Source organism: Puntigrus tetrazona, chromosome 17 (genome assembly GCF_018831695.1).
Source record: "Puntigrus tetrazona isolate hp1 chromosome 17, ASM1883169v1, whole genome shotgun sequence".
NCBI classification, from domain to species: Eukaryota; Metazoa; Chordata; class Actinopteri; order Cypriniformes; family Cyprinidae; genus Puntigrus; species Puntigrus tetrazona.
This window is the reverse complement of record NC_056715.1, coordinates 8137397-8393204: the sequence shown is the minus strand read 5'-3', so window position 1 is coordinate 8393204 and position 255808 is coordinate 8137397. Positions and strand designations below refer to the sequence as shown.

General features: G+C 37.4%; 20 protein-coding genes and 1 long non-coding RNA gene across 31 annotated transcripts; 9 read left to right on the top strand and 12 right to left on the bottom strand.

The window, feature by feature from the left end:
* Positions 1-4092: 4092 nt before the first annotated feature.
* sanbr (SANT and BTB domain regulator of CSR) lies at positions 4093-13489 on the bottom strand. Of its 3 annotated transcripts, none has more exons than XM_043262510.1 (21): positions 12958-13489; positions 12461-12612; positions 11939-12128; positions 11776-11869; positions 11431-11678; positions 11123-11181; positions 10601-10761; positions 10036-10122; positions 9796-9906; positions 9515-9638; positions 8417-8569; positions 8195-8328; positions 7966-8071; positions 7117-7149; positions 6927-7026; positions 6689-6777; positions 6494-6522; positions 6004-6077; positions 5509-5597; positions 5258-5349; positions 4093-4816 (listed from the first exon to the last, which is right to left on the bottom strand). In XM_043262510.1, the coding sequence occupies exons 2-21, from the start codon at positions 12608-12610 to the stop codon at positions 4780-4782; spliced, it is 2160 nt and encodes a 719-aa protein (XP_043118445.1). In that variant the 5' UTR covers positions 12611-12612; positions 12958-13489; the 3' UTR covers positions 4093-4779. The 3 variants fall into 3 exon arrangements, with proteins under 3 accessions (XP_043118445.1, XP_043118443.1, XP_043118444.1); XM_043262508.1 differs by having other exon boundaries at positions 12971-13489; XM_043262509.1 differs by having other exon boundaries at positions 11776-11830; positions 12971-13489.
* A 915-nt stretch (positions 13490-14404) lies between these two features.
* On the bottom strand, positions 14405-17712 carry pex13 (peroxisomal biogenesis factor 13). The gene is made up of 4 exons (XM_043263698.1): positions 17555-17712; positions 16405-17126; positions 15514-15636; positions 14405-15378 (listed from the first exon to the last, which is right to left on the bottom strand). Exons 1-4 carry the CDS (start codon positions 17623-17625, stop codon positions 15017-15019), a joined length of 1278 nt encoding a protein of 425 aa, XP_043119633.1. The 5' UTR covers positions 17626-17712; the 3' UTR covers positions 14405-15016.
* Positions 17713-21253: 3541 nt separating this feature from the next.
* Positions 21254-52363, top strand: pdzd8 (PDZ domain containing 8). Its single transcript, XM_043262726.1, has 5 exons — positions 21254-22453; positions 32321-32446; positions 34279-34381; positions 47333-47495; positions 47635-52363. The coding sequence occupies exons 1-5, from the start codon at positions 21567-21569 to the stop codon at positions 49893-49895; spliced, it is 3540 nt and encodes a 1179-aa protein (XP_043118661.1). The 5' UTR covers positions 21254-21566; the 3' UTR covers positions 49896-52363.
* Positions 52364-52896: 533 nt separating this feature from the next.
* Positions 52897-68048, bottom strand: slc18a2 (solute carrier family 18 member 2). Its single transcript, XM_043262727.1, has 16 exons — positions 67888-68048; positions 67438-67611; positions 66096-66432; positions 65533-65591; positions 65269-65352; positions 64653-64745; positions 63815-63904; positions 63556-63599; positions 60716-60776; positions 60199-60294; positions 58991-59069; positions 57890-57941; positions 57364-57427; positions 57027-57146; positions 56794-56927; positions 52897-55215 (listed from the first exon to the last, which is right to left on the bottom strand). The coding sequence occupies exons 2-16, from the start codon at positions 67568-67570 to the stop codon at positions 55111-55113; spliced, it is 1551 nt and encodes a 516-aa protein (XP_043118662.1). The 5' UTR covers positions 67571-67611; positions 67888-68048; the 3' UTR covers positions 52897-55110.
* Positions 68049-68936: 888 nt separating this feature from the next.
* Positions 68937-75323, bottom strand: kcnk18 (potassium channel, subfamily K, member 18). The gene is made up of 3 exons (XM_043262185.1): positions 75004-75323; positions 74680-74811; positions 68937-70336 (listed from the first exon to the last, which is right to left on the bottom strand). The coding sequence occupies exons 1-3, from the start codon at positions 75218-75220 to the stop codon at positions 69513-69515; spliced, it is 1173 nt and encodes a 390-aa protein (XP_043118120.1). The 5' UTR covers positions 75221-75323; the 3' UTR covers positions 68937-69512.
* Positions 75324-77000: 1677 nt separating this feature from the next.
* sgms1a (sphingomyelin synthase 1a) lies at positions 77001-94363 on the bottom strand. Its single transcript, XM_043262184.1, has 6 exons — positions 94131-94363; positions 83574-84372; positions 81351-81468; positions 80549-80702; positions 79968-80134; positions 77001-79384 (listed from the first exon to the last, which is right to left on the bottom strand). The coding sequence occupies exons 2-6, from the start codon at positions 84197-84199 to the stop codon at positions 79205-79207; spliced, it is 1245 nt and encodes a 414-aa protein (XP_043118119.1). The 5' UTR covers positions 84200-84372; positions 94131-94363; the 3' UTR covers positions 77001-79204.
* An 857-nt stretch (positions 94364-95220) lies between these two features.
* Positions 95221-103852, top strand: minpp1a (multiple inositol-polyphosphate phosphatase 1a). The gene is made up of 5 exons (XM_043262182.1): positions 95221-96039; positions 96407-96598; positions 97754-97851; positions 99805-99935; positions 102694-103852. Exons 1-5 carry the CDS (start codon positions 95445-95447, stop codon positions 103052-103054), a joined length of 1377 nt encoding a protein of 458 aa, XP_043118117.1. The 5' UTR covers positions 95221-95444; the 3' UTR covers positions 103055-103852.
* A 173-nt stretch (positions 103853-104025) lies between these two features.
* Positions 104026-114093, top strand: papss2a (3'-phosphoadenosine 5'-phosphosulfate synthase 2a). Its single transcript, XM_043263170.1, has 12 exons — positions 104026-104300; positions 107234-107348; positions 107812-108047; positions 108308-108446; positions 108559-108677; positions 109100-109213; positions 109532-109643; positions 110219-110424; positions 110518-110653; positions 111751-112019; positions 112566-112795; positions 113032-114093. The coding sequence occupies exons 1-12, from the start codon at positions 104274-104276 to the stop codon at positions 113171-113173; spliced, it is 1845 nt and encodes a 614-aa protein (XP_043119105.1). The 5' UTR covers positions 104026-104273; the 3' UTR covers positions 113174-114093.
* Positions 114094-116859: 2766 nt separating this feature from the next.
* Positions 116860-128099, top strand: ptena (phosphatase and tensin homolog A). Of its 2 annotated transcripts, XM_043262820.1 has the most exons (10): positions 116860-117671; positions 120997-121081; positions 121221-121265; positions 121349-121392; positions 122283-122521; positions 122637-122778; positions 123498-123566; positions 124654-124820; positions 125184-125507; positions 127024-128099. In XM_043262820.1, the coding sequence occupies exons 1-10, from the start codon at positions 117587-117589 to the stop codon at positions 127207-127209; spliced, it is 1386 nt and encodes a 461-aa protein (XP_043118755.1). In that variant the 5' UTR covers positions 116860-117586; the 3' UTR covers positions 127210-128099. The 2 variants fall into 2 exon arrangements, with proteins under 2 accessions (XP_043118755.1, XP_043118756.1); XM_043262821.1 differs by lacking the exon at positions 123498-123566.
* A 5141-nt stretch (positions 128100-133240) lies between these two features.
* Positions 133241-137839, top strand: fas (Fas cell surface death receptor). The gene is given in 9 exon segments (XM_043263718.1): positions 133241-133580; positions 133953-134061; positions 135324-135452; positions 135694-135758; positions 135760-135809; positions 136141-136223; positions 136379-136503; positions 136586-136604; positions 136917-137839. Coding segments are annotated over 9 exon segments (912 nt in total). The 5' UTR covers positions 133241-133541; the 3' UTR covers positions 137210-137839.
* A 5384-nt stretch (positions 137840-143223) lies between these two features.
* Positions 143224-145125, top strand: LOC122362060 (interferon-induced protein with tetratricopeptide repeats 1B-like). The gene is made up of 2 exons (XM_043263316.1): positions 143224-143367; positions 143455-145125. The coding sequence occupies exons 1-2, from the start codon at positions 143363-143365 to the stop codon at positions 144740-144742; spliced, it is 1293 nt and encodes a 430-aa protein (XP_043119251.1). The 5' UTR covers positions 143224-143362; the 3' UTR covers positions 144743-145125.
* A 1411-nt stretch (positions 145126-146536) lies between these two features.
* On the bottom strand, positions 146537-152544 carry slc16a12a (solute carrier family 16 member 12a). The gene is given in 9 exon segments (XM_043263315.1): positions 146537-147286; positions 147386-147645; positions 148283-149243; positions 149415-149492; positions 149495-149557; positions 150116-150219; positions 150582-150884; positions 151391-151488; positions 152087-152544. Coding segments are annotated over 7 exon segments (1749 nt in total). The 5' UTR covers positions 150728-150884; positions 151391-151488; positions 152087-152544; the 3' UTR covers positions 146537-147149.
* Positions 152545-153096: 552 nt separating this feature from the next.
* pank1a (pantothenate kinase 1a) lies at positions 153097-164809 on the bottom strand. 2 transcript variants are annotated; one of them, XM_043262728.1, is made up of 7 exons: positions 164297-164809; positions 160550-160902; positions 159998-160251; positions 158117-158293; positions 157579-157702; positions 156956-157081; positions 153097-155894 (listed from the first exon to the last, which is right to left on the bottom strand). In XM_043262728.1, exons 1-7 carry the CDS (start codon positions 164517-164519, stop codon positions 155835-155837), a joined length of 1317 nt encoding a protein of 438 aa, XP_043118663.1. In that variant the 5' UTR covers positions 164520-164809; the 3' UTR covers positions 153097-155834. The 2 variants fall into 2 exon arrangements, with proteins under 2 accessions (XP_043118663.1, XP_043118664.1); XM_043262729.1 differs by lacking the exon at positions 164297-164809 and adding an exon at positions 162967-163191.
* A 1512-nt stretch (positions 164810-166321) lies between these two features.
* Positions 166322-167943, bottom strand: zgc:65997 (uncharacterized protein LOC794398 homolog). The gene is made up of 3 exons (XM_043262730.1): positions 167585-167943; positions 167222-167399; positions 166322-166763 (listed from the first exon to the last, which is right to left on the bottom strand). The coding sequence occupies exons 1-3, from the start codon at positions 167906-167908 to the stop codon at positions 166477-166479; spliced, it is 789 nt and encodes a 262-aa protein (XP_043118665.1). The 5' UTR covers positions 167909-167943; the 3' UTR covers positions 166322-166476.
* A 1764-nt stretch (positions 167944-169707) lies between these two features.
* On the top strand, positions 169708-172994 carry htr7a (5-hydroxytryptamine (serotonin) receptor 7a). The gene is made up of 2 exons (XM_043262415.1): positions 169708-170380; positions 171142-172994. The coding sequence occupies exons 1-2, from the start codon at positions 169773-169775 to the stop codon at positions 171965-171967; spliced, it is 1434 nt and encodes a 477-aa protein (XP_043118350.1). The 5' UTR covers positions 169708-169772; the 3' UTR covers positions 171968-172994.
* Positions 172995-184122: 11128 nt separating this feature from the next.
* On the bottom strand, positions 184123-204854 carry kif20ba (kinesin family member 20Ba). 3 transcript variants are annotated; one of them, XM_043263739.1, is made up of 35 exons: positions 204748-204854; positions 204329-204442; positions 204128-204217; positions 203842-203961; positions 203517-203655; positions 202759-202943; positions 202624-202675; positions 202314-202526; positions 201899-202010; positions 201729-201800; positions 201499-201645; positions 201243-201399; positions 200209-200463; positions 199838-199977; positions 199603-199729; positions 199278-199485; positions 198874-198923; positions 198597-198716; positions 198266-198413; positions 196581-197529; positions 195203-195341; positions 194980-195102; positions 194820-194880; positions 194564-194689; positions 193561-193679; positions 193306-193461; positions 193035-193211; positions 191986-192120; positions 191473-191562; positions 190067-190279; positions 189053-189112; positions 185769-185843; positions 185407-185509; positions 185180-185316; positions 184123-185012 (listed from the first exon to the last, which is right to left on the bottom strand). In XM_043263739.1, the coding sequence occupies exons 2-35, from the start codon at positions 204434-204436 to the stop codon at positions 184935-184937; spliced, it is 5184 nt and encodes a 1727-aa protein (XP_043119674.1). In that variant the 5' UTR covers positions 204437-204442; positions 204748-204854; the 3' UTR covers positions 184123-184934. The 3 variants fall into 3 exon arrangements, with proteins under 3 accessions (XP_043119674.1, XP_043119675.1, XP_043119677.1); XM_043263740.1 differs by having other exon boundaries at positions 189053-189109; XM_043263742.1 differs by lacking the exon at positions 189053-189112 and having other exon boundaries at positions 184124-185012.
* Positions 204855-205282: 428 nt separating this feature from the next.
* ankrd1a (ankyrin repeat domain 1a (cardiac muscle)) lies at positions 205283-210096 on the bottom strand. Its single transcript, XM_043262344.1, has 9 exons — positions 209920-210096; positions 208780-208959; positions 208583-208708; positions 208380-208487; positions 207762-207860; positions 207554-207652; positions 207290-207388; positions 206479-206577; positions 205283-205997 (listed from the first exon to the last, which is right to left on the bottom strand). The coding sequence occupies exons 1-9, from the start codon at positions 209944-209946 to the stop codon at positions 205860-205862; spliced, it is 975 nt and encodes a 324-aa protein (XP_043118279.1). The 5' UTR covers positions 209947-210096; the 3' UTR covers positions 205283-205859.
* A 334-nt stretch (positions 210097-210430) lies between these two features.
* LOC122361551 lies at positions 210431-217253 on the top strand. 3 transcript variants are annotated; one of them, XR_006252982.1, is made up of 4 exons: positions 210431-210530; positions 216272-216433; positions 216921-216960; positions 217204-217253. It is a non-coding gene; the product is annotated as an uncharacterized LOC122361551 (long non-coding RNA). The 3 variants fall into 3 exon arrangements; XR_006252980.1 differs by having other exon boundaries at positions 216272-216960; positions 217204-217247; XR_006252981.1 differs by having other exon boundaries at positions 210464-210530; positions 216311-216960; positions 217204-217247.
* A 1721-nt stretch (positions 217254-218974) lies between these two features.
* On the top strand, positions 218975-227017 carry pcgf5a (polycomb group ring finger 5a). 3 transcript variants are annotated; one of them, XR_006253043.1, is made up of 9 exons: positions 218975-219168; positions 220642-220905; positions 221735-221831; positions 221930-221985; positions 222147-222206; positions 222336-222481; positions 222567-222665; positions 222941-224234; positions 224346-227017. XR_006253043.1 is itself a non-coding variant. In XM_043263111.1 (9 exons), the coding sequence occupies exons 2-9, from the start codon at positions 220794-220796 to the stop codon at positions 224391-224393; spliced, it is 708 nt and encodes a 235-aa protein (XP_043119046.1). In that variant the 5' UTR covers positions 218977-219168; positions 220642-220793; the 3' UTR covers positions 224394-227017. The 3 variants fall into 3 exon arrangements, 1 of the variants encoding a protein (XP_043119046.1); XM_043263111.1 differs by having other exon boundaries at positions 218977-219168; positions 222941-223030; XR_006253044.1 differs by lacking the exon at positions 218975-219168 and adding an exon at positions 219311-219707.
* Positions 227018-243619: 16602 nt separating this feature from the next.
* ppp1r3ca (protein phosphatase 1, regulatory subunit 3Ca) lies at positions 243620-246383 on the bottom strand. The gene is made up of 2 exons (XM_043263562.1): positions 246202-246383; positions 243620-245676 (listed from the first exon to the last, which is right to left on the bottom strand). The coding sequence occupies exons 1-2, from the start codon at positions 246213-246215 to the stop codon at positions 244713-244715; spliced, it is 978 nt and encodes a 325-aa protein (XP_043119497.1). The 5' UTR covers positions 246216-246383; the 3' UTR covers positions 243620-244712.
* Positions 246384-252575: 6192 nt separating this feature from the next.
* fgfbp3 (fibroblast growth factor binding protein 3) lies at positions 252576-254817 on the bottom strand. Its single transcript, XM_043262414.1, has 2 exons — positions 254668-254817; positions 252576-253723 (listed from the first exon to the last, which is right to left on the bottom strand). The coding sequence occupies exon 2, from the start codon at positions 253636-253638 to the stop codon at positions 252946-252948; it is 693 nt and encodes a 230-aa protein (XP_043118349.1). The 5' UTR covers positions 253639-253723; positions 254668-254817; the 3' UTR covers positions 252576-252945.
* Positions 254818-255808: the final 991 nt, after the last annotated feature.

Here is a 255808-nt window from a genome sequence, read left to right as displayed (position 1 = left end):
CACGCGACCGCTCCGCCCGTTTAGAGAAAAAGAAGGCGAGCAAACTGCGTGCAGAGTGGACTTGTAATTTGCGATAATATTACGCTCGTTTGTTATTTGGTTGTTCGTGGCTTTCGCAAGGAAAATTAAGTTACGTTGCGAATTTTGCGAGGCTTTTCCGACAAACAGCCGCGTTTATATATTCCGCGAGCTTTAAATGAGCGGTTTATTGGTGTTCGACAACGGCGATCGCTTGGTAATTGTGTGCGGGATCGGAAAAATGAAGATCACGTTGGACTAAAGGAGATCGAGGGCATCGAGTCCGTGAGGCGGATGTTGGAGCTTGTACTTGTGCTGATTGTAAGCTGGTAATTTTCCACGAGCCACGAAGGGGAGTGGTTGTTCAGAGTCAGGGTATGATACGCATGGCATGGGTCAGAGCCTGATACAATTGGCCTGCGATGGTCTCCATAAACTTAACTACCGCGAAGTTAACTCCAGTATGGCAGTGATGTATTACAAACGCATCGAATCACTCGAAAACATAATAATAAACTGTTCTTGTGGCGCTTCATAGAGACGTCAAACGCTTGCGCGCTCCCCTCCTCCTCTCTTGCAAGTCACGTGACGCAACGCCACTTAAACGTCAGTTGATGGAAAAATACTGGATTTTGTGTGTGCAAACTACTGTAGTGTCTGTACCGAACAAAGAATGAGAAAAAGAATACATTGTCCTGCAGTCAAGAAGTCATTCATGCTCATGCATTTAATTTTTATAAAACATACATTTCACAAGGTCATGGTGTGCATTTTTGGTTGAATGTATTTCCCTTTAGTTCAGCATGTGGCCCATTCCAAACACCTTTTAAAATGGTTAACTAAATAAGCAGCGTTAGAGCAGTTTAGGACTGGTAATTTGGTAAATTATATGCTCAGTCTTGACCAACAAACTGATCTCACTTCCACTGAAGGTGAACCTTTAATGCAAATGCAGCGGGTTTATTCTCGAACAGACACTAGCTTTGCACTTTTCTGCATTTAATGGTCGTAATTTCATAATCAGCTGTTCTATGAATCGCGCCCATATTTGCTCCTTTTTACCTTTTATTATGTGTAGGTCCTACGCTGCTGTAAACTTTGGAGCTAAGATAAGTGAGATGTGTAAATGAATTGTAGGTGTCACAACACGGGTCAAACTGCTTTCCAGGAACCACAGGTGAAATTCTCTGAATATTTATTTTTTGGAAAAAACGTTTTTACTACAGGTTTTATAATAAAGCAATTATTAATTAATGGACAGATACTGGGTGCATCTTCATATCTTTTAGATAACCCTTGATAAATTGTTACCTGACTAGCATGAGCTGAATAATATTGTCTATTTGTATGTCATGTTTTTGCACAGATCATAATTTGAGAGATATTTAATTGAGTTTAAATCTCAAAATTGCACATTGCAACTGCTTTAAAACAGCAATCGGCAAATGTGCACTTATCGAAGAACTAATGTTCCTCAGACCGTGACTTCATTTTGCGTAACAGAAAACTCGCCATGCTTCCTTTCTTTGTTGTCTCAGCTGTTTTGAATTATTTTGAGAAATACAATAAACCATTGAAATTTCTCTCGACGTCTGTTTTTGTTCATTGCAGGTCCCAGAACAGGCATCCGTATGAAAGAACGCGTATTAGTTCACGCTGATGTAAAGAGCTTACATGTTTCCTCTATTAAAGTATGTAATTAATCGGCACATACAGAGGGTCTGAAAGTTAACAGGGTCACGGGCACGACCGAAAGAGGTCATCTCGCTGAAGTGAGTGGTAGGAGGGGTCGAGGAGAGAAACCAGCACGTGCATTGTGCCACACACATGTGAAATGAGGTGGGCTGCTCTGTTCAGGACTGGGCTGGCTTAAGCCCGTTCTGTCTGGTCCTGCCTTTCCATTTACATACATTATAATGATATCACCTGCTCCTCCCCGTCACTCAAAACAAGTTTGACAGTTGCCTTTTCTAAGGGTGTGTTATATACTTTCATGTAACCCGTGACTCCTGACTTCTTTAGCTTTTTGTTTGTTTTTAATTATGAATAATTTGGTAAGCAAAATGCTCACTTAAAGTCCAGAATATTTAAGTTCCTTTATTATTATTAATATAATTAATACATTTTTTTTAATACATTAAATTATTGTCAGTATTATATATTAATTGTGAAATCAACAAGCATGAAGCAGCACAAATGTAATTTGATGCATACTCATTAAAATATAAAACTCGATGACTTGAGTATTACATTTAAATGCGTGTTTGCTTATTTAAACTGCATTGTATAATAAAGAATTACTAGCTATTTGGTGTAGCTTGGGCTATTTGCAGGAGTGTCTTCCTAATGGTGCTCACTATAAATAGCTCTGTCCTTCTTGAGAGAGGTGAACTTCATGACAACAACACAGACAATGAGGGAGGCCTTGCTGCACAGAAAGTTTGGCTTCGAGAGGATCGTGTTTAGATACAAAGAGCTCCCTCTAGCGACCATAGTACAAACCAAAACATAAGCAATAGATTATATTGCCTTGATCTAGAAATGACATTGTGGCTTTTCCCTGTTGGCATGACTGATGGCTCACCGGTGTAGCAATGTTTATAATCTCAGCAAACGGTTTATAGTGACAATGTGATGCATTTCCCTGTAAAGAAATTCACAAATGTAGGTTCTGTGGTATATTTTAGCAACAGGAAGATGTGGATTATATGAAAACCATCCAAAATGGTTAGCATAGTAGCTACTTTCATTGTCTAAAGAAAACAAATTCATGCCATTCTAAACAACTGCACAACACCACTGCTAACAAAGCATTTGTTACAAATAACAATAGACAAAAGAGCATTGAATGATGAGGATATGACCTTTGACCAAGTACTGAGGGAATGAGAGCAGCTACTGTCCATCCACCTTTACTCTCGCTCCGCTGAACGCTGCTCGTTCTGTTCCTTGTAACTAATCTGATTAACTTAGATTCTTGTCATCTGCATAACCTTTATTACAGCTTGACATTTTCCGTCTTGACGCTTAAAAGTTAATTAAGAATCTGCATGACACATCGAAAATCTGCTATTCTTCTGGGCTTTCTATTCATCAAAGAAACGTAAAAAAAGGTTTCACTAAAATATTAGGCTGTTTAACACTGATTTAAAAGCCCATTTTTAATGTCTTGAGCATCAAATCAGAATATTAATTTCTGAAGTATTATGAATCCTTGACGAGACATTGAAACACTGATGCTAAAAAACTGCTGAAAATCCGGCTTTGCCAGCAATAAATGACATTTTAAATATATTCAAATAGAAATAAAATTGTAACATAATTAAACATAATTTTTTAAATTGTTAATATTTCATAGCATTCCCATTTTACAGCATTCATGACAAAATAAATGCAGGTTTGTTAAGCATAAAAGACTCATTAACATAAAAAATATAAATAAATCACTGACCCCAAACTTTTGAGGGGTAGTGAAAATATAACTGCATCATTTTAAAAGAGTTCAAAACACAGGTGTAAATGAACTGGTAGTTTAATAAAAAAAAAGGCAAGTAAAGGAAATCCAATAATAATTGTTTCGAGTCAGATTGCTATTTAGAAGCACATGGCCTGCTGCCTCAGAACTGTCAACTTTTCAGAGTAAGAGAGAGACAACTCTTGGAAAGAGAGAGAGATATCCGTCACATTGAATGGTGGGGGTTGTGATGGATCTGGTTCCCACCAGCAAAGAGGGAATTAACACATGATCATTTGTGTTCTTGGCTGGCAGGTGGCCCAGCACTGTAACACAACCTGCCTGAGCTCAATCAAACACCGACTGTCACCAAAAAAGGCAGCTCATCGACCCCCCCCTCCCCACATGCATTGCAGAACCTTTTACTTCCCTTTCCTGTTGTCATGGTGACAGTTGTGCTGGAAATCCTCTTCAGTGACATGACTGACCGATCATGAGATGAACCACTAATACCTTCCTTTTTTTCGAACACACGAAGGAAGCACTTTGTATTTACATACAGACTTTTTTCAATTCATTGGCCAGGCTTAAAGAAAATAGCAGTAAAAAAAGACACCGGAGTATTTTAAATGATTTTAATTCTACTGCTTCTGTATTCTTCCTCACGTCACATCGGTCCGAATGGCACAGTCGTGATAGTTTCAGTGCAACATAATCGCGGACCTCACAGGTATTAGTTGTCAGCGTCGCTCTTTACCCAGTGGCTTCTTTGCGTATTATACAGGTTTGAGTCATTGCATTAAGACGGCTTAAAGTGCAGGGTCAGTACCACAGAGATGAGCTTTGTATGGTCACCTGAGTCGGCTAGAATGAAGCAGGGGACATTACAACACACTGCGGCTAGGATGAATCCTGAGCTAGACATGAGATGAGAGAAAGCAAAAGGTGCAAAATTAACAGCACTAGTTTAACACAGATTAGTGGGTGCGACCGATTCATTAGCAGCCAAAAGCTTGTTTTGTTTACAGTGCGACTGATGGTTTTATTAGGTCCATTGTTTATGTTCTATAGCTACAGTTATGACATCAGTGACCACACCAGCAATCCATTCTTCTCCCGGGACTGAAACGGAAAAGAGTCTAATGCTATTCCTGCTGTGTCTGGATGGAGTTTGGGAGAAGGAGGGGGGTGAGGAGTGGAGCAAAGGATGGACGAAGAGAGCGATGGGTTATTCTGCCTCGTCAAACAGCAGCAAGCTCTTTTACTCCTCCTTTTCAAAAACCCATCCACTTATCTCCACATTTTCTCTAAGTCGGTCTTGACGGCCCCGAGCGCGTCTTCGCTCTAAAAAAAGACCAAAGTGCTGGTTAAAAATGGAACTGAGAGAATGGGAGAAAGGGAGTAAGTAAAAAGGTAAAATTAAAGCTGCAAGCGAGTCAATTACAAAGTAAAGCAACATTATATAAGCAGCAGGCTTTGGGTCTTCCATTAAAATTGTTTTTTTCACATTTTACTGTTTGTGTCTGTACAATAAAAGTCAGTGGGGTCCAAAACAGCACTACACACCAGTGACTTTCACTAAATGGACATCTTAATGTACAAAGAACAAAATATAGGTGAACTATCCCTTTAAATTTGCCTGACAAGAGCAGACGAGCCAGTTTAGCAAATGCGCTAAAACAAACATGTTCCTAATCCTTCCAAATCTCATGATTAAAATCATGAATCATAATTCGAAACATTTCCACTCGTTTTCTTCCTCAGTGCTGGAGGTCACCGTGGTACCTTAGAGTTTTCTCTGAGCTGCTGTGTCTTCCGCTGGACTGAGAGGAAGCCTTAAATTGGGTCTCCAGCCTCGTGTAGAGCCCCCCTGCAGGCTGGAAGCACACAAACACACATGGGTGCAAAATACTAGAGTACAATGCTGGAATACTGTATAAAAGATGGTAATTAAATGGCAACAAATCAGAACACGCATGTGAAAACCTTAATGGTGCTTTAGTGTGTTTATCTAAAAGAGTAAAGAAATTTTGTACCTCTTTTGTGTCTTTAAACTTCATCTGCTCTTGATCACCAAAGCGCATTTTAGTGAGATTTGCTATAATCTCCTCCATTCTCCTCTGATCTAGAGTGAGTTTGAACATACAGACATCAATCAAGATCACTACAAATCTACACATAATCTACTTGAAAGCTTCCGTGTCAGAAACACAGCCAAAAATGCCTCTGAAGTATTTAATGCCATTGATTAATTACCATTACAAATCATTCAATAGCGGCAAGGCTACAGTTTTAATCCTATTTTAAAATACAAAAGCGTTTATAAAACAAAAACTGGAACTAGTCTTCTGAAGAGTTGGCAGATGTAAATTGCTGATGGGTGGATTTAACTTTCTCTGATGAGATTTTCTATGGTTTTGAGTGGTTTTAAATCACGACTCTTTTTATTATAAGACTCGCTCCACCACTGTGCTTTTGTAAGACTCTTTTTTTTTTTTTTTACAGCCAGAAAATCTGAAAAAGGTACCTACCCTCCTCCCTCTGTGCGTCCTGATTGTACCTCATGGAGCGATTGCTATCCCACTTATTCTTCTGGATGCTGACGCTAAGAGTGAAAGAAGGACAAAGAAAGAGAAAAATGTGCCAAATGTCTCATTCAGAAGCATAGAAGTCACTTTTTCAATCACATGGTATGAGATAGCATCTAAAAAATACTGAAATCATTCATACAGAAATCAGTATGTATTTCGGATTAAATAAAGGTGCAAAAAAATACATGAAAAAAAGCAATACTACAGTATATAAGCAGAGAACTTTTTTATATTTTCGATTGTTTTATCAGTACAGTTAAAGTAAATGGGATCCAAAAAACAACATTGGACCCCAATGACTTTTACTATATGGACCAAAAAAACTACTTCTGATTGCCAAAGAAGAAAGAATAATATGAGAGTTTATTTTTTGGTATTTTAATGCTTTGTAATTTGCCATTTCTACAGAAAAGTCTTTGAAATCACTTACATGAATGGGGTGGAGTCTCGAGATGGTGCCTTTAAAACAAATAAACTGAATGAATTATAAGGGAAAAGTAACAGACAACAACAACAACAACTACTAAACCAGACCAGAGTTTTCCAAATAAAATATGTATTCCCACATAAACGCCTTTTGCTTGGACAAAAAAAAATCAAGAACCAGTGAATTTTTGGCACTCACCTTTTCTCCGGATTTCTCCTTACGTTGGAAACTGGGGGAAGACATTTGTCTTTTCAAAGGTTTTCCAGATTTTCTTGCCTTCTTTGCAGCTTATGCACACAAAGTCACAAACCAAGCTTTAAGGTCAGTCTCATTGAATCTGTACACGACTGCCACCTTTTGACCATAATGAGATACTGCCTATTAAAGATTATCTAGATTTTTATTTTTTTTACTAATGTGGAACATGTTTGTCTACCTTGTTTTTTTGATGTGTCTTCTTCATCCCCGACCTCATCCTCTGTGACCTCTGACCCTGTAGTGTACTCCTCATCTTCAGACAGCAGAGACTGCTGCCGCTGCAAAAGGTCAAAGCAACATGCCAGATGTGTCAGTGTAGGTATACAGGAAAGGTGTTGCATTTAATATTTGTAGAACTTGCTTCTTACCAGCTGAAGGCTCCAGTTTTTTAACAATGAAAACTGCAACAAAAAGGAAAAAAGATGCTTATAATTTGAGTATATACAATTTTTTTGTTGTTGATAAAATTAAACTGATGCATCAATCAAAAAATAAATCCTCATTCCACCAATGAAGACTTTAATAAAAAAAATTGATTTCTTTATGTCTCAGAATGATGACTTAATATCTTAGAATAATATTATAATAATGCTAATTTATGTCACAATAGCAAATTTATTTTTTGTATCTCATAATGTGAATGTCATAATGCATTCCCTGCAGTTGCATATTTATCTTATAATTGTAACTATATTTTAACTTTATTTCCCAGTGTGAGATTATTTTTAAAATGTGATTTCACAATTATCACTTTATCAATATTTTTCAGTCTAAGATAAAAAAAAAAGTCTTCCATACAATAAAGCAGGAAAGATCTTGTAAAGGAAATTTTACACATGATTCATGTTTTTTTTTGTGTACACATAAATGTTTTCTTCATTGTTTTTTATTTCGTATTGTATTGTATTATTAGGATTTTTAAATATGTTTGAAAGTCTTTAAAGCTTACAAAGGCTGCATTTATTTGATAAAAAATAAAAGCAACAAATACAAAATAAAATATAAAATCACAATCATCATCAAATCAGCCTACTAGAAAGATTTCAGAAGGATCACGTGACACCGAAGACTGGAGTCATTTTAAAAAGTTAAAATCAAACACTGTTAATCGTTTAAATCGCAAACCGGTAATGTCTGTTGTTGATGGTTGCATAAAAAGGAACGTGTTCAGATATATAAATCACACACAAAAACAATACAATTAAAATATATCTCACAGCTGTGGTTTCCTTGGGTCTGTGAGCTGTAAGCACCCCTGGCTCCAGCATTACATCACATCCTGGCACACGTTCACTGCCTGCAGAAGGGTCCTCAGAGCTACAGCTAAGCAAAATAAATTAGAACATAAAACATTGAAAACCCAGACACATCACAAGCCAAAGCATCAAACATGGCATGCAACAAAGAACCAATCATTATTTCTAAAGGAAGTTACTATAGTCTGACCTCTCTGGCACACACACAGCCTCTCTGTGTAGCAGCAGGTCATTGAGTATTCTGGTCTGGGTTGAGTTTACATTGTGATCGCCGCAGTCACCACCATCTGCTGCGCTCACAATGTGGTCTCTTATTTTACAGCCCTACACAGACATACACAGGCATTCATGGTGAAAAGTTAGCCAGGTTCAAAGGTCATCTGAGTTTAAAAGAACAAGCAACGACACAAACCCTGGGCATGGAGGAGGGATCAAATCGTAGGACTTTCTGGTTGCAGCAGGGGTAAAGACCAATGCCGTGCCATCTATGATCTGCCCCAATGCCGGGATACACAACCGCCTCTGGGTGGTACTTACACTGCCCCAAATCTGTACATAGAAATGCCTGCCAAGAGGATATAACATGCACTTATTTCCCGTTGTTGTTTATAATTACTCAGGGTGGCAGCCAACCAGTCGATATCTATACATACTCATACTGTGTGTACATAATTCTATGTACGTAATTAAAGAAATAGTTCACCCAAAAATAAAAAGTGTACTAACCTCATGCCATTTAACATACATGAGTTTGTTTCTTCATAAGAACAGATTTGGAGAAATCACATCACTTTCTCATTAATGGATCCTCTGCAGTGAATGGGTGCCATCAGAAAGAGAAAACATCTTAATAATCCACATGACTTCAGTCCATCAATGAACATATATGAAGTAAAAAGGCTGTGTGTTTGTAACAAATTAATTAATCATTAAGGTTTTTTATCCCACTGTTGCTTCCAGCTATTATGGATAGTCCTCTATCCATAATATTGCCTTCTCCAGTGAAAATGTTGTCTCATCTGAATCAGGAGAGAAATATGCATAGATCAAGCACCATTTAAAACTGAAAACAGTCTAAAACAGTTCCAAACAAATATGTTGGCGGACAATGGGGAATAGACAGTGGGTTTTCAGTGGTGGACACAATAAGGAATATGGACTGGAATTTTGGTTTTTAATTTAAAATGCATTTATGATGCATTTCTTTTCTATGAACATGCAGCTTTTCACTTTATAAGACACTGATTGATAGCAGATATCATGTAGATGACTTTGAATTATTTGGATGTTTTTATCCTGTTTGAACTCATCCTGATGGCACCCATTCACTTTAGATGATCCAGTGGTAAGCAAGTGATGTAATGCTAAAATTCTCCAAATCTGTTGTAATGAACTCCTCTGCATCTCGGATAGTCTGAGGGGTTTTTATTTTTATGTGAATTATTCATTTAAATCTTCCTGCCTGTACTTAAATCTTAAATTATAGTTTATGAAGTACGCATTTGTTTACCTGTTTGCAGCGTGAACAGGTAAGGAAGTTAATTGTGCCCCAGATCCTCCAGTAGACCAGTACCCAGGACTTCAACTCTTCATAAAGCCCATTCACAAACTCATGTACTTCCCAGGTCTTATGTCTACAGACACACCACAATTACCAACATGTCATCGTTTATGTGTATGTGTGCGAGTGTGTGTAAGGCTGGAATATACAGTAAGCATTTGAAACCTAAACATTCAACGATAGAGTGTTTTAAACACTTTATTTAATTAAAAAACAGTGTCTCATATAACCTGATGTGAGTGAATACAATGTTTCCTCTGACATCTATGTTGATTTTGTTTGGAACACAAGGGATTTTTCTCTCAGTTTCTTTGGTTAAAAGCTTAAGGCAAAGTCCACATCTGGAGAAAGAACCACAACTTTATTGCATCGAAAGAATATAATACTTCTAGTGAATGTCTGTGCAATAATGCATTATGCTGTTATCATGCTAATACAGTATTATACAATACAAAGCAAAAGTCTCTCACCTGTACAGAGTAGATGCGTTACAAGGGGAATCGTGATTCTGATAACCATGATCAAATAATCTCTCAATCTTCTTCTGAAACAGTTTACTGGTGAGAAAGTATATATCATCACAAATAAAATAGTGCAATAGTTATATGTATCTTATATAAACATTGGTCCCCACTTTATATTAGGTGGCTTTAACTACTGTGTAATTACATTTCAATTAATCATTACAATCTATTGTATACATACAGTACATGTTTTTACATTGCGTGTGACCTGAACATTATCATATTAAAAATTATATTATCTGTACACTACCGTTCAAACATTTGGGATCAGTAATTTTTTTTGTTTGTTTTTTAAGAAATGGATGCTTTTACTAAGACATGCATCGTTTTATTTTTTGAAAATGCAGCTTTGCAAGTAATTTTAAACTGTAGTAATATTTTCACAATATTGCAGCTTCAACTGTGTTTGTTCAGATAAATATAAATAAATCCAACCTTGTCTGTTATAGCCAATAAATATCCACCGCTTTTAGATAATTATATTTCCGTTCCATGAGTGTGCTGTTCTCACCTTTTGAATTTGTCTTTTTTGTCCTTGAGGTCATCTGCCTCACTGTGACTGAACAGATCAGCGATACGTCCAGCCAGATTGTTGTTGATGCAGTTCATATTGCACGGCGTTGCTATGATGGCACTCATGTGTTTGTGACAATACTGGATACACTCCTCAACCTTCAGACCCACAAAACACAACAATAATCAAAGCTCCGGAGCCCATTTAACAATTGGATGAATAACTTCCGATGAGATAAACCAACATGCTTTCTGCACACTGCTCAGACAATTTCTTGGATAACAATAACAATCCAATTTCTCCAAGCACATAAAGGCATCAAAAGTCGCCAGGTCTTTCCTCAAAATTACAACTGTGTGTCTCATTAGTACTTGTCTGGGCAGTGCTCAGACTTGTCCAGAAGAACAACACAAATGATGAAACAGCCATCATGCATCATGCACTATTACCTAAAGGTCACCCAGCTCAGAGCACACTTAGTGCATTACCCAAAACATTGTCACCCCTCACAACACTTACTAAAGTTTCCATCTTCAAGAACTCGGAGGAGATCAGGATTGAGATGACATTGCTGTGCTCTGCAACCAAACACCACATAACATAACCGACAACATCACAAACAGCGAAACATCAAACTCACAGCCAATGCATAACCGTTTACAACCACATGAAACACCATCCACCACTTACAAACGCCATTCAGCCAGGTCAGAGAACACACATTACACAACACCTCTGATGGTATCTTTGGTTATAGAAATTTAAAAAAAAAAACACAACAGTAAACAAACACAGAACATCTGAAACAGTTACCGAAAGACAATTACCCAGTTTGGGTTTGTCCATGTGTTTTCCATGCAAATGTTCAATGTTGTGACTCTTGACGTAGTTCATGAGCCAGTCAAAGATCTGGACGTCACAGTGGACGGAAATGTCCACCTCATCCCATCGCTGTGGGTCCACAGAAAGATATTCTTCAAAGTAACGCATCTCTTTTATCAGGAGGTTCCTTGGACACACAAAGTCCTGCTTCAAGTTCTTTGCCTCATCACAAACGTGGATTACCATGTTGGGGCTATGTGAAAGGAAATAAAACAAACAAAAAGAAGTTGCTGGTCTTTATTAGCAGAAGATGATTCCTTGATGGCTTAATTGGTGAGAATGTTACTCACCTTTTATTCCCTTCGGTTTTCTCAATCTTCTTGGTAGGATCTGCAATCTCACTTTCTGCAGAGGCTCCTCGACCGGTAGAGATCACAGTGAGGCCTGAATGTATAATTCAGTATAATTCAGACTGATTGGACATTTTTATCGAGACCCCACCTACTGACTCACCTGACGCTGAGAGATTGGCCTGATTGGATGGTGGTTCCCCTGTATCTCCAGTAATGTCCAATAAATTGGATTTGATGTAGGTGGAAAAGGGTTCTGATGGAGAGCTCACTGCTCCGGTCAGTGGGTTACACTGGTCGTCAACATGAGGGAAACTGCCTGTAGTCTTTAACTCTTCAAACCTTTGCGCACACTATAAAAACATATACGAAAAAAGCTAAACACGCAAACTTATGGATGTTTGATTTGAATATTATTGATATAATATTCAATATTTTAATAAAGGTAAATTTACTATATTTTTATATATCTTGGAATACTATAATGACTTAATCACTATAGGCTAATATCTGTAATTTTCTGTAAAAATATTTTCACACAACAACAATGGAAAAAGTTCTTTCTTATCCTGTCCTTCATCATGTTTCATCATATATTTTTTGACTAAAAAAACAGCTTTTGTAGTTTACAGCACAAAACAAATAGTTAAGTTTATATAGTTAAAGGTCCACATATGTCTTTTACCTCTTTAGGCGTGAACCCTGGGACCAACTTGGCAACATTCTCCCAGTTGATTGGCTGAGATGAAGCCCATAGTGAGCTCAGCACCATGTCCAGGACCAGGAGGTTGTTATCATATGGAAAGTTATTATTAACAGAGCACAGACGATTCATTTCTGTGAAGAAGGAAGAAAACCATTAACTACAGAAGAAAAAAAAACGTTTACATTTTAAGATTAACCTTGACAATTAGCATCGACTAGCTTTCTACAGTCCCTTCGTATTCAATTTCAGAGAAACGAGGCACAAACTGAGAGAATGACAGCTCGATCTTTTAAAGTGATGTTTAGAGCTCGGGTATAACAAAAACTAACAGTGATAGGACAACATACCGGTTGCAGCAAATAATATTCATCGTGTGCGGCTGTAAAAATGCTTAGCTAGCATAATAAATAACACATCGTGGCACTCCCCGCGTTTTGTGTCGAATCACCCTGTGAAATGCTAAGCTAAATACATACACAATCAATTTACCCTGTTCCAGATTTATGCGCTGTTTCCTCTGGTAACGATGCTCTTCTTTCATTCCAGCTGAGCGATGCTGATAACGGGCTGGATTTGAGTAACATTAACAGCGATGCTGTGCCTTAACGTTACTTTGATTTTATCCGGGGGAACAAGTGAAGTTCACATCCACACAGCATATACAAATAATAATAAAAACAAATACTAAGCGTGAAATTGGCAGATTTGGTGGGCATGACTACCCACATCCGTTCCTCTCCTCTTGTTAAAATGCCAGAGATCTCACGCAAGGAGCTCGGAGCCCGTGTGCCATCGTGATGCGGCGTCCCTTCTCTTTCCGTTGCCCGCTTGTCCGTCTGCCTGCCGCGATATGACGGGACGCTAAAGCTTGTCGACTCGAGCCTGTAAAGGGAAACTGACAAAAACGATTGAAGGCGACCCGTGGTAGAGGATTATCTCCACATCCTCTGCTCAGCCGCTGTGAATCTGCTCGCTATTTCCGGTGCCGCAGTGCAGCAGGTGCGCGCCGGCGTTCCCGTTGCTAGGCGACATCCCAAACATTACATTTGATTGATGGAATTCTGCTTTTAATATGGGGCCCAGACAAACCCAAATGCATTTAGTCTCTATAATCAAGTCAATGATATTGCTTAAAGACAAATAGCGGCACTTTAGCTATGCTGACAGACTAAACGCTTATTTTTAGACTGAGTTTGCAGCCGTGAATTAAACTTGTACATAACATTTAAAAGTTAGAGGTTAACAGAATTTTTTTTTTTAGAAACGTATGCTTTTCAGCAAGACGCAAAATTGCTAAAAAGTGACAGTGAAGACATTTTTAATGTTAAAAACATTACATTTTAAATAAATTCTGTTCATTTGAACTTATCATTGAAAAAAAAATGTAACATGCTTTCCACCGCGGACTGACTGAAATTTCAACTTTGCCATCACGGAAATACATTACATTATAAACTGTTTTAAAATAGAAATCTATAACTTTAAATTGTGTTCATTTAAAATTTATTTACTGTAGTTTTGAAACGCAGCAAACACAAAAGCGCAAACATCAGTGGCAAACTGTCAGACAAAAATAACCTAAAAAAGAAAAGAAGAGATAACACTGGCACACCACAGCTCTAAAAATACAGAAGACTCTCAAAAAAGGGACGTTGTGAGTTCTCTTCATCAGATATGACTGCTGACTTTATCCTTTTGTTCAACATTTTAAATAAATAAATGCAGCCTCAGTGAACACGCCACATTTTTTCATTTTTTTTAAAAATCTTACGAACCTCAAACTTTTGGCAGTAGAGTAACTGTTAGTAGAGCTGCAGTGTAACACTTTTATTTAAAAATGCACCCCAATTTTTTACCCAGCTGAATGTCAACCAACCTCTTCTGTAATCTTGGAAATGCTAACACATAATAAATGACAGGAGATAAATTTTTAAGCATTTAATGGCAAAATATTTGCTCGTATTTACATAATTGCACATTGTGTTAGTTAGAAAAAACAAACAAGCCTGAAAACACAGAAAAATGCACAAACTAATCCTTGATACAACACAACTTAAAATATTAAATATTCACATTGCAGAAAAATGAACAGAATTTAAAACTCGTGAAATTCGTGATAAACACCGCATTATAAATTCTGACTGATATAACAACTCCAAATTTAAACTAATCAGATTCAACGTTTTATGCTTGATGCGAGCATATCAACAAACTGGATACATTTTTCCTAATAATTACTCAAAATAAATTAATGGCTCTTATCAACACGATTGCACAAACTATAATGTTGAAATACCCAATATCTTTGTTGAAAAAAGAAAATGTGAACACAAATTTGGTAATGGCTTTGAGACTAGCAATCTACTGAAATTTGTAAAATAATTACGTTATAAAGGAAAATGACCTCCCCTCAACAACGGTTTCTCTCCTTTCTGAAGTGTTGCACTAAGTTATAAAGAGGGGTTATACATTCTAATAAAGGATGCATTTTTATTTTCCCACCAAGACACACACCTTCCCGCACATACAAATTATTCATAAGTCCATCTTTTCTGAGGTTATCACTACAGTATCACTGTTGTTGTTGTTTGCGGAAGCTTGCACCTCCGGGGCAGCGTGAAGGCCTTGTGTTTCACCGTACACAGACTCCAGCAGCTCATCTGGAACAGATGCAGTGGGGACCACCAGCCTGGCGTCGGGAACCGAAGCTGTAGCCAGAGCAGTTTGAGGTGCAGGAAGATTCTGTGCAGCCTGCTGGGCCTGTGCCATCCTCTCTAACTCTGCATGCTTTCTGCCTCTCCTTCGGCCCAACACTTTGACGTAGTTGGCAGGTACAAGGCCAGTGGTCTGCCCATCCACACTGGCTAAAAGCCAGCCACGCACCCTGGGCTGTTGTTCTGACAAAAAAAAAAAAAGTAAAAAAAATAAAAAAACGCTGAGTACAATTTATAACACCTAAGACAAATTGCGAATGGTGTCAATATACTTGGAAATATTACATTGGTTAATGTGGGAGTATTTGCTTCTTTTACCTTTAGGGGCAAGATTAAGCATGTCTCCAGCCTGTAGAGAGATCTCTTCTTCAGACGCAGATGTGAAGTCATACTCGGCTCGTGCTACTACATGGTCATCCTCCCCACTTGCCCAGTTAGTGGCTATAAAATAGAACACAGACACGTGCTTCAGAACTTCCACAAGCACTTACAGACACAGCTACATATTCAGAGAAATACAAAAAAACCTGCATACAAACACATACAATATTTTCTACAGGCTTCTGCTAAAAATGTGCATTTCTAAATGATAAATGTAAAAAGAAAAATTGGGATTTGTCATTGGTTTTTGCAATTATTTCAAATATTATTACCATTTTATTAATACTACACATATTATACTGCTTTCTATTTTAATATTTACAAATTATTCCTGTGATGACAACTCCAGTCTATTACATCAGTAATGTTACATGATCCTACAGAAATCATTCTAATATGCTGATTTGCGGCTCAAGAAAAATTTCATCATATTATCAATGTTGTAAGCAGTTGTGCCGCTTAATATTATTATGGAAAATGCAATACATTTTCAAGGATTTTTATAGGAAGCTATTTTAATTTAACTACTAATTATTTATAAGAAATCGTTTTAAATTCAGATAAATGCCTTAACCGTCAATAAATGCATCCTCGCAGAATACATTTGAATTTATTAAAAACATTATACTGACCCTAATCTTTTGAATGGTAGTGTAAATCATTTTTAAAACTGATCCTATAACTGTTCCTATAACCTATACAAATAATCAATAAATGGTGAACAATTACAGCAAAGGCGTGCTTGGTTTTCTTTATGAAATCACATGTCAGACCAAAAAGAGTTTAAGATGAGAACAGACAAAACAGAAAGGGAGAAAAATGTCTCACCGTTTTCTTCAGGACCCTCAGCAGACCGCAAAAGCTTCCAGATCAAATACGGCCCTCCGAGAACTACAGCAAGAAACAAGAAAATGGGCCATGATTTGACAGAATTCACTTTGGGGTCATCTATCCCAGCTCCTCTGGTTCCTGAAGCCGACACCATGGAGGAAGCGGCGCTGTCCGCCCACAAATCTTCCACCTCCGAATCCTGACGCATCCCCAGCAGCCTCTGCAGCCTGCGATAAAGGTATCTAAGTGTCCTAACCAGGGCGAAAGCAGAAAGCACCTTTGTGAAATGTACGCGCAAACGAGAGAAGTGATTGGCCACATCCAGAACAGCGCGGAAGCTGTTATAGACGGCAGAGAAAGTAGCATCCATCATCATGCTGACCGACGAGAAGGCATGGACGATGCTTTCAATGGACTGAAATGCTCCGCGGCTGCTCTCCTCTGCCTGCTGAACAAAGCGGCTGGGTGGGACCTCGTCCATCAGGTTATAACGGTTATAACCCAGGCCGCCTCCAACTCCATAACCACTGTAACTGTACGGGCTGTAGCCACCGTAAATGGAGCTCCCATAAGGGCTGTATGAGGAGGGAAATGAGCTGTATGTAGGGCGGTATGCCTGCTGAACGGGTCTTGGAGGGATGGGTGGTGCCACACGTGTTAGAACTGGAGGACCAGACACTGATAAACCACTTTGTGAAACTGATCCGAAGTCAGCTGAGCTAGATGAAAAAAGAAAACGTGGAAATAAATTAATGAAACACCATACATACATAAGATCAATAATAATAATAACATGTTTGAAAGTTATAACATTATGTTTAACAGTAATAGAGCATAGCATGGGTAAGCCGGAGTGAACTTTGACACTCGTATACAAACACTTGACGTCGAGCACGAGCCAAGCATTAAGTTTGCGTAACTCATTAGCAAGTGAAAGTGTCAACGTAACTAAAAAGTGTGTTATTACTTTGTGTAACGTTTCGCGTTAACACCATACTTGCTTGCTTGGTGATTTTATAGCCACATACCGATTTGTCAAGTAAATGTATTTTGCATATGTAAGTACTCGATAGCTAACAGGCTTGCTAGCGTTCCTACACTTCGTCTTTTGGACATTAGGACCGAAATAAAACGAGTTTTTACGAACCGATAGTTTAGTGGTGCAGTCATGGTTCCGGGGATTCGCCTTTCCCATGGCTTTGGTGGAGGCTGAGCCATTATTTTATATTTTAGACCAAAGTCGAGCTGCACCGAGCAACAAACGTCAGAACACAAACTGGCCCATTCGCCAGGACAAAGCAATCGCTTCTTCACGTCGCTCTGACAGTCTCGCGATGCGAGACTGAAGCAATCAATCACTGATCGATTGCAATGTGTTTTTCTTTCTGTGTTTGCCAGGTTGTCGTAATCTTAAACGTATAATAAATTACTACACTAATGTGTACAATTTGAATAAATTCAGGTGATCTGTGGCTAAAGTGTTTCAAACTGGACTCCTACTCGTCTGACGCCGCACAGCAAGCAAAGCACTGATTAATCTGATTCACCTTTTCCCATGAAAATCTTGACAGCGAGATGTTGACTGCCTTTGAGCTGCTTCGGGTTTAACATTGCATTAGCACACGCCGTTCTGTACGGCGTGCTCTGCGTGAATAAACCTCGTTTTTATTTCGAGTTGTTTAGTTCTGTCACCGTAAAAGACGATGCACTGCTAATGTATTTCACAATTCATTTGGGATCGTGTTTTATTTAAATGCTTTGTATGAGGTTTGAAATATTTAATACAATTTGAAATCATTTGCAAACATAATATATTCAAAATTGTCTCAATAAACAGATTTTAGCAAACGTCTATATTAGTTTTGTCAAGTAATTTACTTTTTAAAATACAATTATAATGTAAGAACACATACAATTTAAGTCATATTTTCAAATTAAGAGTATTTTTTCGAGTCTGTAAAAGCTTCTTGTTAGAAACGGGATTTGATCCTCCTCTATTCGGAGCCTGAAACCTCATTCCTCGAGAAGATCAAAGACCTTAAAGTCCCTTTCACATCAAGAACATAAACACTGTTAAAAAATTAAAAAAAAACTTCTTGTCAGAAGTGGGATTTGAACCCACGCCTCCATTCGGAGACCAGAAGCCTCATCACCTGAGAAGGTCGAAACCTTGAGTCTGGCGCCTTAGACCGCTCGGCCATCCTGACAGCACGACGAGATCGCGTGAATACCGCCTCAACAACAGGCGGGATCGTTTTTTGACAGAACTATAGCCCTTACTTCTCAACCCTGGTGCCGGGCGCCCCCCCAACACAGCACACTTTGTATGTCTCTCTAAACAAACGCGCCTGGTTTAACTCATGAGCTCTTTAGAAGAAATTCCGGGAGTTTAAATGGGTGTGTGAGATCAGGAGACATGCGCAATGTGCGGTGTTTGGGGGGCGCCCGGACCAGGGTTGAGAAACACGATATTTTAAAACATTTAAGGCATTTTAATGTCGAGTCTCTAAAAAAGCATCTTATCAGAAGTGAGATTTGAGCCCAAGCATTCATTCGGAGACCAAAATCCCCATTCCCTGAGAAGGCTCAAACTTTGACCTGTCGGCCAGATTATTACCCCCAGCATTGGTAGGTTAATGTTAGGTGTGGGGAGGGGTTAAGATTAGTGGTGATTTCACGGAGGGAAGTAATAATTCGGCAGGGAGTCGAAAATCGGCACAACCCCCGGTAACCATGCAGTATTGTAACAAATGTATGAAAATTACTTAAATGTCCTGTTCGCTCTAAGGCCTAATCCTGGATTAGGCTAAACCCTATCTATGAAACCGGGCCTGTTTGCTGACGCCGTACTTACAAATAGGCAAACGATGTCTTTTGTGAATTTCTGAAAAGTTGTTGTCAGAAGTGGGATTTGAACCCACGCCTCCATTCGGAGACCAGAAACCTCATCACCTGAGAAGGTCGAACCTTGAGTCTGGCGCCTTAGACCGCTCGGCCATCCTGACAGCACGACGTTAGTCACTGTAGATTATGCGTAGTTTTGTAGTTTCGACTCTGTCATATTTATTATCCGAAAACACATTCTGTATTTTTACACATTTTATATTTCAAATCTTTTGGCACAAGTGAGATTTTAACGTTTTCATCACGTTTGTACATTGAGAAGAGATTGCTTAAAGCAACTGTATGTAGTGTTGACTTTGGAGCCCCCTGTTGTCGGAGAAGGGTATATCGTGCGACAACCTTCTACAGACTACGTTTTCAACGATCTTCTAAGATTCTGACAAATTACGCTGTGCAACATAGATCTAATAATTATGTTCGTTTGATTTTTTTTTATTATAATGTATCCATTGACTATTGCTTTACCCTCCAGACCAACAGCTTCGTTATCAAATACATTCTAAAAATATATTTAATGATTCAGTGCTATAGGACGTGTTGTCAAACGATTAACCGTGATGTGTGTGGTAACACTTTTCAATAAGGTTCATTAGTTAGCATGAAATAAGAATGAACAATACTTCTACAGCATTTGTTAATCTTAGTTAATGTTAATGTCAGCAGTTACTAATGCATTATTAAAATCACGAGTTGTATTTGATAACATTAATTAATTAACTGTGAACTAACAATAAACAATTATTGTATTTTCATTAGGTATGGGATCATTTACATCCAGCAGGTTGTTACCGCAGATTAAAATAGTTTAACAAATGCATTGTTCATTGTTTGTTTATGTTATTTAATACATTAATGTTAACAAATGGCACCTTACTGTAACCATTAATATAACCATACACACTATTTTGAAAATAATTACGTTTATAAATTTAAATATTCCTAATCTTTTTATATATATATATATATATATATATATATATATATATATATATATATATATATATATATATATATATATATATATATATATATATATATATATGTAAGTATATTTAATATATAAACAACATCTATTTTAAATATACATGTGTTTTATTTTCAATAAGATTAATTGCGATTGTATAAAGACACACACACACACACACACACACACACACACACACACAGTAACGTTAACTAATATTTAAATGTCCGTTTTGTTTAGCACTATCTTTGAGAGTCCACGAGATGGAGCAGGAGCAATGTTCGCCACAGTTTGAATTTAGTTTACCGCTATTGTAATCTATTATAAATGTGTGTCTCTGACTGAAATAGATCAGATCTCCAGCAGCAGTGAAACATGAGTTGATAAAGTTCAAACAGGATTTGTGAGAGAGTATTTGCTGCCAGCCAACATGGGGATTAATTGTTTCAATCAAGTTAATGGCTGCACCCAGTGGTTAAACATATGCATTGCTATTGGCTGAGAATTATACAGTCCTCAGAAGCAGTTCTCTGACTTAGTATTACAAAACGGGGTTTTGAACAGATTAGGCTTGATAAAGTTTGAGGAAGCTGTTTAGGGCACGTATGGTCCATTTCTCTTTAAAATGTAACCTGCAAATGTAGGCCTAAGTATAGCATCTGCATTGCACAAAATATGAACTGGGTAAGATAAAATTTCTCAGCAGACAGGTTTTTATTTTTTCAAAAACAATATTAATGAATATATTTTTGCAGTAATAAAATAATTATATAATTGCATCACAATTTAAATCTAAATGTATTAGCAGCAGTCAGCCCATTAATTTCAAAGCGCGGTTTGCTTGCTATTTAATATATATATATATATATATATATATATATATATATATATATATATATATATATATATATATATATATATATATATATATATATATATATATATATATATTAACATAAGCAACACAAAGAAAAACGTTCCCTAATAATATTCAACTTTTTCACATTACCACGAATAATCAACATTCGGCGTACAACGCTCCAGTACGTTTCTCGTGACAATTTTTGTGCAGTTACTTGTCGAGATCGCCGCCGCCGTCATGACGCAGGACTTTCAGCGCGTTGACGCGATGTTACGTTCCACCAATCAGCGGCAGTTTCCGAAGCCCAGGAAAGAAGCAGATGATATGGCAGCTTTGTGAGCGGCCAGGTGGAACTCGATTTTGTTTAATCGCGTTGACAGCGGAACATGAGTACGCTTTAACCCGCACGCCGCAGCGGGGGATCCGAAAATGATATACCTGATAGTAATTTCTGCCTTCTCCGGGGCCATCGTCACGCTCCTTCTGCAGCTCTTACTGTTGTACCGGAGGAGCCCCGAGCCTATCGCTAGGACAGTTCAGTATGTCAAAGCAGTTCCTGATCCCGCACTGAAGGATTACTTTAGCAACCAACAAAACGAATCAACGCAGCAGCAGTCGGATATCACAGCGTCTGCCTCCAAACAACCAGAGGCCGCTTCTTTCAAGCAGCAAGAGACCACCGTCCCCGGCAGCAGCCCCAAACAGCAGCCGTCCTCGCCACCGCCTTCATTGAGCGACCCTCAGCACACCTCAAAGGCAGAGACGTGCGATTTCCTCAATGCTATAATTCTCTTTTTGTTCCGCGAGCTCCGAGACACCCCAGTCGTCCGGCACTGGATCACCAAGAAGATCAAGGTGGAGTTTGAGGAGCTCCTCCAGACCAAGACCGCCGGGCGTCTGCTGGAAGGGCTCAGTCTGCGGGATTTCTCTCTGGGAAACTCGGTGCCCGTCTTCAAAACAGCCAGACTCATGAAGCCGGTGGCTCTCAATGAAGACAACATGCCAGAGGAGCTCAATTTCGAGGTTGACATAGAGTATAACGGCGGCTTTCATCTGGCCATCGATGTTGATTTGGTATTTGGAAAATCGGCTTATCTGTTTGTGAAGATGACCCGAGTTGCAGGCCGCCTGAAGCTGCAGTTCACCCGCATGCCTTTCACGCACTGGTCCTTCTCCTTCCTGGAGGACCCGCTCATAGACTTCGAGGTGAAGTCTCAGTTTGAGGGCCGTCCTCTGCCTCAGCTCACCTCCATCATAGTCAATCAGCTCAAGAGAGTTATCAAGAAGAAGCACACTTTACCAAACTACAAAATAAGGTAATGCCTCAGTGTCTTACTACAGTACTTCTCGCCTGTCCCTTGCCTGAAGTTCATCTCAGGTCTCAGGTCTAAAGTGAATGTCCTCAGCTTTGGCAGAACGGTCAAAGTTGTGGGTCTTGAGGATAAATGACTACATATAAGTTTATTTCTTACATTATTTTTCAGATGTGATGTTGGACAGTGTTCATCTAGATGCGTTTTTATGCTGATACCAATTCTTTTTTGTTAAATGCTATGTCCGACCAATTTTAAGTTATTTCAAAGTATTGTTCATTAAGTTTTTCTCCTGATATTTGACACATTAAAACTAGTCAATATAACAGATAAAAAAAACAGTAACAATACAGCACATATAATACTAACGCTACTATTATTTATATTTAATAATTTTATATGTAAAATATGTGTCAGTTATTATACTATTTTTATTTTATTATTCTAATAATAACACTTTCATTGTAATACTGATTATTATTCTATAATTTATGCAGAAATGTTTGTAAATTATTTCCATCAACAAATTTTGCCAGAATGAAAGGCCTTTCAAACGACACATTAAAGAATTTACCTTTGTGGGATAATTTTATTTAGAGACCTCCCAAATTGTGGCAGGTATCATTAGACCCTTTATTAAATTGTAAAAGTTATGTCTCAATTGCTTTGACTGCTCATGAAGAGTCTCAAGAGGTTGTGAAACCGGTAGCGTGTGTTCATGATTGAATGGCGTTGTACAAAGTGAACACACAGAAGTATTGTGGGATAACTGAGCCGATTGGTAGCGTTATATGTCGAGAACGGCGAGTTTGCTTCATTTTCCCCTGGGTGAAAATGGAAATGGAGGCCATCTTCCCCGTTTAATCTTTATTTCCTTTACTGTGCTCATATTCTTGACCGTTTAAAGTGAAAACAACTCACTTCCTGTTTTTAGCTGAGAAGAAATACAAGGTCTGTGACTAAGGCGTTCAACCAGGCTGTGGATTGATTGCTCGCAGGACTCATCCACCTACACCTCACGGCTCTCTATTACTCAGCATTACTTGGCACACCTATAACGTTTGTTTGCCAGTAAACATTAAGACGTCTCAGTGAGTGTGCGTGCTTTTGACTGAGTTTTTCAGGTGTTGTGGATTCTTTAGCTTTAGTATTGTCTTTGTAGGCCAGCAGGTGTGCAGAGCGGGCTGATGGACAGTCGTTTTTTGCTCATCAGTCAAATCGCTCATCTTTTTGTTGACATACTGTGTCTTCGTACAATCAATACGAACGTAACGTGCGGATCGCAAAAAGTCAAACGCAGCACTCGGCACCGCGCTGTGAATTTTACCCATTAAGGTAATTGTAGTGTTCGCAGAAAGCAAATACCGTGAGATGAATTTAATCTGCGTCGGTTCAAATGGTGCGTTTGAACTTTGACCCCACACAGCCAGGATTGTGAGTGGTGAATTAGATCACTGCGCTCTCTGTTAAACCTCACGTGCGCTTAACTATTGATTAGTGTCTCAATAGTATGAAGAGTTTAGGCTACATCAGACACTTCTTTTCATGATGTTTCGCTCTTTCCTTTGGATTCAGCGTCCTGGCATTGATGCTGTGCCCTCTGGTGTACACCATAAGGACGCATGCCGCAGAACTAAAGAGTTCTAGTCATCACGGCGCACAAGCACAGCCGGCAGCAAACTCACTGAAGCTTAACGCTTTACATTACCCAAAGGGAAGGAACTTCTCAACGATGTGAGACATTAAATGACACACTCATTTTCTCAGTATTGGCATCTTCCCAAAAGTCGGAATCACTTCATTGGCGTTTGAGAGATTTTTTTCTGCTCTTTATGTGTGTGGCTGGATACAGCACTCACGCACTAGTCATGTTTTACCGCCTCAGAGTTTAATGGTGTTTGTTTTAGGGCTGAGATGAAAAGTGCTTACTGTTTAATTTGTCACGTGGGAGGTGACGTTAAGGAGCTGACAATATTCTCTTTTAAACAAGTGTGTGAGTGGGAACTTTGTTTAAAAAGCAGACAGCATTGCCCAGGGACAAAACAAGCGGGCAGGCCACAATCCGTTTCAGTCGTCTCTGTGTGGGATGAAAGTGTCACAGATGGAGGAGGTGTTCAGAACAGGACGAGTGTGTGTGTGTGTGTGTGTGTGTGGACAGAGACTTGAATTACGTAGTGTGGTTTTAATATACTTTGACAATAAATACGGGTTGGCAAAACAGTAGATTTAGTTTGTAAAACCCAACACAATATGTTGTCATCTCTTTTGCATCCTGGATTGGCTCCGTGTCACAGATAGGCAAAACCTGAAATTGAGAAATGTGCATTTGTTTATGCGAGTTTACTTCAGGCATTACTGTTTCTTAGGATGCTGTAATTGGGGTACCAATTGAGAAGGTTTCTCCCTTCCCGTATGATGTTCTCAGATGTCGTAGATGTTTGATATATGCTGTGGTATGCGTGCATAAGAATGCGTTTTTGTGATCTGCGAGGATTAACCCGCAGAGTTCTCCGGTTACACCAGTTGATGTCATGTCTGGTGTATTTGCGTGTCTAGCTGTTATTGATAGGTGTTTAATGACACCTTCTGTTCTCAGAGATGAAGCGACTGTGTATGATTGGTCAGTACGATCCCGGTAGGATCTGTACAAAAGAGTTACTGAGAAGCCCCTATCAGCTGCATGCCCTTGAGCGAAGATTGGGACAAATTTTCCTGACTGTGCTAATTTAATGGTCCAGTTCCTCAGAGGCATTAGAGAAACACATTCTCAGTAGAAAAAGACACAGCGTTCAATCCGTCCATCCATCCGTGTGACAGTGATGGAGTTTGGCTTTTTAAATGCCCCTTGCTGGAGAAACTGTCAGCTGCGCTTGTTTGAAACTGTCAACTTAAAGCTTCTTCCTGTGTAGCACATTCAGAGCAAACAGGAATTGATGTGTCATGGTTAACTAGTAACCGGGAGTTAAAGTGAGATGCCATTTTTGCTTGCGCGCGTGTATGACGAGCGCTGACTGAAATCAGCAGCTTCAGATCTGGATTAAAGACACACGGTGTTTTCAACTCATTTGCATTTACTGAAGGACAAAGAACCGCAAAAATGTCAATATTGTAAGCACTCTCTTGGCAGTAAAAAACACGTTTTTGGTCCGCCACATTTCACGAGAAAGAAATGCTTGTCTGGACGAGCTTTTGAAGGACCTTTTTGTAAGACGGACACGTTTTTTCCCCTCACGAATAAATATGTTGTTATATAATAGAAATATGACAGAAATTATAAAATGTTATATAGATTTAGTTTGAGGCTGGGGCTGCACAATTCATTGAATTGAGTTTTTAATATTACAGATGCTACAATTACATAATTGTTCAAAGCGGCAATTAATCGCTCAATATCTGCTTATGTTATTCTGTGCTTAAGATTTGTTGTTTTAGTTTTAGTATATTATGCATATTTAAATTTTTTTTTGAAGAAGAAACCAATCCAATGCATATTTGAGGCAAAATACTATAGATAAACTATACGTTTTTCAGTATAGTTCAGTTTTTTTATCTAAAAATATGGCTTGCGGTTGCTTCAAGCAATGGCATAAACATAATTTTATGTATTTTGTGTTTATCATAATTGGTAATTGCATTTCAGGAAATAATTGACAATTCTGATTTTTGTCCTAATCGCGCAGCCCTATTTGAGACACCTAGCACATTAATTGGATATTCATGAGAAAGTTATATTGTTTTGTTTGTGAAACAACTATTTCAGATATGGAGGCACAATATTGATAACATATTGGTAACTGGCAAATATTAGCGATTATGTTTTAATGTATTGCAGAATGCGTATTTATTTGTGCTTGCTCTTGAGTATTTTTTAGTGATAGTATTAATAGTGAATGACAAAGTGACAAATAGTGTAGAATTAAAATATTTCGACTATTTATTGATTTTCAGGAATATCACGAAAAGGACAAACAGTAGATACAGGTTTTGCATAGTTAACTGTTCCTTTTCTCCCAAGTCGTCATCCTTGAGTGATCTTTCGGTGACTCAGTACTACATTCGTCATCTGTGCAGTGCGCATTGCGGCCTTCTCAGATCATCAGCAGTGATTGACTTGACCATGATGGAAACTTATACCTCGTTCTCTCTTCTTTCCCTCTCTCCGTGTCTCTAAAGTCCACTTATGTAAGTGCTCTTCCGAAAACATCTGCTGTGCTTCCGTTTGTACGCGCTTACAAATACTTATTTTACATCCCCCTCACACAATACGCAAATTCTGGCTCTTTCTTTCTCTAACCTCAGCAGTGCATTTAAAAAACAGTAACCTGTCCCGAGCCAGTTGGCACCGTGACATCAGAATGCACCTCTTCGATCATTTCAACCACTTTATCTGACCACTGAGGTGATTAAACCTCATATCTCAAAGTGTAAACTTGCAGGGAAGGAGCCTCTGCGTACATTAGCAAATACAGTCAGGCCAAAGTTCAGCTGGGATGAAATCCCTTTATTCTCACCTTCTCGTGCTCTCTTTATAAATAGAGCATCAGAGGATAAAGAAACAGATCGGTTTTGCAATCAGTTTCATTTGATTACATCACACAAACTCCTGGGAAAATGCAAACATTCCTAAGCACCATTTCTGGAGATGCATTTAGCTGCTATTGTTTACTAAGGCCTGAAAATAACTCCTTTTATATGTAGATTGGTGTCAAATAGTTAAATTAAAGCATTCAGATATGTCATGTTGTGGCTAATAATCGATAAATAGTCTGTACTGTTTCACCTTAATAAATAAAAATAAGTAACTAGAAATGAATTGTTTTGAATATTGCAATGGGTGAAAATAAACATTCATTTTGAGATGTACTGTACTTTTTAAAAAATGATTATTGAAATAAAAATGTATGATTTTTTTTTTCTCTCTCAAGATTAAGGGGGTGCTAGAAGGTAAAAACAAATGGTAAAATAAATAAATAATGAAAAAAACAATTCTATACAGCTGAACAACAGTATGGCTTATATTGTTCATCCCCAATGTGAATTGCATTTCATGCTAAAGTTTGTAGTGGTTCCTAAGTAATTTCCGCCCGGATATATTCATTGTGCTGTTACTCTGCTGTGCTTACACGTGCAGTGTAAACCAGGCACATTTATTCGCAGTCAGTTCGCAGAACACACATGATAAGCTCCTAACGCTTTCACCCTATTGGCCCAGTCATACGTTTTTTTCTGCTGCACATAAAAGCAAAGCTGATTTGGTTTGTCCTCAGTGACCTGGCTGTGGTGAATATGAGATATTTCGAGAGGTGCTGGTGATATGAGTGGGTTTTAATCCGCACGTCCCCAGTCAAAGACACGGCAGGTGTGTGTGAGGCTTATATAAACTTTTATTACACTATATAAACTATTATATACTGTTTTATTGCACTAATGACTGTTAGATGCTGATTAAAAAGCATGTATGTGGACTATAAAATCTAATTTTTTACGGTCTGCTGCAAAATATATTAGTTGCATTATGAAAATGAATTATGCATTGAATGAATACAGTCGTACGCTTATATAATGTAACTGAGCTGTGGGTTTGACTATTTGCCTGTGAATTTTGAATGCGTGTGTCTGTATGTTTGTAGTTAACCAAGGAATTTCCTGTGGTTTCTGAAAGATTTTGCAGAAGTCTGTAATCTAATGCAATTATTGCACCATTTGATTAATGGCTTGAAACGGGAAATGTTTTTTAACTGCTTACACTTAACACTTAAAGAGTATGGAGTAAGATAGATGGTGATAGGCGGGATAAAGCCTTCACAGTCGATAGTCGTTTGCTGGCCTTTTTCCCTTAGAACTGCTTACCTCAAGTATTCTCACACTTCTGCTGGAAGCCCTTGAAAGTACTTTAAACAGCAAAGTGTTTTGCCATCAGGTTAAGTGTTCTTTATTTGAGCTCAGTGAAGTTCATCCATTTGAAGAAGATCTTTTGTATAACGTATTGACACGGTACACAGGATGCTATTGTAAAGACAATGATAAAAGTCAAGAGAGCCATAAAGCGTCCTCAGAATGACTGTTGTTTTAAAGGAATAACCAAAAATGTAGGTCATGTCATCATTTACTCATCCTTGTTTCATTCAGGTATTACATGTTTTTTTGTTTGTTTTTTTCCATCTGCGAAACACAAAATGATACATTTAAAAAAAATGTTCAGGCGGCTCTCTTCCATACATTTGACCTATATAGCGATATGAATACCATACGTAAAAGAATCATAAATGTGGTGCACTATACAACTATGTTCAAAGTCGACAGACTAGATTTTTTTTCTGTTAAAAATATTTTTTAAATAATATTAAAATATTAATATTTGAAATGTTTAAGCTGAAGTACTAAAATGACTAAAGAACTGAAATAAAAATAAATTAAAGCTAAAACCTAAACTTAAATTAAAATATAATTTGTAATAATTCATAAGATCAATAAATACTATAATAGGTTTAAAATAATATTGCATATGCTTTATCAAGGCATCCCGCTCAAAGTTTTGCATCAATTGTGCCAAAACATTACTGGTTATTTAATTTTGTTAAATTTGTTAGTGAGATTTGGTAATAAATGATAATACATTTTTCTTTAGGGTTTTATTATTGTACTAAAATTGTTGGTTTATTTTCTCATGATGCAATTCCCTCAGCTAACAATACCAGGAAGCACACAGAGATTGCTTTTATTATAGACTAGAACAGTTCATTGAGACAGCTAATCTGGTAGTATGTTAGGGTAATTAAAGTTGTGAAAACAGTCATGCTTGATCACTGAACTCTTCGGCCTTATAGTACTGTACATGTAACGATACGTTTAGTAGCTGTATATTGCCTGTAAGATAATTCCTGTTGTTAATATTCACTGGAGTATGTGTGTCCTTGTAACTGCTTACTCTTGGCTTAGGCTGCAAGGTCCAGACTCCAGGAATTGCAAGCTTGTTTCTGTGAGATGAGCGAGTGTTGTATTTTTAATGCTGCAGGTTGGCTATGTTCCTGTAGCGGTGTTGGTGGTAAGTGATAGGGCTGCGCTCCATGCCCTGTGTGTGCTCTGGAACAAACTGAAGTCATGTCCTGCAATTAAGCAGCTGGGAAATGGAGAGGGAGGAAGGGGCACAATGAGAGTGTTGCCATACCAGATCTGGTTCCTAGAGCTTTGCATCATGTGCTGTCTAGACAGGAAGGAAGTAGAACCACTGAACCGCCCATTTGAGTCACATTTTGTACCCTGTTTTTCTTATTTATATGAAAATGCGGTACTTATAAAAATCTATCTATCTATCTATCTATCTATCTATCTATCTATCTATCTATCTATCTATCTATCTATCTATCTATCTATATCTATATCTATCTATCTATATATATATATATTCAGTTTTAATTTGAAGATTTCTTTGTTTTATTTATTTTTTTTATTTCAACCAAAACCAGCAAAAAAAAAAAGCAGTCCATTTGTAAATGAATCATTCAAGTTCGATGTAAACTGGTTCTTTAGGTTAACAAAGCTAGGGTGAAAGATCAAATTTGACATGATCTCTCCATGGTCACTAAAACATCTCAGACTTTAATTTAGACCAAGACTAGGAGACATTTTCAAAATGTAGTCTTTCGATTCCCTTCCTGCTGAAATGGGTCGAGCTGCACTCAGGACTCCCTTTATTTAATGTTTCCTATATTTGCTATTGTCTAAATTGGACATATGAGAAGTAGTAATAGAGAGACAAAATGTTACAAAATTAAACAACACAGACTCAAAATACCTTATTTTTCATGCTGCTTCTTTGGTATAAATTATATTGTACTATTATACAAGCACTGTCGATAATTTCTTTTGGACACATTGTTTTTGATTGTGTTTTTTTTTTTTTCTAAAAGCATTATGCCCATGTGACTCTACTTAATCTCAGGATTTTGCTTTTGAAAGTCTTATTAGTGTTTACATTAGAGGAGTTAATGAAATTGCTATTTGTCTGTGTGGTTTAGAGGAGTGTTTCATTTCCCTTTGACCTCATTTGCGATTTAAATTTTTCCTTTTTTTCAGGGAAATGGCCGCTTCACCCAACATGTTTAAAGTTTTTCAGAGATTTAAAATGTTAAGATGCATAGCAGAGATTTGCGTTCTCCGTGTTAGTGTGACGATTTTTAATGGGTCATGCATAAAACCTAATGATTTGTTTTTGAAAAGTGGCCTTTCCTTAGCTTGTTTCCATGGTAATTAGTATGATGATAAGGCAGAAAAACAATCTGTCCTGAGTTTCAGAAAAAGGCCAGTGAAGCAGTTTTTGAGACTGGTGGGTTTTGTAATATTTCGTACCTCACAAGGGCAAATCGGAGGGCTTTGTGCACCTCCTGTTTTAGAAACGCTAATCTCTCAGGTTATTATTAGCAGTAACGAGTCCTAAAAATAGCACAGAAGCGCTCTCCTCAGAGGAATGCTGTTGAACTCTATCAGTGCTGCATTCTGAATGAGGAATCACCCCGTTTATTAAGTTCCTCATGTTCAGTCCGGTTTCATTGCCATGTGACATAGACACATTTTATCACATGGACAAGTATTTCATTTTGAAACTAATGCTCACTAAATGTTGTTTTAAATGATTGCAGCAACACAGTTATGCACAAATAGGGGATGATTAGTCACACTCCAGAATCCAGAATTAAGGGAACTCTTTAATAAACCATTTAGTTAATATTTCTATTAAATAAATATATGGGAAACTTTTTAAAAGCATCTTTTTAGTGAGGAGGTAAATGGAGAGGTGGAAGCTCCAGATGCGTTTCGGATCCGTTTCTCCTAATTTCATAACCTTTTTTGGGCGTTGGATAAAAATTTCACAGATGATACAAGATGAACAGAGTTTTTGTGTTTCACAGTTAAATGAAGTCATGAATTTTGACAATGATGACGGAAGGGCTTCCTTGAGTAGGACACAAAATAGGGCCTAAAGTTTAGTTAACTTTGTGAAAATGTCAGCTTTAGGATGTTTGAATTTATTTCTTAATTTTAAGTAATATATTTGTCAATATGTTTAAAAAACGACTAATTTTCACAAAGCAACAACAACAGGATCTTAGCTTCTACCGCTTTAAATACCATGAGATGCCAAGGTGCGCTTAAAATTCATAGAAATTGCTGGGTAATGAGTAGAAGCAGTGAAAGAGAGACCTCGAGCAAAGGCAAAAGATTTCATTTTACCTTGCTTGATGGAGTTTGACATTTATCATCATAGTTTTCAGTTTAGTTTTGCTTGAAAGCCTACCTGTCTGATGATTTGCATAATTCGAAAGGGCCTAAAAATCCTAGCAGCAGTATTTAACTAAACCCGCCGCTCTAGTCTTTGTGTGGAAGGACAAAACACACACACACACACACACACACACACACACACAGAGCTGAAATGCTTGTTTTTCCGGTAAGGGTGAATGGCTTACACACACCCAAAATGACCGTTGACTTTGCAAACGTATCCTGTTGACCTCATGATTCAAGTCGTGACTTATTGTTTTGCAATAATGAACTCGGTGCCAGCTTGTGCATCCACAAACACTCAATGAAATGGTTTTTGCAGATGATTATTGCATATGCATTTGTATATTGTAGGCTTGTGGGTGTCAGTGTACTAATATCTGCACCATTATTTATTGCCCCCCTTCGAAAAAAAAGAAGAAGCTGTTTTCCACTTGACTTGGCTGAGATAGTTGGTCATTTGTGGTGCTCTTTATAGATGGCATTGGTCAGAATGCTCTGTTTACTAAATCTGGCCTTTAATGTGTATAACGCAAGGGTTATTACTTTCAGATTATATCTGATGATTTATCTGTTTTTGATCAACAGGTACAAGCCCTTTTTTCCTTTCCAAGTGCAGCCACCGCTGGCGTCATCATGTGACCTGGACATCTCCATCCGAGACACACTATTGGTGGAGGGACGTCTACGTGTCACACTTGTTGAATGTAGCAGGTAGGGCTGATATATGTTGATGTGTGTGACAAAATTAACATTTGCCTCTCTATCTTTTGTTATTATTTTTTTGGGGGGCAAATTAAACATGGGAGGTTAGTAAGTACACTTGATTAGTTAACAATAGGCCGTAATAATAATAATAATTATTATTATAATAATGCACTGTCATTAAAATGCTGGCCAGCAGATGGTTATTTTGTTATGGCCAATAGTAAACTTCTGTGTTGTTTTCTCTAAATATTACTAAAAATAAAACCAGTTATTTTATGCTACAAGTGAATTTAGGCACCACCTATAAAAAATCCACATTCCATATATTTAAGATTTAGTATTTAATAATTGAAGTGCTCTCAAGTATTTAATGAAGGCAATATTTTGCACATTTAAATATTTAATCACAGCTTGTCTCGCATCTTTTGTGCAGTGTCATCCCAGATAAGGCATCTTAAAGTAACTTTTTTTTTATTGCTAGCCTCGAATTTGTAGGCAAATGCATTTACACCTGCCTTTATTTTCTTTAACTCTCTTTACTCAAGAGTATGCAATCATTATAGCTGTCTATTCAGGGTAGTACACGCTGCTGTTTCAGTTTTCTTGTTCTTTTGGGATATAAAACAACCATAACATTCTAAGCCAATGAAATTTTAAATGGCCTGGTTGCAAGCTGTTGTGTTTGATAACACACACACACAATGCAACAAAAGCTGTATTCTGCTCACCATTGTGTGTCTGTTTTTGTCAGATTATTAACAGACATCAATAGTGTTTATAATGGGATTTCTATTAATAATGCAGAGCCTTTAACAATTGCAAACCCAGCCTAACCCTGTTGTACACACACACACACACACACACACCATAATTTGTAGTCTGCACACTGGATCTTGAGGGTATTCTAAACTTGCTGTGTAATAGCCATCCTGTGTGTGTTTGTTTGCCCCGGTCACTTTATGTCTCAACTTTGTGTTGGGCTTTTCCGCCACCAGAGGGCAACAATGAACTACAACTCCATCAGCATTTACAGCAGGGGGATCAGTCTTGCTTCTGGAGGGCCAGTTGGGCTTTGCTTGTTGAGGATTTAGTTATTTTTGGAGTGGAGGTCCTCTAGGATCAGGATTGACATCTCTGCTTTAGTTACAAATCTGACAAAATTTATATTTATTTATGATCAATACACATGAAGTGTCACAGTTTTAATCAAAGCACAGAAAGCATATACAGTCTGGTCAGGCGTTTTCTTATTACCTTATGTATATCACAAGGCTTTAATAATCTTTGCGCGTGTGTGTTACTACCATTAAAATGTTTGTGGTTGATATGGTTTTTTTTTATACCCACCAAAGCTGCAATTGTTTGATCTACAATTCAGTAAAATAATAATTTTCTATACCATTAATTTCATGTGATATTAATATAATAAACAGTTTTGTGGAATAAAAAAAAATTGCATTTTCTTGAAATAGAAATATTTTTTAACAAAGGCTTTTTCAAAGTATTAATTTAAAAAATCTTACTGATCACAAACGTTTGAATGCTAGTGTGTATGTTTATTTTTATAGCCATAATGCTCCTTTTTAGGGCTTGCAATGAAAATGTTTGTTAGCTCTAATATACACAGCCAGCAGATGGCAGCGATAGCTTATAAACGGTCTTTCAAACTCAATGATTGTTGATCATGTTTCAGAGCAACATTTGCCTTATTCATTTCTTTTGATCACAGCATTATTTGTTTGTGCGAACGCATTCACTTGTTGTATATAATGTTCTGAAATATACCAGTACTTTTAAAAATAATCAAAAACATGTCTCTCTGTGTGTTCTCTTTAAAGGTTGTTTATCCTGGGTTCATATGAAAGGGAGACATATGTTCACTGCACCTTAGAGCTCAGTTCTGACGAATGGCGGGAAAAAACTCGCAGCTCCATCAAAGAGGTACACGTTACATGTCCTGCTGCATGTGTTTCTCTCTGCCCGAGGGCCCTGCTCTGCGCCCTTGCATAAACACGCATGTTTGATATGCATTATTAAACATTCATGCACAACCAGACATGCATGCATGCACACACGTCTGTGGAGCAGGTCAAAAGTCAAAGATAAACCAGCAATTATCCAGCTTTTCATTAGACTATAATTATTTGCCATTTCATTTTAGTGTTTGTGCTTGTGTTTGTTAGATAATGTGCGCCGTACAGGTTAAAATAACTTTGGAAAATATATTTTCACTTCTGGGGCTTTTTTTGGAGCAACGTGTTTGCTCATTTGTTCTTCTTCATGAGAAGATATTTAAACTCGGACAACAAATTTAATATTGGGCTTGCTTTAGTTTTTAATTTAGATTGATTGTTAAGCAACAATAAAACAAGCATTCACCAACATGGACAGCTTTGTGAAGTGGCGTGTGTCCATAATAAATCTATTTTCCGCTATCATAAATGTCTGTTTGCTTTCCTTTTGGAGGAAGGACAAACGGCGTCTAATTGCTGTTGATTTAAACAAATTCATATTTGCAAAAACCTTTGCTCCTTCTCCCTGCTAACTGCGACTTCACCAAGCAGTCAATGACTATTTAAGAAAATGTCAACTCAAATTGCTCTATTCCAGTGATTTTTATTTGGTTTCTCATCTCCTGTTAAATACGACAGCGTTCTCACATCCGGTGTAGAAAGAGTAGGTTGTTTACATTTCCAAGCAACGTCACAACTTAATGTAGAATTGAACTGATGTGCAGCATGCTCGCTTGGGTTCGTATATAGGCTGCTTTACAGAGGTTCATCCAGTGTGATTTGCAATCTATTAACGATTAATCTTTTAATCTTTTGTTTCTAATGTGGGTGTTGCATAATGTGGATCTGTTTGTGCACCAGTGCCAGTCTCATCATTCATTTGTTATGAATAATATTATCTTTTGGTTTGTGTCTGAAAAAGCTTCTAATTAAGTGTTTTTCTAATTAACTATTAAGTATTTCTTTTACTCAAAAATTAATATCCAAAAGCTGTTAATGCATGGCAATATAAATGTTTGAATCAATTATTATTTTCATATAATAAAATTACTTAAACCATGATTTTTGTACCATATTGTGGTAATACTGACCAGCCCTAGTTATTGTTGATATAATTGATATTGTTGATATTATTTCTTCAGTTAAAAACAAAAAAAGAAAAAACTGTATTATTGTGAAATATCCTTACAACTATATTAACTGATTTCAAAATTTCTGAATGGTCAACAGACATGATAGTCTTCAGTGTCACATGATCATTCAGAAATCATTCTAATATGCTGATTTTGTACATTTCTTCTTATTATCAGTGATGAAATTGGTCGTGTTGCTTAATAGTTTTTGGAAACCTTGATTAATATTTCAGGATTCTTTGACAAATAGAAATAACAGCATTTAAAAACATACATTTTAGAGCACTTTTTAAAAAAAAAAAACAATTTAACAAATTTAATGTGTATGTGCTGAATAAAAGTATTCGTTTCTATGTAAAAATAAGAATAGTGTACAGTATATATTAGAACAATTCGTCTTTATTTAATTTACTTTTTATTTATTCATTCGCGTATTTGTTTTATTTGATCTCATCTGATTTTTAGAAGTACTATACATCTGAAATAAAAAGCTGTACCTACAATACATATCTTTGTGTGTGGTTGTAGACTCTACTTAATTAAGAAACACAATAAGCCAGCCTGTGTGTGTGTGTCTGTGTGTCTGTGTAAGAGAGATCAGATCACTATAAGACATGCACCAGCACTCACACGGCATGTTTAAATGTTTATATGCTTGATTGACGTACAGGTTCACATACGTAACACTGACCAATCCCACCAGCAAGGATGTGCAGTGTTTAAGCGACTGCTTGCATGCGTTGACGCTCACATGAATGTGCACACATGCAGGCATGTTTATTTGAAACACAGAATTGTGCACGGAGACTCAGATGCACACTGTCCGCTGTGCGTTTCACCTCAAGTTTATCAGCTTCCCCCAGACCCCCAGATTCAGAGACCTCAGCAGGGACTCAAACACAGGATTAGTACAGATATCATCTGGAAAAGGTCATTGTTTTTCTTTCCCGCTCTCTCCTATGTTCTCCCACCCTTCTCTTTCTCTCTCACTCCACTGGATATCTCTTTCCTTGTTTATCATCTTTCTATATTACGATCCTCATATCATAAATGATTTTTACCTGTAAAACAGCGTTGTGATTTCTGCTCACCAAGTGCAGTGGTTCATTTACACGGTATTTACATGGGTATAACCTCGGTATGTGCACAAAAAGAATATGTGCATGGTAGCACTTGTGACACCCATTTTGTCTGTGTGCATGCTGGGGGATTGTTTTTAACGTCATCTAAACGCTGAAGTGTTAAAGCATGTTTTTTTAGCTTACGGCTCTGGTGCAGAGACGCTAACGCCGCTATCAGTAATAAGTAAGTGATACTGAGCCTCTGGGGTCTTTTCATTTGTTCTTATCTCCTGCCGTTCCAGCCGCTCTCACCATCGACCTGCACCGCCCTGCAGTCGCTCGCCCGCCGATGCCCATTTCCAGCAAACCTCAGTGTACGTGGTCAGCTAAGTTAGAGACTGTAAGAAATGTCCATGCAAAGAAAAACCTTCTTTTAGCAAACATATGCTATGTAAGGTTCCTGGGGCATTGGTATGCCTTGAAATGTCAAAAAGTGGCTGGAAAAGTCCCAGAAGTTTATTGGCCAACAGACGTAGCTTTTTTCTAATATAGCAGCAGTCAAGTGAGTTGACATATATTTTTTGCACATCTGCTCTGATGCCTGCCTGATCATTTCTGACTTCATCCAGTCAGCCAGACTATAGTGACCGGTGGATAGAAGGAAAAAAAAAGCTTTATTTCTGCGTGGCTGTTTCTTTGCAGTCATCAGGCTTTTGCTTATATATATGTTCTGTTGTCGTTATTCCAGCTGCATGAAGCATTACAAACGTGTTACACATTTCTGTGAGCAACGCTATGTCCTTGTTGTTTAAAGTATGTTCTGTGGGAGTTCCTTACTATCCAAATGACCCCACTGAGCGCTGCAGGGTGTGTGTGTGTGTGTTATGGGAAGCTAGTTTTGTCACTGGGATTTTTCCATGATCTTTTAGAGAGTCATGAAGTTGTTTAAAACATGTTGTCAGATCAGTGGCATTCATTTCCTTTCCTTCATTAGTTTTTTGAGGGTTTTTTTTGTTGTTTGACATACATTTTGCTCATTTCAGTGTTTGTTTTATAGTTTATCCAGTTACATCCGTTATGTCCTTGACGTCTTTGTGATGCTCTCATTTCAGATGTTTGCTGTTAAATGTCCCTTAGACAAGCGCGCGCACAAACGCAGACTCAATTTTGCCTTCAATTTGTTGCATGTGTGTTATCCAGCTGCCATGTTTGCGTGTTTCCATTTGCCCACCTAGATTTAAATCTTATTTAAACCAAAGACGGATAACCCTCCGTATACCAGCTTTGTCAGGATATCAGTTCAGGTCCTATTCATCTTAGCTTATTCAGATACAGACATCTCTCATAATAGCTCTAAGATGGCTCTTTCATCCACATCACCTTGTCTTATCACAGTCTTCCCCCCCGAGGGCCACTATGATGCATCTAAAATTCTTAAAATTTTGTAATTTAATGTATAATTATAAATACATAATTTTTTTATTAATATTTATACATAGATAGAAATGTCATAAATATCTAATCACATTCATATTTAATTTATACTTAATTTAAATTATGAAAAATAATTTATAATAACATTTCTCATAGGATACGTAAACGTACTTTTTAAAAAATTATATATAAATATAAGTAATTGTGTGTGTGTGTGTATTTTCTTAAGAAAATCATTATTTATTTTCTAATTTACAGTTCCAATTGATTTTGCTCTGTGCCAATGACGATCATCCAACTAATGTGACAGCCATCCTTGTGCATGACGGAGCTTCTGATGGGTGTATTACTGACGCCACAGAGCTAACACTCATTGCTGGTTATTCCAGCCCCTTCAATAAATGAATCCCAGCCCCGCCCTCCACAACAGAAAAAGCTGAACGTGATTGGTTGGCTGAATCTTGAAAAACAAAACGCGAACAATGAAGTTTTTATGTATTCAAAAGATGACGCAAGTTGCAGCAGATAACGGAAATGTTACAACACTCCAGATCATTTCTAATAAGTCGGTCTTATGGAGATCGATATAATGGATTTCTATCTTGAGCCACAGACAGGTGCACTTCTCACAGCCGCTAAGATTTGTTTCTTAACGACAGCATTATTTTGCAAAGTGGTATAAATAGTCATAATCCATTAGAGCGGCATTTTGTGAGGCAATGTATGGAGAAAGCTCCTTGTATTTTTATTTATATATATATTTTTTTACCTTTATTTTTTTTTTTAGCTAGTTGACACCGCCAAATATATGGGGTCAGGGCGCAGGGCTTTTAACTTTGTTCTGAAGTATGTATTGGCCACGGTCAGCTGCTGCTGTATTTTTAGTTAATTGTTGTTTGTACTGGGGTGTCTGACAGGCCAGCTGCTCTTTGTCTGTGCTGTTACGATTTGATGCCGTCTGAAGTATATTGCCGCTAAATCTCATTTTTATGCAGTTTATTGCTGCTCTCTGCTTGGCCGGGCACCTCTCCTGGAAATAAAAGGATTGGAGAGAGAAAGAGAGAGCTGCAAAGACGACTGGGAGGCTCTAGCGTTGTATATCTACGTCTACAGCTACCTTTTTTCTTTGCTTTGCTCATTTCCTTTCTTGCTTTTTCCATTTCCTTTTAAGATTATCTTTCTCTTCTTTCCTTATTTTCATCTTTTATATCCTCTCCTTTTCGTTTCTTTTACTTTTCCTCCTGTGTTTTCTTCCGCTCTTTTTTTCCCATTCGTTCATTTCCTTTCCTTACTCACCTTATTTTGCATCTCGTCCTTTCTTTATTTCCTTCCCTCCCTCCTTTCCTTTCTCCTTTACGTTATTGCCTTCCTCTTTCGTCTTGCTTTCCTTTCCTAAAGTCTACAGTTTCCTTTTTCCCATTTGCGGCCTTCCTTTTTTCCTTAGTTTATTTCCTTGCTATATTTTTCCTACTTCAATTTCTTCATTTGAAACCCTTTTTAAAGGATGAACAGCGTTTGACACACATTTGAAGGTTTCTGATTGGCCTCATCAGCTGGACAGTTCTCACTGGTGCATTAATTGCTCGCGGTCAGATTAGAGCCAGGCGCTAGTCTATCCTTCAGAGTCCATCGCTCTTTGAAACAAAATGTCACCTGTTGAATATAGAGCTGCTGGTGAGAGCGTTATAAAGCCTTGAATCTTCTGACAGCATCAGACAGCTGCCGATTGCACGGGAAGGGACATTTGAAACTCCACTTTTAAGTTACTGCCTCCGTTTAAGCTGAGAGAATGAAAATGACAAACAAAATGCCAGAGTGATAAGGACGCACTCTTGTTCCTCCCGCATGTTGGTTGGCCTTTGAGCGTTGATAGGAGAGACTCTTCATTTTCCCTTCCATCTTTCATTTGGTCATTCCCGTTCTACCTTTCGTCCCGAGCGCGCGGGGGTTAAACCGGGGGTGGGTCCACGTAGATGAGGGGACAGATCCTGAGCGGCTGAATAACAATGAAGGTGCTAAAAACGGAACCGACTCGATAGACGTTAAAGAACGCTCTGGCCGCTGTGAACAATTGCAAATGAGAGGGATGAGAAGGGTCTTGTTTTTTAAATGCCCCCCGTCTCCATAACAACCCTCCTTTTTGTGTGGCACTCTCTGAAAAGCCTCCTCCTATCACAAAAACGTAGCGGCAACATGAAAATTCAGCCGGTCCGTGATGAGACGCGACTGCATTCATCCCGGCTTTGAACAAATGCGTGCAAAGCGGAGTGTTTCCTGGAACAGGTTCGTCAGAAAATGAGAAGCAATTAGTGTAACTTGCTTAACCCCATGGTTGAGGGTTTCTTCCAAGTAATAATAAAACAAACGCTTATTTGTTTTGCACTCAAGTTTGATCTCGAATCAGCTCATTTGCGGTAGATTTTTGGTATGGTTTTTATGCTGGCATGTATATATGATACATAACATTCAGTGCAAATTGTCTTCCTCTAATTTAAAACTTTGAGTCTAGACTGGATATGATAGATTTAGCTAATTATAACCTAACGTCATTGTCATGTAACTATGTGCAATGCAGCGTTTTGTTAATTTGCATGGATTGGAGGGTGGGTGAAATGAAGAAGAGCGAGTGATTGAGTTAACCGAGTGTTGGAAAAGGGCAGTGTTTACGATATTCCACCACCGCCATGAGTTATTATGCTTCGTGTGACTCAAACCAGGCAAATTAATCTAAAACACATTAATCCACAGCAACACTTCCCGCTTAATTATCCTCACTTCCTGCCAGGTTTGGCTGTCAGACATTTTGAAATTGAGTTTTCATCATGCTTTGAAATTTCTCAACGTAATGTTTCCATTGCTTAATTTTTAATCTTGTCACTAATGGGATAATTGACAATATATTCTTTCACTGTATCTGAGGTTATGCGAATCCTTGCACAGTAACACTGAGGGGGTGGAAATCATTAAAGGAACACTCCACTTTTTGTGGAAATAGGCTCATTCTCCAACTCCCCCAGAGTTAATAAGTTGAGTTTTACCATTTTTTGGATTCTATTCAGCCAATCTCCGGGTCTGGCGATAGCACTTTTAGCATAGCTTAGCGCATAGATCCTTGAATCCAGTTAGACCAGTGGCATCACATTCAAAACTGACCAAAGAGTTTCGATATTTTTCCTATTTAAAACTTGACTCTTCTGTAGTTATGTAACAAGACCGAGTTTAAAAAAAGTGCAATGCTCCTTTAAAAACCTTTAGAAATTAATGTGTGTGTTAGTTTTGTACTTTGTAGACATTTGTTTTAAAGAAAATGTAGGTGATCATGTTGATCAACCTCTAATAATGTTCCTAATTTAGTATTTTTATTTCATAGTAAAACAAAATATCTAACAAAAAAAAGTGTGGTTGTTTTTGGTTTTTTTAAGGACAAAAGATAATAACCCTACTTTTCAGATAATTAATATGTATGTGTTTGTGTTTTGTACTTCACAGAAAAAAACGTAATTCATTATAGATGGATAGATAGACAGAGGGATAGATGGATTTATTACACAAATAAATATCTAATATAAATTTAAGGATACATTTTTACAATTTTAAAATAAAATTCATAATACAATCAAATTTGTTATTTGAGAAAACATGTTCTTTTAAAATCTGACTTCTGTTTTCATCCGATCCTTTTAAAATCCTGTCTGTCCACTTCAGAGAAACCTCTTTTCTTTCATGTCTCTTACTTTTTTCTTTTTCCTTTAGAATAAACTATTAATCTCTAGAACTCTTTTATGCTGTGTGTGTGTGTGTGTGTGTGTGTGTGTGTGTGTGTGTGTGTGTGTGTGTGTGTGTGCATGCCTTGCGGGGACTGCTACCCTATACCCTAACACTAATCTCTCCGACATGTGCCAGATGATTCGATTACTGACCATTGCTCTGACGGCTCTCACTACTGCATCTGACCACTGAACTCAGCCACTGTGTGCGAGGAAGACACAGAATGTTTGAGTGGAGGCCAGTATACTGTAGATTTGCCCTAAAACGGTTCAAAAGAATGTTTTTTTTAATCAGAGGAAGCACAGTTTTAGTTTATTGTGGCCAATTACATTCAAAATCTTCAACATAAAAGGTCAATACAAAACGATCTGTTTTCTCTAAATAAGCCATATTCCATGGAGAAAGTGAAATGTTGCCGTTCTTAGTCATTTAAATTCATCTGTTATCCTAAAAAGGATATACTTGAAATATTTACAGAAATATACCAAAGACTCTTTGGTTTGTGTTTTCCAGCTGGTGGGACTGAGTCTGAATGTGTTTGTCGAACTTAATTTCATTAGCTCACCTCCGTAGCTCAGCTTGTGGATAAAACCAACAGATTATAAAACCCAAACCTTTAAGAGAAGGCTTTGAGGAGACAGAGTATACAAAAGCGTCTGTGATTCTTTGTGCATTTGAAGTTGCTGCTTCGATCCTTCGTGTCACTCAATGAAACACCAGTCAAACCACATTTAATATCTAGTTATTGCATAGTTGTTTGACGACGGATCTTTTTACTGAACACCTCATTCACTCAACAAAGGACCAAATAAACCTGCTGCTTCATTGTTGATTCTGTTGTTTATCACATGATCACCCTATGGCACGGTCTCGGTCATCCCTCTGAACTTTTGTGCATTTGATCTGTAAGCTATGGGTGTTATCGAAATAATCATAATCAGATTGGGGTTTGTTGACCAACCTTCAGTACCTTTATTTTTGCAAGGAGACATTCAGTTTATCAAAAGTGACAGTAAATACTAAAGCAGCAAAACTTTTTTCAGCATTGATAATAATAAGAAATGTCCAGCATATTTGAGTTTCTATAGAACTGGAGCAACTTTAAAATTAAAATCAGTGATTTTCTTTTCTGTTTGATTTGCTTTTCTATTCTTGATGTCTTGTTTTGTATCGTCTAATTATTTGTTGTAAAAATGTTTTATAAAAAAAAAAAAAAAAAAAAAAAAAAAAAAAAAATCAGTGATCAATCCAACATCACATCAATCACACACACACACACACACACACACACACACACACACACATATTATGTACACAAACTTACTTAAATGTGCTTAATTGTTGCTATTTAAAATATATTAAAATACGTTTTTTTTAGGTATAATAATGATTACAATTTAGCTAAAATAAATGTAGCCTTGGTGTTCATAAGTCTTCTGAAGAGCTAGCAATCACAAACTACAAAGAAATTGCATTTTCCACGTATTTTTCCTGTATGCGCCTTAAGGTTAAAGCAAAGATGATTGGGCATCATCATCATCATCATCATCATCATCATCATCACCCCCCCGTGCTGCTTAAGTAAAGGATGAGTCTGTTCTGAAAAGGATAGATTTATATAAGCCAGTCGAAGAGAAAGGTGGGGGATGAAAGGAGTGGGAGGATGAATGAAATGGATAGCAGAAAAAAATGGAGGTAGCGAGAGAGTGAGAGAAATGGAGAGTGGGAGGTTTGGCTGAACACACACAGTCGCTCCTCCAGCAACAGGTGTACACACAAGGCAACTGTCCGTTCTGCACAATAGCTTCAATGAGCATCTGTCAACAATCACACGTCTACCACCTACAAACACACATGCACTCGCTGACACCTGAAAACTTTCATTTTGTTGTACGGAGTGTACAATATCTGGTGTGTGTGGAGTGTGTAAGGCTGATTATGTGTGACATGTTTTCTTTCTCTGAGCAGTTATTCATCTGTCTGTCTGTCTCTTTGAGTGCACAGTACTATTTGATGTCTGTGCGCATTTAGAGGCTGTATTAGGGTGGCCAAGCATATTGCTGTGTTTTTTGTTGTGCGTGTGTGTGTGTGTGTGTGTGTGTGTGTGAGAGAGAGAGACAGTTCTTTTTAGAGGCATAAAGGAAAAACTAGAAAAGTAAATGAATGCAAAAGTTGATCATACATGATAAATGATACAGTTTTGTTTGTCTCTCTCTCCTCAGAGCTTTTGTAATGTAACATTATTATTCCTCAAAAGATATTTTTGTCGATTCAGCTTTTGACATCATTTCAAATTAATATTTACACACCCTCATGTTGTGCCAACTTAATTTCACAATCTGTCTTTCATAGAAACAAAAAAAAACGTATAATATTTATTATATTTATCGTAACTAATATGTTTCATTTACACATACATTTAATGTCTAATTTTTAGCTGTGTTTTATGATAGAACGTGAATGTATTTAAAATGCATCTTGTATGCTCAGGCATTCATTTGGTACAAACAGTAATATTGCAATTTAAAAAAAATTGTTTTTATATATTTTAATGTTATTTATTCCTGTTATTACAAAGCTGAGTTGTCAGCAGCCATTACTCCAGTCATTATGGTCACATGATTCTTTAGAAATGATTCTGGTTAGGTTTGTGGCTTAATCAATATTGAAAACAGTTGTGCTTGCTTAACATTTTTTTCCTTTTTTTGTGTAATTCCAGGATTTTTAAGAGTCTATTGTTTACTTTATGAACTACATAAAATTTTTGACACAATGTAAAAGTCTTCACTGTCTCTTAATGCAATGGCCGATTGCTAAATAAAAGTATTCATTTATCTGAAAAAAAAAAAAGTTCCTAATTTGTTAAAAATATTGCTAGGCGGCATCAACAAATAAAACCTACATGTGTGGCTACAGAAAACATAACTTTGAGCATGATTTGCGTGCTGTTGTAGTTACATGCTGCTTTTATACTTGTTTTTTCCCCCACTTTGTGTTAAACAGTACATTATTCACAATATATATTTCACAGAAGTAAGTCATATGTGATTGGCGTGACACGTGGCTGAGTACACGGTTTTATTTTTATTGTGGTTGTACTGAATGTGTGTACTGGTATGTAAGTGTTGTGTTTTAATTCTGACATTTATGCTGTAATCAATAGAACTGATCTGAAAATGTCCCACAGGGCCCCTCTGTTTGTTTGTTGTTGAAAAGCTGTTTTATATTTCCCTGATACTTGATGTGAGGGTGTATCCGTGAACCTTGTGGTGATGAGGTGAGACGGACGACAAATTGACACATGAACAGCGTCCTCACGTAGCAGTCGGAGCGGCAGCAGTCCGTTTACCTGCACTCAACACATGCAGACACACAGTAACGCACACAATGAGTGTGTGAGTGTTCCTCCCGCTGTGCCTTTCCATGGTTGTGTAATTACCCCTTAGCCACCGCTCAGCTACAGAAATCGCCTGTAATTGCCTCTCAATGTCGCCGTTTGGTTCCTGTGTCAGACAAATCTTTTTCTCTTTCATTTCTTCTCTCTCTGTCTTTGAACCTTGTGATTTTTGTCATTCTAAAAGTGGAAAAACAAAGGTGAACATTAATCGCAGGTGTCTCTTTCACCCTCTGCTAGTTAGTTTTATTTTTGGTTGAAGGCAAATCCTGTTGTTTTCTACTGTAATTCCACTTTATTGCAATTAATCTAATGGTAGCGCTTCTATGGTTGTATTGTTTTATGTAGATATCTTGATGTTTTGATGTTGAGATTTAACATGTTCCTGTACCAGAAGACTTTGATCTGAATGTTTGGATGTCATTTTTAGTGTAAAGGTTAATATTAGATGAAAGCCTTCTCTAGATCACAGCCCTTGAGAACAATAGTATCTTGTTTTTTTTCTGGATTCCTCACATACACTTTGTTTTGTACGCTTTCATTTTCATCTTGAACAGGTTGCAATAAATTATCCCAAACATGCTGGTAAAAGACCATCAGTGTCCTCAAAAAAGCCTGGAGCTTTTGTTTTTCTCCCACGAACCCTTTCTGACATGTGTAAAGGGTGGGATCAGGTTGTGTCCTGAGGGAGGAAATGTTCAGAATTAATCATCTCTGTGGAGAGTTTAACAGCAGCCCTTCAGTCATTAAGATTTATGTTCCTGTGTATTTATTTTGTCTGTTATAAACAAACTTATTTTCAGCATCTCAGCTAAGCCGACACATATGCAAATAGTATCGGAACAGGTATTCTCTCCTTGTATAATTTTATACTCATTCCTATGGCTACCAAAAATACCTTCTTTAGTTGCAATTAATTATGTGAAAATATGCTTAACTAATGTTTGCATGACAATTTTATAAAGTAAATAGTCAATCAGTGGCACAATGGAAACAGACACATAATATATCAATGTTAAATTGTTAGATTTATTATTAAGACAGACAGACAGACAGACAGATGAAGTTGAAACTATCCATTTTGTCTTTTTGTAAGTTGCCTTACAAGAACTTTCAGTGGTTTGAATGTTTGAAAAGAGAGTTAGTCATTGGTCAAAACTGGGCAAGTCAGTCTTCCGCTTGCCAGCTTGAGTAGATTGTCTGTTTTTTCATCCCATGTTTAACTCAATCAGTGCCCTTCTCAAGGGTTATAACAAATGACAGCAGCAAAATTACAGTCATCCATCTCGGCAGCGTAGATCTGCATCCTGTCTTTTCTTGCCCACCCCCAGCACCAACAATGGAGAGAGAGAACACGGGAGACACAGAGGACATATCATGGAAAGATCAATGAAAAACAATCATACTGGTGTTTGTGCAACTATTATACAGTCCCGCTCATTATTCTTTCTTCTTGGTGGTTCTAGTGGAATCTTTTCACACTTTGGCACACTAACTTGCTCCTTATGTACCTGCTGTCATATGGTGTCACTCTGAAGTGCAGGTGGACCTCCAGGTGGATTTTTTTGATGCTAGCTTTGTGATGCAGCCAGCCTGAAACAGCAGCTGCTACTTCGTGGCACATTTGCAGTGAAATTAGCAGTAATTGCAGACCTCCTTTCCTTCATTTTAGAGAGCATTGTTTTATCACCATGAAAATTGTTAGATGTGATGGGAAGAGAGAGCTTTCTATAGAAAGTGAAGGCTGTCTTGTTCACATCATAATGTAGGCTGTCCGCCCTAATTATAAACTGCTGTTGCTGTCAAAAAATAATCTTTAAAAAACACTGTCTTTTGGCTTAACCGCTAGCATTCTCCTCAACTAGTAACAAAAGCTTTTCCTAACTTCTCCTTTCCTTTCCAGTACCACTTGTTGATCTTATGGCTTAAAGTAATGTATGCCAGAACAACACCTGTAATAAAAATGTTACAGTTTACAAAGCTACTTGGAATCTATTTATAATTGTGAAACCCAAGGTTCTTTTATAGTACACAACCTTTTCATTAATATTATTTGCAATTCTGATATTGTTTCTCTTTGTCTGTTGCAGACTGAGGTGATCAAAGGTCCATCTGGGAGCGTGGGAATGACGTTTAGGCATGTCCCAGCCAGTGATGGTGACACAGTGCATGTGAGCATAGAGACTGTCACCCCAAACTCCCCAGCTGCCCTGGCAGACTTACAGAGAGGAGATCGCCTCATTGCTATTGGAGGTTAGAGATTACATACAATTACTTTTACTATTTAAACAGAATTTTTAACATGGTGGATAGCTCAATTGATGCCTACATTTTTAAGAATTTGTAATAGATTTGCAAAACTTCAAGCATTCTTCACTGTCTGTTTGCACAGGAGTCAAAGTGACGTCCTCTGTCCAAGTGCCGAAGCTGCTAAAACAAGCTGGAGAGAGAGTAATAGTCTTATATGAGAGGCCGGTCCGGCACCAGGTGCCTACTGTGGGCTTAGGGACACTCCAAGAAGTCCTAGGCCCAATGGAGGAGCCAAGCTATCTTCATCAGCCTGGGGGCTACGAGGAGGACCCAGCTCCAATAACCACCATGGACATATCTGAAAACAGAGATAATGACTCTGAGTTTGAGGAGCTAATCGTTGAGTCTAAATCAACTGCAGCTCCAGTCATTGTTGACACCAAGGAGGATTTCCTGCTCTCTGTAAACCAAAGTCCCAAAAAAACTGTGGCCAACTTGGCCAAACCTCTTGGTTCCATCTCGCCAATTCTCAACCGCAGACTGAATCTTCAGTCCCCTCTCAAACCCCAGCCCAAAGAATCACCAAAGGCGCCAACTCTCAAGACTGCTGAACCTTCTGAACCACCACCGAGACCAACGGTGCCCCCTCCTCTACCACCCGCACGCCCTCCTGTCCCTCCAAGGCCTCATATAAAAGTCACATCTGCCTCCTCAGAAACCCAAAACCTGGTTGAAGGCAACGAACTTGCAGTGGAAAAAAGTCCAGAGAAAATGCAACCAACTCCTGCCAATGGTGACAAACCAGTAGAGAAAATCACTGTCAAGTCACCAGAGCCGAAGCCTGTGAGCAAGCACCCGGAGCCTGCAGAGGAAATCCCAAATATTCCAGCCACAAACAAGCAAGATTCAGCCAAAGACAAGATATCAGAGAGCTCCTCAAACACTAGGGACAGTGTTGATGAGCAGGGTCTCTGGGAATCTTCTGAAACCATGTACCGCAGCAGAGCTGCCCGCTGGAACAAAGCCTCTGTGATCCTTGAGGTGGAAAATCACCACAAATTCCTTAATGTAGCACTTTGGTGCAAAGACCCCTTCAAGCTCGGTAGTCTCTTGTGCTTAGGGCACATCAGCTTGCGCTTGGAACACATAGCACTGGAATGCTTATCTACGTCCTCTGCTGAATATCAGAGCACCTTCCGTCTATGTGCTCCTGAACCAAGGGCCAGTGTCAGCCGTACCGCTTTGCGCAGCTTGAGCACACACAAAGGTTTTAATGAGAAACTCTGCTATGGTGATATCACACTTAACTTCACTTATCTTGCAGACGGGGAGTCAGACCTCTCCAGTGGACTGGTAGAGCGTGAGCGAGAAGGCAGTCTACAGGAAGAAGACTTAAAAGACCGGGAAAAGGAACGTGAACAGGTGCTCATGGTAACCCGGGATGAGCCGAGTTACAGCGGCATGCAGATTGGAGAGATGCGGCACAATTTTCAAGACACTCAATTCCAGAATCCCACTTGGTGCGAATATTGCAAGAAGAAGGTGTGGACCAAGGCTGCCTCACAGTGCATGACCTGTTCTTACGTCTGTCACAAGAAGTGTCAGGAGAAGTGTCTAACAGAGCACCCTTACTGCGTAGCTGCCTCAGAACGGCGTGGGGCAGATCCTGAGGCCAAGTCTACCATTAATCGGGCAACTACTGGCCTTACACGTCACATTATCAACACTAGCTCTCGACTTCTCAATTTGAGGCAGGTGCCCAAAGCCAGACTTGCAGAACAGGTTGCAGAAATGGGACCAGGGGTGGTGGAACCTTCTCCAAAACACACACCTAACACATCTGACAATGAGAGCAGTGACACTGAGACCTATGCCGGGGCCAGTCCTTCCAAGCAGCCACCTGGAAGCGGTGGCTCCAAACTGGTCCGCAAGGAAGGTGGGCTGGACGACAGTGTCTTCATTGCCGTCAAAGAGATTGGTCGAGATCTTTACCGTGGCCTTCCGACAGATGAGCGTTCACAGAAACTGGAGTTTATGTTGGACAAGTTGCAGCAGGAGATTGACCAGGAGCTGGAGCATAACAATTCTTTGAGTGCAGAAGAGCGAGAGACGATTGACTCTCGACGCAAGGCCCTCATCTCGGCAGCTCTGGCCAAGTCCGGTGAACGACTCCAAGCTTTGACTCTGCTCACAATTCACTACCGAGCTGGCATCGAAGACCTAGAGTCTGTAGAAAGTACCTCACCATCTGAACAGCATGGCTTTCCGAAGACCAAAACTGAGGGTCTGGAGGAGGCGCTGATGGGCACAGAAGTGTATGACAGTGACATTTGCAGTCCTGTTGATCTTCAGATGCTGGATGAGATTACAGAGGAGCAGATCTGTGTGGAGGCATTACCGTAAAGATGACAGATGGCATCAGGGGCTTGGGATTTAAGAACAAATGACTTTTTCTCACGTTTGACTTGGTTGACCTGCGGGTGTTCCACAGGTGATTGTGAGGTTTGCAAAAGTATTCCTAAAGGTCACTGCAATGTACTGTCGATTGAGGAATTTTGCGAGAGTGTCAGTAGTTTACCAGTTTTTTTTTTGTTTTTTTTTTTTGACATTTTAATTTTTTTTAATAAATATTTTCCTATCTTTAATCTTTATTTACTGTTTTAGAGGACAGAACCATCTGTAGACTTCAGCAGTATTACATGAAATACCCAGAATATGAGTTCCCACGATCAAACCAAGTTTTACCTGCCTTACCGGAAAGGTGCAGTCCATTTTTAAGCATAAACAAGCTTCAAAAGGGAGAGTTAGTGTGAACCAAGATGAGCTTGAATATGTGTTTTTATTTTAACTTGTATTGGTAGAGACTGAATTATGTACATGTGTGCTGTTAGTGGTGTTCATGGTTGGAAATTCACCCTGTTCATTGTGTATTGAGCTTCAAGCCCCTCTGCCTTACACTATATCCACTACAAAATATAGGATTGTATCCTGAACAGCAGTCCATAGTAAATGATGCCATTCCTAACCAATATTTTCCTCTCCGATAAGCACCTTTTCTTGTGTTACTTTACAGTTGTTACTAATTTTAAGGCTTAATTTCTTTATTCTTTTATGTTAATTTTCTTATTTTTAGAATATTTAATGCTGAATTGAGAGGGAATCCTCATAGGATAGATAATCTTGATGTTATTACAATACTGGGGACCATTCTTTGTCTAATTTGTTTGTCACAAAGCCATTGTGACTTTTTTTTTTTCTTTTGAGGGAGGGATATTTATATTGCATATGTATGTTTCGTAATATATGTTTCCAATTAATTGTCACTTATCTCATTACATAATCTCACAATTAATTTGCTTTGAGCCTTTATGAGTTCTAAAATAGTGGTCGATTTTTCTCTAACCAATTTGGATACTTTTTATCCACCATCAGTTGGTCCTGGTGAATGGTTGTTTGTGTGAATGTGTCAGCCTGTTACTTTTTGGTTTGGATTGTGTAATTTTATTATAAAGCAAGCAAATTTTCATTATGTCTCACATTTGTGTGCTTGGGCATGATTTGTTGCCATTGAAAGTTAATTTTATATGTACTAATGAATGTATCTCCCAAATGACTCACTTTACATTTATTAGTTCGTTCACTTCTCAACACATCATCTCTCAAAGTGTAAGAAACATCATTAAAACTATCTTTTGTCAATGCATACAGTATTCCTTAATTTCCAAAGCTACTGTGTAAATTCATGACCAGTCTGTAACCTGTCTACTGGACTACTGGAGTATGATTCTTTTTACTTCATGTGGTTTTCACAATAACTACTGGATTGAAACATTTTTAGTAAAAACAAACAAGGCCTTTAGGTGGCAAGGAAAAAAACTCCCAGCCACAGAACCACGGTTCTACAGAGATTTCCTCCAACTTTGATAAAAACTGACCTAGCTGTAGCTTCTAGTAACTCTTTGACCTTGATTAGCTTGTTCAGGTGAGTTTGATTAAGGTTGGAGCGAAACTCTTCAGTAGCTCTCCAGGATTGAGGTCCTAGTCCTGTCTTCGTTTAACCAACCTGTGTTAACTGTCAGGTTGTCCTTGTTAACATTTCTGCTGCTATATCATCTGTTCAGTGGTTTTTAAGGTTGGGTCCCCTCACCTCGGACCAATGAGTATGAATAACCATAGAGAACTTTAGTGGACCCCCCTCATTTGAGGGATGACATTATCTATTCAGCCGGTGTAAAATCAAGTCTGTTTTGGCTTGTGCAATATTTGCATAAGAAGTTAATTACCGCTGAAACCAGAAAATATTTTTTTTGTTTTGATTCACTTGAAGGAATAACATTAAATGGTAAGCTTTCTAAGTTTTTTTTTTCCTGGCTTCTCTGGTAGCTTTTGCTGTAATCCTGTGCTTCTCAAATACAATGCCACCATCATACGCTCTCAAAATATTTCTCCAATTTTCTCTATCACAGTAAGAAAAAAAAAACAGTAAAATAACAAGTACGAAACATCACATTCTCATTGGCAAACTGTGGTTAAGCTTTTCGGGGAACGCTGTTGTTCTTATTGGAAGCTGTGTCATGTTTAAAGCGCTATTGTAAATAGCCTAGTAATGTAGGTGATTTTCAACCCTGTTCTTTCTCCCTGAACTTATATAGTGCTCAACATGCGGGCTCATCCTTTCTTTTTATGTTGTTGTTGTTGTTGTTGTTTTTGCTTCATGTAAATATGATTTAGTTCTTTTGTGGGTTTTATTTATGGTGGAGGGCATCTTCCGACAAAGTGCACAGCTTTTAAACTTGCTGCAAGACCTTTACGCACTGACATATCATATTTGCTTATGCACTTGAGATAAATAAATTATTAGAAATGAAAAATGGTTCCTTTGTAATTTTTGCATCTTCTCTTTCACGCTGCTCTGCTGTAGGCTAGGTTTTTCCTTTATTTAACAAGACAAATGCTTCAGCAAAATAATTTAAGTCACCAGTTGTCATTTTCACTAGATTTGATAACTGCGAAGCCCGTTTTGTTCTCAATCTCAGTGTTTAATGGCGAGGTTCTGGAAACCTGAGCTGATACCAGGATTATCAAAAACGAAATGTTCATAACATTAGCCATTAATAAGACATTGGGAGCAGGTGGCATTTTGTTAGCTGTGAACCCGTTAACAAGATTGCCACGCTGCCGAATCAATAACAGGAAATAACGCTCTTAAACCTTGGTCCAATTGAGTAAAGCAAAGCATTTTTAAATCAATAGAACATATTAAAGTTCGATTTCATTGGATAATGCAGTCTTGAGTTGTCGTTCTAGCAGGTTCTCTTTTCGTATCAGTGCTAATATTATTTATCAATCATGTAAAGTATGTTGTTTTTGCAAGACGAAGAAGATCATTGGTGAGAAACGAGCATTATGTCTTTTTAAACATTTATTTTCTATTGCGGTCACACACACACACACACACACATTACCTTCAGAGCTCTAAAGCTGATGTAAAACCTAACCACCAGACCAATCACTGGATATAAAACCATTAACTCGACCTCGTAGTTGATATAGTTTAAACACAAACAAGACATACCAGTCTGAAGGCACACACTGACATTGGCACATACACTAATTTCTGATAAAACAATTTGAAAATAAATTACATAATACTCTTGACCCTTACTGAGTAAACGGGTAAAAAAAACAACAACATCGAGGTTAAAGGACACTGCTGCAACCCAAACACTGGCAGCACATTTACCAATCCTATTACATTTTGCATTAAAAAAATTTGAGCTTGTTTTAGTGTTACTATTAGATGAGTTATGCAGTTCAACTGCAGTTGTTATGATAGGACATTGGGAGCAGGACACCGTTCCTCACATCCAACACAAACATCCTTCAGTTGTGCAGATATTTAACGCTGAGCTAACAAGATTTTTCTCAGAGGCTGGTTCTGTTTTGTTAAACTGATTGTAGCTCCAGAAATATCTATGACTTTATTTTCCTGGATGCATCCCTCAGTACAATGCCAAGAAAATAAAGAAGAATTAAGCTATACTGAAGACTTATTTCTAAACCGCTTTATGTGTACTAGTTAGATAATTAACTTTAAAACCGATCATTTCAGCTCATATGAAAATGCCTGATACAATCTACTTGTTGACAAAGGACAGGAATTATACGTTTTTAAAACTAGATTAAGCTTCATTTAGCACATGAAGAATACGGTCCATGGTACAATAAGACTGAACTCTGTTTCTCGAAAACACATTTAAAGCTACACTTGCCATCAAATGGTGTTTGCAGCAGGTTGTCTGATTTTAAGGCATAGAATGCATCTTTATTTAATAATAATAGAAATAAATAAAAAGACCTGCACAGACCTCCAACTTGATAATTAAGCTCATTGCCAAAATAGACATTTATAGTGTTGATAAAACCCCAGTAATTTCATATATGGCTTTAAGATTTAATGAGCTCAATTTAAGGCCATGCTTCACTTCACAGCCGGTTCAGTTCTTAAAAAGATCAATAACACATTTGCTAGAAGCAAAAAAAGCAGAAAAATGGTAAAGAGCAGTATTGAGGCGTTCTTTACAAATGAACGTATTAGCATTCCAGCACATTCAAAGGACTTACTAAAATATATAAATATATATATATATATATATATACTATATACACTTTAAAAGCAAAATATAATATAAAGTACCTAAAGTATCTGGATGCTTTACAGCAATAATTTACTTGAACTGAACTGAAACAGTTTGTCACCGTATGTAATCAAAATTTATCTGTGGCTCATCTTTGATAGTACAGTACATCATTTTTAGCTGACATCACGCAAGTCACACAAACAGACCGTGACAGGAGGAATTGTTGACATTCTGCTTGATTATCTGATGCTGCCAGACCTTTTGCTTTTTCGAAAACCTCCTCTCAAAGATACGAAATGAAAGCAACAGCAATGGAGTCATATAATGTACCAGATTTAAAGAAATCCATCCCAAACGTAAAACGTAAAATTCAAGTTTTAATTGACCTAAAATGTTCTTCAGCTGTTCTCTATAATAGTTTGAACTGATTATGATACGTATAGCAACATTTTAAGGCCCATTTCAAGGTAAGTTCTGACTCAAATACAATGACATTTACGTCTATGAAAAGACTAACAGGACCGATAGATACATATATGAGACCACACTTTCCTACCACCACAGACAAACGATAAATATATCCAGTACATATCTGTCCATTAAGTCATACTGAATGAATCTGATCCTGACCCTCTCTGACTTTCAAATGAGAAAAAATAAATATTGTTTCGCTGAATAAAATCAATGTTTATAGTTAACGTTTTCCTTTTATCCTCACTCAAATCACACAAATGTTATCCATATCGATAAGGCTGTTGGTTAGATATTTCACCTCTCCCACATTGAGAACAAACAGCAACGAGAACAACTTTGGTTTGCTTCAGAAGAACATGACCATCACGACCACAGGACAGTGTGGGACAGATATGGGACATTCTCACCAATTAGCGTTGTGGTTTTCTTTCTGTTGTTTTCCTCTTTCATACAACAAAATAGATACTCTGGGTGACATACATGGCTGAGGGCTTTGATGAGGCTTATTCTGGGCTCTCTGGATCAAAATCGTCACCCATTTGGTAGCTGGAGCCCTGGGTGGAATAGGAACGGGTCTTCATTGAGCAGTTAGAGTCCATCAGAATGGCCTGAGAAAGACACAGAAATAGGAAACCATTATTGTTGTACAGGACACAACAATTATATTTATCTAGAGTGATCTTATGCCACATGCAAACCACAAGCAAATATACTTTGTGTTTATATGGCATTTAAACAATAACCATGTAGTGTACGCAGGAAACAATGTAGCACACAATCTGATGTTGATTATCAATTTGTTTTGCACAAAAGATTGTGGAAAAGATTGACATGAAAGAGCAGCAGTGTACAGACGGAAAAATGTTTTAACATCATTCTGGAATCACAAATTCTTATTTTGTAAACGTTTAATATACAAGGCTAATAAACCTCTGTAAACGTGCAGTTATGAAAGACCAGCAGCGACAACAACATCACAAAGCAGTCAGTGATTCATTTATTAAATTAAACAAAATTCAAATGTAAAAGAACACCTTTCAAATGGATAAACTGTTAAAAATGTATTTATAAACAAATATTCAAATACAAATGTAATTTATTCATAAGATAAATTAAATTATTATATTTATAAATGATATGTTATTTTATATAAAACAACAACAAAAATCCCTTTTAAAATTTACTAATGAATAAATTCTGAATAAAACTGATAAATTATACTATTTAAATTCATGTTTGGAATGTTAGCTATCTCTGTGGTAATTTATTTTGGAATCTGTTCTAGTTTTCGAGTGTTTTTATGGTTTATTTATTTTTATTAAATAGTTTAAAGATTATTATTAGATCAGCTACTGCTACTGCTACTGCTACTGCCAGAAACTTTTTTTTCAGAAAACGACAAATAAAAAGTATTTAATAGATCTAAACCGTCTATATTAACAATTAGATTTCACACCCAATGGAAGCATTTGTGATATCAACGGTTATGGGCGGAGCTAATCTCACTAGCAGATCAGAAATGTTGGGTTTAGTGCTCTGTGATTGTATGAGGTTTGATAAAGACGTACAGATCTGGCTTGTGTGTGTGCGTGTGTGTGTGCACGTTAGTGCTCTTCAGGAACAGTGTAGTGCTCCTCTTGAGAAAGAAAGACTGTGATGCTTGGCTTTGATCATGCAGCATTTGAGGGCAAACGCACGAGTCTGTTCAGATCAACATCACTCTTTGATCTTAGCTTAAGGGCATCCTGCGCAGTTTTTATTTGTAGCTATTATGTAACATAATGCCCTATTGCTGTCATATTCTATCATGTCAGTGACTTGAAGTTAGAGATGAAATCAAAATGAAAGCATGAGAGAATGGCAGGTGGAGAGTGAACCTATGGTTATTATTGGAATAATAAACAAGATAATAATGAAAGGAATATGGAGTCAGGATACATGCTTCTTTCATTTTGCACCAAATTGCATATGTATAAAATGTATAAAATCAAGTCCCTACAAATCTGTTTATTCAATATCCTGTCGCACTTTAGGAGCGAAACAGATTTCAAATGAACATTACTTGGGATTATAAATATATACATGTGATCTGTAACATTGCATTAATATTTGTGTTTGAGAGTGAGTAGACTGGTGTGAATGTAATGTATGCTGAATTGAAGGATGGCTATGTTGTGGGGTCTGACCATCTTTTCCTCGTTGGCGGGAGGATTTCGCAGGAAGAAACAGAGAGGAGCAAACAGGATGTCTACCACACCAATGATGGTCATGAGCCAGGGGAAGCCGATGCTCCTCGCGATCGCCCCGCCTGCTGACGGACCTAAACAACACACACATCAGTGTTAAATGCTAGTGTTGAATGTTAAACTTCCGGGTAGAAATTCAAATGAATTCATGAAAATTTCTAACGGTAACTTACCAAATGCAAAGCCCATGCAGAAGGCGACATCAGCAATGGCGTACACACTACCGTACACAGACACGTGCCTCAGATCTACCAGGTAACCCATGATGGGCATCATGGAGGAGTCCACCATACCTGCGGACCACAAAATATGCTTTGTTTCAGAAAGTGAAAATACTTTGTTTACTTCTCATCACACTTTTTAATAAGTATATTGCTCTAAATTGAACCTGTTTTATAAGTAATGAGCTTTACACTGTTATTGAACTGAACTAAATCAGCTCAATTTGACGTTAGTACAATAACATTTTAAGTTAACCAACTCTTACACAAATAAAGAAGCAAAGCTCACCTATTGCAAATCCAACTCCAAAGTTGGGAACAATGAGTCCATATATGTCTTTTGCGAGAGGCACCTGTTGGACAAATTAAAGGCTAATAACAGGAAGCTTTTCGCATATATATCTTATTAATTATTATGTGAAAACACCAAACATTATATAGAACGGAACACTGTTTGTGTTCCTTTTCATAACCTTTTTAACCCTGATGTTCTTTCCATAAGAAAATATCCAAATGTGTACTTGACTCTCATCTGAACTTGTTTTCCAGTCTAATCTGATAAGCATCTATAAGAGAACAGACCGTCTTCCTGCTTAAGCAGGATACATCCAGGGCAAAGAGAGTCAGAGCTATAATTTCAAAACAAACTTTCTTTCCGGTCCTCAACTACGCTAGCGGGCAACGAAACATCTTAGCCCTCTATGAGCCACAACAGTATTGAAATGACAAGAAAATGTGTTTCAAATATTTATAGGTATGGTGTGCTCTCTGAGAGAAGTTAATCTTTAACAGGGATTCAGTCTAAAAGAACTTACACAGAGAATGCTGATTCCAACCAGAAGCATCCCTATAAGTGAGCATAGCCATCTACAGAGAGAGAAGGAGGGACAGAAAAAAATTGAAGATGAGGCCAATAAATGTGTGCTGTTCTGAAACAGAGGTTGCTGGGTACTAAGACATTCAGTAATAAACCTGGGTCACAAAGCTCAAACTACAGCTCCAGTTCTAATAGAGATGCATAAAGTTTGTAAAATGTCACAGTGTAATTCTAAAGGCCCTGCTGAGTTTTTCCACTGAAAATTCAAATGCTTTTCTTAGAAACATCTCCAGGCATTAGAATGTCACATGTGACACGGAGATGCAGAAAAACGTACATCCATGGTCCAAAATTAACACCAAGTTTGGCCTGTGACTTTATTAGAAAATGTACCATAAAACCTTGTCGATATGTTAAATTGTATAAAATTATAGTTGGACCCTATATGGCTCATGGAAGTGAACCTTTTGGGGATTTTGAGTACAGTTAAATGCTTTTATTAGTTTTGTCTTTCATTCTGCAAAGTTGGATCAAATGAATCTAAATTAAAAAGTATCAATGTGATAGTAAAGACGTTTTATAATATGACAGAAGATTTCTCTTTTACATAAATTCTGTTCTACTGAACTTTCTATTCAAAGAATCCTGGGAAAAAATATCAGGTCTGCACCAAAGTATTAAGCAGCAAACAGTTTTTTTTCCAACATTAATAAAAGTCTTACTTAAACAGCAAATCGGCATATTAGAATGATTTCTATCTAATAAATATATTTAATTTCAATAAAAAAAAGTACTGTAAGAAATATTAATAGCAAATTATATTCACATTGGCATTTTGGACCCTGCAGACGTAACATATTCTAAAAATGGGAAACATATGCCGCTTATAAGAGCTTATAGTTCATTAAAAACAGTGTGTATAGTTTAAACAAACAAACAAATAGCATGCTGCTGAGACAGATTTTTAAAAACACAATTACAAAACCTGGCGACAGAAACTCATTTAGAGCTGTTTCAAAACAGAGGAAGCTGATAGTGAAGCGGAGGAAGATAAGGCAAGAGAAGTAGGGAAAAAAACACATTAATTTCCCTCTCCTACCTCCCCATTTTGTGAGCCAAAACGGCAAAGATGTTGGTCCCTATTAGATATGAGATGCTGGCTGGCACGAACGCAACCCCTAAAAGGAGAGAAGAGAGAGAGAGAGAGAGGGGAGAGCTTAGATAAGACGACACAATATCAGTTTGATCTCAAAGCTGCTGTTCGTCTCACAGACGCTGTTATGAAGCTGCTTCTCTCATTCTCCCGCTCCTTCTCTTTCATTAGCTCTCTTGCTTTCCTTTGCCTGCCAATGACACCTCAATATCCTGCCAGACCAAAGACACTCCCTTTCCCGCCCTCACACTCTCCCTGTTTCTCTGCTTTCCTTTCTCTCTTTTTCTCTTTATTATCTGTCAAAGCTTTGTAAACAACAGGAAAACCGCAGAGAAACCCAGAAGAAATTAACTGTTCAAATTGTATTTTACAGTCTGGAGTGTTCTGTGTGGAAATTAATACTACTGTAAATGTGCTCTTTTTTTTTATATAAAGAAAAAAAATAGTAAGAAAGAAAAAAGATTTCTTCCTAAAATGCTCATACAATTTAATTCTCATCATAATAAAAGAAATTCATTCTCATTACTACAATGCAAAAAAAAAAAAAAACTGTCATTCTAATTGATACAATAAAAGTCATCTAGTTCATTTTATAGTATTTAAAATCAACATGAATTACATTCAGTAAAAGAAATACTAATATGATGTTTACTTTTAAATTGTGCTTTACAAATATATTTTACAATTTAAATCATACACCGTTTTTACATTACAGCAGTTTCAGAAATGAGCTCCATAAGGGAACTTCAGGTGGTTGTGAGCTAATAATTAATTAATTGAATAACAAAAAGGTAAAAATGTAAATAAATAAATAATACTATTAAAAAAACTGTATATTTATTTTAAAATATATATTTGTTCTTTGTGCAAAATATTTGCTATAAATACAACCTGGTTATTTTAATGATATTTACTTTAGCTTTTTATTAATATTCAAATTCTTTAGCTTGTGTCCCTAATGTAGCACGAATATACTAACAAATAAAACACACATTTGCTGTTTCTTTCACTTTGTCCATAATTGATCATTGTAATTGTCCATAACAAATTCATTGTAATTTTTTATATCTTGCCCACAGTAACCATTTATCTGGAAAGATGGGAATTGAACAAATGTGTAAGTGTGCACATTAACAAGGAGCGTTTTCTCCAACCTAGCTGCCATTTTCTGGGACACATAGTCTCCATCATCCAGATGGGCAGAGCTGGCTCCAGCATAGCAATGGCCATGTTAGCAAAACAAATGGAACCTGAAAAAGAAAATGAGGAGGTTAAGTGGATTCATCCTCTGAAGAATTCTGTCTTTCTGTCCATCTCTCCCCCTCCCTCAACGCCCCTTCTTTTCCTTTCTCAGATATAATAAGCAGCATCATCTTGCCCCTGCACCCAGACCAGTGTAATTGGAGAGGAGGGGAGGCAGAGACAAACACAGATGTGTTTCTTGACCACTTCAATCTCTTTCTCACATATACACACACACTTTCCTTATCCCTCTCTCACAGACAGATGACCTTCTTAAACGTGTCACGCCCTCTGAAGCACATCTAATGCCACAAATAATTTTATTTAATTTTATTCAGAAACACACATTTCTGAATCCCTTTAAAAAAGTCAGCACATTTATTTTTGATAAAGCAGAAGGAACAAACAGTTAATTTGCGTCGGTCTGACCTGCTGCTATGAGGATGTATGGATCCTTCATGAGGGTAATTAGTGAAGTTCCTTTTTGGCTCTGGGAAAAAAAAAATCAAACACAAGTGCATTAATATCAGTGTTTTTGTATTTGTAAACAATTTAACCTTCACATAAATGCTACAGTGAGATGCCCATGCCAATAAAAATGTATTATATACTTGGGACATTGTTTTGTGTCACTTAGTAATCCGTGTATTTCTGTAGGAAAAAATAATTTTGAATTTTTTTTTATGCAGCGTGTAACAAAGCTCTAAGTAAACGGAAACATTCTGCAAACATTAAATCTGGAAGTTCACTGTGAATAAAGCTATTTTCTCTTAAAAGGAGACGACTCCCAAGCTGTTTAATGTCGATGTCAAAATTAAAGATTAGCATATTGCATATAATAAAAAATAAATATTATTAAAAAATGTGTTTTTTGACCTTGCTTGCATGTCAACCTGTTGCTTGGGACTCCCAAAATATGAACTTTTCATAACCCCTAATAGGAGAACTTTAAAAGAATTTTTCAATACTATTTTTGCTTTACCTGAAATTAAGACCACAACTTTCTGTTTTTTCTTAAATCCAAATTTTACATCAGGATATAATAAGGCATTTATTTATTTATTTGATTCAGGATTTTATCTCATTCCATTAACAATCCTGGCCTCAATCAGGTCAGGGATGTACGTCAGGGTATATAATTCCATTTGAGAAATCTTGCCCTAGTCACCACAGCGGTTCCCATGGAGATGGGCTCCTTGAGATTCAGACAAGACAATATATATAATGCCCCGTACTCAGTCCGTTCCCTTTATGACACCTCTAAGCGTTCAGTAAAAAGAAGATCACAAACAACTTTGTGAGTGACAAAATATACCAGTCTTAACTCTCCATATTGTTGTGGGAATTGTGGCATCTCTAGTGCAAATACCCAGGCTACCTTTCTTGAAGGGACTGAAAGATTTCAGAAATATTCTTTATTTTTAACTTTCGGTATGATTGTTTTGCTATGAATAAAGCATATTAGTTAACGAAGTATTAATTAATGATATCTATACAGTTTATGATGTTAAAATAGTACTTCGATAACAGCATAATACTTGAGTAAGCCATTTGTTGGCTGATTGGAAACCTTGCTCTGGGTTTTATCTAAGCATCCTAGCAACAACACTGATGTATTTTCTTCATCCAACCAATAGCAGACAATAAGACTGTATAGGTAACCCATTTGAAAACAATCATTCTTTAACATTTTTTAAACAAGTCATAACAGCGTTTTGCAAGAAATGCCTGGATTGATACACACTTTTTTTTTGGAGCAGTCACCAGGCAACGACTGACAATTACCCCCTTATTAAATCAGCACTTCTTTATACCCCTTTACTGCACGTGTTGCTCCTCTGCGGACATGTCATCCCACTCAAAACACCCTGTCACATTCAATGATACTGTCCTAAACAGGTTAATTAATTCTGCGAATGGTCTCATCGACCCCCAAACAATTAGTCGTCACTCACTGCCATTGTTTCTTATAATCCTTTTGGATATTGACACTCAAAGGAGAAGGATCTGTCTGAATATAACTATGACCTAAAGTGTCCGAGCATTAATGATTTGATTGATTACTGATTTGAGATGACAGTTCTGGTCTTAACTGTGGTATAATGTCAATTTAACCAATGTCTCTGATGCTTAAAATATGATCTTCATGTCATAGAACTGAACAAGTTTGAGCTTTTAGTCTTTGTATATTAAATCTTAGCTGGCAGAAATTACAGCCTTAAAGTAAAAGTACACCTTTGTTTTCAAAATATTTATAGCTACATTAACATGTTATTAAATCACGACGATTTACAAAAAAAAAGAAATCTCAGTATGAAGAACTTATACTAACCCACCTTTTTTATTTTGTAGAATAAAAAGGTTCTTCATTGAACCATAAATTCCAATAAAGAACATTTATTTTTAAGAGCACAGCAACATTTCCCCTTTATTTTTTTTAAGATTATTTATTGCTGGACAATACTGGGTTAAATGCTTCATTCCTCATAAAAGATGACAAAATCTCACAGATAACCCACGAGGAGCTACATAAATACATACTGTCTGTAGGGGCACTCGGGGTCTCTGTAGTAACTGATACCCATCAACCCCATTGATCAAAGTCTGACATGCTTTGATTGGATCAGCCACTCCACTGTACATTTCCTATTACTGTGACACAAACAAAAGCATGTTTCCAAATACACTGTCCCTCTACACATCTCTACAAACATGCTCTACAATCTATGCAAACATACACTGTAATCCATATAAACATATTTTCAATCCCAAATACATATTGAGGTTTAAAAGTACCCAATGCAAGACTCAAACTCCCCTGTCAAATCATTCTAGTCCTGTTACTGATAAGAGTAGACCAATCACAGTACGAAACACAAATCATCCCTAAAGCTTCTCTCAGTTTTTGCCCACAAGAGGAATACCAAGTTTCTTGAAGTTACAATTACAAAATTACAAAAATGAGCAAAGCAATTACAAAAATGAGTCCAAATCATGATTAATAGATGGTGCAAATCTTTTGCTAGGTCATAGTAAGCCTGTCGCTCAGGATATTAGACCAAATAATTCACATTTTAAATCCCAAATATCAGTGGAGCTATAAAACCCAAGTATTGACACCTAAATGCACCTTCTTTGTCAAAATGCTCACACAAGCTTCAAAAGCATAGCTTGCCCTTTAGGTGAGCGTTTGCCTAACATATACATCATAATTAAACCAAACCCCCGAAATATTCAGATCCGATCACAAAAGAAGGTACTGTACTAACCTCTGGTTCGACCTTTGAAGGCTGAAGCACAAATAGCTGCAAAGCTGCTCATGAAAATAAGAAAAGAAACACATCAGATAGACAACCAGTCTTGTTCAGCATTAGAAATTCAGTTATAATGAGTTTCTATCACTAGAATTCAATTCCATATTTGTATCACAATAACATGCAGCTTTGCTACTGAATATGTGATTTTCATTGTTTTGATTGGAAAAAATGTTTGCAAGCTTAAAAAACAGAGATTGATGAACTCACTCACCTCCATCAAGCACCGCCAGCACCGCCAGGATAAGGAAAGGAGCTGTCTTACCGACAAACTCATACATGACACTTCCAAATGGAGGACCAACTGCACAAAACAAACAGTATATACAGTATATACTACATACTGCTTAATGCAAGCACTGCACCTCAAAGTATCTTCACTTTGAAAACTATTGACGATGAAAATATGCTTTGAATAAACCCAGGCCACAGATCCAATACTAATTGCCCTGCAGAGCGTTCATATAACCAATGTTACCAAACCACACAATAAACTGCCCTGCAACAACAAACCATTTCAAGTCTCAGGCTATGCAGATGAATACAGTCTCATAGGTTTTAACTGAAATTATTGTGTGCAATTTTTATGCTGCTCTTTGCTTGATTAACAAGTACAGTATTTGTGCACTTTAATGACGACAATGTAATCACTTAGACTTACACACAAGATAGCTCTTATCCGGTAGATCAATTTTATTTTAATACTTTACTTGCCATTATGAATAAAATAATGGACTATCAAGGATTAAACATCCTGCACCAGTGGTTAAAGCATGACATCATTAACGGGAAGCAGTAGGTTCAGGCCCCACTCTGGGCATTTCTTCTGACCGCTACTCTTGGGCTTTAAACATGCCACTTAAAAGTTATGTCCCAATGTTAAACTCCAAGGCACTTAATTCATAACCACCCAACTTAACGTTTCTCTCTTGGCTTGGTATGTGTTTCAAGGGGTACGGGTAAAATTATGATTCAAGTTCTCCAATGTACCTGTGCAAACCAAAGTTTGCAGATCAGAATATTAAAAGATATCCTAAACATACAGTACACACCCAAAACTCCCATGGCTAGTCCTCCCAGGGCAATTCCTATAGCATTTCCTCTTTCCTCATCATCCGTGTAAACACTCGCCAGCATCCCCATACCTGCGTAACGACAGATGGAAGTTACAGAGGTTAATGATTTTTTTTCTTGTCTGTATTATTACATTAGTATGTCTGCTTATATTAGAAATTTGTGCAATCTAATAGATGTCTTTAGCATTTTTAGCATACATCATTGTGACATCACCAAAACAGCTTTTAGAGGTATAAATTGAATTCAGTGTGTTCAAGTTCTTTCGACATTTATTTCTCACAATATTAGCAATAAACCAAAAAATAAACTCAATATTTTTTTTTTTTTACAATATAATAAATAAACAGTTTCAAGAGCTAGTTGTGTAATCTAGATCCAAGGAAGTATACATCTACGAAGGGGGACAGGGTGCATTTTACACAAGCACACCACATTAACAGTGGCTTTATGCATGCAGAATTCTGAGGACATCAAAGTCAAATGTGTTTTAGCGCACTCAGGTTTACAAATTGCGCACTAAATAAACATTAAACTGCAGCCTTTGACAGCATCCTTTTGTATTCTAATGTAACGTTGCACAAGATCTGTTACCTGCCACAGAAGAACAGGAAGAGCCAACACCTTGTAGAGATCTGGCCAAAAACAGCAATGTATAGCTCGATGAAAACGCAAACACTTCACACAGAGCAAAACGCAGACAGGAGAAAAAGAAAAAGTAGACATATTTATCACAGAAATACACCCAGCAGATCATTTGTAGGTAAATCTTACAGTGTTTAACTATAGGTCATTTTCATAAGGACACGTATAAATGAAAGTAATGTTTTAGAACATTTTGACTCTTTATTTACTCACTTAGGGTTGACACGAACATGATGCAGAAACCAGCAAACATTGGGATCTGGTATCCTATTCTGAAATTATAAATATGGAACTTCTTGAACCTCCTGCACCAACATTTTCCATTTGACCACAAACATTTAACTTGCAGTGCTGCCATCGCTCAGAAATAATAATCATAAGATCATATAAACAATGCGTTTGTTGTTTAGTTTCTACTTTTTCCTGTGAGTTATGCTTAGTGCATTACTAAAAGTGATGTGCATTGCTACAAAAATATTTGAACAGACTGATCTTAAGATTTTGCCATGCATAGTGTGATTTGTTCAATGCAGCGGTGCTGAATTAAACCGGACTGGCCGACACTCTGCATGTAGAGGGATAAAGACGCATGCACGAGTGATCACACTGCGGCTGATCACTCAACAGACAGAGGCAGAAAGAGAATTGCACTGCAATATTCGAATTACTTACACTCCATTTACACTCGCTGCATGCACAAACATATCATGCTCCTTTTGAGAGAAATGCTAGTCGCTGTACTTTCAAAGGTAAATGTGTCATTTGCCTTAACCCACCTGTTAGTTAGAGGCCCTATGAAGGGGTTGGTAATTAATTGTACTGTTGCTTTAGAGGCAAACAACAGACCCACTTTCACATTCTCATTCAGAAGCTGGTCATCTGCTTTGGGGCAGTCTGATTTATTTTGAGGGGGCATCACAGTAGTGGGGGCCGGGGTCATTGGGCTAGCCGTGCTCATCTGTGGGCTGAAGCCGGTCAGACGTGTTGTGTTATCGTACAGAGACACGATGCTCTGAAAGGTGCCAGATGGGGCCAGCGGGGACATTGAGTGATTTCGGACCGACTGAGCGGCCTCATCATCCACTGAGTACAGGTAGCTTGGAATAATAGGCACTGCGGAGTGGAAAGAGAATAGATAATAATAGCATCGAGACAGGGAGATCGATATTGTTCATTTGTACATACGTGATTATACACACTTATACTTTCACACTGAGCAAGCTTTTTCCTACACTCAAAACGTAACATTCAGAAAATTAGTTTTAGAATCAGTGTTTACCAATAATTTTTCCAGAAATACAAACCCGACGTTCAAAGATTTATCTAACTGTTTAACACCACATTTGACCTTTCAAGTGAACAATTGACATTATCATGCGTAAATAACCCGCGGGGACGCCGCGCGCGATAACGCTAAAAGCCTCTTCATTCAACACCCGAGCCGAAGAACCACGCTTGGTTCCATCTGTATGTAAACACGGGCCATATTCATCGCGTGTAATATTTTTCCAGCTTAATTGTCGTGGCCGTTTCTTGGCTCGCGGACGTGAGAACAAACACAGACGGTTTAGCGCGAGACTAGAGCGCGCGCGCGCGCGCGTCGACGGAGCTCGGGCAGCCTTCGAGGACGCGATACTTTAATTCAGATCAACAGATAACCTACTGGAGTTTAAACAGGGAATCAGTCCTTAAAGAGAGTTAAAGGTTTCTTACTACCTTAGACATATTAGTCATTTTACTTTTAATGCTTGTGAAGTTTTGGAAATAATTAAAATCGAACATTCAATTTAATTAATTAACCGCTTTAAATCGATTATTGATTAAATAAGTCATTATAACGTATGTGCAAAAACATTACTTCCAATGCTTGTTTCGTTTATTTTAATCATAACTTTTGTATACACTTAGCAAACGTTTGTGTTTGGTATGAATTCACGTTGTTTCAATGCATACATAATGTAAATATGAAAATATATGAAATCGTACGTTTTGGGAATATTATATGCGTTTATAAGGCGCGTTTGCGTGAAGAGTTTATCATTGGTAGCTGAGAGATATGTGCTCTCTGCATCATATGTTGCCGCACATGTAACAGGTGTGAGGAACAGTAGCTCTTACCGACCACCGTCAACAGCATGTTGTCCAACAGCAAAGCGATGAAAACGATCAACAGAATCAGCCTCCGGGACTGTCTTTCTTCTCTTAGCCATGTTAATAAACTAAAATCTCTAAGAGCATCAAATAGTCCCATTTTATTACAATCCAATTGCCAAAGAGCGAGTGAAAAAGATCCTGCAATAGAACAAAAAAACAAAACAAAAAAACGGACTGTGAAAGAATATCTAAACAGAATAAAATGTTATTATTAACACCACGCATAAAGAAATTTAAAAAGCATGATTACGAATAGAGAGGAATATGTGAAATATTACAGTAAATGTGCACTTTTATGTTTACAAATATATGCACCGAAGCTCTCTGAAAATAATAAACTATCAGCAATAGTGATTTTTAGTAAAAAAAAAAAAATGCAATAAATAATGCAGCCGGTGTGTTTTTGATTCTTACCTTATGAGCAGGTTTGCATCGCGCGTTGCTGTCGGATCCCGGGTGAAAGGCACGCCGCACGCGGAGCGCTTTAGTTGCTTGACTGCTGTTTGACGTCACGCTGTTTCACAGAGGACTCGAGTGGGGTGTGCTGTGACACGGGCGAGTGAACCGTCACACTAAAACGAGCGAGGCAGGAGCACCTTGTTCGCTGCCTTTGTTCTTATTCACAAACGCGTGCAGCCACCACATCATTTAACATAAATAACAGGTTATCATTTCCGCAGCAGTGCAAGTCGTACGTGTGCTTTTAAGGTCGCGATGCTGTTGTTTTAGTCAACTTGAGTAGTGTTAGGAAGTTATCTGCCGAGGGAAAGCTGCGATCACTTGTTGCGTTTAACGGCAGCGCCAGCAACGGCTTGACATCGGTGTGATATCCAAGCGTTTTAGCGCGTTTTACTCGATCGGTGAAATCAGCAGCCTCCTCTCCTTCAATATAGAGCTTTATAACAGCGCCATCTTGTGGCCAGAGAGGGAGTGAGGCGTCACTAATCAACTCGCTTTCAAGTGACTTAAAGAATATTCGAGCTATATTTTCTCCATCTGCTCAGCTGATATTTTCTAAAAACGTTTTGCCAATGTTCCCATTAAGTGGAAACTTTTCTCTGAACGTTTACCACGTTTTTAATGGTTATGCTAAAATTAAGGAAACATTTTTTGTGTGTGTAATTTTGCCAACATTATTGAAATATTACTTTTTAGAGTGATCCGACAAACAGGTTGTGCATTTAAAAATGTTAGGCAGATGGCGAACATTAAAAAAAAAAATTCATGAAGGTTGTCTTGTGAGTTTGTGCTAATGTGTTGAGAATATTGTTAAATAACAGATACCTTTGAACGAATGTCCATTTACATTGCTGAAGAAATGTTTATCATAACTTGAGAGAACCCTGGAAAAAAGTATGTGAATGTTCCCTGTTAGTTGTGTGTGCTCCTTAGGATTTAAACACACCAGATGAGAAAGGAAAAACGTGCATAGAGAGATTTTGTTAAAGTACAAACTCCTCAAATGGCACATAAAGATTTTTATTCAATTGGTTTCAAAGTGTGTGATAAGGTCATTTCACAGGCAAGATATTACAGGTGCTCAACCATATATTTCCACACTAGCTTTTGTATTAGTAAATAAATACATTTCACACACACACTAACTGCATCGATAATGAAATTGAATCACATTGCACACTTGGCATTGAATGAAAAAAAACAATACTGGTTATCAGATATATTATGAATACAAACTTGTTGCATGAACATGAATAAATAGAAGAAATGAATGGATTTGATTTCTATCAAGCTACATATCTTAAACAAAAATAAACAATGTCTCATGCAGTTTTTCTTGCATTTCATTTTTTTTGTTGAACTAGTTAACAGGAGTGTATACTTTATTCTGAGCTTCTTTCTTCTATATTTGTTTAATGCAGAAGGCCTATGGTTCATTTTCCTTCAACCCACTGTATGTCAAACTAGCAGTGATACAGATATTAAAACACGTTTCCATCTTGAGCAGAGAATGCTTCTGCTTTCCTGTAGTTTCATGTACCATTAGCAAAGCCACAAAAACCAACTGCTTTTTTCTGCCTTCAGTTACCGTCTAAGTCTTTGTGTTTTCCTACGTTGCCCATGCTAACGGACTTTATGCACCGCCTGTAAAAGCTAACGATCTGCGATTGGCCGAGTTTGAAGGCCATACTCATGATGGCCATGCCTGTGATTATAAACAAAAACGTAACCATGAAGTAATTCGGATGTTCAGGCACAATGTCACCAAAGCCAACGGTGGTCAAGGTGATGAAGGTGAAATAAAAGGCATTAAAAGACTCCATCTTTTCCCAGAATCTCAAAATTTGACTGCAGATCACCATATACGCAAACACCACCAGCAAGATGACCGGCAGAGGGACTTTAAAGTGCTCCATCTCCTGTCCGATGCCGATGAATAACTTGGAGCTGGCTTTTGTGGGTGGCATACGTTTGAGGTTTGGGCACGAGCTTGATTTTGTCAGAGAGGTTTTGAGCTTGAAGTTCTCCTTAATAATCATGCGGTTAAAGATCTCTTCGTTCTTACGTAAGGAAGTGTGTCTGAGGGATGACTGGGCTTTTATCACCTTTTGAATGTTCCTTGCTTCATGCGTCACGACATCCCGGCTGAACATATAGGTGCCGTCGGTTTCAGCACATTGAACTTGTTTTGGAGATGATGCCCTTGCATGCCTCTGAATGCACGCGCGATGTAACTTGCATTTTTTGAAGAACAGGTTGAGGCGAGTGTACGCTTTAGAAAGAAGAACAGCTAAGATATCTCCCACATCTGAGATGACTAGCAGCATGAGAGGAATGCCCACCATCGCGTACAGGATACAAGCCACCTTGCCTTCGAATGTCACCGGATACATTTGTCCATAACCTGTTATACAAGAAAAAACAGAGCAGTTTTCACAGAGTTTTCACTTTTTTCACCTATTACAGCAGTGGATGTTAGCACTGCCATCTGCTGGATGTCATTATCAGTGCATTAGTGATGCAATGTATAATAATAACCCATAATAATAATTTATTGCTTCCATAAAATGTGGCCATACATTTATTTTAGATTTTAATAGGTTACTAAGCGTGCTATATTGTATTTTATCAAGTACCTTCTCCCCAAAAGTGTGCAGGTCTTGCTGTCCCGTTTTGTCTAAGCCTCAAAGCAATCAAACATTAGGTTGTTCAACATCTTTAATTTCGCTGTCAGACGACAAATAGTTCTCATTGTTGCAACTGTTCGGGTAGGAGATAATATTTTTTTGTTTGTTTTTTCTTTAGAGCAAGTGTCAGAAAGGTTGATGTAAAAAGAATACAATACAGAAGGAAAGTAAGAGAATTTATCAGCCTCAGTTGCCTCAAAAACCAATACTCATTAAAGCTTGCAGCTGAGATAATCACAGATACGCCCTTCCTAGATAACATAATGGACACCCACAGCAATAGACTGCTGCATTTGGCGCTTTTGCATAATGCTTTTCTCCAAGAAGCCCTGAAAGATGAAAGTTTACATTCAATTAATATCTGAGCTGCGGTTACCTGCCACTTACAATTAGACTGAAGGGGATATATGTTCCACACTGTCCACAGCTCTGAATGTAAAATAATAAAGATACAACACTGAATACAGACCAAATATGTGTTGCTTCCTTGTGCTTCTGTATAGTAAATCATAATCTGATTACGAAGCCTCTCTTAAAAGAAGTCCATTAATGGTTTACTGGAAATGATTTTGCTGATTTGGGCCCTCTCTATTTCGGCACACTTCATCTTGTCTGTATCTTGCTGGCAGGACGTGTATTTAGTATGTGTCTAAAACTTGTATTTTCTATCCATGGTCTCAGTATTTTTTCAGCTAAAGTGCATGAGACGAAACTTGTTTCGAAGATTGTTTTATTGCAGAAACAAATGCACGTTTAAACTATACACTAAGTATTACAGCCAGTTCCACTCACTTAAAGGGTTAGTCCACCCCAAAATGAAATGTTTTCACTAATCACGACCCCCAAACTTCTTTGCATTCAGAGCACAGTTTAATATATTTTGGATGAAAACCGGGAGGCTTGTGACCGTCCCATTGACTTCCAAGTAGATAACACTTTCCATCTACCATCAGTGGTTCAACCGTAATGTTATAATGCTATGAGAATACTTTATGTCTATAAAGAAAACCAAAAAATTTAAAACATCCATGTATCCGTCTGGCGCAATTTGCACAGAACAGCATGTGCATTTTGCATTCTTGAATAAAGTTGTTTTTGTTCTTTCCATGTAAAAAGTATTCTCGTAGCTTCATAGCATTATGGTGGATCCACTGATGGCAGATGGACTTTTCATGGATGTCTTTCATACTTTTATGGGCTTTGACAGTGTTCATTATTTGGCAGTCAATGGGACAGTCACAAGCCTGTCCGTTTTCGTCCAAAATATCTAAATTACGGGTTTGGAAAGACATGTGGGTAATAAGTAACTAATAAGAAAATTTTCATTTTGGGGCGGAGTAACTCTTTAACTGTACTGGGCACCAAAGTCACAAAAATACACAAAATTACATACAGCTGTCAAATTACTTTGATACTAACAATTTAAAACTTATATTAATATTTTTGTTTTCTTACAGCTGCGTCAGTCAAAACAAAACAAAACAAAAATATTGAAATTGCTTAATAATATATATTTCAGTCAGTTTTGTCTTGTCCTCGTTATCGATCAAATCCTAATTCTAAGATAAAAGCTTAGTTTGCAATGATCAGTGACTTGTATGCTAACAATCACTAAGCAAAGAAGAATTAAAGGTCCCGTGGCATGAAAATTTCCCCCAGTGACTAGAAGTGGTGATACGGGTAAACTGAGCCCTGAGTGTCCTGCTTCACCTCGGAGAAAATGAAAGCTCAAATGGCCCAATCTGGAACCTTCCCTTTACGCCATCATACTGGGAAAGGTTACCTTCCCTTTCTCTGCTGCCCACCCAGAGAATTTAACAGAGGAAACCACTCTACACTGACAAGGATGAACGATCTGACAGGATTGTTACTGAGGTGAATCAGATCTCACGGTACAGCAAGGACGCATGTATACAAATGTATACATTTAAGTTTCAGCAGCCAACAGATAAGTTATTATTCCAGCTAACGTTACAACTAGTCACTAGTCCAGCTAAAATACAATACTTTGTTTAAACTTTTCTGATAAGTGTGCAAACTCAAGCATTTTCGACAGTCGTTTCTTTGTCAGCCAATAACATCGGGTATACCATCATATTTCTAATTTGATGCTGTATTATGTCAATTGTGGCACCTAACATCACAAGAAGATAATTGACTCCTAAAGTTTTTGACCTGCAGTTACAAGTTAGTTTTGCTATTTCAATCCTAAAACTTTGAATACTGATATTTGAAATGATTTAAAAATATAAACTTTAAATGTGAAATTAAAACCGCCAATAGTCTGCGCGCAAGTCACTGTTATTAAGTGAGTCATTGCGACTGAACCAAATCATTTAGATGGTCGGATTCATTCAGGAACATCACACTGTCATGTGGCTCAGGGATGCAAAACATGTTTTGGATGTTTTTGGCGAAATAGAGCAAAAAATAGGCAACATGGTATGAAAGTCTATTAATATTAACTTCTTGTTTATTTAACTGTTGTATAAAATCAATATCACATGATTTTTCAAGACAAATTGCACTCTTCATGTGATATTAATATATAAGAAATTGTATAAATATTTTCTGCCCCTATCTTACATTTTTGGATCATTCAGAATTTTATTAGACTCAAGAACACACTCTAAATGCTAGTGTTTAAACACTCAGAACTCCTCCTGTAATGTGTACGCTAAATGAATTTTACTTTTACAATACGTACATCTGCACCTTTGTTGCTTATGATAAGGGAATTTGCAAGTTTCCGTCTGAGCAAAATTCAGCTATGACTAATAGGACCGCCTCTGATTGGTCATTGCATTCATGAGCTCAATGAAATTGTCTGTGATTGGCTGAAGAGCCACTCTGTACAGACGTGTAAAAATGACATAACATGAGCAGGCCTAGATGAATACAGCCACAGAATCTTTTCATTTCATTTTCACTAGTCTCATGTTTCAAGTATTCTAGGTGTATTGACAAACCCTTAATGCTTATAGGAGGTCCAGGACCACCCCTCCTCAATTTGAGCATTGAATATATGCTTGTTTGGCAAGTGCATAATGGTTGAGGACTATATCATCTGCATCATTTATCTCTCAGTTTAAACCTAGTTTTTGTCCATTATATGAACATGCAAGAAACACAATCTTTTCTATGTCTTTTACACCTTCCACAGAAGTTTCATCCAGTTTATACTCAAAACTCATCTGAATTTATCAGCCTCAGTTGCCTCAAAAACCAATACTCATTGCAGCTGAGATAATCACAGATACGCCCTTCCTAGATAACATAATGGACACCCACAGCAATAGACTGCTGCGTTTGGCACTTTTGCATAATGCTTTTCTCCAAGAAGCCCTGAAAGATGAAAGTTTACATTCAATTAATATCCGAGCTGTGGTTACCTGCGACTTACAATTAGACTGAAGGGAATACATGTTCCACACTGTCCACAGCTCTGAATGTAAAATAATAAAGATGCAACACTGAATACAGACCAAATATGTTTTGCTTTTGTGTGCTTCTGTATAGTAAATCATAATCTGACTACGAAGCCTCTCTTAAAAGAAGCCCATTAATGGTTTACTGGAAATGATTTTGCTGACTTGGGCCTTCTTTATATCGGCACACTTCATCTTGTCTGTATCTTGCTGGTGTATTTAGTATGTGTCTATAATTATATGAACATGCAAGAAACATCTTTTCAATGTCTTTTACGCCTTCCACAGAAGTTTCATCCAGTTTATACTCACCTGATTTAATGAAAAAAGTCAAAATTAATCCTTAACATGCTGATGGTGACACCTGTTTCTGTCTTATCATCTTTGGGCTGGTAACTGTAGGCAACCGTGCAATCTGTGTGTGTGCAGTGTGTGCACTTCAGAAAGACTACAGCCAAAGGTCAGAGCTTCTCAAGCAAATGACAAACTCAAGGGCGCACTGAATGCGACAGCACCTCGAAACAAACAGACTTAAACATCTTGCTTCAAGTTAAACCACAAGAAAACATAGAGACATAGAAACAAAACAAAAACATAGAAATATTCAAGCTTTGTAAAATAAGGCCACTCACCTACGGTTGTGAACAATGTGCAGCAGAAGAAAAGTGATTCGTAGAAGCTCCACTTCTTATACTCCTTATTATCGCGGAAATCGGTCAAAATATTTTTTATTTTACTGGACAACGGTTCCTCCGTTGAGTCGTCTAATTGATAAAACGAATAGGGGAAAAATGCTACTTAAAACGTAAGCCTAACATGAATGTAAATACATAAGTATATTAGCTAGCCCACTATAGCATGCAGTATCAAAAACAACAACGATAAAGTCATTTAAAAGCTTTGAAATAACACAAAACCTAGATGATAATAAATGATATATAAGCTCAAGGTAAGACCTGTGTGATTCTGCACTGTCTCCACCAGTTTTTGCGCCACCACACTGATGAGCTCCGGCTTACTGAACGCTTTCTTCTCAATGCGTTGAAAGATCAGCGCGCCGAAAACCGCATATAAAATGAGTGAGAAAATGAGGAAAACATGAGGAAACAAACGCCAAAAGAGTCTCGCGCATTTTCTTTTGGAGAACGACTCTCGTCCCTCTTCTAGCTCCATCCCTCAGTCTTTGAGAGAAGCGATACTGCTTCGAGGAGGTGAGACCGTCTTCTCATGGCAGTGCGGTCAGGAGGCGGATGAACACCACCCTTGCTGCAGAAGCGAACCACACATCTAAACTGCCTGTTCAATTGAACGTTTAATAACTTGCAAAAGCGCACGCACACAAAATACCTCGTTAAATCCAACTGTTTAAGAGTTGGCTTTACCAAACGGGCAGTCCACCGCGCGCGCGCTTTGGGAGCGACATGGGCAGATGTGTGGAAATATTAGCCTGAATGCCGGAGCTGTCCTTGACCTGACTGGACATTTGTCGTTCCAAAAACAAAAAGACTGTCTTTTTTTGTCCACATCGACATGCGCTAACTTAGGTGTTTTTTGTTTGTTTGTTTGTTTTTTTGGTAACATTTGTTAAGTGATGTGTAGCTAAGCCTGAAGTTTAATGGCAAATGTGACAATTAGGCCAATTTCTGTGGTTACCTTATAATATTAGTTTCCGTGCATTCAATATAAACAGCTGTACAAACTTTTACTCTTATCTTTTGCGGTTAAAAATTCACACGTGGAGGACAAACAACAAGTGTGCATAGGCTATACAGTGCACTGCTCTCAGTGATTTCGTTAGCTGTACTGATATCACTGCCTTTGCATTTTAGGTGTGGCTTTTTACTAGTATCTTAAAATGTTTGAATTATTTATGGCCACATTGCCATCCACTTATCTAATACATCTGACTCTTGTGCATTTTCAGTGTTGCACCCAGCATAGTTGCACCGGATGTTAAAGATGCGCTTTATGGGTTACAGATAGAGCATATTAACGTGCAAGGACTTAGCGTTGCACTTAAAAGGAAATGAAATGCAGCCTGACTGGAAACATTCAGCTTGCTAGACACATTTACACATTTCGTGAAAATCTGCTCTCGCTTTCACTTCAGCATCAAACCGATTCTTAAAACAGAAGCGGTGTGACTACGCTACACAACCCCTTCTTTGTATATTCCTGGCTTGCAGTGCTGTCAGAAGCTTTGACAGCTACATTATCTGGTTAATATTCCAAATGAGTAAATATTTATGCGGAAAGTCAAAGTGTTTGCCACCCACAGATTCCAGATCAGCTGCTGGGCAGATTCTTCATGGCCACTGTGGAAAATTAAGAAGTCATTTTGTTGGTCTGTAAGCAATCCCATATAAACAATGGCATTCCTCGGGTCTGAGACTTGTGTTTGAGTGTTGCCCATCACAGGTGAACACAGAGCAGTTCTAAACATCCCCTAGACCTTGCATGGTTAATATCTTTGCTAACTTCATTATCAGTGTTTGTAAGTAACTGCAACATGTGACGTTGCTTTCAGTTGAATAAAGTCTGAGTATGTTAAGATAATCTGTTGCTTCCGTCATTTGGACATCGCAGCATTCACAAACATTTATTGTTGGGTAGAAATATATGCTATTTTCACCAGCTGTCTTAACAGGCTAAATTTTATTTTTACACATTATACAAAAGGATATGAATAATATGAAACATCATCTGCTGCCAGTGTAATACTGCACACAAGTAAACACGAAAGTATGGAAGCCCATTAAAGAAATGTCATTTGATAAAATTCAGATATAACAATGACATTAAAAATTTGAATATGTAATGAATGCTATGACTAGATCTAACCCATCTAGGTTTAGAGTCAATGTCAGGCAGTAAGAGTTAATGAAGGACAGCGGTCATTTGATCGATTCTAGGAATACAGTAATGGAAAAATAATGGAAATTAGACAACAATACAGAATATTAAATTTTTTATTCAATATCTGCCCCACTCCTTTGTCTCATATTAAGAGATTGTTTAGCACACAGGTTTACATTAGACAATGTAAAGTAATTTGACAATGCTGGATTTATGATTGACAAAGAAAAGGAAACAAAACAACACAAAACAATAACATGCATTTACAGTCATAAGCCAACACTGTTCACTTCTCAAGTCAATCAGTTGGCAGTGTAACACAAAGCTAAATTAACAGCTTAACAATCTGGATTCCCAATTAAATAAACAAACACTTTATTATTTAGAACTTAAAATATTTTATAACCCAACACTGGTTTTCATGACTTTTCCATGGTCTCAAAAAACCCCAAAACGATAAAACTATGTGGCATACTGCAGCCATTCATATCCACAACAAATGTTACATACATTTTGGCTGCATATTTGTACATGTCGGACATTCACAGGTCTGATTCCACTCTTAGTTTCATTTAAAAGACAACGCATTGAACCATCATCATCATCAGTCAGGCTGTTGCTTGGGGGAATAATAAAACCGTGTCTTTGCCCTCCAGGTTTATTAGCATGCAGGTCACTGAAGTGAAGTGTGTGGCCGGGCGACTTTTTAAAGTGCGTCTGATTATCCTTCCGGTTCTAGACTCTGTACAGTAACTGATTGTACATTCACACTTCAGTCAGTCAGACTCATTCAGTCTGCCTGTCACAAACACCACCGGGTTTCTATTTGGTTCTTGCTCCAGGACGTTTACAACACTTCGGGCTGTTTAGCAAGAAACTCGATGATTCCCTTTGGCTAGCAGAAGCACATTTTGAGCAGAGACACTTCACATTAAAAAAAAAAAAGGAGCCCTCAAATACCTTCTTTTACCAAATCTTTTATAGTTTAAAACTACACATATAAGGGTCATTTACTTTGACAGATGAGCACACTTTCATCATTAGTGTAATATTGTAAACATTCGGTTTGTAAAAAATAAATCTTTTCTGACTTTCCTTAGGATGGTTTCCAAAGTCTAGCTTTGATTCTTTATGAAAACTATTTTGCGGTAAAACTTGTGATTAAAACTTTGGTGCATCAAATGAGTTAACGAAACGCAGACTGAGGCCATTCACACGATATGCGTTCTGGCACACATCTGCGCCACTTTTAGTTGTTTTGCTATGTAAACATACCCTACAGAGATTTCTGTGACCACAATCACTGCATTTTGCATGTTAAAAAACGCGTTCTTCAATCAAGTTTGAGCAGTGTTTTGTCAACCGAACACTATATCCAACTGTCAAAACTAGTCCCTCCTTTATTCCATCTGTATCCAATTGACGATACTTAAAAGAAAAAGTAAAGCTTAAATAATGAATAACTGAACACAATCATTAATTTTAAACACTGGGAGGTGCGTGTGTGTTTAGGGTTTGATTTAAAGGACTGTCGTAACGTGAAAGGCAGAACAGCCCTCCCACATTCAAAGCTTCTTTAAAAACATGCTGCCTCTCTTAATGATCACAGGCCAAACTAAACATTTAGACGTTCAGATAGACAACATTGCGGGTTAACACATTATAAAAATGTTAAAGCATCTACAAGGTGAGTGTACTGATGTATGTGTGTATATATTATAGTGTATGTTCTGCATGTTGAAATATATATCTGTGTATGGAAGAAAGGCACTAGAAAACACTGAAGCTGTACAGGTCCCAGCTTTCAGGAAAGTACAAATCTACAAAAGATATTCTATTTGGACGACACTTTTTTGTTTTGTAAAATAAACCTGTGAAATATTTAGAAAAAGTCTTACTCCAGAATTAATAAAATTATTACAAAAAGATGTTTTTTTTTTAAAAAGAAAATCTGTTACTGTAAGGGTTCCAGTTTATTCAGTACAGTTTTGGCAGGTAAATTAACTTTAGTGACATATTCTACCAGACCAGGTCCATCGAGAAGACAACAAAAAGCTTATATGCCTATCAGACGGAGGCATGGCCATTTTTAACTGTTGTAAAGAGCAGCAAATTAAATCCAGTTGTTAGACGTTCTGCTCTACACACACATACCTGCTAGGGACATTGAAATGCTTCAAATACTACAAAATGATCTGCGTATATGCGTCACAGTGCTCAACCAGTTTTGCAGGGCTTGACGGGAAGAGTAGTTTCTGTTTTAGAGTCTCACAGAGCTCCAACCGATTCAGGAGCCGTGGGTCATGATTCACGGGAGTCCAGCTTACTGTACTTAACGCGGGCGCTCGTCATTGTTCGCAACAAGAATGGCAGCTGGTAGTTTCGAGGCACGATGCCACGGACGTTACTCTCAAAGTATTGGAATGGGCCGAACCACCACACGCGAGAGAACAGGTTGCCAGTGGAAATTTCCTTTAGAGCCTGAAGAGCAGCAGAAGAGATTACGTTAAGAGATGCAACAGACCCAAAAATTCAAGTCACAGTTTAAATGCAGAAGTTACTTGCAGAAGACAGTTACCCATCAACTGCAGCAATGTAGAGGCAATATTCTTGCATGACTATATGTACTATCATTATTGTACTTAAAATGTTGTTTTATATAAACATAATGACAAATTTCAAATTGAAAAACTGAATGGGATCGTTTAAAGAAACATTTGTGCAAGTGTAGTGTAATTCATATCTCTCTCTCTCACACATATAAATAATAAATGTATCATTTCACAATAAAAATATCTCTTAAGTGCAGTTCTATAGAATTCCATTGATTTTTCCTGTAAAGCTGCAAGCTGCCTAAATAAGAATGCATATTAATATTAATTACCGCTATAAATACATCTTTAAAACTTTTTCCTTTATAACTGATTTAATTTAGCACATTAATAAAAATCTAATTTAGGCCACAATTAATATACCTCTGATAACGGATCATATTTGAGACACAAAGCATTAAAGCATTTTTAAATAAATGTAAAGATTTCCAAGTTTTAAACTAGAAATGTACCTGCTGATTGGCCATTGTGTGGTACCACCAGAAGAGGCGTGTGGTTATGAAGTAGGCCACTACCACGTCAATGGTGTAGTGATCATGAGCCAACAAGATGCAGAAGATACCGATGGCACTCAGACACCAGCAGATCCAGTGATACCACCAGAACCTTCGTGGGGAATCTAAAAAAAGCACATTACCAAAAAAGAATCTGTATAATAGTCTCAAAGTGCAAGCAGACATACCCAACTCACAAATGTTATCAATGGTTTTAAGTATTTTTGTTTTTCTTATAACATGTATTTTAATATATGTGCTATTGCCCAAAGTGTCCACTAGATGGCGATATCAACCAATCACAACAACATTTAGAGCATTGCTCTCAAACCCAATTCCTGGAGGAACACAGCTCTGCACAGTTTAGGTCCAACCCTAATCAAACACATTTGATCCAGCTAATCAAAGTCTTCGGGATTACTAGAAGCTTCCAAAAATGGGTTGAAGTTGGAGCTGGTTGGCCCTCCAAGGCCTGAATTTGAGGCCACTGATTTTTTAAGCATATTTCAACATGATTGTTCATAAATATGTTTACTCACACTCTTTAATAAAGAGGTATGTTAGTGTCAGCATCACTGTGTGTCCACTGTACAAGTAATCTCCACACAAAGAGTGAGAGCCAGTGATTGACAGGCCACCGCCGGCCATCATTTTCATTACCCGCCGTGACTGAGCCTCCCAGTCACCGAAGAGCTGGAACACACACGCGTATAAGCATTTACGAGCACAAAAACATACAAAATAGACCAACAACCGACATGTTATTTCATTACTTTTTTTGCAACATTGCATTATTTTTTATTACTTTACACTCTTATAAACTTTGATTCAAAAGGAGAAAAATAGTGTAAGGTGTATTATACTGCAAGATGTACAGTATTTACAACACTCTGTTAATGAATGCTACACCGTACTTCAGTATTAACTATAGTTAAGCGATAAACTATATAAACAATGAGCAATGTTGCTTGGGCACTTTTCAATTGAGAATGTCTATCTGGATAATTTAGATCAGTCTTGGCCCTGTGTCTTACCTAACGTTGCCCAGTGTATCAACCTAAGACTAAAAGACTAAGTCTAAGAAGTACAGGATCATTTCTGATGCAGTTCTTACACATCAGTTGTGCATGTGCATATTCATATTTACAAGCAAGAGTGGGATCTGAAACGATACGTGCAAGGTTTTGGATGTTTTCATTTACTACCAAATGTGGTTTGAACACTTTACCTTGTTTGCACCTCAAATAGTATGCTTATTCTAGACCGACATTCATCTGCACGAAGGTATAGTTTCAGTGACAAGCTACACGTACGTATTCTTGAAAGTCCTTAAACAGTTACCTTTGGGGAGCACTTGAAGTGCATGCCTGGCACAGGTAATGTTGTAGCATACATGGTCACGCATCTGTACAAATACAGAGTTCCCACAATAAAAAAGAACCGGCGACCGATTATGGACCTATAAACGGAGAGAAATCAGAGAGAAATCAAACAAAAATGGCAGATCATAGAATATGCCATGTTTATGGTTAGCAAAATCTGGATGTTTATGAAGCATTCTGGACTGTTTATGATTCATGACAGATGATTTAAGTTGTGGTTCAGCTGTTTAAAGTTTACGTCATGAACTAAATTTAACAAATGTGCTGTAGTTAGACCTACTAGAGGGCCTTAGTGAACTGCCAAGATGACTTAAAATGACATACATACATACATATATATACACATATATATATACACATATATATATACACACACACACACAGTGCCTTGCGAAAGTATTCATACCCCTTTCATTGTTTTTTTTTTTTTTTTTTTTTGTTGCTGTCTTATGTTAAACTGCTTTATATTACTTTTTTTTCCCTCACATCAATCTACACTAACCATACTGTACAGCCAAATTTAGGTTTGCAGCATCTTTGTAAATTTATTAAAAATAAAAAAACTCAAAATAACTACACTGCATAAGTATTCATACCCTATATTAAATATTTAGCTGAAGCATCTTTACAGTCTGAAGTGATGCGACAAGCTTTGCTCATCAGCAATTTGTCAAGTATCTGCCATTCTTCTCCTCTCCTCTTCACCTCTCAAGTTCTGTCAGGTTGGATGGGGGCGCAGATGCACATGTCCAGGTTTCTCCAGAAATATTTGATTGGATTCAATCCCAGGCTGTGGCTGGGCCAATCAAGGACATTTACAGAGTTGTCTATAAGCCACCCTTGCTTTGTGATTAGGGTCATTGTCCTGTTGGAAGGTGAACCTTCTACCCAGTCTGAGTTTCCTTCAAAGCTATCTCTATATTGCTGCACTGAGCGTTCCTTCTACTCTGATGAGTCCCCCAGTCCCTGCCACTGAAAAACATCCCCACAGCATGAGGCTGACACCAGCACACTTTACATTTGGGATGGTACTCTGCAGGTGATAAGCAGAACTGGTTTCCTTCAAACATGATGCTTAGAATCGAGGGTTAATCAGACCAGAGAATCTTGTGTCTCAGAGCCTGAGGGTCCTTTAGGTGCTTTTTTGCAAATTGCAAGCATGTTTTCATGTGTCTTAACTGAGGAGATGATTGAGTCTTGCCATACTGCCATAAAGCCCAGATCAATAAAGTGTTGCAGTGAAGTTTGTTCTTTTGTATATTTTTTTCTATTTCCACATATGATCATGAAGCTCTACCAGAGTGACCATCAGGTTCTTGGTCATCATGGTAACCAATCAGTTGCTCCATTTGGCCAGCAGGCTAAATCAAGGAAGAGTTCTGGTTGTTTCAAACTTCTTCCATTAAGGTTTGCAAAGACTACATGCTTCTTTGACCCTTTCAAGCTGAATTTGTTTTTCAACTCTTCCACAGATGTTAGACCTTTTATTACGATGTGTGTGCCTTTCCAAATCATACCTACTCAACTGAATTTGCCACAGGTTCACTTCACTCTAAGTGTAGTAACATCTACAAGCATTATGACTGGCCCTGAGGTAAATTGTAACTGTTCCACATAAGGGTATGAATACTTATGCAATGGAATCATTTGGTGTTTTTTTTCTTTTATCCATTTGCAAAGATGTTAAAAGCCATTTGATTGATGTGGGAAAAAGTTTTTACATAAGCTTAACATAAGGTAGCAACATAAAAAAAAAAAAAAAAATCTGAAGGGGTATGAATACTTTCACTAGGCTTTGTGTAATATATACATACATATACATATACATACATATACATATACATACATATATATATATATACATATATATATATATATATATATATATATATATATATATATATATATATATATATATATATATATATATATATATATATATATATATATATATATAAAAAAGATATTTTTTGAAGAATTTTGAAGAACCAAACTGTTGTTGGTCATAGTATAATATGGACGTCAATAGGAACTGTTCGATTACCAGCAATCTTCAAAATGTCTTCTTTTATGCTTAACACAAGAAAGAAACTCATCCAAGTTTGGAAGGACACAAGGGTGTGTAAATGAAAAATGAGAGTTCACAGATCAAAACCACTTGAAAAATGATTAAAGAACCGACCTGTGTTTAAGCAGAAGCCACTGCGTAAACCACAGTCCCACAAGCAGCATGCCATTGATCTCACAGATGGAAAACGCCCACTCCACACGATCAAACAGATCAAAGAATTTATCCGGCAGGGGCGGAGACTCTTCCTTTGGCGGGACACGCTCGTGCACCACTGAGATCACAACTGTTGTCGTGAGGAAGCAGAACAGAGCGTAGAGGAAGGCCACACCTGTTTTGAACCACTCCGTGGGGTACGGCGTGCGCTCCTGCTCAGCCAGCGTTGGAATCAAGATGCGAATCGGCTCCGAATGCAAGCCGTTCTTTGGAATGCCGTTGTGGATCTTGCCATTGCTCACGCTGCCGTTGGAGAGAGCGATGCCAGCGTGACCGTTGGTGTGGTGGCTGTTTTCGCGCGCCTTCATGTGGCTGGTGAAGCGCAGAGTCTCTATGTGTTCCAAAAGCTGTCGACCACTGTCCCCTGTGACCAGAGACAAAGGCGAGGCCTTAAAGTCTTCCTCAGAAAGTCTCAAGAGGGCAGGGCCATCCACATTTCGCAACGCGTCCGTGTACTCCTGCAAGCCTTCGTCTGTGAGCCAATCAGAGACGTCACTGGCTGTCCACAGCCTCACCTCCTTCATATCTGGGTAAGAGCAAGTCGGAGGGCCGTTTCAGGGGTTTTCACTCAGCAGTTTGGTGCCCCGATAACAGTCATAGCGTCTCTGGGACATTGGAGGAGAATAGCTGGGAGGTCCAATATTTCACCCCTCACCCCTTTGAATCCCTTAGCGTCAGTGTGCACCAGTGTATGGCCCTTTAAAAGAAAAACACATATAAGTTAGCTAACAGATCAACAGATAAAGATTTGTTACTACAGAAAAAGTTAGCAATTATTTGCTCTAGCAACACATTTTTGCTGACAGTAACACAGACGTGTGTGTCACAAGAACACATCCTGTTCGACAGTGTGGAACTGTGAGCACAACATGCACTTTGTGTGAGTGTGTCAGTTTTGTCTGTTTGTGTTTTCCCAACCATAGCAACTGTAGTTTGGCAGTCTGGGTGAAAAAGGAAAAAAAAAAAATCTTAAATCTTAACCACACCTGTCTGAATCACCATCTTAATCTAGTTATTATTCCGTACTTCTTCGGTAGAAGAAGAGCACATTTGCTGCTCCAGAAGTCAGCACTACTGCAAGTCAGCATGAATATAACTTCATTAAAACAAATAAAACATTAATTTAAAATGAAATGGAAAGAAAATGATGCAATCTTATTCTATTACACTATCAAGACACTTGTATCAAAAGTTAGGCTTCAGTTGTTTGATACACTAAGAAATGTAACAGTTTATTTGTTCATAATTTAACATAATGTTTATATTTTCATGTTATTTAAAATCTACAAAATTTTCAGCAGTCTCTACTTTAGTCTTCAGTGTCACGTGATTCTTTAGAAATCATACTAATATGCTGATTTGGTGCTGATGAAACATTTATTAACGGCAAAGCTGAAAACATTTGTGTTGCTTAACATTAACCTGTTCCGATCTGTAATGTTTTTCCTGTCACAGTTTACAGTTTTATTTGCTAAATTAAAGTGTGAACTTTTTTTTAATCTGTATAAATAAATAGTTCATAATGATTCAAGGGGTGAATCATAAAATGTAGGATTACATAAACGTACAGTAAGGAACATGAATGGGGAAACACTGTAGAGCTGTACAAACTGTATTTAAAAGTCAATACTTCCAGCTTTGACCATTTATGTCGAATCAGCACATACGTAGACATATAGACAATATCACTTGTTACGTAATAGTTATACCACACACACACACACACACAAATGTTATGAAATGTGGATTATGACTTCTACCTGCCAAGCTGTAACTTGTATGAGTGTGTAATTGAGCATAGAGCAGAATACAAAGAGCAAACTTAGCCTGAGAGAGAGAGAGAGACACAGAGAGAGATTAAAAGACTCTGACTCAACACTATGTTTAGAAGACCTTTGGTTATTAAATCAGCTTAAGGGGGAAAATTCACTCAGAGACATGCACACAAAGCAAACCAGCAAGCACAAGAAACAACAACAAGAAGTGGATAGCAACTTGGAAGTGATGCCAAATAACCATAGGCCATACGTCAGATGACCAGCCAACCATTAGCTTTCAGACTTTTAGCAGAAATGTCCTGTGGGTAAGAAGCAGTTTAGTTTCCCACAATATTTATTCTTAATTTTTTTATCTTTTTTTTTTGTTTAGGCCTTCCTATAACGTCACTAAACGGGTTTTATCTGTGCAACGTTCATCAGTTTGTGCTGTTACCTTATCTTTTATTAGAGGTTATCCTGTTACATTGTGTTGTTGTTGTTGTTTTTTTTGCTTTGTTTTTTTTACAAATACAAGTATGCATGTTAGAAATGAACAGCAGTGAAACGCTTCCTTCCTCGGCATCTCTTTTTTTGCATTTTAAAAGTGTAAAAGTTGAATTTTAACTTTGGTTAAAATTCTGCTGGTTAAACTTCAACATGATTCTGTTAAACAACAAAAGGTCGAGCTGCAGTCCGTGGCTTCTGAATCTTGGTAGACATTTTTTAAACATTCAGAAGTTAGAAAACAAGGGTCACATGAGCAAGTTCAATTCTGTTATATAAACATTCTTAAAATTCAGGACACACAGCTCATTCTGTTTTGTTAACTCACTCTGCAGTATATATTAGCCAACATTAATCTTGTAAATATCTTTAGAGCCTCTCTACTTGACATTTTCAATTGAATGTTGCTAAAACAATGCATTTAATACAACTAATCATGAACAACGAGTGTTCGAATGTTAATTACTGTGCATCATTACAATCTGTACCAGTTATCTGCATATATCATGTGTAAATGAATGAAGCACACTAGATTTAAAAAAGCCTCACATAAACAATGAACAAATTGATAACATGAATAAATGAATCTCATCTTAACCTAATCAATACAATTTTATATACTAATGCTGTTATATACAATATAACATTATGTTATATACGATTTTTAATACTATTGCTGATACTTTTTGCACACAAAACAAATACACAGCCTTTATTCCTGAAAGTGTGACGTATAAACAGCCATGAACGAAAAAGCAATATAATTTGATACAGAAATAAATTCAATCTGATGTTGCGCAAGAACACCAAGACCTTAGCATACACAGCTGACGCTATAATAAAAACCAGCGTGACTGATGTACACAGCAACACGATAATAAATTAACATCCAAAAAAATTCCCTTTACACATTCAAGGAATCTTATGACATATTTTGTACCATGCTACAAACTTATTAAGAACTTTTAATTCTTTATTAATTTCTAAAATAAGGTTATTAACGGAATACTTAAAATTTAAATAATAAAAAGCAGTTTGCTTTATTTGTATCTTTCATATTCTAATGTATTATTTGTCCTCTGCTTTTTTATTACTGACAGTTTAATTGTTTTTAATCATTTTGAGGACTTTCTTTATTAATATCCGTTACATATTGTGACATATACACAGTATATATATATATATATATATATATATATATATATATATATATATATATATATATATATATATATATATATATATATATATATAATGAATATCTTTATTGATTTAAGGTTTTGGTCACATGGCCAACTTATAATAATGCTAAATAATCGTGATTACAGTATCAACCAAAATAATTCTGGTTATGATTTTTGTCACAATTAAGCATTTTATACGCAAACGCTATATTGTTGTAGCTGCTCTCTGTGAGTTTTGATTACCTCTCATTTTACATCATCTTAAAACAAACATAGCCTCTTAACACACCTGGCACAGTTCCTATTCACAAAAGGTGGCAAATATTTACAGAACACGAGTATACAAGGACACAATTCCTAAACACATCTGCATGCAAGCGAAAGATAAAGAGATCACTGCAAGCTAACAATGTGAATAGAAAAGTCATCTGACCACTGAAGTCCACTCTTTAGCAAACAGTCCAACTAATGGATAGGTGGAAACAGTCATGCGTGTCATTGGTGAAACCTTTGTTTAACAGACGACACACGTGAACTCAAATTTCACTAAATATTGTTAATCATGCAACAGCACACACACACACACACACACTTGTGCAGATCAATACACATATAGGACAGCTAGGCACTTTCTCTCCGTTTCTAATTATCGCACTGTGTGTGCTGGCAATAAAACTGCGGTTCTCTTTAAAGTCACGGCAGAAATAAATAGCTTATTTGCCTTTACTCGGATAAAGCACACTAGTTGGATTTGGTTAGAACAATCTGGTTAATATTTCAATTTTACAGGCAATTAAATGCATCACGCATATTAGAGCAAAAGCCATTTTGCATCCCATCACTTCTAAATCAATGTCATTTCAGAATAATAGAAAAAGTTAAAAGTGTATAATTCATATCAATAATGACTCAAAGATTACTTAAACTGATTTCTAGGTCTTTTTTGCCTATATGAAATGCGGTCTTTTTACTTACTTTAATAAATGTATGCAGAATTTTTGATACCAAATAATTTAAATAAAATTCCAGAGAAGTTTTTTTTTATTTGAATAAAATGAAAACAATAATATATTTTATTCACAATAGAGCATAGATGACACAGAATTTGACAATTTTATGCACAAAATGAGCTAATTTCCAACTTGATGCCTGCTACAGGTCGCAAAACAGTTGGAAGGGGAGCATGTTTACCAGGGTGTAGCATCTTCTCTTTTTTTCAAAACAGTTTAAAGACATCCAGACATCGATGTTATGAGTTTCTGGAGTTTTGGAATTTGGTCCCAATCTTTCCTGATATAGGTTTCCAGCTGCAGAAGAGTTTGTGGTCTTTTAGTTTAATGATGCATCAAACTTTTTTAAGACCTGTAGCCATTTAAAATTTTTAAAAAACGTACAGTTTCACACTTTGTGTTACTCTTTGTGTTCTTTTGTTAATAAAATATTGGCTAATGCAGTTTGAAAGTCTTTTAGTTTTCATTTTATTTCAATTTATAAAAATGAAATGAAATTTGTGTTGTGTGAATGATAAGTTAATATAATGAGACACTACAGGCCTGTTACCAAATTAAATCATAATTAACAAAACAGATCTATCCACTGTAGAATTAAGTGAAGTGGCATTTAGAGGCATTTTTACACAGGCAAACATTACGAAGCTCAAATGTAGCATGCCATTAATGTCAAGGCCTGGTTATAACCAAAATTACTTCAAGGAGTCATACAAAATAAGTGTTATCAATTGTGTTTTTACATTCTTACCTGTTATACGAAAGCTAAAATCAAAATGACAACTTTTTAAAAAAATTAGAATTTAACAGATGACTTTGCAAGAGAGAGCGGTAAAGCTCAACGGATCCACCGTAATCACTAAAAGAGATTGTCCTTGAGCGCTTCAGTGTCAGTTTCCCAAGCACTAGCAGCAGTTTTTTTAGCAGGTTGTGTAAAAGCAAATGTTTCATCTACTAGAACCTCCTACTGTGCTCTGCAAGTGTTTGTGTGGATTTATCCGTTAGGAGATGTTTTCAGTGTCTGTCTCTGTGATTCAGAGAGATTAAATAAATCACTTTTGCTCTACTAGCCCTGCATGAGGAAACCGCGGACTTCAGAAGCAAGTTACGGCACAGATTAATTCATTATAAGAGATCAACACTGTTTTGGTGCTCTCCCTGCTATCCTGCCCTACATCTACAGCCTGCATCCTGCTCACAGATGTGTACCTTTACATAGCACCGTGAGACTGAAACCACTACAGATCAAGCTATTTTTGTTGTGTTTATTTTCATTTATGCATTAGGCAGACGTTTTTATCCAATGCGACTTAAAGTATAGGTTTACGTCATGCGTGTTCCCTTGAAATCAAACTCACAGCCTCAGCGTTGCTCTACCAGATCAGGAACGCAGCTTAAACAGCTGATGCCAGTGGGATTTTTGTTTTCTATTTATATAAACGGAGAGAGAAAGTGATTTATTTAAAGTTCAGTTCAGTTAAAGGGATAGTTCGCCCAGAATACTTTGGAAGAACTAACTGTCTTTGTCAATGAAAATCAAAGGGGCCCAAAACAACGCTGAACTTCACATACTTTTATTGTGTGAACAAATAAATCAAAAATACAAGAATAAATGAAACACTGAAACATTTCCATAGACAAAAGAATAACCCGCAGCAGGGTTCCCAAACTGATGTTTTAGAACCAATGGGGTTTCTTCAGAGAACTGCAGGGGGTTGATGAAAAGCTAATAATTAAGTCACAAAAATATAAAATCATGTTTATTAAAAAAAAAAAATACATATCACTTCGCCAAATGGTATCTATTATTTCAAAGGTCTTACAACTGTACATACATATTACATATATATATACATATTACACACACACACACACACACACACATACATACATATATATATATATATATGTGTGTGTGTGTGTGTGTGTGTGTGTGTGTGTGTGTGTGTGTGTGTATAAATATATATATATGCAAAACAACCAAAACACAAAGTCACTGGCCAAACAAATAAATACAGTAATCAATATGATAAAAACAACAGCTCATTTCTCTCTCTCTCTCACTCACTCACTCACACACACACACACACACACACACACAAATACACACACTCATCCCTTAGCTATTAGCTGCATTAGTTTGCTATCAATAGTTAAAGCCTGTTACTAGGTCTTTGGGTAATTAGGTTTTGGAATTTTAAGTAAAAAACAAACAAATACCTTAAAATATATCATCTGATTGATGTCTTGAGGTGTCGCAACCGACCACACACACACACACACACACACACACACACACACACACACACACACACACGCGCACACACACACTCTTTTTAAGAATGAATTAGTCTACTCCTGACCAGCAATATATGTGGACTATGCATACATCTCCTTACAGAAATATTTTATTTTATGAAAGTTGTTCACCGTTAAAGAAGTCTGTTGAAGGTCTTGTGTATGTGGATAATAAAAAGTAGCAGCTGATACTCTTATCACCAAAATACAGTATTTTGTTTTCTCCAACCTTGAAATGAAATACAATATAACTGTTGTTATGCAAAACATGTACTCCTCCTTCAGTGTGACCTTGACAAGGTCCTCTTTCAACACAGCCCCACTAAACACCTGCGACTCTAGGAACAAACTCCCACAACCTCACATCTGCCTGTTTTACCTCTGCACTTTAAAGCTTTTTTTATTAATTAACCTTATTAGTATGCAAGTTCTCATAACCATGCCCTAAGCAGGAACTATCTGACCTTTACATAACTTAAGACACTTTGTCCCAGAAAGCCAACTCCTCCCCGTGGGTCACACATTCACAATTGAATAACTCGAACAAAAAGCACTACCTTGAATTTAAATTCATTGCCGCACATTTCTGGATTTCTCTTCCTTATTCTCTTTTTCCATTCCACCTTCTCCTGTTTCTCTTAATTAGACTTGCAATGCACAGTTAATTTGAATAAACAAACAACCAATAAGGGTAAAATAGAGCGAACCCTTGACAGTATTTTGTAAACATTTGCTTTGGCTTACACTATTTTTGCCCAAAGCATACAGAACCACTGAACACACACACACACACACACACACACAAAAAAACACAAATCCATAAACACTGGCTCTCCGAAAGCAAGCTGTCATCAGTGCGTAAATAGTGAAACGTCTTTGTAACTCAAACATAATCTTTTGTAATTCAAAATACAAGAACACACAGTCTTCTGTGCCACAAACAGAGGGGGTATTGAGGACGTTTGGGTAATTTATTCATTTAAGGGCAGATATTAAAAGGACCTCTGAGGGCTGATCAGGTCTCCCAAAACATATACTTCAAAGTTGTTATTACCTCATTACACGCATTCGCCCTGTGCTGTACTTTAGTCTGCACATATAGATTAAATTCTGATATTTAACCCTCCTTAATATGCATTGAAATCAGTAATCATGTATTTTTTATGCATGTGATGAAGCGAAGTGTGTAATCAGTGCATTACCTTGTTGAAAACACTGCTGGAATACTCCAGAGTCATGCACTTAAAACCACATCAAAACACCACCTGCCATCTAAACGCACTAATAGAAGCTTGACTAACATTAACACATATGCAATTGCAAGGTATAGTTGCTGTGAAATCTATAACAGACGGAAAAGTGAAACAAAGATGACTAAAAGAACCAAGCCAAAAAAACTGAAACTTTCCACAAACATACACTTTCGCTTGTGGTCTTCCACAACATTGGGGAACCTACTAATGTCTTCTGTGATATAGTGCCTGCTCAAATAAATAAATAAATAAATAAGCCCAGGATCCAGCCCTGCTTGTGTTGTTATTAACCTCCCTGGGATATCGAGGATAAAGATACAGACCTCTTCCTATAATTAGACCATATGACATTTCACTTTAAGTAGGACAAATTGTATGATAGGAAAAAAAACAGGGACAAGAGGATGTGTGTCTGAGTAAAAAAAGAAAAACAGAGAGATAGAAAGAAAGAGAAACCACTAGAGACATTGACAGAGAAGGGTGGAGCGTGAAAGAAACTGAACAGACATGTCACAGAGACTCCACATCCTCATACATTCATTGCAAAGCCACACGAATCACCGGTTTTAATCTTTACATCATATCTAACTTTAAGAAAAAAAATCACCTGAATATTTAGGATTGCATAGATACGTTAGCTCTAGACACGTCTCAACAGAGAGGTCAAGGATTTAAATCTTTCTTCATGCTTAAGTCTATAGGTGAAATGTGAGTACGTTGCCATCTCCCTTTTTCCTGCTCTTCTTTCCAGTAACTATAAACACATTTTTCTTACTATGGCTTCCGTGATGTGGCCCAGTTTCAAGTCATTCCGGAAAAAAAAGTGGTTTAGACACTCTTTTGCTTCTTTAGACAGAAACAAACTACAGAGTCGAGGCCAACACAACACAGAAAACGTCCGGATTTTGTTCTCTACGTGTCATCAAAAAGATCAATCAGGCTTAAAACGAACTGTTAACTCTCCTGTCAAATCTATGCGGTTTTACAGCGTTTTGACAGTTCAATATTCTCTTCCTGATATCCTTCATGTAAATCAGAGATTACAAGGTCAAAGTACTCACTGCTGGCAGCAAGTTAAGTATGAACTGTGAAGATACCGCAATAGTTTCGTAGCTTTAGTGGACAAATTTTAATCATTTAGTAATAAATATCTAGACGGTCATGGGAGAGTGATAAGGATAAGAACTGAATTCAGACTCAGAGGGCAAAAAGATTAAAAAAACACTTTTTTTATGACCTAAAAGTTTAAAGGAATAGTTCACTTCAAAATGAATGCTTTGTATTTTCTGTTGTTACAAACTTTAAAAAAAAAGGCGCTGGTCAGAACAACTGACTTATTCGCTGTTCGTTTTATGGAAGAAGGACGAAAAATAAGTGAATGCGTTTCTAACATCTGCTTTTTTATTTCACTAAAAACAACAACAACAACAACAACAACAACAACAACAACAACAAAAAGAGAGTCATAAAGGTTTGGCGCAAACATAGGTCAACGAATGTGTGTTAGGGGGAGAGCTAACAAACTAAATATTGTAATATTTTCCTTTTTCTGTTACTAATTTACCAACAACTTAAAAAAAATGCTAACAGTCCGAGTACGCTACATAGGTACGCTCGCGAACAGAAATCGCTTTTACGTTAGATGGTAACCATGGCAACAGCTGCTAGATAGCGTATCATCGGCAATTAGTAAGTGCTGTCTTTATTTATTGCACACTCAGACTTCATTAAACATCATGAAAATTGTTAGTGTTTAGTATGAAACATATTTCAAATGTATAGCGATAAACTACAGACGCCAAACTATCACTTGACTTGAGTGCCTCGAGAATCGGTTTACAGTACTCGGAAAATCACAAACAGAAATATTTGACGGCTTAAAATGATCGAATTTTTCTTTTTACAGTTTGAGGTGAACGATCCCTTTAATCGCTCGGTTGCATATTTGGCAACAATTTAAAATAGGACATGCTACGTAAACAACCCCAGAAAGCAACATGTGGGCCACTCAGCCTCTGAAAACACGTATCACCCACTTTTTCGCGACAGACTCGTCTGACTGTCACTGAGCGCTATGGGTGAGATAAATTGTTACGGCTTTCGTCAACTGACGCGTCTGGCGCGAGAAAAGCGTTACACTTTATTACGGTGATCGTGATCACGCGCTATTACGCCAAACGCTTTCCATTAATACGTGGCAAAAGCTGCCATTCTCTCCCGGTGTGTCGTGTCGTAACGGCTCTTCACCTTTAGAAACGACAGAGCTGATGATTAGGCAAGCGATTAAAGAGAGATTACACGGCAAAGGATCACTCGATCCCAGAGGAAAATAAATTCCCCTAGTCCACAGCGGGCGGCTAGAAGAGGACTGGTGGACGTCAAAATACAAGAAACGTGTTCTTGGAGAGGCCCTGGGAAGTGAAGATCAACAGCTCCGTTGAGTAAAACTCACCGTGTTGTTATTTTCTACAGAGGAGACTTGTAGCTCGTCCGATCCGACGCGATCCCGATCCAGGCCAAAATAACGCGCCTCTCCCGACAAGCCCGCTGTCGCGTGAAATATCCCCGTCAGAAGAGTGTAACTGTATTGTGATGGGGCTGGTTGGTTTTGGTCGCGTATCTCGAGCTGGAGACGTGCGCGTCAGTGGGCGGTTTTTAAACAGCTCCCGTGTGAAGAAGAAGAAAGGGGTGGGAGGGGGATCCCGTCTTATCCCCCCTCCCGTGACGTAGTACTTAACGCCCCGCCCCCTCATCGAGGTCCAACCAAAATGTAACACTGGATTTATCATGCTATGTCTACAAACTAAATATAGGGTTTGGTTGCTCCACACATCACCTATTTTCATTTTCAAATTGAACAGCTAACGTAATATGTGTAATTTACGTAAAAGTGGATATCCACAGTAACTTGTATAGTGTTGCTATTTCATACCGTGACATTTAAGGTGCATAGGTGTGCTGTTGCGTGTTAAACCTATAATTGATGCGTTAAACTTGTTTTCTTACTGAATAAAGCGAATTAACTGGTTATTATTTTGTTATGACGCAGTATTTATTCATACTTAACATACATTACGTATTTAAGCACGCTACACCCGAAACCCTACAGAGTACAGACACATTTGTTTTTGCATTTAATAAATAGTTTATGGAATTTCTACCTCATTTTATGTTTTTCAGGCTTTTATCTTGACTTTCTTCTTCTGTGGTAGAAAGGTTGAAGTGGTCTGCTTGACCCTGATGACACTGGCATTAAGGAAACCGATCATTGCTAGTGTACTTAATTTTAGGTTTTTTTTTTTTTGTTTGTTTGTTTTTTATCTTTACTTGCTTTGTCTGTGGTTGGAAGTGGTCTCTTCAGTACCAATTTTACATGACTGAAAGATTCAATTTTAGTGGGTTTAATTTTCTAATCTATTCAGATCATAGAATAAATATGGGATTCAATTATCTGTCTACACCTGGAAATTATTACAACACTTAAAATTCTGTCTAATTCTTCGCCAACGTGTGTTTAAATAATTTGACGCATTTTCTATAAATTATGAGTATTTTTACTGTTTGTCAGGACAAGCGTAATAGCTTCAAATGCAGAGACGGAGACAGCGGGTCGACTGGGAAAGCTACCGTTTGGCCAACATTTCCAGTGTCCTCGATGTAAACATCCGCAAACATCAGCCTGCGAGTAAAGTCTCATCGAAATGAGTCACTTTTCAGTTGCGCAAAAAGAGAAGAGACGCCGAGCAACCCATCCCAAAACACAAACATGGTCAAACAAGTGGTAACAACAATATGTTTTTTCCTTTTTCATTGCATTATAAGTTACTGGGCGTTTATGTCCTCCTGTAGCATCCATTCATCAACAAAAATCACCATACCGGCAATCGCCAGGTATTTTGGCACTAAAGGCCGTTACGAAGAGGTCAACGCGTACTTAATCGACGATATTTTAGCTATAAACAACTCCCTCGTGACGCTGCCTTCCTCGAAATGCGGCGAAATTCATTTGACGGCAATAATCCGGCACGGGACGAGGTACCCGACCATTAAAAACGTTCAGAAGATGCGCGAGTTTCATGATCTCGTCGTGCGAGACGCGACCGATAACTTGGCCTGTTTGTCGGAGATAAAGTCTCGGTGGAAGATGTGGTACACGGATGATATGGACGGGCGACTGGTGGACAAGGGCCGTGAGGATCACAGGCATCTGGCTCAGAGACTCATCAAATGGTTCCCTTCTTTGCTGACCGAGGAAAATGTGCGTCACGGACGCGTGAAACTGATCACCAGCTCCAAGCACAGGTGTGTGAACAGTACCATCGCTTTCAGAGAGGGATTAATGAAAGGACTCGGCATAGAAGGTAATGCACGAGGACCCAGCCCTACAGTTACCGCAAGCACTGAATCATCTGCATGCAGCATTGTTGAATCATTGTTTTCCATGTGCTTCATTTAGCTTTAGTCTATAATCTCCGGTCTGCATACAAGATTTACAATATGGTTAACATTTGAGGGAAAAGGGAGACTTGGACTTTTCAGTTCAATCAAATGCCTGTTTTATTATTACAGTTAAAGCGCCCCTATTAAGGGTTATGAAAGGGTCATATTTTTATTTAAATCTTTGCGGCGTATAATATAATTTTATGAAATCCATAATTGACGCACTTTATAAGTATGTCAGAATATTGCTGTCCTGTTTTAAATGCATGTGTTTCTTTCATTCACTAGCTGAGTTGGAAGTCGCTGTAAACGACGCTTTGATGCGTTACTTTGACCAGTGCGAACGGTTCGTGAAAGAAGTGGAGAGCAACAAGAGCGCCTTGGAGGAAGTGAAACTCTTTAACGAAGGCCCTGAGATGAAAAGAGTAATGGAGAAAATGGCTGACAGGCTGGAGGTCCCTTACTCCAGCATCACCGATGGTCAGTGATGGCGTTATACAATCACGTCCCTGTCACATAAACATAATTCACAGAGACGAAATAAAAGGTGCAAAACATTGCTGCACAGTTAAGAAGTGTGATAATGAGTATCATATGTTTGCTGAAAGGTCTGTTGTGTTATTCAGAATAGGGTATATCTGTCAAATTCAGTTCCCTGTAAATGTTATGCTTTTAACCACAACCACAAAACATTGCACATCACTTCCTTTCTGATTACATGTCAGACTGAAATGTGAGATAAAAATGTTTAGAAAGCTAAAAAAACCTAAAGACAGAAGCACAATTCAACAAACACTGTTTGTCTTTGCAAATATTTCTCTGCAGTGAAATTATTTTGAAATTATGTTAAAAGAACATTCCAAGTCCATAACTGAAATTGGTCGGCAGGGCTGGGTTTCCAAAGTTGAACATTTTACAAATTATTAGCAACCAGCACCGATATAAGTTAGATAAGTCCGAAAAAAATCTGCATGCAAGAATTTTACGTTCCACTATATTTTCTTTTAGAGCTATTGAAATTTTATATACGTTTGTGAGGTTAGAATACAGGTTATAGATTTTGCACTTAATATTTATTAATATATTTATTTTTACTATTTTTAATTAAAAAATAGTGGGGCAGTATCCATACCATTTCGGTTTATTTCACTGGAGTAGATTGAAGCACTCGATTTTCCGGATGAGATAGTGTATGCTGTATCTTTTTCCTCTGGAGACCAGAATTAAGATGGGAACAGTTGGGACTAAGAACCACAAAAGCAAGAACACCGTTCCACGGCTGATGAAGCAGGATTTACTTGCTCAGAGAGTTTAGAGGTCAGGGCTGCTCACTTGATCTGCTGCTGTCAGCAGTTGTAAATCAATGCACAAACAGAGAGAGCCAGATAGTGAGAGATGGAAAGAATTTAGTGGATTGTAGCTGTAGCTTAGTTTGACCGTTAGATGGCAGCGTTGTTGTTTTTTGTCCCCTGTAGCAGAAAGAAAGTGGTAAAATATCAGATTGCCCTGTACACCAACGCATGCTGTTATCAAATATCCAGATTTTACAAAGAAGTGACATACAGAAATGTACAGTATAGTTTGGTCTACTGTTAGCAAATGACACATTGTCTTAATATTTATTTTGCGTCACAGATTCAGTGGAAGCAGGTTTCTTCCTGTGTGCGTATGAGTTTGCTATCCAGAAGCTGAACTCACCCTGGTGCCAGTTGTTTGACGAGGTGGACGCACAGGTACTGGAACAGAGCAGCTGTTTGCCTACATTTTCTCTTTTAGTTTTTTTTTTAGATCAGAAATGAAATTCATAAAACAATTCGTTCAACCCCCACACCGTCTAGTCACTTGCGCACATCATTAAAGCGGTTTCCTCATTCTTTTGAATAAGTTGCAAATGCTATTTTATATTACTGAAATTGATTATGTACGTTTGTCCTACTTAATTAGTCACTAATATCGTGTTGCTTAAATTGCATTATATGGTCCTCTGTGCAATAGTCTTAGCCCAAAGAACATCGAGTCACTGGTTGCAAAATAAGAAGTCATTAACAAGTAACAAAATATTGCGTGCAAAATAGTTGATCTATTTGCTATGAACTGTCAAGCATTATTTTCTAGTCTTTTTCTTAGTCTTTTTGTGAATTTCCCATGAGTTGCACAGGTAAATGTTGACTTTCATGAAGCGGATGCAGCTTAACCAATGATAAACCCGTTCTCTGAAATTCCCCCTACAGCTCCGCATGCAAAAGCAGTGTTTTCTTATTTTGCTTTTCTAATTTTGTATTTTCGCCTTTCATCCATATTTCTTTTTCTTTTCTCTATCACAGTGAAGCTTGTTTGTTTGTTTTTTGTGAATCCTATCCAGTGTAATGTGTAAATTTTGTTCTTTTGAAATGGAAATATGGCATACAAACCGTAAGAAGTGCAGCCAGCCTTCTACATTTCAACTGTCATCCAAACTGTTGCCATAGCTTACATCAGGTAATGCTAACAGAGCGCACCGTCAAACTGACAACATGAACGGTGACACAAGGACTTTTCATAATGATGGCACTGATATGTTTATTGACATAAATACTTATCTTTGAGAGATGATTTTGAGTAAGGTACAGGCGTTTGCAGTTAATCCATTGTGCGATGCTGTTTCTACAAATAGTTTTCAGAAAGGCACATACGTCTTTGCAAATATTAAAGATGATTTGAGAAATGCACTAAAGCTACTGAGAGAAACTGAAAAACAGAGAATTTTTATATATGTGACTCTGAAACCAGTCTTAAGTCTCTGGTCTATTTTTGTAGCAATAGCCAAAAATACATTGTATGGGTCAAAATTACCTATTTCTTTATGCCATAAATAATTAGGGTTAAGTAAGGACCATGTTCCATGTAGATATTTTGTACATTTCCTACCTTAAATATAATAAAACTTAATTTTTAAACTAGTGATATGCATTACTAGTAATATCATTATCACTGACACTCTATTTCTCTATGCGGCAGAATGGTTTTCAATATTGATAAATAATTAAAAAATATATTTTTCTTGTGCAATAAATCATCATTTGTGACCCTGGACCACAAAACCAGTCCATACCATTAGATTTTGTTTGCAAATCAGGATTCATACATAATCTAAAATAAGTTTTCCATTGATATGGTTTGTTAGGATAGGACAATATTTGTCTGAGACAGAAATATTGGAACGTGTGGAATCTAAGGGGGAAAAAATCTAAATGTTGAGAAAATCATCTTTAAAGTTCTTAGCAATGCATATTACTAATTAAAATTTTAAGCTGTCATTTATTTCTGGTAGAATATTTACAAAATATTTTTATGGAACATGATATTTATATATTATCTTAATAATTCTAAAGACTGGAATAATGGCTGCTATCATCACAGGATTAAAATACATTTTCACAACATGTTGCAATTCAAAACGGCTCATTTAAATCGCAGTAATATTTGTAATAATAGTTTGACTGTTTTTACTTTAAAGGTGTTTGAAAAAACTGTACATTTAAAAATATAAAAAAAGAAATGTACCAATCCCTTTAAACATAGTGTTTTAAGATAGAACTTTTATTTTCAGGCCAGTGGAGATTAATTAACAGTGTTAGTCTAAGGACAAACTGTTGGCATGTGATATGTACCTGTAAGTGTTTGAAGGCACTGTGTTGTCTCTTAAGGTAATGGAGTATGCTGGCGATCTGAAGCAGTACTGGAAGCGCAGCTACGGGCATGATATCAACAGCAAGTCAAGCTGCATCCTCTTCCACGATCTTTTTTATCGTCTTGACCAAGTTATAGCCCAGATCAAGTAAGATCACTGTCTGGTGTTTCTTGTCTTTATTGAATGCATATAAAAAAAAAAAAGGTTATAAAATTTCCATTTTATTGCAAATTCATCTACATTTATTTGCCATTGTGCCATTGTTTCTTAAGCGAAAACCTTTTACTTTTTATCACTGTGGGCATGAGGTAAAAAAATACTAGTAAGTGAATGAGATCAGCAGGTACATACAGACTACCTTTTTTTTACTTGGTACAGTCTTAGTTTAGTTGTGAGGGTGTCGAGGGAAAATCCGTTGTACCACGTGTCTTTGTTTAGTCTGTCAACTATGAAAACCAATTCACAGGAGCAAAAGCCAGATAAACTAGAATAAGGGAATTTAATAAAAAGAAAAAAAAGATAAATTGTTAGAGATGTTTTTCAATATTAAAAATAAAAAGTTAAAAAGAATAGAATTAGTTTGGAATGGTAATCATACTAACCCCAGCTTTTTTGTATAACGTCAGACACATGCTTTGGTTATTTGTAATTGTCAGTCAGTCTAATAATTTTATGTCTGTCAAACTCTTTTAGATTTTGAATAATTGCAGACAATGTGGACATTGTGTGATCTAATAATTGTTTGAGATGAGCAGAAAGCGTATGCAAATACAAGTAATAGAACCAGAGAAAGCTGAGACGATAATATTTGCTGTCATTATCTGTCACTGATTTCAGGCATTACTCAAGGCCACTGAAGGGCATTGGCTTTGACTTTGGTTACCTGCCCATTGTTTGATTCGCTCCTGTCTGCTGCTGAACGTTAAACCTTACAGCAAACATTGTTGAAATCCCAAATGCTATGTGCGAACGTAGCCGAGAAGATAGAGTGTTTGTCTAACCCGTAATATCTCTATTTGAGAGCAGTGGAGCATGGATAAAAACGATGTTTCTTGTTAAGTTTATAGCTTAACTAGCGTCGTTTCACAAATACTGCCTCATACCCACTGCCCACTTCACACACAGAGCCGAAGCATGCCACATTACACAGAATACACAGCATCTGAACCGGAACCAGAGCGATATAATTCTCTTGTGTAATAACCACGAATCCGTCTATTCATCATTTCCTTGAGTCTGTTAAACATCCTTTTCTGTGTTTAAATGTCAGACTAGAACTTAAGCAAACTTGGGCGTGGGGGACAAAGTGTGTCATAAAACTAGATGTTTAAGGGTATCCACAAATAAGTATACGTGTCCTTATATTTACATGTATATATGTGGCCAATCATTGGAAGTCAAATGCGTCGTTAGCGCCATTCCCCGCTGTTTAAGAAGAATCGTTTACTTTATAAATGTAATTTTATTCGCATAACTCTGAACGTATTGAATCTATTTGGTTTCCCAGTATGGAAAAGTGCAGCTTGAACATTGCTCTAAATTTCTCCTTTTGTGTTTGACAGTGATGAGATCCCCTCTGGTTTAGAACAGCATAGCGATAAGTAAATAATGGAACGTTTAAATGAAGTAATTCAGATAAAGTGCATTCCTGTAGCCATTTCCAGAAATCCAACCATACTGGTTTTGCATTCATGTTTTTTTTCTTTCCTTTTTCCTTATAATTACACAAACCTTAAGGTAGATAATGGCATCAGGCAAGAAGCAAATAACACAATTGTAATCCATTAGTTAAAACTAAGGAACTAATTTGATATGGACATCCATGTATAACAATTCTTGGCTATTAAATTCGGACAGGGGCTGTCTAGTCATTTTTAGTTGATTTGATAATGGGCGCAGTTATTTTAAGTTATATTTTGACGGATACATTAAAAATGATCTTCAGTTGTTAACAAATTTTTGAACGCTCAGAATGATCTAAATACATCAATTGTGTTTATGCTGTGTTTTTAGGCGGTGAAACGCAAAAAGAGTGTTCTCCAAAACTTAAACTACTTCTGTTTGTGTTTGTGTTGTGTTTTTATAAATGCTTTGTCATGCGCGGTTGCAAGATGCGAGCACAACGGTCAAACACATCTAGCGTATATTTAAATGTTGTCTGTTAAAACGTCCCGAAAATCTTTATATATCTATATATATCTTATATATACTACTCTGTATTGGCATCACCACTTACAAATCTACCTTCTTCTGCCTAATGTTGCCTAACTGGTCAACATATTTGCAGTGAAACTTTTGATTATTTAGCATTCATCAACTTTTAATTGGCTCTGCCAAATGTTTATGAGGTGATAACTTTGCCTGGCCCATACAGAAAATGCTGCAAGGCTCATTTATTATCAGTGTGTTTTATGGATGATTGCACAGCAGGTAGTGTTTATTGCTGGTTCTCTCCTTCATATTATGTTCATTTTATATGACGTGTTAGTGGCGAACTCCCTGTTCACATTCCCTATGTGTTTGTTTAATTGTTCTCAGTATAAAGGTACTGATGTACATGTATGTGTGTTTTTTTTCTTTTCAAAGATCACCTTTGTTCATGTTCAAAGGTTATGGAGCAGTGCACTACAATCAGTGCTTGCAAACAGTAGGAAGGGAGAAGCCCACAATGACATGGATGTACTTAGGCACACTAAATAAATCCAAATAGTGATTTGTAATTCAAGTCTCCTGGGCTTTATAATGAAAACCAAGTGCAATGCGAGATAATTCTGGATTAGGACATGCGATCTTTGAATGATTTTCTTGAATTCTATTGAATAGTTACAGTTAATTTATCTCTATTTTTAAATTGAATATAGTTATCTCGTTCTGTATTATAGTTTGTCTTCTCTCTTTCTCTCAGCTCGGATGGTATTGTATCGGAGGCTGTGACAGTGCAGATCGGCCATGCTGAGACGCTCTTACCCCTTCTCACCCTGCTCGATCTGTTCAAGGATGACGTCCCTCTCAGATCAACTAACTTCGCAACCCAGCACAACAGAATATTTCGAAGTGGGACGATTGTGCCGTACGCTGCCAACCTGTTGGTAGTGCTGTACCAATGCCCAGAGGGCATTAGGATGGGTGTGCGACTCAATGAGAGATCTTTAACCTTGCCTGGACTCACCGACCCTGTCCCAATGTATGAGGATGTGAAGAAACGCTACCGTGATCTACTACATGGTTGTGACCAAGACACTGTTTGTAAAATTAACAGTTCATGAATATAAAAAGCACAAGACATTTTTTTTACGTTATACAACATTGTTGAACGGTAAATGAAAGAAAAAAGTTTTTATATATTGATATATAAATATGTTCAAATGAAACCCCTCAGTATTCATCTCTGACCAACCATCCAATCAGATAACCCCATTTGACGTTGCACATTCAACATATTTAAAGTGTTCTTTCAAAAAGGTCTTTAGTTTTATTTCACAAAAAAAATGTTGCTGTATTTCTCAGCAGTGAATCATGTTGTTTACTTGACTGAATTGTATGTTGCTGGTCTTGGTAGAGAGGCCTCTGTTGCTTGCTTTTACAGTATTTCTGTTGATTATAATGTTTATTATATATATTCAGACCAAAAATTATTTTAGATACCCCATATACATGTACACATATGTGTGTGTGCGTGTATAATATAAAAAATGTATAAAATTGTATTTGTAGACCACACAGACATACATATATAAATATTTTCAGAAGATTAACTGAGCACATTGAATGTCTGTGAAATTCTATTCATTCAAAAAGAGTGTACAAAAATATAGGCTGCCTTATACATCTTACTTTAAACATCATTTGTCTTAGCATTATTTGGAGATTAATAAAATCAAGTCATGCTTTATGTTCAACTATCAAATATTTAGATTAGTATTACTCAATTACTTCAATATTTTATCCGTTAATCAGGAAGGACTGGAAGGTGTGAGAACCTTGAAATGATTTCATATGTTGTATGTATGATCTGTCAGTTTGTTACTTTACCTAAGTACAATAAACTGGATCTTGGGAGCAAACTCGTGTCCTACTTGAAAGTTTCTTATGATGATAGATGGGCTACCGTTGATAAAGTCATTAAATGGTTTGCACGCTGCCCAAAAATCATTTTAATTTTACACATGGACGCAGAACAAGGGGTTCTTTTTCTCGTACACCCTTCTCCCCGCCCCCTCCGTGCCGTAGCTCGTGATCCCTCCTCCTCAGTGCCTTACAGTCTTATACCGGTACACTGCTCTCCATTCAGCCGTATGCAGATTGTGGGTCCCGGGAGGTGGGACGAGGGCAGGGCCGCTGGAATGCGACGTGTCTCGCTACACTCTTAAAAACACTTCTCTTTCCGCATCTCCACAAACCACCTTCAAGAAGTTCACCTGCGACTCTAGCCCGCCCCGCCTCCGAGCGAAGATCCAAACCCGAGCCGCACTTTACCGGAGCGAGATGCCTGGAAACGCAACACGAATACCGGTGAGATCAGACTGAAAGGCGCTAGCAAAACTTCTCTGTAGTGGATCGTTTATTTTGTGAGGGCTGCGCGTTCCTCTTTGGCGTTCTTCGGGCATTCGGTGTGTTTTGCTGTGGTTGAGATGCATGGATACGGGTTTCTTCGAACAACTTTTTTTTTTTCTTCCATGGGTTATGTAACTGCCTGCGATCATTTGAGGAGATACTGGGCGAGCTCTGCTGCAAATCAATGTTAAGGCTAGGCATACTCGCTTAAATACTAAAACAACTAGTTGAATATAGATAACAGTGAAATGCACAGAGTTAAAATTGAAAGGATTATGAATAGGTACTAAACAAAAAAGACTATTTTAACTAAAGTTCTACCATCCTACTGAATCTGAGATACTCTTTATTGAACACATTTCATCTCTCTATCTATATTTATTCAGACACATACATACATGCATACATTAAGTATGGCAACCAGCAAGAACTATAGTATCATAAGAATAATTTATTGTATTATTTAGAAATACAGTACAGTTACATCTACAAAATATAAAAGACTTCATGCTTTGTTTTAAGGGTAATGTCAGCTAGTCCAAATCATAGATCAGAGTTCAGTTAGTAAGGCACACTGCAATTGAGAGAAAGTATGACACCTGGTTGTCTGAGTGTTTTCATGCATGCAAGTGATATACTTTTATATGGTGTCTATAAACACTCGGATAAATGTTTAACGTTATATTCAATTTTATATAAGAAATCATTTTCAAAGATAAGAATAAAACCCCAGGGACGGGGATTTTCCAAATGCATTTTAAATGATTAATAATTTAAAATACAATTTCAAAACGGTAATACTTAATTTCGATAGTCCACTTTACACATTCTACCGAAAATATAAATAAATAACTTTGCAGCCACGTCAACTAGCAGTTGTTAGAGTATTAATAGACTGTCTGCTTAATATCTTGTAACACTTTATTTTGATGCGTCCACAACATGCTGACCAACTCAAGTATGTCAACTTATTCTACCAACCCTAAACTTACCCGTTGTGCTCAGAGACCTAGCAGACACAGTTACAAACTAATGAGAATGAATGTAGGTGACACGGTTACTCGTAGTTAGTAGAATGCCTAAAGTGGACTATCAAAATAAAGTGTAACGTTCTTCAAGGGATAGCTAAATAATAATAACACTGTCCCGAAGCAATAGTGGTAAAAGCAGCAGGAATCAAGCTTCTAAAATGGCTGCCTTCTCTATAACTTATTACTCAAAAGGACAAAGAAGCCCCTCCGCATTGATTTTCATTATAGATGGAAAAAAATCCACAAGCTCATAAGACAAACCTACAAAGACGTTATAGCATTTCTCTACAAGATCTGTTGTCTTAGAAACACAGAAATATGACACCTGCAGGCAAGCTGTTAGACCCTGTACAGAGGTCGGAGTTTATTTAGCTGATTTAATGGCAGTCATTCATATATTCAGGCTGTTATCTTTGACTCTTATGGTTTTCATTCATAAAAGGCTATACTGGCACTATATGCCTGGTTTAACGGAGAAAAAGAAAAGGAAAAAGAGAGGTGGTCTGTCATTGGGATTCACTGGAAGTCAGTAGGCTGTGTAATGAATGAATCTATTTGTTTTTCAAACAGCTCAAATAAATTCAAGAGGGAACATGAAGAAAAAAGCTGTGCCTGTGAGTGTCTAGATAAATTGCGTAGTTGACTTTTGATTTATACTTATTTTATCTGACATTTAATAGTCAGCAGGAATATCATATCTGACCCTTTGTGAGGGTGTGTATCCTGTTCAAAGTTGAAGCATTCCTAGTTAATGAACATAATGGTCTGTTTAGAAAGCAGCATTGGTTTTCCTGCTGCTCGTCCCCCACAAACCCAGTATTTTTCCACCTTGGTTCTCAGTGAAGAGCTCTGCAGGGAACTGAGGCTGAGGCAATACAGTGTATGTGTGTGTGTGTGTTGTGTGTGTGTGTGTGTGAGAGAGAGAGAGAGATGTGAATAAGCCACATCATTACGGCTGCACACTGACCACATTGTATTATGACACCCAATCTGTAACACACACTGATATATTAAGTACTTATTCTTTCACAGACTCAATCCTTTCTAAATTACATAGAGTGTCAGTTGATTCCTAAAAGCTATACATTTTCCTAATTATTACAATTAAAATAGCTACAGTATTTTCTATTTTAGGCTGAATTTTCAGAGGCCATAACTGTAGTCCTAAGTGTCACATTAACCTTCAGAAATCATTCAAGTGCTGATTTGAATATGTTCAAGAAACATTTATTATTATCAATATCAAAATGTTTTGTGGAAACCCTGATTCATTTTAGCTTTTATTATAAATAAACTTACTAAACTCACTAAAATAAATGTACTGTCACATTTGATTGATTTAATGCATTCGGATAAACATTTTCTGTACACACACACACAAGTACACACACACACACACACACACACACACATATATATATATATATATATATATATATATATATATATATATATATATATATATGTGTGTGTGTGTGTGTGTATATATATATATATATATATATATATATATATATATATATATATATATATATATATATATATATATATATATACATATATATATACATATATATATATATATATATACATACATACATACACACACATATATATATATATATATATATATATATATATATATATATATATATATATATATACATACATACACACACACATAAATATATGTAAATGGAAGTGTGCACAAGTGTCTACCAAATGCATAAATATAGCTTAAAAATGTAAATGGATTGTCAAAGCTCATTGTGTATTCCTGCACTCAGATATATAAAATTGTAATACTCTCCTAATAGTTCTAACGTTGCTCTAAACATTGGTATGTATGTTTGTTTGTAGGCTCTGAACAAGTCCACTAATGTGGTTTACCAGGCCCATCATGTCAGCCGCAGCAAGAGAGGGCAGGTCGTGGGAACCAGAGGAGGTTTCAGAGGATGTACAGTCTGGCTCACAGGTAATGCATAAACACACGCACAAATAACAGTTAAATACATAATGCAAAAACAGCAGTGTCACAATGTAGCAAGCTAAGCAGACTGAAAGGGGGGAAATAATTTTACGAACCTGCGACACCTGTAGAGCAAGTTGGGCTTAACATGAAACCCCAGGGGCTGACTATGAGGATTTCAATGCACAATATTTTTCAGTACTGTTTTTTGTCTTCTGTACCTCCATTCCCCCTTTGTTTAGCTCAGATTTTATTTCATGAACACAAACCAGTAACAACATGCGCACATAGTATGTTCTCTTTACTTGTATCCTTGCTGAATAAAAGTACTAATTTCCTGCTAGATAAATAAATTAAAATAATAAAATAAAATAACCCCTAACTTTTAAATGGAAGTATAGATTATACAAAGTCAAATCAAATTATATATATAAGTGTAAATAATTACTATTCTTGTGTGTGTACACAGGTCTGTCAGGGGCTGGTAAGACAACAGTGGGATTCGCTTTGGAGGAGTATCTGGTCTCTCACGCCATTCCCTGCTACTCTTTGGACGGTGATAACATCCGTCACGGCCTTAATAAGAACCTGAGCTTTACTTCTGAGGATCGAGAGGAGAATATTCGGCGTATTGCTGAAGTGGCCAAACTGTTTGCAGATGCTGGGCTTGTTTGCATTACAAGTTTCATCTCGCCGTTTACCAAAGTGAGCTTTCTAACCGACGACTGTGATTCGTTTATCACCAACACTGTGAAATCGGTTAAATTACTTTTTAAATCAAAGAATGATATGAAAATCACAACACTATAAGATCACAACATTATCAGTTTTAAAAGCACTGTAATAAACCACCTCAGTTTTTTAATTTCGGCACTTATTCAAAGTGAATAATAATAATCTCCTTCAACTATTTGTAATAAAAATAAGTTCTAAAATGCATAATGCCCACCGTCTTCCCTTTGCAGGACCGTGCGGAGGCTCGGGAGATCCACGAGAAAGCAGGTTTACCATTTTTTGAGGTCTTTGTGAACGCTCCTCTGGATGTGTGCGAGAGCAGAGACGTTAAAGGACTCTACAAAAAAGCAAGAGCCGGACAGATTAAAGGTGATATAAAAACATAGAAACTGTGCATTTCTCAAAAGTATGTCAAAAAATGTACAAAACACATTTTTTCAAAACCAAACCATTTATTTGCGTTCCTTCCTTTCTCACTCAGGCTTCACCGGTATAGATTCGGATTATGAGTGTCCAGAGGCTCCTGAGTTGATTCTGAAGACCGGAGAGCTCACAGTGAACGAATGCATTCAGCAGCTAGTGAACCTTTTGAAGGAGCAGGTTAGTCAGGAGCTCAACACAGGCTGATGAGGAAGCTTGTGTCATTTGTTTTATTTTAATATCGTTTTCTATTTCCTTTTTTCTTAGTTGCTTTAATATTACTTTTAGTTCAGTTTTTATTGTGTAAAGACATTTTTATTTTGTTTTTATGTAGTTTATTTTCATTATTTTCATGTTGTACACCATAAAATTGCGTATAACTCATTCCAAGCCGTCTGAAGGAACACAATCTTATGGAGTTCTGACATTTACGAACACTTAAAAAAAAAAAAAATTCAAATGCGTTCATTTTATTCAAGAATTTAATATATACTATCATTGAACAAACCTGACAACAATGCAATTACAGCAAAAAAAAAAAAAAAAAAGCCATTTACTTCTTTTTTTTTTCATTCAACCCTTTGATGATTTCTCTTTCTCAGAGCATTGTTCCCAGTGGAGTTATAGAGGAGATTAATGAACTCTTTGTGCCTGAGAACAGACTGGAGCTGGCACAGACAGACGCCAGCACCCTGCCCTCTATCAGCATCACCAAGGTAACCAGCAGCATTACTCCTCAAGGCCAGGGACCACTCAGGTTCACACGTTCATAAATATGAGTGAATTATTGACAGGATGACAAGCAGCTGCTTCAGCAGCCCGTGAACAGTGTGCTGTTCACTAATTCCCAATGCAAATTTATTCCAGAAACCACAACAATAACAATTTGAATGCTGTTTCTTAAACTTATTCTCCTCTGTTTTTTCATGATGTTGTATGATCCCACAGACAATCAGTCAGAACAGACATTTGGACGAATGTGATATTAGCTTACTGTTCCATTTGTAAACACAGCTTTCTGTGTTTTTGTGTAGCTGGACTTACAGTGGGTGCAGGTGTTGGCCGAAGGATGGGCTAGTCCTCTGAATGGTTTCATGAGGGAGAGAGAATATCTACAAGTCATTCATTTCAACACCCTACTTGATGGTAACATACAAGCACACTCTTGCTGTACCAGACACCTCCCTACTCTTTTTTTTTTTGCTGTTGTTCTGCAGGGCACAAAGCAATCGGACTTCATCGGGTATATCATCTCACCATCATGCTGGCGATGGTGCCTATAGCAGAAGCAGAAGGCTGATTTAAGCTCAGCACTGTTATTTAGAAGATGTTTCATGCATAAAATAACAGTTGCCAGAGCTGAAGCTGCTTTCGGGAGACAGGGTGATGCAATGATCTGGCTTCCTGTGAAACCCAAACGCTTTGTTTGGTTTAATTGGGTTGGTCAGTGAGCATCGATCAGGGGAGGAGACTGTGTTTCGTTTTAATAGTAGCTGAAGCTGCATACAAGCAAATAACATTCACTGTGTATTGATATACATTGTTAGTGGCATTTAATAGAGCAGGCAACTAGAGATGCATGTTGAATTAAGATGTAATGTGTTAAAGTGTATGTAGGGAGCTTTATCTACAATAAAAAAAAGGATTGCATTGTCAGTGACTTTAGTCATATCTTTAAAACTATTTGTAATACATGCTGGATGTTCTATTTCTAAATACAGGTGGTACCATCAACTTCTCAATACCCATTGTCCTTCCTGTTGCAACGGAGGTTAAAGACCGTCTACAAGGCAGTGTGGCTGTGGCTTTGGAGTACCAGGGAAAACGTGTCGCAGTCTTACACAACCCAGAGTTCTTTGAACATCGTAAGGAAGAACGATGTGCACACCAGTGGGGAACAACCTGTCCCAAACATCCTTATATAAAGGTATTAATAATTATATAATATACATAATGTATAACAAATCAGCAAAGTATTGTAACACAAAAATTACACACTTTAATTGTTAACTGTGAACAGATGGTTTTGGAAAGCGGTGATTGGCTGGTAGGAGGTGAGCTAGAGGTATTGGAGCGAATCAGATGGAACGATGGGCTGGATCAGTACCGTCTCACCCCACGGGAGCTAAAGGAGAGATTTAAAGAGATGAAAGCAGGTAATAATAAATATATGTAATAGGTAATAATAAATGAGTTAAAGAGGACGATTAAGAGTTAACAAGTAACTGCATTTACAGAGTAATCTTCTGGAGATACTTTAAAGGATTAGAGCAAATTCCTGATAATTTACTAACCCACATGTCATCCAAGATGTTCATGTCTTTTTTTCTTCGTTTGAAAAGAAATGATGGTTGAGGATTTTTTTCCATATAGTGGGGAGCCAATGGGTTGACGGTGCAGCTTCAAAGGGCTCTCACAGCAAAGGAATAAGGGTTTTATTTAGTGCAACGATCAGCCAGTTTCAACCACAAATGCTCCTCTTGAACTAGCTTGAATTCATGCATTGCATAATGGCATTGGAAGGTCACGCGTGATGTAGGTGGAAGTACTGACCCAGTGTTTACACAGTGAAAGTGCAAAGAAAGATCATTTAGAGCCCTTTAAAGCTGCACTGAAACTGCAATTTGGATCTTCACCCCGTTGGTTGCTATTGAAGGCTACTATTTGGAGAAAAATCCTGGAATGTTTTGCTAAAAAATTTCTTTACGACTTAACAAAGAAAGACATGAATATCTTGGACATGACATGACATAGGGGTGAATAAATTAGAATTTTTATATTTTGGAAGTGAACTAATCCTTTAATCTAAATTAAGCTTCTCAGTACCAGTGCATCTCCAATGAAAACCACTTTTATTCTGAATCTAGGAAGTGGTTTTGTAAAATCATGTTGCCAAGCAGGTTCTTGGCAGGAAGATATTGCATCAGGAGTTCTGTGTGTAGATAAAGAATCCAAAGCACTCATGTATGTTAAAAATGTAATAATATAATTGGGCTTTAAAACCCACATTAAAAGCACGTTATAGGGTGTGGCTAAAATAAGTCTCATATCAAGTATTTATTGGCTGGTGTTAATTTGAAAAAGTGAAATAAGAAATTGAGGTTGTCAATTTGATACACCATATAAGTGTTCTTTATTTCTGCTTTTGAAGCTTCTTAGCGCCCTCTTGAGAAGCTAATGAAATTATGGACTTCACCATGGTTATGAAACAACTAATAAAGCACTGCAATTGACCATTCCACTGTTTTCCCAGATGCAGTGTTTGCTTTTCAACTGAGGAACCCAGTGCATAATGGCCATGCCCTGCTTATGACCGACACACGCCGTCGACTGGAGGAACGTGGGTATCGAAGGCCAGTGCTACTTTTGCATCCTTTGGGTGGCTGGACCAAAGATGATGATGTGCCTCTGGACTGGAGGATGAAACAGCATGCGGCTGTGCTAGAGGATGGCATTCTAGACCCACGATCCACCATTGTGGCCATTTTTCCTTCCCCTATGATGTACGCTGGGCCTACAGAGGTATGTAGATGGTTGTCTTTCATAAACACATATGAATATCAAATGCTAAATTATATATATATATAAAAAAACAATCATGTGAAACAAATCCTGGAGTATTGACTGCTGAAAATATTTTTTTTATATAGATTTAAATAGAAAACATTTAATTTAAGTTGCAGTAATATCACAATGTTACTGTTTTTACTGTATTGTGATCAAAATAAAGGCTGCCTAAATGCACATTAGTGACATTACTTCAATTTAAGTGTAGGCTATTGTAAAAAAAAAAAAAAGTAATAATTCCTTAAAACCTTTATCTAATATTATAGGCCCATAGTCTAAGGCTTCATCCAAAATCACATACTCTTTGAGTTGATACTTCTTCCGAATAATTAATACTTTGCATCCATAAAAAACTGTATGTTCTATATTATTAAGAATGTGTGTAGTATGTTATTATGCTATGCTAAAATGTTATTGGATTTCCTGGAACTTCTCTCATTTCACCCATAACATATAAATGGCACCCTTACAATTGGCGAACCTTGTTCCTGTGTCTGTCAGGTCCAGTGGCACTGTCGTGCAAGGATGGTAGCAGGTTCTAATTTCTACATTGTGGGTCGTGATCCTGCTGGGATGCCCCATCCAGAGTCAGGACAGGACCTGTATGATCCATCTCATGGAAGTAAAGTTCTGTCCATGGCCCCTGGACTGACCTCTGTGGAAATCATCCCCTTCAGAGTGGCTGCATACAATAAGACCAAGAAAGCCATGGACTTCTATGACAAAGACAGGTGAGACTGAAGTGCAGAGCGTATTTCACAAATACTTGACATGAAGTGCTGAATGAGCATTTCTTAAGACTATTTAAAATATAATTTAGTCTATTATTCTAATTTGCTGATTCAGGAGAATTCCAAAAGCGGTAACGTAAATGTAAAACTTTATTTGCATGCTAAATTGGTTGCTTGGTTATTCTGATGCATGACAGGCAGGCTGCTTTTATCTCTCTTTTTTTCAAACAATGTAGACATGCTGATTTTGAGTTCATCTCCGGGACCAAGATGCGCAAGCTGGCCCGCAGTGGAGAGAACCCTCCTGACGGCTTCATGGCCCCTAAAGCCTGGAAGGTCCTCACAGAGTATTACTCTTCTCTACAAAAAGACCAGTGATGACGCACACGTGAAGACGCTTCAACACAGAAAACCTCAGATCACGGTGCATGTGGTCCAGACGGAGAATGACTCAGTGAACTACTTCAAGGCATTGAAAAATGAAGGAGCATGCTTATAGTGAGCTGGTAGTAACGTGGTCAAGATTTTCTGTGAGGAATTATTTTACTATAGCATTGTTTTTAAATTGAATTAAGAACATGCTTTTTCAACTGTGAAAATTAAACCGATGTGCCTTGGTGATAAGATGGCGATCCCAAAGAGATTACGAGATCTTAAATTGTATTTAGGAATGCGTTTTGTATGCTTTAGAAGGCATTCAAAAGAAAAAGTGTATCAATTGCAATTGTAATCTAAGTTTAGGGTTGATAAGAATTACTTTGCCTTTTAAAGTAACTGTTTTAATATATTTTAAAAAAGATTCTTGCTATTTTGGCAAAGCTGAATGTTAGCAGCCACTACTCCGGTCATCAACGTCACGTGATCCTGTTGTAATCTTTTTAATATGCTGATTTGGTGCTCAAGAAACATTTTTTTATCGTCAATGCTAAAAATAGTGCTGCTGAAATTTTTTTGTGGAAACTGTGATACTTCGTACAGGATTCTTTACGAAATTTTCTGTCGGTTTTGATTAACACTGCTTAATCTACATATTATTTTTTCAAAAATGACTTACTCCAAACTTTTTGTTGATGCGTAAATCAAGGTAGTGTTCATCCAGCTGTAAATGCAGTCAGAATAGTTTTGTGTGCATTTGACGAGAAATGAGTTGTTATCTGCGGACCATATCGGGGACAAGCATACTAGGGAAAATATTTCATCAAAACAATAATCATTAAAACTGTTTTATAAAAGGTTTAACAGCGAATGCAATAAAATGTCATATGAATATCTGTAATAAAATCTTTTTACTGCGATTACATAATTGTGACCATGTGGCTGCTTTTAGACTTATACAGTGTGTGACTATATGATTTCTGTTCTCTCTAAAAAAAAAGGAGATGCACAGAAAATACTGACCCTCTACTGCCATCTGGTGGTCGGTCACCAGTGTGCAGAAACCACACAGCACCATGGGAAAATAGCTGACTATGCAAATATACCTTCAGCTAACGGTTACAGTGCATAAGCAAACTGTTTTGTGGAACTTTTCATTCCCGTATGATGCAAAAAGCCGTTCGTAATCGGTTTATATGAGGTCGTGGCCCATACGCAGGCATAATACGCCCTAGAACATAGTCCCTAAATCTGTTACGGGTGAATAACTCCTAAGATGATGGATGGATGGATTTAGAGAGAAGGGGTTGGGACTGTTCTCCACTAGACCCTAGGCATTCCCAAATGGATTTAGGGGATTCCCAATTAGACTTAGTGCGGATGAGAGCATTAGATCCAGTATGTTCTAGGTAACTCTATTTAAATCTGCTAACTGCAGTTGCAGCGCTGTGCAATTTTGAAAAGGTTACAGTGAGTATGTACAGGATGTGTGGCATGGATTTTGCCTGGGAACAAGCATCTATAAAATAATCCGCTGGAGGCACGGAGACCTACTTTGGGTTAAGAACAGGACATACTTACCCATTTCCCTAAATCTTTCCTTGTGTTAATACAGTATTTCCCAACCCTTGTCCCCCCAACATATTTTGGATGGCTTCTTTCACTACTTTAAGTTATAAAGTACTAAGAAGTTGAATCGGGTGAGACGGTGTAGATGGATATTCTTAAAAAAAAGAGTTTTTTTTAGCATCTTACTGAATGCTGAAGGAGTTTAAATTAAGAAATTGTATTATTTCTTTTATGTTGAATCTATATTTTCCAGTTAGTAATTTAAATGTTTCAATTTAAAAGTTCAGTTCAATGCCATGGCAACATTTTACATTTTCAAGTTTTTTATTTGTATTTATATATTATTTTATTTCAGTTTTATTTCAGTTTATCAAAATCATTTTAACAATTTAGCTTTTTGGAATGCACTATACATAACATTAACTCTACTACATACAGCCAAAAAAACTTTAATGTTAACTGTCATAATACCTTTTTGATTCCTTTATGCTTCAAGGTGCTCAGATTTTGCTTAGATTTTTCCTTATATATGTGAAAGAAGAATAAGTGAATAGGTGCCTTTATTGAATAAACAGCAAAGAATACTGTAGTGTAGTGTACAACAGGTGGCGCAAGGTCAATTATTACAGTGTCAATGCTTTAACCAGCTCCTATGGCTTTGCATGTGCCGTCAGATTTTTTTTTCAATTGTAAACTATAAATATACTCCTACATATTGGAAGTCTATTATTAACATAGGCCAACACACATCTAAAACAACAGTGCTTTAATCCTACATTTGCAAACGTTTAGGTAGCCTATAGTATAAATGAAAAAAAAGTATTAATAATTTTAAAATATTGTTCAAATATTGTATATATATATATATATATATATATATATATATATATATATATATATTCTAAATAAATTAATATTTAATTTAAATATTTTTACAGAGATATATAAAAGGAAAGGAACACATTAAACATTTTGAGAAATATGAACATAGCTTATCAGACTTTTGAACTTTCTGTATGCTGGTTCACGCTCACAAATTTAAAATTAAAGTACTGTTGTTTTAAATATGTGTTTGCCTATAATAACATTTCTTAAGATGTTTTATGTAGTAGTTTTTTGTTGTAAGTAGGCCTACTAACTTTAATACGCACAAAAAAAAATCACTCTATGCATCTTTTTAAATCTTTAAAATTGTTTTTAACAAACTAGAAACATATTATATTTGTTTATTATTATATTGACATTAAAACATTACTAAACAATATAAAAAATAACCAGATAATGATTCATTAACTGGTCAATAATCCTGTGGCTTTTAATCAAGGAGGTTGAGGGGTTCTCAGCAAACTTCCAAGAGGACTTAAAATCACTTCAGATAACACATTACTTTTTTTTTTCAAGTGTGATTACTAGACCCAGAAAGACATCTAAAAAGGTATGTGCATGGATATTATAATTATTATTTTTTTTAAATAATGAATACATTTACACTATATTTCATTGTGTATAAATTGTGACCAAAGCATTTATTTAAATAATCCATATCCCTACTAAGGGGGCTTTGTTGTGGACAATGGGGTCAAAGCGGTTGAGAACCACAGCATTGGATATAAAGTTGGAAACGAGTTCATAGTTATCAATTCATCAAGAATGCACTAAAATGATATGTTTTAAATAACCTCTCTGTGGACCCCCAGAGTACCATCATGGGCCCGCGAGGCCCACAGACTCCGCGGTAAAACCATCGACGAAAATATAGGTTACTCACTCTATTGGATGTATGTGGGGGAGAGACGAGCGCTCTGCACGGAACGAAACAATGTACCGACACCGTTCACGCACGTGACCGCTCTGACAGGAGAAGCACTGCGCACATCCTCACATTCATATATCCTTCCGCCCTTCAACGCGAATGTCGTTTTATCGCTTCTGCGCCTCGGATCTCGCCTCGTTTCCTCTCTACACAGCGTGTTGCAGAGGTTTATTTTTTTTCCTCTGCTCATATTTTCAACAGCGACCGGCTGTGTCGCTTTTTTAAACACTAAACGGCACGCGTCCGCGCACTATTTCTGCTCGTGGCGGCGAGATATGTTTTTTTCTCTCTGGGTAAACGTGCCGGATTTACGTTCTTTTTTCCTCCGTGGGAAGCCATGATGGCAGTTTGAGAGCGGAGCTGCGGAGCGCCCTGAGGAGAGATGAGTCCCGCCGATAAATCGCACATCGTTACGCTTCTCCAAAGGCTCCCGTCGCATATCTAACGCACAGTTCAGGTGGAGACTGTCAGTTGTCATTTTTCACGGAACCAACTTGGCCATCCAGCGACGACGATGATCATTCGTTAGGAGGGTTTTGAGGGGGGGTTTAGCAGTGGTGGCTAGCGGGCGATGCTAGTCGGGAAAGGCTCGCCTGTGTGTTTTCTTCTTCGCGCGGAGATGGAGAGGATTCGTTCCTCTCTCTGGACCTGATCACGGCGCGCGCGCCGGAAACACAGACTTCTGCCTTACTATTGTTGTTGTTATATCGGATGCGTTCCGGTTTGACCGGGCCGCGGGATCGGAGGACCTTTTCAGCAGCTCTGAGGACTGAGCGATCGAGACCGGGAGAGTCGGGCCTGCTGCGCCGGAGCGGATAGAGGCCCGTCTGCGAGGAGCTGTAATCCGGCCCGCTGCGCGAGACCCACCGGGCCACATAGATACATACATACATACATACACGCATACACACACACACACACACACACACGCACACACACTCAAGGGTGAGAGCGGCACAAAGCCATTCCGAGCAAACGCAAACCCTTTTCTGACAAAAAACCGGAATAAAACTGAAGTGTTTTGAACTGCTGTCATGGCAATGACTGCAAAAATTAAAGAAATAGTCAGTCGGAATAAGAGGCGATATCAAGAGGATGGCTTCGATTTGGACTTAACTTGTATCCTTACTCATATTTACTGTTTGAGCTACTTTCTACTCTGTTTTATGTTACGTCTGTCATATCTTTGTGGCTTTGTGAGAATGATGGTATGCTGATATGCTTTCCCAACATGGCTTCCTTCTTTTAATGTCTTTGTACATGTTAGGCAAAAGCTTTTTTAAATGCTTAGTCATGACGCTCTCATTGTCATTTATAGTGAAATATGTTTTTTTAACCTCTTTCGTAGGATGCAGATATCTGGTTTGACAGCTGCATGGCTGTAATGGCAGACAGTCTCTTTCCAGACTGGCAATTTTACATACAGTATGAGATGCCCTGTCAATTTGTTGAACATCAATGTGTGCTTGACAGATTCTGTATGAGCTTAGCACAACAGTGACAGCAGTTTGCTGAAGAGATTGAACGTATCGGTTTGTATTGACAAATCCGTGATTTCTTCTTCTAGCTAATGACAGTACTATTGATCATGTACATACATGAGAGGTCTATTCGGCGAACTTAATGGATAATGCAGTGTGGAGTGTGTTCTAAGCTGGCTATTTTTAGAAATCTTTGAATCGCTTGATTTTTTTTCTAACGTGGATGTGAATATTCAGTCCAGTTTACCGAGAAGCTCTGCGACCCTCTAGAAATTATCAAACATCTTTAGCCTGTAACCTGCTTCGTAATCAAGTCCAAATGCTGTGGGCATGTGATAAATTATAGTAATGACTGATATCCAACATGTTATTTATTGTATCTATAATAGCGGTTGACCGATATCAGGCAGTGAAAATAGCTCACTGGTGAACTCACAAATCATTCGAGTTTTAATAACAATTGCCAAAGCTGACTGTTGAATACGAATCGGACTAAACTGACTCTCAAAATGTCCAAATGTCGGCTGATTAATCAGCTTGACCTAGATATTGATGGGTTATTAATCCATAAAACAAAGAATATTTTATCGTTTGCATGCATTTATATGCACAATAAAACAGAAGTTTGGTGGAAATTCTCTTTCGATTGTGCACTCATCGTGACTATTGAAGGAATTATAGATCTTCATTTGCTCATGGCATTTAGACCTCTTCCTCATTTTCATCTGGCCTTTTGTTATAACAATTTGGCTCTTGTGTGCAAACACCGTTAGTGCAGGGGGATGTAGGTAACGTTGTTCGGAGAATGAAGCAGATGTGATTGTTCTTGTGCAGTTTTTGCACCAGCAAGCGGTTCAACATTGCTGCTAAGCCTCGTAGATTTGAGGAAGTGTGGCGGCCTGGCAGGTCAGGTGTTTGACAGTAAAAGTCTGCTGCTGTCTTAGACAACCATGTTTAAATAGGGTGAGATGTCAAGTATAATTCGCAGGTGAGGTCGGTAAATCTTGAAATAGTCAAAACTCCTGCTGATAGTGTTAAGCTCCGTGATAGTTACGGTTGTCCACAATTGCCTTTTCTCCCTCTGCAGTAAATCTCACCTCTGATTTAGCAAAGCTACACCACTGGCTTGCTGAGCATGCTGGGAAAGGTTAAATGTCATACAAGCTGTCAGAGCTGCGGATTTTTGATGCCTCCGTCTCTTCATCAGAAGCATTTATTTACATGACGGTGTTCTCTGTTGCACATGCAGCATTTGTTCACAAGTTGCAGCTTTTTTACCTTTGCTTGATTTCTGAGATTTTCTGTGTGTGCGGTTTAAGTGTCATTTCAGCGTACTAGAATGCAGCTATGCTTAGAAGGGTGGAGGGTGTTTTAGCATTCTGGGTGGAAATGTTTCACATGTTAAACCGCTGGCTTTATCAGTGTGACTGTGTACATTGCTCGGCTGACATTGAGATATTGCTTAGCAGCTGATGAAAGAGAGGGATGTAATGCAGACGCCTTCTTCTCTTGTCTGCGGTGCACATTACTTACATGTGAAGAACGTTCTGGGATTGATTGATTGTATGCTTAATTTACATTGACGTTCCATCTTTATATATGCAAAACGTGCACAAGAAAATTATTGAGTGTCACGGAACGCTTGGTTTTTAAATGAACGAATGAGTGATTTTAAAATGTGTTCAGAGAAAATGATATAGAATTTTGGTTATTGCCATAACACAAAAACAAAAAAATGGGCTATATTAGCTTATCATTGAGTCTCTCCCTGTGAGCCCTGATAATTCTTCTCTGGCACGGAGGAAGCTCTGGATTTGACCTTTTTTATAAGTGTTTAAGGCTTTTTGGGAATGGTGGGATTCTGTTACGGTTACAGATTAGACAATTAGGTTATTCTCTAAAAGTTTGATTATTGATTTTTGGCTTAAGTTGTCCCGCGATGCTTTGAGAATTTTTGTGAATGCTTTGTTTGCCATCGTCTTATCATTTCCATGCGCAGTACACTCATCTTGTACATGTTCAATACAATTCACCCACCTTTTTCCTTTCTTTTTTTTAAGGTCTGCTATGCTTTGCTCAGGGTTAGTTTTGAACACCAGCTATTTTAGTGCTTTAGATTCCTTTAGCAGTAGTTATGAGTCGCTAACCGTTTTAAAGAAATCAGGCTAAAAATAAGCGTGACTCATCCAATTAAAAAGCTTCTGGCTTTTTTGTACGACAGGAAACGAACAGAACAGAGAAGCCCTGCTTCTCTCCCTCTTTCTCCATCGTGTTGTGGTCGAGGTGTGAACCTCCCCCAGAGTCTGTACTCATCATGGTAGTGAGAGCGTACAGTAGAAATGCCTGCAGATGCACAGCAAGCAAGGGAAGTGAGAAGCCAGAGAATGGACGAGAATGAGGCTCTGGAAGGAGACTACATTGTCTTGCCTTGTCAAGAAGCTGCATGAGTAAGCGTGAGCTGCGTTCGAGCGCGGTGGCTGCTTGGTGACCTTTGACCTGGTTGGTGTAGGTAAGGATTGTAAAGCTGTTTGACCTGGTTTGCGTAGGTAGAAAGTGCAGACACTCCTGTGCCTACGATCTGACGCTTTGCTAAAAGGTCAATACATAATGATGATGATGAGAGCGTGACATTTATGCTTTACAGACAGTTGAGCTTCTGTATCACAAATTTTGACTTTGTTTTTTCCTTGTTGGTTTACAAGTTACAAGCTAACAAAACTACTGGCTGCATTATTACAGCTGTGCTTTTTTTTTTTCTGACTTTTTTTTTCTGACATTCTAGGAATCTGTCTCCAAATATCCAGTATTGTTCCTGTTTATGTATTTGTGTGTTTGTCCTTTTGATTGTCAACTTGTTTTTTTTTTTCTTGTCACTACTGACTACTACTTGCAAGTATAAGTTTTAACTTTTAAAGTCTTAAAGTGTTGTACAGTCACCTCATTTTCCTTGACAAGCATATCAGACATATACCCCAATATTATTGCAATGGGCTTTCCTGCCGAAAGGTTGGAGGGAGTCTACAGGAATAACATAGACGATGTGGTTCGGTAAGTGCAGTTGGAAAAACGTTTAGTTCATCCCACTGTATATTTGACAGTAAAGTGTTTTTCGAATTAATCGGTCTCCAAAAGAAAATACTGACACTTCTATCTCTCTCATGTTGTTTTTGTTTTTTTTTTCCCCCAGATTCTTAGACTCGAAGCATAAAAATCATTATAAAATTTATAATCTGTGAGTATTTGTTTGAGTATATACACAATCTAAATGATTATCGTAAGATTATTGGGTACTCAGAGGTGTGCTTTTCCTTCCAGATGTGCTGAAAGACACTACGATGCATCCAAATTCAATTGTAGGGGTGAGTACATCTAGTTTATTTCACAGTATTAGATTTTAAATTTTTAACTGGAGCTTTTTTTGTTTGGAAAGTAGGGATGACACCTCAGTGTCTCTTTAATTATACCTGAATGAAAGATATAAGCTCTTTTCTTTTAGCCAACATGAAACGGTTCCATTTGATTTTTAAAGCTATAATGCAATAAACAAGTTTTGCCCAGATTTGCATTATAGCCAGTCAACAGTATCAGTGTTGATTCTGTGATGATCAGAATCAACTAAAAATCGCCATGTGTTCGATAAAGCATAGAGTTTTCTGTAGATTCAGACTGTCATGCAGGATTTAAGAAAGTGATGAGGGATGACACATGAACATTGTCTTTTTAAGTTCGCAGTTGGTAGCACGCATTACATATAACTGATCATTTACAACTGATTTTAGTGTCTGCTTCAGTTGTTCAATGCTATGGTTTGGTCTTGATGTTTATTGATGGGAGGTTGCCAAGTAAAGATTTTTGTGCTGGTCACATGCAGTGACTAGCTTGGTGTCACGTCCTTCCCAACGTGAAACTGTTCATAGTTGAGAAAAGAGGTTTGGCGGAGACCTTTCTGATGTTTATTAAAACACAAAAAGTAACTGGTTGATGTCTGTTTTAGTAAGTGACCGTCCACAATATCAGATTAGATATTTATTGTAGCCAAAAGAATTAACAATAGTGGTGACATGATTTTGTGTGTCAGAAGTAGCTACGTACTACATTGTTTTTTCCGTTTCATGACAGGTGGCAACTTGCATTAGTCCAGTTTTCAATATTTCATGATGTCATTAACAGTGTAATCTCGATTATAACGTTCTCAGTCTTATTCTGAAGGACTATATGTAAGGTGACCGTTAGCTCTTTTTGTCTTTAGTGGCTCAATATCCCTTTGAGGACCACAACCCGCCACAGTTGGAACTAATAAAGCCCTTCTGCGAGGATCTCGACCAGTGGCTGTCTGAAGACGAGAACCACGTGGCGGCTATCCACTGCAAGGCAGGCAAAGGCCGCACGGGGGTCATGATATGCGCCTACCTGTTGCATCGCAGGAAGTTCTCAGAGGCACAAGAGGCACTGGACTTTTATGGGGAAGTCAGGACCAGAGATAAAAAGGCATGCCTGTTTGGTTCTGCATTCTATTTATGGTTTTGAATCGAAGAGGAGGTATTGCATTGCCAAGTTTTCTACGTTAGTTACTAAGCCATTTTTTTTTCTTTTTTCTTTTCAGGGGGTCACCATTCCCAGCCAGCGCAGGTATGTGTATTACTACAGCTACCTGCTGAAGAACAAGCTGGAATATAAACCCATTGCTCTCCTCTTCCATAAAATGGTTTTCCAGACTCTGCCCATGTTCAGTGGGGGCACCTGCAGTAAGTCTTAATGTCCTTGTCTTAAACATGACAGTGTGTCGCAATTCTGCTTTTTTGACTGATGTTGCGTAAAGAAAGCATGTTTGTGTTACACATACAAAAGCCTGAGGTGTTTTGAAAGTGTGTTATTTGATGATGCTGTCATGTGGGGTCGTGGTCACACTCACAAGGAGCTGCCGTTGTGTTTGTCATTTTAACCATGTATCACATCTTTTTGGCTATGTTCCTAACACTCTAACACTCATGGGTACGCTGTCTTTCTCTGTTCCTGTTTTCTTTTCTTAAAAAAAATTTCCCTTGAGGACTCTGTTCTGACATATCAGCTCCTGCAGCCCACAACACAGTCTCGTGTATAATGACATCACAGATCTCGCCCTCTGTCCTCCCCTCCCCCCATTCGTACATAGTGTGCTAGTTCATGTTTTGTTCACGTTCGTGGATCTGTGCGCAACAGCCAGGCTGAACGCCAACCCGAACTGCACCCTACATCACTCCCATTTTTGGGAAGTTCTTCATGTGTCAAAATTGGAACTAAAAGTGCAGAGTCAGTTTTAGAACTCCCATGATTCAAAGGTAGACTTTAGGGTTCCTCTCTCTGTGTGTGTGTGTGTGTGTGTGAGAGTGTGAGAGATGGCTGTCATGCCAGGGCCAGTGCGGTGCAGCCGAGCTCTTGGCCAGGCTGATGGTGGTGGTGTTTAACTTCCTTCTCTCTCTCTAAGGGGACAGTACTGTTAAAAACAGGAGTGAGGTGAATCCCCAGGGCTTCAAGAAAGGCAACTGGCACTGGGGTAAAACGGCATTACTTTACTACTACTGTTAAGGGAATCGTCTTCAAATGTCAGAGAGGCCCTGCCCTGTACTGCATTCGGTACAGTTCAGTACAGCGTTTGATGCTCTAGTCTCTTTCAGGCAGGAGCCCAGAAACATGAAGTAGAAAGAACTTTTATCTGCTTTTAAACACTTTGAGATGTTCTGTTTTCATTGAGAACAAGAAAATAGCAGTTTAATAATTATAATGATAGAATTCTAAATTAATCAATGTAAATTACACATTTAAAATATCAAATATAAATGTTTTACTCTTCTGTTGTTGTTTTTTTTTAGACAATATTACATATGTACTATTGGTTAGTTACCTAGTTAAGTTTGTCTGTGGTAAAACATTTTTAATGCTTTAAAATCAAGACTTATTGGATCAACGATACATTAAAAAGAGTGATATTGCAAAGCTTAATTTTCAGCAACCATTACTCTAGTGTGTCACGATCTGTCAGAAATCATTGTAAAATGCTTATCTTATGTATAAGCAGTTATGCTTAATATTTTTTGTCAACGGCTACATTTTTTTATGATCCTTTTAATGAATAGCTCAAATCAAATATTCAAATGAAATAGATTTTTCCTAATCAATGTAATGCTTATTTGCTGAATAACATTTTCTTTTTTTTTTCTTTTTTTTTTTTTTTTGAGCAGTAGTGTGTGTGTGGTTATAAGTTGACAACATACTGTCATACCGCACGACCTAGTGTACTTGTTTAAAAGAAGAACCTCCCAGCGTTACATGCTGACTGTGCTGGGTGCATGCAGGGGTTGGGCGGCTGGGTGCTTGTTCTTCGATGCATCTCTTCCTTTGCATCAAGCCTGTTCCTAATCACTGACGATGCTTTGACTGATGATGTCAGAGCTGGGGGTGGAGTTATTTCCCTCAGTGCGGGGCCCTTGTTAATTAACACCTTTCTTTATTTCCTCTTTACTGAATACAATGCTTATGCTTACCTTTTTATTTTCTGTTTGTCTTTTGAAATGCTATTCTCCTCCTCCCTCCCGGTCTCCCTCTCTTTCTCACTCTCTCCATCTCTCTGTTCTATCAAACAGACCCTCAGTTCGTCGTGTATCAACTCAAAGTAAAGATCCACACCTCGAACCCGACCCACACGCGGAGGGAGGAGAAGCACATGATCTTCGAGTTCCCTCAGCCTCTTCCGGTTTGTGGCGACATCAAAGTGGAATTCTTCCACAAACAGAGCAAGATGATGAAGAAGGTGAGATCTCGTTCAAACTTCGACCCATGTCTCATAATCTTGTTGGTATCACAGGATCACCAAAGCTGCAGGGAGGTGTTGCCTTTTGTCGGTTTGTGGTTTTCCTATTGTTTTTGCGTGTTCGCTTCAGCAGCTAACTGCGTCTTTTTGTGTGCGTTCTAAATATGTTTGCTTCCTCGTTTTCGTTTTTTTCTTCTCCCAACAGAGCACGTCTGTTCCGTGCGTGTTTGTGTTTCTGCTCTATATAAATGTGTTTATAAGTGCAGTTGTTGGAATGTGTGTTTGTGTTTGTAAACACTTGCTATTTATGGCCATCCGATGCCCAAATGTAAACCTTTGCTGTGTGCTCATGTGCGTTCGCAGGATAAAATGTTCCATTTCTGGATAAACACATTCTTCATCCCGGGTCCCGACGAAGCTGGGGAGAAAGTGGAGAATGGGTCTGTGGTCAACGACGTGGACAGCTTGTCTTCTCAGAGTCAGAGCTCTCCGGCGGAGAGGGAGAGGGAGAAGGAGAGAGGGATCGCAGCGGGAGGACTTGAAAGAGAAAAGGGTGCAGAAAGGGGAGGAGAGCGAGTGGGAGTAGCGGATGGAGATAAAGACTACTTGATTCTGACCTTAACAAAGAATGACTTGGATAAGGCCAATAAGGACAAAGCTAACCGATACTTCTCACCCAACTTCAAGGTGAGGGCATTCAACACCGAACATTGTTTGATAGGCTTTATACAGCAAATATGCAAAATACTCCAAGTTCACTGTATTTATTTCAACATTTGCATAATTTAATTTGGTGGCTACAAGTTATACAAATGCAATGATGCGAAACAGAAACGTCTCGGAAAAGGAAATGACGCCAGTTTTTGAATGAAGAACATATTCAAATGCTGTCAGTTGCACGCTAAAATTCAAAGGGGTTGCTTTCGTTTTTGCCCAAATAATGGTTTTAACTGTGAAAGTGAATAAATTAAGAGTGAAATGTATTACTGTTGTATTCTACTCTTCTAATGTTCTGTACATTTTATTGAGTTAATAAGCCGCACTGGCAGTGAAACATGATTTAATTTGGAGACAGGAGACAAGATTGCTTGAATATTGCAGCAATATGAGATTTCAGCGGCATGGGTTTTAAATCACAATTCAAATCTCAGTGTTTGTCAAAATGTAATTCAAGTCAAGTTAGTTTTAATGTCACTTCTGCTACGTGTGTGGACGTACAGTGAAATGAGATGTGGTGTCTCGCAGGACCGTGGTGCTACATACTGCTTTACATAAGAAACAGTGCAACAATAGAGCTAACGGTTAACCATCTATACATGCACTATAAATACTGTAATTACTATACCTAGTTGACATACTATAATTACTATACCTAGTTGAATACACATACGCAAACAGACTGAGCACGGAATTTATATAAATACTGTACGTGAGGTTGTGCAGGAGATATATTTTTACATATTGAGAGAAAAATGGGGAGCAGCAGAGTGCAAAAGGATTGTGTTGCCATTTAAAAAGATGTTAATTGAATATGTTGATTTAAATCGTGCAGATTTAGTAGGGGTTTTTTTTATAAACTGACCTACGTTTGCAGTGATGTTTCGTTTTATCCTCTTGGGTTTAGGGTGTTGATCACATGGACGAATATTTTTTTGTCAAAGGTCAATAACACCTTTCGTAGAAAATATTTGAGTAGCAAAGCTGTATTAAATTAATATAAAGTAACAGGGCATTAACATTGTTAGACTTTTTTTTTTTATTATTCATCTGTCGTCCAATGATACTAAAAATATGTAATTATGGTTTCCAAGTAAATATTAAACAGCATAACAGTTTTCAGCTTGGATGCTGACACTAGAAAAATTTAACTTGAATTTATTTAGAAAATATGTAAATATAAAGCAGGACTGTCAACGTTGATTTTAAATCGGCGTATTAGAATGATTTCTAGTGGATCAGGTGACGCTGAAGACTGGAGTAATGAGGCAGGAAATTCAGCTTTGCTTCACATTAATAAATTATGAGGTTTATTTAAAGTATAGTCAAATAGATGGTGATAAATGTGCTCTTAAATGTTATCTCACTGATTCTAAACTTTTGAATGGCAAAGAAATGCTGAATCACACGTTAAGAATCGTCTTCATTTTATGCTTTGCAAAGCACACGTAATAATTTCTACCTTCTGTCTTTTTGTCTCTCTCAGGTGAAGCTGTACTTCACCAAGACCGTGGAGGAGCCCTCAAACTCAGAAGCGAGCACTTCAACTTCTGTCACTCCGGATGTGAGTGATAATGAACCCGATCACTACCGCTATTCAGACACCACTGATTCTGACCCAGAAAACGAACCTTTTGATGAGGAACAGCACGCACAGATTACAAAAGTCTGAACACTTTTTGGCATCCACACACACACACACACACACACATACACTCACATACATGCCGGACAAAAACAAGAAAAACCAACCAACACCAGTGAAATAAAAAAAGGAGAAAACTTGAAAATAAACTGAAGAGAAAAGGACCCTTCCTCCCCTGCCCCTCCAACAGCTCTAGGACGGTCGCGTCGAACGGACGAAGAAAATATCCTGACAATATCGATGATCGGTGCGTTTCGTGTGTGGATAACAACACCGTTGCCTGAGGTGGGAGGGAGGGTCCTGTAGCTATTCTGTGTATATAAAATCCCTTTTTTGTGTCAAAGACGTTAAAAATCTAGGCAATCAGGCGAGGAGAGGGGAGGGGAGGGGAGGAGAGGAAGAGCAGACCCACACATCTCTCCTTCTCCCTGTCTTCACCCAGGCCAGTGCTGCAATCACCCTCTCCCCCCCTCCCTCGCTCTTCCCCTCCTTACTGTGAATGCTTCTCGTGCTGTCCGCAGGCGCTAAGACCTTTGACCCCTTCCTGCGCGGTGTGTGCTGGTGTACGTAGTCCTTCAGGCTGTTGTACAAAGGCTACGGCGCTCCAGCGTTCCTTTTTCCTAGCCTCACGACCTCCCCTGCCCCCACCCCACTGTGTATAACGATAAATTATGCAGAAAAACACGACATCCCATGTAATTGTCTGTGTTTTTTTCTTTATTTTTGTTTTCTTTTTTTATCCTAAGATAATAAAAAATATAATACATGAAAGCGCAGGGAACCAGTGTTTGCAATAATGTTAACACTCAACATTTAAAGGACAAATTGGTGTGCATGTCATTGGAGTCAGTGTCCATGTTTAATAAATGCTATATGATGTGTTTTTATTAAAACAGAAGTGTCAGAACTCTCTTAAACGGTCGTCTGAGATGAATTTACAAAGGTAAAACGCTATCAAGACTTCAAGCTGTGATTGTTTCTATTGCAGTAATATATATATATATATATATATATATATATATATATATATATATATATATATATATATATATATATATATATATGTGTATCTATATAATATATATATATATATATAGAAGACAGACACACGCATATATATATATAGGCCACTGTGAAGTCTATATATGTATATGTATGTTAATTTATCAGTTATATTTAATGCTCACTTCCCTTTTTTTACACTGTTGGCTGAGTCTTTAACAACCCTTGAGCTTTAAAACGCTGTTTCATATTGTGCATTATAATGAATTTACAAATAGGGGAATTTTTTTTTGTTTGTTTTCAGTGATAACAAAGAGTATAATTTGGGGGTTGGTAAGGTATTTTTTTCCCCAAATCATTACTCTCACCAAGGCAGTGAAACAAACACTGACATATTACCGTTTAAAATAACTTTTTTTATTTTCCATTAATGTATTTTAATATAGTAGTTTGATCTTATGGCGACGCTAAATTTACTGCAGCCATTATTTCAGTTCTCCGTGCTGCATGATCCTTCAAAAGTCATTCTAACATATTTGATAATATTTAAGCTGATGAACAATGTTCAAAAGAACAGCTTTTTTTTAAATGCAGTTTTATAGCTGTGTGCATATAGCCTCTCAAAGTCTTTACTGTCGCTTTTGCATCCTTGTCAAATTTCTTAAAACAAATTACTGACCCCAAATAGAAGTGAGCAGAATTTTAAATGATGATCCATTTTTTCTTAAGTATTTTTCATTTTATGAGCTTTTTTTATCTCGAGTCTTTTCTAAAACGGAAGCGTCTTTTTCAAACAAGGTCATTGCTGGATGCTCACTCTCTCCTGGTTTCTCTTTTGTGCTCTTCAACTTTCTTGAGTTGGAAATGTAGAATGCATTTCAACATATTACTACACTATAATGCAGTCTATCATACATATATGAAATGGGTGGCTTCTATCGGATTTCCAGTTTGATGAGGATATTTTTAGATTGACATAAATGATGCAAATCCCTCTGATGGGTTTAGGCACAGCACTTCAGTAGTCTGAAGCAGATGTTGGTTCAGGCAGCTATTTAGGGCTTAGCGCTTCGTAGTAAGTAGTGAAAATTGACTCTTATAATTACGATGATGATAAATCTTGATGGTTACTGTGGGAATAAGTAATCTGACTAGTCTGTCCATATAATTGTCCGGTCTTAATGCTGTCTCTGCATATCCGTAGCTTTCTGCAGTCATTAGATTAGAGTGCGTAGACGTGGAGGAAAATATTAATCTCATAACAAAGAGTAGAGGACACGGATATATAATCCGTCCTTCTCCTCATCTCTTTGTCTTTCCTATTGCTTTTGATTTGCCTCTCGGTCAGTTTTACCCCCCCTTTGTCCGCTCACGCTACCCTGTCATATCTCTTCTGATGTTGATAAAAACATCAAACTAGACTCACACCAGCTAATGATGGAGACGGGAACTGTTCCGCTACGCTGTAATTGGTTGCCCAACGGGGAGTCATAGAAACCAGCCCTGAATGACCAATGAGGTGCTTGCCCTCCTCTGTCGGCAAGCACAGCTGCTTTCATCAGAAAGAGGTTTAGTCACCAAGAACGGCTGCGCCTCCAGTTTACATCTTAGAACTTGACGCTGATGCAATGCCACGACAATCTGGCAACCGCTATTCCCTCTTTTTCACAGTTTTGGGGATTTAAAGATCAGCTTTATGCGGCAGTGTGATTTGATTAGGGTTTGGAAATCCCTTAGCTTTGACTCCATTAAGTTATTCAGTGTTTCTTCTAATTGCAGCATTAGCGCGTTCAAGTTTTTCTCGTTTTCTTTCTACGTTTGGGAAGTATTTGCTCAACATGGCAACCCTTCATCTACACTGTTGGACGGTATGAAACTAATCTGGCAAAAACTTGCTGTTAGAGCACAGCTGTGCTATGTTTGGATTAGGCCCAGAATGAAACAGGAAGTGGGGATTAACTGGCTTGGGTGGCAGGTTCTGCATTTCTTTAAAATAGCTAAACAGCCCTGAGAGAAGTATGGGGGCTGCACTGTTGTTTTGGGGTTTTTTTAGCTAGTGTAGCTGTGGTTTTGAGATAAAATCACAGTGTAGGTTAGTTTCAGAATTAACCTAATTATGTTGAACTAAAAACAAAAACGTATTTTGTATTTAATGCAGCCCAAAACAACAGCAGTTGTGGCATAATGTTTATTACCAAACAATTACCAAGGTTACGCTAAAGTACTTTTAAGTTATTGGGGTCATTGTTCAAAGGTTCAAAAGCAGAGATTAGCCAGCTCTTTAATAATTCTGTTAGAACTTATCTGAGCTTTAAAAATCACATTAGGTTAATAAGCTCATTTTGGAAGGGCATCTTAATGATCTTATGAATTATTTGTTTGTTTCATAAATATAGTTTTTAATTGGAATGTCATAATTTGATCATCTGGTGAAAACATTTCCCTTTCCATAATGATTTGCATGCATGCCACAGTATGGGAGAAAATATATTGCTACTTCCTTATTACCACAACTTTCAACACTGATGCTTAGTTGTTCCTATACTATAGTATTTCAACATTTATACAGGCCTCTTTCACTTTCACTGCAAGTACCTAAAAGAGTTTTTATTTGAAATAAAGAAAAGGATATACAAGTTGAAATCATCTTATGCTATGCCACAAGTGCTGTCGATGGAACTTGCTTGATGTAGAAATGATCGTTTAAGGTCGGTCTAAAGAGTATGATTGTGGACAGCACCAGTGTCAATGAATAAACACCGCTCCTTCACTTTTCTATGATTAAATCCAGTAGGTTACCTGTATAAATGTAGACGCTGACCTGATGCCTCAAAGCCTCTGAAAGAAAAGCTCAACACCGCACTTACAGAAGAGCTCTGGCAGATACCGAGTGACAAGAATTTGCAATGTATGGGTGTTAGTATTCAGAGTGTGTGCGCTCTTTCATTTTAAAGAGCGCTTGATTAGACAGAATCCCAAGGGGAAAGGATTAGAGGATTATGGCGTGTTTTCCCCAGAGACGATCGGCCACGCTAGACCAGGCTAACATCCGTCACAGCCAAATTAATATAGGGCTCAGATAACAGACACCAACACTTCTCATATCAGCGCTGAGGAGTGTGTCCTCTCCGTGAACCCGGCTTACTGTCACACATCTCATGTGCGCACAAAGGCGATCATAAAGAGGCCTGAAATGGCTTCGAGTCGACCCCAGATTATGAAAACCTCAGAAACCTTCTCAGTCTTTGTTGATGTGACACATTAACATGTCATGATATAAACACACACACACACACACACTAATACCTAATGGCAAACACACACAGGGATAAAGATAACACGTGAATGTGCAGTCGTTCCCAGCTTATACGTTTTTTAAAGCCACAAAAACATCTACAGGAGCTAATAGCTGAAGGGAACTGATCATGAAGAGACAAAGCATAAAAACAGGAATTTGGGTTACCATGGCTGCATGTGAAACAGGTTGCCATTAAACGACAAATCATAGGCTCGGTTAAGTTGCAAATGAAGATTTCTAAGGCGCATACTACACTTCATAGCAATGCTTGTCGAACAGGAAAAAGCTTCACCTAAAAGTTCTCTCCTACAGACAGAATGACTCGAAAAGTCAAGACTTATGGTTTTGTGGTTTCCGTGTCACTGCTGTCACATGAGTGAAGGGGTGATGAATCAATCAATGTGTCAGTTTTATAACCTACAGAAGTGCTAGATTGGTATCGTTTAAGAGAAAGGTGTGATACTAGCGCTTTAATCCGACTTATTTCCTTTTGCATTAAATTAAGGGGTTTTTTTATGGTGTGAATGCATTTCCTAATGGAACCGCAGAACCAAAAACCGTGTAGACCATACTTGAATTTTTATGTTCATGAGGTATGAGCCTCGGCGATATTTATAAGGGAGAAGTGTGTGTGTATTGTCCTCTGGTGCCATCTGCCAGCAACAACGCAGAAGTAAAACGTCCCATAATTCACAGCAGGAGCTCAACCAATAAGAAAATCAGAGGAACTAGGTCACACAGCCGAGAGTCGGTCTTTGAAGGAATGTGTGTGGCCGCAGTGTTACGTAAGAACATCAGCGCACGGCGTCTCAAAATCAGACTTTCTGGCGAACTAAGAGACGTGTTTTCATTGTCCGGGGATAATAAGGTTGATCTGAAATATGCCCCTCCCCACCTGTGCACGATAAATGTCACCTTCCTTTGTGTGTTTCAGAAAAAAAAATAAAGATGATGCAACATTGTGGTAACACCCAAAGAGAGAGCGAGAGAGCGCGCGCTCGGTCGCGCGCAGCAGAAAGACCACTGCAGACAAAAGGTCACGCCGAAAAAAGTTGCTAGTAGCTAACAGGTACCCAAAATTTCATCTGCCATATGGGTTTAAAGGCAGCTGGATTGTTGTAGAGAAAGCCACAGTACCTCAAGTTATACTTCTATTTTTTTTTGTATGGAAGACGAGATAATAATATTCACTATAACTAATTGTTTAACCTCTGCAGGTATCAGCTCGCAACTTAAACCTAGTAATCAGTCATTGTCCATATTATTATTATTATTATTATTATTATTATTATTATTATTATTATGAATTCACTGATAATTTAACTTTGTGAATTAATTAGTGTCACAGGCACTTAAAAAGCACCACTTTTCTTAAGATCCTGTGTTTGGAGAGCGAGAAGTTTCTAGAAACATGCATGTGGTGGGTTCACACTGTGTTACTGAGGAGGACGAGGAATATCAATAAATACTATTGATGCTGGCATTTCGAACAAGTGTCGTAAATCACACGACCGGTTTCATTACAATAGGCGACACAAAGCCTCGGAAAGGTACGTCGTTAAGCATGCTAGATGCTAAACCTTAAAAACAACATTTTAATAGATTTTACACATAGTTTTGGACTATATGCTTGCAGTTCGTACGTTTCCACATTTGAATACAGTTCAACAATGGGGATTTCCTTAAGACAAAAACTCCCATGACTACTACTGTAAAATTAGAGAATAAACACACCCTTTTACCACGAATCGGAGTCGGTTCGTTTGATTCATTTACATCATACCGATTTTGGCAAATCGCGCCCTTCTGGAGGTCTATACGACAAATGCTAATCATTTAAGCAGGCTATCATATACTCACTTCAACGAGTATGTGACTTGCTGTAGTCTCGTGAACGCTTTGGACCGAGATTCATAAGATTCGACTCAAACGAATTACCTCGCGCTCAAGACAAACTACTTCCGTTTCATTTTCAATTCTTGCGTGCTAATAAAACTTAGCGTTTCGTGGGGGATTTATCACTACTACACCGTTTCTTTGTGCTTGTTAGTCTTCAGACATGTATGCCTACAATCTCGTGGTGTTTCTGTGCGTTGTGGTAAGTAGAACTGTTAACCATATTCGGTTTTATGCCGTATGTAATACTACACGCTGTATATAATATCTAAAAAGTTACATTGAACTAAATTATAACGACAGTCACTAGAATACAGAAATGTGCGGAATGGGTTTGTACTATATTTGTTAATTGCTATTTTAAAATCGAATTCGATATAATTTGGTGTAAAATACTGTATAATCATACTAAACATTTGTTGTTTCACTTTCGATTCGTGTTGTCGCTAGTGGTTTGTGTTGTCATTCGTGTTATCCAGCTTGGTGTAGAGAAGGCGTGAAAAGAATTTAAACAAGACAGCGTAACTTTATATTCATATTTTATCTGTTAAAGGCAGTTTCTTCTGTGTTTCAGGTGCTCCCTTTAGGACTGATAGAAGGCAGCCTGCTGCGCACGAGACGCGGCGCCTGTGAACACGGGACTTACCAGAATCAGGGAAACACTTGCTGTCTTTGTTCCGCAGGTAGGATGCTCACACAGTTAGCTAGGTGGGTTTTCTTTCTTATTTAAAATGCGTTAGGGTTTGGATAGGTTTGCATTGAGCAGGGCTTTATTTTTTGTGAATGTCTGATTATGCATAGATTTATTATCATTATTATTAGTCAATATCTATCTATCTATCTATCTATCTATCTATATATATATATATATATATATATATATATATATATATATATATATATATATATATATATATTTAGATAAGTGTTGTAGATCCCTATTATTACATGGGTACCTACTAAATAAATTAATAAAATAATAGGCTATTGGTTTATTGATTAATTGCAATCCGAGTTATTTCTTTGGGTCACTTAGATAACATTTAGGTACAGTAACGTTCATCTATTCTACCAGATAGGTCTTTTTAATAAGAATTTCATATTCCTGCGGAGTGATTTGGAGTGACTTCATTTATTATTTAACATTAAAAGTGTAGGGTTAGGGTTTGGATAGGTTTACATTCAGCAGGGTTTTATTTTTCTGATTGTAGATCACTGATTATATATAGATTTATTATTGTCATTATTATTATCATTAGCCAATATATAGGTAAGTGTTGTAGGTCCCTCTTATATTACGTGGTTACCTAACAAATAAATTAAATAATAAACAAATTGCAGTCCGAGTTATTTCTCTGAATCACTTAGCAGTCTTTTTTTTCTTATTCTATAGTCTTTGATTACCTTTAGGCACAGTAGCTGTTTCTAATGGACACTTTTCACAAGTAATGACGCGTTAAATTGTCATCAGCATTGTAAATCTTGAAAAGTCATATTTGGATTTATACTTTTGTAACACTTTTCTTTGCATTATGTTACTGCATCATTACACCACATCTGTAAACATAAAGAAGTTGTCCAGGCTCTTCACGTGTGAGAATCTGGCAGGTGGCACTTCATTTGTAGCCTTTTTTCACAGCAGCTAGAAAAAATTATGTTGCGATTAAGGCCTATATATAGTCATATAGGCTGTTCCAAGCCATAGAATCTGTGTGTACTAAGTACAGAATTCACACTGGTGTGAAACGTTAGATTAATCCGAGCTGAAGCTATGCCTGAGTACAACACCATGCAATACATATAATTCTTCAAGGAACTGCAATTTCAGTTTTTCAAACAGAGATGGCGACAAAGAGGCAGAGCCTATGGACTGCAGCTTTAATTTAGAAGGAACCAAAGGATGCTCTGGAGGGTATATACAAATGTGTGTATTTGTGTGTTACAGGTTATCGGGTCTTAAGTCACTGCACAGATGAAACTGAAACAAAATGTCAGATTTGCGAGGATGACACTTTTATTGATCACAACAATAACGACGAAAAATGCCACCGTTGTAAATACTGTGATTCCAGTGGTAGGTCTTAACATCATTGCATTTTCAGCAAATATATTTTTTTTATACTAACACATATAATTAAGCATGACATTTAACAAATGAGAAGAAACTATTCAACTCTTATTTAGAAAATATTAGCCAAAAAGTAACTAATGCACGAGACGTTCATAAAGGGCATTATTGTGCTTCTCGGAGCACCAATGTAAGCGTAGGCAAACTAATTAAAAAAGTCTTACTTCTGTTTTTCTCCATCCTGTAGCAAACATGGACACGAAGGTGAAATGTTCACGGGCGTCCGACACTGTCTGCGGGTGCAAGGAAGGATTATTATTGTGGAAAGAATGACCTGTGCAAGGCCTGTTACCCCTGTGACAAGTATGTAATCAGCCCAAGGCCCTTTCCTCTCTGAAAGGAACGACAGATGTGTGCTTAGAAAGTTAAAATGGAAAAACTATAAAAAAAGCTGTGTGAATGCACATGTTGCTCAAATTCAAACCGAACGCAATCTATGCTAAAGAAAACTCGGTTTGGGGAAAATACTAAAATGATTATAAGTTATAAGTTTCTTTCTTTTTCAAAAAGACATATTAGAAAAGTAAGAACAATGCTGTTCTAAGCATTTTCAGTGTTTTTTTTTCATATTTCTTAGCATATATTCAGTTTATTATTCTGTCTTCTCTTTGTTTGCCTATTGTTTACCCAACAGGTGTGAGAAAAATGGAGAGAAAGAACGCTGCACAGAAACCCACAACACTGTGTGCCAAGAGCCCGTCCATTCACAATCCACAGGCAAGGGCTGCTTTTCCACTTCCAAGAGCACTTCTGTGTAGACACAATACAAGCAATAACTGAAAATAGTCCTTATAAGACAGCGTATAAATGCATATGCAGTATAAACACCACGTACATTAAAGATAATGGACTAATATGATTGCATATTTCAGAGACCATTGTAGCTGTGTTGGTGTTGCTCGTAATTGCGGCTGGTGTTGGTGTGCTGATTTGGCTGTGGAAAAAAAAAAAGCTTTGTTTTAAGGATAAAAAAAATCTCAAAGTTGACCTGAATGGGGTAATTTCTTTTATTCTAAGCTTTTTTTTGCTTTGTGGTGACTTTGGTGACTGATGAATGTGTTTGTATTTTCCCCATATAGGAAGACCTTCATCTGAACGGTAAGCTCACCAGTGAGAACTATTTGATATGTTTGCATGTTTTTTAAATACATTTAAATATCAGTATTTTCCCTTAAAATGGTAATTGTTTTGCACAAAATTTGTTCATTCACAATTTCGGTTACCAAAATACCAATAATGTAATATTAGTGCCTCTTTACCTAGTTATGTTGATAAATAAACATTTTGAAATGAAAATTATTTTGTCCCCTGTAGATGGATGGTTCTGGACAAAATAAAGACATTCGATACAATTTTGAATACTAACAGGATAATAAGTTTAATTCAGTGCTGTCTTCTTTTCCTGTGCAGATGTGGACCTGAACCCTTACCTATCAGAAATTGCTGATGTTCTGACCTGGAAAACAATGAAACATGTTGCCCAGCGGAATGGAATGAGTAAAGCTGATATTGAGCAACATCAACTTAATCACCCTGAAGATGTGAAAGAACAGACCTTCGAACTTCTGCAAGATTGGTCCCAGAGACAAGGTTTATATGGAGCCTACTCAGCTCTCATCAACACGCTTCACTGCATGAAGCAAAAAAGAACAGCAGATGAGATCCGGAAAATTGTTGAGAAAGAAGCTATGTCTCAGCCGTAGACTCAGTGAGAGTCGTGAACTAAAAAGTCTTCACATATATTTGTAATGTTGTGAAAAAACACCAGTGGCAGAATTTGAATTTCTTGTCTAAAAAGTCTAGGTATGAATTGTTTGCTATAAATTTGGTCACGGACAGCAGACGGCATAGTAACCAAATATAGGTCCTTTTAGACTGATGAACTGATGAATTTTGGTGTCAAATGTCCTTTTCCCACAGTACACCACATGCATTTAGTATTTTAATGTTATTTTGAATGATTTGTGTATGAAATTAAACTGTTAGTGCTTGGCTACTTCACTTGAAATGTTAAGAGATGATGTTGATTTAAGTTATTTGCTAAGGATATCTTCTGTACAAAAAAAACTTTGTACAACTGGACAAATTGTCATATTTAGAGCTACAATGGCCCAAACCTAACTAACTTCTCCCAATTAGTCCAGCATATAAGGGAAAACTGAAAACACTGCATTTGTGAAACTGCTAAAGGATTTTCATTTAGCAATTTCACAAATGCAGTGTTTTCAGTTTTCAGACTAGCAACGATTTGTTCACTTCCAGCGGGCTCAACGATGACCAAAAATCGATCATTTTAGACTGGTCTAAAAAAATAAATCAGTCATTCAGTCTCATTTAAGTGTCGTTTTTCTCTTAGCATATTTTTTCCACCACCATTTATCAGCTTGTAATTTAAAATAATTTTTAATGATTTAAATGGTAACCTGTTCATCAAGTAGGTAGGTAGCACTTTGTAATAGCACGCTATGAATCGTTAGTTAAGCATTAGTTAATAGTCAATTTATCCAACATTAATAAGCATTAGTAAGATGTTTATAAATACAGCTATAAATGTTTCGTTCTCGGGCATATCTATAATGTTTAATAATTGTATTTTCATACTTTATTAACAATGGGTTTTTAATTTCTAAATTATATTATTTCTAAACGTATTATTTAGGAGTTGTTAGTGGTTCATAAGATCATTTAAAAAAGTGCAAGTAAATGATTAATAAATTGAATAAAATTTAAATGTACATATGCAAATCTTATTTAGATACATGGCAATAGTTGCTCAGTGTGTTAATAAATGCTTTATTAACACATAGTCCTGCTGTAATTCTTGATTAAGTCTTAAGTAGTTATAAAACATTTAGTAGTTACCAGCCGTCTATTTTTGTGAGATGTAAAGTGAGGACTACTTATACCTTGTAACATGTTTACAAAGGATATTTAAAGATTTATCTTCATATCATATGTCATATTTTTTTCAAGATGCCAAAAATCATGTCTGTAAACTTGATAAAAAAAAATTAAACCTCTGCAATTTCATAGAAAACAATAAAATAAAAATTAAGTATACAGTTATACAGTTTCACTTTTTTCATCTTGAAATAAATATGTCTTGAGTTCTGTATCCCTCTTTGTTGTGTTTATTTGTATTTTTTCTGCCTTTAAATCTCCTTTGTAATAGATATGCTTCTAAATCAAAGACAAGCCATTTTTAAATGAATTTATAAACTGCTCACGAATGAATATTAATGTTGGGTGCAATGGTTTATAAAGCATGTACTGACAAATTTACTAATGCTTTCTTAATGATTCATAGTGTGCAGCTAGTATATACCACTATACGAACTGTATAATTATAAACAATGTCTCTGTAAGTGCTGGGTCACTTCATGGGAAACAATGAAAGATTATGTTTCAAATATTTGCAGCCATGTTTGCTGAGAGCATTTGCTATACAATGTAAAACTATTTAGTGAGAAATATGGTCAAGCCTTTAAAACTCCTACTTCTAATTATTCCATCATATAGTGCACAAAAACTGTAGTGTTATACATATATATCTCATTAACCTTCTGTCCTATAATAACAAGTTTTTTTTAATTAGAATTAAAATTGATTTAGTTATTAGCCCCGATGAAGGTCTGTGTGCTGAAAAGTGTTGGCAAGATAAATAGATAATTTTTTAATTCACAAAATTTATTTTGATTTGTCCACTACACAAGTGTTGCTGGGTTTAAAAAAAAAAAAATGTTCCCTTCTTCTTCCATGCACCTGGTTGATGTGAAGCTGCACCAGAATAACTACAACATAGCTATAATGATAACAAAGGATGTCATAAATAGCTTCATCCTTAGTCATTTTTATTGCGTGTGATTACCCTGAAATGTTCTATGGACATTGCACACATTCATTTGCATGAAAACAAAACCTTCCGAAAAACTAAAACTGAACAGAGGGATTCTGACCCCATGTGTTAAATGGTCTTGTTTTGGAGATAACACTGTCATTATAAATACATAAGAGAGCTCATACAAAGTGCAGATCGCTACTGCTGGAGAAACACATCTACCAAACCATATCACTGCTGCCCATCGTGATGGAGTGAGTGCGTTTTTAAAATTAATTTATTAAAAAAAATCTCATATGTGTCCATATTTTAAGAATCAGCAATACCATATGAAACTATGTCTTATTTTTTCATTGAAAAATTTTTTATGCTATTATTTCAGATTTTTAAGATTAATTTCCAGCACTAGAATATTTACCATGACATCTTTTCTTCTTTTTAACTGAGGATTTATTGTGGATTTTTTTTTAATGTACAACACTCGATTCAATTTCTCAATATCCTCTATTTACAATATCATTCTGTCAGCAGTGAATGTCCTCATAAGACTAATTTCTTTTTCTCTGTGACTCCAGTTCCCCGTTAAAAAGCAAACTCAAGAGGCTGGAGTGCCACTTCACCTGGGATCTGGGGCAATATCGAAATGAGCTCCAGGGGTTGAAAAGAAACAAACAAGACATATTAAAGAGGGAATGCACTGAACCGCTTCACCATTATAACCTGCTGGGCTACATCCAACATGCTCTCGGCTCCGACACAGAGGCGCTGATGAACCTGCACAAGGCAGGACGTGTGATGCAGGAGAGAAGATCAGAAGAAGCTGGAGTCCTGCTGCAGGTCAACAAGGGTAACCTGGCTTGGGTCTACTTCCTTATGGGAGAGATGGATGAGAGCAAAAGATACCTAGAAGAGGTGGAGAAGCTTCAGCAAATGTATCCTGCTCCAACTGGATGTGCTCTACACCCTGAAGTCAGCGGAGAAAAGGGCTGGACACTGGTGAAGTTCAACAAGTCCATGAAGCGTAAAGCGATTGATTATTTTAAGATGGCTTTAAAAGCTGAACCAGAAAGGAAGGAATGGCATAAAGGTCTTGCTATAGCCATGAGTAGGGCACATATACGGTCTGAGTTTACTCAACAGCTGGAGGCTGAAATACTACAGCAGGTGAAAAGGGCAGCAGAAATAGACCCAAATGATTTGTTCCTTCAGTCCCTCTATATACTAAAAAAGTTTGAGGTGCAGGCAGAAAAAAATGATGAGGAGGTACAAAGTTTAGTAGAGAGATCCATTAACACAGAAAACTTGGAGGGTTTGGGTTATATTCTTGAATATTTTAAGAAAATATCCATTGACAGAGCAATTCAGGAGGGACAAAGGTTTCAGGAAAAGTTTCCCACCTCCCCTAACGTTTTGAGAAACCTGTCTAATTTGTACAAATGGAAAGTGTTCGCTATGAAGGAAAGCCAGGAAAAGAAGTTCTTGTCCCAGAGATGCATAAAGCAGTTTGAGAAGGTTGTCAAACATTACCCAGACTGTGTCAGAGGATGGTTAGCCCTAGCATCACTGCAGAGTTACGCACACAACACTAAGAGAGCCAATGAGATTTACCAGCAGCTCCTGTCAGAGACAGAAGATCTCCCTCCTCATACGCGACAGTTTTTGTACTATAGTTATGCGTGTCATCTACATAAGAGTGGACAGTCCAGAGACAAATCAATCAACTTTCACATGAAAGCAGCAGAAATCCCAAACATATCAGAGGACAAACAGAAAAGCTTACGGATTCTTCAAGACATTGTGAAGAAGGGCAGAAACTCTCGCTGTGGGGAGATCTCACATTTTCTAAAGAGAGTTCGTAATCATGACTAAATATTTTCTTCACTGTTGAAATTTCTGTTGACAAATTTCTAAAGTGTTTCACTAGAAAACCATGCGTTTGAAGAAATTTGCAGTAGGTTTAAACTGGTCATAAATGCACTGATTTTAAAGGTACTTCTTTGCAAGATGTGCATTGAATATTAATTTTGTGGCTTTACATTTCTTGTAGCAATGGCAATGATAAATTATCAGGCAGCGTCCCATTCCACTGTGTTTAAGACATTTGACCTAACACCTTTCTTTAATAAATAGTTTTCCTGTATCTTGTCTAATTGCAAGAATTACTATCAGTCGTCTCTATCCAATGACAGGACAAACTTTGAAAATGCAGAAATATTTCATCCTATGATCTGTAATAAAATCACTTCTTCTATGGAATTCAATAATTTCTTTCATTGCGTATGACTTCCTGTTTCAGTTGATATGAAAAATATTTACATAACTTTAAATACACAATGAATCTGATGAATAGAGCGAGATCTAGCAGCAAAATCAGCTGAACACAAAATAAGTGTTTGATTTTCTAAACAATGTCTCATATTAAAAATGGAGCTGAATATAAAAGTAGCTAAAACTTTATATGGTTGCATTTGTCAACATTAGTTCACTACATTAACTGACATTAACATTAAAAAATACTTTTTTATTTACCAGCATCCACATAATATTAATACATTATTAAAATCCAACATTTTATGTTGATATTTAACAGAACTGAGCTAACTCGAACTAAAATTAATTTGAAAAACGTTATTTTGATAGTCCACTTTAGACATTCTACTAAGCTTTGCAACTACGTCATCTAGCATTTATTAGAGTATTAACAGACTGTCTGCTTAATAACTTCTAACTCCTTATTTTGAAGGGTCCACAAAATACAACATATTGACTATCAGATACGCTGCATGTATATGCTTTTTTTTTTTTTACTAACCTTAAACCTTCCCTAACAGTATACTCTGAGAGTTAGTAGGCATACAGTTGCAAATGAATGAGAATTAATTGACATGCAGTTGACATGTAGCTACAAAGTCATTTAGAAGAATGTCTGAAGTGGATGAACAGCTGTATTTTTATAGTAAACTAATATTAACAGAGATGAATAAATAGTGTAACATATGTAGAGTGCATTGTTATAAGCATTACATTAAATATAATATGGTAAATTTGCAAATCACTTCAACCTTTGAACGGTTGATCTTGCTCACGTAATATTATCAATATCACTTTGGATGACAAAGTACAGTGAACCATGGACATGCTGTAAAACCTGCACCTTAGGAGTTTATGCTTGAGGTAGAAACTTTTTCACTGTTATTAGGTAAGCTGACATTTATTAAAGAAACAAAACCTAAGCCAGAATAGAAATTTCTGGTCAGATAAAAAAGCGGGTAAGCTTTATAAGGTTACATTTGTTAACATTAAAAATAAAATACTTCTAAAGCATACCTTCATCAAAGTGTATATATATGTTAATATCAACATTTCCTAATACATTATTGAAATCATATTATGTCTCTCCAGCTATGAGACATAATATCGTCCTTTATATTGCTAATAAAACTTACCAAGCCACATCACTTCAAACATTTACCCAACAATTATCAAAAATATTTGTAAATACATACAAGAAAGCATTTTCTTGCGATCCTACTTTTAAAGTATTGTGACAAGAAGAACTGTACCTGCTGCTGCATTAAAGCTAGCATTAGCATCATGCTACATAAGAAAATTTGCAAATCACGTCAGTCTTTTGAACAGCAAGATTGTTGGTCTTGCCCACATAATATTATCAATACCATTTTGAACCACTGAGTACAAAGTAGGCTACATCGACATGTTTTGCTGTACGACCTGGGCCTTTTAGTTCAGGCTTGATGAAGGTTGGCTTCAAACTTTATCGCTGTTATTAGGTAAACTGCACTTCATTGATGAAACAAAACCTAACCCAGAAAAGAAACTGACAAGATAAGAATCCTGAGCTGACGTATTTAATGACTCTGTTCAGGTAGATAAGAAGGTGGTTTTATGAGCATGAGCTTCATTTTAAAAATAAAGCATGATCTTTCAGTGACTCACATAAAGAACAAATTACCATTGAAGAAACATCTCTCAAACCGGACCACCACTGACTATTATTATGGAGTAAGTTGTCTACCATTAAAATCTGCACAAATGAAAGAAATATTTTAGAATTTATGAGGGATTAAGTAATTTTTTTTGTTGATTCAGCCTGGAACAACACCTTCAGAAGCTGGAGTGCCACTTCAACTGGGATCTGGGATGCAATAAAAATGAACTCAAGACTCTACTGAGGAACTTGGAAGATGTGAACCAGGAAAGATGCACTTGGCTGCTTCACTATTATAACCTGCTGGGCTACATCCAACATGCTCTCGGCTCCGACACAGAGGCGCTGATGAACCTGCACAAGGCAGGACGTGTGATGCAGGAGAGAAGATCAGAAGAAGCTGGAGTCCTGCTGCAGGTCAACAAGGGTAACCTGGCTTGGGTCTACTTCCTTATGGGAGAGATGGATGAGAGCAAAAGATACCTAGAAGAGGTTGAGAAGCTTCAGCAAATGTATCCTGCTCCAACTGGATGTGCTCTACACCCTGAAGTCAGCGGAGAAAAGGGCTGGACGCTGATGAAGTTCAACAAGTCCATGAAGCGTAAAGCGATTGATTATTTTAAGATGGCTTTAAAAGCTGAACCAGAAAGGAAGGAATGGCACAGTGGTCTTGCTATAGCCATGGGCAAAACATGTTCAATGTATAATTGCTCTCCTAAACTTAAGGCTGAGATTCTGAAGCAGCTGAAAATTGCACACGAGAACAATCCAAACAATTTGTTCATTCATGCATTTTATTTAGAAATACAGTCTGAGGTGCAACAAAAAGACAATGAGAGACAGATGGAAGATTTACTAGAGCAAAGTCTTGAAACTGGAGACCTGGAGTGTTTGGGTACTATTCTCGCGTATTTTAGAAACATTTCTGCAGATAAAGCTATTGAAGCAGCAGAGAGAGTTCACGAAACGTTCTCCAACTCAAAGAAGGTGTTAAAACATCGGGCAAATTGCTACAAATGGAAGGTTTATAAAATGAAAGAAGATGACATGGAAAGGAGGACATTGGCTAGGGATTCTGTTGAGCTGTTTAAGGAGGTTATCAGGTATTATCCTGACTCACTCCGGGAAAAGATAGCACTTGCATCTATGTACGAATACACAGGCAACAGTGAGAAAGCAAATGATATTTACGAGCATCTCCTAAAGATGAAAGATGATCTCCCTCCCCACAGCCAACAGTATATTTACTATAGTTATGCCTGCCATCTACACAGCTGCAGACGGTCAGAAGAGTCAATCAACTTTCACATGAAAGTGGCAGAAATCCCAGGTAATTCAGTTGACAAAGAGAAGAGCATTAAGATTCTTAAAAAATATGGGAAGAATGGCAGAAATCCTCGCTGTGAGGAAATTTGGAATTTTCTGGAAAGAATTAATATTGATGATTAAAATGTGCTTGAATGCAGCAACCCTCGAAAATCACTAGATTATGTTCTCTCTGTTTTACCTGCCTGATAAACTATAATGGAGAAATTGTGCTGAACTTCTTATAAAAAACGGATTTAATATTTGTGTCTTTTTAACGGCATTGTGTAAAGGAATGAAGCCATTTAGGCATTCGGCACCATATTTTAAAGACCACTTTACCATTATTCACCAATATTAAGGACAATATAAAAAAAATATGAATGTCTTTTCTCTGTATAATTAATGTTCAGAATGACAAGTGGACATTTATCAAATCTTTATTCAAGGACATCTCCTGAACAATCACTTGTTGAATAGAACTTGTTAAGAAAAAATACATAATAAATCTTTATTGCTTTTAATGACTTGATCTCCTATTTCTGAATTTGATTTTGAAAACACACTGAATCTGTGCTGTGCCAAATTCTGGCCAGATTATTACCTAGTATTGGTAGGTTCAGATGTGGGGGAGGGTAAAGATTAGGGGTGGGGTTAGGATTAAGCAATCAGGTAGCATTTCAGTGAGGGCCGTAATAACTTCGCAGAGATATATACTATGCAATATATATATATTGTTCTGGCAGAACAGCACAAATGAAGAGCAAATCGACACTGCTGGAGGAAGTACATTTCCAATAAACAAACATTGCGATGGAGTGAGTGTTTTACAAATAAAAAAAAATTATGCGTATAATACAGAAACTGCTACATTTTTGGCTAATAATAATTTCGTAGTGGGTATTTTCAAAGGCCTAAATACACTAAAGAATGCTGGCAGGAGCTTGTTTTCCAAAAGATTTGTTCCTTCAGCCCCTATACTGAAAAAGTCTGAGGTGCAAGCAAAAACAAAAATAAAGGAATACAAATTTCTTCAAAAACCTAAAATTTGGAGAGATTGCCATGATTTTTCAGTATTATAGAAATGATTCCACAAAGACAGGTTTTCAAGAAGAAAAAAGGAAGACTTCCTGATCATCTGAACTTAAAGTTAGCCCATGGATCAATGCACTGTTGTGCACACAGCACTGAGAAAGTGGAGAAGATTTACCAGCAGCTACTCTCAAAGAACGATGATATCTCTCTTAATGGACAACATATCATGTACATTATTCTGGACAGTCCAGAGATTCAATCTTTTATTACATGAAAGTAGCAGAAATCCCAGAAATGAAAAGAAAGAGTGTAAAAATAGACTTTCGCTGTTGTGAAATTCTGCATTTTCCTGAAGGACTGGAGACTTTTTTTAAATTTACTCTAATGATACAGACAAGTTATAAACACTGTACCAACAACACAAAAACCATGTACTCTATTTCAACATTTTATTCAGTGCAGTTAGAATTGTGTTTTCAATTTTTCCAAAAAACCTTAGCTTGCCAGTGAAGACTAATGATACATTGTGACAAACTAAAATGATCTATTGTTACAGTGTTCCAGCCAAAACAAGGTCACATTCAAATAAATGTGCATTTGACATACTTTCTAAAAGTTTCAATCAAGAGGTTGCATGCCCTTTGTTTCTGCTTGAATACGCAGTATTATTTCGAAGGGAGAAAATCTCCTATTTGTCGTGTTTACCTGACATTTTAGCCATTTTTCCCATTCATAAAGTCACTAAGGAATTATCTAAAAGACTCACACAGAATATCCTATCTTTGTAGATTGATGTATAATTAGAAGAAAATCCATCCAATTTAAAAACTTTCAATTGAAAACATAAAATGTAAAATCATTTGATATGAGCATTTTTAAGACAGTGAGGTTCACAGTGGTGTATGCGGCTGTAAACACTTTATTTTACACTATTATTTTTTTTTTTTATTCAGCAAATTATTCAATCACAAGAATAACTTACATTTTACAATATATCAAAATCTCAAATGTAACAGTATGTCAATATTTGTGATAATTTCTTTTTATTCTATTTTATACAGCCTTTTTTAATTCATTAAAATCTTACAGTCCTCAAACCTCTATATGGTAGTGTACATTATAAAACACTGAGCTGTGAGTGAAGCAGAGTACATGTAACTATTAGGCAAAGCACATCTGTTCATTTCTCTGACAATCAGATATCAGCGGAGAGAGACACATTAAAATAACAAATACGTATCAAATACAAGTTTCCTTTGTAGCAAACTCGTTAAAATATTTAGAGGATTTGATGAAATTCATGAAATTTAAAATGTCCCCTTTGATTCGACAAATGCTTTTAACAAAATGGTACACAAATCCTGTATTTCGGCAATAGAGCCAAGCTTTTGGTAATTTCCTTATTATTAATGCTATGAAAGAGCTTGTATTCGTGTCAATTGATCTGACACGCTCTTTTTACTTTCAATATTGCTTTTCTACTGCTTTAGAAATCTCCTGTGTACCTGGATGTGAGTCAGTTTAAGCAAGAGCTCCCTCTAGTGCAGCGGATGATAACTCTCACAGCAGCTAGAATCAAAGCACTGCAGATCAGAGCGACTCCGCTGAGGAAGAATGTAGCTGTGTAGGAGCCCGTCTGATCCACTAGCCAACCTGAGAGAGAGATTTTATAAAACATTCATTGAGTTCGACAGATCGTTCCATTTAATTCGCGTATCATTCAGATCAACAGAGAGTGGAATATTTGCTGACCTCCAATAGGTGGGCTGATGAGGTAGGGGATGGCGTGAAGAAAGTAAACAACTCCTAGAGCTGAGGTCAAGTGGGTGGAGCTGACGGTGTCAGAGGTCACCACAGGAATAAGTGCCACATAAGCTCCATCAAAGTAGCCATAGATGAGAGAAAAGGGGACGAGCAGGGAAAAACCATTCAGCAGAGGTAGAAAGAGACAACTCAGCCCTTCCGAACCCACAGCCAGCATGTAACTCACCACCCTATATGGCCTCAAACACCTGAACACAACAGACATGAATACAGATCAAACCAGAGTGTGAAGGATAGGAATTGTGAAAAATGCAGCATTTAATAAGCAGTGCAGGTATCTCTACTCTTGTTTCCAGTGAGAGAATAAATGGTTACTTATTCCAGTAACCATTTATGAGCACTGTTAATAGCACTCCTTTTAGTTAGCTTTTAAAAACACACTGTGTACACTTAAAGTTTCATGATGTGCCAGACTTCAAACTTTTAATGATTCAGAACATATGAAGTACTGTGTGGCCAGGTAAGATTTCACTGTTGAGATAACAGAGCACACTGTGAGTGTGTATTAGCACTGTTTGTTGTTCGCTTTTGGTATTGAGCGTTTGAACCCAGAAAAGGTGACATGTGACATAAGACTTGGACAGGGATGATTCTCAATCGTGCTGAATACATAGATTTCATCTACATAAGACATGAATATGGATTTAAAAACAGATTAAAATATCACGCTTTTTATGTATTTTTATGCCTAGTATAGTATCAACGAAACGCTGGATTTTCAAAAGTAAGTTAAATATTTAAAGTTCGCTGCATAGAATCTTTAAAACACGTTTTAAAGTTTTACACACCAGTTAGTGCGGTGACAAAAAACCACAACAAACTTACTTTCTATCTGCAATCCATCCAAAAGTGATAGTACCAACAATCCCTGACACTCCAAGTATGGACATGAGTAACGCTGCCTGTTGAGGGCTGACGCCTGCACTCAAGGAATATGGCACAAGATACACAAATGGCACACTGCAACCATATGCAAGGAACAGGAAGGACACCAACATTAATAAGAAGTCTGGTATCAACAGAAAGGAATATTCTCTTAATACTGTTTTCCTTATGATAGACCACGCATTGTCCCTGGACTCCTTCAGTAATTTAGTGTTTGCCACTTTTGCCTGTGCAAAAGCATTGTGGTTAGTGTTTGATTCTGGGAGAGCTGTGTCCTCCTGGTTGGTGGGCAAACAGTCCAAAGGCAAGCCACCCAATTGAACTAAAGCTGGGACTGAGATATCTGCATCAGAGCACTTTGGCTTTGATTCTTTGTCCCATTCATCTGTGCTTTTGTTCACAGACTCTGAGTCTTTTGAGAGATCCTGTTTATGGTTTATTTCCACATCGGAGTGTGTTTTCTTTGCATCAGAGTGCTCTGACTCGTCTGCCTCCATGCAATCATTTTCCCCTCTCTTTTCCTTATCCGTATTTTTTACCTCCACCGATCTCTGTTCCAGTGCACTCACCTCCACATTATGCCCTGCATCAGCAAGTATCACATTTAGGAAATCAACTTTTTTGCCACCCTCCAAGTCCATCTCTTTCTGCCTCCCACTTTGGCCTTCCAAAGGTCTCATAAGGGCTCCACAGACACAAAGGTGGGACACCAATCCTCCCAGAATGAGCAGCGCACCCCTCCAGGAGAAGAACTCAATGAGGAGTTGGACAGCGGGTGCTAGAATAAAGGTTCCGATGCCGCTGCCTGACATAGCGATCCCGTAAGCCAGCGCTTTTCTCTCGTTGAAGTAAGAACCCACCATGGCAATTGCAGGAGTGTAGCTAAGAGCAAATCCCACACCTGTGCAGAGAATCAGGCTAGTAATACAAGACTTAGTATAATGTTGCAAATTTATATAGTTATTGCAGGGCAAGGCTAGCTAATTACATTAGCTAACCCCAAATTATGATTATCAGTGCAGTTGAAATAATAACTTGTATGCTGATTTATGCATGCAAATCTGAATCAAACCTGTAAGAACGCCCAGTGTAAGATACAGGAACTCCACGCTGGTAGCCAGTGAGCTGAGCAGCAGGCCAGCGGTGGAAAGAAGCCCCCAATCATGATAGCTATACGAGAAGAGAGACGGTTCCCTATGTAACTACCCAATGGAGCTATAAACAGAAAAAGAATGAAGAGAAAGTGATGGATAGCATGATATACAATATACAACATCAACCTATACCACTAAATAAAAAATATTAGTTATGATACTACTCCCTAAAACAAGTTATTCTAAATTTTTTTTTAAAAAAGCGTGATCAGAAAAGCTATCTCCTTAGGGTATTTTTTTTATTAAAATCTAAAGTGCTTTTAAGAGTATGTTTATCCTTGTTATATTTTTATTAATAGATGATATGTATGTAATCTTAGTTACAAGTTTTGACATACTATATCTGACTGCTTAAACTAAACAAAAGACGTGTGACATAACCAAGGCCCTTTCATAAATATGAAAATGTGTTTCTGTGAACATTCTTTCTCACCAGCAGCAAGATAAATCTGGTTTAGAGTGGACTATGCACTGTAAACCTGTCAACAGAGTCTTTTTTTTTTAAAACAAAGTTCGCCTAAAATCAATATAGTTTTATACAGTTTGAGCTGCTGCTTTTGAGTCAGAGAGTTTCTCTATAGAGAAAACACTTTTTTTGTACTTTTGGCATGGGTCTTACCACACAACATTGTGGTGCAGTCCAGCAGAGAGTGTATCCATGCAGTTGCAGAATAATCTCTGGAAAAGTATGACTGGAATTCCACAAAAAAGATGGAAACACACCTGCAACCAGCATGAGAAAGTGCAGATTTGAGAAAGCAATATGATAAAGATCTTCTGGTGCTTAGAGCAACACTCATTTTAGTCCTTTTAAGCACAGCATCTAAAATTTGGTATTTTTCCTGAGGTAGTTATTTTATTTATTTAATGATTTAATATTAGAAGACATGAGTAATTCAATCTTGGCTAGTGGCTCAGAATTTAAGAACACAGGAATCTTGGCTAAGTTTAAAGCCCATTTCCGCAGGGTGTAGTTTAATTTAGCTTCACATCAAACTTTCCTAAACTGAAGGGACTTGAGGGTATCACCTTAATTCCTGGTAAGGAAAGAAGAAAAACTGATCCTGGGGGAGTCATGAACTAACCTAGTGACTGCACGTGTGCAAACAGTGGTGAGGAAACATCCGGCCACGATCACCCAGCCCCATCTGCCATCAGGAGCAGCCGCAGTATGTAGAGTTTTTCCACTCATCTCTAGACTTCTGCTGGACAAGATGCTTCCTCTCTTCATCCTCTCCCTCACTCTCTTGTTCCTTTCAGCCTCTTGTTTCCTCTTCTGTCCAGTTTCAGCTGGTTTTGCTCTCTCTGGCTCGGTTTGGGATTAATTTACTTGCTGTTTTTCTCTTGTTTTCATCTATAAGCAGCTTCTAAACACCATCAAGTAAAATCTACAGGAGAAACAGAACATTTTTATACATTAGCCTTCTTGTCGATATGTATGTGCAATCTAAATAAATCAGTGTCAAACTAATCTATATTTTTATTGTGAACTTACACCGTGGTCCTTAAATAGTAAAACGTATCACTTATGTCTCTGAGATAAAAGGCATAGTTCAGCCAGAAAATTAACATTCTTGTCATCATTTGCTCACCCTCATGAATGTGTGAATGGTTAGTAAGAGCAAAATAGAGAAATTAGAGTCTGTCTGAGTTTGCCACATAAACACACCATAATACAGAGTGTGACCAAGTTACTACACACACACACACACACACACACACACACACACATACTAGTCTGGTCCAAAGGGAGGAAAGAAACACAGTTTGTCTTCATCAATTCCAAGAGAGAGGGCCAAAAACTACTTCATGGGGCAAAAGTGTTTACTTTATTGCGAAAGATTATCAGACATGGAAGAAAGAGATGAAATGAGTTGATTAGGTATAGACTCACCTCAATCTATGTCCATTTAACCACAGTCAAAATTTATACGATGACTTTCAGTCTTTAAACATAAAAGCCAACAGACCGCCTCACTGAAGGGACATCTTCTGAAAATTAGAGATGAATCATCTTACTAGCCCAAACATTTGAGCTAGTAAAATGTTTTAAATATTCATGGTTCATGGTTTTATTAAGAATTATACTGATTAAAATTGACAGTAAAGACATTACAGTGTTACAAACGACTTCTATTTCTAATAAAAGCAATTCTTTCTATTCATCTAAAAAAAAAAGAATGCCTCACTGTTTCCACAAAAATAAGATGCACAACTGTTGTTAACAGTGATAATAACAAGAAATGCCGGTATATATCAGTGACCAAATGAATGTACTATGCATATCCTGTAACTATTTAACCCTAACAGACATGGAGTATTGAATAGCAACCAGCTGAATAGTTGAATAATCACTGTATAGTTGCAACCAGGAGAGGTCAGAAGAGTGAATGTAAAAATCATCTTTTTGGATCAATGATGGTACAAGCATAAAATGTTCTGCGTTCAAAAACATTAGCTAGACACATCATTATGGATTAGCAGAGTCTTAACAGTTCTGTTCAGTCCCTTGGGGGGGTTTCCTGAACAACATACAAACAACAAAATACGTGAGTGAGCGTTTGAAGAGGTCGAAGAGAAACGAACTTACTCTGAAACACACTTCCCAGTGTACAGAATCTAGAGAAGACGAGGAACAAAAACAAGTGCTGCTCTCCTCCAAAGTGTGGTGGTACACATTGGCGCACATGGCTCTGCATCACTGCTCGGCGTGCGCGCTTGGACAGATCAACAGGGCGGAAAACAACCAGCCAACGGCTGCGAGTACAGGGGACCTCTTACTTACTTTCAAGTCAGCGGTCAGAACTACTGTTAACCGCACTCCTGGGTCGGATATTTGCCATGTGTTCCCTCTCACCCCACCCTGAGTGCATATTATACAATGACTTTAAGGGGGGGTCGACTGTTTTAATGGAGTTTCAATAGAAAGTTTTCAGGACCCAGTCCGTTGAGGACCCAGCTCTCTTTTGGTCATATTTTGTAGCCTGCGTTTAGCTGGCAGCTTAAAAATACACTAAAGTTCATATTTAAAATGTAAACGCAAAATCAATAGTAGTTTTAGTTTGGTCCGACGACGACCCTACAAAGTAGGCTGCTACTGAAATAATTTAGCCTATGTCCTCGACTCTTTATCGTCAGTGAAAATTCACGCCCGAAATGTCGTGTAAACTAACTTTTGTGATTACTTTAGTGTTTGAAAAGTCAAAATCGAGACATATATTGATATGTAAAAAAAATTATATAAGGATCTCGTCCTCAGCTTTGTTATAAGCTCTTAGCGTTCAGGCTATAGCTGTATTAAAGGACAAGAAGAGATAACAGAAGAACAGCGGTTTGCCCATACATATTACCCTACCACTCATTTGCTTTTGAAAAGCATTTATCTAGTACGTTTTTAAGAGGTAATGAATGGCTCAATTGTACCTGACATTTTTGTCCTCGTTCCCTTTCTCAGGTTCAGTTTAGTTTTTAACTCAGTTTGCAGACAAAATGTTACATAAACGATGATTTAAGACGTGCGCAATCCTGTGTAGTTCTTGTACTCATTATTAAGGTGCAAGCATTTTAAAACAGGTGCCAATAATTGACAAAAAAAAAAGGTTTTATTTTTTTTCCAATAATTTTGTTTTTAAACTTTATTTTTTACAACGTCCTTTCTTGAATCTATGCATTACAGCACCCAATTAAACCCAGTGAATCACACAGACATCAAATCTCTCCTATTTTCTCAGCAAAGCCACATTTCAAAGCGGTGTGGCTTTGATGTCTTTTGAGAGGTGAAAAAAAGACAGAAATATTTACATATTTGTACAGTCGAATATAACAGCAAAAAGTACTCATTAAAGAAGCATCAAACAAGCAACAGTATATATTTTTTAAAATGTCAGTAGGAATTAAAATAAAACATCCAGATACAGACAGAACAATAATGTCAAAATGCCCCATTTCAATCTTTATAACAGTGTTATTGACAAAAGTGGCAGACAGGACATCGGCAGCTATTTCTAACTTTCTCAAACAAGCTGCTTTTAGCAAACAACATTCAGCGCAACTGACTTTACTGCATAGCAAAAGGAGTGAAAGGTCACCTTTCAGAGGAAGAGAACCATATACATGAAAAGGATCTCTTAGGATTTGTATTAGAACAACTGTTTATGATACAAATACTGCTTTTTTAAATTCAACGTCTGTGTTGTTTCTTTACTAAACAAAACTGCTGTAACTGGCAGCTGGTTTTGCTGCATACTGGGATCACAACAAAAGTTATCTCGAACCTTAATGTTCACAAAACACAAAGCTGTATTTTGTGGATTCAAGCCTAATGCAAAATGAACGAGAGCTTTAAGTTTATCATAGAATTGAGCAGTGCAATTACACAAGCAATAACACTTAAAACATGCTCATACTTGTGTCTTACTAAGAATGTGTGGCAGGAACAATTTGTCAATACCATACAATCTTCATTAATGTTAATCTTTCATACAGTATTCAGCTCTCATACTGATACACTGTTACAAACAAAAAAAAGAGCACGCTAATCTAGAATGAGGGGTTTAAAACCGGATCATTTTCATTGAAAAAAAAAAAAAAACAGTACCAAAATAAAAATCAAATTACATAATTGTGTACCCAAAATATGCTGTTAATTAATTTAATGCAAAATATACAAGGCCAACCAAAACCAAAATTAGTTATGCAAAAGGTATGCAACATTTTTAACAACACAGTTTTTTCATTGTTTGATTTTATGAAAAGAAAAAAATAGTAGTAATATATGAATACATTTTTTTTTGGAAAAATAAATTTTGTAGTTGATGTGAGGTCCCCAAAATCTAATATATCAAAAAAAATATTAAAAAAAGATAAAAGTTAAAATAAAATAAAATAAAAGCACAACCTAAAAACAGCCAGAGGTTAAAAGCAGAGATCAATCACATAGAAGTTAAGAAAGACAACATGCAGAATTAAACAGAGTTGACTAGTAAGGGAGTGGTGTTTTTATTTTTTAAATGACTAAATATTGGACTTAAAAGGATCTTAGAAATATTCTAATGCTAGGCAACTTTTAGGAGAAGAAATGTGGTGCGTGGCCTGGCAAAGCAGGAATGCTTGCATTGGCAGGCTCTCTGGTTTGACTCCTCCCAGTCTCACTTTGGCACTACAATAGAAACACAATGGCTGAGTCTTAAAACTGTCAAAACATGTTTGATATTTGAATACCGAGGAATGGGGGGTTGTGGGTAACTGCTGTCATACGGACTTAATCTTTCTGTTTTGACATCACACGGCTACTTCGAGTACTTTAGTACCATTCTAGATAAGAGGAAGGCAACCAAAGAGGAGGTATGTGCGTACAACTGTGTGCATCCAGAAAAAAAGATGACAGAAGTAGCTTTGGTTTAAGTAGGAGAAACAATGGGAAAAGGCAGGAAGAAAAAGAGGCAAAGATGGACAAAAAAAAAAAAAAAAAAAAAGTTGCGATGTTAGGGGAGCTTTCTATCTGAAGTGCCTGTCAAATTGGCCACTTGGTCCCACAGAATTCCCTTTCAAAAATAAAGACGACACCCTGAGCTTTCTGTGTATCCTTTTATGAGTAAAGGCTTCTTGTGAATCAGTGTAAATATGTATCGTTAAAAAAAATTACCTATTCTAATAAAATTCCAAGAGTGAAGTTTAAATTCTGGTTTAAAATATCTTTCATGCATAAACGCATGGAGAACTATTAACTGTAGAGAAGAGGAAGAGGGAAGGAAGAGGCAACGGGAAAAAGGTTGCTCTGTGCTATAATAGAGACCAGTGTCTTTTCTTTACTACAAGGATCCCTGTCAGTCGGCACACATTTAGCATAGCACCTGAGGCTTAAAAATTAACTAGAACAGTGTGTCAAGCATCATTTTGGGTCTAAACAGCAGTTTAACAAAAAACTCTAAAACTCTATTTAACCAGGCCTAAAAATAAACCAGTTAATGCCAAATATGCTCTCACCTTGTGGGCATGACAAGCATAGCAAAGCTTTAACAGAGCAGGTTTTGGCCATCAATAAACTCTCCCTGTTCACTACACTATAATATTTACAAATATTACAAAATGAAAACGACAGAAAAACAACCAGAAAACAAATAAGCAATAAGGTTACGTTGAAGTCTGCAATTTGAAGGAGACTAAGCTACTCATAAAAATATTATTTAGAATCTCATTTTAAGGTTTATTTACAGGTTAATTACTATAATGGCTTCTTTTAAATTTCTCAGTGTTCCCAGTATTCCAGTTTTCCTGTTGGAGCTCCTGTGAGGAAGTTTTAAAGCAGCTTCTGGATCAGAAGTGATGATTTCCTTCCTTTATACATCATCAGATGACTTCAGCAGTTCTAGAAAAGCACCGACAGCTCCAAAGTATCCCTGAAACGCACGTGAACATACATAAGTGTACATATAAACAACAAACATGCATGTTTTCATTAAACTACCACTATATAAAGTCTTATGCACTGCTCGAAAAGTTTGGGTCCAGGACTTTTTTTATTCAACAATAATAATAATAATAATACTGAAAATATTTATAAAACTACATACTAGAATGATACTGGGAACTGGAGTAACACACACATTTTCAAATACATTAAAATACATAACATTTTATAAATGCAGTGTTTGTGAGCATATGAGTCTGTGGGATGTTTTAATGGAAAAACATTAACAACTTTTTCAGCTCCCAATCTTTTTAAATATAGTGTATTTTCTTTTGAGAAAATAGATGCAATAGATTAAAAATAAATACCGTAAATTCTGGACTATAAAGCGCACTGGCATATAAACCGCATCCGCTCTATTTTTTAAAAAATAAAAAAATAAACAAGCCGCATCCGCTCTATTTAAAAAGTTTTGCAAGCCACAGATATGTATGTTTTTAGATTAGATATTTACTACAGGAACAGAACGATTTTGAATTGTAAATGTACATGTATGTACCTAAATAGATCCTTTCCTAACCTGTATTTTAACACGGCAGCAACTTTGCTGATTAAAACGCTCTTCCCGCTGCCTCCTCCAGCGTCTCACCACAGACTCATTGACGCTAAGCTTCCGAGCGGCAGCGCGGTTTCCTTCTTGTATAACGAGATCGATGGCCTTCAACTTAAAACTTGCATCATACGAACTTCTTCGAGTGGGTTCCATGATGAAGGGGTGAGGATTTGAAAAGATAGAGTTTGACAGGATTGGTAATTTGACGTCCTGCTATCCGCTTCTACCGATTTATATCTGCTAAAGAGGAACTAGCGTATTCTTCTTTGCATTTATTTTGTCTTAGTTTTGATTCTAATTCCGGTTAGAGCGCCCCTAGCGGTGGGAAAAAATCTGCAGAATAGCCGCACCTTTGTATGAGCCGCATGGTTCAAAACCTATGAAAAAAGTAGCGGCTTATAGTCCAGAATTTACGGTAATAAAAAAAACTGAATTACCTCATGTTCCAGGAAAAGGGCCCTCAGCTGGCCCTTGGACCAGAAGTCCATAGCATAGGCAAGAAGCTTTGTTGACACCGTGTTTATACGCAGAAAATTTCCCACAAAAACAACCCGTTCAATTTTCTAAAGGACAAAACAGAAACATCAGCATGACCAGGCCAAGATATTTAAAATGTCTCTCACATTTTCACACTTATTTTGGAAAAAAATCTACATAAATCTGTGGAACAGAAGTAAACACTATCTAATTAGTCTAACTGAGTATGCTGCAGACATACATTTCACGTCTAAACTCATTTCAACTCTAAATTAGGTTGTTTCCTGCAGCACCAGTAGGGGGAGTACCAGCACAAGCAATTTGTTTCATGGAGGTTTCATAGAAGGTGCTCAAATTGGTATTTTTGGGAAAATTCAAAGCTAATGTGATAAAATCATGTTTTCACTACATAATGTGGGGAGTTTCCGCTCTGATGATGTTCTGTACACCCTGAAAGCCCTGTACAATGCTGCTTGATCACCAGGCTACAAGGCAACACTGTAGAGAAGCCCAGAGTGGCCAGACAGATGCTCACAGCTGCTGCTGAAAGCGCACACACACACACACACAACACACAACACACCTCATTAACTGCACACATGCGTGCGATGGACCCGATGTTGTTTGTAATCGTAACGAGTGTGGCTCGTGCCAAGTCCTCTTTAGAAATACTCTCCCTCTTCTCTTTGCTCATCATGTGCCCAAAGCTAGAGTAAAAACACAAGCACTTATTAAGTAACTCTCAGACACTCAGAAAACAACCAGTTTGTGTACTTGTTGCACAATATCATAGGGCTGGATAGTCACTGCTATAACTTAACTGTATAATTACTCTAGACCATGCATCTAAATTAGTGTAGACTGTGCAGTTATGATAAAAAATATCTAGTAGAATACAGATTAAAATAATTATAATTACAGTGTATATATATATATATATATATATATATATGCAATGTAAATTAAAATAGCCTTGTAAGTGGAATCTCATGCGTTTGTGTCACATGAAACAGACAAGCCTACACGCAGGACCCCATAAATACAGCTCAGCAGCCTCACATTTCATTTGTGGATGTCTGTTATCGGACACCACGCACACAAACACTGAGGGTCTGTTGTACCTTGAAGCTACCGCAGACCCTTGTAGACCGAATCGCTGGTAGTCGCCCCCATAGATGTCCTTCACCAGTTTATCCACATTGGTGCTGTCCCCTTTGCTGGCCATTTCAAGGGCTTCTTCAAATGTTTCGCAACCCGTTAACAGGCAGCAGAGCCCCAAAAATGTCCCTCCACCAAGACTATGGAGAGCAAAAAAGAAAGAAAGAAAGAAAGAAACAATTAGATTCAAAACATGGTTACAGGCATCTGAAGTGCACACATGTATACAATTTGACCTTGTGACCACAATGTAAAGTATGTGCGTACAGCCAAGGTCACAAACAGACCAGCTTTAAAAATGAGACAACTAACAAGTGTCGGGGTCATTGCTTTGTGTTGCAATATCAATGTCACTGACACATTACTTGTATAACAAAAGTTTGGAGTAATTAAGATTTTGTTACTGAAAGATACCTCTTATTCTCACCAATGTACTGTATACGATAAAACAGTAATATTGTGAAACACTACATTTTAAAGTAACTGTTTTCACTTTAAAATGCAATTTATTCCTGCATTCTCTGCTGGCACATATTCCTTCATAAATCATTCTATTTGCTGATTTGATGCTCAAGATACATTTCTTATGATCAATATTTTAGTTGTGCTGTTTAATATTAGTTTGAAAGCTGTAAAATACATTTGGGGGAAGTAAGACATAGTAAAGGACGTGTTAGGTAACGGTAAAGCACTAAAGTTTCAATGTTACAAAAAAAATTACTTCAAATAAATGCTGTTCTTTTGGGGAAAAAGCCATGAAAGCAGCAAAATCTGTTTTATATTGATGGATCATGTGACACTGAATACTGGAGTAACGGCTGCTTACAATTCAGCGCTGCCAAAAGACTAAATTACATTTTGAAAAATATTAAAATAAAGCTGAAAAACGTATATTAAATTATACTTATTTTATACCATTACTGACTTTACAGTAATTATTGCAGTCATTTTACAGTATCAAACAAATGCAGCTTCAATGAATGTAAAAACACGAAATCATCTGAAATTTTCCAAACTTTTGACAAGCAGTGTAAATGCATGTGGCAGAAACGACTAAACTGAACAGGATCACATTGATTGGGAAATACACATAGAGGTTTGTAAAATGCGAGTAACAGTTCTTGATCCTCGTGCGAGTGTGACAAATGTGCACATCAGCTTTGACTACTGCTGACAAATCTCCTCCCATCTGTCAATCACGGCAGAACGGCTGTTCCATTCTGGCACAAGCACATTTAAAGCGCTCGTCTGTTAACTGACAGTGAACTTCACAACCTACTCTGCTGTCAATCACATTTGTTATCATCCTAAGATGACTCAGTCTCATGTTTCAAAGAGAAAAATGAACACAGCAGGAGGTGATTGTGTGTTGTTGTGCTTCTAACAAGCTTTTGATTCTGCGAGGAGGAAACAATCACGTTCATGTGGTTAGCAAACGGCAAATGTAAACTCATATTTAATGCCGGAGAGGGAAATTTTAAGATAAAAGCTGCATAACATGGATGGATCTCAGCAAAAAAGTTGCTCAGAGAAAACACTGAATAAGCCAACTTTTTAAATTAAATAACTGTACATTACAACTTTGAATTAATTGATATACATTTTACTATTAGATTTTGTTTTAATTAATTTTAATTAACATTAAAACTTTTGGAAACAAATTTACAAAACCAAAACACTACTTAATTTTATCACATACTTTAGTTATTGATGCACTCAAAATTATTTTAGAATCTGCCAAATCAATGTAAATGTTAAAAAACTAGTTTAAAGTCTGGCCATGTTATTGACGCTTTTATTTGTAGGCGTCTTCTGTATGGTGCATGTTGCTAAGCTGTGCTGACCTGGTGCCTGTCACTCTTTTGTAATCATCTTTTGCATAGACTGCCAGAATGCTGACACCCGAGCCAATGTTGACCAGCAACATGGGAAAAAGGTTGTCAAGACAACAGGGTCTCTTGATGCAGTTCTGTGTGTCGGAGGGGTTCTCAAAGTAATAGCACTCAGGGTGACCATTAAAACCAACAGAGTCAATGTACAGCAGCCCCTGGATTAAACAATCAAGCTCATCCAACTTCATCAGCTCTAGGTCCGCCATCTACAAAGAAAAAAAAAGAAGGATTCATGACTACTCATTGCTCTGAGAAGCTTCATTCCCTTAAACATATTTCCAGATTTATTTCTTGAACATAATTTTATTAATAAAAAAAATTGATGTTTAGCCATTCCTTTGAGAAGATTGAACCTTATTTCCAAACCAAGACCTTTTATAAATTCTTGATGAAATAAAAAAATATTAATTATATTATTAGTTATATATTGTAAGTGCCACACCATATCTTACAGATTTCTAAAGGACCATGTGACATTGAAGACCATGTGGCACATCTCCTTACCGTTCTGAAATCATTCTCAAACTTGTACGCCCCGCCACCAGTGGCGCACAGTGTGGTGTGAAGGCTGGAGAAGTGTTTATCTCTGCCCATCTGGATGAATCTGTGCATGGCAGCGGTGGGGAAGCGGATGAAGTGCAGGTTCCCCGTGCGACCGCAGATTGTCAAGTTGCGTAGCTCCAGGTGTACATCGCGGACACCGGTTTTGCCGTAGGCCGTGTTGGAGGTGAGGTACCTGCGTATGCTCTTCAGATTCTCCACCTCCTCCTGCTCCTCTTCTGCAGTGATGTCTTTTGGCTCGAAGTAAACAAGCTTTACTAAAGTACCACCGATGTCCATTCCAAACCATGGAAAGGCTAGGAAGAGATAAGAGACTGATCAACATGATTGTATAAGTTGTGATCAAGATAAGACAGATACTATACTAGCATCTAAAAATGTATTTTTGAACAAATAAATTTAGGCTTGGTGAGCAAAAGAGGCTTCTTTCAAAGCCACTAATCCAAAAAAAAAATCTCACTGACCCAAACTTTTAAAAGCAAGTGAGCTAATTCAAACATTGCAAGCAGGTCAGCAAAAGTGAGGCAGTGGCTTGCTTGCCCCAAGCAACACTGCAGCATCTAATGAAGAGTCAGGCAGTTACCATGGCAACAGCCATGAGGCTGCAAATGGCTGTTCTGGGATGCTTAGGTGCCAGCACAAACATTCACACAGATGCACAGGTCTGTTTATAAAATTACAAACATATCAGTTCACAGAAATGCAGAATCTGACCTGAATTACACATCAGCGACTAACAAGCAGCCACGGGGGGCAAAGTTTTAGCAAATAATTGGTACATCATTACTGATATGGCTCTTACATAAGACTTTCAGTGGACTGATCCCAGACAAAACTGGAAGAATGAGGGCAGGTCAGGGACACAGATCTGAACTTGAGTAAACCTGTACACGCAGATCAAAGGGAGAAGGTCTTCCAGGTATAAAAACACTGTCAGCTGACTTGTCTGCAACCAGAACACTTTCTGCTACAAGATCATCTCATATGACCCTCACGCTTCTTTCCCCAACTAATATAGACGTTGGCGTATGCTGGGAGGGTTATTTTGGACGTCAGTGTCATTTCAGAGAATGAAAATCAAGTAGACGACAGTCCATCTGAATGAATACGCACGTGCTCTGCTTCCATACTTTTAAAAGACACAGGGAAAATTTATGTTATTTGAAGTGAAAAATGCAGAAGAGCGTTCTTGCCATGAATGAAACAATGCTGCTTCTTCAATAAACTGAATGACCTGAGCCAGAAGAAGCAGGTGAACAGGGGGTGTTACAGTGGCGTGACATAATGACATCAAACAGCCCATGTGGGTGAAAGGTCTGTTTACTTCCCCCAGTCAGCCAAGGCATGGGGAGAGAGAGAGAGAGCGAGACAGAGAGAGAAAATTGGCAGGCAAGCGTGTCCATGTGAGGGGCTTGGGAAAGGCAAAGAAGTGGCGAGATAGAATGTGCCTAAGAGAAGGAGAAGGGCTGACCGAGAGAAACTGGCAGGCAAGTGAGTGTCCATGTGAAAGAGAAGAAGAATGAAGAACACTGGGTGTCTAAAACAACCATCAAACTAGAACAGAAGAAATCTTCCACCGCTGAATTCAACATTACCGTCAGACCTACAATCCCTCAGAACAAATGTACTCAAAATATACATACACATCTTGTATTTACATACACATGTAATTCTTACATTTTTAATGCTTATCCATGTGTTTGTGGTGTGTGAATCTGAACGAAACCCTGCGACAGTCCAAAACTCACACTTCTTTTTTCCATGTTTTTATTCCATGCTTCTATTATATCTATCCATCCTCCTGCCAATTTTTTAACCTTTGTGTCGTGTTACTGCCTCCTTGTCATTAATCGCTTGTTGTATATTTCATTTGTCATTTTGGATAAACGTGTCTGCTAAAGGAATAAACTTAAAATGTAAACTGTCAGCTCACACACGTGGTAGCAAGAATGCATTTTCACTCTATGTACATGGGTTGAGCATAGATAAAAAAAGAACAATAAAAAATGCTGCTACAAAGGTGTTACCATGTACACAAAACATGGCTGGAGCTGAGGAATGTTGACAAGCTGGCCTGGCATGCGGTCTGACACAACTAAAGACTCACTCAACTGTGTGAACGCTATATTAAGCGTTCATTTTTCTGCTGCCGTTACCTTTGGCCACACGAATTAAACCTGACATGAAGCCACTTTGTTTTACAACATTTTTGCACTTCAGTAAATGCCAAAGAAAACAAATCTAATCCATTCACAGACAGTGTCGCCAGAATATTTTTCAAGTAAATAAAAATACTACAAGAGCAACCACAAGGAAGCAGATGTTTTGCAACATCACACAAAGATGAGGTGATGTCTTACCTGGCTTCCTTGAACACTTTAACTTCATCCTGTTGGTAGTCCTAATATATTCAGGTGCAAACCAAAACACCAAAACGCCCAAACAGCAGGAGAGGTCACAGGCAAAACGCAGTCAATAGTCTAATGCATTATAACTGATCTCTCAAAGTTGAATTCTTTGCGTCGCTTTGCAAAAGTGAGTGAAAACGGAGAAATTCCTTATAGTGGAGGGTGGGGGCGTTTCTGTCTGGCCCTTTAAAGCGGCCACGCGAAGACAAAAGTCAAGCGCTGATTGGTCGAAACGCGCCGAGCCTTTCCATCAGGAGCGGCTTCAGCACACCTCCTGACTTCACGACGACCAATCAGAGAGCGAGAAGAACAGTCTCAACGCTTTCCTCAAAACAAAAGACACTCCTCGGGATACAAGCGAAACAGAGCACTGAAGTAATGACAGTATGTAACGTTACTAGGATCTGGGGATGAAAAGCATTTAAGCCAGAATTAAATAACTGACATTTGCGTTTGAGTAGCGTCAAAACCTCGAAATGTCATCCTTTGCCGATACGAACGGAACGCCGTATTAAACCTGTCTGACCGAGTCTGCTACTGGATCTCCGGTGAAACACGAGAGACCGGTGTTTTTCGATTTCCGAACTAATGACTCTTTTGAATCGGTTCTTTTCAGTGAATCAGAAACATACTGTGCGTCCAGTGTTGTCCGATTAACTCGCCGGGCAAATGACTCTAATGAATTGGTTCTTTTTTAGTAAAACAAAACATAAATCAATCATAGGAGTTACCGATTTAGCTAACTCAATGAACATTACTATGACCTAAAAAATAAAACTTAAAGCCAAATAAAACTCCTTTTGTGTGAACATTAAACACATAGGCGTTCTCTCATAATTTTGGCAACACGTTTTCGAGGGTAGTAAATTAAATAGTTTTTTTTTTGTATTTCTTTTTGCTCAAACGGACTAAGTTTAAAAATCTATAAATTCCTTAAGATTATGAATCCTACTTTGTACTCTTGTTCAACAACCGTTATTGACGTTACCTGAAGTAAACAGTGAGGTCAAAACGACGTCTTTAAATACCTTACAAGAAATTAATATATTCACATATATTCTTCCAATGCCAGTTACGGTCCCAGAAATCAGGCCGTCTAATATATTGTGCCATTACACTGACAAAAATGAATTTTAACCCCAACCAAACGGCCAGTGGGAAACATTACTCTCGCAATAACGTGTTGAACGTTGACATCGTAGGGCATTATCAGACAGCGTTGAAATCAAATGTGCAAAAATTAAATATTGAACTCTGAAGGTGTCCGCGAGTATAAACTTACGCGGACGGTTTTTCTTCACTGACTCCATTCGCCTCCGCAGCCGACACCTCTTCGCCGGGGATCCGTTGGTTTGCGGGTCGTGGTGAAGATGGTGGTGATTATCGTCCGTCGGGCTGAACGGGCTCCCGTTGCTCAGCTGTCGTCGGAGTGGCTTGTGCATGCCGTTTGTGCAGCAAGGACCCGATCCTCCTTTCTGGTCCATCACTGATTTGGCCTTATCCATATTTCAATGCACGGCAAAAGCCCTCGACGCGCACGGCTCCGGCAATAACAGACACGCGCTGGATGTGTCGCGCTTCCGAGATAAGAGCAGGCTCGCGGCTAATGACCTACGGCGAACGCGCGGATTTAATCTAGGAACGGGAGCGGCGGCGATAAAAGCGCGTGCTTACCGGCGTCGAATCCTAAACGACGAGGGCACGACGCTGGCGCGGGCTGCGGTCGAGGTCATTGTCGGTCATATTTCCACTCTCCGGTCCTCGCGCTGCGGCAGCCACCCCGTCAAACACCCGGCTCGTGACGTCACCGGAATGGCTCCACGAACCAGTTTCTCAGCCCGGCGCGCGCGCGCTCACACGACCGTAGCCTATCGCTAACAATAGATCAAGGTACAGAACGATCTTCTCTCACAAGTCAATCGAGAATGTCTTTAAATATCACCCTTTTTGTACGGCATGTTCGCCTGCGTCACTCTTGTTTTGTGTTGATAACACTATCTATCTATCTATCTATCTATCTATCTATCTATCCTTTCAAACGCATCATTTTAATGGGTAGCAATTGAAAGCGATTTCTCCGCATGAATGTATCGTGGGGTGAATGAGGTCAAAGGGGAGTTTCAGTTTAGTGGTTCTCGGGTATCAAATAAGTATCATGGAGAGAGAGAGAGAGAGAGAGAGAGAGAGAGAGAGAGAGAGAGAGAGAGAGAGAGAGATGAGCGGGTTTTCAAATCAGCGAACCATTAACCAAAATAAAGGCTGATTTGATGTCATTTGAATAAATAAATAAAGAAAGAAATCTATCTGCCCGATGTGTCTTCATGCTGCATTAAACAAGCACAGACATTTCTAAATGACAAACTTACACACCTTTTGCAAATAAGGTAATAATAATAGTACTCATATGGTACAAAATAATTTTTTATTCAATTATAGTTTCAATTGTTACAATTCTGCAATAAATTAAATTGGATAATTTGGTAACTAATTGAGAATTCGATTTAGGCTATAATTAACCATAAGACAAAATACTTATTTCTTGCTTCTTGCTTACATGAAGGTGATTCATCATATATATATATATATATATATATATATATATATATATATATATATATATATATATATATATATATATATATATATATAATTTTTTTCTTTCTTTCTTTCTTTTTTTTTTTTTAAGATGTAATTTTTTTTTTTTTACTTTCAGCTTAGCCACCTAACGGAGAGAAAGTGTAACTGACAAGCAAACGCCACATTAACCAGAAGCAAAATCACCAGCAAGTCTCCAAACAGCGGTAACTAACTTTGGTCAGTCCTTTTTAATTAGCTTCAGAAGAGTGTATCTGACAAACACTAAAGAGTGTTAAATAATAATTGCATCATCAAATGTCATCTCATTCACTGTGCACATTTCTGGAAAGTACTGTGGGCGGTACTTTTCAAAATAGATGCATGCTAAAATAGCTACAGGACTGAGAGGGGCCAAATCATTCAGGAAACTGCAGCGAACGTGACATCTGTGACCTCAGCTACTTGGAAAGGAGGTCTAATGACAACTGAAAGGTTGTTTTTAATATATGAAACAAAAAAAACAACAGAAAAAGTTATTTCAAAATGTATACAATTCATTGGATTAGAAAAGAAATACATTTGCATAGCTTTTACAAACACTTTCAGCTCTTCTTATCTGATGTGGTAGTTATTTGTTTTACTAATCTTACAGTCAAAATGAAAAAGAAATAAGGAGTTACAAGTCTTCCTGGAATGTATGTGTATTAAAGATTTTCAATAAAACAATACCTTTTAAATCCAATATTTCCACATCCTTTATTTTCTGTAAAAGACTGCTTGATTTGTTTCAGCGCTGTTTTCCTTTTTCTCGCCCACCTTTGCAACACTTTTCTCACCCAAAAACGGGGTACACACAGAATACTGTTGTTTTTGACAAGACAGAGTTTACCAAGGTATTTCAGTATTGTCCCATGCGTATGCTTTACCAGTTTTATACATATTTAGAGTGTCTATAATGTTCATAAGGCATTGGACTGAGTGCTCCGTGCTGAAGAGCTTGTTGTTGGGTATGTTGTGATGGTAGGGCCGAGACAAATCTGTTTTCACTGTTCCAGGATGCAATGACACACACACAATTTTAGAGCGCCCTCGACCCAGCTCAATGGACAGGTTTCTGGTGGCCATGTTTAAGGCAGCTTTAGACATCCTATAGCTGTACCAGCCTCCGAGAGCTAATAACAGAAAAATACACAGAAATGTGCACTTTAAAATTGGCAGAAACAGACCAGATGCAGCTATAAACGACTCTAGATATAATTTCATCCGTGGCCACTCACAGCACATTGCTATAATCGCATATTAGTAGGTGTGATTTATTTGTGCCTTGCTCATGATATTCAGACTGATTTGGGAGGCTGCCTTGAATGGGGACAGCAATTATTGTGAAAAATGTTTTTGCATTATTAAAGATACATGTTCATTTTGTTTTGGTATTGTTATACTATTATTTTGATAATATGCTTTTAGAGTGCACCACAAACTTCACGTCAGAACAAGTTAGACAGCCTCGAGTACATTTAACTTTCTAAACTTTCACTTTTTGACCGGTGAGCAATTCTTCCATACTGTGCCCAAACCTCATTTTTCTATATAAATGTAGAAAATCTTTTCTCTTATGCTAGACACCAACCATTGTCTCCTATAGAGCCCACTCTAGCAGTCATGTTCACAATGATGCCACTGTGCTGTTTCTCTTTATTTGGGGGCTGTTGGCCGAACGCCCCCGTTCCCTTCTGAAGCAGGGGGGCAAAATACTTGGCCATCACCAGTGGACCCACTGCATTAATGGTTAAAGTAGAAATTACTCCCTAAAGGAGAGAAAGAAAGAACGCCAAAGCTTTATATATATATATATATATATATATATATATATATATATATATATATATATATATATATATATATATATATATATATATATATAACTCAATAATTATAAAATGTTTTAAACGAGTACGTCTTCGGTATCTGTCAAAATGGTCTATGTGTCTACCTGAGCGGACACGTCTCGTAAATGTGTTTCTCCTTTACCAGACGGATGAAGCATAGCTGCAGAATTAATGATCAAGTCCACCTTCCCGAAGGCGGCTCTGACGCTCTCAGCCGCGCTCGCGATGTCTTCTTCCCTGCACGCGTCCAGCTCGAGGACAGTCAGTCTGTCCGGGTGCTGCTCTCTCAGGGCTGCCAGACGATGAGCGGCGTCCGGGTTCCTGCATGTGGCGACCACGGCTGCCGGAGGCCTGTTGAACAGCAGATATCTGCAGAACTCAAAGCCCAGACCTCTACTCGCGCCCTGCACGAGCGCCACAGCAGCCATGACTCCTTACGAAAACAAAATGCGCGTTAATTTGTTATTGGCTGCCCTCTATAGGAGGAAGGAGGACGCTTACGCAATCAACCAGTTTTTTTTTAACTCCTGTGTTTCCGTTCTGCATGGCCTACATGTAGTTTTTGTCAATTATTGATTTGGAATCAATATCTTTCTTTAATGTTTTTGTGAAGTTTCTTATGCTCATCAAAGTCTCAATCTATCAGTCTAATTAATATCGAGTAATATTGTTATCATTTCTAATATTGGTTTCCTGTTTTAATACATTGTAAAATAGAAATGTTCTGTGTCGTAGTGATGAATTCCAATCAGACATTTATTATGTAGCCTATTTGATCCGAATCTAACCATGCCATGCCAACAACTGAGAAGGTTAGGGATTGGGATAAATCTGTATTTTGGACAGTAATGTTGATCCAGGATGATGTCTTACTTGGCAAAATCACGGCGACCCGCAGCTTTTTACCCCAAACACCGTCCTTTTACACGTTCTTTAGTTTTTCAAAAACACTATAGCTCTAATTATCTTAAAACTGAAAATCATTAAGAATGCATTTGTCTAAAAAAAATTAATTTCAGCAGTTCTCGTTTGCTACTTAAATCTACAGCATAAAAAACATCAAATATTAGATCAAGTAAGCACAGAATCAACACACAAAATAAAACTTGACAAAACAACAAAAATATGCTTGCTATATTATTATCAGTAAAAGTCATAGATGTAGTAGCATAAAGAGTGAAGGATTCATGAAAGCGTGTCGTTGAGTTTGACGCAAAAATAAGAGGCATCTGTTCCTCAGAACTAACTTGACCTTTCTTGACTCGATTTTACAGCTACCTTTCCGCAGCTGGTCGTGTTAGTGTTAGTGTTAGTGACCGCTCTGAAGCGCGCAGCCGCAGGTGTAGCTCGTCCAGCGCACTCTTCGGTAAAAGCGCATTCGCTCGGTTTTTACTTTGTCACCAGGAGGCGACAGTGTAGCTTGTTTCTGGATGAAATTTCAGTATAGTACTTTGTGAAACAAGAAATATTCTGTTATTCCGCCTGGTTTACGTGGAATCGTGCTCTTCTTTTATTGTACATGAAACAGAAGTGGAATGAAAATCTCTCTAGTATGACTCTCCAGACTGTTTTGGCCATCGAAATCACAAATTAAACAAATCATAATTCTTGGGCCTTCAGAGTAAATTATCTTATTTTTATGATTTTATGCGTTTTTTAAAATCTATTTTGTTTTATTTTATTTGTTGTTTCACAACCAAAGTGTCCTTGTGGTATGACTATTTGTCCTATTTGGCTATTGGCTATAAAATGATAAATTGTATTGAATGGATTTAATTATTATTATTATTTTTTTTAATTACCGCAATATTCACACAAAATATTACATGTCACAAATGGCTCAATATTGTTAAAACCCACCCGTAGCAGTGCAAGTTGTAGGCCTTTTTTTAATGGTAGCTTCAGGACTTTTTTTTCATTTGTAGAAGATAAAATGTTAAAATCGGAGACGGAAACGTTTTACTATATTTTGTTATTCAGTGTAATACATTACAAATCCATGACTGTTATCATTTTGGTGTTGCGACGGGGAAAGACTGACGTCTGTTTGCTAAAAGTTTGGTCACAACCATCAATGCTTAAAAACAAAACGATAAACTTTCTTTTCACCGAGTTGTTGTCAGAACACAGTGTGCGAAAATGACGAACAAACGATGTCCTCCAAAAATAGAGAAATTAGCCGCGCGTCAGTGACTGAACGCTAATCGGATGCGCATCACTCATTGCGCGCGCAGCTGTGATCTCGTGCCATCGTCGGCGCTCTGAAAAGTTCATGGATAAAAGGAGCACGGCATGGTGCTGGGTGGTACCAACAGCTCAACTGTCGCGCAAAGCCACATAGAAACTATGAAGTCCTTGATGGGCGAGGAGCACGCGCTAGAGACAGGTGCAAGCGTGGAAACCTCTAACGGCATGATGATCTCCGAGGTCCTTATCCCTCGCCTGTTCAAAATTGCGCACGAGTCTGGAGAGGTGGCAGTGGCTGCGGGCTCCGGATCCTTGGAAATGAAGCCCTCCGGCTTCCCGATACTTCTGGAGATGATGGAGGTCTCAAACGGCACGCGCTGCGCGGAGCAGATTCTCAGCTACGGAGAGGTCGAGAAGGTGCTTATCGGTGGAGTGCTGACCATGCTCACGCTCATCACGATCTGCGGGAACTTGCTTGTGGTCATCTCCGTGTGTTTCGTGAAAAAGCTACGGAAGCCCTCCAACTATCTCATCGTATCCCTCGCGCTCGCGGACCTCTCCGTTGCGCTCGCGGTGATGCCGTTCGTCAGCATCACGGACCTGATCGGTGGCCGCTGGATTTTTGGCAAGTTCTTCTGTAACGTGTTTATAGCCATGGATGTGATGTGCTGCACCGCTTCCATTATGACCCTCTGCGTTATTAGCATCGACCGGTGAGTTTTCTCAAGGGTGCACTGCTTATTGATGATCACAATCATGATCGGTGATCACGAAAAATCATTTGGCAACACTTTACAATAGCATTGATATCATTAGTCAATCTATTAGAAATCATGAACTAAAAATCAACAGCATTTGTTATTTTATGTTAATATTTTTGTACATAAGCAATTTTTTAACAATAAATTCGAGTACAGTTTAAAGTATAAAACATTTATAGGCTATTCAGAATAAATGAACGTTTTTACATATTTTTAATATTATATATTTTTATATTGCATTATTTACAAAAATAATTTAGAATGAACAGTGTACTCATAAATTAATATTTACATAGATTCATATATAATATATAAAATATATATTTTATTTTAAATAAAAATTTTTTTTCGTTCAACTGAATATTAATTTGCAAATAATAAGTTCTATAATTATATATCATAATTTTAAAATGTTGTGTTCAACTGATGTTAATGAATTATTAAACGTTATTGTGAAGTTTTTCTAATTACAGTTGTTATCAAGTAGATTTCTTTAAAATTGCATGCCTCCAAGTTTTATTTTTCTGCTATAAAACTATGCATAATTAATTATTATGAAATGACATGCAGTGGTGCAAAAACTCATAGATTCTTCGGTCTTGACTGTTTAGATCAGACCATTAAACAAACTGGATATATTTTTGCCTTGATAAAATGGCTATCAAATAAAGTCCTGTCTTCTTACTTGCCCATGTATTTTCTCTCTTTAACAGGTACCTTGGCATCACCAGGCCCCTAACTTACCCAGTGAGACAGAATGGCTGGTGTATGGCCAAAATGGTGCTTTCTGTATGGCTGCTTTCTGCGTCAATCACCTTGCCGCCACTCTTTGGCTGGGCACAGAACGTGAACGATGACCGTGTGTGTCTGATCAGCCAGGACTTCGGCTACACCATTTACTCTACAGCCGTCGCGTTTTACATCCCGATGACTGTCATGCTGGTCATGTATCACCGCATCTACCGCGCCGCCAAGCTCAGTGCTGCCAAACACACCATCACCGGCTTCCCTCGCTCAGGACAGGAGGAGGAAGAGGAGGATGAGGCGGAAGGGGCAGATGGGGCGGAAGAACACGTGGAAGTGGATTGCGTAACCGTGGCGATCAAGCTGCAGAGGGAAGTGGAAGAATGTGCGCGTCTGCCTCGACTCCTGCGAGGAGTGGGCAGGAGGAGCTCGGACCGCAGGAGCATCTCCATATTCAAGCGGGAACAGAAAGCGGCGGCCACGCTCGGGATTGTGGTTGGAGCGTTCACCGTCTGCTGGCTTCCGTTCTTTCTCCTCTCCACGGCCCGGCCCTTCATCTGCGGGACGGAGTGTAGCTGCATCCCGCTGTGGGTGGAGAGAACCCTGCTGTGGCTGGGCTACGCCAACTCACTCATCAACCCCTTCATCTACGCTTTCTTCAACCGTGACTTGCGCACCACCTACCGAAGTTTGCTCAGCTGCCGTTACCGCAATATTAACCGCAGGCTGTCAGCCGCCGGCATGCATGAGGCCCTACGACTGGTGGAAAGACCGGAGGTGGTTGTCTCCGGGTGACCCCAACTGTGCAAACACAGTTCAGAGGTCAACGTACAAGCCTAAATGGTCATGATGACATTTAGGATTGTGTCATGTTTGGACAGTACCGACGCAGTCCGAAACAGCGGTCAAATTAGACAGAAGGGTGCATCATGGTCAATGCGATTGCATTTTCTCATATTTGCTGACACGGGAACACAACCATTGGTTTTCCTTTTGTAGAAGAGAGAAAAATACATATAGCTGATGAATCAAATAGAGTTCAGCTTCTATTTCAGTTCCAGATAACCTAAAAGAAAAGCGATGTAGTTTATATACAAGACGTGCGCGATATTGCACCGGTATCATGATATCTTGTCACTCGATGGACTCTGGATATGCAGATCAATAGAACTGTAGGGAGAAATCGGTTTACATTTATTCATTCTTGAAAACAGAAAACCTCTCAGCTTGGTTTCTGCGTTAAAAACGTTTATCGAGCTGTGAGAAACTCGTTTGTCAACTGTCAGCACCTGTTATTTCACTAAGTGTGATTCATCTGTGTCTGAATCGCTTGCGCCTCTGTGCCGAACACCATTTCTTTCTGCACATGCTTACTCTGTATAAAACCACAGATCATTTTATGCATTGATGGAAAACATATTAAAGCACAGATCTAATGTCAGCTAAGCTTCTTTCTCCAGCTGTGATTAAGCCAGAAGGAACAAGACGTAATCTGATCACAGATCAGTAATTAAAGGGATTTTGATGAGATTGACTCGGGTCTCTTTTTTTTTGTAGGCAGCTATTTATAGGTTGATTCTGCTCAGATCTTATGTAATTAGCTTGTATGTCGCTAGTATTTATTTATCATACATGTCACAGAAACATTCACGCAATTGTAATCAGGGTCAGTCTTTGGAGTCCCTCACAATCACTTGTCACACACCAATTTGTATAATGACTTTTGTACTTATGTCTACCTGTGCAAAATGTAAAGATACTTATTCAATGTCTTTTTACTGTAGTAGGTGTTTTAACATTATAAAATAAAGGATCAAAGTGCTGGGTTTTCTTTTTTATTTTGTTGAAGTACTTGCTTTTACATTTTTGAATCAACCTTAAAAAAAAACGTATTACACATTTTTCCTATTTCTATGACTTCACCTTGAATATTGATTACAACCAGGCGATGAGGATAAGAGAAGAATGGCGGGAGAAGGGAAAGAAAAGAGAAGCGAACTGCGGGGAGGTGTTCCCATTCACTTAGAATCACTAAAGCACTTGTTATGACTCCAATCTAATTAGTTGCCCAGTCCTTGAGGCCCTGCGGGGAATTCTATTTTAAGGGCCCAGCGAGTCTACCTGTGACTGCTACCTGTTCACAAAGAGACCACGCTGCTGCCGATGGTAACGATGGACCTGAATTTACATCAGCACGAATCTGCTCTGGTCCATGAGTATCGTATGAGCACCTGCTCACGTAGAAATCCTTTTTCTCCCCACTGAGCTTAGGAAGTAAAATAAGATAAAGGCTGACGCCGCAGCGGTAGATGGACTGGAGGACTGTAAAATTATAGGTCAGAATAATTCCCTCACATTTCACCCAACTGAGAAAATCTTTTCAGCCATGAGAGTGAGAGGAGAATTATGAGTGGGTAGTAATCACCAGTGTCTTTTTATTACTTTTCTAATTCTCCTCCATCTTTATTTCCTCTTTTTTCGACATTTCAGTGTTCTCTCCATCCATCGTGACAACTCATCAGTGATGAGATTTATTCCAGATTATTGACTCACCTGAGTCCATTTCTTTTTAAGGAAGGCTAATTGATTATTTTTTTGCATAAATTAATTACTTTTGGAACCTTGAGATTAATTCTAAAAAAAATTATGCTCAGCTAAATTATCCCACCGAAAAACGCCGCTAATGTTTTGTGTGAAGCTCATTCGAGTCTTGAACGCTCACACTTTGTCGGTGGATGATAATCACGATAATACAATTTCCTCTCGCTTCGCTCTCGTCTTGGGCTGTTGAACTGCTCTTTATGTGATTCCTGCATTAGAAAAATAGATACGTCTGCATTCTTCATCAGTCTCCCTGCTATTTACATATGAAGTGGTTCGGGAGTGTGTTGGTCGCAAGAATTGCTCAAACTACCTGCTGAGAGAAAGCGAGAGTGATGACAGCAAGCTGAGAAAAATAACAAGAGGCTTCGTGAGCTTTCTGTGCACTTAAGACTGATTAGCTCATACTTGTGCTTGACTCTGCTTTAAAAAAAATGTTCAATATTCAAGCTGGCTTATTTCACAACAGCAGTAATCACAGACGCTAATCATGATCACAGAATTTGCATTATATACAACATTTAACAATTAGTGGCATTGAGAAAACAAAAATAATGGCATCTTTAAAGTGGTGTTCTGATTGGACTATTTTGCCTGTCCAAAATGTTACCTGTCGCTCATCAATGCCCTTTTACGCCCGGATTCACTCGGTTCTGTTTCACTGCTTCTGTCTGTCACTCTTTTTATTCCACGAGGTTATGTCATCCATTTCTAGGGCTTCCTCGCTGCACTGATTATGCGGTAACCTAAGGACCGGCTCAATTGTCACTGTGCAGGTAATTATTATAATGGTTAATGCAATTATGTCTATGTAATAATACTTGAGTGACTGTCTGTATATCTGGCTTTCCTCAAGTTATGTTCCTCTGGAATAAGAACTGAAAGGCAGTGCTGTAGATAAACTAAAATCGACCGCTTTCTCCATCCTAGCTCCATTTCTCCATCACTGTTTTGTGAAATTGCTATACATAATAATCGAAGCAAAGTTATAATCAAGATCATTAACAAAGTTTCTATCAGTTATTGTTTCACTTATTTTTCACACATTTGTGCTTAACAGTGGAATTCCTGGCAAAAAAGATATGAGTCAGGGTGTATATTGTATTCACCTCAGCTTGTTGGTTTGGTTCGTAGCAAATAACACTTTAATTGAGATTTTTTTTAGGAAAAGTGATTGCCGGAAATACTTCCTGTAAATTTTCATTTTAATTTCCCCCTTATAAATGATGATTATGAACGAAACAGCACTTAAAAGCTTCTCAAACTGCAAAAGTATATGGGTATTAATTGAGACAAGCTCTATTGATTTTGTGATTGACAGTTTTTTTCCACTACACAGCCTTTTTTTCCACGTGAAAATGCAATAAATGGGCATATTTGACTTCTTTAAAGATATTTTTTATGCAATGTGAAAAGCCCAAAAGAAAATTATTACAACTGATTAATAACCGTTCATGACAGATGCCTGTATGATGTGATCTGGACACAAATTGCAAAACACTTCATCACTCTGTTTTCTAGAAAACATTAGTCCAGAATTTCCCTTAAAGGCGTACACCTCCTTGTTTTCTCTTTGAAATAAATTGTTGTCGTTGTTTTCGAGGCTAACTGGCAGATATCTGTTCTTGTTTTGATCATGAACTTATTCATGAACATTTTCCTCAATTTTGCAGAAGACAGGACTTATTACCTTGAATTATTTTGCTTTTCAAATAAACGTTTTGTTTGCGGGTACTGTAAAAGCTATTTCCATATTCTACGGAGAGCAGAGGTATTTGAGCGTGTTTATTTATTTTACCTGGTCTTAAAGAAATCGTAGTCTTATACCTTAATCAAACCTGTTTGAAAAGTCTGCTGGGAAATGTGGGGCTGTCCACTGCATGCTGATATATTATATTACTTGTGCACTCGGTGGGTAGGACAACTTTAATAAAAAAAAAAAAAAAAAAAAAAAAAAATTCATGTCAATCTCTGGGAGCACTACAAGTATTTAAGGCTCTTTGGTCAGATCTCCTCTGTGAAGCTGATTATAAAGGGCCGTGTTCCCCACAGCCATCCCATAATCTCACAGCATGGACACAGGAAGCATACATAAACATCCAAACACACCCACACACAAACACATGCCCTATAGTAAAGAGACCATCATCATCAGAAAAATATGACCATATTCAATAAGACAGGATAGCCAGAATGAAACACTAATGGTTGCTTTAGATGGTTTGCAAGAGGAACAATAAAGTCTATGAAACAATACAATAAAATACTATGTTAAAAAAAAAGGCTTTTAAAAGTTGTAAATATCCCTAAATCGCTATTCCCAAGATATTTCTAACTGGACATTTGCGGTATCATTCATATACCCAGAACAAACGCGGAATTACACCAAATTGCAATCGCTGATTTACTTCAAAACTGAAACCCCAGCTGTGAGCAATAGTAATGTCATCGCCTGCCTGACTAATAAAAAGAACACAGTCCCATTATAGTATCATCTTACTATATATTTGGTATGTGGAAGAAATTATCGACAGAAAATAACTGTGTGTGTGTGGGATATCCAGGCGGAGGAGAGGGGGAGAACAAACAGAAACAGGAGGAGGCTAGAGAAGAAGGGTATTTGTATCTAATACTTATATCAGATGATGGCAAGGTTATTTTTATAGCACAGGAAGACTCTTCTATAATATTATATATCATTTATGGAATGCAGTTTGAAATTGCTGACCAATACTCTGAAATATGGCACATATGTTCACACACATACCCATATGTTCTTCAGATGCCCCATGCATGTAACTGAAGCATTCAGTATATTAAATATATTATATCCATATATGCCTTGTTTATCTGTCCTGGTTACATGTTGCAGATCTGATCGTACGCATAAAATCTTTAATAAATCACATTAGAGAATCAAAATCTAAACAGAACCGTCTTTAAAATTCTGTTAGACATAATAGTCAGAAGTACAACTAACTTTGCAGTTGGTTAGAATGAATAATAAAATCAATGTTTTACACACACACTTTTCACACACAGTTCACTAAATTAATTAATAACACCAAATCTGTGCGATCTCTGTGAGAACACGGAGAGTAAAAAAATACACACAAAAAGCTGTCCTGTGAGAAGACAAAATTGAAGAGAGTTCAATAATTACTATATGTTAGTTTTTTGGTACAACCCCACAGACAAAAAAGCAATAGTGTAATTGATTTTTAAAAGGTCAGACTTACTTTACTTACCTATAAATTGTGCATATTTGTATCTAAATGTTGCATATTAATACTTTTTTCTGACTGTACTGTAAAGACGGCAAAAAAACAGCCAAAAAAAATCAGTCACAACATAAAACGTCCCGAAGACCACGATATTATTAGTGAAATTAATTGCAATGTATATCAACACATATTTGCTGTCAGTATCTTTAAGTCATGCCTAAGCAGGTTTTATTAAAAACATTAATTAAATGTTTAATATGCATTACGGTTCAGGTTTAGAGAAGACTATTAAAATGATTTATTGGCTTACACACACACACACACACACACACACACACACACACACACACACACAGAGTCTGAAAGTAAATGGATCTAAATAGATGCGTTCTCTAAAGCCAAGTGGATTAACTTAATTAGTCCAGTCAGCAGCGTAACTATAGCAGACACATTGAAGCTTAAGGTTCAACTGTTTTCTGTACTTCAAGACTGAATGTTTTCTGAAAATCCTTCAGTATGAAGCATTTGGGCAATTTAAATGTCTGCCAGAAAGGTTTTCATGAGATTTTGATTAACGAGTGGTGATGTAATGAGAATGGCATACACTGAAAAAGAGGTTTAGACTCGTACCTCTTTTGCTAAATTGTTCCTTTCACTCATTCCTTAACATTTTGTTCTTTATTTTCTAATTTCTAATTTTCTATTCGCCCCTTTCTGCCAAATCTGGGATTGCAATCTTGATTAAACCGCTCGGAATGAGTCCACTTCTCTCCTTTGCCTTCATCAAGGCTGACGGCGGCAGGTCTTAGGGTATGCTGATGACAGCTTTATTGTGCTTTTAAAGGGTCTTGCATAAATCAACAAAATTATGAGAGAAAGGAACGGAGAGAGAGAGGTGCATTTGTCCTCTTCTCTGCTCTACTGAGAAGCGTCTGCGCTGCTGTTTTAATTAAACGCTTCTCTTCTCTACGCAGTAGTGTTTTGTGAAATCTCAAGATGATACTTTGACACTTGTTCAAAATCAAACATCTGAGCATTAAACATTCGAAGTGTTATTCCTAAAAATGATCAGATGCACCATCTTTTGCATGAAAAATCACCTGCTGATATGTAAAATGTTTGTGGCTATCTGGAAGAGGTGGAGATGTGCTATTTTATGTAAACGATAGTAAAAGATGATAATCATAATTCATAATATGATTCGGATTGTTAAAAAGCTCACTAAAACTAGATTTAATTTAACATCTGATAAGGCAGTTGGATAGTTTTGAAAATAACAAATAAAGAAATAGACTGGGACGCGTATTTAACCATCAATCTGTAAATTGTCAGATGTATGCCAATGACACAATTATATACTTGCATGCTAAAAGTAAAAAAACAAGCTGCAAAAGAATTATGAGCAGAAATGGTTAAGATTACTAACTGGTTAAAAAAATGTGTTTACATCTTAATGTAATGTTTGTGTGTTTTATTTTCAAAGTCTGCAAATAGAGGTCCTGATCCAGATGTTATAATTGCAGGTACAAGGTTTTCAGTTGCTCACAAGTATAAATATCTAGGTATAATACTGGATTCACAGCTCACATTCAAAAAACAAGTTGAAAAAGTTTTGAGTAAATTTAATTTGGCAAGTTTTTAGACATTAAGAATGATTTAAACAACGAGCCCTCATTAATGCCATGATCTTCTGACACATGAATTACTGCCTCACCAGTTGGACTCGTATGGACAGGTGGGACTATTTTATAATGAATAGAAAGACTTTATAAGTCTTCATTTAATGCATACACTTCATTTAATACATAGTTTGAACCTATGATTTGAACACACAAACTCATGTTACTAGTTTGGATGACTCTAACATCTCATTTAACTAAATTAAACGAATGGATCCAGAATCAGCATATGACACATTTACTGAAGTAAGCCATCATTGAACCTTCTTAAAAAAGTTCTGTGTTCCTAAGGAATTAAATCAGGTGAATTCTATAGGAAACAGACACACACACACAACAGTCTACATCGTAAGAACTACAGGATACGGAAAATGCGAGAATTGATTAGCGACCGGGATGAGAGGATTCCCTGAGGAGCTGATAGTTTGAAAGCCTTTTGACCTAGAAATCTTTGCGTCATACAAGATCGACCAACTTAACTTAGACGCTCACATCTGGTAAGATACTTCAAAAAGTATTCTACTGAGTGACCTTAAAAGGGGCAATATAAGACAGAAACAGTGTTTTGGTGCCTGCTGTGTGTTCCGTTCATGCTCTGTAGAGCGTGGCAAACGAGCATGTGAACACAGCAATCAGACAAAACGCTCAACATTAACCTCAAAAGGACAACAAAACATCTGAACAATAAAAAAACAAAAAAGGTAAAAAAGGCAGAAAGAGCATGCATTTCTCACTCATGGTCTTTATTTAGTTGTAAAAATGGAAGAAATTGAGTGCTATTACATTAACGTAAAGGTCAAAACATCAGTGGTAATAAGGGTGGCGACCTTTATAGCAGACGGTCAGATCTGAGCAGACAGACATTACTGATCTGCTCCAGGCAGTTTGTCTATGAAATGCCACACGCCATCCACCTCTGGCCACATTTTTAACCAAGCTGACAATCCCAGCATTAATGTTAAACAGTCATTTTATAAATCACTATGAACAATTATGACAGTCTTTCTACGCGGCCTCCGGTTAACCAAGGTGAGGAGGAATTTGTTTTTTATCAGAACAGATCTGGAGAAATGTATCACTTGCTCAAATGGCTCCTCTGCAGTGAATGAGTGCCACCGGAGGATTAAATTCTTCACAGTTTTATTTAGATTCAGCACTTCTGGATTTGTGCAACAGCAGCTCTCCTTCAGAAAGCCTTATTCCCTGCAATAATGAGTAACACTGAAATTTTACAGTCAAACAAATGCAATTAGATCACACCATTAGAGTGCTGTTTTAACTGGCCAGACGGAAATATGTGTTTTTGTTGTCTGGCTGCCATTTTAGTTAAACTGCCTTTTAAAACCTTTTAAACATTAATTATGTCTCTGTGGTTACAGAACAAAAGAAAAAGCCAACTGGCCAAGTACCACCCTGAAAAAAGCTAAATTATACTTTTGTACTTGCTTTTTTCCCCCAAAAAAGAACAAAGTTGGGCTTTATTAATATAGTTGAAAAGTCATTCTTCAGAAGTCATTCAAGCCAGGGAATGATCACCCCTGACCGGCGGGACTATAGCTGCAGAGGCAAGGCGACTTTTTCACAAATGGTCTCCCATCGATGTGCTTAGCTTAACCAGCCTTCTACACGCTACATCTGCGTTTGTGGTCGGCGACTTAATAAACCTGCTCTATTGAGAAGCTCAATACGGCCATCAGGATGCGCTGCCAACCTAAACAATAAGACGTTAAATATCAAAACCTTAAGAAGAACGGATTAATTCTGACTACCCCTTTAAAGTGAGGAAAAACTGAATAGAAATCAGACACACAGATTCTTTACCATAAAGGGCAGAGACATACGTATCGGTATACAACACGTTTATTAAGTTCAAAAACCCAAACCACGGCTCAGACAAATAACCAGAACAAATGAAGCTTACAAGTAGCAAGGTAGGCTGACTTTAAATTGATATATTGGGTCTTTTTAAGTGGCGTAGTGAGCATTAATACATTTTTATTAATTTTATATTTATAGTGTAAATGTGATCCCTATAACTATGCTACATTCTGGCATAGTCGTCAGTGATCTGTTCAAATACTCACATTGCCCGTTACCCACAGGGTGATAAGAGGTAGTGTGGAAATTATTAATCTGATAAAGACTGCAAAGCTGTTGGATAAGGGAGGACTCGAAATTGACTCCCTGATCTGAATGAATACGAGCAAGGACAACAAACTTTAACTGTAGACACTCGATCCCTGAAACCTGCGCCTGTTGATCCTGAGTGGGACTACCAATCAGTACTTGGTGAAGACATCAGTCATTAACCAAGATGTTCTCCAGACCCAAAATGATTATGTAAATAAATGATTATAAATGAATACTAATAAAAACAAACAAACGTGATAAACGCAACGCACTCAATTTGCCTGTAAGGATCCAAGGATCCTTCATACTCTTCCACAAAAAGGTTGCTTTTACATTCTGAAGTCAGACGTTTGCACCCATACAAGTTAAGAGATGAGCACCCCCTACAGGTCAGACTAAAACTAGTTGTTCACAACGGGCTACCAGCTTCTAAAAGAAAAAATAATAATATTCACAATTGAGGAATTCGTGACAACAGAATGTCAGGAGGCCAGGTTAAGATCAACAGCTGATTTCATTGTGGAAGTTCAATTGGAATAGCTATGCGGTAGAGGTGGTAAAATAGTGTTATTAAATGTGTTTAAATGTGCTATTTTGTGCTTGACTGTCTTACAGTTGTATTCTAGGTTTTTCAAGATTTGACTAAAACACCTATATGCCAGTGGTTCTCATCTTTATTTAACACACCTGATTCAGACAGATGGGCCCCGAGGACTGGAGTTGAGAATCACTGTTATATGGACCATTTTTTGTTATCAATACTTCAGCAAATATGCAAAGTTCTTTTTAAATGGTACAAAAGATTCCTATTCAGTACTGTTATTCTTAACTTTCTATTAATCAAAAATCCTAAAAAGTATCACGGTTTTCCTAAAAACATTAAGCAGCACACCTAAATTTTAACATAGCTAGTAAGAAGTGTTTCTTGAGCACCGAATCAGCATGTTAAAAAGATTTCTGAAAAATCACGTAAAACTGGAAATTAAAGTCCTGACTGCTGAAAATCCAGCTTTGATAGGAAAAAAATACATTTCAAAATACATCATAACAGAAAACATCTATTTGAAAATGCAATAATAATTTACAATATTACAGTTTTAACTGCGTTTTTGATCCAATTAATATTATTTTTCATCAAATTAACACAAGCAAGGTTGTCCAGCGTGCGGCTCTTGTCTGATCAGACTCAGTGGTAGCAAATTCATTTACCTTAACTACTGAAGCGTACAGGCCACAGCAGGAAAGACAGAAGACAAGAAAGAAGAAAAAGATGGGGGAGGGAGAGTTATCGAACAACATCTGAATCAAGTGAGGAGGAAAACGAAAGGTGACACAGAGTTTGTTGTCCTTCTGGGTCATCTTCAGTGTCGACACTGCTTCATACATTCAGCTGAGTTCATGCAAAGCCCATTTAACTAATGAAAATGTGCCACGAGCCAGACTTATTCAGACTCACACTTTACCATCTATCTATCTATCAGAATACTGAAACAGCATCATTACCATTGCGTTTGCAATCATTATGCAGTTCTAATACAGACCGATATGGTAAATTGCTTCTGTGATAAAAGGCCCAGCATGCACATTCATCAAGGGTTATTAGACTAAACTCACAACAACCTACACGATAAATCCATTATGTTTGTAGACAATACAAAATGTCCAGAATCACTCTGAACTGCGGGTTGCTGAAGGTGTGAAAGTAACAGCGGGCACTAAATGCTTTTGAAAACACACACACACGCAAACGTGTCACTGCTGTTTTTGATGTGGGAAAAATGAAAAGCAACCTAAGAAACCGTGACCAGCCGTGCGTACGCTGAAGAAATGCTCACATATGCTTTATATAAAAATAAATAAATGTCTACTTGCGTAAAGTTCCAGAACTGTATATTCATTCTGAAAGAATTCATTATTTTTCTATAGGTTTTGATGAGCACCAAGAACACGGTGTGTCAAGTTAAAGGTTTTGGGAACGGGTAAAACACTCTAGACTGACATAACAATAACGCCGAGTGATTAAAAAAAAAAAGAAGAAAAAAGCTTGTTTCAAACTAAATGATAAAAAATTACAAAATAAAATAACATAAAAAGGCACTTTGAAAAAAATATTCAGGCTTTGTGCCTTTAAATTTCCATATAATTTTAACAAATCTAGCAAAGTTAACATGATGCATATTTGCCAACCATAAATAAAAAGGCATAACAAATTAAATAATTATACCAAATACTCAAATTTCAAAAAGCAGATTGCTTAGAATAAATATAAATCTGCTCACCGTGAAACAAGCAGCATTCAGTTAGTTTAAATGCATGAGCTTAAAAAAACTGATTTACATATACGTATATGTATATTTGTATTTGTTTTGCCGTACATTATAGGTCCTACACCTTTAAATGCAAAATGTGTTTGTGAACTCTGAAACACTACAAATTACAGTCACTCATCCTCACCCTTGTATAAATAGGGCAAGATGTAGCATGTGAATTTTCTCACAGTCTGTACAAATTGGTTGGATTAAAGCAATCAGATACACAAAGTGGAAATCTTCACCCAGCATTTCTCTCAATGGACTCACTACTTTGTTTCAAACCTATTTAAAGCGCATCTCCTGATGAGGCCAACCAATTAGACCCATCCCCACAGGCTCTCAATTCTTCTGTCTCTCTTCAGCACATGATAGCGCCATGAAAGATAGAGCTGCACTCTGCCTGTTTATCATTTCAAATGATGTGGTAATTTTCTGCCCTAAATTATAGGTACGGAAGATAATTATTACTGCATTGTTTACCAGGCCTCCCTGACATTTCCTCAATGTAGAGGACCGAAACAAAAAAGAAATTGGAGCAAAATATAAAAAGACCAGACTTTGTGTCGATGCGTCAATTAAGTGACGCAATCAAATGACACGGACAATGACTCAACTTGAACCAAAAGAAAAAAGAAAAACAGTGACATATAACACGTACAAACAAAACGCATGATTACAGTTTCCCTCATGACGCTACATTAACTAGAAAGCACATAAGCATCCATATGTACACCTTGTACTTGTGCGGAAGTGAACCGGAAGGAAATACATATAAGGGCATGTTTTTTCATACCCTTTTTCTAACATCAGAAATCAGAGAAAAATTGTACTACGAAGACCTGCACAAGCACAGCTGGACTGCGCATGGTTAATTTTATGCCCCCCCCCCCTCTTTTTCTTCATCTCTCCTTATTCCTCCTCGTCACACAGTCTGTTTTCACTCCTCCATTTTGTCTTCACCACATGCTCCCACACTTTCAGCACTATCAAAACCATGATTCATCATCGCAAGCAGCCACCCCGTTCACATCCTGCCATTCCCAGCCAACAAAGACATAGACCTGTTCCCAGTTCTTCACCCTTCCCCTCGCTTCTTTTATGCATTCTTAGATAAGGGCACAAGGCCACGTGCTGCGGTTGTGAAATTCAATTACTCTTCTGTTACATAAGCATTTGTTCAGTAATTCAAACGAATAGTCCTTTGGGTGTCATTAGGCATCTGGCACACAGTTTTACTGACGTGGTAATGGAGTCTTTATCATGAGAATGGCACATATTAATGGTTTGTGACAGGGTGATACACACAGGAACAAAAGAAGGTTGACGAGTGGGATACAAAATTAAAATCACAATAACACATAAACTTTTACTTTGTGCTATATTTTGTGTGTGTGCATTTTTATAACTTGAAAAGTAGAGAGTGGTTAACGGAAAACAACAGATTTGCATTTAAATACAGGGCAGCATAAGCACAATGTAAACGAATAACCGTGAATTAATCGTACAGCTTTGTGTCAGAAATGTGCAGTAGTGATTTCTGAACTTCCATTCTAAATTGAGCAGCAAAAATTAATTCATTCTTCCATTTGAAAGCTTATGAAGAGTGTTCGCCATCTCAACTTGCCTTGAAGAGCGGCAATAGTGTTAGTTCATTTCCAGGACAATATATTATGTGCCATATTTGCTAAAAAGTAAAAAGAGACTTTAACTAATACATAATAGATACCATAAATGAAAAGAAAAGTGCATTAAAAAAATCTGATTAAAAAAAAAAGAAAGATACAAAATACGGAATAAAAATACATTTCTCTCCAGCTTATTTCACAATTCTAGTGCGAAGACGTTTCTTGATGAGGTTTTCACTTTCTTTCTCCTCTGGATTCCGGCCAATGATCTACAAGAAAGGTCAAATGTCAACCGACACTAGGAACATTGTACAAATTACATTTACACTACTTTTCAAGGGTTCTTCTTTAACAACATTAATTTTTAGATTTAATAGGGATGCATTAACTTGATCAAAAGTGTGTGCGAGACTGTCTAGAATGTTTAGTACAGTACCTGATGGGCTGGTATGTCCATTGGGGAAGAGATCTCTGGTCTGTCATGTTTTCGTTTGTCACGTTTGGATTTTAGTTTTGAAGACATTGCCCCACCATCAGGGGATTTACCGCTCATCAATCCCATGATCCTCTTTGCTAAAACAGAGAAAGCATGTAATTGTCAGACCGATAAGATAGCACAGTCTAGGAATCAGCAATAAGTGTTTGTTTTTGTTTTTTCCAGACCTTTACTTCCAAGAAAGGTAGGAGAACCCTGAAGAAAGTCTCCAATCTTCTGGATGGTTTTGTCTTTTTTTCCTTTTTGGTTTGACTCCTGGGAGTGAGAGGGCTGAGAGGAATGAGAACAGTGTTCATCACTCTCTGCTATGATCAGGATTCACAACTCACAATCAGTCTTTGACCGTGATGCAGTGACTCTGAGCCACTTTCTCTCGCTTAACTCCTCCACTGTCTATACCTCCTTCTCCCACCTCATTTCTACCTTATTGCATCTCTTAAATTATCTAAACAAGAATTTCGGTATCAAACTTTGAGATTTTTGTTCATAAATTTACATTGTGCTTGAGTATTAGGTTGTGGTCACTCACCTCTTCCTGATGAGGCATTAGGCGAGGAGTCATTCTACTCCTTGTATTCCTGATGTTCTCACTTTCCACCCCGTCCTGAGTAAATGACAAAGTGCAAGAGTAAACTAATTTCAGACTTAGGAAGGCTAACATTAATGCTTTGGTTTCTTTTAGGCCTGTTTCACGCATTTTGTGTCTGCAAAGTGTGTGAGCAAAACAATAACCACAAAAACATGTTTTCATTGTGCTTTCCACTAACAGTGTTTCTGCTGCGTAACAGACCTGTACTGTTGTACAGAAATCTAAAGTAATTCTTATGTTTAAGTGAACCTAAACAGTCAAAAAGGGACAGTGAAGACATTTAAAATGTTACTAACGTTTGTAAACAAAGGCTGTTGTTCTATGACCCTGAAAAACATCTTGAGCTTTCCAATTGTTTAATAAATAAATGTTTAACCATCAAACAATATTATTCATATTAATATCAGAATGCTTTCTGAAAACTGGAGTAACAGGTAATGAAAATAAAATTAACCAGGAATAAAATACATTTTACATGCAGCCTTTGTGAACCTAATAGACTTCTCTTAAAAAAAAAAACGATACTCTTTAACGGTAACAGATGTATACTATGTAGCTGTAAACTGCTTAAATTGTCTGAATTCAGTAGGATTTACAGAACAAAAGTTTTTTTTGTACGCGCCAATCGTTGTATGCAATTAGGAGTTTAGCATGCACGCAGTAACCAGTTAATAACATGGCTGCAGTACACACAATGCAGACAGTGAAACAGGCCTTAGAATTGGATTGCTTGGCTGTGAATGGTCAGATAAGATGTGATGGATGTTATGATGATCAACTGGACAAGGAAAAGAACAGCTACCCAGACGCAGTGGTTGTGTTCCGACCAATAAGCAATCGTAGAATTGCTAATTATGTTAAATGCAAATGGAGAAACACTGACAGCACCGACTGTCTGACTCTCTGATCTGAATCTTTAATCCTAACAAAACAAATTGGTTTCAGGTCAGCTGGAAGCAGTGCCGGTTAAATTCTTGACGCTCAAAAGAACACAAACCCCTGAGGGATTAGTTGACAGATCTAGTGCCAAGAGAGCGCAGTGCATTAAATCATCATTAAAAAGACAACAGAGCATCTGCCATATCCCTCTTTCAATACACACATATAAACAAATAATACATGAAAAAAAATCTGCAGAATGAATAAATAAATGATTGAGTCTGAAAGCGTTCTTAGTCTCTCCAGTGACTCATCATTTTCAGTTTTTTTCTTGTCTCTCTCTCACCAACCTTTCGTATTTTTCGCTCCATCACGCCCTTCCTGTCACTATCTCTCTCTAGACAACACGATCACATCTGTGACATTGCATGCGACAGCCAATGCCATGCTCGTAACCCCCGCCAGTCTAAACCGGGTGGACAGGGGCGGATCTCTGTCTGTCACACCTGTCACCTGCTGTTTCCAGTGCTGGGAGGTGAGATACTATGCCACTCTCTGACTTGCAAGCTCGCATTAAAAGGAAGACTAATGCCCTGACTTCCAGGAACCTGCCAAGTCGTTCACCGTTCAATCGTATCCGAGGAAAACGTGCGAGAGATCAAGAATGATGGCTTGTTCTGTAGTCAGGTGCTGGTGTTTCTCTGCCATGAAATGGGAAAGTGTAATTACAATAATTCAGAAGGGTTGAGGGTGAATGGTATTGCAGGATCACAATAATTTCCTCCAATGAAATGCAAAAAGTCATGATATTGAGGTTTTGATGAGTGAATGATGAATTATGGGTCCATTTTAAATTCTACAGGGCATTATCTCCCAAAGCCTCTGTTGTTTATGCATCATGTAGAAACAAACGCCCTGCTACTAAGGGAATGGACGGCTCTTACATGAAATGTCACTCTAATGGATCTGCAAAACCTGTGCCATTTACTCACCCACCTTGTCAGAAAGGTTATTATTTCTTTGATGCAACAAAGGCTTGTGGGAGAATGACTCATAAGCTGCATTTCTACCATCAGGAACTCTAAACAAATGGCCTGGATGAAATGGTCACAAAAAATTTATTAGGGATTTTAAAGGGTTAATAAGGCTACTGGTAGGATTTCATGTATTTTTAGATTTTATAGGTACTTTGATCAAAGAGGTCTAGGCTAAGTCGCATTCTGCTTTTAGTAAATGAGTTTGGAAGCTAAAACAGAGCCTTTAAAGTCAACATGAAACAGCATATGCAAACTTTGCTTTCGTAAGAGGACACATTTCAGAGTAAAAAAAGAATATTCGATGAAAATGAAGTAGATTTTGGCCATAAAGACAAAAATTGGATTGTAAATAAAGTGGGGGATTTCATCTCAGAATAGAGCAAAATTTCAGTTAGCAATAAATTGTGGGATCAGGCACAAAATCAATACTTATATTCAGAATTGATGCATTAAATTAATCAAAAGTGACAGTAAGCACCTGCGCATTTTTAAATATTTTTTCTTCTGAACTTCCTATTTATTAGGAAAAATTCTTAATTAGGTCATGTTTCTTGAACATCATATCAGTGTCACATGGAATCATTCTGATATACTGAAGACAGGAGACATGATATGAACATGCTGAATATTTACCTTTGCCATCAAAGGAAAACTTACATATAAACTATATTAAAATGGAAAAATAATTTTTACAATATAACTTATTTACAATCCAATTTGCATTAAAAACATTTTTTAGCATATAAATGCAAACTTGCTGAGCACAATATTCTTTTTTTGAGGGAAAAAACAGGCTAGAAATAAGCAGTAAGAAATGCACATTAAATTAATAGATGATTTAACAAATTAACTTTCTATCTTTACGCATAGCATACATATTTTTTTTCTGTGGAACTAAAAATATCTGACTCTTTAGGCAGGTCTGTGCTAAAGAAGTTTTGTACAATACATCAGACCTAAAACAGATTAAAAATCCTGACAGATTTTTTTTTTGTGTGAACTGCTCCTTTAGGAAAGCAAAGAAAATTAATTTGGGTTTCATGTTGATTTGAAGGATAAACCTTGCCAGTAACATATTTATTGGAACACCTCAATCACACAGACTTGCCCAAATTGATTTAGTGTGAAGAAAAAAATATATATTTATAGGGTCCCAAAAAGAAAACAATTTCACAAATGTTTGTATTTAATCTCCAATATCCAGGTCAGTGGGATAACCTAAAGAAATGAACATGACCCTGAGAGTCCAGACCATTAGGAGTCCTGAAGGTGGAAGAACTGTGGTAAGATTAAACAGGAAGAAGGTACCTGAGCACTGGGTTCAGAGAAAGCTTTCTTTTTCATCACGCTGCTCCTGCCTCCTTTCTTCTTCAAGTGAACAGAAGCACCATTAAAAATAGGTTGTTCTATTCATTTAAAAAAGTCTCCAACAATTAGCAGCTACAAAGCACGTGGAAGCGTTACTCTGTTGCCAGGGACAACCGGCGAGAGTGCACACAATTCTTTGTCAATAAGAGAGCACTTATTTGGTGTGGAAAGCATTTTTTCAGTGTGCAACATAACATCTTCACTGCGCTGTTTGAAGAGAATAGCATGACCTACCCAGACTACTTACGTGCATAGCTACCCTTATAAAATCTAATATAATAAAATATTAACACCCTTTAGTCTGCATTTATGGCAGATTTGAATTTGTGCATCCGTAATCCCTTTGTCTGAACAATGCAATTAAATTTCCATAAACAGGTTTAAGAAATCTATAAACCTACTGTGTATACTATAATTATTGTTATTGCTCCCAAAACAAGTGGCCGCAAGTGTTTATGTTGCCAGGAGAAGAGTGTGTGAGGTTAGGCCAAGGCACGCTCAACCACACACACACACACACACACACACACAAATATATTCTCACACACAGAACTATATGCTTAATAGGACTGCCATTTTGCTGCCCAAGCTCAATGAACACTGATCGTTAAGCGTAAGTGAGGAAAATTAGAGCCTTGTTAATGCCTAATTAGGACAATTAAAGGGCTGCTGGCTGTGCAGATTAGGTCAGCGGCAGATGGTCTGCTGGTTTTATGAAGAATAACAATAATAATAATTTTTTAATAATCAACTAAAGGAGGGAAAGAGTGAACACTGTGTGATAAATCTGAACTAACATTCTACTCAATTTCCCACGATTCTAAGACTGGGACTTCTTAGACATATGGCTCAAGCAGAAGGTGACTGAAGGTCATTTCAGTCACAGGCTGTGATTCTAATTTGTGTGAATTGAGAACCAGTTTCTAATCCCCCTCCATCCATTTCATTTCTTACCTTCTCCATCTCTCCGCTCTTCCTCTTGCGTGTGGGTCGGGAGATTTTTACAGTAACGGCAGAGTCTTCACCTTGCCGCTTAAGAGCAAACCGATCCGGCTGCAGAGGGCTGAAGGAAATTTCCAGCTCGGGCCGGGGAAACCTGGAACGTCTGCCTGTTTCCGTGGAGATCTCTGATGAATCTAGCACCAGTGGACAGCCTCCGGACGAACTCTGTGATATGAAGATCATTATTATTAACCTGATTACCATAATCGATATGTGCATATATCAGATGCATTTAATCAGCAAATGCAACAAAAGCTACAAATTAATCTTAGGAGAGGTGCCACAACTGTAAAATACAAGAGATTAGATATTAGAAATCCTACTTAAAAGTAGGATAAAAATGTGTATGCCAACATGTAAGTTGCAAACAATAACATTTTTAAATTAACTTCTAAATGACAGAATTTCTATTTTATTTTTGAAATATATTGTTTATGTTTATTCAGTGGCTGTCAAAACTTGTTTCATAACAGATGCATTTAAACATAGATGAAATAATTAAGACATCCCCAACTCACAGGTAAAGTAAAATATGATGAGTATATAGTCTTATATTTCTTTAGCAAGCTAACCAGCAGTGGACACGGTGAGATAAATTCAATGTCACGTGACATTTTGTTTCCAAGCTATTTTATTGATATCTATGGTTGAAACGCTAGCTGAGTGATTACACGAGGCATGAGTTGTTCATTCAAGGTTATTTCACATTACACCTCGTGGTAAACAGGAAGAGATGATAACGCTCACACAGCGTGGCTATTTGAACTGTTTTTACAGTGCTTTTTTGTGCCACATCAGAGTGTAAAAACAGCATTTACTGTTTGAAGTTGCTGAAAAAAAAATTACATAAATATATAAAACTGAACGTTTATAATGAGGTTTCACTCATGCAGTGATTAAAACGATGCTGTATTTGTTCAGTACAAATGCAAACCAAACCATGAGAAACTTTTTAATATGAATATATGAACTGGTACACCTCTAGTTCACACATTTTTTTCACATACTAATACATATATAATTAATCATTTGTAAATTACTGTGGTATAAACAAACATTAAACGAATAGGAATGAAAATGAATTAACAGTGAATGATAATGTATTAATAAATGAATATTAATCTAAACCATTAATTCACTATACCATTAGCGTCAGCATGACAACTTTCCCTTGTGGAGTTTATTTACTGTTCCTGACAGATTGTTCAAAAAGAGAGATGAATATGCACTTGTGCGTTGCATCTTCTATTGCACAAAACTAAATGAAAACTAAAGGGATAAAAATTATAAGCAAGCAACAGGAAGTAATTGGCATTTTTACAATTTAGTGAAATAAGATAGACATATTTCTGTTTTACCTGACTGGTGACAGATCCTCTGGCCCTGCTTGTGTGTTCAAGTGTACTGGTGTTCAGAGGCTTTGTGTCAGATAATTCTGCTTCCATCGTCTAGCACAGCAATTTAGAGACAGTCAATCAACAATTAATTAGAAACTCAATTTAATAAACAGCTACAGTATGTCTAACAAACAACACATATTACATCTGAACTGTCTGAATGAATGCATGTGTACAACAGACAGTTAAAGAATCCTTTGGAAAACGTACAACAAGTGAAAATAAAAGAGCTTTATATAGATCCTGTTATTTTTGGTAGAACAGCCCTATTCATATGACTCATGTTCAGTTTTTCTTAGTATACAGAAGCTCAGTTTAGTGTAAATGGCAAAATGCTTTTTCAGAACATTCAGATTAAAGTCACTTCAAATTACAATCTTGGTCTTTTGACAGTGATTATATTTGTCATATGCGGACTCATGAATCATCAAAAGGTAATAGGTGAACGGCAGTAATAAAACACGTGTGTCAGACCTGGGTAGATGAGTTTCTGCGAAGGCTGCTGTCTATGATGCTCACACGGAGCTGTTCCTTTAGTTTCTGGATCTCTGCCTCCTTCGCAGCCAGCTCTGCCTGCAGTGCCTCTGTCCTCCTGTCCTCAGTGACCTCCTGAGACAGGGACAAAATGTTAACAACATTTCATGTTGAATAAAATTGATTGAATTGAAAAACTGAATGAACTGTACAACAACTCCGCAAGAAATCAGGTGGTAATACATCTATTTAATGTGCATGGTTTAAAAAATTATGTATATTTACAGAAGTAAGATTTTTGTTAACAATAGGGATCTGTGTTTACATGACACACGTCTTATCCCATAAGCTACATTACTAGATCTCTATAATAACACATTTTTCTGCTGGACAGTGGTCCCTTTCAGCTGTATTTTACTTAAAATAAATAAATAAATAAATTCTGAATTGTATGTCATTTTTATTAGATCTGCTTGGCTTCAAAAGAGCTGTATGGATCTTTGAAGGTCTGCTAATTTGACACTAATGCAGTAAACAAATCAGGACTAAATTAACCCTTAGAATGTCTGTTAGCCAATCAGAATCAAGTATTCAGTGTCACTGAAGAATGACGACACTGCTATGACACATTCCAAAATGCACCTGTACTGCCACTGAATGAATTACCACAAGAATTAGTAAATAACATCTGAGAGAGAGAGAGAGAGAGAGAGAGAGAGAGAGAGAGAGAGAGAGAGAGAGAGAGAGAGAGAGAGAGAGAGAGAGAGAGAGAGAGGAAAATCATTCTTGACAGAATTTTCATTTTGGGGTGAACTTTCCCTTCAAGAAACATTTCTCATGTGAATTATATGCATGTATATTGAAAATGGTTGTTCTGCTTAATATTTTTGTATAATACTGTAATACGCTTTTCTCAGATAAATATAAATGTTCAAGAGAAAAGCATTTATTTGACACAGACACACACTTTAGATCAATTAAAATATGAATTTCTACAAGGTAGTGTAACATGATGAATAGAAAGAGTTAGGAACAGGAACTAGACTGACCTCTGGTGTTTGGGGGGTGTTTCTGGACTGTAGGATCTTGATCTGTTGGTCTTTCTCTGCATTGGACATGATAAGCTTTTTCAGCTGGACCTCCAGAGCAGAGACGAGCGTGTCCCTCTCTTTTCTCCAACTTTCCATCTCCTCCTCACGAGCAGCAAGACGCGTGGCAAGAGATTCCTAATTAACACAAATCAACAGTCATTCTCTCTTTAACTAATTTTGAGCTAATAACTAGAATATATTTAGTGTCTGAACACACACTGCTATTTACCATTTCAGCCTGTTGGCGAGCATGCCGCTCTCGATCATCAGCATATCTCCTCATGTCCTGGTTCCTTCTCCCCTCAGCCTCTTTAGCCTGACCAATCAGAACCAACTTCTCCTCCATCCACTTCTTGCGCTCTGCCAGGTGTTTTTCATTGGCCAGCTACAAACATGAATACAGAAGAACCGAACAAAGACAATGAGCACAAGTTTATCTTACAACTGAAGAGAAACTGATAATATATGTATTTGAACAACAGACCTTTAAGCTCTCCTGAGCCTGAGTGGTCTGTTGTCTGGCCTGTAAAATGTCATCAGAGATTGATCTGGAATCTTTCCTGTTCGTCTGTTCAGGTTGAAATTCTCTCAACGTCATCAGTTCTGGAAATAAATGCGGTAAGGTAATAACATAAATACAAAGATTTGTGTTGAACGATTCTGCAATCATATTATGTCACTAAGAAATAAGTACATACACTATATTGACAAAAGTCACCCCCTTCCAATGAACGGCTTTAAGATTTGCACTCATGGATATTACTAAAGTAGTTCATGTTAAAGCATATAATGATATTCTAGGGAATTGTGTGCTTCTAATTTTATAGCAACAGTTTGGACAGGTTACTTTTCTATTTTAACAATGACTGATTGATCGCGTCAGTGTGGAAGAACTTGACTGGTCTGCACAAAGCCAACTCCTAAATCCCAGCTGAACACCTCTGGTCTGACTTTAAATGCAGTCCTTGAGCTAAAAACCCATCACTAAACACCAATGACTTGTACATTCACTGAATGGACAGAAGTATTGGGACACCCCCTTCTGTAGAACAGAAAAAGACACTTTCAAAAATGTGGCAACAAAGATGGAAACATAATTCATGTATTTAAAAATTGATTTCCATCTCTGTTGCTACAGATTTCAAAGCGTCTAAAATGACTTCAACCATATGTACAAGTAAATGGTGTTTATTGATGACTTTTCAGTTTAATGTACTACGTTGTAGCCGATTGTGTTGTTGCTTAAATTCAAGCAATTGATGCAGAATTGCCGCAAATTTAAGAGTGAAGCTAAAATAAATAGTGCTTTTACAAACTATTTAAGTGAAGGAAATTGAGGGAGAGTATGTATATATATATATATATATATATATATATATATATATATATATATATATATATATATATAAAATAAAATGTATGATATTACTATTATACGCTCTACAATAAAGTATTACGAATGTAATATTCTGCTTGTAGTCTTGTACCCTGAGTGAGCTCATTTATCTGAGCCTCTCTGTTGTCCAGCTCCAGGTCCAGCTCTGTCTGTGTTTCCTCCTGTTCTGTTAGAGCCAAACGCATGTCTTCACTAACACGCTCGCGCTCCTGCAAATCTACAGAAACCATCAACAAACATGCTTTAATTTTTTATTCCACACATTTAATTAATCAACTTACAACAAATTACACACTTTACTGTAAACACTTGTGCAGACGCAGGCAGCTAAACAACATATAGCCCACCTTTACACGCTTTCTGATAGAGCAGCAGATTCTCATTTGCCTTTGATTCAACAGATCGTTCCTGTTTTAGAACAAAGAGAAAATAATTAGCTCACATGACAGTGCCTATTAATGTTTCTCTCTATGTGGTTTTAGCTATTTATCGCTAGGCGGTGCTTACAGCTTTCAGTTGGTTGATGATGCGGTCCCTGTTGGCGATCTCATTTTGGAGCTGTGCTTTAGTTTTTTCTAGATCACTGAGCTTCATTCGCAGAGATTTCTCAGCATCCCGCATGGAGGAGATCTAAGGAGATCAGGAGTTTTAGCACAAGTCAACAGCAATCAGAGATTCAATAAAACTTGGACACATTTTGGCCCAGACGGTAAAGACGTATAAAACTCACCTCTTTGTGGACCTGCTGAATCTGTTTCTTTGAGTCACAGAGTTTTTCCCGAAGATCAGATGAATCATCTTCCCTTCTGCGCAGATCAACAGCCATACTGTTCAACTTGCACTCGCTAGTTTTAATCTCCTCCTTTAACCTGAGTTATGAAAAAAAAAACAAAAAAAAAAAACAAAATCACATGCCATTAATACCAAAAAGGGAACAAAGCACTATTGATAATGGTGTCAGATTAATTTGGGCAGTATTTGGGCATCAATATATAATATCTGCATCAATAAATCATGTCTGCTCAGTCAATTAAGAGATGTATCTTTACTTTCTTCAATTACAAATTTTCAGTGAAGTTTGAGTACATGTGCAAATGTGTTTTGTTTTAACTTATATACATTTTATTTGCTATGACTTGACTGTGGGCACTTTGAAATTATAGCACCTATTCTGCTCTGTAAATTTTGGCATGTACCATTAAAAAAAAAATCTATGTTGGTAAACCACTACCTAAAAGCCTTCAAGACATGACCATTATTCCGACAAAATGCACTACACTGTCTCAATTACAAATATCCTTTTTGGAAATAGCCTTTTTGTGCTTATTCAGTAAGAGACAATAAAAGCCTTCCAGGCTGCTAAAAATGAATCAAACTCCTTCCGAGTGGGATAATCATTAATCTAACAAAAGCAACATCTTGTGCAATATCTTTGACAAATAAAAAGGAAGAAAAATTCATTTCAAGGAATAAGTAATAAAATGTCTAAAGCTGTTTGATGCTTTCAAGAAAATCATCAATGCTTATTAAACACTGCCAATACATTAAAGTCAGTTCTAAAGACACAATACAAGCTTTGCTTTTACAAGAACTGACATTAAATAACCAATCACTTCTAAACAAAAGGAACAAGCACAAATGAATTGACTAAATACCAAATGACAATACATTATAAATTTTTCCATTTCGTACATATTTTATATAAGGCCCTATTACAAGTCTAGGATTGGTCAGTTTTTAAGTGAAGTAGTCTCTTATGCTTATCAAAGCTGCATTTAAAAACAGTACATTTTCAAATGATATTATAAATAAAAAAATTATTTATTAATATTATATTAAAATTTAGATATTTGAAATTATATTTTAATTTATTCTTGTGTCACATTGCCCTTCACAAATCAACTAATACACTGTTTTAGTGCTCAAGACATATGTATTATTATTAATGTTGAAAAAAGTTTAACGTATTTGTTGAAACTGTGATTCCCATCAAAGAACAGCATTGACTTGATATAAAAATGTGTGTAAAATTGATTTTTAATGGATCCCTGCTATTGCAACCTGTGTTTTAGGAAATTGTATTGCAATCGAAGAGGAACATGACTGACCGGTTGATCTCCTCTTGTCTCTTCTTCAGCTCTGCATCTTTCTGAGCAATGGCCTCCTCTGCCACAGCCAACAGCTCTCTCCTCCTCTCAGCCTCCCTCCTTCGTGCCTCCTGCACAGCTTGAGTCTCCTCTTCCTCCAGACGCTCCTGCTCTTCCTTCAGCTTCTTCTGCAGCACTAAGAGCTGAGCCTCCTTTGATGCTAGAGTGTTCTCTCTCTGTGCCAGCTCAGCCTCCTTTTCAGACATTGTGATATTTATTTTTGTATGGGTCTCCCTGTTTTTAGATTCAACAGTTTTAGGGTTTGTCAGCCCCACCTCCCTGTCTTCAAGCCCCTCCTCTTTAGACAGATGAGCTGTGTTTCTCTCTTCCTTCTTTTTCTCAAGGCATCTGACCTTCTCCTCTAGTTCAGCTTTGACCCCACGAAGGGTTGTCACCTCAGCCTGCAGGTCAGAGTTGACTTTTTTAAAGTCATCATAGTGAGCTAAAGTTTTTCTGGAAGTGTCTGCTTCCCGTTGTAGTAGTTTGATTTCCTGTTCAAGAGTCAAAATGTGTTTGTTCTTCTCTCCCAGTTCGTAACCTTGCTTAGCCATTTGTGATTTGGCAGCAGCCAGTTCTTGAGAAGAACTTTTTAAACGTTCTGTAGTGTTGCTATATTTGGACACAGCTTTTACCTTCAAATTGCTGCAATCCACCTCCGTTGCCATTGATTTAGTTTCCAAGGTCTCTTGCAGAATATGTTCCTGTGAAACTCTTTCTTCCAGTTTAGACTTCAAATCCTGAATGCAAACTTTTAAAGTGTCGCATTCCTGCTCCAGATCCGTGATCTGTTTGTCTTTTTGTTTGGATTCAGCAAGGCAACACTCCAGCTGACCTTTGACCTCAAGGAGGGCGGAGTCTTGACATCCATTACCTGGAACATCATCTGGGACTTTTAAGTCTTCCAGGGAACCTATAAAGAATGGAGAACAAAAAAAAATATCTTAAATATTTTTATATTGATGATCTGTCAGTATGACATGCACTAACACAATATTTATGTTTGTTTGTTAATACAATTTGTTTAAATTTAAAAATTGCTTTAACATTTAGTTTGGTACAACCAGACATTTCAAATGTATTGCCACAAGCCTGGCAACAAAGCAATTAATTTAATCTAAAACACACTAGTGTTTACTAGCACATTGGGCATAAAATTTATTTTCAATTTGATTTCATTCTGAAGTTGAAAGAAGAGCATTTAACTTTGGAATCACTCAGCCTGAAAGCTTCCCATTCATACTCAGGAAGCACCTTGTGTGTGTGTGTGTGTGTAGGATTGCTTTGATATCATAAACATTTGGGTTACACTTTCTTTTTGATATAAAAGTCAAGCATCCTTTTTTATTGATACTTCCCCATTTTATGACGTATAGTGCTTGTTTTGTGCAGTGTTCTCCATGTGTAAAATAAAAACACTTTTTTATTCAGTTGCATTCATAAAAACAGTACACTTCACAGAAGAGACAGGTCTTATGCAATGTGGTAACTTTTTCTAAAACCTATTTAAAAAGATTATTTCTTTATGTTTGAGAGCCTTTTTCGACCGTGAAGGTATCGTCGTCCTTTGACCCGATTCTCTCGGCCAGCTCCTCTGGTTGTGACAAAAGCTGGGAGGCACTTTTCAGCACCTGGGGCGGAGTCTGTACCTTTCTTGTGAGGGGGCTGTCCATCAAGCCCCTCCCCTTCCTGGCGCCGCTTTCTGGTTTCAGTCCGGGTGTCAGGTTGTTGTTCTGAGCAGGTACAATTGGATTTAAGATGGATGATCTCCTTTTTAATGGAGTCAATTTGAGTTTTCTGGAAACCCGCAACACAAGAAAAAAAAAAAAAAGACGCATTGTAAATAAAAACACTGTAAGAACTTTAAAGCATTAAAACAAAGTACAAATAAAAATAAAACGATTTTGAGACCAAATCTTTCACCAGCCTGTTCATCCAATTATTATGGACAACAAAAAAAATCTCTAGATGTTCACTCACATCCTGAGCCATGTTTTCTACATGTTGGTCAAGAGCTGTCTGGAGTTTGGAAACCATCTCATCCTTTTGTATGCACATTTCACTCAGCTTCCATTCCCTTTCCTTGTGGCTCTCCAGAGACTATAATCAGAAGAACAAGCCACAACTTCAATTAGATTTTTACAGTTTCTAAAGAGAATAAAAGTGGAGTGGAGCTTGCCTATGCAAAAAAGGTTTGAGTCTAGCCCTCATACTACGTGTTAAAATGGCAGAAGCCTCTTCACAGTGTCTGTTTTACCTTCTTCACCTCCTCCAGTTCATCTGACAGTCTGCTCTGGGTGTCCAGCTCTGTGAGGGAGTATGGTGCTTGGTGTTAGATCAAGTGATTAGGAAGCTTAGTAATGCGGACTGTGAACACCAAGCAAGTAAATGTGGTTATAGTCCTATTGCACAAGGATGCGTCTCTCAATACAGGGTTTCCACACTTTCTGTCCAACGAATTACCACAATTTTTCCAATTCCCCCCCATACTATTTTTTTATAATAAAAACAATAGTAATTTTACAAAAGGTCTGTTAAAGCTTAAGAAAAATAAATTTCCAGAATAGTGGAAACCCTAATAGAAAGGAAAGGGCAAGCATAAAATATTTCTATGCAAGTGCACATTTGTTGTGGGTCTACTTATCTACAATCATTTCTCACCCTGTGTCTTAAGTGACAGCTGATTCTGAGTTTCACTGAGCAGCTCTGAAAGTTCTGTGACCTTTTTCTCAAGGTCTAGCAGTGTCACAGAGACTTTAGGGTCAGAGGTCACCAAGCAGGACTGTGCAGCCTGGGCATCCTGTCTGATTCCAGCCAGATCCCCACTCATAGAGTCAAGAATGCTGTCTAGAGAGACATGATTCTCTTCCTACACACACAAACACGATTGAGCATTAACAAAATGAAATAAAATAAAATGAAAATACACCATAAGATCACCTTTAAACGAAAGTATTTAGAGTACAACCCTGAATATTTACTATACCTCTGATTTGGTCACAGCTGAATTCATGCTGTCGTCCAAGGCTGTTTTTCCCACTAGGTTTTTAAGAATCTCCAGTCTCCGCTCACAACGTTCCTCAATCAGTTCCCTCTCTCTAGATATGCGCTCACTAAAATACGAAAAAACATGAGCACAAGCTTTCTGGGTCATCATATAGCATGACCTGTAATTTGCTTTAATTACACATAATTGAGCATGGGGGCCTGTGATCTCTGACCTGTAATCTTCCTGCATCTGTGAAATCAGCTCAGAGAATTCTTTTGTAACTTCATCTCGAACACGTGTCTCGAGAGCCAAGTGTTCGGCTTTCTCCTTCCTCAACTGCTGCTGAATCTCCTCTATAAACTGCAGCTGGGCCTTTACATACAAACACAAAACAGCCAAGCTGACTCAGAAACCGCAGTGTTATGCAAACATAAAAACATGCAGCAACAATTTAAAAATATTAACACACATTAATATTTATGCATCCTAAGGGGAATGAAAAAATATCAGAAAAATTGTTAAAATGTTTTGTGTGACACTTAAAGCTATTGCTGATCAGGATTACTATAGATGTGACTTATAGTGAATGGTGCCAGATCTCACCTCATAAACCCCCTTATCGAGCAGCACAGTTTCTTTCCCTTCTTCCTCAGCATCCAGAATGGTGTCCTCCATTTCACTACCCTCTTCATCCTCCTCAGTGTCAGAATCTTCCTGGACATCCTCAAGACTAGGGTCCCATCGTACCAGCGAGCTGCGCCGCATTTCCCGACGATCAACATTGTTGATAATGAAAGAAACCTCTCTGGCACTCCTTTTCACCACCACTGGAACACTCTTAGCTGTGAGAATCACCACCTGGAAAAAACAGAACTATCCATAACACAGCTACAAAAAAATGTATTTCAGTAGTCTGTCAATATTTATTGAAATTGGTCAAACATGATTGGAAAACAGTTGAATGCTCCAAAACGTACAAACCCTACAAAATAATAATTAATAATTGTTTCATCAATTACTCAGCTTCAGGTTGTAAGTAAACTTTAAGATTTTTCAACTTTGAAATACAAACAACTTCAACTTTGACTTTTTAATTCCATTCTTCTGAAGCCTTGATGCTTAAAAGGAATAGTTCACCAAAAAAAAACTAAAATTAGCCCATATTTTTTCACCTGGAAGCCATCCTAGTGGTCTGAAAGTCATGTAAATCTAGGATGGCTTTGGGGTAAGTAAAATATGGAATAATTGTATTTTTTGGGAGAAGTACTCCTTTAAAGTTCATAAACACATTGTAAAAGTAACCCATCAGAATTGAGAGGTGTAATCCAATTCTTCTATAGAAGATACACAATAGCTTTATATAATACATAGATTTAAGCTTTTCTTCACACGGACAAATTGATCAACATAAAATGAAACCATGGATTGTTCAAGGAATTTCAAATGAATTTCATGATTTACATTTTTTTATGAACTTGTTGAAGCGTAGTTTTGGAGGAATACATTTTAAAATAATTCAAATGATCTGTAGTTACATTAAATAATACAAAGATGAATGGCACGAGGCTGAGTAATTGATAATTTTCACTTTTGAGAGATCTTACCCTGAGATAAAGTCATATTAGGAAATTACACACCTTTTGAGCTACGGCAGAGAACTTGAGCACGTTGAGTGTCTCATCATACATCGATGCGCACTGATTAATGTTTACAATCATACACGCTTTCCCCCGGCCAATAAAGTATCCCTGCAGATAGTGAGTGAGTTTACTCTCTCTGAATGGAATGTGCTGCCTGAAAAAAATAGGACAAAGTTTTAATAGGACAAAAGGAGAGAGAGAGAGAGGGAAAGAGAGGAGAAAAAAAAAAAAAAAAAAAAAAAAAATTGTATACCTGGCCTGATGGTTATTTCTGAGTGCATTGATGCATTTCCCCAGACTGAGCAGAGAGGTGTTGATGTTTCCTGCCTCTTTCAGCCGTTCACCTTTATTTTGTGTTTTAGCACATCGCTCCGAACCAGCCAGATCACACAGGGCCAACCTTAAACCACAGTACTTACTTTTAGAAACCGTTCTGAAACTACACGATCTGAAGAGAGCTCAGATCCGGATACACAGACTCACTCGCTAACGGACTCCACTCTGGGTATTCCCACATCTTCTACCTTCAGGATCCGGACAGAGAAAATGCTGTGGCTAAACAAAGAAGACACAGTCAGAATTACATATGCATACAGCACCCAATGTGTTAAAACGGATTAAGGGCAGGAAGTTGCAGAATTTGTATAGCGTACCTCCTGCTGGAGAGAAGGTTAAGTTTAGTGCTGGAAATGCTCTGGTTCCTTTTACCCAGTTTCATCACTTTTAAGGCTTCATCAGCACTGCTTACCTGCACCCATCTCAGATCTAGAGAACAAGAACTGGTATGAGCAAAGACACAATCTGATACAGCACCTTAAATGAACTAACTGAATCCCTCTTAACACATGAAAATGCTATGGTTACTACATTTTTTCTTGTTGCTCTAGCACCAGCACCTGGCCAGTGTTAGCCATTACACATTATCCCAAGAAATAAACCCAGAAGTCATTTCAGTAGTTACAAATGATATATGATAAATATAATTGATAATAAAATGAATTAATTAAGAAATGTTGCATTTTAATATAAAAAAAATAAAAGAAATCAAATAAATAGATGTTTGTTTACCTTTGATGAATGCGTTTCCTTTGACATCCTGACAAAGTCGGAGGTTAGTTCTCCGTGAAGCATTGTTTGAATGCTGTTCTAGCAAGTCGTGGATGTTCTCATTGTAGATCTCGCAGAAAGAGACCCAAATAGAAAACTTGGTGTGCATGTCCATATCCACAGCTAAGCTCCTCTCATTCACTGAAGAGCTCATATCACTTAAAGTGGAACCATCTAACAGGCAACCAGAAAAACAATATATAAACAGACTGCCAAACACAACCTTTGAGAGGTATATTTTGAGAGGTGCATAAAAAGAGGAACTTTTTACCTTCAAGATCAGACTTTGAGATTTGGTAAGATGTACTCTTCTGTGCATCAGTCTAAAGAGAAAACAAAAACTAAAGACTGAGTCAAACGAAACCTTAAAAACACAACTTTTTCAACTACCTACGACATATTGTACCTCTTTAAACAGCTTTAGCAGATTGCGTTTGCCAGCTGCTTCTTCATTTTGCTGATCTTTGGTGAGGCGGATGAAATCCCGGCACCTCTGGGGTTTTAGACACATTTGGGTGAAGATGCGACCATCCAGACTACTGAAAATCATGTTGAGGGAACGAGGCAATATGCCTTGATCAGTATCCGGACCTAATACATCAAAACACAATCAGGACATTCTCAAATTTGAATATTTTACACTGTTTAAGTCAGCTAAGTATGAAATTTCACAGTTTTGTAAATGCATCTTAATCTTATGAACTCTTAATTCATGCATGTGGTGTTGATGCATTTTTTTAACCTTAAAAGTATTAATGTAAATGTCATAACACATTCAGATCTGCCTCCATTCGATTAATAGATAGAACCCCTGGAGAAAATGGATAGTCCGTCTTGCCCTTCTTTTTATTGTTGATGCAGAACAAATGATCCGTAGCTACTTCTGTTTACTTTTGCAGTAACACGGACACTTGTACATGGTTTGCTCTATCAAAACTGACACTACTTCATATTTTTGGCTATTGTGTTCTTGACAAGATCACTCATTTTGTTTACTTTTTGCCTTGGAAGCAACTTTTGTTTATTGCTCAAATTAAAACATTAAATTAAAACAATGGAGCATTACCTTTTAAACTATATTGACAATAATTGTTGCATTTTGTAAATTACAACAAAAAAATAAATGTAATATATCAATACAATAAGAATAACAAATATACAGACCTAAAAAAGTGAAGGTCTTCCCAGCATTGGTGATACCGTATGTAAAGACCAGAGAGTTTTGACCTTCTAGTACATCTCTCACAAGACTCTTCACAGTGCCATCAAACATCTCCTTCTGTGTAGTGTCTGGACCATAAACCTAAAAATACCAAAATGTCATAAAAACCAAGTTATGAGTATGACTCAAGACAGAGCACAACACTTGATTTCAAACAGTATTTCCAAAGACAAATTTGAAGATTCTTCAGAACGGTCAAATAGGAAAAGCTGCTGCCTGACGTAAACTGTCACAATCTAGACGGTTAGCGGTGCTGGGTTTGCTTACCTGAGAAAACTGGAAACGTTGAGCTGTAACTGGCACTGATTTATCACTGAGCCTGGCAGAGAGAGATGACTGTGGAGCTTTAAGGAGAACAGTCTCTGGAGGCTGAATGGCCACACAGTCCTTCGAAAGAGAGAGAAAGCACAGACTAATTTTATTTAGAGGCAATATTTTAAACACATTTTCAGTGGCATTTCCAATGTAAAATATTTTTCCTAACAACAGTAAGGGCCTGGGTTTTAAAGATCTTGCTTTAAATGCACAGTATCCATTCATTCCTTATTTTCACCTGTGATTCTCCATTTTCAATCTCCGCCGATGAAAATGGTCTTATCCTAAGATACACCTTTAAATGCTCCTTTTCCAGCTCAGACGGGTCCTTCAAAAGAAACATCAAGGCTCAAATAATTTCTGTTGATTATTACATTAGTCACAATTTAAAAAGCGCACAGGGTCTTGTTGAATTGCTCTTGGCCGGCTGTCATCTTACCTGGAAGTCTGAACATTCGCTGAAATCTGAGGACAGATTTCTTCTTAAATCTTCGACAGCTATCATTTCCGGTCTTACCGTATCATCCTTTAACCCTGACTCCATCATACTGCTCTGAAACGAAGCATGAGATGATCTGAATAAAATAACAGCCTCTGATTTAACGAGAATAACTATCATATGACAACTCTTTAATCACATCTTATAGTAATAATACAGATCCTATTTATTTTAGCATTTTGCCAAGTGCATAACCGTATGTTCGTTTTAACAGACAATTACACAATTTTACATATTTTTACAAGTCTATCTGACGCACAATAAAAATGACATTAACACCCACCCGAATAGACAATCACATAAATAAGAAGAGGACAGCAAGAAAAGCTAATCAAAACAAGCTAAATTCGATGACTTACAGGGCTGTGAGTGGATAATATGTACTATATTGTATTTAACTCCGCAGCTTGTGTTTATTTGTGTTGCTTCATCTCCCAAACTGTCGCGGTTACTTATTTTCAAAATCCACCAATAGGATAAGCGAGAGCAACCGCAGAGGCTGCTGGGAGCGCGTGCTCGTGCACGTCGCAGTGACGTTATATGTGCGCAGAAGACGCACTGCGCATTTCTCGTAACCAGGTTGTTTGTACAGTTGTTAGGTGTGTTTTTTCAAATTGTTATTTTGTTTCTTAAGTTGTGTTGATTTAATATTATTTGTCTATTTTGTATTAATATATTTTATAAATTATGCACATTCAAATTACAAGAATAGGCTAAATAATAATAACAACAAGCAAATACAAATATAACTACATTAAAATATCAAACCAAAGTACACCGCAAATTAATCACATCAGCAACTAATTAAGGATAATGAGCAAACAACAGTATAGAAACGTACAATAATAGAATAAGAAAAAAATCATAAAACATCAAACTGTCAGGAAACACTTGGTGGCTCATACCAAAACACTTTATTCTCATGTTTTAAGCGATTCACAATAACATTTGAGAGTTTAAAAGAAAGATTTTCAAAATGCGCATTTCATAAGGGATGTCCATTTACCCAGTGCCAAAGTCTTTCACAAATCCATTCCATAATTACACAGCAATTACAATATAATAATATCCATCATAATAAACATTCTAAGACCAGCATTCACATTCTGTTTCATTTCTGAACACTTAGTTCTGTCTCCAGGCTGTCAACATTTTTCCAGTAGCTCGAACTGCCATGGACATTTTGCCATTTAAAAACTCATGAAAAAAGTTATGTAAAAATAATAAATAATTACACCGAATAAGCAAACAAACACATAACCACTCACACATGTTCATGCCTTGTGCCACTCACGGAAGATTCTTTGCTCTCAAAATCAAGTGAGACAAGTGAGAAAACAATATTTACAAATAACCTCATCAATATTTCAGAAGCTCTATCGCCTGCAATTAGAGTCATCATTATGTAAATTGTGAAGTAATGTTCAATTTATTATTTAATATGAAAGAAAGAAAGAAAGAAAGAAGTAATTTATAACACATCAGCATTGAGATGGATGTTGAAAAGTTGTACATTTTGATTTGGTGCTTCCTCTTCATTAAAGTTATTCAGGATGTTTTTCACACCTTTTTGCCATGAAAGCAAAGTTTCCATTGGTGTTTTTCCATCCTGTAAATAACAGATACATTTAGAACATATCACTCAAAAACACCCATTTGTACAGATTTACATAATTAAAACCTACATAATTAAGACTTCTGAGAAACACAGTATGAGACAATTCTTTTTGCACTGGGTATTTGCATTGTCACTTAGTTATAAAATCATCAAGCATTATAAATCTTTGTTCTTATCTTATTGTTGATATTGTATTACTACGTTCGGTCCTGGAGGACTGGTGTCCCTGCAGAGTTTAGCTCCAACCCTAATCAAACACACCTGAAGCAGTTAATCTAGGTATACTTGTATACTTCTAGGCAGGTGTGTTGAGGCAATTTCGAGCTAAACTCTGGAGGGCACCGGGCCTCCAGGATCAGGTTTGATGACCCCTGTTGTGGAGAGGCCTGTAGTGCCTCAATCAGTCTCTAGAGGGCACCATATCAACTTCAACGTCATAAGTGAGGCTTGTATATACTCTTATTGAACTCACGTTATTTTTGGCATTTAGACTGGCTCCATACATCATCAGCAGTTTTATCATTTTAAATCTGTTTATCCTCACCGCGTCGTGCATAGGTGTGTCCCCCTCCTACACACACAAAATGCATTGGCATTTGAGAAGAACTACATGTGAGAAAATGCATTAATATCTAAAAGGAATAATTCACCCAAAAATTAACATTGTGGCATATTTTACCCACCTCGACGGCACCCTAGGTGTACATGACTTTCTTTTTTTATAGACGAACACAGTCTGATTTATTTATTTTTTTATTTTATCCTGGCTCTACTAAGCTTGGTAAAGCAGGCGGATGGTGACCATAATTTTAAAGCTCCGTAAATCTGATATATCCGCAAGTACTGCATTGGAAAACTAACCTATATGCCTCGGGAGGGTTATCACATGACCTCTAAAGCAGATCAATTTTGTTACAAAAACCCATCGATCTGCTTCAGAGGACATGTGATAACCCCCAAAGGCGTACAGGTTAGTTTTCAGATGCAGTACTTATATATCCAATTTATGGAGCTTCAAAATCATGGTCACCATCCACCCGCATTACAAAGTTTGGAAGAGAAGAAAGTCACATACACCTAGCAGAATGGCTAAAATATACCATAATTAAAGTTTTTGAGTGAACTATATTCCATTTCCATTTACCATTCTATTTCCATTTTTTATTTTCGCTCTTCATAATTACACAAAAAGAATACATTTAAAATCAGATTGTGATATATATCAAATAGTACAGTACAAAATATTTAGTAAAATATTTGAAAAAAGGCCAATTTTTTTTTACCCTGTCTTTCGCATTTACATCAGCTCCACAATGAATAAGAAATTCAGCACATTCGTAGTGTCCGGTCCGAACTGCAACATGAAGGGGTGTGCTGCACAGCTGAAGATACACAACAAGAGTTCTGAGTTCATACTACAGGACAAAAATTGCATCATCATTGTTTGCTACAAAAATGTTAGTATGAAAGCATGATGATATGTGAATGTCATTTTCACATCTAAAGATCTATCTGGTGACATACATACGCAGGATCTTTCTATCTACCTTGTCTCTGGAGTTAAATTTAGCTCCTTTATTGAGAAGCAGCTCCAGGGCAGGCAGGCTTCCACCTCTGCAGGCCCAGTGCACAGCTGTGGCATCCAGCTATGAACATGCGATGAAAAATTTGCATCTCAGAATTATAATATATAATAAATGTGAGATAATATTCTTGCAGCACTGGTGTAACAGTCATATCCACCATCTGTGCTACCTTGTCTTTTTGATCCATGGATGCTCCACTCTCCAGGAGCTTCTGCATGATCTCTGCGTGACCTTGGGCACTGGATTTATGCAGAGCAGAGCGCTTAAACTGAAAGAGAGAGAACACGGGAGAATCAGTATTGTTAACAAAAATGTTCGTTTTTTGATTGTTAACTGAAATGCAGCAAACTGAAATAAAATCAAATCTAAATATTACACGAAAAACCTAAAATGCTAAATGTTTAAGACAAAAAGTTAGACAAATAGTGTTTGTGTTAGACAAAATGTCAAAGTTTAAGAACCGAAATAACTAAAACAAAAGCTAAAATAAAATACATTCAATACACATTACTGCTATATAATAGTATATGAATAATATTATAAAAGCGCTGGTGAGAGTTAAAAGGGATAATTCACCCCAAAATGAAAATCTGTCCATCATTTAAACACTAAAATGCTGTTCCAAACCTTTGTGGAACATAATAGATGATATTTTGAAGAATGTTGGTAGCCAGATTGTTTCAGTTACCATTGATCCATGCATTTTTCATTTCTGGGTGAACTATCCCTTTAACTGTGCACAAGTGAAGGAGAGTGAGATGTGTGTGTTCTTGTGTTATACACTCACATGATCGCAGGCATTGGGGTCTCCACCATCTGCTAAATATTTCTCAACAACAGGCATTTTATTCTCTGTGACAGCCTTTAAGAACAAACCCTGGTCCACTGTTTCAGGCTGAAATAATGTAATTAAATCTCAAATAATTGAGACATAGTCATATTAAAACGATATAGCCATATTTGTAATGTAGTATGGAAGAAGATCCTCACCAGGATATCAAGCTCTGGCTGTTTCTTTGGCATTTGAATCTTCCTTTCCTTTCTCCTCTTTCTCAGCTGCAAGATATTGAACAGATCTTCGACAGTTTCTAGTTTTAGCTGTCCTGATCGGTCAACCTAAGAAAAAAGACTGTTACTATATGAAATTGTGGCCAAATTCACTTTTAGCAAGTTGTATTTATTCTTACATTGAGTTTGAGGTTCTCGTCGCTTGGTTTGACGTCATTCTGGGCGCTGTCATTCAGGTCCTGTTGTATCTGAAGTCCATCCTGTTTCTCCTGAATGATGCTGAATGATGCTGGTCCTGCACCAAACACCTCTGCACAAGCACCTCCTGACAACTTTCCCTCGCCTCTCTTCCCAGTGACCTGTGATTGAACGTAACACTCATCATTCATACATGTGAGATAAAGTCAAAGGAGCGCGAGCAGCTGCGGTCTAGTGCGATCACAGCATTCACACGCTCAGTTTCAAGGACTGAGCAGCTTCCAGAGAGAGCACAAGTGTGCAGTTTAAAGCAGATGTAGTTTAATTTAGTGATTGAGTGGGAGGGGTGGAGAGAGTGGTCAGCTGTTTTGAGAACCTAAAAAAATAATTACACGTATTTGTGTCGTTTCAGTTGTTTAAAATAGGAGAACAGGCCTGTGCTGTTGTGTCATTCTAGACACCCTGGTTCCTTCTTAATCACTCACAGAAATATATATATATATATATATATATATATATATATATATATATATATATATATATATATATATATATATATGTCAGTGATTAAGAAGGATCCAGGGGAAATACTTTATATATTGTTATATCTTTATTTCTTTACAGCTAATAAGTTTATTATTTGTCTCTTACAAAAATGTTCAGCACAAACAGCTTTGTTACATTTTTATTATATGACATTTATATTTATCTTTATCTCTAAGTATAAGGTTAAGTATTAGTTTTTCTATTTTTAATACGAAATATTTATATATTTAGTATTTTACGTTTTATACATGTTTTTTTTAAGATTACATTTTTCATTATCAGCTGCATTTATAGCCTATAATATTATAAAACGATTTTCTTTTTTATATAGGCTATCTTTACTTCTTTACAGCTAATACATTTATTTTTCTTTGCCTTGCAACAATATTTCAGCACAAACAGCTTTGTCACATTTGTGTATTTGTGTTTCTCACTAAGTGAACGCGCATTTGCATGGGACGTTTGCACGTTTATCTTGCACGTCTTAACAACATAAATCTCGAAGTTAGCTTATAATATGTCAACATTCAGTCGAGGCTCCCAAAAAGCACTGCGTGCATCAGCACAAAACTTACCAGCTCTTCAACACGCAGTAGTCCCATGCTGTCTGTGATCTAGAGTTTGTGTCTTAAGCTCTCGGCTGCGCGTTTTGCTGTAAGGCTGTCGGTGGTGAGGGATGTAGCTCTCTCTGTGGTTAATTAGAGTCCCAAAGAGATCGGTGTTGCCTGCTCAGCTCCCTGATGATCTGTGCATCATCTCCCCGTCACCGCCTTTATATATATATATATAGGCTACGCGTTTCCAAAGTCTGGCGGGGTCCATAAAAAGTTAGATCATGTTCCTTACTTTCTCTCCCACTCTTTCGCCGCCCACAAAATTCCAACGGCGCGAGACACCTTCATTCATCCTTCCCGACCGTCTACTGAATCCCGCGCAGGCGATGACCGCACGAGGCAGGAACGCGCGGCTTCCGTTCCGGAATGAACAGCGCGGGTCGCCAGTAGCTGCAGACTCCCAGGCCTGACCTGCGACCGCTGACACGCGGGTGGGCGACAGGTGCGCGACCGCATGAGCGCATAGTCTGTTCGGCGCGCGAGAAAAGCAATAAAGAAGTGTGACGTGGCCTCTTTGTCAGCGGAGGCTACTTGTCAAACGTTTTAGGCCTGCATCAGTTCATTTTTCAAGGGTAAGTCTATCTTATTTGATTGATAACAAAACAGTTGCAAAATACAAATTAAATAAAAAATGCACGACACAAAAATATTAATGGAAGCCTGTTTCCAGCGTGAAAACAAAATATTTAAAAAGTTTACATCTCAAAATAAAAAGAGTTTTATTCAGAGTTGTGATTTTACATCTTTAGCTGCAATTCATTTTGGGGGTTTTTTTCCGTTCTGCCACAGAATAAAGAATAAAAGGCGTAATTGCAAAGTTTTCTTCTTGGAACTAAAAAAATGAAAATCTAAATTGTAAAATAGGAATTTGCAATTACTTCTTAATTTGTTTTTAATATGGAAACGGCCTTCCATGGATACCATATCTCTTGGATCAAAATAACATATGAAAACATATAACAACTATGCATGTGGCAACTAGTGCCTATATAGGCTAGTATAGAACAGTACAGTAGGCTTATAATAGTCTACCGGGCTGTATATTATTTAGCAGTATATTCATGAGAATTACATTTATAATCAAGGACATTTATTTATTCTTGTAGATGATGGGGTAATTTTTAGTGTTCATGTCACCATGCACCTTTTTGCATGAGGCAATCAAGAGGTGTTAACACTCACTATATTTAATGATCGATTTAATTCAAGCTTCCATTGAAACAAATGTTCAGAAATAACACGCCAGTCTGTCGAGTTGCGCAAGACAGGTATGGAATGATGTCTGTGAACTTCCTTGCACATGACAATACTGTCTGATGAGAGTCAGCAACACAGGCTTTAAATAGCACTGCGGTAATGACAGAGTGACAAGTTTGAGACACGTTCTCACCTCTTATGGACAGAGAGCAATATGTACGGATAAATTTGAGCTGATGTCATCCATCAACGGCTGTGTTTTGCAGGTGCATGCTTCTGCAAGGCGCTCATGCCCTTCGACCACAAGCTGAACAGGTGCAGAACTGCATACAAGTGCGATCGCTCATATGATCAGTTAGTGATACATCTGAAGTTTACTGTAAAGAGTGAGGAGCTCACCCGGTCCATCAGTCATAAATCAAAATCGATCGCAGGTTTACTTGCAATGTTGTTTTCCTTAAAAGGAGGCACTTAGGCCACTATCTGGACTTATATCTGAGAGGAAGAGTGACTAATGAAAGGAGCTATAAGTGCATTCTGCAGTATCTTGCTCAAAGGCGGAAGGCTGGACTGACACACGGGGGCTTTCTACATTTTTACCATACTCAGTCTTAAAGAAAAGCAATGTAAGATGTTCTGATGTGACAGTTACCGATATGTAAAACCATAATAAAGTATCTCTACAGTAAAAAAAGTACATTGCCCAAAAGTAACCCCATAACGCACCCTTTACACAGACTGTGACCATGCATTTAAACTTTTCACATCTTATAGAAAAGGTGCAAACATTAACTGATTCTTCCCTGAAGGAAACATAATGAATTAATGAAAATTTACCCCAGCTGTGAGAGTTCTCTGGCTGCTGATATATAAAATAGATTTCAGGTTAAATTTTTAGGTTTCAGTGAATACCATATATATTGTTTTACTGTGATTTATGTCAAATTATTTAAATTTTAGAGTTCTCTGGATGGATCTCCCAGGAGATTGCATACTTCAATCATTTGCCTGTGAGAGTATGACATATTCTACCAAAATTTAATCTTTTTCTTACTTTTGTTATTTATTTATCATTTATTTATTTATTCCTCGTTAACTTTTAAAATGTCTTTTAATGCCACAAAAATATTTTACAATATTCGATGTATTAAAAGCTATTAATTAAAATACATAGTTGGGTTACTCATTGAGCAGAGAGGGAAATCACGAGTCAGCCAAAGATCAGTTTTAGCTCTCTGTAGGGTGTGAGGCATCTGGACAAGGCGCATCAGTAGCCATGCTGTAGGCTGTTAAGTCATGGATACAGTGGAGTCCTCTCACATTATTTGAAACAGCCCCAAAATATGACACTTATGCCTATTAATAGCAGCATAAATCCAATGGTGGTGTTAAACAATTTTATGGAACAGCTGTTCATGATTAAAAATTAAAACCAAAACAAATAGTACTGACGATAACGATAAATAAATACTTGGATCAGTGACTGACCCTCACACTTTGTGTGAATGCTGTATTTTAAGCAGCTAATAAGTATCTCCCCTTGTGCCATCAGATGTAAACAAATCCCTGCAATGCAGCATTTTTGACAATATCATAGATGCTGCACCGGTAATAAAATAGAGCAGCGCCTTTCTCCCAAATATTCAAAATAAGACTGCGTGAAAAAAAAAATATTTTCTTCTTTTTTTAAAAAAAAAAATTCACACCAATCAATGCATTCCATGCCGAATTGAATTATGTCAATCAGCTTAAAGGCATAGCCCCATGTGTTTTCACAATTGTACATGTTTGTGTGTGTGTATTGACAGGTGTGAGGTTTAGTTAAATTTAGCCATTGGCTTTGTGGGTGTCTCTAATAAGGGTTATTTACAGGGTGTTACCAAGTGTATATGTGACAGTATCATTGAAGGCTTGTAAGGATTCTGAGCTCTAACCCACTAACCTTGGCAAATGGCTTCTCTGGCAAGTGATTTCATGTGTGCAGCACACGCAACAGCTGCTTTAGTTATTATTGATATAGTGATGATTTTTATTTTTGTGGATCCGAACAGGCACCGCACCAGAATAACTGTCCACACTCAGAGTTAAATAAGCAGGATATGCACAGACAACCCACTCTTTCCTGCCCACTCACATGCATACATACAAACACGCTCAGAAACGTAGTTAACAGTTGTTACAAAGAAATAAATACCCATACAAATGGCTATTTAACCCAAGGGCTAAAAAAGAGACCGGTTGGAGGCCAGAACGAACTGAAGAGGGTTATAGGGCAGTAGAACATCAGCAAATCAAACGTAAGAATGTGGAATCACGTTCTCACAATGGCAGGGGCTTGAAATGCTGCAGGGATTCGGAAGTGCTGTGTTCTGAAGTTTTAGGAATGGTGAGGGGATTTAGAAACCTCCAGTTATGGGAATTATATGTCTTCAGCTGTGGCCATACGGCTCATGTGTTGTTTTAAGATAATATATCTTTTCGCATGACGGCTCACATGCGGACCACTTGATCCCTTCGATGTGTTCACAACACACATATTTCTCCATCACCTGATCATTCCAAGAGCACTTGGGAAGCTTCTGTGACAAGACAACATCTTTTACTGGCGACTTATAATATGTGCATTGGAGTGCTTCGATGGAGTGATGAAAGGACACAGTCTTTTTAAACAATGCCATAAAATCTTTTTTTTTTAAATCAGAGTTGTTGTTTTTTGAGTTGTCATTAATTAGGTCATTAACATTTATTATATTGTAACCTGAGAGATTATGAAAAGCACACCTATTACATAAATTAACTGTAATAGGTTAATAGAGACATATCAACAGCTCCATTTGAAGATATAACTATTATGTGGTGGCTATTTTGAATGTATTAGTACAATGTGATTTGTTTTCATCATAGCAGGACTATGTAACAGAATTACGTAAAACTTTAAGTTGTTAAAGTTGCTGAAAAAAAGGTGTAATTAACAGATCTTAAGGTATCATAGTTGAGGACTACTGTAAGGTTAACCACGGCAGCTTTAAATGTTTGAAAATATTTAATAGTTTAGAAAAAATAAGAAGAAAATAGAAATTTAGTTTTAGAAAAGTAATCAAATATAATCAGTTACATTACTTTGAAGTAATTAAAATCTACTCTACGCATTACATTTCAAACAGGGTTACTTGTAATCTGTAACCTGTTAATATTTACAAAGTAACCTTTCAAACACTGACTAATTTTAGACAAAAAAATAAAGGAAATAAGAAGGTCCAGTCATAAAACTAACCCTTAGCATATTATACGACAGCATATGAATCAGCTGCCAATGCACCAAATAGTAAATATACGAATTGCCATGAGACTGTGTTGGACGACACTGCCTTGAAGACATCTCACTATATTAAAACTACTGCAGACTCCCACCAACGCCATATCCAAAAGCACTGAAATGTTTAAGGTCTCAGCAGATCTCAAGAGCAGAGTAGGAAAATTAAGACAGAAACATGATTTATGCAGATATGTGTTATTATTTCTCTATTTCAGATTATTTCTCAGCCTGTTGCTCCTCCAGAGTTCACTTGCAAGGGAAAATAAACCATACAAGAAAGCGTTAAGGCCAAATCAGGCCAGGATAATACTTAAAGCAATTAGGTGAGCACTTGGCGGCCGAACTGAATGTTATTAAATGTGCCAGGAGTGTAATTCATTAACCAACACAATGGATGCCCTGCATTCTCAATGCTACCACAAGAGGCACTACAACAGGAATTATTGTATGTCATTGCGTAGCAAAATGTATATGGTGTTATGTTCCTCTTGAAATCAGGTCTCCATCCATCAGTTAATAGTTATACACGCAAATACATACAAATAACATTAATTTAAAAATGTAGCTATATATTCACTAACTATATATTACACAATGACACAAATAATTTCTCGCATTTGAAAATTGGTTAATTCATAATTAATACATTTAATAATTGAACATCAAGATATAATCACAGTAAAGATCCATCACAGTAAAGAAAGCTATTAACCTAAATCTATCTATGCCATGCCAGTATTTAAGATAAAACAGACATTAATGATTATTATAATCAAGGCACTTTGTTATAATACAGTTGAAATGACCTTGGGATTGTAATCAGATGGGTGTGAGCAATAATCTTAACATCTTTGCAGTGGTGTCCTAGATCACGTAATGTTCACAAATATTTTGAGCTTTTTTCTGGAGAGACGTTTTGTCATCTGAACAATGGTACGTTTTAACATTCACTGTACTTCTATTCCTCAGAGCCTGATTTTCATTCCTGTCAAAAATTAAATATGGTTCCACTCTGACTATAGAGAACCCAATTTCAAAGGAAGACTTGATTTGTCACAACACAGACACATTTTATAGCAGGCGCTAATTCCTGTTACAGCGCCCCTTGCAGCAGTACCGAGAATGCACACTTGCGTTGGTTAATGAATTGACACATTTAATGACTTTTAATGAGGTTAATAGGTTCAGGATTAAGCTCACCTCAAACTAAATAGGCCAAAATGAAATCTAGTTACCACTGGAGGTGAATTCAGAGAAGCATGAGTAGGTCCATTTTTGTAAAAATGCAAGACATTAAGAAGGTGTTTTGGACTACTTGGTGTTTTTGAGAGTCCACGTGGATTGACTAATGCTTTGTTAAAGCTCTACACCAGCCACACACGCTAGACAGAAAAAAAGAGAATGCAGACACGCACTGGACACCGAACATTTGTTTTTGAGATTTAAGATTTTACTTTTATGGCCGTTCATGCAGCTGCTGAAGTGCTGTAAATTACATAGACAAAAACTCGCATTTCTTTATGGGCCCGTATTCTGATTCCCGTCTCTGTGCCAAACGTAAGCACTCATTCACAAACAGCCATAATGCGATGATCACCTGGTATACTGGTTCTTTTCACAGCTCTTGGCTTTTGGCTGCATGATTCTTTGATATGTCTGTTATAGGTCTGTGTTATAACTTGAGAATGTGTTTTTGAGCTTTGCCTTTGTTAGTAGTGTTATGCAAGCAGTATTGCTTAGCTACCACTTTCTCTCTCTTACTTTCCCCCCCTTTTATTCGTCTATTTCATGTCATCACAGTCAGCGGGAAGCAAAGAGTTCATTGTTCCCTTCTTTTAGTCAAAGCAACAGAATCTTATCTGCTACTGCAGTCATTGTGTGAGGGGATGAGAGCGAGAGGAAGAGAAAAAAGATGTGAGAGAGCAAGACGAGCAGGAAGGAGCACAGAATATCTCTATTAAGGTAAAAGCTATCACTCAGTATGAAATATCTCATGTGTTAAGTTAATGATTCTCTCTTTTTTTTTTTTTTAGAAATGTTTCTATTGCTTCATTAGCATGCCAGAAATGTTGTATTTGTGTTATCAAAAAGTTGACTGGAGACTGTATTATTAAAAAGGAAAACAATCATGAAGTTTAATGAAATGTAATCTTGTTTCATTTGTGGCACTAGATGCTGATGCTGATTATATTGCTGCATTTTATAATCAAATTCATTTAATAAATAATCGATACTTTAAGGAAAAATACTTTTATTTGATATTTTGTCATGCATTTCAATCACATATAAAATATGTAAGTTCAAGAAAAGCTTTTATAAGTAATATCTATGTATTAGTGACTTCATTTTTATAGCCATAAGGTTTCTTGCAGTTATCCAAAGTGTATTTTTGTTTATTATTAAATGATTAATTGATTGATTCCCCGTTCATACATTTCCTCCATGACAGGTTATGTTTGACAAGCAGTCAGAGTAACTCAGCAGACACGGTAACCTCTGATTTTTATGCATCAGTTGTCGTGACATATCTCTGATTTTTCAGCAATGTATCAGTACAAATGCTTTGAAGTTCTAGCCGGTCTCGCAAATGTTATTTGCACGTTAATAACTCCTGCTTTTTGAGTAGTACACATTAAATGCCTTTGAAATGACAGGAGATCACTTCCTTTGTTGTTTTCCCCCATCTCACTGTTTTCATGTTTTTTTGCTATTGTTGTTTTTTCTATAAATAGTGCTTTCTAATGGCAAGTGAAGGCACAAGAATTTGAAGGACACCCAGAGGTATAAAAAGTAAAATCTCTCACACACGCGCGCGCACACACACAAAGTAAACTGCATTTAAACATTGCTGCTATTTGCATGCTCATAAAGAGAATGAAAAGAAAATTACATAGTATCATTCTGTATGTCTATGGGCCCCACACATAATTTTAGCCCCCGTGTAAACAATGCGTTGATGAATAGTTATGCACAGATCTGAATAAAGACATCACAATGCATGAGGGAGCAGAGATGTCAGAAGATATTTTATTGAGGATCTGGATATACAGTTCAAAGGGCATTGCACTTATGTTCTGTTGCTATGGTAACACAGTAATGGAAAGTGTTTACATTATTCAAAGCTATAACACAGAGATGTGTATCTCATTAAGAAATGTACATGTATCACCATTCACCCAGAAGAGTGTGTGCTCTTTCCCACACACAAAGGGCTCACCCACACACTTAAGAGTTAAGGAAAGAGTTTGAGGGTCTTTTAGTACAAGTATCCTGTATAATATAGACACTGGCTGGTAGAGAGGTTGTAGCATCTTAAACAGTTTCACACAGAGAAAGTTGTCTAATCTATATTAGTAAGCTTTTCAGTCAAAAGTCAAATTACATTAATGTATGTTCTTTCTAGCAGTGATGTTGGACCACAAAACCATACATAAGTAGCGTGGGTATGTCTGTAGCAATAGCCAAGAATACATTGTATGGGTCAAAAGTATTGATTTTACTTTTATGACAAATTTCGGATAAAGTTAGGTTTAGGATTAAGATAAAGTTTATGTTCCATGAAGATATTTTGTAAATTTCTTACTACCTTTTTATAATATAATATGCATTGCTAAAAACTTCACTTGAACTCATTTAAATCTGATTTTCTCAATATCATTTTTTTTTGCACCCTCAGATTCCAGATTTCCAAACAGATCAATCTTGGACATATATACTGTTATATCCTAACAAACCACACATTAATGGAAAGCTTATTTATTCAGCTTTCCGATGAATAAATCTATTAAAATACATTAAATGATTCAATATCTTTAATAAATCTTTAATAAATTATAATCTCATATTTTACAATAACTCTTAAATGAATGAATGATACTGTTATTGTGAGTTCCAACAGGACAAACAAAAATTGTTTAGTGTCTCATTCTTAAAAAAAGGGGTACAGACATGTACGTGTACATTCACTAAATTGCACAAACCCATAAAATATGAACAGATTGCAAATCTTTGCTTGGATAAGCAAATGAACACAATCTATTTAGACATTCATAAATCAAGTATATATGATTTTAAAAATATTTTTCTTGTAAAATTACAATAAATATAAATATTTAACTGTAACACTTGTATGTAGGCTAGGAAGTTTTATGTGTGTTCGATTTATTCATAAAATCTATATAAATAAAATCTGCATAACTGTTTGTACAGTACAAAAAAAAAATAATTTCCTGTTTTGCCGTTTTTGGGAATTTTCGCTTCAAATTAAATCCGTGATAAGTTAACTCAGCTTTCCCTTACATTTATTTTTAGCCTCAAAAAGTTAGTGTGACATCGTTTCCAAGATTTCAACTTAATTGAATAGATTTCCCCCCCAATTCCATCTCTCCGTGGCCCGTTGAGTTTCACAGATTGACTTAATCACGTTAAGACGGTGTGAAACTGTTTCAGACCGCTCTCTCCCTCCGCTGGTATCAATCCACAGCAGCGCGTAAACAAGCGCGTGAGTCCCCCGCCCCTTCTCTGCGCGAGCTGCTGCCAGTTCCGTGTCGGCCGCGAGTTTACCAGCCACGCACTGCCTGCACGCGCTCGATCCGCCGCCGGGCTGCAGCGATCTGACTCTCTCCGGCTTTCGGAAACCTTTATTTCCCGTCTCCGTTAACGACCCGGCGCAGAGCGAGGCGAGGCAGTTCGTAACGGTGAGTGTATTTCGGATGGCTACGGAACGTGGGAATCTGCGCTACGTTATCGCTTTCGTGGGCGCCGAATGTGTGTAAAGTTTGGGGAGGGGAGAAATTGTGTCATGTGGTACGACAGAGGCTGCGTGCCCGTCAGTCCGCTCTGGTGGAGCGGATAGATGCGTAATTACAGAATGTAAAAACGGCGTCGAGAGACGAGCTCAACTTGCCATGTGTTATAATTTCCATGTGGATGACGTCACGCAGTCCTTGACGCTCGCGCCGATGAGATAACGGGACTGTGACACGCTACGCGTTTCGCAGGCACACTAAAAGCTACACGTGAACAGGTCATTGGTTTATAAGGCGTTTTAAAGGGACGTTCGCAGTCCGTTCTCCTCCGTTGTTAATTACGTAGTAGCCTGCGAGTTGCCCTACTCCTCTTACACATATCTGTATTACATAAAAGGCAGAGAGCATCGCAAGGACTACGTCGTCACGAGAAATGATTGACCGATGACGTTGTTTTTCTGAAATACTGTTACAGTGCATGCACACGTGTAAGTCTGTTTAAAAGTTTAACCCTAAGAGAACCATTTACACGCACGGCACGTGTTGTCTTTTTTTGTTGAAAGTGCTTTTAGAAAGATTTTAGCCGTAATAAGTGTTATTCTTTTGTTTTCTGGTGGATCTTGGGTATTGCAGAAATGTTAGACTTTCACAACTGTTTACTTTCATAGGCAGGTTGTGACACTTGCGTAGTATCATGCTGTTGGGGCATGTTGTCACACAAAGGTCAGCGCGTTCAAAGGCATAAATTAATATCAGAGCAGACCTTGGTATGTTTTTACATCTCGCATACATTCCATCACCTTTTTATGTTTGCATATTTTGAGGCCTGTACTAATGTAGAAAATAAATGCTTACTTGGAAAAAAGGCTAAGTTTGTTTTAAAATGGTTGCGGTTGTATTAGTAGGCAGTGCATATTGATTTATATAATGCTAACCTACAACACACTGACCCACTAAAATATTGTTCGATATCCTACTTTTGGGGAGAGTTTGGTGAGTTCTGAATTCAGGCTCTTAAATATTCAAGACACTTTTTTTTTGTGTGTGCATTTGATGCAAAAAAAGAACGAGGGCCTCAATATTCTTGCTGAATCTGGTGGTTCTGTTGTGACCACATGACCTTAACATCAAGCCAACGAAAACTCAAAAGAACTTTTGAAATGACACACCCTTAGCTTTCCCGTCTCTCCTGACAGGGACTTTCCTAAGAGTTTTCAGACTGAAAGGAGTCCTGAACTCAGATACACTTTGACTAATAAGGCTCAGCTCAAGTCTGGTTTGAGTTGGATTGGTTTCAAAACAGAAACGTGCGGCGTGAACAGTTCTGATTCTTTGCTTGTCATGTGAAGGCATAAAATAAGTCCCCAAAAGCGGGTAACAAGTTTATCTAAAATGAACTTTTATTTGTGCTTTTTAAACTAGGGTCACTCAACAGTAATGTCTACAGATCGGAGTTACAGCTGCCTCAAAACCGAGGCAATGACACAATCACAGTGGCAACCCTGTGTTGGTGCACAGGCAGAGCTGTGACTCTAGCTTTGCAATCTCCTGACCTCTGTGACCTTTGAGTCGAGATGGCGACCCACCGAAAGCACCTGGTCCGAGATTTCAACCGATACATCACCTGCTCAATTTGCCGTGGGTACCTGATAAAGCCCACTGCTGTCACAGAATGCCTGCACACTTGTAAGTCATCCATTATATCATCTGGACCATTTATTTTCCATTGAACTTTTAACAGAATATTCTGGAAATGTGTCAGAATAAACTGGCTCAACTCTAGAATTGTTTTGTTTTCTGTGATAAGTTTATTTAAGACTTGTGTGATTCAGCTATAGCTTCTGCAATCTCTCCAAAAATGGCTGTTATGTCATTGTTATGTAATGGAAAAAATGGCCTGCCCATACTTGCTTATCTGGCCTGCCACATATCTTTACTGTCTCTAACATTTGTTTGTTTCATGCTTAACATGCTTAATATCCAAATTCACCTGAAAGTCTTCTAATGTTCGGTAGATATAGCGGTGAGGCTAAGCGGTGGATGTTTGTCTCAGAGCAGATGATCACTAAAAGTGATTTAATAGCCTTTAAAAAAAATCCAGTAGTGTAATTAAAACTTCAAAACCAGCATTGTTATTGTGAACAAATAATAGTTTTGGTTTACTTTTAAATTTATCTGTAAAATGCTGTCATTTTAATTGGTACACTAATTGTTTTTGATCTGATTAAAAACAAAATCTGATAGTTATGCACACTTTGGGGAGCAGAAGCACCTTTTTTAAAAAAACATTAGAAATATTGCTGTTCAAAAGTGTATCAGTCTTTTGACTGGCAGTGTAGTTTCTTAAAATATGGTTTTAATTAGTTTTTTTTAATTAGACTCCAATGACCTGTATCATGTTTGAGCCATCAAAAAGTGAATATAAACGGATTGATAGTTTGAGTATTCGGACCCGATTCACTTATTCTCTTGTTTCTCTTGTTCTTTCTTCTCTTCTTATTCCACTCTCCTCTAGTTTGTAAGAGTTGTATTGTTCAGCACTTTGAGGAGAGTAATGAATGTCCAGAATGTGGGATACAAGTCCATGAAACCAACCCTTTAGAGATGCTGAGGTACCCAAAGTCACCCACACTTATTTCTCACATGCACAGATTAAGTACACAAAAGTCCTCCTGTGTTTTATATGGTACCTCGGCCTTTCTTTTTGCAGGCTAGATAAGACCCTGGAGGAGATTATCTTCAAGCTGGTGCCCGGACTAAGAGAGAGTGAGTGTATATATTCACATACATACACACTGTATTCTCTATAATGCACATCAGAGATGCATTCTGTATTTTATGTGGTTGTGTTTTGGTTGCTAAGGGTTTCTATATCTGTAAATAGCCTCTTAATGTACTTTCTTTAAATTATTGTGTTTATTTACTAGAGGAGGAACAACAGGAAGTTGAGTTCTGGAGAAAAAATAAGATCAAATCAAATGGAGAAGGTAGTTCTTTGCTATTCCCTACACAAAACCCCTAACCACTTGTGCACAGAGTCACATGTACACACACAGTATATACTAAATTACTTTTAGGATAAAGGTTAAAGGCCAGATTTCTTGTCTATCTTCTAGATGGCCCTAGGGCTAAGAAATCCCGCTTGAGCGATGAAGAGGATGATGATGGAGGAGGTGGAGACTACCACAGGAGTGATCCTCAGATCGCTATTTGTCTGGATTGTCTACGAAACAATGGCCAATCAGGAGAAAGCATAGTTAAGGTACATATATGTGTCGGTATTCAAAAGATTTGTGCTGTATGTGTGCGCATATTTATAATTGGCACTCCTTGTCTCTCTGCAAAAGGGTTTAATGAAGAAATTCATCCGTTGCTCCACCCGTGTTACGGTGGGGACCATTAAGAAGTTCCTCTGTGTAAAATTGAAGCTGCCAAGCTCTTATGAGGTAAAATACTGTTTTATTACAGTCTCACAGGGCTGTCAAGACAGATAAATGCTTCTGAATTTGTATTGAGAGTTAATAGGTTCATTTTGACAGTTCAGTAAGATATCCATAAATGGGTTTCAAACCCATCAGTTGTGAAAGTTGACAGTCAATGAGATTTGTTTATAGGGTTAAAAAACAAATATGTATATAACACACAGCATGCTATTATGTTACTATTATTTGACTTCATGAAATAATTTTCCCACTGTCGACTCTGTACCTGTGTCTTACAGCTCGATGTTTTGTGTAATGGAGAGATCATGGGCAAAGACCACACCCTGGAATTCATCTACCGCACTCGCTGGAGACTTCAGGGTGACAGCGTAAGTGTGTATGTGTGGATGTCAGTTTTTGCCAATATTGCTGGGAATCAATGTGGGGGATGAGAAATATATGCTCAGTGTAAAAACAACAGTTACCACCATTTTTGAAAACAATGTGAGTGTTTTTGTATTGCGACATTACCTTACTTTAGACTGACCTGCAAGGGGGTGATAGGAGGTCTGCAAAAAATTAGCAAATTTTTTTACGTTATGGCCTGATTTCATACACAGGGCTTAGACTAAATCAGGATTAGGCCATAGTTCGATTGAGACATTTAGGCAATTTTTATAAAATTGTCTTATAAGCATTACTGGTGTGCATCTTAAAACAAAACAAAGGCACTGACATTTTTTAAGATCAGTCAGTGCAGGTTTCTTTCAGTTGAAACTGCTCTGATTTACATTTTAAACTAGGACTAGGCTTAATCATTGTCTGTGAAACCCAGGAGATACAGTCACATTCAGAATATTGAATCTTGACTGATATTACTAATTTATTTTAGTTTATAACTGGTCATATATCAGTTTGTTCTATTTTATTCTATTAAAACAGCAAAAAACAGAAAAACTTACTAAAATTAGTTTTCCCAGATAATATTTAAATGCCAGTATAAAAAGTTGGTTTTCTAAATGCGTTATTAACCTTATTTTAAAGGATTCTTTCTTGAATGTTAAATTTGTAACTTTTTCTGAACTTGTAATTTTTAATCAAAACTTGATCTTGCAATAAAACAACAGAATTCCTTCTGGTGAAATATACTGATGTCTACAAATCATTTAGTCCATTTTTTTACAGTCGCTGCAAGCTTGCATTCAAATGTGCCTCTGTCTGATCAAGAACTGATGTAATGAACCAAAACCGCACACTTTTCACACAGTATGAATGGGGTTTTAGAAATGACAATCATATTGTAGGATGGGAGTCATAATAATTGGATATCTTTTGGTTTTAAAAAGAAAAGAAAAACTGGAAACCCTTTAAATGATTAAAAAGTTAGTTTGACCCTGATTACGTGGGTGTGTTTGAGTGTGTGTGTGTGTGTGTGAAGAAGTGTGAACAGCTGTCGCTGAGTTGGTGGTGTTTGTGGGGGGCATGAGCAAAAAAAACTGCTCACAGCTACTGACAGATCTATGAGTCATATTTCTCCAGTTACACACAGACTAGAAGTTGACACAAAATCAGAGGACACATTGATGTCCCTAGGTTTGTGTCTTTGCTTTTTCCACCACAATATAATACAGATAAAGAACTATAACAACTTAATGAATATGATACCCTGCTTTAAAACAGAATATACTTTCGGTTTTACCCTAGGCTTATCCCATGGTCCTCGAGTACCGCCCGAGGATCGACTTTGGTTAAACAGCACTTACAGCTTTGCGGAAATCTCATGCAGACTGATGTCAAGAGATGAACAAAAAGCAGAAAAACTGAATGATTGTGCCTCCGTTGAAAGACAACAACACAAAGCCCCGTGACTGACAGGACTGCTCTCTTCTTCCTGTGCACTGCTTCAGCCTCTACTCCTCCATTCCTCCCTCCTTCATGTTCCTGTTTGACAGTTGTGGCTCCACCCACTGGCTCTGTATCAAGTTTGATGATTATATTCTTCCAAAGCTTTCTCTGCATGTTGTCTCTATGACGACGCCTTAGCGTAGAGCGGCCCATTGGGATTATCTGATAGCAATCTAGCACAGACAGTAAGCAAAAACTGCACCCCGGCCAGGTGACAGGAGTGAGGGGAAATGTAGACATTTTCAAGTTGAAGTCTCACTAGATTTTAGGTCGTTTATTAGCCGTTTTTATCCAAGAGATTGCACTAGAGGCAAATCCAGAAGTCTCGCTGTACTGTTGCTGTTACCTTTACATTCTTTCTCTTTCCTTTTAGTTACTTTTCTCTCACCGCCCACAATGTCCCTCATAAATTCAGCGACTCTTTTTCATGTCATCATTCTCTCTCCCTTTCGTTCGCTCACACAACTCTCGCCTCTTTCCATCTTCCCTCATGCTCTCCCATTTTTCTCCAATGGTGTTTTTGGCTCTGGACTGAAGTATTGATGGATCTCATTCAGTTGGAATTGAATGAGAGCGCTGTAGATGTCCCAAAATAACAGCACTGAAAGGCACTCTGGGTAAGCGAGCTAAGGCCAAATCTTACATTCGTCCAAACCAGATCATTATCTTAATAGAATTGATCTAACAATAACTGATGCCAGATATGCTTAATGCAGTAATTCACTGAGAAATCTCATCTTTAAAAAATAGTTGAATGGGGAATGACTGAAGTGTGCCAGCTGCATCTCTCTAAGAGCAGCTTTGGCTCGCAGGCTGTTAGCTGTGAACATTCAGTTATTTCCTGTTTAAAATGATATATTTAAATGAGATAATACAATCAAATTCACCTTAACAGATCGCGTTTGAATTTTGGTCCCACTTTATGTTAGGTGACCTTAGCTACTATGTAGTTCCTTTTAAATTAATCATTTGATACAATGCACTTATTGTGTACATGTTTTTACGTTGTACTTATATTTAAAACAAATATTAATAATGTCTGAAACCACATTACACTGTTGACCAATCACAGACTTTAACCCACCCTTAAACCACCACAAACCAACAAACTTGTCCCTTAACTCAGTGGCATGTGTGTTTTACTATACAATATAAACGCAATAATTATATTGTACTTAAATCAAGAATTAAGTTATGGTCACCTAACATAAAGTGCATTTGAAAAATCAGCACAGAGAATGTTAATGTTTTACAGTGTATTTTGAGTGTTGTGTGGGAAAACGAGTGTTTAAGGGACATGCCAAAAATATATTTGGTTAATCCTACTTCTGCAAATTGTAATAAGTCAAAGTGCTCCTCTATTACGCAGCATATATCAAGTCATGGACATGTTTGTGAGGAGAGAGTTAGAGATTCAATCATCATGTTTTAGACATTCTAGCTAAGAGTGTTATTTGGAGTATTACTTCAGATAAGATCATAGGTTAACTTTTTAAGTTTGTTTACATGACAATGTTAGTCTTTAATGTATGTGTAGTAGCGTATGATAGGAAAATTCCATTTTAAATCATGAATACATTTAAATAACTGAACACCAAAAGTTGCCAAACCGATTTTATGCACATTCCCAAAATACTTTGTGAGAACCAAGGGTTCAAAACATGGAACTTTGCCAATCCAGATTATATTTCTAAGATTAATTTAATGTGATGGTACTCGACGTAGAACATAGGATGGTATTTGACGTAGGATTACATTAATTATTACGTGAACCTTTGTTTTGGATCATCTCAGGGGATGACAACTGGTGAAATGAGGGTTTGTTCAATGTTCTCCACTTCTAAATTAGAATCGAGGAATCATAAGAGTGGGTTTTAGAAAGTTGCTTTAGTGCTGTAAGTCAATACAGTTAATCAAAATATGCATATAGAATAAGACTGAATTTATTGGCAACGCCGTTTTCAGTGCATTGTACCCATGCATAACAATAGTGGAAATATATTTGTCCAGATGTCTTTACGACAAGCTAAACCTTCATGTTATACCAACATGATCTGTTGTACTGAATCTTAAAAATCATCTGCACTCTCTGTCAGTTCAGTGGAATTCTTGATGTTGTTGTTTAGGACAAAGGCCACTGGCTGCTCTCCAAAATCCAATTTCCTCCCCACTAACAAAACATGCAAATCAAATATGAAGTGTCTTTAAGCTCTGATTATAAATACAATGTATTTTTGTATGTTGAATCACTTATGTATATTTGAACGTATAATCAAAAGATTTTATGTCAATGCTTGTCTTTTTCCTAATAGATGATGCTGCTTGGGGTAATTTATTCTTTTTTTATATGTCCCACCGCCTGCTATAAGTGTTCCCCTTGTAAATGTTCGCACTGTACATGAAAAGCTTCCTAATGCTGTTCATGACCTATTGTTATTTAATTAATGAACATTAAAATATGAAAAATTGTGGATTTGTTTTTTTTGTTTTCAAATTTCTTTGATTTAGCTTTAAACATTACGAAGCACATTATACTTGCAGTATCCTAGATTGAATTACTTAAGAAGTCTATTTTTTTTCATGTAAATGTATTATTATGATTTATATAGCCTGAAGGACTAAACCTGTTTAAGTCGCTGAACACCATTTCAAGTATGTGATGATATTAATGTGAGTTTAAATCTGACAATGAAAACAAAGACAGGAATGTGCCTTCTTTTAGACTGTTTCTATGCACCGCTCCCTGCCTCTCTCTTTCTCACTCACTTTTTCTCCCCCACTCATGCACAAGGAAGTGGAATGTGACATGCATTCCTCTGTTAGTCTGTGCATCACTTGTTCAGCTGTCTGTTGGCCCTGCTGTTCATCTTACAAAAGAGAAGGTCAAAAATACTTCATGTAGGGCAAAGGCAAAACACAACCACAAATATGTACATGCCCAGCGACACTTATTGTAGTTATAAACTTGAGTGTTAAAAACATATGATGTCAGGAATAATTTGGATGTTTACAGTATGTTGCACGTGTATTATAAACTGTGAAAAGAAATCAGTTCTCTAAAATACTTTAAATGTGAAATCTACATAACAATAAATCTTAAAATAAATATGTCCCAAACACACGTTCATCTATATGTAAATAAACAAAGCCCGCCACTCTCTCTTTTTAGTCTTTTTTTTCATAATGGCATGTCACAACAACTCTATTTTCAGGCAGGATGAGTTGGAGAATTCACAGCTCATTTGTTAAACTGAGAAAGTGAGACTGAATCCCTCCACCCCCTGCTAACTCTCCAGCGTTAAACCATTACTGAATAAAAAGAATGCACATTACAAACACATGGAAATGTTGGGAGTTTTCCTCTTATTTACATTGGATATAAAACAGGAATCGCATTTCATCCTCAACCGAGTATATCTAGTAGTGATTTAGCAAGAGATTTTTTTGTTATTAGAAGAACTGAGTGGAATTGCAAAAAAAAAAAAATGGTTGTTTCCAAACAGGTTGACCCAGCCTTCTAGTCCTGCCCCTAAACTCAAATCATTGGCTGCGGTTGGCATAGCAAATGACCGCCTCCAAATTAAAGATAGAATCTAGTAAGTTCTTAGGTCCACATATTCAAGTGCTTTATCTATTTTCATTCTTTGATGGCCACCGTTAGCCTAAAGGGTTACTCCACCCCAATATTAAGATTTTGTCAATAATCACTTAACCCCAAGTCGTTTAAAACCCTTTCAAGCTTCACTTGTACTTGAACACAAAGAAAGATATTTTTGATAAAAAACCATTGACTGCCAAACAATTGCCACTGTCAAGATGCAAAGTTTAAAAGACGTCATCTGAATGCTCCATCTGCCATCAGTGGTTCAACCGTAATATTATGATGCTACGGGAATACTTTTTATATAGAAAGAAACCCAAAATAAGGGCTTTATTCAACAATACAGCGCATAACATCACCATAGTGCCATTTCAAAGGATATGCTGTTTGTACAAATCAAAGAGTAAATACACGACGTTTATCTCCATTGCGTTTAACACAGAAATATGTGCGTTATGTCCATGCACAGGACTTTTTTGCATCTTGACACTGGCAATTGTTTGTCATTCCATGCACCAGTCTCATTTAAAATATCTTAAATTATGTTCCCGAAGACAAACAAGGATTTTGCAGGTTTGGAACAACACAGCGGTAAGTGTTTAATGACAAAACGTTCATTTTGGGGTGGAGTAGCCCTTTAATTCGTGCAAAACGGCCATCTAAAACGAAATGTTTAGAAACAGGATATGGAGAGGGCAGAGAGACACAAACCAGTGTTTGATCTCTTATCCTCCTCGCATATTGCCGCTTTGTTGCATCATACTGTTGCTGTGTGTATTAACCTGTTAGTAACCATAGGCTAATTACATCATTCATGAAAGTCACATTCATATTCCCTCTTGAATGCTGTCCAATGACTGACACAACTGTTCTGTTATAGACCTATCACTGGCCAGATACTGGAGCTGATCGCTGGGTGTATTCTGGTAGCACTGCGTTCATTTGGATCTTGTTTACATGTATGATCTACTATAACTGGAACCTCTCTAATCCAGGAGGCTGCTGTCAATCATCTTCTTTCTCTGCTTCTCTCACCTTTTCCTCACATGAAGTTATTAGGTTAATGCCAGAGATCTTATGATGTTCCATATTTAGACCTAAAGAACAAAGCCACATGGCACCAATAGGATCATATATAGAAGTGACATCAACACAGACCTTCTTCTTTGGGAATGACATCACAGTGTGCTGAGTTACATCTCCTGATGACATCACCACTGTGCCAAAGGTCAAGACTAAGATATATTAATGTGGCATGTGCACATATGTATGTGTTTATGCTTTTTATTATTTATGTAACTTGCTGGTCATCAAATGTTTCCACAGAAATGTAAAATAAATGAATATGGTACTATACTCAAATTATATTTTTCCAGGCTTAAATGCAACACCCTGACTGATATCATATGTAACAGTGGGCCTTTCACCACCTCTTAATCCAACAAGGGGTCTTTTACCTGAAAAGGGTTGAATGCCTTTAGTGTTAATTGGCAAAAGAAGTTGTCAAAGAGTTGATTTGTATGAAATGTTTGCCACTTGTCCAGGTCATATCACTTTATAGTTCTTACAGCTAAATATTGTGCAGTCTAATTGCGCTTCAGGATGCCTCACCTGTACTCATCACGATTTGCCAGCAGAGCTCATTTCCTGCCAGAACCAGCATCTGAGCCCCGTTCATCCTCACTGCACTGCTAATGGATCACCTCCTTCTTACCAATGTTTCCCAGCTCCACACTCCAGCCAGTGCAGACACACTTTTTCCATCCAGACTGACTCCCTTAAAATCTTTCTGTTCTGGTATATTCTGACCACTGAAATGCCCAGTCGCCGTCATTTTATTGAACTTGACGCTTTAGCAACTCACTTATGAAACAAATGACATTTTTACTCATTAAAAGCTTTGTACTGCACGTTGGATGTTTACGTTTTGCTTAATACATTTTGCTTAATTCAAAACTAATCTGACTTCTACACCACAGACAACTTGGTGACAATATGGTGACAGCGTCCCATCAAAAAGACATATCACTACCTCAAACCACACGAGTACGCTGTTCTGACACAGGATCATTCAATCTAAATCATCACCTTGAGTGCTGGTCTATAGACTTCCAACACTGTCTGTGCTGTGGTCCTCTGACCATACAATCTTTAGTACTTCTATTCCTCAGCTGCGTTGCCTGTATCAGACATGACTCCCAAGTTGCTCTTTGCAGGAATGAATTTTTATTCATGGCCAGAAGCCAACCAAGAGAGACTCCCTGAACAAAAAGATATCATTTATACCTTGCGGTTGAGTTAAATCAATGCCATTCAAGTCTTTTTGACTGTAACTGGTTGTACTGATCTAGTGATAGTTTTTAGATCTTCTGTTTTAAGTACTTTTTCTTTAATCATATATATTTGGTGTTTAATCCGAGCATCCATATCTGCACCGAATGTGCTGAAGATGCCCTTTTGACTCATTCTGAGGCCATTACATAAAACATTTCTATCAAAAAGGTCATTAAATAACCGTAAAGTCTTTGGAGAGACAGAGTCTGTGGTGATTTGTGGGCGCTCTCTGCTGTTTTAAATAGGACTTATGCAACGTTTATTATTGAAATATTTTGTAAGTGCAGGGAAAATTGCTCATTCTGGTATGATTGATGCACCTATCACAGATAAACGTAAACCTACACATCATCTAAGATACCCCAAAATGGCTACAGGACACGTTGCATATAATTAAACAATCTACAATTCTATGTGTTATCCTACTTCAATTTGTACGATCGGGTTAATTGAATTGAACAGTTATTTTAGAGTTTCTAGTCATCGTTATTTCACAAGTGTTGAACTGTTAAGTATCTGAACCTTGGGAGTGAAACGCATAAACTGATAAACGCAGTAAGGGATTTCTTTGTGCATATGTGAGCAACTTGGTCCAAGAACATGTAAAACAGTAGTTTAATGTTGGGATTAGGAGACCGAATGGAAGGTGCAGCTTTTTTTTTACATTTAAGCTGACTTTTTTCTATGCGTAAAGAGTGACTGTAGATTTAGCTCGCCCATTCACTGAAGCTGGGAATTGAACCTGGTCCGCATCTGAATGGAAAAGTTAATGTTGTTAATGTTGCTCACCTTGTGTTTAAGTTTGAGCTGATAGCATTAAACCACGAAAAGACACATTCTGTTGCTGCAAACCCCAGGATCTGTCTCAGAAAGACTATGGGTACCCTCGTGTAAAATAGTTTCCACAAATACCAACAGACCACTTCGTTAATAAAAGCTCTTCACCTTCCACTACATGCCATGAGGGGGAGACAAAATCCAGCTTTTACCAGAGTGATTTCAGAAATCACAAAACACTTCAATCTGCCTGTCTCCATTTTAGTCAGACTTTATAACTATCTGTTTTTTTGTGTGTGTTTTTTTTTCTAAACTGTGTTTGTAATGCATAGTCCATGAATTTAACAAAGTCTGTTTTATATGTTGACTGTGGGCTTTTATGTTGATATTCTTAACTTTGTGCAAATCTGACTGATCCACATCCACTGGACGCAGCCAAAACCAACAAAACTCACATATTAAAGTTCAGAAATCTCTGGACACAGCAGTTATTTGACCTGAATTGACATCAGTTTTTTTCACATGTTATATAATTTGCTTGAGTTTGTGTATGTGTTTTGTTGTCCTGTTTTTGCTTATGTTTTAGAACATTGCTGTGAACCTGAAGCTGAGAGGGGCCCACAACAATGTCCTTTGGGACTGAAGGTGATTTTAAGAGGACTTCTTAGCAAATTCTGTGCAATGGGCCCAAAATCTCTACTGACGGCACTGATGCCCTATTATTTTTAAACCTTGAGTGCCAAAAGAAAATTTAAATAAATAATAATAATAATAATAATAATTATTATTATTATTATATATAACATATGCAAATCTATTTAGATAACAACAATAATTACGTCTTTCTGTTTTAACCTACAAGAGCAATTTGTCTAAAAACATTTTCATTAGCTAACATACAATAACTAATATTAGTGATCTACAGTGCCATGTACAGACCTTCTGTAGGGTGGAGGGACCAAAAAAATAAATAAAATCTAACATAATCAACTACTTTTTTTTTTTTTTTTTTTTTACTTTTTTTGCATTTAAATCAGTCTTTTTCTTTGTATTTGTGCTGTCTTTTTAAAATATTTGAATGACTTCCTTAACCAAAAATAAGGAGAAGTTGATGTTACTAAATATTACTCATTTTCAAACTAAACAGTGAGAATCATGTTATATTCATGTTTAGTTTTGTTGATACTGCAAACTTTATGCTCGTAATACATTTATGAAAGTGTTAGGTATCGTTAAACAAAAGACATGAATGTCTTGGACGTGGAATTAAATAAAATAAAATTTTCTCAAATAGAACAGAATAGTAATTTATAATAATAATTATAATTTACTATGAGCGAATTGAGGGACACTTACACCTTTAGACGAAAGGGACAGGAATTCAGACACTGTGTGCAGCAATATATTTTGCAACTTTTAAAACCCAAAAAACAAATTTAAACTGATATCAGCAGCCTACAATAACTTTAGTGTCATGGAATGGGTTTCTATTGCTTCTATTGGCTTCATGCGACCCTCACAACACCTAGTACTTTGCCAATTGTCAAATGGTGTTGTGTTAATTAAAACACACCTTCACGGGACTCTGAAGTAATGGAAACCTGAGAACATCACTTGACTGACTGCATTGTGTCAACTGTAAAATTTGGTGGAGGAGGAGGCACGGGGATGTTTTTCGGGGGTTGGGGAAGGCCCCTTATCTTCGGTAAAAGGAAATCAAAATGCTTCGCATTCAGATAATGCTAAGGTTTTCAATTTGTAGGGACAGTTTAGAGAAGACCCTTTTATTCTTGCAAATTCTTGCCTCAGTGCAAAAATCAAGGTGTATAAAAACATGACTGGATGAGTTTGGCTTGGAAGGACTGAACTCAGCCGCATAGAACACCTTAGAAACTAACTGGAACGACAAGCCAAGCATTCTTGCTTTCTTGTATACTGGATGAATCAGTTCATGTCACATTTGAAGAACATTTGCTGTCTATAAATTGTATATAACACATCTGAATACAAACAAGCAAGAACATACTCATATAATAAAATGCCCTAGAAATACTAACATTAGTAAGTCATAATAAATATGAGTTTTGATCTCTTTTGGGTAATTCTATTCACATAATTAGCTATACTGTGAGACTGAACATGTATTTTCTTGCCCCGAAAATGCATTTTAACTATATCATTGAAGGTTAAAACTATATATTAAAAATGTATTTCATTGAGCTTTAATGTTTACAATGTATATTTGGCATATATATTTATTTTGTAAACAAGGCTATGCCTGCGCCAACACAAAATTAGTTACTAGCAGCCTTTGACTTGACTTTTTTGTGACTGTGCTAATAATGAGTCCAAGGAAGGAGAGAAAAGCCTTGAAATTCAATAGTTTAAAGGTTTGCTGCACACACTGGCTTAGATAACTTGATCTGATTTAGGCCTTGTGTATCTTTTTCTTCAGCTAAACTGGCGTTAGGCCTTTATACGATACTTTATCTTCTGCTGCGGGAACTTTTAAGTCTGATATTGCGGGCACTTGTAGCCCCTTTGAAAGATTATTAAATATTAATGCTCGTCGAGCTATAAACTGCAGTGCTCTACCTGAACACTTCACATTAAATCTGCCCTTTTCCTCTAGTTCAAAGTGGTTTCCTTTATACGAAAGGACATAAAAGTCTTCCATTTAAAGATGTATAGACCTTTGCCACATAATAATAATTTAAAACAGCTTTTATAAAGCAACTTGCAGGAGACTAATGGTGAAACAGTCCCTCTGATACTAAAGTGAGATGTATTTCTCAGAGAGGAGGGGAAGCTGTTTCTGGGTCACCCCAGTAGAGTACCATACTTAATTACAGTCAACAAAAGTGTTAGTTTATCACAATGGCTTTTTTAGGTCATATAGCTTGTAATCAAACTGAGAAGCAAATAATCAGAGAACACTGAATAAAACTTTGGTTTTTAAACAGTTTTACAATTGTTGGGTAGTTTATGTAGTCTGTTTGTGAGTGGTTTTCAGACACATGACCGGTGTAGTCACTTTAGTGATATTGTCAATAGTGTACCAATGTATAGAGAAATTGTTTAAAAAAAACAAGTAGCATCCTGTTGGTCAGTGCTCCAAATTCTCATAACCAACTTGTGAAAGCTGCATGAAACCTTTTTGCCCTCTCGTGAATTTTCCGATCACATTTCCGATCGCATGGATTTTGATTGCAATGATTATGATATTATGATATTGCTATTTAAAATATCCTTAATAAATAAACAAATCAAAATGGCATACCGGTGTATTACACAGCCATCAGACTGCCCTTACTTAATTTATCACCAAAAACCAAAATATATTCTTCATGATTACCTCACAGTTTTACCATACGTGCTTATTTATAGCATAAACCTTAAAGGTTTATTAATATATTTCTTTCTTAAATATGTTAAAGATATTTTGAAGAATTTTACTGGTTTTCAGGGTCTTCCACAGTAGGGAAAGAAATGTTATGGACAGCAATGGTCACCATTAACCGTTCGATTACCATCAATCTTAAAAATACCTTTTTTATGTTAAACATAAGAAAGAAACAGGTTTGGAATGACATGATGGTAAATAAAGACAAAATGTTCAAATGTTCACTATAAAGGAAAATTATGTTATCAAAAAACAAACATATAAATTTTTCCACCTCATATTTCACTCTTAAAAGTTTGTGAAGAACCTTAAGGATAATTACATCATGTGCGTTGACGGAAAAGTGTGGCAACTTTTAATGATCACTGAAGTTTGTGGGTATGTGTCAGACCGTGAGTAATAGCTAATTTTAAAGATAAAGTCACATGCTCCCTTGATAATCAGAGTTTGGCTCTGTGTCAATTTATGGAGTAGTTGATAGCTTTTCTATTGATTTCAGCACCGCAGCACCCCTTATTTAACAACTCATTATCTTTTTGTGTAAACATGCACATTTTCAGAAATAGGTGTCTGTACGTGTGTGTCCGTGTGAGTTTGTTGCTCTGTGTCTGAGACTATTCAAGCATAGAAGCTGTTGAGTCTCTTAATGGTGGATAATGAATTGTTCATGCCTCAGTGGGCGTACATGACCCCGCTCTTAATGACCTGCTCTGTCCATGTAGCTCTATAAATAATGACCCAGTTCATACCTTCAAGCGATTAATTGATCAAAATTGGCAAATTATACAATGTGTCTTTTATTTTCATAAATAACTGCATTGTACGAGACCTATGATAAGGATTGTTGAGAATGTGTGTTAAAGTCTCTATTCAGTAGCTCAGCAGTACAGGTTGCGGAAAACAAACTCCACTACTCTCATTTTATAACAGGTTCTTGTGCAAAAGAAGCGCAAAGAAAGAAGAGAAAGTGAGGAAAGAAATGTTAAACGGGGGATGGCCGGAGCAAGCAGTTTGCAGATATGGAACTGGTTTGTTATGAGAGCAAAGTCTGTGTTAACATAAGCCCCTTGTCTGTAAATTTGTATGGGGCAGCTGGTTGGCTATTGGCTAATGAAGTGTATGTGGGTCATTAAACTGAGGGAAGAAGCCAAATGTTGTGGAGGCAGATGCTTTATAGTTTAACAACACACTGCTGACCTTCCTCCCACTATACTGCCCCCCTATATATAAACAGCCTCTCTTGCTTTCTCTATAAAATCTTTCCCTCTTCCCGTCACTTGCACTCATTGGCATTTACACAAACACAAAAACAAACACACAACACAACCTTGACACATATGGGGTGGCACTTTTTGTCAGTCTTACATAAGAGTCGGGTGCTCCGATCAGGTTTGGAAATTGAGAGTTTGAAGGCCCGAGTTTCTATTATAGATAACATATGTGTTATGAATGATCTAGGTGTTGTCAGAACTGGTTTTGTGGACTGTGCACATGCTTGGAGTACAGCTGTTATCTCATGGGGCCTCAGGTTTAAGTCTGGCAGAGACAAGAATTGATAGCAAGCAAAGCGGTATAGAGAGAAGATGATGGGATCTGGAAAGGACCACACGCCACTGGATCAGGGTTTAACCAAGGTGAAATAAAATAAAATAAAATAAAAACATTTTGGCTATTGAAAAAAATATGTATCATGTATATATAAGTACATTACACACATTATAAAATTTAAACATGTTTACATGTATATATTTATATTCATATATATATTTATTATATAAACCTGACATATTTTTCCCAAATTCATGCACGTGTGTGTATTTATATATAATAAATATACACAGTACACACTACAGGGGTGTACCCACCACTGAGGTTCGGACCTCTGTAACAGAAGCTGTAAAATAATTACCTTATATTAACTCTGCTTTGGTGCTGGAAATATAAAGAGTAAAGATGACAGATCTTCTCATCTGAGATGCCTCAGTGGTAGTGGTGTGCGATATATAGTCTGTGATAACATGATCCAGTATTTTGCAAAAAACATTCAAACCTCCCCTCCAAAGCGGAAGCATGAATTTAGAATTTGAGACATAGGGGCAGAAAAATTATTTATTTTAAAATATATTTATATGCCTATATAGCCTATATACACTATATTGCCAAAAGTATTTGCTCACCCAATAATCGGAATCAGGTGTTCCAATCACTTCCATGGTCACAGGTGTATAAAATCAAGCACCTAGGCATGCAAATGTTTTTACAAACATTTGTGAAAGAATGGCTCAGGAGCTCAGTGAATTCCAGCTTGGAAATCCAGTCATGAAATTTCCTCATTTTCCTCATATTCCACAGTCAACTGTTTTATAAGGATGTGGAAGCGTTTGGGAATGACAGCAACTCAGCCACGAAGTGATAGGCCATGTAAACTGTCTGAGTGGGGTCAGCGAATGCTGACTTTCTGCAGAGTCAGTCGCTACAGACCTCCAAACTTCATGTGGTATTCAGATTAGCTCGAGAACAGTGTGCAGAGAACTTCATGGAATGGTTTCCATGGCCGAGCAGCTGCGGCCATACATCACCAAGTGCAACACAAAGCGTTGGATGCAGTGGTGTAAACCTTGTGGACAGCCTTCCCAGAAGAGCTGAAGCTGTTATAGCTGCAAAGGATGGACCGAAGACATATTGAAGCCTATGGATTAGGAGTGCTATGTCACGTAAGTTCATATGCAAGTTAAGGCAGGTGAGTGAATACTAAAAAAATTATATTTATTTATTTTTAAATAAATTTCATGAATAAATATGATTATCTTACTTTAAGAACAACCAAAAAATCAAATTCAAAAGTTGCTTATATAACCAAAACCACGAAACGGACTAATCCGTATATTAATCTTGCATTTACTAAACCGAAAATCGATCAGCAGATTAGCAGACTGCAATCACTGAGCAAAAACTTGTAAACAAACATTATGTCTACGTGACATTAGTCTGCTGGGGTCATGACTGGAAAGTAAAAAAAAAAACAGAAGCCTGTGTTCCTCTCAAATACACTCAACATGCACATATCACAGGTTCCCCTTTGATCAGCGTATTGTTGGGGGTGTGTCACTGAAAGAAGATCCAGAGTGTTCTTGTAAAATATGTTCACACTCACCGTCTGCTGATGCATGGGTTAGCTGGTCATTTGGTGTGGTTGGAAGTTAATGTAGCATCAGTGTTTTGCACTGACCATAGAGAGTTGATGTGGGGAGAGTTCCTTAGTGGATGTGCTATAGGACAGCAACGCAGTGTTTGAACTATAGTTTAACTCTCCTCTATACTAGCCAAAAGGTCTCAATCAATAGTAATCCATAGGTTTTTGACTGTGTATGTGTATTTTCAAGGAAAACAAGGAAATGTTTTCTTTTTGTATCTGCAAGTGCATGTCTAACATGCTGTACACGTACACATTTACATTTTATATGCCATTATACTTTAGTATCAAGAGTATCAGATCAACTTTAAGAAAAAGAAATCCAATTTTTTTTTTTATACAAACAGAAAACATTCTATTTTGCAGCGTAAGTGTGGACAGGCAGACCATTCTGTTTCCCTAAACTTGGAGTTCCACCAATAATCACACAGAACATAACTTATCTACAAATCACTGACAACTTTTATTAAGCGCTGTTCAAATATAGAAATAATTGGAAACTAGATTTGCTTTTTGTGAAAGAAACGCAGTTTTACGCATTTTGAACATCAAACCTTGTTTTCTGTTGAATGAGAATCTACACATAATGTCCTGTAAAAGTGACAATAATATAGATGTATGGAATAAAATAGGCTTTTGGAAGAAAAGAACAGTCTCTAAACCAGCTTTACACTATAAACTTAAATGCTTTGATACTTTTAAAATAAGACAGCACACTGTAGAATTAAAATCAGAAATAATCAGTTTGTATGTCATTTTCATATTCAACCAAGAGGTTTGGAGTCTTTAAAAGGATAGTTCAACCTAAAATGTTTTATTATTTGTGTTCTGAACCTTTTTTCAATGACTGGTGATCATACATTAACAATCAATTTAAACAACATTTACTGTGTGTGAATTATGACCATATCCATTAAAAGCCTCAGGCAGAAATAACTGCAAAGGCCTGACAACTGAAAACTAGCTGTTGCAAGTTTAAACTTGATATAGATGCTTGAAAGTGAGTAACTAAGACCTAGTTTTGTCCACCACTGGACAAGTCGCATTTACAACATATATTGTTTGAATTACAAAAGTTTTACGATTTTTCTTAGCCAATGTTGCCTAATAAACTTTTTTTTTTTTTTTTACATTTGTTTACAAGCTGGCAAAAATCTGTCCTTGCACTTATGCACAAGGCAAAGTCCTGCCAATGCCCTGCACCTCTAGCCGTACTTTATTCATGAAAGTCATGGTGAACCAAAGTCCTTTGCTACTATGAATACTGGTCAAGAGAACACCATCTGCTTTATCAGTATGTAGTTCATAGGTTAGTCCAGAGTCGTTGTGGAACAATCCTTCTCATTTTCCACCAACTCTCCATTCATATGCGTGTTTCCTATGGCTCAGTGTATATTTGTATATTCACATGTGTGAACGTGAATGACTGGAGTCTGTTATATGAGATATAGATTATGACACGTGTAGTTCTCTGCCAACTTTTAAAGGTGATACGGCTTAGTCAGGAATAGAAGAAGCCAAGGCATTTATATCCTGTATCACAGGCACATTGCTAGTGTAAAATGCCCTTCCTTGGTGCCGAAAACACGCTTTTAGTCTGTTAAAGTCACAAACACAAGAAATTGTATTTTTGAAAAATGCCATATGTTTAAACAAGCGAACAAACAAAAAGCTGTTTTGTTTTACAAGGAGCTTCACATGAGACACCACGTGGAGATCACACAACCAGCCGAATACTACTAATTTAGCTTGCCAACCCGCTGTTATTAGACACTGGATGTTACTGGTATGTGAAGTAAAAGAATCACGGTGGACTCTGAAAAGGCCTAATAACTGAAATGCGTTTACTGAAAACATACATTTTTGTTTATTCGCAGCGAATTTAAATAGAATATTTATATTTTTATTTATATATGAATATTTATATTTATACGATTTCTCGTATCAGCCGAATGCAACATCAACAAAATTCATTAATTCATAAAGTGTTTTTTTAGCGTTCAGTATGAGTGTGTAGCAATATCAGAATTCTCATCAAATATTTTATTTAGGCATTTCCCAGGGAGCGCAAACACACAGCCAAGACGCATCTATGTCACAACAAGTCTATTTCTGTCATTATCTGTGCAGGCCACCCTATGAGCAATGAAATATTGGGTCACGTGCATGGCAGCCAGTGAACTTCTAGTGATCACGGTGTTTAGTCGTGAAGATAGGGTGGACAGAGACATGACTTACTCACGTGAGTGACACTCAGTGGAGGATCCTAATTGGTCAGTTCTTTGTTTCCTTAACATTCAACTGTACAAAAGAATTAAAAATTAAAAAAAGAAAATTAAATTAACACAGCCAACACACTATTCATTTCTTAATTTTATATATTCAAACTAATATAATACATGTATTTACAATTATTTATAAATCATGTAGATGTGTGATATTTAGTAGTCAGTGGAAATTGAAGAACTGGTGTTGAGTTCGATCTTAATTTAAAGAGCTTTAGTACGTTTAAATAGCAGGAGCAAGTCTAAAGCTTATTGCATCATAACAGTTTGCAATCTCTGCTTATCTTCTGCAAGAGTGGAATTGTGTGTGACAGGTTTCAATATGTTTGCTTAGACAAAATTACTGAAAATGCTCTCAGAGGCACAGAAAACCCAGCAAGAATAGCTTGAAGGGGCAACCCCGAAGAAAATCTAAAGGATCTAATAAATGTATAAATAAAATGGTTTATATAAGAACTAAGAGATCTATTTTAGGTAAAAAGGGTTATGGTTTTGAATTGACTAGCTGTGTGCACATGTATGTACACACTGGGTCAAACCAGACTGTGGTTTGTGGGTTAAATATAACATCTGTATGTTGAGTTCACTGGGTTCATGTATATGACTGTAGTGCAGTGAAGGATTGCAAGACCCTGAAGGACTTGTGGGATTGGAAAGAAACCCATTACCCCGGTGTGTGTGTGTGTGTGTGTGTGTGACTGAACTCTAAGATTGCACGACCTTGAAGTGCTTGAGGATGAATTTTCTTCTGTTTCTGTTGGCTTCACTACAATCCAAAAAAGAAATTGTTTTTTACTGCTAAACCCATTTTATTTCACAAAGATAATCTCTTTTCACATGTTAAGTATATTTTTTATATTTTATATCCATTATTTATTTTGTGGAAATATGGTTATATAGGCAATTAAATTTTTTTTTAATGAATTTCAGAAAGTTCTTTTATAATTATTTTAAATATAACAGACTATACTGTACCTGACAAAAACACGGTTAGAAAGATTCTTGTGATGTCTTAAGGTCTGTTCACACCATGAACGATAACTGTCTATAAGGATAACTAACGCCAATGGCCAAAAAAAATCTGTTTGGTTGTCAAGCTTTTTAGAGTTAGATGGATTCTGATTGGCTGCCAGGGCTGAAATAGTTGCATCCATATATAACTACTATACGGTAGTTGTATCCAGAGAATGTACTACATATTTTTTAAATCATATGCCTGTGATACACTGCTAGAATTGTGACTCATACGTCCGTGATCCATATTTCCTACCTGAAAGCACAGTTCTGATTAATGTACATGTATAACAAGCTCTTATTGGAAGTTTCAGCAAAAACAACTTCTTTCAACTTTCTAAATGGAACAAAATAAACAATATTTTCCAGAACCAGCACCTTATAAAATGAGATGGAATGAGATGCCAGCGACCAAACTCACAGTTTTCAGTGACTTCATACCAGACTCAAACAATGGCTCATTGACCAAGTACTGGCAAAAGCAAACTGTAAACAGGGTGGTGTCCACCACTGAACTAGAATTAATGAAAGCTTTGTTACGGTCCGACCAAATGCAGATTTAGAATCCGTTTTTTAAAGGAAAGCATAGTCTAAAATCTGTGTCATAGGTTTCTGTGGACTGCTGGCACTGGTGTCCTGGTGTCAACAGCTGCAGTATGCCTCTTTAAAAATAGCAGAAGAATGACGCTCTACAAAAGTACTGTATCACGTATCACATTATGTAAACTGCTATGTCAGAAAGAACAATGGGATAGCAATGAAACGATAAAAGACAACGCGCAAGGATTTGTGTTTGCATAAACCGAGCACATGCATCCTCAACCACATGTTTGCAATTCGTGCACAGGAAATAAAAAAGCTAATGAAATCTTCGAGTTGGTAAAGCCAACCAGAGGAAAAACACATTTTCTGTGCCCTTTATGCTTACAGGGTGCTTTGCAGAACAGGAAATCACAGCTGTATGGACAAATCCACTCCATACTCCGCTCCAGTTCCCTCCTCAGTCAGTAAGAGAGCCCTTGTTCTTGACTGATTGTGAATGCTGCACTGTTCTGCTGCCATCTCTGAGGCCTGTTTATGGCTCCTGCCCCAGACCAACTCTCTCTCTTTCAGACCTCTAATGTTTGCATAACTTCAGTTTTAGAATCATGAAAAATGAATGCAAATGTCTTGTTTTGGCTGAAGGTTAGGAGTCTAAAAAAGATTGCTGAGACAGGGTGAGACTGCTTGTATAGCTCACAATTAGGTTTCAAAATTTGAAATGCTAAGCGAGTTTTTTCAGAACTGGTCCACGTACTACTTTATTTACACATACGAATTAATAAATCATAAACGTTCTGCTACAAGCATTATCTTTGGACTGCAAGCCCATTTTCCCAACAGTATTTCACATAGTTGAAATATCATCAGTCTGAGACAGCAATGAATCACTTTCTAAGGTCACTGTGTCCAAATGACAGAGACAAACACAGAAAAATTATTCATTTTGGCCTGCACGATGAGAATTGCCACACGAGAATGAGGCAAGAGGCACAAAATACTTGCCGACCATATGCAATTTGAATGAATGCATTTGTGCAAAAAGATGCACATATATCTTTAAATGCATGTTTGACTTTATACCATATTTCATGATGCACCTTTATTACGCCTTTTTAAGACATTAAAGAGACTGATATAGCTAAAATAATTAGCAAAATTATAATGGGCCCTTTCACAGTCTGTCACAGGGACACAGTCACAGTGCTACTTTAAGGTTTTCTTTATATTTATAACTGGCTATTTTGGGTTATCACAGTGTGTACACTGCGAATGATATTGGAATAAACTGAAAGTACCTCCGCTATCAACATGATGTTCCTCTGTTCACTGGTTTAATAACGTTGATCAGCCAAAATAGGCTTGGCATGAGGGTATATTTTTAAAACAGTGTGTTCCGTACATGATCAGGCAGGCGGTGTTCATATCCAGGGTTATCAGAGGTCTTATGACTAAATCTGCTTCCCTTTTCTCTGTGTTAAAGAGTTGTTTTATAGATGTGTGTGAAGAAGGAAAGTGGAAAATGGAGCTCTCTACATTCTCTGCATTCCTCATTGAGTGGAGAAGACCATGAGCTAACATTGAATCTCTGGCTACTTCAAATGAAACTATTTTATGATTTAAAGAGAGCTTTATATGCAGATAAAAGCAATTCATAAACCTTGATTTATATGCGTATAAAGCGAAGGTGTCAGGCTACTGCATCAACACGACCAATTTCTCCTCACAAATCTGCATTATTCTCATTTTTTCAGGTACCTGAGCCTTTAACTTGGGTCAACGTAGCACTCGAATTGAATCGGACTCTTCAATAGTAAAGGAACTCAGTTCTTGATATCATTTGCGCTTTGTCCTAATACTTTTTATGAGACATACAATAGTGCTGCCACTTTAGCACGATGAAGACAGAGAAGACATTTGAAACACAAAATATGAAGTTTTATTTTATTGTAGACAAATCACACCAAATACAAATACTCATTTACCCAGACATCCACTCTTTCTTTAATAAAATACAGCCATTCTTATTTTTTATTTTTTTTTACATCGGATTCAAATATGACATCGCAACCAATTCCATTCATATTCTCTGGATTGCACTTAAAACATAAAATTACCCAATAAAAGACACCACTTACTTTACAAATGGCATTTGCTTAGCAGATCTTAAGGCACATAAGCCTTTATCAGGCCATTTGTTTAGCTTATTGCATTCAGTTGCATCAAATTCAGCACATTAAATTGCCAACACGTACAACACAAACATTAATAAAAAAAAGAGCCACCTAAAAGTACACGCATCTTGCAGATAAAAAGCTTGATAAAAATGATCAAAGCGGGATTTATTTTAAGGCAGATTTATTCACGTACTACACATTAAATATGATAAATATTACAATTTCTGTCTTTTATTTCCCTTCTAAAAATGTGTAACCAGTTCAAGTTTACCCCTTCAATATGAAGGACAATCTCACTGGTTGCATACCAACAGGTTAATCTCTTCCACAAATGAATCTTCAACTGAAAATTGGCTTGTGAGACACAGGTCTTAAGACATATCCTCTTTAAATCATCACACTTGATTTTGACTTCGTATTATTTTTTTATAGTGCACAATGGCAGCAGTTTCACAAGAAATTATTTTAGCACACTTAAGACAAAGGCACATTTTATGCAATGAACCAACAAAGATGTTATAGTCTTTACTCCAGACCCCTTAGTGGTCTACCTCTTCAGGAAAGAGGTCATCACACACGCTTTACTTAAAAGAATAAAACATGCAGCGACATGCTGCCTCTGAAAGAAACAAGGTTCACTTTATGTGACCATTTCAACCAGCCTCCGTTCCCTTTTTAATCTGCTCATAGACAGCTGATCTAGGTCTAGTAAAGTAATCAGCAGGTAAATCAAATTAAGATCTTCTTTTAGGAGAACATTAATCTTCTTCTGTTGTCACAATGAGAGAAATATCATTGCTAAATCCTTTCAACACACAGGTAGATATTTATGTCAGCTTAAGTCACCAGTATGGGCCACTGGTTGCAATGTGCCCCCAACTCTGCCAGTTTGGGAAAATGCCACTGAACTGGAGCGGACTTTTACATTTATTTACTTCCTTGTCTTGTGTTTTCCTGCCTAACTTTCTAGATTCGTTCGGTTTATTTCCCTTGTTTGAGGAATTCCATGTGTTTTTTTGTTGCCAAGACATTGAAACCAGTCCATAGTTTCTGCCATCGTTATTGTCCCAGTAGATCTGTTCTCCAGTTTTGTAGCTAATGCAAAATTCGACCTTATTCTGAGGGGGCACATACCCTGGCAGTTCGATGGCAAATGAGAATATGTCTGTATCCTGACAACCGTAGACATTATTCATGAATGTGCATTCCACATCCTGGAAGGTCTTCCAGGTGTCGAAAGTGATTCGCACGTGAACTGACTTCTCGTAGGCCAGGTTGCGCACTTTGATGGTGCCGGTGAGGGCTCGCTCCTGTAGGGTACAGTTCTCCAAACAAACCAAGTTCTTAAGCAACCGACTACGAAAATCTAGGTAGTCTGCTGCTGGCTGTGGAAAGTCTAGAATTCTGCTCTGGACCGAATTTATATGGAGAGTGGAGAGCGCTGTGATGTCCTCTAGGTCTTCTAGGTCAAACTGCAGTTCAGATGTTATAGGTTCTCGGTTGTCGAAAGTTGAGAAGACATGCACCGCGGTTAGTGACATACCCTTTGAGTCGGCAAACACAACCTTCTTCTTGGCTTTGGATTTTGAGGTCTGCCAGTCTAGATGAGGGGGCTCCAGGTGGGCTCTGGAGCTCAAGCAGGGCCGAAGGGGTTTGTAGCAGGTGTTGACCAGGTTGCATGTCCTGTAGTCTTCATAAGAGCTCAGGAAGCTGCGCAGTGGGGGAGAATGGGTGATGTACAGCTGCACAGCCACGTCTACCGGCATAACTGGACCCGGCATTGGGGGAGTGAGCAGATGAAGAACTCTGAAAACAAACAAGATGTGTGAGTACAGTGCCTTTTAAATGTTTCTTTAGACATTCTGCTATTAAGTTATATTTTAGCAGGAACCAGTGTGCCTTCATGAAGCTACACAACACAAATTAGACATGAGTGGAAATGACAAATGTTCGTGACAGCGGCCCTCGAGCCCCCACAGGAAGTAAAAACAAAAGGTTGCGGGGCTCTTAAGCATTTTGATTTTACATGTAAATGTGGGTGATTAACTTAGGTTTTCAAACATGTCAGTAAATACAACAGTTACGGAAAACAAAGTGATTCGAGAACTTCGCATCATAACACTCGGCATTACAAAACTTTTTGTTATAAAAAAAAAAAAAAAAAAATATATATATATATATATATATATATATATATATATATATATATATAAAAAAAACATTATTACTTTTTTTATATAAATCTTTAAGATAATCGACGTGTCCCTGCTGTGCTACATGCACCAGAAGACACATTGTATTATTAAACCCTATTTGTTTAAACGTTCTTACCTTGTGGAACTCATAGAGAAAGTACTTCAGTTTAAAGTGGTCTCTTGAGCGAAGCACATTGCACGAGAGACGGATCCGTAAGCAATCCCAGAGCGCTGATTTTCAAGTAAAAGTCGTTGTTTCAAGGGTTCACCCCCAGATCTGAAACCTGTCCCCCGTGCTCTGCCGACACACCCACTCCGCTCCCCGCTCGCTGCGGCTCCTTTAATAAAGCTCGGGGCCGCTTATTTGCATATTCCACACCCCATCCGGTGACCGAGCCGCACATGTCGTGTCCACCAATCATCTCTCGAATAGATTTAGTACCGCGGACCCCTGTCGGTACACATTATATCGCACTCGCGTGTGAATATCTACTGCCAATTACCGTGGTATTGTTAAATTGTCGTCCTGTTGGGTGGATAGTGATAGTTGTAGTTTATTATCTCTTTTATTTAAAGACTTGTAAACGTTAGGCCGTGTTCGTTCAGATGGAGGTGACACAGCAGGGTAATCTTTAATCAGTTGAGAGTGATTGTTTGCCCAGTGAATGTGGGTCATGGGTAAAGTTAATCTTTATTTCTGAAGGTTGTAAGAAAGCACGAATCTAAACTTAGCACTGGCACTAACGAATTAACACAATTGTTTTTAACACTAGAATTAAAACCCTACAGTGTCTGGTATGTTACCCCTGGTCCAAAGGTACAAATGGCTCTTCTTTGGCCCCATTACCTGACTGTGGCGCATGATAATATATTTTTACATGCACTTCAACTTCAGGCCATGCAAGCTATACAAAAACGACCTTTATCTGTCGATCAGTCTCTTGTGTTTCTCTCATAGCTGTGTGATTTTATCACCACTTGGTGATCATTGTTTGATTAAAGTGACGACATACTCGGATTGATTGATGCGTACAGTCACATGTTCACCTCACTGATCAATACCTTAGCACCTTTCTTATTGATGTGCAAATGCTGTAGCTGTTTCGACTGTATGTTTTGGCGATTAGAGGTTATCGGCCCAACGGGGCACGTATTATTATTATACGCGTTCAGATGTGTTATAACATCTAAGACCATCTCTCTCACGGAGACAACGAGTCTGATCGCCAGGGAGCGCGTGGGGATGCTATGAGAAAATGTCAGATAGGAGGAGAGACGTTTTGCGTTCCCCCGAAAAACTTTGCGTCCCCTCGCAGTCTCGCAAAAGTTGCGCAGAAGAACGCAAAGGCTTTAAACTTTTTAAACGTTTTACTCCCGTTTCATGTTTGTTTTTTTTTTGCATCACCGTGTTCCTTCACGTAACACTTGCATCAAATGCATAGCTTAAAATACTAAATGGCAGCTTAATGCATTGATGTAAAAGTAGGCTATTAGTCTGATATCTTTGTGTCGCATGCATTACATTAACACTACTTGACTACAAAATGCATTTCATTACATATTTTAACAGATACATTTTCGGGGCATTTGTGGTAGAATAACATCTGCAATCATTTAGACTGATCTCATGCAAAAACATTGTTGCACTTCTGTGGATTAGACTATAACCTTACAATTGCATAATAAATCCCGAGTCATGCTGCCAACCCCCACCTTGGCACACGAGCCTGAAATAAAACGAGCGCTTGGCTTTGTCACAAAACCTTAACGTCTTATTCCGTGCAGTTGTTACAAACTAGAATATACAATGGTGGAGAGAGACCTCTAGTGGACATTATAAAAAAGTTTGCATTTTTGAATCGAGTCTTAGATGTAATCGGCAACTGCATTACACACTATTTGTAATGTATATCTCCCATGTCCAATGAAATACAAGAGTCCTGTCAGTAAAATCTTATTTTAGAGACGCTTTTAGATGGATAGACAAACAAAAAAGTGTGGCGTGTTAAATAGCAGTTTGAAGTGCATTTCAACATCCTCAAATACAGACGGACTATTTCATGGGTCAGTCTCGTGCTAGTCAGATTTGCAAGCACGTGACCAAATTCAACCAATCAGTAAATCAGATGCTCTCCTGACCGCCTAACTTTGGATGCACCACATCCAATTATCTAAAAACGAGAACTTGGCATAGAGGGCTATTTGACATGTTGCAACTTCACAAACTTAAAAAATTACAAATGCAAATCATGTCATCAATAACTGTGGTACACTTCATCAGGCCACTGAACGTAATTCAGTAGATGTCATAGATTTACAGAATTAATTATTAATATTTTTTATTATTTTACAATTATTCCTAATTCATTGTTTTATTATTATTTCAGAATTGATGCATTTCATTTATTTAATAACTTATTTAATTATTCACTTAATAATTGCATTATAGATAAATATGCTTTGTTTGAAATTTTCTTTCTTTTGTTCCTTTTCAAATTTACTTGAAACAGCTAGATGGACTGTCTTTAACAGCACTGCATTTCTCGGAGCTGCAATAATATCCAACAGAGGGCGCTGTTGTTCTGAATAGAGCTCACAGGCATTGAATCAGACTCAGTGACCAGCCCCTCCGTAAAAAGACGTGTTGCAGTTATTAGCGCGTGCAGACTTTCAGTATATTACTGTAAGACCCGAGGTTGGCTTCTTAATCTGTTTCTATAAATCATCTTTAAAAAAAACCCCTTGCTGCTTCCACTAATGAAGCAATTTGGTGACGTGTGCCAAGATGCCGACTGACACAAGATGCAGAGCGTGCAAAAAAACTTGTGCGTTTTAATCTTTTGTAAAGTTTTTTTTAAAGCTGAACTCCATGAGGCAGCAGAAATTCTGATACCCCGAACAAATGAATGTTTCACAAGCAGTCACTGGTGTCTTATTATTTTCTTATTGGCCAAATAACCCGTGAGCCCTGGGTTTCAACATGGCACAGCTTGCAACCTCTACTGTGTCAGAACTAATTTTGCGTGTCTTGTATCACTCGTTGCAGTTTTCCATTGTAAGGAAAGAGTAAGGCTCTTTCCAAAGTAAGGCTCAAGAGGGTGAATGTGGCGCAAGGCCAGGTTGGAGAATAGAACATTGCAAGGATGTCCGAATGGGTCACTTCTCCACTTTGTACAAAACTGTTCCGATGTGGGAAGCATCTTGAGCCCCTTTGTGTGAACCTCAGGGGTCCCAGTTGGGTTTTGGGGAGGATGGTGTTGTTTCCCTGTAGATCGGGATGGGAAAGGGGGCCTTAAATGGGGCATCTGGCTGAAAGCCTGTTTTAAACACTTGATTTATGTGCACAGATTAAGAGCCAGTCTTTTTAGTAAATGATGTGTCTGTGTATAAAAAAGAGAGAGTGTGTGTGTTTGAGTGTGTATTTGTTTGATAGACTGGGCTGAAGATGTGCAGCTCATTGAGATTCTGTCTCCAAACACATCATGTAATGGACAATAGTTCAATGTCTGCAGAAGACATATACAACCACTTAAGTATCTGGTAAGATCTTAAAAACAATTTTGCTAAACATTTTAGATCTCCTTCATTTAATTTTCAGAGAACTAAATTAAGGGCACAATTTGATGAGGAATATTAAGGTAACTCAAAAGCAGTCATTATATATTATACATATTTTCTTAGTGTGAATTAAATTGTCTGGTTTTCTGACATGATGTAAAACGGTCAGTTTGGTTTTTTATTGCATTTAATTCTGTTGACATTTTTTAACTGTCCTTGTTGAATGAAAAACTAGTTGAACTGAACGTGCCTCTCTGTACATCTCACTGAACAGTTAAACTAAATATATAGGACATAAACCACAGGACATTAATTGAAAACAATATTTTTTTTTGGGGTGAACCATTCTTTTAAAAATTACAAAACTGGGAAAAAAATAAATAATACCTTTAATAAGAAATAAGTCATTTTATTTGTTCAAACTGCTGATTCATTCAGGAATTCAGTAAATATCTCATAATGTGCATTCTATCTGCCCTAAATAGTATTGAAAATTACTAATATCACATAGAATTTAGAGTGGATATATGCACATTGAGATGCAGGGTTTATAATAGGGGCTTTGAATCATTGGTTCACACGACACGCATAAAACCCAGATTCCTTCAAGACTGACGCATGAATGTTCATGCATTGCTCTGATAGCTAATGTTTTTGTTGATTAAACTGAGCAAAAACAGGCAATATTCAGATTTTCCATGGTTACCTATGAGAAAAATAATTATAGGTTGTATCGAATTTAAAAAAAAATCAAAAAGAAGGATAAACCATGAATGAACTTTTGCTATATATTCGAGACAGGACTAGATAAGTGTGTTTAGTTGTTTTGCTCAGATATTAAAACATAGTTTGCTCGGCCTACACAGCTAGGTCAAAAAATTAGTTTGTTACTGTAACATCTGTAGGCTGTTACTATGAAATATAGACCTAGTCAAAGTAAGCCACATTTACGTGGCCAGGAACTCTTAGCGACATTGCATTCAGTTCTCTAGCACTGTGAAAAAGACTAGTAGCTCTGCTAAATCTTCAGTTGGCCAACTCGGACACTGCTTTCCTCTCCTGTCTTTTCCCTGGAGAGTGTTTGGTGGCCACTTTTAACCCAAAGCGTTGTGTATTCTCTGCGTGCAGCAAATTAACAAAACAAACACCGCTAATGCATGGTTTAATCCAAGTCAAAGCTCTATGAATCTAAAAAGAGGATTACAGGAAACTGAAGCTCTTGACTCTGGCATCTTTCGTGCATACATAATGCCTGTACACAGCTAAAGAGCTGATTAATATTGTGGAATTTAAATCTGTTTACCATTCATATATCAGATCAATGTTTAGTTGTTTACCAACAGTCACCCAGCTCATGCAAATTCAACACACATGCAGAACTACATCCTCTGCAGCACCCCGCCAAATATTTCGCATTTTCCACGGCTGAGGAAAAAATGGCGATTATTTCTTTTAAATAAATATTATTGTTTTTATCTCTTGGTGAGATGGCAATTTATGTGGCGAGTAAAGAATAGCTGAAAAGCCTTTCTCTAAACTTGTCTGTCGTGTTGGCCTTGACAGTAAATGCACTTCATTGCTGCTAGTTCAGAGCACAGTCTTTGGGAAGACAGTGAATTGATTCAGGAATGAATTTTGCAAATTCAGAACCATTCGATACAATTCACAATGAAGTATGATCAAATTCCTTCCGCTTTTACTTGTGTCTCGATTCATCATTTAGGTGCATCATCAAAACAAGAGTCACTTCATGAGCATTTTATGGTTTCCTGTGAGAAAAGCCAAAAGTTCCATCATATCATATACAAACAGGAACTTAAAGGTATTCATAGGAACCTGTCAAAATACATATTACCTGTCAAAATTACTCAAATAAGTATTTTACTTAATGCAATACTAGACCTATACTACTACTAATAAAATTATTGTTCAAACATTATTTTTTAAGGAATATTTATCAGAAGAAATATTTGCCAGAACGTATTATTTGATAAAAGTGTATTGAAATCATTAAAATGGAATGCAGAATGTTAATGGAAAACACAGAACACATAATTGTGTAAGAATAAAACTAAATTTAAGAAGAAAAAATGTATTCCAATGGGCCTTAAAATTTTGTATTTGTTAAAAATATAATAACCTATAGAAGTTTTATTGTTTTAATTAATTTCACATGTTTTTTGATGAAAATGGAATAAAAAATAAAATGTATTTTATAATATAAGGAATAGTTTTTATTAATACTTGAGGGTAAGTAAATGATGACAGAATGTTCCTTTTTGGTGATCTATTCCTTTACAATGAGGTGAAATCTGACGTATTAACCTAAAGTCTATTGACCAAATCCATTTGTACTTGAGCATAATATTGTAATCTATCTCTGCTCGCTTGGCTGACTCAGAATGTTCTAGGTAGCGAGTTAAGCCTTCAACAGATGACTCTGAATCTAGCCTCTTTGTTCAACAATTTAGCTGCACAGCTTGCTTATTAAATGTGTCGCTGTAGGCAGTTGTGAAACTACAGAAAAGCCTGAACAAAAGAGGCATTTTCTCCCCACAATATTTTCCTCTTTTTCTCCAATTGGCTCATCAGGGGGGAGGTGAAAGCCACTTAAATAGCACATTTCATCGATCTGAACCATCCAGCTCTTCTGTTTTCTGTGACCATCATTTTAGACCACTGAGTGCACAGCGGATAAAGCCACTGCTCTCTAAAAAATACTCTCTCCCAAACACCTATATACACACACACACACACACACACACACACACACACACACACACACAATACACAATATACATGGTTTATGAAAGTGCAACACTGTTTTATTGATCTTGTGTAAGAGCTGAAGGACTTCAAATCTCTCCATTCAGCTGTGTTAAGCACTGTGAACCAAAAGTGATTTAAAAATCAAATTTCGCTCTTTTAAAAAATATATATATACATATTTAATTCATGTCATTTCATTTTTTATTGTTCTGAATATTATTTGCAAAAATCATATACAGCAGTTTTCATGATGAGTAAAAAGTCATACAATTATTCATATCTACAAACACGTTAATTTAGGTTTAGTTACAATATGCACAACTGTGTGCAACATCATATTTAATGCGATTAGTGTGATTGTTAAATATTATACATGAACTACTTTCTCTGTCTATTTGTCTTCCTCTTCACAACAGGATTTTTTTTTTTTATCCTTTGCTAAGTCATATTTTTGACACCTGACATCGCCGCCTTTCCATCTTTCTCACATGCAGCAACATTCATATCCTCCCCTGGGTCCAAGAAAGCATTGATAGCAGATGTTTCTCGTTTTTTAACCATCTAAGAACTTGACAAAGAAGTTGCAGACAGAATGCCATCCTTCTCCGCAGTAGCTCACAGCGGGCTCCATGTCTGAGAATCCATCATTCACTACATCTCCGAAACCCTCCTCCTCTTCTTTCTTCACCTCCTCTTCCTTTTCTTTCTGTACTTCTTTTTCTTTCCTCGTGGGTGCTTCCGTTTTCCGTTTGCTCTCTTCTGGCATTCCCTTGCTCGTGTGCGTGGTGGTCTCTTCTCCGCTTCTCTCTGTGAGTTTCATGTGAGATGCGCTGGGTGCTTTCTTACACAGACGTGTTTTCAGGACTTTCTCCCCCTCGCAGGCGTTCTTTCGTTTCTTCAGTTTGCTCACCACCTGTTTCCAGTACTGGGAGGACTGAGTGCTGTAGATGGAGCATTCCTGAGGTTTTCCAGCGAACTGGCAGGTGTAGTGAGACCCGAGCCCCTCCTCGCTTGGGGCGGTGCAGCTGACCTGAAGCAGGATGTTGGCTCCTCTCTCTAGCGACTCCCAGGTGCAGCGGTGCCCATCTTTAGTGCTCAGTTGACCTGACCCCAGCGAGGGATGTGCCACGATGCTCTCTGATCCAGTCACTGCATCTGATGGCTGCTTGGACTTCTTTTTCGCCTCAGAGAATGACAGGACGAGGAGGAGGAGGGAAATGATGAAGGGTAGACTCCGCCCTCGCATGGCCGCGTGAATGCAGGAAGAATGGAAGAAATCCTTGTTTTAGGGTACACACAGCACCCTCAGAATGCAGATATGGACACAGCACCTGCAAAACACACCGGACAAAATGATGCAGGGTTAATATAGTCAACTAACGTTATATATTATTTATAAGCCATTGTTGGGCTAACCAAGACTTTTCGTAACATTTGGATTTATTGATCTTTTGTTGGTTTTGATAGCTTCCGTTGTCCTTATTTGTAAGTCGCTTCGGATTAGAGTCTGCTAAATGACAAGATGTAAACTACAATAAAATAATTAAAAATTTAAACATTAAAAAGTCTAGTATTTTAAATGTTTAAAATACATATTTCAAATAATTTCTATTACATAGAAAAAATATATAATTTATGTAGTTTAAATAAAACGTTCATATTTTTATACAGTATTCAGTACAGCAAAGTTTAAAGTTTTAATACATTTAAAAATGTAATTAAATTTTTTTTTTTTTTTTTGCAGAAATAGCTGCCAAGACACCATTTCTCATTTTTATTTAGTTAAATTGTGCTATAATAATAATAATAATAATAATAATAATAATAATAATAATAATAATAATAATAATAATTTACAAATATAAAAATAAAATCTTATTGAATATTAGTAAAAAAGATTATTAGTAATATATTTTTAATTTAGAGATTCTGACACTGACATGAGGCGGCGTACATATTTAAGTCTTGAAATGTTTTTTAAACTTTTTTTTTTACGTATTGAATCTTTTTGTACCAAATCTTTTTATACCAAAGTTAAAATTATTACATTTAGGTTTTATAATTTGTAATTTTTTCTTGTTTTGAATAAATCTGCTTGTGATTTAACAATTTAATTTAACAATGGCCTGATGATGCACCAAATAACGTCCCACCATAGTCCTCCTCACAAACAAAACTAGCACAGATACGATGCTTTTCCCTCCTTCTTTTATGCAGCTCAAACACAACTGGAAAAATGTCGTATTCTGGTTTCTCTCAGTGCTGTTTTACTTACCGAGCGGAGTGTTCCTTCAGGACTGTGAGATGGAGAGGCTTGTGGAAGGATAAGAAAGCGGGGGGAGAAATAAAGGATGGAAGTAAGGGTTAAAGAAAAAAAATGAGGGGGGCTTGGATGGTGGATGCTTTTTGGGTTTATCAATAGGGTATCCAAACCTTCCAAATCTGGCACCTCCCTCCTCGTCTGAAGACAAATGGACACCCCTCACCCCATCTCTTCTCTCCACTTCTTTGTCTCCTTTCACTCAATCTTTCTCTCTCTTCTCTCTTGCTTATCCTGAACACTTTGTGTCTTGTGGCATAAATATCATTTTTTGTCTTTGACTAAATAAACAAAAATAACTGAAACCATTTCAAAAGGGAGACTGCTAATTACTTCAATGTTAAAAACATCAGATAACATTTCCTTGTAATTTGGGCATGTTCCTTTTTAAATTTACTTATCCTTGGATCAGCGAGCACCCAAAAACTCCCTAAGGGGAATGGATTTTTTTTGGTAAACATTTTTGCAGTTTAAAGCTGTAGACTTGAAAACCCCTTATTTATGTGCCTGTGATTTTGTATTTGTGTTCATAGTCTGAAAGAGTTATGTGTGTGTTAGTTATTTGCATTTGCGTACATGCTTACGTACATGGCAACACTTTCTAATCCTAAACCAACCCCGTGGCCGGGTTGTGCTCTGCTCTTTTTCTGCTCGGTTAATGCAGATTCTTGACAGTCAGTTGTGTCTCCATACCAACCGAACCCCAGCTGCTGACCTACAGCAGACACTGGTAAAGTCGTACATGGCTGTTGTCTTGCTCAGGGCCTCACAGGCAGTTTGGACTCATTCCAAACCCTGAATGTGCTTTTGGGAATTACGTGTTGAACTGTGATGGACGTATGAGCATCTATCAGCATCTCATGAGTAAGGAGCTTGCGGGAATCATATAAATTAATAGTCTGCTTCTGCATTAAAATTTTCATTTTGTTGTCTTTAGTATTTTCTATTTTAGAATAAACTTTTATTTATTTATTTATAAAAGGGTTAATTATTTGTACTTCATATTTGAAAAATTAAATGACTACTACATCATGTTCTTGCTTTGTGCATTTGCTTTTTCTTTATGTAGTGACTCAAGCATTGACCAGTGAGAGCA

Excerpts from the sequence above, each read along its gene's own strand:
- sanbr (XM_043262508.1), bottom strand. The coding sequence starts at position 13,022 with ATGAAAGAAGAGCATCGTTACCAGAGGAAACAGCGCATAAATCTGGAA. Across the intron at positions 6,778-6,926 it reads AGACACATCAAAAAAACAAG|CTGCAAAGAAGGCAAGAAAA; the intron begins GTAGACAAACAT and ends TGTGTGCATAAG. Across the intron at positions 6,078-6,493 it reads CGAGACTCCACCCCATTCAT|CGTCAGCATCCAGAAGAATA; the intron begins GTAAGTGATTTC and ends TTTCACTCTTAG.
- pex13 (XM_043263698.1), bottom strand. The coding sequence starts at position 17,625 with ATGGCTCAGCCTCCACCAAAGCCATGGGAAAGGCGAATCCCCGGAACC. Across the intron at positions 15,637-16,404 it reads TGAGGGTCCTGAAGAAAACG|CCACTAACTGGGCAAGTGGG; the intron begins GTGAGACATTTT and ends TCTATTTTATAG. Across the intron at positions 15,379-15,513 it reads GCTTAATCTTGCCCCTAAAG|AACAACAGCCCAGGGTGCGT; the intron begins GTAAAAGAAGCA and ends TTTTTTTGTCAG.
- pdzd8 (XM_043262726.1), top strand. The coding sequence starts at position 21,567 with ATGATATACCTGATAGTAATTTCTGCCTTCTCCGGGGCCATCGTCACG. Across the intron at positions 22,454-32,320 it reads TTACCAAACTACAAAATAAG|GTACAAGCCCTTTTTTCCTT; the intron begins GTAATGCCTCAG and ends TTTGATCAACAG. Across the intron at positions 47,496-47,634 it reads TCGCCTCATTGCTATTGGAG|GAGTCAAAGTGACGTCCTCT; the intron begins GTTAGAGATTAC and ends CTGTTTGCACAG.
- slc18a2 (XM_043262727.1), bottom strand. The coding sequence starts at position 67,570 with ATGGGACTATTTGATGCTCTTAGAGATTTTAGTTTATTAACATGGCTA. Across the intron at positions 57,942-58,990 it reads TTGGCTCACAAAATGGGGAG|ATGGCTATGCTCACTTATAG; the intron begins GTAGGAGAGGGA and ends CTCTCTCTGTAG. Across the intron at positions 57,147-57,363 it reads TGGAGTTGGATTTGCAATAG|GTATGGTGGACTCCTCCATG; the intron begins GTGAGCTTTGCT and ends TGTGGTCCGCAG.
- kcnk18 (XM_043262185.1), bottom strand. The coding sequence starts at position 75,220 with ATGGAGCTAGAAGAGGGACGAGAGTCGTTCTCCAAAAGAAAATGCGCG. Across the intron at positions 74,812-75,003 it reads GACAGTGCAGAATCACACAG|ACGACTCAACGGAGGAACCG; the intron begins GTCTTACCTTGA and ends TTTATCAATTAG. Across the intron at positions 70,337-74,679 it reads CACATTGTTCACAACCGTAG|GTTATGGACAAATGTATCCG; the intron begins GTGAGTGGCCTT and ends CTTGTATAACAG.
- sgms1a (XM_043262184.1), bottom strand. The coding sequence starts at position 84,199 with ATGAAGGAGGTGAGGCTGTGGACAGCCAGTGACGTCTCTGATTGGCTC. Across the intron at positions 81,469-83,573 it reads TGGCTTCTGCTTAAACACAG|GTCCATAATCGGTCGCCGGT; the intron begins GTCGGTTCTTTA and ends CTCCGTTTATAG. Across the intron at positions 80,703-81,350 it reads ACTTCAAGTGCTCCCCAAAG|CTCTTCGGTGACTGGGAGGC; the intron begins GTAACTGTTTAA and ends TGTGTGTTCCAG.
- minpp1a (XM_043262182.1), top strand. The coding sequence starts at position 95,445 with ATGGTCAAACAAGTGGTAACAACAATATGTTTTTTCCTTTTTCATTGC. Across the intron at positions 96,040-96,406 it reads GAAAGGACTCGGCATAGAAG|CTGAGTTGGAAGTCGCTGTA; the intron begins GTAATGCACGAG and ends TTCATTCACTAG. Across the intron at positions 96,599-97,753 it reads TTACTCCAGCATCACCGATG|ATTCAGTGGAAGCAGGTTTC; the intron begins GTCAGTGATGGC and ends TTTGCGTCACAG.
- papss2a (XM_043263170.1), top strand. The coding sequence starts at position 104,274 with ATGCCTGGAAACGCAACACGAATACCG. Across the intron at positions 108,048-108,307 it reads TCATCTCGCCGTTTACCAAA|GACCGTGCGGAGGCTCGGGA; the intron begins GTGAGCTTTCTA and ends TTCCCTTTGCAG. Across the intron at positions 110,425-110,517 it reads CCAAACATCCTTATATAAAG|ATGGTTTTGGAAAGCGGTGA; the intron begins GTATTAATAATT and ends AACTGTGAACAG.
- ptena (XM_043262820.1), top strand. The coding sequence starts at position 117,587 with ATGGCAATGACTGCAAAAATTAAAGAAATAGTCAGTCGGAATAAGAGG. Across the intron at positions 121,082-121,220 it reads AACATAGACGATGTGGTTCG|ATTCTTAGACTCGAAGCATA; the intron begins GTAAGTGCAGTT and ends TTTTTCCCCCAG. Across the intron at positions 122,779-123,497 it reads GTTCAGTGGGGGCACCTGCA|GGGACAGTACTGTTAAAAAC; the intron begins GTAAGTCTTAAT and ends TCTCTCTCTAAG.
- pank1a (XM_043262728.1), bottom strand. The coding sequence starts at position 164,519 with ATGGATAAGGCCAAATCAGTGATGGACCAGAAAGGAGGATCGGGTCCT. Across the intron at positions 157,703-158,116 it reads GGGTCTGCGGTAGCTTCAAG|CTTTGGGCACATGATGAGCA; the intron begins GTACAACAGACC and ends TTTTTACTCTAG. Across the intron at positions 157,082-157,578 it reads GCATGTGTGCAGTTAATGAG|AAAATTGAACGGGTTGTTTT; the intron begins GTGTGTTGTGTG and ends TTTGTCCTTTAG.
- zgc:65997 (XM_043262730.1), bottom strand. The coding sequence starts at position 167,908 with ATGGCTGCTGTGGCGCTCGTGCAGGGCGCGAGTAGAGGTCTGGGCTTT. Across the intron at positions 167,400-167,584 it reads TACGAGACGTGTCCGCTCAG|GGAGTAATTTCTACTTTAAC; the intron begins GTAGACACATAG and ends TCTCTCCTTTAG. Across the intron at positions 166,764-167,221 it reads GGGCTCTATAGGAGACAATG|CTCTCGGAGGCTGGTACAGC; the intron begins GTTGGTGTCTAG and ends TTCTGTTATTAG.
- htr7a (XM_043262415.1), top strand. The coding sequence starts at position 169,773 with ATGGTGCTGGGTGGTACCAACAGCTCAACTGTCGCGCAAAGCCACATA. Across the intron at positions 170,381-171,141 it reads TGCGTTATTAGCATCGACCG|GTACCTTGGCATCACCAGGC; the intron begins GTGAGTTTTCTC and ends TCTCTTTAACAG.
- kif20ba (XM_043263739.1), bottom strand. The coding sequence starts at position 204,436 with ATGATGGAGTCAGGGTTAAAGGATGATACGGTAAGACCGGAAATGATA. Across the intron at positions 195,342-196,580 it reads AGACAAGAGGAGATCAACCG|GTTAAAGGAGGAGATTAAAA; the intron begins GTCAGTCATGTT and ends TTCATAACTCAG. Across the intron at positions 193,462-193,560 it reads AGGCTCAGGAGAGCTTAAAG|CTGGCCAATGAAAAACACCT; the intron begins GTCTGTTGTTCA and ends TCATGTTTGTAG.
- ankrd1a (XM_043262344.1), bottom strand. The coding sequence starts at position 209,946 with ATGGGACTACTGCGTGTTGAAGAGCTG. Across the intron at positions 208,709-208,779 it reads ACGAGAACCTCAAACTCAAT|GTTGACCGATCAGGACAGCT; the intron begins GTAAGAATAAAT and ends CTTTTTTCTTAG. Across the intron at positions 207,389-207,553 it reads AATTTAACTCCAGAGACAAG|CTGTGCAGCACACCCCTTCA; the intron begins GTAGATAGAAAG and ends GTGTATCTTCAG.
- pcgf5a (XM_043263111.1), top strand. The coding sequence starts at position 220,794 with ATGGCGACCCACCGAAAGCACCTGGTCCGAGATTTCAACCGATACATC. Across the intron at positions 222,207-222,335 it reads GATCAAATCAAATGGAGAAG|ATGGCCCTAGGGCTAAGAAA; the intron begins GTAGTTCTTTGC and ends TCTATCTTCTAG. Across the intron at positions 222,666-222,940 it reads AGCTGCCAAGCTCTTATGAG|CTCGATGTTTTGTGTAATGG; the intron begins GTAAAATACTGT and ends TGTGTCTTACAG.
- fgfbp3 (XM_043262414.1), bottom strand. The coding sequence starts at position 253,638 with ATGCGAGGGCGGAGTCTACCCTTCATCATTTCCCTCCTCCTCCTCGTC.